Source organism: Meleagris gallopavo, chromosome 1 (genome assembly GCF_905368555.1).
Source record: "Meleagris gallopavo chromosome 1, MGAL_WU_HG_1.1, whole genome shotgun sequence".
Lineage (NCBI taxonomy): Eukaryota > Metazoa > Chordata > Aves > Galliformes > Phasianidae > Meleagris > Meleagris gallopavo.
In genome coordinates this window covers 1329106-1609923 of record NC_139404.1, presented here as the reverse complement: position 1 = coordinate 1609923, position 280818 = coordinate 1329106, and the positions used below count along the sequence as shown (strand labels likewise).

At 46.2% G+C, this 280818-nt stretch overlaps 12 protein-coding genes and 1 long non-coding RNA gene across 37 annotated transcripts in view; 8 read left to right on the top strand and 5 right to left on the bottom strand.

The window, feature by feature from the left end:
- LOC100545769 (uncharacterized) overlaps positions 1 to 64088 on the top strand; it is a 97863-nt gene extending 33775 nt beyond the window's left edge. Inside the window, exons 24-89 of the mRNA XM_085212414.1 lie at positions 1285 to 1428; positions 1907 to 2097; positions 2618 to 2749; positions 3057 to 3131; positions 3400 to 3480; positions 3569 to 3595; positions 3717 to 3761; positions 4278 to 4346; positions 4444 to 4539; positions 5364 to 5390; positions 5556 to 5609; positions 6692 to 6772; positions 7310 to 7369; positions 7575 to 7610; positions 8882 to 8917; positions 9884 to 9916; positions 11228 to 11299; positions 11912 to 11971; positions 12853 to 12888; positions 13395 to 13475; positions 14185 to 14220; positions 14991 to 15035; positions 15156 to 15227; positions 15604 to 15639; positions 15751 to 15786; positions 16349 to 16390; positions 17214 to 17267; positions 18368 to 18406; positions 18706 to 18741; positions 19601 to 19726; positions 20717 to 20836; positions 22161 to 22283; positions 22553 to 22669; positions 28199 to 28279; positions 28375 to 28425; positions 29348 to 29383; positions 29514 to 29558; positions 30256 to 30300; positions 30734 to 30769; positions 31194 to 31229; positions 31621 to 31680; positions 32131 to 32256; positions 32509 to 32580; positions 32761 to 32796; positions 33357 to 33416; positions 34898 to 34942; positions 35545 to 35580; positions 36694 to 36729; positions 38972 to 39028; positions 39214 to 39285; positions 40261 to 40332; positions 40997 to 41032; positions 47361 to 47441; positions 48298 to 48351; positions 48681 to 48734; positions 49516 to 49578; positions 50007 to 50069; positions 50790 to 50906; positions 53986 to 54063; positions 54323 to 54376; positions 55699 to 55747; positions 56717 to 56755; positions 58748 to 58915; positions 61352 to 61423; positions 61901 to 62071; positions 63752 to 64088. Coding sequence (XP_085068540.1) covers positions 1285 to 1428; positions 1907 to 2097; positions 2618 to 2749; positions 3057 to 3131; positions 3400 to 3480; positions 3569 to 3595; positions 3717 to 3761; positions 4278 to 4346; positions 4444 to 4539; positions 5364 to 5390; positions 5556 to 5609; positions 6692 to 6772; positions 7310 to 7369; positions 7575 to 7610; positions 8882 to 8917; positions 9884 to 9916; positions 11228 to 11299; positions 11912 to 11971; positions 12853 to 12888; positions 13395 to 13475; positions 14185 to 14220; positions 14991 to 15035; positions 15156 to 15227; positions 15604 to 15639; positions 15751 to 15786; positions 16349 to 16390; positions 17214 to 17267; positions 18368 to 18406; positions 18706 to 18741; positions 19601 to 19726; positions 20717 to 20836; positions 22161 to 22283; positions 22553 to 22669; positions 28199 to 28279; positions 28375 to 28425; positions 29348 to 29383; positions 29514 to 29558; positions 30256 to 30300; positions 30734 to 30769; positions 31194 to 31229; positions 31621 to 31680; positions 32131 to 32256; positions 32509 to 32580; positions 32761 to 32796; positions 33357 to 33416; positions 34898 to 34942; positions 35545 to 35580; positions 36694 to 36729; positions 38972 to 39028; positions 39214 to 39285; positions 40261 to 40332; positions 40997 to 41032; positions 47361 to 47441; positions 48298 to 48351; positions 48681 to 48734; positions 49516 to 49578; positions 50007 to 50069; positions 50790 to 50906; positions 53986 to 54063; positions 54323 to 54376; positions 55699 to 55747; positions 56717 to 56755; positions 58748 to 58915; positions 61352 to 61423; positions 61901 to 62071; positions 63752 to 63765 — 4433 coding nt within the window. The 3' untranslated portion in view covers positions 63766 to 64088. The remainder of the gene's footprint in view (positions 1 to 1284; positions 1429 to 1906; positions 2098 to 2617; positions 2750 to 3056; positions 3132 to 3399; positions 3481 to 3568; positions 3596 to 3716; positions 3762 to 4277; positions 4347 to 4443; positions 4540 to 5363; positions 5391 to 5555; positions 5610 to 6691; positions 6773 to 7309; positions 7370 to 7574; positions 7611 to 8881; positions 8918 to 9883; positions 9917 to 11227; positions 11300 to 11911; positions 11972 to 12852; positions 12889 to 13394; positions 13476 to 14184; positions 14221 to 14990; positions 15036 to 15155; positions 15228 to 15603; positions 15640 to 15750; positions 15787 to 16348; positions 16391 to 17213; positions 17268 to 18367; positions 18407 to 18705; positions 18742 to 19600; positions 19727 to 20716; positions 20837 to 22160; positions 22284 to 22552; positions 22670 to 28198; positions 28280 to 28374; positions 28426 to 29347; positions 29384 to 29513; positions 29559 to 30255; positions 30301 to 30733; positions 30770 to 31193; positions 31230 to 31620; positions 31681 to 32130; positions 32257 to 32508; positions 32581 to 32760; positions 32797 to 33356; positions 33417 to 34897; positions 34943 to 35544; positions 35581 to 36693; positions 36730 to 38971; positions 39029 to 39213; positions 39286 to 40260; positions 40333 to 40996; positions 41033 to 47360; positions 47442 to 48297; positions 48352 to 48680; positions 48735 to 49515; positions 49579 to 50006; positions 50070 to 50789; positions 50907 to 53985; positions 54064 to 54322; positions 54377 to 55698; positions 55748 to 56716; positions 56756 to 58747; positions 58916 to 61351; positions 61424 to 61900; positions 62072 to 63751) is intronic.
- A 9024-nt stretch (positions 64089 to 73112) lies between these two features.
- UCN3 (urocortin 3) lies at positions 73113 to 77021 on the top strand. Its single transcript, XM_010709906.4, has 2 exons — positions 73113 to 73404; positions 76521 to 77021. The coding sequence occupies exon 2, from the start codon at positions 76530 to 76532 to the stop codon at positions 76992 to 76994; it is 465 nt and encodes a 154-aa protein (XP_010708208.1). The 5' UTR covers positions 73113 to 73404; positions 76521 to 76529; the 3' UTR covers positions 76995 to 77021.
- Positions 77022 to 83738: 6717 nt separating this feature from the next.
- LOC104910995 (tubulin alpha-3 chain) lies at positions 83739 to 84681 on the top strand. Its single transcript, XM_085212187.1, has one exon. It carries the CDS (start codon positions 83827 to 83829, stop codon positions 84661 to 84663), a length of 837 nt encoding a protein of 278 aa, XP_085068313.1. The 5' UTR covers positions 83739 to 83826; the 3' UTR covers positions 84664 to 84681.
- A 2787-nt stretch (positions 84682 to 87468) lies between these two features.
- LOC100545462 (tubulin alpha chain) lies at positions 87469 to 93958 on the bottom strand. The gene is made up of 4 exons (XM_010709814.4): positions 93799 to 93958; positions 91123 to 91366; positions 89934 to 90082; positions 87469 to 88900 (listed from the first exon to the last, which is right to left on the bottom strand). Exons 1-4 carry the CDS (start codon positions 93799 to 93801, stop codon positions 87917 to 87919), a joined length of 1380 nt encoding a protein of 459 aa, XP_010708116.1. The 5' UTR covers positions 93802 to 93958; the 3' UTR covers positions 87469 to 87916.
- A 9364-nt stretch (positions 93959 to 103322) lies between these two features.
- Positions 103323 to 155980, top strand: NET1 (neuroepithelial cell transforming 1). Of its 5 annotated transcripts, none has more exons than XM_010709748.4 (12): positions 103323 to 103462; positions 130572 to 130638; positions 136031 to 136090; positions 148737 to 148844; positions 149628 to 149795; positions 150577 to 150639; positions 151064 to 151160; positions 151275 to 151351; positions 151861 to 152118; positions 152365 to 152535; positions 153627 to 153813; positions 154156 to 155980. In XM_010709748.4, exons 1-12 carry the CDS (start codon positions 103338 to 103340, stop codon positions 154557 to 154559), a joined length of 1785 nt encoding a protein of 594 aa, XP_010708050.1. In that variant the 5' UTR covers positions 103323 to 103337; the 3' UTR covers positions 154560 to 155980. The 5 variants fall into 5 exon arrangements, with proteins under 5 accessions (XP_010708050.1, XP_085067136.1, XP_085067071.1 ...); XM_085211010.1 differs by lacking the exon at positions 103323 to 103462 and adding an exon at positions 111549 to 111574; XM_085210945.1 differs by lacking the exon at positions 103323 to 103462 and adding an exon at positions 121779 to 121843.
- LOC146545172 (uncharacterized) lies at positions 111582 to 117745 on the top strand. The gene is made up of 2 exons (XR_014880239.1): positions 111582 to 112087; positions 112872 to 117745. It is a non-coding gene; the product is annotated as an uncharacterized LOC146545172 (long non-coding RNA).
- On the bottom strand, positions 155189 to 175204 carry ASB13 (ankyrin repeat and SOCS box containing 13). Of its 10 annotated transcripts, none has more exons than XM_085211490.1 (9): positions 175075 to 175199; positions 173140 to 173327; positions 170852 to 171002; positions 170121 to 170255; positions 168894 to 169085; positions 164765 to 167499; positions 158647 to 158780; positions 157791 to 157916; positions 155189 to 157692 (listed from the first exon to the last, which is right to left on the bottom strand). In XM_085211490.1, exons 1-6 carry the CDS (start codon positions 175115 to 175117, stop codon positions 167372 to 167374), a joined length of 837 nt encoding a protein of 278 aa, XP_085067616.1. In that variant the 5' UTR covers positions 175118 to 175199; the 3' UTR covers positions 155189 to 157692; positions 157791 to 157916; positions 158647 to 158780; positions 164765 to 167371. The 10 variants fall into 10 exon arrangements, with proteins under 10 accessions (XP_085067616.1, XP_085067474.1, XP_085067690.1 ...); XM_085211762.1 differs by lacking the exons at positions 155189 to 157692; positions 157791 to 157916; positions 158647 to 158780 and adding exons at positions 162827 to 164425; positions 173548 to 173681; positions 173785 to 173993 and having other exon boundaries at positions 175075 to 175204; XM_085211348.1 differs by having other exon boundaries at positions 157791 to 158780.
- Positions 158841 to 159911, top strand: LOC146545171 (calmodulin, striated muscle). Its single transcript, XM_085211933.1, has 2 exons — positions 158841 to 159439; positions 159620 to 159911. The coding sequence occupies exon 1, from the start codon at positions 158970 to 158972 to the stop codon at positions 159417 to 159419; it is 450 nt and encodes a 149-aa protein (XP_085068059.1). The 5' UTR covers positions 158841 to 158969; the 3' UTR covers positions 159420 to 159439; positions 159620 to 159911.
- An 8197-nt stretch (positions 175205 to 183401) lies between the features above and the next one.
- On the top strand, positions 183402 to 216543 carry TASOR2 (transcription activation suppressor family member 2). Of its 3 annotated transcripts, none has more exons than XM_031552621.2 (23): positions 183402 to 183692; positions 190185 to 190330; positions 191611 to 191706; positions 193114 to 193186; positions 193949 to 194040; positions 194822 to 194959; positions 195056 to 195180; positions 195280 to 195299; positions 195400 to 195499; positions 196255 to 196355; positions 197361 to 197464; positions 199934 to 200006; positions 200119 to 200193; positions 204434 to 205210; positions 205375 to 205611; positions 206685 to 207585; positions 208031 to 208508; positions 209439 to 212798; positions 213220 to 213345; positions 213613 to 213766; positions 214302 to 214407; positions 214991 to 215166; positions 215503 to 216543. In XM_031552621.2, the coding sequence occupies exons 1-23, from the start codon at positions 183650 to 183652 to the stop codon at positions 215619 to 215621; spliced, it is 7620 nt and encodes a 2539-aa protein (XP_031408481.2). In that variant the 5' UTR covers positions 183402 to 183649; the 3' UTR covers positions 215622 to 216543. The 3 variants fall into 3 exon arrangements, with proteins under 3 accessions (XP_031408481.2, XP_019469396.2, XP_085066803.1); XM_019613851.3 differs by having other exon boundaries at positions 183403 to 183692; positions 208031 to 208535; XM_085210677.1 differs by lacking the exon at positions 183402 to 183692 and adding an exon at positions 189199 to 189238 and having other exon boundaries at positions 208031 to 208535.
- A 413-nt stretch (positions 216544 to 216956) lies between these two features.
- GDI2 (GDP dissociation inhibitor 2) lies at positions 216957 to 231896 on the bottom strand. The gene is made up of 11 exons (XM_010709346.2): positions 231683 to 231896; positions 225312 to 225419; positions 224357 to 224456; positions 223526 to 223660; positions 222188 to 222386; positions 221721 to 221852; positions 220825 to 220924; positions 219703 to 219874; positions 218906 to 219050; positions 218035 to 218089; positions 216957 to 217948 (listed from the first exon to the last, which is right to left on the bottom strand). The coding sequence occupies exons 1-11, from the start codon at positions 231725 to 231727 to the stop codon at positions 217793 to 217795; spliced, it is 1347 nt and encodes a 448-aa protein (XP_010707648.1). The 5' UTR covers positions 231728 to 231896; the 3' UTR covers positions 216957 to 217792.
- Positions 231897 to 233398: 1502 nt separating this feature from the next.
- Positions 233399 to 250418, bottom strand: ANKRD16 (ankyrin repeat domain 16). 6 transcript variants are annotated; one of them, XM_003201816.5, is made up of 9 exons: positions 250246 to 250418; positions 248448 to 248770; positions 244910 to 245130; positions 241771 to 241813; positions 240673 to 240781; positions 239024 to 239185; positions 236097 to 236175; positions 234223 to 234424; positions 233399 to 233984 (listed from the first exon to the last, which is right to left on the bottom strand). In XM_003201816.5, exons 2-8 carry the CDS (start codon positions 248759 to 248761, stop codon positions 234267 to 234269), a joined length of 1086 nt encoding a protein of 361 aa, XP_003201864.2. In that variant the 5' UTR covers positions 248762 to 248770; positions 250246 to 250418; the 3' UTR covers positions 233399 to 233984; positions 234223 to 234266. The 6 variants fall into 6 exon arrangements, 4 of the variants coding, with proteins under 4 accessions (XP_003201864.2, XP_010707258.1, XP_085066276.1 ...); XM_010708956.4 differs by lacking the exon at positions 250246 to 250418 and adding an exon at positions 250106 to 250237; XM_085210150.1 differs by lacking the exon at positions 250246 to 250418 and adding an exon at positions 249129 to 249153.
- A 42-nt stretch (positions 250419 to 250460) lies between these two features.
- On the top strand, positions 250461 to 275900 carry FBH1 (F-box DNA helicase 1). Of its 5 annotated transcripts, none has more exons than XM_010708663.4 (22): positions 250461 to 250609; positions 251843 to 252222; positions 252756 to 252920; positions 253591 to 254123; positions 255036 to 255166; positions 256735 to 256870; positions 257086 to 257276; positions 258362 to 258478; positions 259966 to 260060; positions 261284 to 261452; positions 262426 to 262654; positions 263598 to 263685; positions 263806 to 263892; positions 265491 to 265627; positions 266704 to 266803; positions 267089 to 267210; positions 267553 to 267628; positions 268918 to 269115; positions 269661 to 269786; positions 271271 to 271377; positions 273000 to 273128; positions 274035 to 275900. In XM_010708663.4, coding segments are annotated over exons 2-22 (3057 nt in total). In that variant the 5' UTR covers positions 250461 to 250609; positions 251843 to 252221; the 3' UTR covers positions 274155 to 275900. The 5 variants fall into 5 exon arrangements, with proteins under 5 accessions (XP_010706965.2, XP_085066116.1, XP_085066188.1 ...); XM_010708717.4 differs by lacking the exon at positions 250461 to 250609 and adding an exon at positions 250736 to 251752; XM_085209990.1 differs by lacking the exon at positions 250461 to 250609 and having other exon boundaries at positions 250735 to 252222; positions 253596 to 254123.
- On the bottom strand, positions 275849 to 280563 carry LOC104910273 (uncharacterized). The gene is made up of 8 exons (XM_010708812.4): positions 280363 to 280563; positions 278329 to 278520; positions 278158 to 278223; positions 277574 to 277726; positions 277369 to 277398; positions 277050 to 277107; positions 276629 to 276945; positions 275849 to 276137 (listed from the first exon to the last, which is right to left on the bottom strand). Exons 1-7 carry the CDS (start codon positions 280427 to 280429, stop codon positions 276834 to 276836), a joined length of 678 nt encoding a protein of 225 aa, XP_010707114.2. The 5' UTR covers positions 280430 to 280563; the 3' UTR covers positions 275849 to 276137; positions 276629 to 276833.
- Positions 280564 to 280818: the final 255 nt, after the last annotated feature.

The following is a 280818-nucleotide window of genomic DNA, read 5'->3' as shown; positions in this document are numbered from 1 at the left end:
GTGAGTCTATACATGTTGGGAAGCTCTTTTGGGCCAAGACAGAGGGTCGAGGCCTGGGAAGGTGTATGAATATTTTGAACCAGTTTACCTGGTTAGAAAGTTATGGTCTAAAGTTCTGTAAATTTTGAGAGCAGAGAATTATATGTGTTTTCGTTCCCAAGGAAGGTCTATCCAACTAGTCTGGTGTCCTTTATTTGTGTCCTAGTTTTACTGCTGGGTTTCTCTTCATTGTTTTATAATCTTGAGGGAGATTTTTATACCTGGCTTGGAGACCTAGCCCATAAACATTAGGTAAGGATGGTTGATGCTGAAGCATCCTTATTACCCTCTCCATGCACATATTAATCAGCATGTTCCAGTGGTTATTGCTTTGCTACCCTAACAACAAAACAATGTACCTAGTCTTACTTTCATGACTTGCCATCACATAAATTTTCTATGTTTCCTCCTGTTTACAAATAACACAACTCTTCATCAGCTTCATCTCTCAGAAATTCAGAAACTTGTCAAAACCTCAGGCAACACTTTCTACCTACAGCAGGATGGTGGGGTATACCTACTTCCTCAAAAGTACAAAAGCAGTAATATTAAATTGAAGTTGATTAGTTTAAACTTTTTTAAATGGACCACCTAAATGTCTTCTAGTCAGTAAACGTAAAGGGAAGCCTTGAGGAATCCACATACATTAAATGAAGACTTGTAAACCTCATCCTGGCTCAGTGGTATTGGTCAGGAACACACAGAGCTGGTCAGAATGCAATAATTTGGATGGGAAATCCAAATGGATAGGGAAAGTGGCTGTGAAACTGGGCAGACTGCAAACTTTTCAGTTACCTTGCCTCTAGTACTATTATTTTTTTTGTGTGTGGGATTTGTGTCAATGGAGGCATTTTACCTCCCTTAGGAGTCTTTCCATGTTATTTTGGTATTTCTTACCCGTTTCAGTTGAAGGGACAGTCCTTTAGGAAACTTTCCTGATCTTTCTAAGGAAATTTGGAAACGAGAATTCTGTGATTTTTTTGTCCTAAAATGTATGGAAAGTGCTTCTTATCTCCCAAATATATTTTTCCTTTTCCAAAACTATCCGCAGATTTCAACCTGAACCATTCCAGCCAGTCTGATTTACTGCTGTCTTCCCTCAAAATGCATTGCCCCTCTTTAAGGCCTACTGGCTATTTATGGGGCCACACTGAATGCCCTCAGCCCTCTGTGCATGGCATGGGAACCTGCCTGTACACCTAACAGTTCTGTAGATTTAATTTGTTTCTCTCCATGTTTGCCCAGGTCGTGGTATAGCCTTTATGCTAAAGGAATTATTTCAACCCTCCAGAGGGATGAGACCAGAGTTCCCTCACGTGCTGATGCTTGTGACTGATGGGCGATCCCAGGATGATGTGTTGCCACCTGCCAGAGCAGCCCATGCTTTGGGTAAGAATTGCCCTACTGTGTTTCCCTAAGGCCTTGGTTGTCCTTCACGTACAGCCAGATGCTGACTTTCCAGAGTGTTATGTGAATTCATAGAATCATATAATCATAAAATGATCTGGGTTGAAAAGGACCACAGTGATCATCTAGTTTCAACCCCCCTGCTGTGTGCAGGGTCACCAGCCACCAGACCAGGCTGCCCAGAGCCACATCCAGCCTGGCCTTGAATGCCTCCAGGGATGGGGCATCCACAAACTCCTTGGGCAACCTGTCCACTTCAAGTGCATTGTTGGCTTTCATCACTTCTTCTTCCTTTCTTCTTCCTGTTCCTGACTTGAGAACCTTTGTGTCAGTGAATTCTATAGCAGCTAATTGAGTACCTAGTCCCATCAGAGGTTGTTAACAGCAAGGCTGTGGTGAGGGGTTTGGAAACTCTGATGTTAGACATTTTTGCTTCTGTTGAAAGAGTGATGTGTTTCAGGAATCCGCATCATTGCTGTGGGTGTCTCGGGAGCTGACCCTGCTGAGCTCAACGACATTTTACTGCAGCAGAATCTCCAGAATGTTTTCTATGTGAGCACATTTGATGAGTTCCCCCATATCCTCCGAGAGCTAATAGAAGTCATTTGTTCTGACCTTCAGCCCTCAAGGGCCCCGCTGCCATCTGGGGAGGTGAGCTGCTTTACAGAACTTTGAATAAAAGGCAAATTATCTGGCGTAGGTCATGCTCAAGGACAATCTTCTTTCCAAAGCAAAGTTTCAAAGAAAGGAAGTAACAGATTTAGAATACTGGGTCCAATCCTGACTTCACTCACTGTCCGGTCCTGGACATAGAATCATAGGATCATTAAGGTTGGAAAAGACCACTGAGATCATCTAGTCCAACCGTCAACCCATCAGATCATCTAATCCAACCATCAGCCATCAACTCATCAACATGAAGAACAAAAACATTGAAAACAAGGCAGTAGAACTGAGGAAGACAGAACAGAGCTTCAAATGTTTTGTCACATACAGCCCCTGCAGGACCAAAGTATTTGAATGTATTATAAATATATTACCCTCTTCTAATTCTGATTTATGGATCTTTGCTAAGGATGTGTATGATGGGTTTTCTCCAACAGTGATACAGCTATTTCAATGAATAGGCTGGCTGGTGGATCACCAGTCTAACCCAAACTCCACGCTGTAGGTTGCCAGACCTGAAGCTGACAAGCAATTGCCATTTGATGACACAGACAACAAGGTACACCTCCCTGATCCATCACCAGCTGAACCAGACATCCAGAAAGGAGTGGAAGCTTGTGGTCCCTGGTGTCTAAAGGTGAGAATTCCTTCACTGATTCACAGGAATGTAAATAATACATAGAAACTTAACGTCATCTAGGTTGGAGAAGACCTTCAAGACCACTATGTTCAACCACCAACCTGACCCACTGAGTCCCATCACTAAATTATATCCCTTAGTGAAGATAGGAACCAGTCCATAGTGGTAGAGCTTATCCCTCACTTCTGCTTTGTAAGACAAAGGGTGTGCTAGCCTGTGTTTTATGGTCACACTGGTTTGGTTTTATTTGCCATTCTTTGCTGAATCTATAGATCATTTCTTCCATTTTCCTTTTCCTTTCAAGAACTCCGGGGGCTCACCAGCTCGTGGAGGTTATGATCCATATGGGTTTACTGTGAAGGGAGAGAAAGGAGAGAGGGTGAGTCCATTTTCATTTGTTTGGTTAATTAATATACAATTAAATGAATTAGTAACAACAAGGAGATCTTCAGATCTTTTTATGCTGGTGTTTTAATAAATGTTGCTCTATGCTGGCTTTGAAAATCAGGCAAAAAGGAACTTTTACATGTTTGTATTTACTGGCAGCTGAGGATTCCCTCAAGCAGTGCAGGAAGCCAGGGATGCATTAAGACATTCAGGTTGGCAGGTCTGCAGCCATAACTTGCAGTCTATTATTTTTAATTTAGGGTCTACCTGGGAAGGATGGCATTCCTGGACTGCCAGGCAGACCTGGACGAACGGGTCCTCCTGGTCCCCCTGGACTCATGGTATGTGTTTGCTTTAGCAAACCCTATAAGAATGGCATTTAATGGAGAAGTGAGCATGGCTCTCAGTTCTCTCTTTCCTGTTTTGCAGGGTCTCCCTGGCATCCAAGGTGATGTTGTAAGTATTTTGAATGCAGTGAATGTCATCAACAGTGGGAACCTAAAGCTTGATCATTTCACAATGATGATCTTGTGGGTGCTTTGTGGTTCAATGTTTCATGGTTTATTTTTAATTCCAGGGATCTCCAGGCTATCCAGGACCAGTGGGGCCAAAAGGTGACAGGGTGAGTTTCATTCCTGGGTTTATTTGCAAAAAAAGCTCTTATATTGCTGTGATCTCTTGTTTCTGAGCAGTGCACAGGGACCTTTGGTGCATATGAACTTTTGAGTTATATGTAACAGCTCCAGTCATCATCTGTGGGAGTTGTCCTTCAGTTTGGCTAGGAGATATTTAATGTCTTCGTGGAGAAAACTGCTCAGTTCTTATCACAAGTCCTTGGCATGTTTCAGTTGGATATTTGCAGAAGCAGGTAGCTGTTGGTTGAGTCATTCTGCATTTTTGAAGGTTTTCATTGTGAATAAGCCTGTTTGTACACGTTTAAGACACAGAAAGGTAAGGTTTCAAGACCAGTTGTAGGCAGTTCGTAGAAGCAGCTGTCCTCTTCTTCCCTTATCCCCAAATATTTGTTTCTACTCCTTCCTTGCACCCACTTGAGCTGTCTGTATGGCTGTGCCATGCCCTCTTTTTGTCTGGATCTCCAAACACAGCTGAATGTGCATCTTTCTTTCCTTGCACACAGGGAGAACCTGGTTATGTCCTGGGAGGAGTGGAGGTGATTCCTGGCCGAAATGGGCATCCTGGTCCCCCTGTGAGTATTGTTCCCTTCAGTCTGTGGCAGTGACAGAGCAGCAAAGGATCTGGGAAAGAGCTCACATCTCTATTTCCCCTGGTTTTCATTATTACAGGGACAGAAAGGACAGCCAGGGGTTCCTGGGGTAGCTGGACCACAGGGTTTACCCGGCTTACCAGGACCACAGGGGCCACCAGGCATCTCCATCAAGGTGAGCAATGCTATCTGCACCATAGCTCTGTGATGTTCATCCCAGAAATGGAGAATCTGCCATAATCCAGAACCTCTAGATACTCTGCTTATTCAAGGGCTATAAGAACACACATTTCTTTTCTCCATCATGGGATGATCTCATTGAGACACATAAGGATGAACTCTGCATGGCTTTCCTTGCCACCAGGACCCTGCTGTTCAACACAGTGGAGATCAATAATGGAGCTTGTAATATAGTCGGCTTCATCTGACATGAAACCAGATTCAGTGGCCACTAAGACATAGAATCATTAAGGTTGGAAAAGACCTCTAGGGTCATCTAGTCCAACCATCCACCCAATACCAACGTTGTCCACTAAAGCATGTCCCTCAGTGCCACATTTCCATGTTTCTTGAACATTTCTAGAGACAGTGACTCCACCACAACCCTGAGCAGCCTGTTCCAATGCCTGACCACTCTTTCAGATAAGTTTTCCCAATATCCAACGTTTACAACTCTAGATCCCCATGAAGGTTGTTCAGTAGCTGGAGTGAAATACCCAGGACAGCCAAAACTACATAAATAAAATGTGTCCAAAAGTCTCAGAAGAGTTCTAGAGACCTGAACTCCCCTCCTATCTATCCCAAGTGTAGTGGCTGATAAATTTTTCAGGCAGAGTCTGGCCCATGCAAGATAGCAGACACCTCTACTGAAGCTCAATTTCCTTCAAAAGTGGGAAGTTTTGGTCTCTGGGGTTGTCATCCTGCAGGAGATTTTAGGCAGGATCTAAATGCAGAGAGATTATTATCCTGCAGTAATACTCCTTGTCTTTTGTGTTTCAGGGTGAACCAGGGGATTCAGGTCTCAGGGTAAGTACCTGAGATTGACTTTCATGTTACTGTATGATGGCAATCTTCTTTTTTTATTATTTATAACTCACCCAATAGGTTCTGATTTCAATACTTTCCAGATGTCCATCCAGATCTGAAAGGGTCAGTCAGACAAAATGTAAGATTGTTCTGTGCTTCACGCAGGGCCCTCGTGGAAGGAATGGCATCAAAGGGGACAGAGGAGGCATGGGAGAGCCGGTGAGTTGTCCATCAATGGTCAATCACTATGGAAGAGCCATTGGCCACACTGGAGGGGGCATTGGCCTGGGAACACGAGCTGTCACATAGAGTGGGTGGGGAGGGACAACATCTACTGCCAGCTCATGTCAGCCACCACTGTGAGATGCTTTGGTCTGCTGATGAGGACTGGCACATGAAGCAGGGCCAATTAAGCATTTCTCACCTTGTAGTCTTCATCCTGCTGATCCACCACATATGAATAGCCAAAAGAAAAATGTTAGGAGCACAAAGCAGACACTCATTATACTAAAAGCAAGGACATGTTCTCATGGCTCAGAGCAAACCTGTGAAAACTACATCCATTACCATGCTCACAATGACCACAAATCCTTTGACATGATCAGTCATGCTGATGGACAATAGAAAATGTTGCATGATGAAGACTGCTCCGAAGTTATTCCACCCTGAACCCTTGTATTACCTACTATTACCCTTGTATTACTCCTTACTCAGGAGCAGCTGAGTCAGCACTACTCCTTCCCACATCTCAACCTTCTCCCCCTCGCAGGGGGACAGAAAAGAGCTGGGGCAAATCCAGAGGAGAGAATAAGGTGGCTCAAAAGCGTAGGATGGTAAATAAACGGTGCGGGTGGCAGATTTGGGACAAACAAAAAGGAGGTGACTCTTCACACAAGTAATTCCACACGGATATTTTCAGCATCAGAAGAGAAACACAAGAAAAGAAATAGTCCATGGGGAGCTACTAAGGATAAAGAAACCATGTCTGGTTTGGAAAGTGTGTACAAATAATTCAAACCTGAGAGATGAGTACCAGTCTCTATCTTCCCACACAGCAAACACTTCTGTTTTTCCCTTCCTGAGTGATCTATCATCCATAACTCATTCTTGGGAGGGTAGAGATGGGGGACGTCTTGGATACACATAATCATCTCTGTAAATCCTCAATTGCAAAGCAACTGGTAAGACAGGCATATCAGGAAATATATTTCTCTGCTTGTGTTTCTGCAGACTTCTCTTTAGTATGATTGGTAACAAGCAGTTGAGAGAAGAAAGATGTGATAATGTATTTTCCTTTCCAGGGGAAACCTGGCTTGCCAGGCCCTGTAGGGCTGGATGGTGTCCCTGGACTGCCTGGACCAAAGGGAGAAAAGGGAGAAAAGGTCATTACTCTTATCAGATGCTTGTGAGATCCATCATCCCAAGAGGGAGCTTGGGATAAAGTAATATCAATGTAGACGTAGAGTGAAAATAAAGTGGAGATATATAGGGATTTCCCCCCATTTCCCCTCCACTCCCAGCTCATATGTGCTCAAGTCTGTGCATGGTGGAGTAGATTCTTCCTCTCCATCCAAGCTCTTGTTTTCTCTCTGTCCTCTTTTTTCCACTAGTGGAAATTCTCTGCAGTTCTTGCTGCCTCCCTGCATGCTTCCTATCCCCTGGATGGGACTGCTTCGAGTAGTCCCTGAAAACATCCTTGCTTTTAATTCTCTTCTCCAAATCATTGCTTGTGCTTTGTCTGAGGTTACTGGCTAGACATATATCTTAGCTAACCGGTTAGAGAGCCAATTTCTCACCTCCTCCTCAGCAGGATGGTTAAGAACAGAGCTCTGAAGCAGATTGCAGGGAGGGTAGGATGTATCATACTTTGCAGTTTAGCATTTGGTACTTGTCTGCACAATGCTGCGATTACCTTGCAGGGGACGGCAGGAATTGGCATTCCTGGCACTGCTGGCCCAAAGGGGGAAGAAGGACAGCAGGTGGGTTTGCCATTTTGCTGTGAGATTTCTGCTAAAATCCCCTTGGAGCGTTCAGGGTCTCCAGACTCTTCTCCAGTACCTCTTCTGTAGGTTGTCTCTGGTGGGTACATCCTGTGGTTGCAAATGGAAAGGGATAAAGAAAGGAAGAAAGTGAGTTTTAAAGTCTGAGCTTTTGTTTTTTCATCTTTTTTTTTTTTTTTTTAAGGGGGTGATGGGCCCTCCAGGAGTCCCTGGACCAAAGGTAGGTACCAAAACACTGAACCTGAGTCACTGTGCCTGGCACTAAAAGTGCCAAGGAAAGAAACTAGCTCTAATGATCATCATATGCTGTAGAAACGTGACCTCTTACTCAAAAGCAATGGAAATAATTCTGTGCATCAGCAGTCATTGACCATGGAAGTCATTGACCCATAAAAGTCATTTTTGTGGGATGTTGGAGACATTGGAATGACAGTGAGATGCACTGTCTTGGTAAGAAATGCCCATCTTTTCCACCTGTTGAGGAAAGAGGAAACCTTAGCTTGGCCAATTCTCTCAAGCTTACTCAAAGGCTCGAGGGCTGTGGGAAGGAAGGATTTTGTGTCCTGGTGCTGTCAGAGGCAAAGGTCTGGACTACTGTATCTCCAGTCCATATCTGGCAGTGCTGCTGTGAACCATAGGTAGATGAAGCATAGCAAGGACTGATCAGGAATGAACTCAAGAGGGCAGAAAGATGTCCTTGGATTGCTGTTTGATAACAGAACAAGACTGCAACCCAGCACACCAAATTTCCACAGGCCTTGCTCTGGAGATCTGAATTTCCCTAGCACAGGGGGTGCCAGGCATGGATTCAGGTGGTACATAAGCCACCTCATTACTCATCCAGGTTCTTACAGCTTTTGGAGGTGCAAAGCTTACAATCAGGTTGTATGATTTTCTGCATGTCCCCTTCTACAAGTAGCTTAGGTTGTGCATTGAGATGATGACCAATTAAATCTGAGCCAATTACTTATTTCAGGTCAGATGAGGTCAAGAATATCCACTTTAGGTCAAATAAGGTCAAAAATATTCACCTTGAACCCAAAATAAGTTCTTGCCATACTTCCAGGAAAAAATAATCTCCAAGGAAATGTTTCATTCAACAAAATATTTTCTTCCTTTTGCTGTGTTTGTTTTTTTTGTTTGGTTGTTTGGTTGTTTGGTTTTTTGTTTTTTTTTTATATCATAAAATGGAGGAGGGTCATTACATAAAATGTAAGGTCACTGCAAATGGTAACAGCCAGCTTGCTGTTCATGTCATGTCTTGCTCTTCATGATAGCAAAGATGTCTTTGAATTGCACAATCCTGGTCCACACAAACATGAGCCTGTGGCCAGATGCTCCGTGGACTCCTCTTGAAGAAAAGCAAGCTTTATTAGGGTCACTGGTGATGTTGGCCATACCCAAGGACTTATAACTCACGCTACACTCCACATATTGAAAGTACTGAATCTGCTTTCAGTCTGGTAGAAATTCTCTTTTAATGTCTTATAGGGACTTCCAGGACCTCCAGGGCAGAAGGGAGTCCAAGTAAGTCAAACAGCGAGAGAATAGGTTTGACTAGCTCAGCAGAAGGTGTCTTGAATTTCTGCAGCTTGTAGGCTCAGTCAGGTGTGTTTATGGTGGGGCTACACAGAGAAGAAGCCAACAGGGAGTCAAGTGAGCATCCCTGGAAGCTCAGAATCTCCCTTCTGTTTTGCTCTTTTGCTTCTGAACTGAGTTTTGAGTTGATTTCAGGAGTGTATGGAGGAGAACAACGAGCATTGCCCCAGATTATTCACTTTACGTCATCTTGCTTTGCAAGGGAACACAGGATTTCCAGGTGCTCCAGCTCTAGGGGTAACTATGAGTGGATTACAGCCTTTCTTGTGCTATAGCCAGTGAGCACCACCAACAGTGGTGCCAGTAGACCAAGGACCGAGGAAGATCTGTCCCACTAAACTTCAGTGAAAACTATAAGACCTCACCCCTGACCCTCCAACCATGTCTTCTGCCGAGACCTATCACCAAGACAGACTGGTGCATCCTGGATGGTATTTTATGATCAAGGGCACGCACTGCTGGTTTATTTCAGAGTAGCATTGGCAGAATTGATTTAGAGACAAAAGGTAGAAAGATAGCTTTATAGTCCCTAAATCAGGGTCATCGTACAGTCATGAAGATTCATTGCTGTCCAAAGGTCAGTCCTTGGTGTATATTAGCACAGGCTAAAGCAGCTATTTGCCAACTACCCTTTTTATAAGAATGATCCTTCAGTCTCATCCCTAGACCCAAAACCTACTGAAGATGGTGGGATTCTGTCACAACCTTCACTGAGTTTGGGATTTAGCTTGTATCCCTGTTGGGCATTTTATGATCCGCTGTAGGTGATGCATTTCTTATCCCATAGCAAGACTGACATTATCTTGTTTAGGAAGAGGTCGTATGAGCCTCTTCTTTGAAAGGGAGACCACTGCCTAAATAAGAGGGTACTTCTGTGATTTATTTTATCCTCAGGTTTTGGGACCACCAGGCAAGAAAGGTGTCAGGGTAAGTCCATTAATTAGTGCTGCTTGAAATTTAGATAAAACTTTGCCTGAAAAAGGGAGGGCTGGACTATGTTTCACTGCCTGAATCATATATCCCTTGCGATGGATGGGAGAGGAGAGGTTGGAAAAATAGCAGTAATCTTGCCCTGCTGATAATTCTTTTGCTTTTATTAACATTTTGTGCCTGTCATTCTCCTTCTGTCTCTAGTCCATGGGGAAATTTGATATTTCCATGTGCTAGTTTTAGGACATAGAGTTCACAGAAGCACAGATCCAGTCTACACACAGAAGTTACTATCCAGACAAGGGAGGCATTGACATTAAACCAAAGAATCGATGAGGCAGGAGGGAACTTCTAGGGGTCTCTAGTCCTACCTCCTCTTTAAAACATGGCCAACTTCAATACCAGGTCAGAGTCCTTCAACCATTTAGAAAGCATGTCCAATGGCAGAGAGTTCCCAAGTACCTGGGGCTCCGACCCAGTGATTGGCCTCTCCATGACTGGAGGAATTTGAATTTCCCAAATGAGAGTGATTCCTGAGATAGAGCTGTTCCCTGACTGTTGGCTATATTGTGCATCTGCTTTATAATGCAGCACATATAGTTCACTTCTGCAAAGTTTTTGTGGTTGTATAGGGCCTGGAGTATTTAAAACATCTATTTTTTTTATATTCTTTATAGTTTATTGTCAATCTGCAGAGAAATAAAAGATCTCTCTTATCTTTGCAAGGAGTATTTACTGCAGGAGAAATTCCTCTTGGCTTTTTGACTCCTGGCATTCATGAAATTATCTTCATACTTTCCTTGCCCTTTAGAGATAATGAGTTCTGCCCTTCTCTCTGAACTTGAATGTTGGAGTCACCTCCATTCATCGGTTTTATTCTTCACACTGCTTAATAGTGGTTATCAAAATGTTTCTCTTCTTTTAGTCTTGATGATGTTAGGTAATGACCTTGGGCCTGAATTTTATCATGCTTGATACTACTCTAAAGCCACACAGCACTTCATAGTTGTGTAAAGTTACATATATCACCATTACATGGCAGGAGAGAGCCTAGCTGTTGTGATGGGCTTTGTATAACAGAAGCCCCAAGTACTAAAGGGAAAACTTCAATAGAAACCCAAAGATGAATGGGGTGGATGGACTGAATGGAAGGATGAGTGGTACGGATGGATTGATTGGATAGATTTCCCAACAGAATGGACTTTCAGAGTGAATTGAAAGTGCAGAATGTAGCTTTAGCAAGCCACTTGAAAATGGCTTGGTTTTCCTGCATGATATTACTAGCTTTTGGGATGTCTTTATACATAGGGTGATATTGGACCAACGGGGGCCCCAGGACCACAAGGAGACAAAGGAATACAAGGAGACAAAGGAGAGAAGGTAACATACTTGCTCTTGTTCTCTGAACATTTTCAAGAGAGGGGTAGATGCGGCACTTAGGGACGTGGTTTAGTGGGCATGGTGGTGGAGGATTGATGGTTGGACTAGATGTGGTCATTTCCAACCTTAATGATTCTATGACTCGTGTCTTGAGTTTGGAAGCTGCTCTTGCAAGACACTGCATCATCTCCCTTTGCATCTTGCTCAGAACCAAGCACAACATTAGCAACTAATTCCCAACAGTTATAGCAAGGAGGAGGAACAGGCTGGCCCTGAAGGGACTGCAAAGTGATTATGGGTTGGAGAAAGCGAACAATTAATATGGCACAGGGCATGCTACCATGAATGAAGAGTGGAGTGGGATAGTGTCTCCACAACTAATGAAAGGCAATTGAAGAATAGTAGCCAAGATGTGCAAAATCCAGATGGGGAAATTGAGATACTGGGTTCCCCGAGCCATGTTTTAGTGAAAACTGTCTCTCCACAATAGCATCTCCTAGAGGTGGCAAGCAGTGTGTTTGGGAGGGCAGAAGGATGTGTTAGCTATACGGAGAACTGGACGGTGAGACTGGCAGAGGGTTCACACTATGTCATTGTCATTGATTTTTGCAGGGAAGTCCAGGTTTTGGCATTCCTGGTCAACCAGGGCTGAAGGGAGACACAGGGGACAGGGTAAGTGGGGCAACACACTGGGTGTGAATTGGGAACAGCTAAGGAGACAAATCAGAAACAATTTCTCAATCACCTCCAAGCATATGAGCTCAATGGCTGTCACTCACAAGGCTAGTCATCGTCAAATTAATACCACAATGATAATGAGAAGCTGAGCTGTCACTGTCTTTGGTGCTCCCATGCTGATGGTGTGTTATGGAGCAGTCTGCATCCAGCTGTGGAAGGCAATGCAGAACACTCCTGATTCTGGAAGAAAGCATGGAAAGTCAAAGATCATCTGGGAACTCTGTGGGGAACAAAACCAAAGAAGCCCAATTTCCAATGGCTTTGTGTCCTGACATGGTTTAGTGAGCATGATGGTGATGGTTGGACTAGAGGTTCCTAGTGATCTTTTCCAACCTTAATTATTCTATGATTCTACGAAAGGAAACTTGACCTTTATCTTCCTGACTTATGTGTCAAAGGTGCAAGAATCTGGTGGTTCCCACTTGTGTTCACTAATATCTAGTGAGGGTTGAGTTTGTGTTTCCTCCTATGAGAATATTAACTGTCCATTTTGCTTTATTCCAGCAGTGACTTGTATAATTCATAATCTTTGAGATCCCCATCCCTCTATCAAAGTCAATGGTTTTAGAAATGGTGAAGACAGATGAATCTAGACAATGTGTGCTTGCAGCAGCCTTTCTTCTCTTGGGACAACATATGTTTTCTCCTTCTCTGCATCATACTAATCTTTTCCATGTGCTAGTACCTGCAATCAAGGAGCAGCTTTGCAGCATTAAGTCTGATGCTTACCCTTTAGATATGGCAAAAGACCCTTATCTAAAATTTTCCTGCCTCTGTCATTCTGACCATGTGACTAATAGTGTCTATTTCTGCAGGGAAACGTAGGCTTGTCTGGCAGACCAGGTTACAAGGTGAGTATATGATGCAGTGATTGCAGCACCGTTTCATGACGGATGTCTGTGTCACTCAACATAACTTGAGATAGCAAAGTTTTATCTTTGCTGTGGGGGTAGAGTCAAGATGTGAGTGGCATTCAAAAAGCTGAAAAGTTTGAACAATCCTGCTTTGCTGGAGTTTCCATGTGATGCACAGAGCCTTGCACAGGTAAACAATGACAAGATGACATGGAAAGGGGGATAAATTCTACGAACACTGTCTTGTAGGATTTATGAGCAATGGCTGCTTGTGGGGTCTGAATGGGCCAATTTTAAGATGGATGTTTCCATCCGAGCCTGCTAAGCAAAAAAGCAGAACTCAGCCTTTCCCAGTGCAGGGTAGATGCTCTGAGCCCATACTTCAGCCAGCAGTGTGGAAGTAATTGCATGGCCATTGTGCCATGAGCCTGTCCCATGATGTCTAAAATGACAGCACTACGAAATACACAAGAGGAACATAACAACTGCCTTGCTTTCTTTAGGGGGAAATAGGTCCGAAGGGAGAGAAAGGTGAACCAGGATTACCTGGGAAACCTGGCGAGACCGGCCTAAGAGGTAAAGATGTAAGTAGAAGCTGCAAGTCCAGATGGATGGTTATGCTGATACAGTCTGGACCAAGCCAACAACCCTAGGTTACGCCCTTGCAGAATTAGGAACAAGAGACAACATGGGACCAGTCAGAAACAGACATCTTACATAAGTCTGGCTGGGGAAGAGTCAAGTCTCAGCCCAACAGTGGCCTACAACATGAGTCTAGGCAGGTTGCCTCAAATTAGGCATGATGGGTTGTTCATCAAGGGATACACCTTCTTATCTGCTCTGTCTTTTCACAGCAAATGAGAAGATGGATCCTTTTTAGGGTATTTTTCAGGCTCTGTTTTGGGGTGAAGTCTCTTTACCTTTGGTCAAAGTGAAGTGAGCACATGGCATGTGCTCACTTGCTATTCAACATGGTGAGCTTTAGTCATTGAATCAGTGTTAAATACAAGGAACGACCATGGTGTCACACCAGTCCTGAATATTTTGTTTTTACAGTACAGTAGATCAATCAAGGTGGCATTTCCCAAGTGCTTCATGGCTGGGTTCAGGTAAACCTCTCCTACCATTAGTCACTGAAGACTTTCCTTTAGTCTAAAGGGCTGAATTGATGCCTGAGCATCAAGTGGAATAGGACCACCAAGAGAAGACTCGAGAAAAAAAAAAGGAAATTATAGTGAAAATAAACTGGTTACAAGGCTAAAGGTAACCTAGCATTTTTGCATTGTGTTTTAGGGAGAACCAGGGAAGAAAGGCATCTCTGGGATGAAGGTAATCAGTGGGATTTCCAACTCTTCTGGGGTTATGTAGTGCCAAAGACAACAGCCTCACTCATGACTGCAGTGAGTACAGCAGTGTAGGAGAATGGTAGTACTTAGGGTGAAGTTCCTTGTAGCCCAGAATCTCTTCTCCAGTTAATTTAGCATGAGTTAGTTGAGCAGCATCTGCAAAACCTGTCCCTTTTATTTGTTTTGAAACTCCTACTTATTTTATTTTCTGTTGCCTTGCCTTTGAATTACATGAGACTGTGAAGAATACCCATTATATTTCCTATGACTTTATTTTGTTTCAGCTTTGGTTTTTCATCTTCTAAAGCTAAAGGATAAAAAAGAAAGGCCAAAAAGAATCAATTCGTATTTTCTTTGGGAGATAGTTCTTTATGCTCAGCAGCAGAAAGCAGATTACAACAACTCACAGTGGGGTCTGGTGGAAATTACCCAATTTCCTCCATAGATATGAGTAGTCTGATGTTACCATATACCTTCAACTCCATTTACTCCAACACTAGGGTAGATCTAAAACATCAACCCTGGTTAATTATAATTCAGATCACCATAGAGCTGTCTTGGTACCAACTTTATAAGCATTAATTCCAAAGAGGAGACCTTAGCTGCTTTAGGGCCATTGGAATAGTAGTAGGCCTTGGTTCTCACCCTCTAAAATGTTTTCTCCATGTGAAAGTGCAGTAAAATTAGTACCACCAATGAAGGTTCAGGCTTGAACGAAGAAGGCTTTTTAAAGCTTCTACTTCTCTTTTTTAGGGAGAAGCTGGTGCCCCAGGAGAACCAGGAGTGAGAGGGATGAGGGTAATAATTGTTATTATCATAATTTTCTGCCTAGGTGAGCATTTTTCTTGTTTGCTTCCCTATTTGGAACTGTCGGATGTGTTCTATTTCTGATTGTTTCTCTGAACCCTTTCTCATCAGGGTCCACTTGGACTCCCAGGACGACCTGGAGAGCAGGGGATAAAAGGCGACCCAGGAGAACCTGGAAAGGATGTAAGGCAAATCCTAAAAGGGCAGTTGCACCTATGTTCTGTCTGATCTCCCTCTAACAGCTTAGGAAAACGCTGGTTGACAAAGGGACAGAGATCTTAAGGATGTGATGTTTCTACAGACTCTGTGAAAATGAGCAACTGAATGGGAGAGAGAAAGTCTCTAATGAGCCTACCTGCTGAGGAAGAGGCTACAGTCACACCCCTTATTAAATATCAGAGTTCCTCTGCAGGAGTGAGGGTGAATTCCGGATTTTATTAGCTTAGCTGCTCAAGGAAGGGTTTGTTTGTCTATTGAAGGCTGTGCCAGCTAGAAGATGCTGAGAGTCCCCTCCCCTACCACAGCTTCTTCTCACCCTGCCTCTCTCTCCCTTTCCTAGGGAATTACTGGAGAGAAGGGAGACAAGGGTGAACCTGTAGGTTTGCACATTCTCATTTATAAATTTGCATGATAGAATGTCTGTTTGGTGGCTAAAATGCTGAACTGTACCACTCACTCTTTTTATGGGGGTGTTGTATTTTCACAGGGTATGCCTGGGCTGCCTGGGACTCCTGGAAGTATTGTGAGTATTGCCTTTTTCTGCTGACTTATGCATTTGATCAGGAAAGGGATATGTTGATGATTGGACTAGATGATCCTATTGGTCTTTCCAACTTTAATGATGCTATGATTCTATGTTGAGATTTATCATGAATCCTGGATACCATGGGGAACACACTGCCAGAACATATACTATATGCTGTACAGCAATTTCCCTTTAGCCTTATCAGAAGAGACAAAGCAGTACAGCTAGTTGCTCTGCATGTGTGGTCAAATGAATGTCACTCCAAATCATTCATCACTGGTTATGCAAGAAGCTCATGACACAGAAGAGAATAAAATCTGGTTATGAGCTTGGCTTTTGGAAACGTAGATGCAGATACCAACATCACAACCACCCCGAATCTCTGATACATGAGCAGGAGGAGGATACACTGGCTCCCTTTTGTTTTGAGTCCAAACACAACATGTTCACATTGCTGGTTGAGAGAAAGCTGCTGGCTTTGTATCTACGGTTTATCTGGGATAAAAGGCATGTGGAGATGAGAAATCTTCCTTCACCAGATTTCTTCCATCTTTTGCAGATGTCTTCTCTGGAGAATACCATCACCTTGAAAGGGGAAAAGGTATTTTGCTTAAAAATATTTGTCTTGAAGCTGAATATGTGATTATTTTGCATTTCTCAGATGTTGTGTAGCTTCATTACTTTTGTAAAACAAAGTCTGCAAACACATCCTGAAAATCTCAAGCTCCATAAGCAAATTCTTGCTGCTCCCACCTTCAACAGCAAAGCTACTTCAAAATTAATGTAACCCTTTTGAAGATTCCAATAAAAGGTGAACATCAACTCTCCTTCCAAGACCCTTGTGTTTTTGCAGGGCAAACAAGAGTTAACTCAGTGATTAGGGGAATACATTCAGGTTCTGCCACTGTCAGCCTGACTGCTTGGCTTAAAGGGAATAAGATGATTTGGATGCCGGAATGACTCCAGTGTTTTTTCTAGCACAACAAGAATATTGCTATTACAGAAGCTCCCTTGCTATAGCAATAGCTCTGCTTCTGAGTGGGTAAGAGGAGATTTCATCTAGTGCTTGGCTGGGTCACAATAGAATGGATCCAGCACAGATGTAAGTCTCAGTAAGGGGCAGTAATGGCATTATTAACCAAAGACATTATCAGGAAAAAGAATCAGTAGGAAAGGTGTCAGGCATGGGAACTCTTCTCAAGGACCTAAATAGTGTATTTCGAGTGAAGAACAGAGATACTCCCGATTTTTCCTTAATTATGTGAGTCAGTGAGATAGTTGGAAGAAAAGGCTGGTTGGTCCATGTGGACGAAGACTTGGATGTTGTTAATCTGAGGCCAGTACATGGGAAACACCGTAATGTGCAGTGATCACTGTGAATTTTAGAGGGGATGAAGAACTAACATGTTCCTGCTGGCTTACAGGGAGATCGAGGGAAGGATGGTTTGAAAGGTGAAAGAGGTCCTCCAGGCCCAAAGGTATGTTCTCAGATATTTGGAAGGATCTTTGCGTTGGTGCCATTGGGTTGGATTGGCCAGAAGGGAAGAACAGCTATCTCAGATCTGTTTTCACACCCCAGAATGTTGAGTTTTTCAAAGCATGAGCTTTGCTTGTAAACTTGTGGTCACAGTGATGCTGTAGTTCTACAACTCCGTTTGGTAAATATACAATATTTAGGCAGGAAGATGTTCAGAAACTGAATGGGATATACTACTAGGGCCTTCCTGATGCCCTTCATTCCACCGGAATCTGTCAATGCAGAAACCAGATTTCAGTGAAATGAAGCCCATCAGAGAGGCAGCTCAGCTCCCGGTCTCATCAAAGCTCCTTCCCGTAACAGAGGACATCCAAAGCTGCTACAGCTTATCTGGCATTTCATCCATGTCAGCAGCCCAGGATCACTCACCTGAAGACTCACATCACGCTGGATGATGGCAAGGAGACACAGACAGCCCCAAAAACAACCTGTCCTTGGGACTTGTATATGGTATTCCACACTTAAACCTGTCAGAGATATTTGACCCAGACCAAACGTGGCAGTGTGAAGGGCCACCAGGACCGCAGCCACCTCTAAATGGGACCAACAACCCTGGGAGCAACTTGCCCATCCTCTGCCTTTCTGCCACTTCCACACAATTGCTACTGTAGTGGCAGCATTGGTGGCAGTGAAGGACCATCCAGATTTCACTGCTTACATATTATGAATGGCTGAGGACAAGTTTTCAGGTCTCTCTCTCTCCTTTCAATAAAGAATTGCATAACTCTGGTGGGAAACATTGCTAATTCGGTACAAAACACCGAATTCCCCCAGTCAAGGAGATGGTGCAAAGCTCCATTCCAAGAACCTTTTTTTGGCAATGCTCTGGTCCATCCCTGCTCTACAAAACACAACCACTAGCTGTGTCTGGTGGGAGAGGAAGAGCCAATTTATCAGGGTGGGATTTAAATCCTCTTGTGAGCAAAAAGGGGATTTGTTTGGAGTAGTGGAGCAGGATAGCAGCAAAGCAATGGCCAGATTTCTGTGACTTTTGCTCATGCTTGATGCCAGTCATAATGAATTGCTCTTGTTCGTTTGAAGGGAGAGCCTGGTCCACCAGGAAAAGGAGTGGAAATGAAGGTAAGGAAAATAAAAAGTACAGAGGATATTAATGTTGGAAACACCTTTCCTCTGCCTGTGTTCAGGATGTCAGGGGAGACCTTATGAATGCCCTAGGCTTAGCCATCACCACCTGCAAGACTAGCTCCCCAGGTTGGAGAGGAAAGATATCGCTGTGTTCAGTCCTTTGAGAAATGCCATTTTCTTACACCCAATGCTTCCCAAAGCACTGAAGTCAGGCTCCTGCTCAGAGGGGGACATTTCTGCTGCTCTTTGAGTCAGAGCTTTGGTTTTATTCTTACACTTTTTTCTTCTTTCAGGATCTGGAGAGACTTTTTGAAGAAAATGGTATCAAGGTAGGTAATGCTCTGATTTTCCTTTTGATAAGATGACTGTAATAACCTTTCTGTCTATCCCCTGTGGCCTTCTGGAGATGACATGTGCACCTCCCAGTCCATCACTGGCACTAACAAGAAGTCAGGGTTATTAGATTTCACTTTACAGCTTTCCATGTGTATGTAACTTCTTCTTGGACAGCTTTGCTGCTGCTCCATTAGGGGGTGAACGGGGGCTTTGAGGCCCATATGAAATTGAGATCTTAGAAAATACCCACTTAGAGTTTGATGCTACCATTTGGTTTAGCTTGTATGAAGTGTACTTCAGTTCTGCATCTGCACAGCCAAGAAGAGGAGAGCCACAGGGTCCTGTTGTACATGTTGGTCATATTGTCTATCTTTAGCATAAAGTTGGGGTTTCTCCTTTGCTGATAACCCAAATCACAGTGTACACATTTCTTAGTGTATAATACAGCCATGGTGTCATTCCAGTCTCATGGCAGTCAACAAGCTCAGTAATTGTGATGAGCCCCAGCTTTTAGTCTCCCATTAACTACACCCTTATAGATGAGCTCATCGTCCTCAGCTCCTTATTGTAAGCTTGGAGAAGCAAATAAGGGAGATGAGGATCTGGCTTATCTAATCAAGTGTAGGGGGATTCATTTAGAATGGAGAGAGCCATTGCATAACTTCCATCAATCTATTCCTAGATGCCCAAGCCATAAGCACTTACATTTAAATCAACTGCTGGCAGACAGGGCCAAATGCTCTGTTACCCTCTTGGAAACACATCAGACATCATTCCAGGTTGGCTATAGCACTGTTGTTTCTTGGTGATGGGAGAGTGACAGTAAACAACTATGGGCTCTGTTGGTTGCAGCTGGCATTGTTGAAGGACCTTTCCAACGCGATCCTGCAGGAGGGGATGGATTGGCTGATGCAGCACTTGGGTGGCTCCAACACCTCCAGGAGAAAGCAGGCACTTCCATACACACCCAAACATGGCGTGAGTATTTGTCATCTTCAGGGCATGGACAGACCTAGAAGGAAATGAGACAATGAAGGTTTCAAAGTCACCTCAGTCATCCAGTTTATAGTGGCTTTCAGGCATGTTAATCTGAAAGAGGCTAAAGGCTCACACCAGGAAGGTTTGTTGGATTGGGGTTGGGATTTGGAGAGCAAAGCAGCTGAAAATATGAGAAATGACCACAAGGTCTGCTTCAAAAGTAAAGGACACAGAACAGCCCTGGTAGGAAGGATTGGGGTTCCACTGAGATGCATCCTAGAGTCTTGAGGGAATTGGCTGATGTAGTCACCAAGCCACTCTTGATGATATTTGAAAAATCATGGTGGACAGGTGAAGTCCATGGTGACTGGAAAAAAGGCCACTATGCACCCATTTTTAAGAAGGGTAGAATGGACAACTCAAGGAACCACCAATCTGGCAGCACCATCCTTGTGCCAGGGAAGATCATGGAGAAGATCCTCCTGGAAGCCGTGCTAAGGCATATGTAAGACAGAGGGGTGAGACAGGACAACTAGTATGGCTTCACCAAGGACAACCTAGTGGCCTTCTACGATGGCATAACTGCAGCAATGGACAAGGGAAGAGCCACTGATGTCATCTACCTGGACTTCAGTAAAGCATTTGACACAGTCCCCCATAACATCCTTCTCTCCAAACTGGAAAGAGAGTAGAGGTTAGTGGCTCAACTGACCAGATGAAGATCAATCACAGGTGTTGTCCCTCAGTGGTCTGTGCTGGGACTGAAGCTATGATTCCATGATTCTATGAAATGGTGAGCAGGGACTGCTTATTACTCTCTCCATCTTGGTAGAGGAAGACAGGCAGGTGGGACAGAGCCTGCTGGAGAGCCAGGGTAATGGGCAGAAATAAGTCATCAGAATCCATTGCATTTTTGCATTTGTGGTTCCTAGGAGCTCATGTTTGTCATGGTCACACAAAGCCATATTGTTGGTTTTTTTGATGTTACAGGGTTCATTGACAGTTGATACTTCTCATGATGTCCTGACCAGCACTGGGGTGACAGAAGGAGCACAGAGTCTGGCAGTAGACACTCCATTTAGGGTGCTGGTGTCTGAAGGACTCCCTAAGGTGAGAATAAGCAGCAGAGTTCATGAAGTATAGTCATAGATCTGTGCTCTCGTCCATTCAGTTTGCTGCAGGAATAACATTAAGAGCTCACACTTCTGATGCATGCCAGAGCTTCCAGTCCATGCTCCAGTGGCATTCTGCTCATCCCTCATCCTCCTTTCCCTTCTACCCAAACACAGCTCCTTCTTGTCCCTGCCATGACTCCATAGCTCTCATTTGCTCAAGTAACCATGCTAATTGCTAGAGATAATCTAATTGCCTACAGCCTTGGCAATTGCAAGTAACAGATAATTTGTTGTTATGGAAATTAGGAATTTACTAGTGATGTTATGGCTCATCTCCATCCTGGACCCAAGTTCCTGTATGTTTGCAGCACACATCCAGGAATAAACATAGAGAGCTATATCCAGGCTACCTCTCATAGCTGCAGGAGAAGTCCTGGGTATTAATTTGCCCATAGTAGACAGTCTTATAAAAGATTGTCTGGAAAACATCACTGGCAGCTGTGGTGAGGCTTTTCTAATCCTCTCTTATGACAGTCAAGAGGTGACTCACCATTAACCCTTGTTAGTCATGGGTAGGAAATGTTGCTTGTAACTGGAGCACAAGAGATGTGGGAGTGTTTGGAGCCAGCTCATGGTGAATTTGTCTTTCTCTGTGGTTGATTCAGTGATGACTTGTTGCTCAGGCACTTAGGGTAAGGCAGGCTCATCCTCACTCTGCTCCAGGATCTTACTGTGATCTTGCTTTTCCAGATCACAGCAGCCAGGATGACAATATTTTAGGGCCTTGAGGGGGAATGAAGTGCTCACCAGTAGGTTTGTTTGCATCAGAGGTCCCAAGAAACCAAAAATGGACAAACACCAGCAAGCCTGGAGCCAGATTTGGGAAGCAAAGACGCCAAAGCTATGACAATAAGGAAGTTTTGTTCATCTTAATGATCAGGATTTTTCATAAATGTTGTCACTATCTCTGCCACTATGAATGGGGGTCTGGGGTATAATTAGATGGCTTGGGCTGTTTGTCCAGGACAGGGTGGGAAGGAGCTGAATGCTTCCTTCTAAGGACCTGGTTTGGGGTTTAAGGTGAGAAGAGACAAAACATTCACCTCTAAGCCCCTGAGCAGCCCCCTGACCCACTGGGGACCTTTGTTGGATGCCAAAGCCCAACATCATTGGCATTTCTCAAGTAAGGTGCAAGAGATCTTGGCAACTTGGTTCTCCAGGTTTGTCCTGGGCCTCTAATGAATGGCAGTGTGGGTAAAGCAGTGTGTTGTGGATTAGGTCTTGACATAGAAAAGAATTAACTTTCTTTGTCTCCACAGGGTCCATCTGTTGATGGTTCTGACTCTGAGCACCAGCCCCTGGGGAACACTCCTGAATCATTGGAGTCTGAGGAGAGAAGGAGGGAGGGAGATTCAAAAGGGACAAGTGTCTCTCTCAGCAGTGTACGTAAATGCCTGTTTAGTGACTTTTAATTACATTCCTACTTGTGCTGATTAAATAGATGCAAAGGGATTACATTCTGAAGAACTTGATTACACAAACCCTTTGCAATATTGTGGATTCTTCCTCTGTTTTACTGCAGTGAAAAATTAATTTAGTTAAAGGATAAGGATTTCTGCATGAATCACTTTCAGTGCCTGAAACTTTGCTTTCTATGTTCCACTCTGGTAATCATTAAGACTATGCTGTATTCATCCATCACCTTCTGCAGAGCTTCTCTGTGCCCTCACCACATCCAGATGATGATCTGGAAGGAAACCTGTCCATAGAGCTTCTCGAATCCCTGGAGGAAAGAGTGGAAGGACAACCACAAGAGGACAACAGCCTTGTAGGTATTCTCCAGCAGCACAAGGTCATACTAGGAACATTGTGGAGATCAGTGATAGACTGGAGGAGGCTGGGATGTTCATCTCACACCCAATGCTCTGAGCCCTGGAACAGCCCCCAGACACATCCACAGAGAAGAGCACTGCTTGGACACGGAGTCTGGGCAGGATGCTGTTGGCCAACCGTGTCCTTCGTATGTGGTCAGGGAATCCCCTAGAACCCTTGTTAAATTTTCTTGGAGGTTAATTACACATTTTGTTGGGGGAAAAAAATAACAATTTCAACAAGAGGAGATTGGAATTTAACAAACTTTGTGGGTCGACTGAGACAAAGTGACTGTCCCAGAGGAAACGTTGTAGGGTGACACACAGCTCTTTTTCAAGATCTGTGAGACATTTGTCTATTAAAAAACTGAAGAGATGAGTTACTGAGGGACAGAAAGAGAGAGGCTTCTTCCATAGTCAGGAGGTACAGCTGCTTTAAAAGTCCATGTTCACCCTCTAAGTTGTGTTATAGCATTTGCAGCAAAGTTATAGGGTACATTGAGGCTGACAGCAGTTGTCAGAGGTGAGCTGATGAGCAATACATTGGTGCTCTGCAAAGATATGGTTGTCTGAGTCCTAGCATCCAAATTCACTCTTTATTTCTGCTCTCCCAGATATCCATTTTCTTCCAAGAGCCCATGTCATGCTCAGCTCCCATCTACCAAACCCAGCATCTTTTTGCTTTCACATCATTGTAATTATGAGAGCAGTGGGTCATGCTGGTAGACCCTACCCCAAAACCATGTACCAAGTGACACCAACCTCAGTGATGAAGAGAGGACAAAAGCAGTCATCTGGTACTGTTTTAACACATCTCAGGTTGCATACTGGGAAAAATTCCTTTTCCAAGAGAGTGGTCAGATATTGGACCAGGCTGCCCAGGGAGGTGGTGGAGTCACCATCCTTGGAGGTGTTCAAGAAACATGGAGATGTGGCATTGAGGGTCATGGTTTAGTGGGTATAGTGGGGGTAGGTTGGTGGTTGGACTGGATGATCTCAGAGGTCTTTTCCAACCTTAATGTTTCTACAATTCTATGATTTCAATATAATGTCTTCCCATTTGAGCCACTGACTGCAGTTCTCTGAGTGCGATCATCCAGCCAATTCCTTATCCAGAGTCCATCCATCACATCCATTCTCCTCCCATTTGATGACCAGGATGTCATGTGGGACAGTATAAAACATTTGGAGACAGGATGCCTACAGCCTGAACAGAAAAATCCCTTGAGTGTTTGCTTACAGCTGCAAGCACTCTTTCTGCCATGAACAGCATCCGATATTTCTAGGAATAGCAATGTGGGAGGTAGCTTAAAGTGGAGAGGCTCTGTCAAGAGGAAATCTTGCTCTGATTTGAATAGTCTGCTGGTAAGTTGCCTCCACTCCTATTGCAAATTACCTCCGCACAGACTCTCAATAGTTGCTGCAGCCAGGAGAGGGCTCCCAGCACAAACACACAAATAGGAGCATTCACAAAAAACGTGTGTTTGTGTGCAAGCTGCAGCCTGAGCAGTGAGCATCCTTCAGCTGCAGCCACAGTGCATACAGTCAGGAGCATGCAAAGCCTGTTTCCAGCAGACAGAGAATCATAAAATCACAGAATCATTAAGGTTGGAAAGATGTCTAAGATCAACAAGTCCAACCATCAACCCATCACCACCATGTCCACTAAACCAGTACCACAGCTATCCTTTCCTTGTACACCTCCCGGGACATTTCTAATTTCTAATGTCTGTAGGATCCTGGCTGAGGTAGGAATTTTGTGGTGCCCCATTCTCTAAAGTAAACAGAGCTCAGACCCTATGGACCTGCACCCACAGCCTATGAATTAGACCATCCCAAATCTGAAACTGTGGACTTGAGTTATGCTGGATGCTTCTCATGAGCAACCTCATCGCAGTTTCATGCATTTGGACTTAATCAATGAGACAGAGCATCTTCCACCTTAATGAAAAGGGAGTGAGCCCTATTGGTCTATTTTAAGGGAACTAACTGCATCTGTGTGCGCAAACACTATGGCCATGGCACTGGGAAGGAAGAGAAGTTTGGGGCCAAATATAGTGCTGTCTTCAGTAATTAGGGGTGTCAGTAGTTCAATTAATCCCTACATCTGGGATTACATCCCCTACATGAGAAGCAGAGTCACAATCATTTATCACCAGGGTCTTATTTATCACTTGAGACCGACGTTGAGATGGTCTTTATCCAAAAGCAAGCACTTTGGGTTTACCACCTGCCCCATTTATCCCCTTTGTTCTCAGGAAGAGAAAAAAACATGGCCCATAGGCAGGGAGCCAGGAGCAGTCTTTCTCTCCCCACAGCACAGATCCCCACAATGCAAAGAGAGCAAAATAAGAGCCGCTTGTTTTCCCGTCAGCAGCAGCTGCAATCACGAATTTTACCTGTTAAAAGGTTCACAGGGCCCCAGAGAGAAGCAGTCTGTAATAGCCCAAGAAGCTTCATCTCAGAGATGCAATTTCTGACTGGCAGGAGTTAATGGGGGAAGCAAATTAACTGATATGGAGACAGGATGAGCCCTGGTACACATGCCCGTGCAAGAAGAGGTGGGTGGTGACTCTTTCCGTGGGTGAACCAATTCTTTGGCATTATGGGATTGGACAGGTCAATCCCCTCCATCTCCCAGCCTCAACTCACTCATTTTCAGAGTTAATACAGATAAATGCCTCTTGTTTTCTCCATACGGATATACCTACAGTCTCTCTCCTTTTTTTTTTTCTTTTTTTTTAACCTGATATTTTCATGCTCTTTGCTGTTACTCTCTTTCTTTGCAGAACTATTTCTTCCTCCTCATTTTATTCCTGTTTTTCTCTTTCCAGAGCTCATTGCATCAGCTCTTTTCCTTCTGCTTTTCTCCTTTTTCCTTTCCTTTCCTTTCCTTTCCTTTCCTTTCCTTTCCTTTCCTTTCCTTTCCTTTCCTTTCCTTTCCTTTCCTTTCCTTTCCTTTCCTTTCCTTTCCTTTCCTTTCCTTTCCTTTCCTTTCCTTTCCTTTCCTTTCCTTTCCTTTCCTTTCCTTTCCTTTCCTTTCCTTTCCTTTCCTTTCCTTTCCTTTCCTTTCCCCTTTCCTTTCCCCTTTCCTTTCCCCTTTCCTTTCCCCTTTCCTTTCCCCTTTCCTTTCCCCTTTCCTTTCCTTTCCTTTCCTTTCCTTTCCTTTCCTTTCCTTTCCTTTCCTTTCCTTTCCTTTCCTTTCCTTTCCTTTCCTTTCCTTTCCTTCCTTCCTTTCCTTCCTTCCTTTCCTTTCCTTTCCTTTCCTTTCCTTTCCTTTCCTTCTTTCCTTTCCTTTCCTTTCCTTTCCTTTCCTTTCCTTTCCTTTCCTTTCCTTTCCTTTCCTTTCCTTTCCTTTCCTTTCCTTTCCTTTCCTTTCCTTTCCTTTCCTTTCCTTTCCTTTCCTTTCCTTTCCTTTCCTTTCCTTTCCTTTCCTTTCCTTTCCTTTCCTTTCCTTTCCTTTCCTTTCCTTTCCTTTCCTTTCCTTTCCTTTCCTTTCCTTTCCTTTCCTTCCTTTCCTTTCCCTTTCCCTTCCCTTCCTTCCTTCCCTTCCCTTCCCTTCCCTTCCCTTCCCTTCCCTTCCCTTCCCTTCCCTTCCCTTCCCTTCCCTTCCCTTCCCTTCCCTTCCCTTCCCTTCCCTTCCCTTCCCTTCCCTTCCCTTCCCTTCCCTTCCCTTCCCTTCCCTTCCCTTCCCTTCCCTTCCCTTCCCTTCCCTTCCCTTCCCTTCCCTTCCCTTCCCTTCCCTTCCCTTCCTTCCCTTCCCTTTCCTTCCTCCTTTCCTTTCCTTTCCTTTCCTTCCTTCCTTTCCTTTCCTTTCCTTTCCTTTCCTTTCCTTTCCTTTCCTTTCCTTTCCTTTCCTTTCCTTTCCTTTCCTTTCCTTTCCTTTCCTTTCCTTTCCTTTCCTTTCCTTTCCTTTCCTTTCCTTTCCTTTCCTTTCCTTTCCTTCCTCTCCTTCCTCTCCTCTCCTCTCCTCTCCTCTCCTCTCCTCTCCTCTCCCCTCCTCTCCTCTCCTCTCCTCTCCTCTCCTCTCCTCTCCTCTCCTCTCCTCTCCTCTCCTCTCCTCTCCTCTCCTCCTCTTTTCCTTTCCCTATCTTTTCCTTTCCCTATTTTTCCTTTCCCTATTTTTCCCTCTTTTCCTTTTTCCTGACACTGCTACTGATATCAGCAAATCACTGCTTCAGAAAGCAGCAGCTTTTCTCCTTTCTCTTGAGGTACCTTATTGCTGGCATCTCAGAGCTGGAAACTGCTAAAATTGCGGAGGAATTGCAGAATGAAGGAGAGTTATTACCCCCTGCAATTTCCCACCATCCTTGTAAATGACAGCGTTATGAGATCCCATGCAGATGGGTTGCCATAAAATCTCTGCAAGGTCCTGGCAACCCATGGGCTTGCCTTGCCTTTTCCTTATGATGCTCTTCACAATGAATACGGACCCATAGCAAAACGGCAGCAGCATTTTGTATCTGCTCTGCATGCAGATCAGCTGCAACCCAGTACAGGATGACCAAAACCCACCCCAAATAAGCACTCCTGAGCAATGTGTGCCAGCACATCACTGGTGAATCTTTTCTTCCTCTTTCTTGCTCCTCACCACGATTCAGTAAGGAATCTCAGTTTTCTTTGGGCAAAAATATCTTTTTTCATTATGCATTTTAGTGAGTCAGAAACTTCCTGTGTTTATTAGCCAGTAAATTAAACTATCATCCAGTTAGTTAAATCCATCAAAACAGAACTCAACACATGATTCTAGATTAAATTTTGAGGTCAATCCAGGTCTTTGATTCTGAAAATAATAATAATACGAATGTGGAAATAGTGCCAAACAACTGCATCCCATCCCAATGCGTTCCTCTTTTACCTATGCTCCTGGCAAGGCTCAGGGCTGAGGTTTTAGTGCATGGAGGTTTCCTGCCTTCTGTTGTTGTGAATCACTCCATTGCTTTTTTGCTTTCATATCAGAATATTTGCCAAAGCTGCTCTGCAGTTCACTACCATGTGGGTCAGGGAATAACTGCTGTACACTGAGCTAGGAATATGATTGTTTTTAAAACAGCAAGCAGATAAATTACTGTTGCTAGTATTATGACCAATTTACAATACAAGCCAGTAACTATTTGTACAAGCTTTACAATGTGTGTCTTAAATATGTACCAACCAAAACTATGAGCATTGCAAATGTCAGCAAGATTACTGAGTAGAGTGATCAAACATCAACAGTTGTATTACTGCAATCAGGTATAATGTGTGCAGTAAATGCATATCACGTGTGTTACCCAGACATGGATGATGCAGGGAGGAAAGTAGAGTTCAAAGTTGCAAGATTTTAGGTATTATTCCTCTGAAATAGCCGTAAGTTAATTGCACAAGAGATGCTCAGTGGGATGATTGGTTGTAAGATGTAGTTGGTGGTAGGTGGACAGTTGACTAGAGGTCTTTTCCAACCTTAATGATTCTGTGGTTCTATGATGCTGCTTTCTTTCCTGTAGGAAAACATGAATTCAGAAGATGGCTCTGCACTCCCAAGGCATCCTAGAGCCAGGAGATCAACCCAGCATAACAGACACATGGTAAAGCCCCATTACACCCCAATGGCTTTGGGCTAGCATGTCTAAGAGCAGAGCCATAAGGGAGTGGGGATCATTTCTTGTTGGCTCTATCATAGGTTCACCCTCCCGGTGCCCCAGGAGCTCCAAAATCTCCGTCTGGATCCGTGGTAAGTGAATACCTGATACAAGGTTGTCTTCAAACACATGCATGCAAAGGAAGCCCAATTTGCTTCTTCTCAATGATGAATGTAGAGGGTGTATGTGAAAGGTTAGTGATAAATATTAATAAATAAAGCAAGGAACATCTGCTGATGAAGCTGAATTTCTTGGCAGAGCAGAGTGTTCTCACTGTGTTTGGCAAGGGAAACGTGATGCTCACAAAGCAGAAGTGGAGAAAATCAAACTTAATCAATGATGGAACACGATAACCTTATTTTTTTTTCGTCCTGAGAGTATAGAAGATATTTTTAGGAGTATATAAACATGTAAATGTGTGTTTATAAACACACAGATCTAGATCTCCTATGAGTTTGAATTAATTTAATTTGCTTGAAAGCAGTAATTGATGATTGCCCTGTCTTTGGCAGTGGGCTATGGTAGCACTGAGCTGAGCTTATCTGTGCCATGAGGTGACATGTTGCTTCTCATACTTGATCTAGATGTCCCTGTTGACTGCAGAGGAGTTGGACTAGATGAGCTTTAAATGTCCCTTCCAACTCAAATGATTCTATGATTCTATAGACGTCTGTAGAGGGTCAGAGTTATGGTGGGATGTCTGTGCCAAGGCATTTCATGGTTTGTGGACACTACAGCCCATTTCCAATGGGTACAACCAGATCTCAGGTATCCTATCCAGGATGGAGTGGCTCAGAGTGAGCCTGGAGACCACATCATATCCAACCAGGAGTGTTTCAATGAGGATCTCACGATCCTTGACCACACATGGATTCCCTGCAAGACACCTCTACCCCTGCTACAATGCATTGATTTGCTGTGTATCATCTCGCGGCTTGAAGGTACCCTTTCCACGGCTCAAGAGGGGAAACATTTCCCCACATGCTCTCATGCTTTCTTCTTTTTTTCTTCAAGACATACCCAGGTCCTCAGCGCCCGAGGAGAATTAAGGTATAATATTATAATATTCATGCCCAGGGCTCTTCTCACCACCACTGCACGTGGTGAGGATGTGAATAGTCTTTTCTCCCATCATGCAGAATCCAAACTCTGTTTTGTACCATCATTTGTTTTCTTACAGAAGGAGGAAATGGGCCCTCCAGTTCCACTCCACCACTGCCAAAAGGTCAGTGCTTTTGTTCTACCTTTAATGCAGATACCCAATGCAGTGCTGGGGTGAGACAGGATGGAGGTCTATCTCCCCAGGGCAGTCTCATTTAGAGGCTAAAAGTCACAGGTAAAAATTGGCCAGGCTGGTGGGTTCAGGAGTTAGTAATCCGTGGTTTGGACCACTGAGAATGAGCAGAGGACCCTATTTGAGTTTTTCACATCTGCTTTAGACATATTTGTAGAGGTTTTTTGGCTCCTCAGTAATTCTCTCCTCGGTGAACTTCTTCCTTCTCCCTCAAACCCATGGTATCTACAATCTTACATTAATATCTGCATTATTCTTGGCCTGAGAGATTTACAGTACTGCTCATATCTTACAATTACTCCAGTTTGTTTTCTCTCTGTGCACTTCCACTGTGCAGGATAGCAATGATGGGTTTAGGGACAGTCCTAATCTGGTTGGACTCTGGTTGGACTTAGGAGTTGGACTCAATGATCTTTATGGCTCCCTTCCAACTCAGGATATTCTATGATTCTATGGTTTGGACCTGGTTGGGATAGCCCAACCAGAAATGCGACGGAAAGGAGATAGTCCTCCAGTACTGCTTCCTGAAATATGATGCAGGAATGAAAGCAGCACCTACTTTGACCAAAAAGGGAAGGAAACGTTCCTTATACTTGAACTAAAGGGGCTGTTTGTTGTTTTTTTCCAGGGAGAAATGGGAGCTCCAGGAGCCCGTGGAAACAAAGGAGAAAAGGTAGCAATAGGGCTTTTGTGAGCCTCTGGGACTTGGAGAAGGCTCCCTGTGCTAATAGGGTCTGGAAGATAAGAAGCTGGGACATCCTGGTGAAGTGGATGTTCAGGGTCTGAGGGAGATTGTGCTGATGTAAACAGGGATAGAAGGAAGGGTCAGACCCAGCTCCAACTTTCTTATGGCATCTTCTGCCATCCAAGCAGGCATTCAGCCACACAAAGTGTCTCTTCATGAACACTTCTCATAAGGGACAAACAGGAGATCTGAGGTGTTGGGACCTAGATATTCAAAAGAAAGGTGGACAACGGAGGGTTGTTTCACAGTCCAATGGAAAGAGGGTATTTTGCAAGGGTCACCATGAATTTCAATGCCTTTGTGCAGGGACCATGGGCATAAGAGGGGAGGTGACTGGAAGATGGATCTTTTTGTCTTGCAGGGGCAGCCTGGGGAGATGGGGGAGCCTGGAGAAAAGGTGAGATGTGGAGTCAGGCTCAGCCACTGGCACAGGACAGTGTCACCAGCTAAGTGGCCCAAATCCAGCACTGGGAGTTGTATAGAGAAGTGAAATCTCTGACCCCTGTATGAACCCTGTATGAACAGGGTGAGCCCTGTATCACCCCCTGAGCTCAGCCCAGTAGACCCAGAACCCAGTAACACACCAGGAGCAGCATGGTCTTGTGTTAGAGCATTTGGCTCCTCCATTGTCACACAGTCACTTCCAACCTTCTCTGGGGAAAAGAACTGGACATTAGAGGTGTCCCTGAACTTCCAGTTACTCCATCCTGCCACAGACTATGGGCACAACTGGAAACCTTTTCTCTTGCTCAGGGTTCCAGTGAGATTGTGCTTCACACAGCCACTCCAGCAGGCTTGATAACTCTCTCTTCATTTCACAGGGCACCAAAGGAGACAGAGGTGAAAGTGGTCAGAAGGTAAAGAACAGCACTGTTACCAGAGGTGTCTCTTCTCCCACCATGACTCTTCTACCTTCCCAATATCTAACCTCCCATCTCAAGCTGAGGAGTCCAGATAACCTCCTGAGATGTGGGCTCGACACAGCTGGGATGGGATACTCACAGGGACCCAGCATTTATGCCTCCTATGTGGGGACTCCTGATGGTTCACATAGACAGGGCACGCATCAAAAAAGGGTAATGTCAGAAGATACAGGACTATCTGGGCAACGTGTTCCAGTGCTCCACCATCCACACAGGAAAGGAGTGCTTCCTGACATGGAATCTCTTGTGTTCCAGTTTGTGCTTTTTGATGGTCCCATAGTGCCAAGAGTGGTCTTGCTTTTTCCTGACCTTCTTCTCTTCACAGGGAGAACCAGGAATTGGGTTCAGAGGCCCTGTTGGTCAGGCTGGACCCCCAGGATTTAAGGTAAATCTTTTTTCTCCTCTAGATAGGATCTCACTTGTATTTTTGTGGGTGTTACATTCCACTGTCTTTGCTGATCATCCCACTGCTGGGTGTGGTGCACAGTGGTGATTGAGATGGGAAAGACACTGAAGATGGTAATGGCATTGAAGCTAGACCCAACTTGCAAAGACAGTGACAGGGTTTGGGATGGAGGGGGTGCTCTGTGTCCTCCAAGACACCACTTTAGATCAAGTCAGGTCCAGAGGATAAAAATGTCTGTGCATGGTCTTCTGCATTTACTAAGCCATGGCACAGCCCCTACTCCATCCCTATGAACATCTCTTACTGAGTACCCCCAGTTCTACGTACCTGTTACGTGAGTTCAAGGATACACCACTGGGCTTTCTTCAGGACTTCTGGAGGGCTATTAATCTCACCTCAAATCTAAATTCCTTCTTATTCATTCAACAGGGTGAGCCAGGGGCTCCAGGACCTCCAGGAGCCCAGGGCATTCAAGGCATTGGTGGCAACGCTGGCATTCCTGGTTCCCAGGGAGACAGAGGGGCTCCAGGTCTACCTGGAACACCAGGACAGAAGGCAGGTGGTCTGAGGGCACTGTGCATGTTGTGTTGTTCAGCCCAAGGAGAAAACAAGTGTGGTCCTCCTGATACTGCCTACAACAGTCCATTGAAGTCCACCTCTCTTCAATGATGCCCCCACACTGGGAGCATTTCAAAGACTACTCCTCCTAGGAGCACCTAGGGACACACTCCTGCTTTCAGGCTGGCTTGGGAGAAGTGGGACCTTTGCCTTTTGGTGTTTTCCTCCTTAAAGGATTTTGTTTTCAAGGGTGAGAGTGGGAAGAGAGGCCGGAATGGACTTGCTGGGCCTGCTGGACCATCAGGATCGCCAGGAAAAGAGGTGACTTTAATACATCACCCCCTTTGTCTTCTGAGAGACTGTAGAGACTTGGCTGGGAAGAGAGGCTGAGGCCCTGGTATCTGGGCTGAGTGTGCTTTTATGTTTTCATTGGGATGGGAGAGCACCAAGGACTTGCAAAACAAAGTCGTCGTGTTTTGTGTTTTTTTTTTCATCCTATAGGGGATTCCTGGGACACCTGGGCCCAAAGGCAACAAGGTGAGTGCCAGCCTGCCAAGAAGGGTACAAATATCTTAGATCCTTGGGTAGTAATGGACAACCCACTGCTATCTCCTGGCTCCTTATCCTGGATCCCGTCTAGATGCTTCACCCCCTCTCACCTACATGCCCTTCTTCCCCCAGTTTGTTGGGGCATCTTCCAGAGAAGCTGCAGAAAGTCAATGGAAAGGAGTACCCTGACTCTTTCTGTAACTTAAATCATTTCATACTGTCATAAAATCATAGAATCACTGAGGTTGGAAAAGACCTTAAAGATCATCAAGTCCAACCACATTAGAAAAATCCTCTCTAAGAAAGTGGAACAGGCTGCCAGGGAGGTGGTGGAGACATTATTGCTGGAGATGTTCAAGATGGAGATGTGGTGCTTAGGGACAACATGGTTTAGAGGGCTGTATTGTGGTAGGTAGACAGTTGCATTAGATGACCTTAGAGATCGTTTCCAACTTTAATGATTCTATGATTCTATGGTCAAACTGAGCAGTAGTCATGGCACATGGTGTCCTTCCTCCAAATTAGACCTCTGTCTTTCTGATCTGCAGGGAGAAACTGGGATTGGAGCTGTTGGTCCAAGAGGTCCCCGAGGATTTCCTGGTTCTCAAGTAGGTTTTCTGTAAATGTTCTTTGCTTGGCTTGTTGCAAGCTACTCTCCTTTGGAGGCAGCTTTATACCATCACTGTCTGCTCATCCATCATAGAAGATGCCAAAAGAGCTGACTACAGAGCCTGCTTTAATTTTTCACTGGCCAGATTTGGAGGTGATAGACACTGCTACACCCAGCAGGAATTGGGGAAGCAATGCTCACTTTTCCTCAGGCTGCTGAGAAGTTTTGGTGCCCTTCTGGCAAAGACCCCAGGGAGACCCTACTGAGTCATAATCAAGGGCCATGTTTCAATTTGCTCCGTCTGCGGCTGTTCCATGAATAAACTGATTTTATGGTGCAATCCATTTAGACAAATCCCCCATCTGCCAGCAGAATGGTTCGATGAGGCCCCTGAGACAAAACAGTTAATGAGAATGTCAACAGCTGTGAAAGGTCTGGGGTAAACCTCACTCAAGCTTTATTATCAGAATGGAATGATGAAATAATGTTTCTGCTCTTCTGACTCTAGCATAAATCTGGAGAGAATTACAGAATCACATACTATATTGACCAGATAGGAGAGATTTGGCCTTGCAGGATGATGCCCAAGTTTAGGCATCTCAAATGCATGTATGTCTGGTGGGTTCTACTCAGTGAAGTCATTGAAGCACTTCACAAATCCACCAGCTATCCCTTGTAGTAAGGTTTAAAAAGAGTCAATAGCACACTTGAAGAAACAGTAAGAAGTTATCTGGCTTCTGGGAGCAAGAGCTAGATATGAAGATAAGCCCCACACTGGTCTCCAAAGGCATGAGTTGAGCAGTTGACTGGTGGTATCTTCCTTCTGAAAGCCAGTGATGTGGGTTCCAGATGAATTTCTGATTACCTTTTTGTTGTGGGGAGTCCTACTGAAATCAAGTTATGTGCATATCAAGAATGCACATAAAAAGCTACTGAGATCTCTGATTGAGAGTAAGAATTCTTCTGGGACACCGGGAACATCTCAGACCTCTGCCCTTTGCTGTCCATGCTTTTGTCACGTGTGAATACAGCTTAAGAAAGGACACACTAGGACACCCAACCTTAGGTTGCTTCTTGTAAGCCATTCCAACCAGTGCCTCCCTATAGAAACAGAGAAGAGGCACTTTTTTAGAGGGATTAATATCACGCAGAATCAGGTTCAGATCATCCTACAGATGTGTTTCTCTTGAAAGCTGAGGAGAAACTGAAGCTTGAAGCTGACCAGAGTATTTTCTAAATACAGAGTACACTGTCCAACTTCAGTGGCACGTGTGTGGTATGGAGTCCTTTAAGCCCTTTAATCCAGAACCATAGGACACCTAATGCATGTAGACATATAAGTGAACAAGGCTGCAAAACTCCCTTTACAGATCTAGGCTTCTGCATTCTCAACTCCTATTGGGATGGATTGTGGATCTGGGACTGTGCGTGTTGCATGTGTCTGTTGATGGCCATCATTAGACCTCTCTTTCCTAACAGGGTGACGAGGGCATCATGGGAGTCCAGGGCCCTATTGGTATGATGGTGAGTGTTAATGTAGCACTGAACTGATTTGACAGTATGGACAATTTCAGGGTTGCTTGATGTTTATAGTATGGACAGCTTCAGGGCTGGAAAAAATCCCCATGAGCAATTAAAAAGAATTAAATAGTTTGATGCTTCCAGTGGGAAATAGAAACTCGGGGAACCCAAATTCCTATGTTGTGTTGGAACGGTTGACTGTAAAATCTTTAGCCTCATGTGAGACATAAGCTGTCATGCCAACTATAATTGCTTTATCTTCTTGGCCAGTTGGCCATGTGCCATTCCAGTCTATCCTGTCCCTGCCCACTCCTGTGATGAGGGACGACTAGAGATCCTGTCACCTCCACCTGGGGGGGCCTATGGGAGACCTGAGAGATTGTGGCTGTGCCTTGTTGATGTTAAGCATACAAAAGTCTCCACATGAGGCTTGCAAAATAGATCAAGTTGGCCAATCTAGCTTCTGTACCCCTTCCACCAGCAGCTTTTCTATGCTGAAACTTCTTCTTGGAGGCAGCTCTGTCTTAGAGTGGAGACTGCTCTTTCTTTCCTAATATCTTCCCTCTCTTGTATTTATCCTCACATCTTGTTTTGTGTTCTTGCAGGGGCTAAAAGGTCTCCCAGGTGTGAAAGGCGAAAGAGTAAGCAACAGTCACTGTCACCTTTTCCTATGCAGCTCCTGAAGAGGAGGGCACCATTGTGGGGAATATTTCTGGGACAGATTGGGAGGGCACTTTAATCAATGTATGGAAGTCTGAAGTGACAAGCAATCCCCTGTAAGGTCTGGGCTGTGATCAGGGTGCACGTTATCTTTCTGCAAGACTCTTTTAAAAATATTTTTTAGGATGGTGGGAAGGGAGGAAATTTGGGAGTTCGGACAGAAAGGAATTCCTGTTGTATTCCATTTGATCCCTCAGTGTGCAGGGCTGGGCTGAGGAGCAGCTCACCTGCAGCATATGCAGGACAAAGATTACTTTCCAGACAACACATACCCATTCATTTTACATCCATTAGCAGAAATCCCTTTGTTCTCCTTCTGCCATTTCCCTCTTGCAAGCCTTGGGAAGTTGAGAAGCACAGCAATGGGAAGAGTAAATCTTGTCCAAATGTAGGGATGTGCAATCAGACACTGGAATGAAGGCAACCACATATAGTGCTGCTACTCAAAAGCAACTCAGTGCATTTTTACAGTCTCTCTTTGCTCTCTTATCCCTACCTGGTCCTTCTAGTCTCTTCCATCTGCTGTCACTTTGCCAGTCATGAGCACTGGAGAAGGGTATGGAGATGCCATCAGTGCCAAATCCTGCCCTTTAGCTTATATCCCACCTCCTACATAAAACCTTGTGGAACAGTTAGTATTTCATACACTTTTAGTGCAAAATCCAAGCTTTGAGATTGAAATTTGGGAAATCCTATAAAATACAGGATGCCTTCCCACCCTAGGTGTAGTACTGACATATTACCAGAGCTGCCATGCCCCATTGGAAGATGGAAATCCAATGATAGTTCTGCAGTGTGGACATGCTGAGCATGAGGTCAGCCAAAACACATCAGTCTCAGGTCTTTATTTTTGGTCAGCACAATATATTTTAGTTGGGCACAATCTCCCATGGTAAGCTTTGGCAGAATGCCCAGGGGAGCTGACTCCCAACTGTGAAAGATGGGCTTAGTGTGCAAATCAGTGGACTGAGTAGCACAGAAAAAGTGAGTAAAAAGGGAATCACTCACTGTCTTTATATCTTGCTTGCTTTCAGGGTGATCGGGGACTTCTGGGACCCAAGGGAGAAAGAGTAAGAACGTTCCAGATTGTGACCTTTTGGGGCAGATGGGGTAAAAGGCTGTTAGGGCCTTATCATTACCTGTGAGCAGATGGACAGTTATTTGAACAGTTCAGTGATCAGACAAAGTAGAGACATAAATGATAAGAAATACTGGTATGTGTTTTCCTTCTGTCTAATGGGTGTTTCCCTATTTACAGCTGGTCCCTTCACTATGTTCATCCAAGAGTTTGGGTCCATTCTCTCTACATTATACACCCACACAGTAGAATGCAAGATTTAGATGCCTCCTTCCTTCATGGGATTTTCCAGTGGGTTCAATCCACTTTGTTGGCTTGCACTCCATGTAATGCTCAGAGCAGAGCTAGCACCATAGTTTTAATGGGCTTCTACAACAGCTATTGTCGATAGGAGCAAAAAATAAGTCATTTCAGTTGCTGTTTTTTGGGCACAAAAATGCTTTCTATGATGTAAGGGAAGAAAGAAAATTTCCACTGACTTTTGTTAACCAGCTCACCCCAAAGCATACCCCAGTCTGGCTCATGGCAGGTAATGCAAAATAACCCCGGGTGCAGAGAGTGAACAGAAAATGCTGAATTTCTGCCTAGTGTTTTGTTAACTTCCTCCCTTACTGAGGTGGCTTGTAAGAAAATGAGTTTTCGAAAACCTGCGTGATGATTTTGCCTTTGAGTCATGCGGCATTAAATGATCAGGGCCAATTTGTCTCTGAGGAGGCTGCTTTCAAAAGGGACTTGCTGCAGAGACAAATCAACTCCTAATCTGCTTCGTGAGGAGGCCCCAAAACACCTCCCGAGTCGAAGGAATGTGTAATGCATTTTCCAAAGAATACCTTAATAAAATATAAAGAGGCGTATGAGGTAGAGCTGAGAGAGAGGGATGATTGGCTTGGATTCATTCCCCATGGTTACAGTTTGACTTACTTTATAACTCCCTCTCCATCAATACAAGTGGAACTGTGTGCTTTTCAGGGCCTGTGCTGTGCACTGGATTAAACTACAGAATCTTTATGCTCCCTTTTGTCTGCAAGATTGATTGAGCCCCATCCCATCTCCATCACAGACACTCAAAAGCAGGAAAGCAGGAAGTATATGAAGACAGACTTGGAGCAGAATCTGATAGTGATCATTGTATAAGTTGCAAAAGATGGTCAAATTCTGGGGAATGTTTATTCACGGATGTTTGTTAAGAATCTAGCAGCAAAGCACAGTCTCCCCGAAAAGGGATGGATTTGCAACATTGAAGAGAGCTGGTATAAAGGGAGACTGTTTCAAATAGGCTACAATTGCCAAAAGGGGCTAGCAAGGAGAATTAGCAGCCTGTAAGGGGTTAATTTATTTTCCAAGGGGAAAAAAATGAATAAATCAGTGCTGTATGCTGCTAATAACAATAGTCAAATACTAACTGCAGGCTGCACTCAGCATCCAAATCAGATGTAAAAATCTTCCAAAGGGAAAAGGTGCTCCTTTCTATGTCTGTATGACATAGATCACCCTCCATACTGGGTCTGTCCTGCCTCCAAAACACATGCCTTGCTGAATCTGCACCTGTTCTTCTTATTGCTGTGTAGAGTTTCAGGGTGCCCCAAGGATGTTAATGGCACTCTCTGGAATCCTTCTGGGGAAGCATATTAGAAGCATGTACTTGTCAGCTGGTCACAGTGCCCTGGCTTGCAGAAGCAATATTTCTGATGTAAAAGTACTACTCGCCAACCTCAGCTCCAACTGCATGACCATTAAATCAGGGCACCATGAGCCTACAACCAGGTCCTGCACGTGGGAGGAGATGCAAACCTTGACATCCCAAGTGACACATGGTGACGAAGGAGCCAAGCCACCATGTCAGATATGGACCTGCCTGATCACTGATGGTTTCAGATTGGGAATTGAACCTCAGGGTTCCACTTTCCCATGCACAGCTCCACTTCTAGCTGGGACATCTGGACTGTGGCCCTGCCATTGGGCCCCAACATTTTCTTGAGCAACAGATCACTGTCAAAATTCAGGACTTGTCATCTTCTATGCATATTCATCACCTAGCTTTTAGTTGAGAATAAATTAAACTTACTTATTACCTTCCATAAGGACTGAGCATTGGAAAATGCTCACCTTCATTGCAGATGTTTGCTACCCTTTCGCTGTTTTTCTCATCACAGCAAGTGTGGTCCTATCCAGTGGGAGCCATGAATTCAGGCACCACTTGTTATCTACATCTCTTCTGTGTCTCCTTTCTCTAGGGTGAGACCATGACTGGTTTTGGACCCCAAGGCTACAAAGGCAGTAAAGGAGATCCTGTAAGTTGATGACCCTTATAAGTCCTTTCCAGTTCAGGTTATTCTCTAAGTTTTACTATTGTTGTGATTCAGCACAGCTTGGGTATCCATCACAAACCAGTGCTTTGGTCCAAAGCCACTGACTGAGAAATGGGTCCTTCCTTGAGAGAGGCACAACCCCACTAATTTTCTGTCCTATCATTCAGGGTGAACAAGGCCTTCCAGGTTTTGATGGAGACAAAGGCGAGAAGGGAGAAGATGGGCCTGCAGGAGAAAAGGTATGAATCTCTCGATGTGACAGAGACACATAACACTGGAAGAGTCTCATTTCTCTCCAAGAGCTGGACGTGCTGCCTGAAACCCTGAAGCTCAGAGAAAGTGGTAATGCATTGGCACAGGCTGCCCAGGGAGGTGGTGGAGTCACTGAAGATGTTCAAGAAATGTGGAGATGTGGCACTGAGGGATATGGTAGGGATGGGCTGGGGTTGGACTTGAGCCTTGGCACCTGTGGAGGTGTCAGGTCTCAACCCATCACTCCACTGGAAGGAATCATATAACTCTCCCACTCTCAGACTGAGTCATGAATTAAATCTCCATGCACCAGTCATCCCTATTTTTGTATCATGTTAATGGGTTTTGTTCTAAAAGTCTGACACAGTGCAGAATAAATATAAGTATCTACAACAGCAGCATCCCTGATTAGATCCCCAGTGACTGTAAAAGCAATGTGCAGAAGGTCCCGTGGGTGATACTTGTGTTTTTTGTCAGATGAAGTCTCACACACAATATCTGTCAGACTGCTCTCTTATTAAATAATAATAATAATAATAATAATAATAATATGTAAGCATTTCCTAAAGCAATAGCACCTTTTGGCTGAGTATCTGAGTGTCTTTAGATGGAGCACCACTAGTCCACCACTAGACATTCAACCAGGATTTTGTACTTCAGTGTTAGCAAAGAGGCAACTTCTTTAAAATATGAGACCCTTCTCTGCTTATTTTCCTTCAGTCTCCATCACTGGGCACTAATTCCCTTTTGGGACTGAGCTATGAGGTTTCTGCAGCTGGTGGCTTCCTTCCCTGGCACTGGCTGACATAAAGATCTTTGGGATCCTTGGAGGTGAAGCCTGCTATAGAAATGATTCTTACTGTCCTTCACTCTTCCATCTTCATAGGGTTCTCTCTCAGGGGGGGCCACTTCAAGAGCACGATGTACTTAGAAAGTATTTGACAGGTATTCTATAATTTTAGGGAATCAGAGGTGAAGCTGGCTCCAAGGGAGCCATGGGGCTTTTTGGAACAAGAGGACCAGTGGGACAGAAAGTGAGTACGCCCAAAACCTATTTTAAGGTATCATCTTTAAGGACTAAACTGTAAAATCACACATGAACTGATATATAAAATCCTTTGACAGGATTTTATATACATTTTTTTTTCACCATATGATTCTTTGCCCAAAGAAGGTGTGGGTGTTGCATCCTTGGAGGCATTCAAGGCCAGGTTGGATGGAGCTCTGGGCTGCCAGATGTGGTTTGGGGCAGCCAGCCCACAGCAGGGGGGTTGGAGCTGCGTGATCACTAAGGTCCCTTCCAAGCTAAACCATTTTATGATTCTATGATTGATTGTATGATTCCTTCTTTGAAATCGCTGATTTAAATGTTGTGGAGCTACCAAAAAGCAGAAGTAGCCAGGAGACCCCAAGAGATTCTTCCCTTTTTCTAAAGCAGCAGAGTGCTCTGACATCTTCCTTGTGCTATGATAGTAATGATTTGCTGAAATGTCAGCATTTATATGCAAGGTATGAATTCCTGTCTAAATTATACTCAGTGGAGACGTAGGGCTCCCTTCAGTTGCCCATCTGAGATATTTAAGGGATCCTATCTGCCCCTTCCATCTGCTGTAACTATGTCCTCTGACAATCCCCAATTCCAGAGGAAGTGCAGCAGCACTGTCCCCTTGTTACTCATCATCATCACTTTCCTTTCAGGGGGAGCCAGGAGAACCAGGCCTGCTGGGCTCTGCCGTGAGTTGGAGCATGTTTCTCTGTCTTTGGGCACATAACTGGGCTGGCACTTCCACCTATGGACACATGAATGGGTCGTGGGGGAGGTGAGGTGATGTTGGCTCAGTGCTTTTCCACAAAGCCAACATTCAGAGAGGTTTTGCTGGAAAATCAGCCTTGGGCAAGAGGGACCAAAGCCAAAGGTAAGTTGTAATAGAACGTTGTGTTTTGCATCACAAACATGCAATATGAATGCACATGAAATATGCATCTACTTATTACTTTTAATGCCTTTAGCATTTCCAGGGGCATTTCCAGACATGAACAGATGACATTGCTCAGCTGATTACTGGTTATGGTTGTGTAGTATTTATGAGCTCGTGATCCAAACTGGTAATTGCTTACTGAGAAAAATGCCCTCATTCTATTAAGCATTTCAACCTCTGCTTGACTGCAAGCAGCTGTTGAGCACTTTACCAGAGCAATGAGGATAACATAAGACATCAGTATGCTGCACCCCTCGTTACTGGGGTTTGGAAATGGGTGATCTTTGAGGTCCCTTCCAAACCAAGCCACTCTGTGATTCCCTGATCACCACATGTAGAGTACATTTTGGAAACTGCTTCACTGTGAGCACCTGAATCCATGGATGACAAATATTAGCACTAAAATTTGGTAGTGCAGAGAGTGAATAAAAATGTTTGTAGAGCATCAAAGGAAGCTCAGTTGAATTCCAGTGGGAATCCACCATCCACAGCAGCAGTCCACTTGTGGTTGGGAGATGTGCAGTTTTCTACCAGCACCCATAAAGACCAATTCATGACATATTTAATGGCCAGAAATTGGCATCTTGTTGATCATTATCCAAGGAAAGCTAATTAATCCTTCTTTGGAAAATATTTGGTGATTTTGCTGGTGCAGGCAACACTATCCCTGCTGTGCTTGGTGCTGGACTAAGAACACTATGCTTGGTTTTGTTTTTTCATTAAATTGCTAAAATTGCAATTCTCACATCAAAGCCAAGGCCGTGACAGAGGAGCCATGATATACGACAGCCTGGATGAAATTCATCTGACCTCAGGTTAGATGTCTGCCGTGTTCGCTTTCCGCATCTGAGCACGCTGGTCTGAGACTACTTAATAGAGAGCTTTAGGGTACTCTCAGACCATGACTCATATCATCTATTTCAGACACCCGTGGTAGGACATGACATCCTGGTGTGACTTGCTTTCCACAAAACCAGGTTGACAATGTCTCACTTTGTCTTCAAAGTGTTCACAGATCCTTTGATTGTTTTCTCCCATGTTAAGGGAGAGGGGGGTTCAGGCTATTTCATCTATCACTGCTCTAGTCTTCTTTTTCCCTTTTCTTGAAGGCAGATATGACTTGTTCCACTCTGCCTGTACCCAATCTCTTTTATGCAAAGCCTCAATGATAATATCTCGCTGTCTTCATTTTCCTTCAGACCCCTCTAATTCCATCCATCGGATCTACAAATTACCACCAACTCACTGCAAAAACTCACCAGTTGCTTTCCATCCTACTGAATTCCCTCCTGGCTGATATCTGGGGAGACAAAAGTTCCAGCACGACCAAAAATCACTCTTGTAAACCAGCTTGTAATAAGTCTCATCCAATTACTTTTTTGATTTGGTGGTCTATAGGACTTCCCAACCAAGTGACAACGTTTGTATCCCCTCCCTATAGTCACCGCCCAGAGAATTTCAGTGGATTTAGATGACTTTACAACTGGATCTCAAGGCAAATGAGTGCATTCTTGATATTCAAGACATTTCCCTCTTTTCTAAAAGCACTACACACTTACATTTATATTCCTGCCCTGCTTCACCCTTTGATATTAATATTCTAGTCTGTGTTACGCCTATTAAAGTGCAATCCTGATCATGTATTAAGACTTCCAACTCCTCTTCTATATACCTCATGCATTTCATGCATTAAAATTCTGGCAGATTAACCCATTACTCTCCCTAAAGCTGTATTCTGAATACTCTTCTCCCCATCTCTTGCTATTACTCCCTATTTTGTGTTTCCAGAGTCTACAATTATGAGTGTTCTTAGGCCCTCTCCATCCTGGCTTGCAGTCCTCCTCACTAGCTTTACAAATAGAGTCTCAGAGATGTTCTTCATGTCCTCTTGAGAACTGGGGTCTATAGCTGCCCAGCAGTCCTTGGATCCTTGCCCTATATCTGAGGAAGCCAAATGGCTGTTGACGCAGGCTCCTTCCTGGCTCCAGCCCAAATCTTTGCAGGAATTTGTGCAGAGAACCACTTCATTACATTACAACTCAAGACTATGTTAGGTTTGATAATACCCAACATGAATTTGACTTTATCAGACAACACAAAAGCACTAGAGCTCTTGAAGCAGATAGAGCTATTGAAGAGCTATTCAGGGAACCAACATGAGAGCCCCACCTCCCTCCACCAGCTGCATGAACCTATTTGAAAGCCTAATAGGTAAACTAATTTGGAAATCCAATTCCTGCCTGCTGACCAGCGGGTGGTTTCAAGCCAGAGGTGAAAAGAGGTGGGGTGTGGATGTCAATCCTGGGCTTGACAAGAGGTGCCTCTGACTTCCCACTTAGAGTGGGAAAAGCCATTATCTGAGATGATTTTGGCCAAAGAGGGTGCCATGAGCATTTCTGGAAAGTCCAAGGTAATCAGGAACTTGGTCAGCCAGACCTTCTAGCCACAGGTAGAAATCTCTGCCCAAATAAATTGACGTCTAGACACAAGACACAGCAGGGAAGGGATAAAAACACAGCTGGAACTTTCACATCGAGACACTCAGCTACTTCAGGTGTATCATCCCATCAAATATTGAGCACCGAAGGCCAGGAGGTGGGAAACATTTTAGCAAAGGTAACAGCTATGCCATGAGTCTCCAAACTTATGGCTTACTTAGACCTTGGGCCCCATGCACATAAGTTGCTCCGAAAGTAATGCCTCCTAATTGTTTCCATGGAGACTACAACAGATACAGAGGGCAGAATAACACTGTTTGATAGAGCAAATTCTCAGCTGTGAACCGCTATTTTTTCAACATAGTCACCACCAGCAGCTGTATATTTTCACCAGTGATAGACAAGAGCTCGCATGTTGTGCTCATAAAAATGTGCACCAGCAGAGGTGACCCATTACTGCCGCTGTTTAAATGCACCACCCACTGCCTTACTGTGCAGCATCTACTATTTGGTTTCCATAAACATTCAGCAAGTGTCAGTGAATACCAGTGGGTGCAATTTTTTCCACATGGATGAATTCAGTGGTACACCTTTGATTCATACACACTTCCACGTCAGGTGACATTCTGTCAGACTGTGTCCCTCTGCTGCCATCTGTCACACAGCAACAAAAATGTGAGAGGATACTGGTGGGAAGGTTCAACTTCTACTACCATATCACCAACATCCGCCTCTGACATGATGGACCAACATAATAAAACAGGAGGCATTACTTTCGGAGCAACCCTAGTTAAATTATATGTTATCATTAGAATATAAGTAACAAAACATTTTAATTTTTAACATTTTTCTTAAAGTGTTAAAAAAAAAAAGAGAGAGGAACAAAAGCATACAACTGGTGGAATATTTGACCTTGATTTTGTGAAGTTGATGCATCAGTCTGGTTTATTGGAAGTTGGCTGCAATTCTTAGAACACTCTCAAGGTGTTCATCGGGGATTTTTTGATGAAATTTTACTTTTCCTGCACTTCATCCTTGACAATTGTTCACAAATGCCGTTGCTTTTTGGCAGTATGCACATGAATAAGGTGTGATTGTGAAGCGAGGGATGTTTTCCTCTGGTAAGAGAGGAGTAAAGAGACATGATCAGATTTTTTTTAGTTGCATATCTGATTGCAACTCTATGTGTTCCAGGACTTGCAGGTCTTATATAGATATGAACTGAAAATAAAAGTGCTTCATAAAAGTAAATTTATGATTTTTTTTTTTTTTTGCAATATTGAAACCTGTTTTCAAATTCCTTTATCAAAATGGAAAGAACAGCTGCATATTCTTCACTGTGTGTAGCCAATGCAGCAAAATTATTTGCCATCACTCGAGTCTGCACTGCACATCACTGCCCTCCCTGTGCCTGGATTGAACGTGGCTGGCCTACATTATGGTTTGGAAATGCATTAGTCCTTTGATGTGCCTTTCCTGCTGCTTTGGATTGATTTTTTCCGGTTGCAGTGCATTCCTGCGGATGGATTTGATGCTTTCCAAGGGTGACCCAGATAATTTCCCAGCTTATCTGAATGGAGACGTTGAGCCTGGTGATCACACAGCTCCTGCCTGGCTCCAGCCCAAATCTTTGCAGGAATTTGTGCAGAGAACCTCAGCTCAAAGTCATCTTTGCGTCAGGACTTATGACTAAGCTTCTCCGTTGCCGTGCCTTCGTGCAACCTGGTGTCTTTACAGTTAAATGAAGCCTGTTCCAGCAACGCTTTAATAACAGAACCAAACAGCAAAAGCCATTTCCAGTAGTCCACCAGTAATTGCCTTTAAACTGCCATTTTACTAGCTTTTATTGCCCGGCCTTTATTTGCCCTGGCAAAACACAGAATGTAAATCTCAGGGAACAAATTTCCATTCAGCTTGTTTCCCTTGCTCGATGCATCAGAACATTTTCCTCTCATTCTCATTTTTAAGTCCTCTTCCTTCTTGACTCTTTTCAGACGGGGAGGTTCAGGTTGGTTATAAGGGGCAACTTCTTCTCTGAAAGAGTGATAATGCATTGGAACAGGATGGACAAGAAGGTGGGGGAGTCACCATCCCTGGAGGTGTTCAAGATATGAGGAGATTTGGCACTGAGGGACATGGCTTATTGGGCATGGTGGAGATGGGTTGATGGTTGGATCTGATTATCTTAGAGGTCTTTTCCAACTTTAATGATTCTATGATTTACTGGAGTACTGAGTAGGCACACCTACGACCATTTACCCTTCTACTTAACAGCACGTACTCTGAGTTTTACTCTTCCTTAAAGCCATCTGGGCTCCCTTCAGGCTGAAGGCAAGAAGCACCTTGCAGTCTAAGGCTCACAGGAGAGCTATGAGCTGGAGACAGGAAGGTGGGGGAAGCACAAGAAAAGACAGAAAGGTCTCATTTTGGCACAGAAACCCCTATGGATGAATAAATTCAGGTGCTGAGAGGGCTATTAGAGCTAATTGGGAAGTTGCTAACTAGTGTCAAGTTCCTTCAGGATCAGGCAGTATTCAAGAATAAGCCTTAGCCCATCCCCTTGGGAACAGGTGTATATATATAAATCCCTAGCCAGATGGATCTGTACTTAGTTCAGAGCAAGCTGAAAAATGCCAGGCAATTGAAGGTATCCAGGGCTCTTGAGATTTAACCATTGAACCAAAAGGTTTATTGCCCTCCAAACATGCAATCTGTCCTAGCAAACAGGGATTCTAATTAGTTGTGCTTTTTATAGTCCATTTACTTCCTCAGCAAGAGCTTCATATTGATTGTTTCAATAAATAGTTACCAATAAATAAACAGCATGCATGAGATATTCAGGCCTGATCATGCAAGCAGGGCTTGAGGAGCATGGACTTTACCCAATCCAGACGTGATCAACAGAGCCATGGAGGAGCATCTTGTGTGTCCTCAAGTACTGCCTTTACTCCAAAATATAAAGAAATATTTGATGAAGTATTATATGTCCCAGGCTGAGTTAAGCTTCAGAATGGCTCATAGACCTCCAGATTGCAATGCTGTGGTGTTTTCATGGAGGAATAACTCTGTCCTATATTGCCCATGTGTTTGGTCTGGATGAGAATCTATTTTACCCCCAGATGGGCGATGTTCTCTGCACTGAAACAGTGAACAACCCCATGCATGGATCTGCACTCAACAAGTAGAATGGTTGTTCACAAATTGAATTTCACCACATAGCACTTCTTCCCTTGACTGAATGAGTCTGAAACTGAGCTGCTGACCCAGTGCCCAGGATTGTGGGCAACCCAACGAAGCAACTTGCACAGTGGGATGCTGCCTGCTTAGTGTTTCTGCTCCTATTTCCAACTGCAGTCATCACCATCCCAATTTTCTTCCCCAGAATTACTCTTTAACCGCTGTGCACCTCAGCTTCCCGACCTGTGGTTGTAAAAAAGCCAGCTTCTGGGTTGCACTTGCTACTGGTTGTCAATGGTTGTTAACCCAAGCCTCATCTTTCAGTGCTAGTATTAGGATGGCTTCTGACCTCCAACTGTTGGAATGTTCTACTCAGGGTCTTACTATTGAATTTCCACCCTGATGAGTGTACTCTGTGGTCTCCTTGAAAAAGCTAACACAGAAATTCATTGTGCTCCTCTTTGGCAGGGTACGGCAGGCCTCAATGGGAGGAATGGAATCAAGGGAGCCAAAGGTGACAGAGGTCTTCAGGGACAGAAGGGAAAGCCAGTGAGTAGCAAGAAAGGACATGGTTAGTTTGGAAGGCAGAAAGAGGCTTCTGGTCTTTCTCAAACCGGAGCTCATTTCTCCTCCCACACCCTGTGTTTCCCATTCCTGGAATTAGAAATAAGAGTTCAGGACGACTCTTTCCAGAAGAGAGATGAAATTTCTGCCTAAACTTCCTAGAGAGGGCTCTAATGCACATCCTAACCCAGTTTTTAGGAGACTTCTCTAGATGCCAGTAGAGAATTTATGTGTGTATCTCTAGTGGTGGAGTTCAACTTCTCCCATGTAATTCACCATGCGTTTTCCTTTGTTACTTGAGAGTTGGGGTCATTTAACTTGGAGAAAAGAAGTCTCCAGGGAGAACTTCTTCCAGTCTTTCAATATGTAACAGGGGCTTATAAGAAGGACAGAGGAAGACTTTTTATTTGGGCCTATGGTGACAGAACAAGGGGGAAAGGTTTTAAACAGAAAAAAAAAAAAAGTATAGATTTAGATTGGATATGAGGAAGAAATTTTCAATAATGAGAGTGGAAAGACCCTGGAATATGTTGACCAGAAAAGCTGTGGATTTCCCATCATTGGAAGTCATGTTGGACAGGGTTTTAGGCAAGCTATTCTAGTGAAAGATGTCCCTGCTTATGGCAGGAGTGTTGAAATAGATGATCTTTAAAGGTCCCTTCCAACCCAAATCATCCAGTGATTCTATGAATCTATGATCTGCAAATTTTCCAGGAGTCCCCAGTGGTTAAAAGAACAATATAAATGTAAAGTGATGCTATCAGCAGGGAGGCATTCTTAACCTGTCAGGATGTGTATTATCTGTTTATTTTATTTTATTTTATTTTATTTTAATTTTTAGGGAGAAAAAGGTGATCCTGGGATCACTGGGGACATTGGGTGGAAAGGAATAAAGGTAGGAGCTGGGTGAGATCCTATGAAATGTCCATATTCAAAAAGCTGTCTGGATGTTGTCCTGGACAGCCATCACTTTATGGCTTTGTTTGAGCAGAATGGTTGGATAAAATGACCTCCAGAGGTCCCTTCCAACCTCAGCCACTCTGTCATCCTGTGAAACAAAGTTTGGGACAAGCAGAGAGGAGAAGTCAGATGGGGTTCATGGGGAAGGGTTCTGTGGGTCAGGGATATTCTTGCATTAGGGCTTACCAAGTGCACAGTTTTCATCCTACTTGCCTTCACCTTGGTACAACATCAATGACTTCCCATGATTTGCTTTCTCCCCAGGGCTTACGTGGGCTGCCAGGACGCATTGGTGCTCCAGGAGCCAAGGGCATCAAGGTGAGCTCAGCCTAGCTCTATCTCCTGCTCTGGTAGTCCCATTTCCAGCAGTGATTCCTATTTCTTACTCGTTATGAGGGTAACACTATACTTGAAGAAACCATGCTAGCTCATGCAGAAGACCCTCTCCACAGTGGCGATGGATTGATGGCTGGACCAGATGATCTTAGTGGTCTTTTCCAACCTTAATGATTCTATGATTCTATGGCTTGAAGCTGCAGGCTGCAACGTAGAGATATGTGGTCACAGTCTGGGGGTTGACACTTTTTTTTTTTTACAATCTGAACTTCCGAAATATCCTTCTGGTCTGTGGCTTAGCAACTGCCTGGACCTAATTTGCGATTACTGCCAGGCACGTTGCTCTGATTGCCAGCACCAACAGTCCTTTCTCTATAAACAGAGATAATGGCCCTTAATGGTCTTTTTATGAAGGGTTTTGAAGAGCTCAGTAAGATGTAAGGGAACACTTGACAACTGAACCAAGGGGATATATTTTTATTAGTAGTATTTTCCTTCATCTACCTTGGCCTATTGGGTAAATTAAGTACTGTTCAGTGAACTTCCCACCTACTTTCATGTAAGTGGTTATGAAGTCAGGGCAGTCTAAAGTCTATATCAATCTGAAGTAGGAATTTTCCTGTATTTAGGGTTTCTCCTACCAGAAGTGTCATTATTTCCATACCCTCCACAGCACCATTTACTCACCATTTTGGAGCTGGTTTTCTCAGTGTTTTAGAGATTGTGTTTGCTTACATCCCATTCACTGATTTTGCATCCATAGGGAGAAATTGGCAGTCCTGGAAAGCCAGGAATCCCAGGATCAGATGGACCATACGGACCAAAGGTGAATACCTAAATTGCACATCTGCCTGCAAATGGGAAGTTGCCTAAAACCTTTGGGAAACAACCTGTGTAATGTGCTTCTTTCTTTTTGACAGCACAAACAGGGTTATTCTTTATCTAATCATATAGCCCGACATATATTTGAGTGAAAAGTCTTGGACATCTGGGGTTAGAGACCTCTTCACTCAACTCAGCCAACTTCATTCACCCCAGCCCAGATGCTTCTCATGCATTACTGCACATGATAAGTAATGGGGCTTTTTAACATGATTACTTTCAGTCTCTCTGAGTACCACTAGTGCACAGGCTGAGAGATTCCGATGGGTTACACTTACTAAATAATATTGTAATGTGAAGAAGAGGTGGTTTGTTCAGAAAATTGCAACTATGCCAAGTCTGTATGGGCAGTAATTTTATTTTGGCTCCCAGGGTGAACAAGGAGCACCAGGTGATGACGGTGCCTTTGGGATTCCTGGGGAAAAAGGAGAAAAGGTTAGTGCTTGCCACACTGCATCGAGCTGCCATTTATAAAAGAATGAATCCCACATCCATCAGGTCAAGTTAACAATATTATGCACTTTATGCATCATAGGTACCCTTTTCAGCGGTCGAATGTCAACTGTCTGGAGCATTAAGGCTGGGAGTGCAGGTGGAAAGGGCAGGAGAAGGAGGTCTTCCTAAATTCACCTCCTGCTGATGCATGAAACCCCAGCAGGTGCATGCTTAGCATGAGGAAAAGCTATCCAGACCTTTGAAGTGGGATGAGTTGTCAGAGTTTATTCAACTCAATGACTTGGACTGGATGGTCCTTATGGGTCCCTCCCAACTTGGGATATTCTGTAGTTCTATGATTTTAACATCACCATACACAGGTTGCTGGGCATGCTGCAGAGGAGAGAAAATGGATAACGCTGCTGCCTCCTAGGTGCTCTGGACATGGATATAGAAAAAGACAGACTAAAGGAATCTTCTTACATGTTTAAAGAAAGTTGGGCATTAGAAGTTGTTGGGCATCATCCTAGAGGGGAGGGACATCCATGTCACCAAGCAATGAGGTGCTTTCTGGAAGAGTAGAAATGGAAAGCAAAACTGAAGAGTCTCACTGTATAGCCAAGGCCCATGATAATATTTGGATAATATCTGATTTGCCCATCTCTAAAACCACTTGTGCTTGATAAAATCTTGGAACTGCTCTCTCCTGCTGATTCTTAGGGGTCAAAGGGAATTCCTGGTTTGGGAGGCTTCAAAGGACAAATGGGATGGCCTGGAAAGGCTGGAGCTGCAGGACCAGATGGACCTCAAGGGCCCCAGGGCAAACCAGGACCACAGGTGAGCAGCAAGGGACATGATTTACGGAGGGTTGTTAGAGTTAGGGTAATATGGTTAAGTTGTGGTTGGACTTGATGATCTTTAAGGTCTTTTCCAACCTGAGCAATTCTATGATTCTGTGATTCTTAATGCCATGACACCAGTGCTGACTAGAAACCCATATACCAATGCTTACAGAGCAACTCCAGCAAGGATCTGCATACAGCCGTGCTTCTCCAAGAGCTGGAGGAGAATAAGATGCTGCTCTAGATCTCATGGATTTATCTTCCATGGGGAGCTCTGCTAGAAGTCTCTTCTCCAGTTGCCATCCAAGGGGTTGCATCTCACACCTTCATGTGACACAGAACCCCAGATGGATCCCCCCACATCACCATGTATACAGGCTGCCCAGGGATGTGGTGGAGTTATTGTCCCTGGAGGTGTTCAAAACCGTGGAGATGTGGCACTTGAGGACATGGTTTAGTGGGCATGGTGGGGGTGGGTCGATGGTTGGACTTGATCTTAGAGGTCTTTTCCAACCTTAATGATTCTATGATTCCATACATATCCTCCACTTACAAACTGGCACCTGAGGTCTCCCAAACTGAGAGAGGATGGCTGCAACATCTGCTATCTTTCTGTGGAATCTTGGTCAATATACTTCATCTCATGGTGTGAGATGAAGTATATTCCCATAAGTATTTTTTCCTTTCCTCTCTTCTTTTCCTATCCGCAGTGCAAGACATGACCTCTCAATGAAGGAAGGAAGGCTGCTGATTTCAAGTTAGCATCAAGTGCACCCCTCCTGTTGCTAATTATCTAGGGAGCAGGATGCCCAGGCTCCAGAAGGAGCAAGTAGCTTTCAAACCCTATTTGAAAACCACTCTTAACAGGTGTCTTTGCATGCAAGACATGCTAGGCATCTTTTGAATGTAACAAAAAGACTTGGAAATGAGACATGCTAATGCTATTTATGAGTAGGAACATGCTGCCTCCAGATTCTATGGTAATAAAGGGTGTCTTGCTGCTGCCAACACAATGCAGAGGGACAATACTAGAGATTAATGCTAATCATCCACTCTTAGGTAGCATCCATTAAGTAACGAAAAACTTTTCAAGTGGAAGAGACTGGAAGTGAAAATACCTTTTTAAAGTGATGGAACTGGCTGAGTTTTAGGCTTGAATGAAAGAAGATATACATTAATATGAAAGAACAGAGAACAAAAGAAAAGCTGAAGTTGGGTAACTACCTGAAAGATGAACTATGTCAAATAAGCCATCTCAGAGATAGCCTTGTTTTAACTCGTGCTGGCCTCACTTGGTGTGACACGTAACACCATTGAGTGATTTGTCCTTACAAAAGTAAGTCTAAGGATTTAATCCATCTGTGTGTGTGTATGTAGACGACAAGTGTACACATACTATCTGCAAAATCATAGAATCATTAAGGCTGGAAAAGAAATCAAGGGTCATCAAGACCAACCATCAACCCAATACCACCATGCCCACTAAACCATATCCCTAAATGCAAAAAAATATTTGAGTTTGCTGCCAGATGGGAAGTAGATTGCACTGTAGTTTGGAGACATGGCCATTGCATCATGGTCCTGTGCCAAATTGCAAACACGTTTAAAAGCACAAAGAACTTAGTTGATGTGCAGCTACATCTGACATTACAGGTCTGTGCTGGTGAAGATACACCAGTGAAAAATGTTCTTGCTGTCAAAGGTAGAATTTGGGGTTGTTCAGACCCAATTTTGCATGAAGTCCAAGTGAGTCTGGACCTCATTTGATCAACTAGATTCACTACCATTCTTACAATAAGGGTAGCGAAGCACTGTCACAGGCTGCCCAGTGACATAGTGGATGCCTTGTCCCTAAAGGCATCCAAGGTCAGGCTGGATGGCAGTCTGAGCACCTGATTGAGCTGTAGATGTCCCTATTCATTGCAGGGGTCCATTGCATTGGACCAGATGGCCTTTAAAAGTCCCTTCCAACTCTAGAGCCTTCCGACTCCAACTGGAGCCTAGCAGAGGATTGGTTAAAGGTATCTGTGTAGGTCTGTTGATTATTAACCCAGAAAATATCATATGTTGAGAATGTTCCTCATCAGAACACAAGCAGTACCCAATGCTGAGGTTTAAGTCCTAGGGAAGAATTAAGGAAGATGGTGGAGCCAAGTCTGTGTTGCAGTGATAATCAGGTTGATCGTCTGTATTGTGTCCTGTGACATCAAATAAAGGCTTGACTCAGAGCAGTCTGAGTACAGAGGAAGCTTTGGGACTCCAGCATTGCTCAGCAGCTACAGCCGAATCCCACTCCGTGTTTCATCATGAAACTATGGGTGATTATTGGAAGAACTGCCCCTAAGGTGGGCAACATATAGAAATCCCCCTTCTAGATCACTAAAGTGTGGGCCAAATCCAGCCCCAGACCGTTGTTCTTTCCTTCCTCACTCCCCAGGCTGCATCTTGTCATGAAAAATTTATCAAAAGAATCACACAAGGGAGGAAGGAGCCGAAACTACGAGAGCCCTTCATGTATGTTTAAAAAGGCTAAAGTTTTTAGATTAGCATTTACAAGCACTGCATGCTCAGAAAGCCATGTATGAGATAATAAATGACTTTCATTTAGACATTGATTAACGAGAGACTGTGAGATGCTGCTTTCTACACCCACACTTCTACTTGTCTTTTCCCTGAATAAAAAGAGAAAGTCCCTGGGTTTGAACTGTTTCTAATGTGAGAGGGTGTTATCTTATTCTGCAAGTCCTTCTCCTCCTGCTGAGACTCTGCTTCCTAAATTAGTGCTGAACAAAGAGCTGGAGAAAGAAAACTTCTGCCCCGTAGCATTTGCCCTTTCTGAAGGTTGTAGCTATAAGGAGATCCTTGTGGTTGCCCACATGGGGCAGATGGTGCAAAGTCCAGGGTTCTGTCTCATCACATCTGGTCTGTTTGGAGATCCAAAGTGACTGGACTCTGAGTATCTTCTTCTACTGATACCCACGTTGAGCTTTAGGAGAAATACCCCAAGTTGTGTCATGAAGGTTCTCCAGAGGTCGTCCCAGTACTGCTAATGGAGCTGTTCTCGTCTTCTCTAGGGTCCACGAGGGAGAAGAGGAAGACCTCAGCTCTGCCTCAGAGGTCCTCCAGGCATGGATGGGCAAAAAGGAGTAAGGGTCAGTATGAGGATGAGCCATCCTTGTTCCTGGTGAGGGAGCCTGCACCAGTCTTCTGATATACGCTTTGTTTCCCTGCATGTGGATGAGACCATTCCTTCCTGCTCACTGATAACCCTTAAATTTATGGGAAAACATGTGAGCATTTTTCCCCATCTCCATTTCTAGAGCATCCTTTCCTCTCTAAAGTGCACTTATTCTTGGAGCGTTTAATGTTCAATTTACTGAGCTTTTGTAATGACTTAAGTGTTTTTAACAGGGTGAAAATGGTCCAGCTGGTCAGAAAGGAGAAAAGGGAGATCCTGGTCTTTCTGTGAGTACTTTAGTCTAAGATGACATCGTGTTACACAGGGCTGAATAGAGAAAATAGGGCAAAATGCCCCTAAGAGGCATAAGAGAGAAGGGAAATAATGAGAAATAAATTCATGCAGAGAATATCTGGGAAATGAGAGTGTTGGCCTTTACCCAGGCATGTCAGATTTGCATGGGCTGAGGCAGATGCAACATGCTAGGCAGCACACTGAGAGTGCAAACAGTGACCCAGAGCTTGAGGCTTATTTCTCCTCTTCCATCCTTACTGTGATGTTTCAAACTCATGCTTGGCAGATAGGATTGATACCATGCTGTATTTGCATCTTTTCAGACTGTGGATGTCTGGCAGTATTAGTTTTATAATAGGTGTTGATGGCAAGAGTGTCCTATGAATAGGATACTGAGTTAAGATAAGCTTTCTGCACAGTAAATGCCCCAAGATTTGTCATCCTTAAAAGACAGTGACCATATCATACAAAGTTGCATTAGGATCCCTACCACTGGACATGGAGGATGCTCAACTTAAACTCACAGAATCACAGACCCATATGAGTTGGAAGGGACTTTAAAAGGGCATTTAGTCCAACTCTCCTGCAGTGAAAAGAGATATCTACAGCTTGATCAGGTGCTCAGAGCCTGGTCCAGCCTGACCTTGAATGTCTCCAAGTATGGGGCATCCACACACCTCTTGGCAGCAGTGCCTCAAATACCCTAATCGTAAAAACGGGTTGATGGTTGGACTAGATGATCTTAATGGTCTTTTCCAACCTTAATGATTCTGTGATTCTATGAAGAGAAGTCTAGCTGGGACATAATCATAGAATATCCCCACTTGGAATGGATCCCTGACTCCACACCACCTAAACCCTATGTCTGAGAGTGTTGTCCAAGCACTCCTTGAGCTCTAACAGCTAGGTGCTGGGCCCACTACCCTTGGGAACTTGCTCCATGCCCACCACCCTCTGATTCAGAACCTTTTCTTAACATGAGAAGGCTGTAGGGCCACCATTAAGGAGTTTTAGGCCACCACGAGGTGGTTGTCGGCAGCCGTGAGGCCTCCCCTCATCCTCTTCTGCTCTGGGCCAAACAAACCAAGGGACCTCAGCCACTCCTCACACATCTTGCCCTCCAGAGCCTTCTCCACCTTCATATCCCTCCTTTGGGTGCTCTCCAATCGTTTTATGTTTTTATTCTATTGTGGCACCCAAAACTGCAGAGTGCTCCAGGTGAGGTTGCACCAGCAGAATGGGAAAGAAGAAGCTGAGGGAGATGGAGCAGGGGTAGAAAAGCTCTATTAATCACTTCTTTCTCCCTGTGGCTCAGGAGGAAGAGGTGAAGGAGGTGGTCAGGAGCGAAATGAGAGGCCAATGCGGTAAGTCAGCTGGCGAGCTGCTGGCAGTGACTAAATTGGAGTAATTTAAGTGGCAGCACATGCTTGCTCGACCCAGCAAATATCACCCCATTAGCAGTGAGCAGAGACGCGTCACCTTGCTACACTTGGAGATGAGTGTGGGCTTTTGGGCTACAGAGTCTCTGCTGTAGCCCTGACCTCCTAGTCACACTTTTAATTCTTTCCCTTTAAAACTTCTATCTTCTTTCTCCCCAGTGGTTTTGTCAGCAAAGCTTTCCTTTCCGCTCATCCATTTTCCCACTGATTGGTGAAAGGTTCTGGGTCACAGGGGAAAGTTTGGAGCTGCATTTTGCTTGATAACAACACTTTAATTCCTCTCTGCTTCAAGGCACTTCCTGACACCTCTTCAGTGAAAGCAGAACCATAGAATCATTAAGGCTGGAAAAGACCTCTAAGATCATCCAATCTAACTGTCCACCAATATTGCCCACTAACCATGTCCCTCATTGCCAAATCTCCTCGTATTTTGAGCACCTCCAGGGATGTGACTCCACCAGCTCCCTGGGCAGCTTGTTTCATATCTGTCAACCTGGACCAGAAGGGTAAAAAAAAATAGTGTGGAAAACCATACTTGGAGATTTTTTTAACCCCAAACCCCCACATCACAAAGGTTTTTGGCTTTTGTGGTTGTTGCTTCCTTGCCCTGCAGGGGTCCAGCAGAGCTGCCCAACTCTCTTGAGCATTCCTATGGCCAAAGAGGATTGGAGGTCACCACTGCACTTGCCAAGATGATTAAAATGGAGTCACACTTGTTTCTGACATTAGGAAGCATCTGAATGTTTTAAGGGGTAGAAATCGAATATAACCCATGAAAGCATGTGTTGCCAATAACAATAATCATTTCATTTAAAAAAAAAAAAAATCCTTTCCAATGGCCAAAAAAGAAAAAAAGAAGCAGCAAACAAACTCTGCCCTGTCTTCTGTTTGCAGATTGTGGAGATGAGCTGGGAAGGATGCTTGTGGAAAGGAGTAAGTCTGCTGATATCCATATAGAAATACATGGGAATGTGCATTGGCTTAAAGAATGTTTCTCCTTACCCCTAGACTATGTGAAAAGATGTCATTAAATTCCTTTTTCTGAGTTTCAACATGGAAAATGACCCTGGATCACCAAATGTTTTTAGGTCCCAGCTTTTAGGAGGGCTATTTCTTGAGGGAAATACAAAGAAACAGGGTTAAGTTCTGCAAGACAGAATACAACATTCCATCTCCTGCTTTGGAGACCTATTTCTTACGGTCCATGTCATCTGGATGGTTAATCTGCTGATATATAGGAGACCCCACATTCAGAATCATAGAATCTTAGAACATACTGAATCGGAATGCACCTGTAAGGATCATGGAGTCCAGCTCCAACATTTGGCCAAGGGTTTATCCTCTCTGCTGAATTAAACAACACTTGGAAGAGTCACTTTCTGGGTGGGCAGTGCCCAGGGTGATGCATCCAACCTCAGAAAAGGTATGCGTGGATGTATCTTACACTCTGTATGTCATCATGGAAAGTTTTGGGGCTTTGTAACATGAGGACATTACTGACTTGGATGACACCACACATACACCCTTGCAGCCACTGCAGTTAGTCTTTTCCTACCTGTTCAGTGCTTGAAACAGGCATAATCAAAGGATGAGCCTCTAAAATGAATATATCTTCTCCAGAAATGGATTTGCTTTAATTTTTCCTCCATAATTGTTTTTTGTTGTTGTTGTTGTTGTTGTTTTAGCCTTCGTAGCACATTGTTTCATAGTATATAAAGCAGTGCATTTCACAAAGCCAGGGACTTACTAAACAGAGAGATGGGTCAAGAAGCAAATAGCTGAGCTGCTTGGCAGCAACCTTGCTCTGGCTGTACTGAGCCAATGTAATCACAGTCACACGGAGCAGCTGGGGACTCCCTTGGCATGGGACATTCCCTATTACATTAGGAACAATATAGTCCTTTCCAAACTCTGCTTCCCCCTCTCTTGCTCTGTATTTAGAAAGCAAAGCTATCAGGGTAGAGGTTTCTCCCTGGTATTATCCATGGCCCCATCCCTGGGATCCTGCCCTTGCATTGGCCTCTACTTGCTGCTGTAATAAATCAGGGCAAATGAATCCTGCGTGCTGAATGCTCTTGGACACAGAAGCCTCCGTGCTCCTACAAAAAAAACCTTTGCTGAAATGTTTTGCATTCATAACTCGGATGTTACCCAAGGGCTCTGTGTGTTATCCAGATGCTCAGCCAGAAGCACATCGTCCTGTCTCCAACTCATGTTCGAGGCATCTTTTTAGAAATAGTAGTAAGTTTGCAAAGCCAGATCAAAACCACAGTGGACATGCTACAGAGTTGATACGGAATGGATTCAGTTTGCTGGTCCACATTGCTTTAAAACATGTTTCTGGGTCAACTTTGCACAGCCAGGCTCCATCAGATCTACCACCCTGTAACTTCCAAGTCTGTACATACGTAAAGCCAAAACTCATAAAAGATCTACCCTGCTAACATGCTGCCCATCCAACAAGAAGACTGACACAGCTCAACGTGTCATGAAGATGCTACAGGTCCCACAGACCTTTAATTATAGCTTTGATCAGAACTCCATCCCAAATGGACACTGTGAACACAGCCATGGAGGTACCAATGAGTTCCATCACACTCCTTGGGAACAGTTTCCTTTAAAACCAACCTTTATTCTGAATAAGTTTAGCATATCCCAGCCTTCCTTGGGAAGACAAGAGACAGTATGATCTGTCCATAAGTTCTTGCCCTTCTCTACAGCGTATATGATTTGAAAAATGGTTTCCTAACCCGACTCCATACCTGTGGTCTGTGAGTTTTTGAAGGTGCAACATTGAGTTGTGACTTTTCTCCCATACTAGTAGTCACTTTGTTGAACTACAATTGTTTTTCTAAGCAAGAGAGCTCTGCTGTCAAACTGTGGTGCCAGATTTCATCATCACTGACCCAGCAATTAAATCTACAGGCCTGGAAGCAATTGAACTCAAGAGGCAGCTTCAAGGGTATTTTCAGCCTCAAAAACACCCTGGAAGAGATGGTGAAAACTGGGAAGAAATGCCTAACAAAACCCAGAGCATGACCACATGGATGACATCATCAGAGTCCTTCCTGGAGACACCTTCTCTTACGACAGGTAAGTACAGCTGCCTGGCTGATTGCTTTTGGTCTTTTCTATCATGGGAGATGATGTCTTCACCTCCCCCAGAGCAAAGCATGAACCCAGTGCTGAATTCCTTTCCTCTGTGTTAGAATGGACACAGATATGGGATTTCCAACAAGGGCGCCTACATGAGATCCCCCGTGTTTCTCTGTGGCTCAGAGGTGAGATCATCCAACACTCCAATGTGTGGGTGAGGGAAATGCCAAACACATGTGGCACCATTGGTGATCACCACCTACCAAAGAACACATTTTTAAGTGCTGGAAGAAAGCAGCCAACATTTTCAGGCTGATGCTGTCCCCCTCATGTCCTTTGCAACTTCTAGTAAGGCTTTCTACCAGCCAAAAATTGCATCTCTGAGACCAAACACTCAAGCTATTACAGACTATTTCTGTCCAGGGTCTCATGAACACATTAATGGGTAAAACTCATGATTGCAGCTAATGGAAAAACAACTGGCTCTATTTCTCACCCTTTATGTTGGCCAAGAGAGAGGGGGAGACAGAACAACCAAGGTCCTGCTCTGCAGATGCGTGCAGTACAGTCCTGTCTGTACAGGGCTGGAAGAATGTTTTGGCCTGGTCTGCAGGCACAGCTGATAGGATGAATCCCCAGTTTGCTCCAGGACCACCCTGGGATTAACTGGGATGGTGTCCTGGCAGAAAAGCCCAGGAGATGGATCTGTTAGGTACCAGGAGATCCATTAATGCTTGGCTAAGAATGACCATCTCTCCAGGGAAAGGACAGGATGGGGCAGTTTCAGCTTAATTTCAGATCATCTACCCTTTTTTTCTGTGAACCATTGTAATGAGCATTAGAGTGAGGAACATCTTTGCTCAACATCATGCAGACCTGATGACCAATCAGATCCCTTCAGTAAATACAAGTCTCATACCTCCTTCTATCCCCATGGGCTAATAATTCATGGGTGGCTTTTCGAGGTTCTATGGGCATCCCTGTGCCCTACACACTAAACGGAGGTGAGCAAAGCCTTTGATATCATTGATTTTAGGAGTTTCTGAGCATTTCTGCCCTGAATCTTGGCAGCAAAATGGAAATTACCTTCACCAAATGTGACCCATATGAACCACCTTCCCACACATCCATCACATCTCCAGACCACTCCACATTCACCCATGGCCCTTCTGACTTCATCTGCAACATTTGCCTTTTAGTCTTGATTTTTGGGAGATAGAGAGTGAAAGCACTGTGCAGAAATGCTGGTGGACAGGAATAGGGGGATTATGGGCTTGCTTCACTCAGTACTCAAAGTCCAAACATAACACAAGAAAGTGCAGAATTCAAGAGGAGGGAGAGTTGAGTCTCATTTCTTCCAGTTCAGCAAACCAGAAATTCAGATGTTTACACCATGACTGCTCAGATTTTGTCAACAGGAGGAGGAGGGTTGAGTTGTATGGAGGTAGCAGCCCTTGGTATGGGCAGGGGGACAGTCACTGATTCAGCTCAGAGAGATAGGTATTCACAGGGCAAGATGCATTCCAAAAGACAAATGAGTTGGGCAATCAATTCTGCTACTTTGGAATATATTTAAAAAATGTGACTCCAATAATATACACTTTCAAACCTCAAAACAAGTGGCAGCCTACACAGGTTGTTGACCTACATTTTATATATCTTCACCTTTATTACACATGATGGTACTTTCCTGAGCTTTGGGAAGAGTTTTAAGTCAAACCTAATGATGAGTATCTCATTTTTTTCCCCATGTAATCCACTAAGGAACAAATAATCCCCACATATCCAGCTAAACTTGAAGCTGGCCTCAACCATCTCTGCTTTCCTCTTGCCCATCACTCAAACTCTCACCTATTATCTGCGTTGCACTTGGGAGACGTCATCCATCTGGCTTTAAATTCACTTTATATCAAGGCAGCGTTTGGGATCGGGGCGGTTTGAGATCGGCAGAGCGTACCACATGTTATTGAATCACAGCTGCCGCCGTCGCCAGCCGACAATCCCATTAAAGCCTGGGTCTGAGGCAGGAGGGCCCATAAATCGCTCCACTAAGTGATGAGTGCCGATAGGCGCTGGAAATGTTAACAGGATTCTGCAGTCGGAGGGTTATTACTGCCAGATTACAATCGCCCCTGGCTTTTCAAAGCTTCCAGATTTACAAAACTCCAGCCTGACATTTATCTCCTGCAAGCAACCACAAATACTTCCATTTTCTCTGACTAACACCCAACCTTTTTGACTGAGTTGCTTAATACCATTAAGAATTTTATTGCCGCCAGTTCCTCCCCCTGCCTCACCAATAGCTCCATGACATTTATTAAGGGAACTTGTTAGCCAGCAGAAAGCTATGTAAGGCTCCAGTGATCAATATTTAAATGATGGCTAATTTGTTTGCGTGCCCTTATTATGTGTGATTTCCATTTGCTTCCCCAGCAGCTTCCAGTGTGCAGCCAATAACAGGTCTTCCTCTGTACAAGCGCCGAGAAGCTCACGATCAATTACCAGGTGAAATAAACTGAATTAAGTGACATTTAGGGAAGTCACTACTCGGGTGGGAAGTGCTTTTTGGCTCTGAGATCAAGGAGATGTTGAAAAAGGCTGAAAAAGCTACACACGCCAGCAAGCAGAGGTTCAAATCTCAGCTTCACACTTGGCTTAGAGTAGCTGCATTCGTTCTGGTAGTGAATGAAGAAGGGGGTGATTTCAGCCCGTTCTGTGTTGTCCAACTATACAAGACAAAATGCATGATGAGAGTTTCCTGTGCAATGTCCCTGAAAGCAACCAACCCTACAATGAGGAGCTTTGTGCTCCTCCCACTATGGGAATCCACCCTTGGTCCTTGTTGCCTCTTTTGCTCTTCCAACCTCATTGTGATGACCATGGGACAATGGGAGCCATTGCACCAGCCCCATGTGTTTGTCCAAGGTGGTCTTTTCCCACCTAAATCCCACATGTGAGTGGTTGTGGGGTGTCTCCCTGCAGCCCCCTGCCTACAGCCAATGGACGAGGGCTCCTGTCGACACTACACCCTGCGCTGGTACTTCCACCCAGCGGCAAAAGCCTGTCGACCCTTCATCTTTGGGGGATGCCAAGGAAACAGCAACCGCTTTGAAACCAAAAGGAAGTGTGAACGGCAGTGCAAAATCTCAGCAGGTGAGAAATCCACTAGGCTCTCTGATCCTCCTCCTAGGAGAAAACAGGAAAACACATCCAGGATCTGTCCACCTCCATTGCCTTATGGTGTGCCACCAAGGACCAGGCTGCAAGCCACAGCAGGACGAGGGCAACTCTGCTACTCTGCTTCTTTTAATAAGCCAGGATGATAGAAGGATGATTTGGAGCAGCATGGGAGGATGGAGGTCAGATGAAAAGGGGAGAAGGAGGAGAAGCTGTTCCTTTCACCTGTAGGGAAAAAGGATGTTTTCAAGGCAGAGTTGCCACTTTGGATGGCAGCAAAGGCCTTGAGGAGGCCAATTTGCCCATAGACTTCTCTAGGATGGGCTGCCCAGCTGTTGTGGCTTTTGACGTAGCGTGCCCCCCCAGGCAATCCTATAACCTTCCCCATCCATACATCCAAGTTTCACTTGGAGTGCTGCCTCTAGTTTCAAAGTCTGTTTCTCCTATTGCTCCCAGTGGACTCCCCACTCAGATCCCCTCCCAGCTCATCCCCCTCAGCCCATCCTGAGAACTCCTGAACATCTCCTTCATTGGGCTACATCCATTGATGAAACACAGGGTGGATGTGGGGGTGATGTAGAGGGTCCATACAGGCATCGGTGGAAGCTTGCCATGGGGGCATTCAAGGCCAGGTTGGAGGGGGATTCTGAACAGCCTGATCTGATGGCTGGCAACCCTGTCCATGGTGAGAGAGTTGGAACGAGACGATCATTAAGGTCCCCTCCAACATAAGCTGTTCTATGATCGTATGAAATTAGCTCCTCCTAGCCCTGACAGTAATGCAAATGCTACTGCTGCCAAGCAATACATGAGCTGCAGCTGAAATGCTTTCCTAGAAAGGTCTCCTCTCTCAGCCTTTTCTTTAAATGGAAGAAACCCTTCTGGGCAGCAGAAGAAATGTATTAGTTCTCCAAAAGAAATAATAACAATAATGATTCTGATGAGGTTCATCTGCTAGTTGGCACCCACTTAGCCTGGCTAGTGCTCACATTTGCTGGTCTGTCTCTTTGCAGTGCACCACACCTGGGGAAGTCACTCTCTGTGCTTTAAATCCCTGACTAAGAAAGAGCCTCTTATGCCCAGTGCTGCAAGCCTGGGGCATGAGCATTAAATGAGCATATAGGCTCCCTGAAGTAGCTGTATATATGTTCAGTTCCATATCTCCCTTTATAGAGAGAATCAGCCACTGTGGAGTGATAGTCCTACAAACCCAGGCCAAGTCTGTGTCCTCCGTGGATCACCATAAGGTGGTGAAGCACTGGAACAGTTTGCCCAGAAATGTGGTAAATGCTTCATCCTTGGAGACATTCAAGGTCAGGCTCAGAGCTCTGAGCTACCTGATCAAGCTGTAGGTGTCCCTGTTCATTGCAGGGGAGTTGGATTATGTGACCTTTAAGGGTCCCTTCCAACTTGAATGATTCTACAGTGATTTTATGATTTCTCCTCACTGACCCTAAAGAGTTCCCAAAGCTGACCTGGATCAGGATATTTGCTGTATCAATGTCTGGCATGTCACAGTGTGACCTGGCATGGACTTCCCATGGTGCCAGTGACCTCCTGAGCATCTCCAGACATGGGAGGTTCAAAATAAAGCCCATGCTACATCCAACCTCCAACATACCTTTTGTTTTCTCTTTCCTTGCTTTCCAACACCAGTCAGAGGGAGGTGATCAGCTGCAGTTGCCATGCATAAATCAAAGATAAATGAAGCTGCAAGAAGTTTCTCTGGGACATCTTGGAGACTCAACAAGCAAGACAAACCATTTAACATGAAGAAGAAGCAATGTTAGAAAAAAAAGACGTTGGAATACTTGTAATTATGATCAGGAAACAAAGTGGTATGAAGAGAGGGAATCATCTGAGTGCTCAGGAAAGCCCAAAGGCTCACAACTGTACTCTTTGTCCTACAGTATGACTGTGCAAATCCAGGTGACACCTACCCATGAGTTTATTTTTGTAAAATAAAAGTGTGTTAATGCTGCTGAGTATCGTTTCTAGATCATAGTTCAACTTGAGACCAGTGACCCTTTTAAGAAAAGCAGATAGAATAGTGGAAATTTCCATTGTCCCATGTCCAATCAAATGGGTAGATTGAGTCCCATCCTATGGCAGACAAACTCCCCTCGGTCTTCAGCAAGTCCAATTTCTCTGTCCCAGATTGTATGATAAGAAAGCAAATGGACTTCTCCCTACAGATGCCATCTCCAAGTCTTCAAGGAGAGATGTGGAGATCAAGTGGGAGGGTAAACCTTTGGGTTTCGGTGGCCCTGTGGGCCCAGATTAGAGGGGTCCTGTCCAATAACATCTCCTCCACGTGCATATCATGGGACAGCATGGACTCTTGGAAGGGCCAAAGGAGATCCAACAACATGAAAGTCTCTCCTGTGTCCTCAAATACTCATAATTTGCCAAAGCAACCACAGATTCTGTCTTCTACAAGAGTGAAAAAACGACTGTCATGATGCATCGAGGTAGGAAATGTGGTGCCTGAAAACGACACCTCTCATTGCATCATGTCTTCAAGGATTGCACTGGGGATTGCCTTTCTCCCTCCAAACAGCCTTGGTGGGAATGTAATGGTTAAATGAGGATTTATGGTGGTGAGAAACTGGGGGAAATAATTAGGAAATTATCAGGGGTGTTTATTAAAAGGTTGAGCTCAGATTTTCCAGACTGAACAGGGTTGCCTCATTGCTACAGGTAGAACAGCAGGATTTCCCTTGCCCACAGTGTCCCAGGTTCCAAGGAGTATTTAGCAGAAAAATCTCAGTTTTTCATTCTTTCTGCAAACAAAATAAAAAACAAAAAATAAAAAATAAAAAATAAACTAAAAAAAATAGAATTTGGTAAATGCTGGAAACAAGAGAAGTGACATTTTCAGACCAACATTTCCAATCTCTCCTGTACTTCGGCAAGACAAAAAAACATTCAGGCACTGCATCACATTAAAAAAAAAAAAAAAAAAAAAAATTCCCTCAGAGTAGAAACAAAATGTTCCTGGCTGAGCAAAATATTGGCTGCAGCCTCATCCAAATTAAAGCTTTGCTGTGTTTCCAGGTGAGGCCACAGCATAAAGTGATGTTTCTGGGGTGCCCGGCTGTGCAGGTGCTGCAGCCCAGGAGACTGAGAAAGAACAGTCACCATGCACAGGTAGGAAAATTTATCTTCAGATGGAAACTTGCCAAGGGGAATAATGTGTGGAGACACCATAGTTTTGCAGAGTGAACATTTCAGAGCCTTAAAAGAAATGGAGAAAATGAACTTGGACATAGGAAGGGCACCTACGTAACAGTTCATCCACATTGACCTGAGCTGGGATGTCTCTGGCTGCAACATCCCATGCCCTGAGTCATAGAATCATTCGAGCTGGAAGGGACTCTTAAAGGCCATCTGTTCCAACTCCCCTGCAATGAACAGGGACATGGAATGATCCTTCCTGATGCAAACCAGCCCACAGCTGGATTGGAACAAAAAATATTTATATGGGCAGATCAAAAACAAGGCAGGAAGATTTCCTCCATCCCTTGGCTTCTCCCCGAGTGGACCCAGGCCCACATTTCTTTGTCCACCTATCAATTTTACCAGGGCATTGGAGAAGAGGAGGGTGTATTTCTGTGGTCCAGCAAAGCACTTGGCAGGCATGTTATGCTGACATCAAGTCTGAGGAGAAGATAAGCACTGGTAATTGCATGAAGATAATTTTTATGGCTGTGAATCAGCAGCACAGTGATGGTCAGGAGGCAGCTGTGGGTGAGCCAATGGACCTGGGACCATGGATGTGGGACCACGGACACAAGAACTGGTACCTACCTGAAAACACAAAGGATTCCCAGAATTTGTCTTTCTGCCTCATTATTCCCAGGACACTGAAGGAATGGGACAACATTTTTGCTCTTAAGTCTACTGCCATCGGCTTAAGTAGGGCTTCATCTCCTCACGTGCAGAATTTCTTGGCAGCTTTGAGTTCCATGCTTGGCCAGGAGAGAGCATATCTAAAAGCTAAGTTTGGTGGTTGGACTGGCCAGACTGGATGGGGCTTTGAGCAACCTGGTCTCGAGGGAGGTGTCTCTGCCTGTAGCAGGGGGGTTGGAACTAGATGATCTTAAAGGTCGCATCCAACCCAATTCATTCCATGATTCTACAATTTAGCCACCTGGTTTCACAGTTAAGGAGAGGGGCAGAGCCTCTCGGGGCTGATTTTGCTCAGGACCTTTCACCATAAACCATGCTGACAACACACGCCAAAGCAGCAGCTCACCAGGCAGATGGGGGATTTATTCCAGTGTTCAAAGCAGCTTGGAAGTGTTGGGAAGTGGAAACCAGTACTGTAGGCAAGTGTGTATTATCAAGCTGTTCAGTCCTCTGCTGGGTGTATTAGATGCAGCTTGAATTTCCCATCAGTGCTCTGTGTGCTTAGGCATAATGGGAAATTGATAACTTGATTTTTATTTTTTTTAATACATCTAACCTTAAACGTTTATTATTGATTTGCCATCTGAACCGTTTTGGCGGGGCCAAAATATTACCGGAATGCCTCCTCGGTGTTTCCTTGGAAATGTCACGTCACTCTAATTGAGTTTCTTGAAATGATTTGATTGTGGGGTCGGGGAGACTTTTAGGGCCGAGTGATTTGCTGGCAAGCTGTTGGCTTTCCAGGTGCAGGGAGTTGGGGCTGCTCCAAACGAGGCGAAGCCAGAAGATTCCTGAACATCACACATTGGAGAATGGCCATAAAAAGCGAAGAGCATCGCTATGAGACTCGAGCATAGGAGGAGAGGTGCACGTTTGGGTTTTAATTAACATAAAGCCAGCTTCAATAATCCTCGTGGAGTTTGCAAAGTGCTGGGTGATTTCAGAGCATGGCTGGCCCCACTGTTCCTTTTGTAGCTGTGGAGCTGAGCCCATGGGATATATGGCCATACGTGCACCAATAGCTCAAGCCCACTCAGCCTCTTAGCATTGGGATTTCAGCTCTGTCTGGCACATCTGGCCAGCAAAGCCTTGCAAGGAGGTGCAGGGAGAAGAAACTTGCCTGATCGAGGCATCCGAAGTCAGCAGGTAGTTCCTTAGCAACCTTGACAAAAGAAAATGGATCGTGAGAAATGAAGAGGCTGGACTGGAGTAATTGAGTAATTCAATAATGATACAGCCCTTGAAACGGTCACAATGCTGACAGCCAAGCCCTGAGCATCATCCAGCATCCTCTGGCCTTGATGGCAGATGAAAGCAGACAGGTTGCTTGGGAGGGAGCTGACAAAAGTCCCCGTCTTCACTCCTGCCAGAGTCAAAAGCAACAAAGAAGTTCACCACTGTGTCACCAGTCTGAATTACATCCAGCGAGGTAAATTAATTATCCAGTATTTTCAGAGCGAGAGTAATTTAGGCTCTGGAGATGCAATTGGGCATGGAGTTAATGCAGGGCTGGATCCAAGCATCAGCAAGGTGCATCTTGCAAAAACATCCATCCTCCTTGTCTGGTCTGTATGGTGGAGGTGACTTTTGGGTGATATCCATTGCTTTTTGGAGTAACTGCAATCACTATGCCACTGCTTCGGTGTATGCAGCCACTTGGCAGCACTGGTGGTGAAGGTAAGAATCCTGTTGGTGAGCGCCATCCTCTGCTTGTAACAAGGGTGGAATGGCAACCCAATGGCTGTGACATTGTGGAGAGGGAGGAAAAATACTGAAAAATCCTCAAAATCCTTTGACACTGAGCAGGCAGCTCTGAGCTGGGGTGAGCAAGAGCAAAAACTGGGATGGATTCACATCCGGCATAATTATTGCGTGGGTTAGGAGCAAAACCAAGGAGAAACACACCTTGTCCAGGAACTGGTGATTGACAAGAGCTGCCTTGGTTTCACTCTGGAAACCACCAATGAAAATCCTTTCTGATCCCTCAGGGTTTGGTTCACACATCTCCTGTCTTGGGCGTTTCCTATGTAACACTCTGAGCTCCACTGCCAGGTCTCCGTGTCCCCTGCATATGTCCTACTTTGCCTTTAGAGCCATCCTGAGTACCTCCATGTGGCTCATGAAACCAAGTGGCCAGCCCTTGGCCATGACTGCTGCAGCAAAAAATTGCTGGAGAAGCAGTATAACCCAACAATAGAGATGCAGCCATTATATTTCTTGCACTTTTTCTTCATTTCAGATGTTTATTCATACTAGAGGTGTGATATCCACATAGCTACAGGCACATGCCATGCACATGGTGCACAGGACATGATTTAGTGGGCATGGTGGTGATGGGTTGATGGTTGGATTAGATGATCTAAGTGGTCTTTTCCAACCTTAATAATTCTGTGATTCTATTATATGAAATGCCTATTTGGAGAATGGGTAGGAAATGCGACACAGAGATAGCAAACAAAAACCACTGGTGAAGGCTATTCATACAGATTAATATTTCTTCTCCAGTGCTATTTTTTTTTTCTTCATTTGGAGGGAAACCATCAAGAACCAAGATCTATTTCATGCCCAATAAGCTGTTAGTGGTAAAGCTTGGTAGTTCTTGAAAAAGTGGTTTGGTAAACAAAAATTTGACTCATGTTACCAAGGTCCTACCTTAAAGTCATGGGACTTTCCAAGCCACTGACATGATCTCTACAACCCTTTTGGAGCTGCCAAGCTGTCAGAAGGGGCAAAAACCATTCCCAAAACTGTGTCATGGAGTGGAGAATCCCAACAGAAATGAGCTTTGTGGGAGAGGAAGAGTCCTTTTGCATTGGGTTAGAGTGAGATGGAGAATAGGCAGTTTTGAGTGTCCAACATCCACAGCCCTAAGAGTGCAAATTGAGTCCCAGAGGTTATTAAACATGGGACAAAGCAAGTCAGAAAATCCTTTTTTGCCCATCTATGGACCTACAGAGCATCCATGTCCCCCTCCTCTACGCAATCCTGGTGTAAATCCATTGCCTTTGCTTTCCTGAGCAAGTCAAAACTTTTGTATGGGTATTTGGGATGTGAGTTTTGCTTCTGGTGTGCTATGACCATGAGACACTGTGTCTTATTTTTCCCAGTAGTGGAACGTTTGTGGTGATGAAATTTTAATAAGATCCTCTCCAGCTGCCCACGTTTAGATTTAAACGATGATTCACAGAAGGAAATTGAGCTTGGCAAGAGTGAGAGAGGCTATGGAGAGGTGGGAAAGTGTCCTGCTCCTGGAGAGACAGACGCACAAAGGGAGACCTGCGAGGACGCTCATATGACAAAGCCTTTATTTTTCAAAGTTAGGTAATTCTTTGGAGAAACTTTGGGGAGTTTGGGCCACCTGCAAGCTCCTGAGAGTGCCCTTTCCTGAGGTTCATTTTTGTGCTCTGATATTTTCAGATTGTACAGGAAAATCTTCCCTCTGAGCTCCGCAAAAAGCAAAGAGTAATGCAAGGATCAGTGAGCCACAGTAGCCAGACAGTGACAGCTAAAACAGTCCAATAGAGATGAACCAGACAGCTTGATTTCTTTCATCTCTCTTCCTTAAGAACTGTCCTCTTTTTCTATTTTCCTCTAATAAAATCACCCTGAAGTCTCCATGTCTAGCATGCAGATTTGCCTCCTTGCCCAACAGTGAAGCATTTTACAGGTAAATAGCCACAGAAATATGCCCCACCGTCTGCTGGCAGTGTGGGAGATGGAGATGGCTTTCACTACGTGGCTCCACCAGTATCTGCTGGATGATAAGTGCATTCATCACCATGCTTTGGCTTCATTCTTAGGTAGTTTTCATCATTTGAAAAAAACAAAAAGAAGAAGAAGAAGAAGAAGAAGAAAAAAAACTAAACTAAGCAAAAAAAAACCCACAACAACACAGAATTATATGGGTTATTAGCACTACAGGATGGACTTGATTGACTTTTGAACAAGACCCATGTGAATACCTCACTTCCTTCCACTGTAGCGTGTCTTCAGTGTGGCTTTGATTGCTTTTCACCCAACAACTTCATAGTCATGGGGATGAACCATCTCTAACCTGAAAGAAAGCAGTTTATTAACCTTTAACTCCTTCCTTGCTTTTTGATCTTTGGAAACTGCTGCCATCACATTTCCCCAAACAGGGATGTGCTCAACTCTGATGGACTCTTGCTTGTCACTCTCCCATGCAAAGCTGCAGACGTCAAAGAGCTCAGGTTAGAGATGGTACTCCCAAAAACCTCCTCAGGTCCCACAAGACCTCCTGGCACGGAGGCAGCCTTTCCACAATGTCCCCAGTGCCACCAACCAAGAAGAGCTGATCACCACATTCCCAACAATTTGGAGCATGGGCACAACCTGAAGTGATTGCAATGGATAAAAACTGCAAGCTGATATGTTTTCATCACACACTCAGCCCCAAGAAAACATTAGTGTGGAAGGACATGCACCCCATTACAAGGGACAGACCAACTGAAAAGGTGAAGCACTGATCACTATTGTGAAAGCAGCTGAACAGACCTTATCCACTCCCAAACTGCAATTTCATACAGTTAAATTCACTTTAGTGATGCACTGAAATGAGTTAAAGGCCCAACCACCTCTGGAAGAAAGTGGGCTTTAAGATGGGTCAGGTAATCTAATTTAACATCATACTGCTCCCTATCCTATAACCCCTTCCCCATGTACCCCAGGTTACAAAGTTCTGGCAATGGCAAGGTTTCCATTTTGACCTGAAGGTCTGAAACTCCTGGAGATGATCAGAGCCATGAGGTCCTTGTGTCAGAGAGGTGCAACAGGCTTTGATTTTGGAGTTAGCAGTTCTTCTCCACCTTTGGGTCCATGGGATGCCAGACCCACACCTCATGCTAGAAGAAGGAGTTCCCCCATTGATCTCCAGACTGTTAAATGCAAAATGGCCCCCTAAGAGACTTTCGGTGGTTCCCCTCTGCCCTAGTGAGACATGGGATGGTAACATCTCCTTCTGATAGGCAGGGGGACAGAGGGACTCACACACCATTCATAAAGCACTCATCATCCAACTTGGCACCAAGAGTCCCCATCCCACATGGATTTGCAAGTTCAACCCCCTTCTTCCAACCTCAGCCCCAAAAAATCAGGGGAAGGAAGTGGATGGATCATCCCTAACCCACTCTGAAGCATGTGGAGTTGTCAGCGGTCTGAGCCCAACAGGATCCAAGGGTCTCCTGAGCTTTTTGCAAGACCCACTGCCAGTATCTACAGTCCTCAGGGATCAAGAAGATGCCAAACATGTCTCTCCAAGGAGGCACAAGGGGATATAAATCCCAGCCAAGCCCTCAACACTCACTCCAGGCACAAAACTTAGGAGTTGGACCGGTCCCCCAATGACAAATAAGATATCAGGTAATGGGGCTGACCCAGCCCTCCTCACCTCACCAAGGTTGAGGACACGACCCAAGGAAGCCAAAGGTTGCCAAGATTCAGCACTCCCACGTCTGCAATGAGAGCAAAGGGAAATCATTTTTAATGGAGCTCCACCACGAGGGATGAGTTGGAAATAGCTCTAATCCATCACTACTTTCACAAAGCATGAGGTGAAGGATTTCAATAGCTCAGAGATCCTGCAGCCCTTAGAGAAAGTTCATCCTTCTGCAATAAATTTGGTTGTAAATGTTTCCTGGAGAGTGAGAATCGTGGGCCAGGTGGTGGTTTCCCTTTCTCTTTGCTAGAAAGGAGTCCCTCCAATCAAGTTTTTCACCCGGGTCCTTGCACTGACATCTTCAGGCAGGTTGGTTTCTGGTGACAACCACTGGCTCCAAGGATTTGGATAACAAAACTGTCTTCCACGTCTTAGTGATGGAAGGGAAATGGAAATTGGAAGTTAGAAGCCTAGGATGAAAAGAGGAATGGATTGCTGCAGCAGTGGGTGCCAACGTGTCTCAGCCAACAGCTGGAGGCAGTTAAGGGGAAAACGCTCAACCTGGGACAGAAGGCAGTTGGGAGCTCTTGCTGTTGACAGTTGTTACATTTCAGCTTCAAGGGAAACTTCAAGGGCCTGGTGAAAAGCCCGAAGATCTTCATCCAAGAAAATCCACAGCTTTATTTCTCCAAGGAGCATCTGTGACACTGCAGGAGTGTGGTCCAGGGGTGAGAACATCTCCCCATCCTCACTCAGAGCCCACTCAGAGTCATTTGTGGAAGACAAGACTTTTGGCAGGGGACTCAGAGGGCTTTCCCCAAGTTCAGTAGGATTTGTTCTTTTCCCAGGCAATGACAATTAAAGATGACAGGCTTTAAAGCCATTCAGGAGCCTACAACCCATCCAATCTGTGGTGAGTTTTGGAGGAATCCTTTCCCAGAAACATGACTTTCTGAGGTCTGTCATCCCAGGACCACATGGAACAGTCCTCATTTCCAACAGGAATCACAGAATGGCTGGGTCGGAAGGGATCTCAAGGATCATGAAGCTCCAACCCCCCTGCTGCATGCAGGGCCACCAACCTCCACATTTAATACCAGACCAGGCTCCCCAGGGCTCCATCCAACCTGACCTTGAACACCTCCAGGGCATCCACAACTTCTCTGGGCAGCTGTTCCAGCACCTCACCACTTTCGTAGTAAAGAACTTGGGGAAGACCTCCAATCTCACTCTCCCTGTAGCACCAAGACTACACCAGGATTAGAGCAGTTCTGGGACTATGGACTGACTACACCAGGAGTCCTGGGGCAATGGACTCAGGTTTTCTTCTTGGTTGCAGCCTTGGAGCAATCTGAATTTGTTCTGCTGGATCTCAGTGGGTTTGAGGAGTCTGAGGGGCTGTGGGCAGGGCTTGTGGGCAAAACCCAGCCAAGAAGATGCACCAGCTCCACACTTTGAAAATAAATGACTGGGATAACGCTGCTGAAAACCTAGACAGGCATCCTTAGGGGCCACAACAATTCTTTGCATTTAAAATATCCTTGCACTGAGTGCAGGAAGAGTGGAAGAAACGTGTCTATGTGACCCTGCAAAGCCCCAGCACTGACGACAGCCCTGTTTTTGGGTGAGTCTCACCTGCTTGTCAGGTTCAGAGGTCTTTTTCCCCCCCCCCCTTTTTTTTTTTTTTTACTTTCTGAATGGGGAGAGGCACTGCAGCCCCGTGACGTCGCCAGCTCCTTCTGATTTCATTTTAATGCAATCATGCCCAAACGAAGGCTCCACGTCTGGAGTTACGACTCAAACCCCGTGATCACTCATTTTTATATATACACGAGGGAGGGGAAAAGCGTTTCCATAGAGAGAAAAAATATCACAGCCCTCTTAATAACAATAAAAGAAAAGAGAGGGTGCAGAAGTTGAGGGGAAGGCGCTGATGTCTCTCAGCTTGGAGTGAGAGCCGCACACAGCAGCCCCTTCCCATCCCAGCACCGAGGACTGCCAGGTGAGTGCCTGGATTTCATTTATTAACTAGCTTAGTTTGCACAAACTTGAAATATTTCAGTGCTTGGGAGATCAGGTTCCACGTCTTTCTGCAAGAGAAAATAAAAATGGGATAGGGAAAAGTAGTAAGACTCTCTCCAGAATAAATAGATTTGGGGTTATTATAGCAAGTTTTGGAGGGAGATCAGGCAGGGAAAGGGTATGGAAGTGTTGGGAAATCAGAAAGTGGGAATATAAATCACTGTTGTGGGTAAAGGGATGGAGAGAGGAGAGCACAGCCTTATCCTCACCAGGTCAGCATGGGTTTGGAGCCCTGGGAATCAGCATTCCCAGGAGAGGTTCACTGGAGAAGTGGAGACAACATCAGACAGAAAGAGTTTAAAAGTCTGCAAGTCTCCTTTGCAGTATTATTTTATTCCAGACTTACATTTCTGATGGGGAAAAAAATCAGATTTATGCTATACCTCTGCTGTGGATGATACAGCTGTGTCCACACTTTGCCGGAGCTGCCGTGCTGCAGTGATTCACTTTTCTCTTTTAATTCCAAGAGGTAGAGTTGTCCACGATGGGCACCATCCCATAATAATGCCTGGAAATTGCTTTCGGGGTCTCAGCAATTCCCACTCATGGGTCACCCTCCGGCAGCGGCAGATTTCACTCTGACTTTCTCAGATTTGCTGCAGTTTTTCTTCTTCTTCCAGATCTTAGGAAGGGATGACCCATTTCCAGTTATTTAAAAAACAAACAAACAAAAAACAAAAACTTCCTGGCAGGGGAGAAAAGCCCCCACGCAAAAATAATAATTAATAAGCTAAAAATCAGATTTGCTCATCAGGATGCTTCATTTCCTTGCTACTTCACTTTGATTTCTGTCCTGCCTTTCCCTTTGCTCAGCCAAGGTCCCCAAAGAGTTTTTTTTTTTCCAGCTGTGGAGCCAAACCGCCCATTTCAAACAGCTGAGAAATACCAGGGAGAGGTGAAGAAGACAGGGAGATGCTCAGCAGCAGCTTCTCATATCAGTGCAGTTCACTGCCAGCAGCCTCACTGGCTCTGTGAGCATTTTCAGAGCTATTCCTGACATTCCAATAGCAGCCTGGGGATGTGTAGGGTAGCAGGAAAGGGTTGAGGAAGGATGGCAGTTTCCAAATTCATGCGCCCGTTCTGCTAGGAGTTTGCTGGGGTGGACTCATCATCTGGGGCAAAAAAAGACATTTGCTTTGGGGTGGAAGAAAAGATGCTGGCTTTGATAGGGCTTGTAAGCAAAACCTGAACCCCAGGATCTCAATGTCTGATTTGGGGCTGAAGGAAGAAGAGCTTCGGGTCCCAAATGACATTCATGTGAGGGTTGTGTGCCTGGGGAGGGTTTTGCTCACCATCCTGCAGTAGCATTTTTGATAATGCTACCTGGGTCATAATACAGATGTTTCACACCCTTCTTTTCTCTGGATAAAGGGGACAAATCCACACTTAACCCCTTCCACAAGGGACGGCGAAAAGGCAGATTTCAGATATAAACCTGTCCTGATCTCCCTCTGCCAGGGAAAGAAAGGGCAGAGTTAAGGGGATGAACCTGCTCTGATCTGCTCTTCCAAAGGGACAGCAAAGGGCAGAGTTAAGGGGATGAACCTGCCCTGATCTGCTCCTCCAAAGGGACAGCAAAGGGCAGAGTTAAGGGGATGAACCTGCTCTGATCTGCTCCTCCAAAGGGACAGCAAAGGGCAGAGTTAAGGGGATGAACCTGCTCTGACCTGCTCCTCCAAAGGGACAGCAAAGGGCAGAGTTAAGGGGATGAACCTGCCCTGATCTGCTCCTCCAAAGGGACAGCAAAGGGCAGAGTTAAGGGGATGAACCTGCCCTGATCTGCTCCTCCAAAGGGACAGCAAAGGATGTGACATCAATTTCACAGACTGATTGATTGAAGAGCAGGTCCTTGATGACAGTTCCTGGGGATAAGGGGGCTGATTGAATTTTGGAGGACACCCACTCACCCAGAAGACCCCAAGAGATGCTGTTGCATCCTGATGACTTGTCCTGCTGGCCAGAGCTTGCCATGAGATGCTCTTGCCACAAGATGGGGCCAGAAGATTGGGAATGGCAGTCCACCTCCAGATGCTTGCAGGGTCAGGTTGACATCGGGGCTGGCCGTGGGGCTGGTTGTACCATTGTCAATAATGTGAAAGAATCCCCGCCTGGAAATTCTTTGTAGACCTTTAGATGAACAGATGGGTGCACATATGGACTTGGAGATGGGAAGGTTTTGCAGTACGGAGGTTATCTAAAAAAAATTTAAGTTTTTTTTAACCAAGATTTTGGGACATTAAAATGATCATATTTCAAGTAGTGAGTGATGCTACTGCGTCATGATGTCAACAACGAGAAGGCCAAATCTTCCACAGAGGCTTCAATTTTGCAAAACACCTTGGCCATCCTACCCAGTACCCCCAAACCTAGGGTTTGGAGGTTGAACCTTAGAGGGAGATGTCCTAAAGTAATTCATTCCCAGTTGCCCCGAATGTTAGATGAGACCTTAGGGGAGTCTTGTTAGATTAACGCATGATTTTTTGACATGGGAGATGAACCCATGACTTTGGGATTTAGGAGGTGAGTTCTGGACTTTGGGACTTTGGGAGAGGTGAATTCAAGAGTGTAGGATACAGAAGGCAAATCCAAGGCTTTGGGGTGTGGGAGGTGAACACAGGACTTCAAGATGTGGGAGGTGAACTCAAGACCTTGGAAAGTAGGAGGTGAACCCAGGAGTGTGGGATGAGGGAGATGAACTCAGGAGTGTGGGACATAGGAGGTGAACACAAGACTTTGGGATCTGGGAGGTGAAGTCAAAACTCTGAAACACGGGAGGTGAACCCAGGTGAATCCAGGTTGGATGGGGCTCTGAGCAACCTGGTCTAGTGGAAAGTGTCCTTGCCTATAGCAAGAGGGTTGGAACTAGGTGATCTTAAAGATCCCTTCCAACCCGAACGATTCTATGATTTAGGGATCTGGGAGTTGAACCCATGAGTCTGGGACAGGGGATGATGAGGGGATGGTGGTGCTCTGCCCCATGCCTGCTGGGAAGCTGACACCCGTCTCTGCCCTCCTCTCGCTCTCTCCACTGGGCAGGCCACCACCATGCCCCACGCCAAGCTGTTGCTCCTCCTCGCCCTCCTCTGTGCCACAGAAACCAGCAGGGCCTTCCGCCTCTACAACGCTGCCTCCATTTTCAGCTGCCTCAACGCGGCCCTCACCAAGGCCCAGAAGAGCCTCCCAGAGGAAAACACCGTCTTGGACAAGCGTGGCTATGACTACCATCCAGCAGAGGAAGCATCCGAGGAGGAGGAGGAGGAGGCAGAGGAAGAGAGAGGGAAAAGGACATTCCCAGGGGAAGGCCATTACAAATACACCTCCCAGGCGCAGGTGAAGGGGAAGACCTACCAAAACCGTGCCAAAAGCGACCGCCGCACCAAGGTCACCCTGTCCCTCGACGTCCCCACCAACATCATGAATATCCTCTTCAACATCGCCAAAGCCAAGAACTTGCGGGCAAAGGCTGCTGCCAATGCACACCTCATGGCCCAAATTGGGCGGCGGAAGTGATGCTCGTGGGGCAGGGGGTGACTTGGAGCAGGGATGACCACATGGGGCCAACACCTGGCCCCAACCTGCTGGTTGGAGAGGACTGACAGTTGTGTACGATATCAGTGTTGTATATTTTTGACCCATAGAGCTACCTAACTTTCATATCTCTTCCTCCTCCTCCTTTCTTTCCCAATCTCCCCTATTCCTCCTCCTGGACATTTCCATGCGTGGGGAAGAGGGTGGTGTCCTCAGCAGGACAGGGGGACATGTTGTTTTGGAAAGGTCCCTATTAAAGCTACTATCTGTTGAGTTTCCAATGCTTGGTTCTCCCATCACCTCTAGCAGCTGCTCATTCAGGTCCATAGCCTTTCTAAAAGCTCCCTTTCCTACAACAGCCCTGGTCATGCTCTCTCTCAAGTCTCCAAACACAGATTGTCCCCATACACAGTCACAACTATATTGGGAAGGGAAAACCTTGACTGGTCAGAGGATCATGCCGCACACTTGGAGACATTCAAGGTCAGGCTAGACAGGGTTCTGAGCAACCTGATCCAGCTGTAGTTGTCCCTGTTCATTGCCGGGGAATTGGACTAGATGACATTTAAGGGTCTCTTCCAATTCAAATGATACTCTGACTATAATCTCCAGAGAGATTTTCCAATTTCTCCTACTGGGAACTCTAGATTTTCAGATTATTTTGCAATCACTCTTTTCCCCGCCAAAACCTTCATCCAAGAAACCATCACCTTTCATCCAGATGATCATTTATAAGCTACCACAGAATGCAGCATGGCTTTGCCTCTCTCCCACGGCTGAAGGTGAGTTTGGTCCCCAAGAGTCATGGATCACTAACCAGCCACTCCAGACCTACTGCAGGGCTGTCCATGTTGTCCAATCTACCCCCATCCACATCCCCACCATCCATGCAGATCCAGGTGCTTCATTTCCAACATATACCCCTGGCCAAACCATCTCTGCTCACCCTGATTCCCTTCACCCACTCTCCATCAAGCCCCAGATCATCAAGCACCTGCTTTACCTTGGGCTATATATCCCTTCCTCCCAATCCCCTTCTCTCTTCACCTCACAGCCCAGTTCCAAGATGAAACCCTCTCCTGACCTCCATCCCAGCACGTGGAGAGAAAATTGGGAGATGGAGAGAAATTTGGCCCTCTTCCTCCAGAAGAAATTTACCAAGAGCAGCAAAACAGTACCCACCAATCCCATCTATGTCACAGCTACAGGGAACACCAGGTGGGATACTACAGAGGACAGGTCTTTGGTTGAAGGGTTGGCAGATAGACCCACAAGCCATTTGCAAGGACACAGCTAGAGGCAAGACAGCTGAATTCATCCCCAGAGAGACCATGGTTGGGCAGTCAAGGCTCCTACCTGACCCACAGCCCAGGGCCTTAGAACTGGAATTTGACCAAAAAGCAAAAATCAAATAAATACATAGATCCTACAGCATCTTCCCTCCTAACACACATTTCCAACAGAAAATACACCAACATGCACACAGCATCTCTGTGCAATGACCCCTCCTGCCCGCACCCTGGAGCTGAGGATGGACCAGTGAGCTTATTGCATAGCCTTAGTCTATACGGATCTTTACATAAAAATCTACATAGCTTTATGCATTTTACAGCCCAGCAATCTACATGCCCATCTCCAATGAGTATATTGAGCTGTTCAGTGCTACACAGTGGTTGTGCCCATTTTACAGATGGAAAATCGAGACGCAGGCTCACACACATCTTGCTGGACAAAGCAAGACCAGATATGCTCTTGTCCTTTTGTAGGTTTAGCCAGAGATGTCCCAAGGCTGTCCAGGCTGTCTTTCCAAAGCAGAGGGTTGTCTAGAGGTGTCTACATGTGTATGCTAGCACCAGACCATGACTACAAGTCCAAAGCTGAGCCAGGGACAACGGATAGCAGCTGATGGCAAGTGATTTGGAAAGCAGAGATCCTCTCTCTTCAGCTGCATCCCTGTGGGGGACTCACCCACAGCCAGCACCGGTTTGGACAAATCTTTCCAAAATTAATCCTCCTTCTCAGCCTCTGCCAAGCGAGGCCGGAGGCTGCTTAGAGGGGCCAAGAAGCAGGCGAAGGTCAAAGGAGCCGGATTTCCCAAGGAAGTGGGATAGAAATAGGAGCGCTGAAATCTCCATCAGCCACCACCTGGTTCTGGAAGCAACTGGAGCCAAGGCTTAGGAGGGACAGCACTGAGTTTCAGACAGCGGCTTCCTAAAAGCTGGGTGAGGATTCAGTCTTTCCTGCCACACTTTGTGCAGGGACGGAACACAATTTCAGGTACTGCATTCAAAAGGTATTGATTGCACTTTGCTGTGCAGTCAAGTGTGGGTCTACTCTGACCATCATATCCTTCTGTTTTCACTGTCAGCTCCCTTCAAGCCTCTACATAATCCTTTCCCCCAGGCATCCCCTGGCCTCCAGGACCCCCCTCACCCTCCTTCTCCTCCTCCACATGCCAATGCTCCTTTATCATATAAATGCAAACCAGAGATGTTGCAGGGATTTTGGCAATTCCCCAAGGACAGTAGGTCCTGAATCCCTTCCCGGAACCAGGGAGGCCCCGTGCCCATCTGGCTGAGGAAGGAGTTCAGGCAGTATAATGTAATGAGCATTGAGTATATCTGGCCAAAAATACTCTCCTGCTGTGTGGGAAGGTGCCTGTGTTCACATCTATGAGGTCTTGGCTGGGAAAAAAATCAAGCTGATTTCCAGCGGTGACCACGAAAGATGTATCCCATGTATCCCGTATATCCCAGAAGATAGAGCACCAGAAACACAGAACACCAGGGACATAGGGATCTTCTGTAGTGATACATCAGAAGCCACCACCTGGGATTTCCTTCTCTGCCCTTGAGATGTCTCATCTTGTTCTGAGATGTCCTATCCTACTTTTGAGATGTCCCATTTTGTTCCAGGTTGACCTCTCCTCCTCTTTGTCTGCCCTACCCTGCACTTGGGATGTGCCATCCCACACATGAGTTGTTCTGTTCTACTCCTCTATGCCCTATCCTGCCACTGGGATGTCCTGTCCTGTTTCGAGCTGGGCCAGGAGGGGCTGTGACCAGGGACAGAGCCAACCCCAGCAGCCCACATGGATCCCCTGCATCACATCTGGTGACATGGGCATACAGCGCATCAGGTGCAAAAGTCAACCCTTCTCTTCTGAGAAGGATGAGAAATTCCCTCACTCTTAACAAGTACCTATAACTCCAAAAACCTGTCCTCTTCCCTTGCTGCCAGTGCCACATCCTGGCCACTCTTTGAGGAAAAACAGAGCTTTTTGGGAGCCACAGAGCTGCTTAACCTCCCCATCACACCTCATTTTCTGCTCTCCTCCTTCACAGGCTCCACCACTTCTGCCGCACCCAGAAAGGGTGGTGAGATGGGGGTTCACAGAATCACAGAACTGTAGGGTTTAGAAGGGACCTCTAAAGATCACTGAGTTCAACCCCCTGCTAAAGCAGATTCTCTACAGTAGGTAACCCCATAGTTGGGTTGACCAAACTATGTCCAGGGGACCATACAATAAGGTTTAGTAGCCTTCATAGGGCCAGTCCCCACACCTTGGTGTACTTCACATTTTAAAACTTGTGTTGCTAGCCTCTGGGACATCCTATGTCAATGAGTTTCTTGCTTTGGTGTATGCTGTATAGAAAATAAAAGCATTTTCCATTTGCAGCGTGATGGTCTCATTGGTGCCCCTCAGTCCTGGTGTTATACTGCATATCATCACCTCCCCCCACAGCTGTTTCAGGTCCTCCAGGACATCCATCAATCCCACAATAGCCTTAGCATTTCTGATCAATTTTTGCTATACCTTATCTCTTATCCCTATTTTAAAGGAGGGAAACTGAGGCACATAACAGTCCTATTTCCCACCAGCAATGAAAATTTAAAAGACCAAAGAATCTCCAAGTCTGCAGGTGCAAATTCTACAAAGTACATCATTACCCCACATTCACTTCCTTCTAGGAACAGAAACACCTGAACACTTTGCCCACAGGTGCAAGAGGAGGGGAAAGGAGCCAGGAGGTGCAAGCCTGGCTCTACCTCCCTATAAAAGAGTCCCCAGGAGAGCAGTCAGGTACGTTCTGAGTTAGGTGCTGTGATTTTTGTTGAGGAGCCTTGGTGGTTTGGAGTCATGGTGAGTAATTGTGGGGCTTGGGTTTGTTTTTCAACAGCTGTGCAGGGGGTAGGAACTGGAAGTGTCTTCCTTCTTGCTGGGGGAAGGTGGTTTGCCTTGACTTTGGTGTTTCATTGAAGAAAGTAACTGTGGGATACAAAGGATGTGGAAGCCTTGGAAAAAGGTTTCCTGTGGTGGGCTCTTAGCCCTGGGAAAACTTGCCTGCTGATGTTTTCATACCTTCCTCTACCTTATTATGAGGATAATTTGGAGGTTGTGCTGGTAGTGATATTAAGGTGAAGCTGAATGTCCCTCTGGTGCTGCTGTAGGGCTGGGATAGATCAGGAGTGGAAGGGGGGGGTGAAGGTCTCTCCTTGAGGAGGCAGTTCCTGCATCCATGTGTTGGCCCTTCGGTGGGTGTTACAGCTATGCTGGATCTCCAGCCACAGATCCTACCCAGACCATAACTCAAAGCAGGTAGTAAAGGCAAACAAAACTTCAGGGAAGCTGTAGATCAAGATATTTAAGATGGGTATGAACTTTCCTATCGTATCTATCTTAAACATCTTGTAGCTCAGGGTCTTCTTGGCTGAAGACAAGATTTTTTTCTCTATTAACTCTCTTTGGTTATCTCTAGTCTCTTTGTAACTCAAAGCTTGGTGCTTGCGTTGAGTTTTTTTTGTCACATTCCTCCCAGAAGTCTCCTCTGTCAAAGAGTTCAACACATTAGCTACATCCTGTGCATGAACCCTTCTCCATATAGCTCACTCAATGAGCAGTTGTTTCATGGGATGATTCTTGTAGAGAGATGAACCATCAGTCCTTACTCATCCTTCCTTGGATCCCTTCTAGCTATCTCCAGAAGGTTGATCCTATACTTAATCTAAATTAGGTTGAGAAACTGTTCTGCAAGTCAATAACTGGGTCCTACCAGTGAAAGGGACCTCTCCCATCAACTTCCTCATCAAGAGATCTTTTCCAAACTTAACTTATCTGTGGAGGGGTGTCTTTGCATCAAGATCAGTTGGGCTGTGAGAGCATATGGGAAGGCTGTGGTGGTGTCCTGCCTTCTGCCCCACAGCAGAGAGAAGAAAAATCATGAGAAGTTTGACTTGGCAACAGTATTGCTGTAGATTATCAGCTCTGTGGCTTGTTCCTGGGAATAGACTCATTGTGCAACATAATGACAGTGCTGAGATGCAGAAGGACCTACCACTAGGCATCTGTCTTAGTGAGAGACTGCAACAACTCTCTGAAGGATGAATGCATAGTTCCTGCTAGATCAGTATTTCATTAGTACCTGCTATGGAGAAAGTGTTCTGGCTGCCACTAAGCTGGTTTCTCTTGTACATAGGTTGTGGGCTGTATGCTCCACAAATATAAAAAGAAATGGCTCCTTTAGACTTCCTTAGTGCATGCTCATAACTTTCTTCCCTCTCCCATCCCAATGCAGAGGGGATGTATTTCCATCCACATAGGCCAGGCTGGTATCCAGATGGGCAATTCCTGTTGGGAACTGTATTGCTTGGAGCATGGGATTCAGTCAGAAGCACCATCTCCTCCATGGCATCCTCAGTGCAAACATACTCTTCCTTTGGGACTTTCTTCAATGAGGCTGGTTCAGGGAAGCATGTGCATAGAGCAATGTTTGTTGACCTGGAGCCCACTGTCATTGGTAAGTCATTGAAGGTCCCCCAGACCTCCTGTTCTGGTGACCCTTGCTGACCTGAAGTGTGGTGTTAGCCACCTAAACTCCTAGTGAGGTTACTAGTTTCAGTATGGAACTGCATCTAAACTAGAGCAAGTAACATGGCAGACAATGCTAGAGGCAATCATGAGATCTCAATTTCTTCCAGATGAGATCAGGACCGGAACCTACCGCACACTCTTCCACCCAGAGCAACTCATCAGTGGCAAAGAAGATGCTGCCAACAACTACGCTCGAGGCCGCTACACCATTGGGAAGGAGATCATAGACCCAGTTGTTGGTAGTGTTATTACCATTTTACGAGCTCTATGGGGAAGTCCTCTGCACTAGACAGTGGTTGCTGTTGCCCTGGCCATCAAGAGGTGATGGTGTGGGTGGATCTTTATCAGATTGATCATGCCACTATGACCTGGAGTGACATGATGAGATGCACACTGGTGTGTGTTGCCCTTCTTGGGAAAGAAGGGGCTGAAGACCCACCAAGAACTCATTCCAACCAATATCGCAGGTCACCTTCTGGCTGGTGTTTTCTCTTTATGCCTCTCTTTCCCTGTGCAGTCTTCCTGCTGCAGAACTTCAGAAGTGCTGTGATAACTCTGAAGTATGCTCGATTTGGGTAGAACCTCATAGTGGCCTTCAAACTTCTCCTGATCCTATTGACTGCTGATGTTATGAATCGCTACCTGCCCTACAATGCCATGGCCAGGCCCCTCTCTCTAATAAGAAAAAAAGATAATAATTTATTGTATTTAACATTATCACTATTAGAAGTAGAAGGTGAGTAAAAGCAGAAGTGAAACTGAGGGCCACAAATCTCATGGTTGAATGCACTACTTCTAGCTTAAGTCTGATGAAGCACCAATAACATGATTGTCCTGGCCCTTTCTCTGGTGCTACAGGCTGACTAGTGCAGCGGCCTCCAGGGGTTCCTGGTCTTCCACAGCTTTGGGGGAGGCACAGGCTCGGGGTTCACCTCCCTCCTCATGGAGCGGCTCTCTGTAGAGTACAGCAAGAAGTCCAAGCTGGAGTTCTCTGTGTACCCGGCACCACAGGTCTCCACGGCAGTGGTGGAGCCCTACAACTCCATCCTCACCACCCACACCACCCTGGAGCACTCAGACTGCTCCTTCATGGTGGACAACGAGGCCATCTATGACATCTGCAACCGCAACCTGGACATCGAGAGGCCCACCTACACCAACCTCAACAGGCTCATTGGGCAGATCGTCTCCTCAGTTACCGCCTCTTTGAGATTTAATGGTGCCTTGAACGTTGACCTGATTGAATTCCAGACCAACCTGGTGCCCTACCCACGGATACATTTCCCCCTCACCACCTATGCACCCATCATCTCGGCAGAGAAAGCCTACCACGAGCAGCTGTCGGTGCCGGAGATCACCAATGCTTGCTTTGAGTTCTCCAACCAGATGGTGAAATGTGACCCACGGCGTGGCAAGTACATGGCGTGCTGCCTGCTGTACCGGGGTGACGTGGTGCCCAAGGACGTGAACGCGGCCATTGCGGCCATCAAAACCCGCCGCTCCATCCAGTTTGTGGACTGGTGCCCCACGGGCTTCAAGGTGGGCATCAACTATCAGCCCCCAACGGTGGTGCCTGGTGGGGACCTGGCCAAGGTGCAGCGGGCTGTGTGCATGCTGAGCAACACCACGGCCATTGCCGAGGCCTGGGCTCGCCTGGACCACAAGTTTGACCTGATGTATGCCAAGCAAGCCTTTGTGCACTGGTACGTGGGTGAAGGCATGGAGGAGGGGGAGTTCTCAGAGGCCAGGGAGGACCTGGCTGCCCTGGAGAAGGATTAAGAGGAGGTTGGAAGGGAGTTTGAGGAATAACTCCACCTATGGGAAGGCAGCTTGGGTTGTGAATAGCTTTTGTATCTTTGTCCTTCTATAAGCGTTGGAAGGGAGTTAGGGGCTGGATTTGAGGCATTGTGACTGGGGAAACTCCACAGACTGGCCAAAAGCAACTCTTTGTTATGCATGAATTTGCTTGAATAAATGGTGACCAGCAAAAAAAAAAAAAGTTCTTACTGAACTACCATTGAATTTTGCTCATTGTTTGGGGGGGGGGAGGAGGGGGGGGGACTTTTGCACTTGTAGGTGCTGGGATGGATTTGCCAACTGCTCTGCTAAAATGCACCTTGAGCTGGTGACCCCACTTGGGCTCTGCTTTCTCCCTGCTGCAAAATGCAGCTGGCTCTGCTGCTCCAGGCTGCTCTCCTCTCTGAGGTACAGTAGGGGTTGGGATCAGGTTTCTGAAGTCCCCCACCATCATGCAGAGTCCTGCTAAAGCAATCCAAAAGTCTGGCTGCCAGGGCTGAGCTTGCCTGGAAGTCTAATTGGAGTCTGGAGATGAAAATTGAAATACTCTGCTGTCTGTCAGACCTCTCTGGAGGTGTTTGACCTGTGTCTAGCTCATTCCAGGCATTAAATCAAGAAGCTGGGTGAGGGTTGCCCACCTTGCACTACACAAGAATCTCTGCAAGCACCTAATTAGTTGGAAAAATTGATTTTTAACTTGATCTCTGGTCTGGAGCAGGTAATGACACCACTGGGAGTCTCCTCCCAGTAAGTGATTTGAGAAAAAGAACTGGCTGTAATGCAGTGGGGAAGCCGGAGCTGTAGTCAGGCTATAATTGAAGGGCTGACAGTGCTGGCTCTGGGTTGCACTGGAGGAAAGCTTAAACAACTAAACAACCTGAGATGATGGGGAGAGTTCTTATTAAAACCTGTCTCAGCTTGCCATTACACAGCTGGGCTCAAAGGAATGGCAGTGTCCCAAGGTCAACAAGTAAAGGAGCTCCTAGGGGCCATCTCACCTCTAGCTGCCCTTAGCCTGGGGGAGCAAAGCTGCTTGGGTTGGCAGTGCCATGACTGAAGAGAACTGGTGTATGGCTCTTCCCTGCACCAGAGATGGAGAAGAAGTGTGGCTATCAGTCAAGGGAGGAGTTAGTGGTGGAGCTCTATGTACTCTTTGCTGTAGGACACTGAGGAACAAACCTGGCCCCCAACCCCACGATCTATCCTTATTAGTTAACAAATGGGTTGGAGCCATGTACTGGAAATCCCAGACCTGAGGGCTCTGTGTGTTGCATTCCAAAGGACTCTTACTTTTTATTTCATGACCGGCACTGCTATCGCAGTACACAAGTAGGGAAAATAAAAGAGACACTGTACAACAAAGTGCATTGCTCTTGGGAGAGAGTCTGTAGGGTGCATTGCTTGTGGAGGGGACAAAGTGCCTCCTACAATCATCAACAAAGGACACTACTTCCCCAACTTCCCCAAAAGTCACAGTACTGTTACCCCTACAAGGAAAATCCTTCCCTCCCTCACTGTGTTCATGGGATGGCTGGAGCAGGGCCATGCTGATAGATGTGCCCAATAGTTGACTTCATTAATAACCTTTTCAATGACATCAGCCCTGGTGTTGCGCTGATTGCTTTCTTAGGTGCAAGAGTGTGGCTGTGCTCCTTCCCTGGCTCATAGCTCCAGGCAGGAGGAATCTTCAACCAAGTCCCCACCAATGTCATTGGTTTTGTTGGGTTTTTTGGGGAGGGAATTTAACCAGCAGATTCAAACCTTGCTGCTTGTAGGCAGTGGAACTGTTAGGAAAAGGTGGCAGCCCTTGAGACCAAGTTTAGAAACCTCAACATGTTTACCTGTGAGCGTAGATTTCATTGGGTTGACCGGCTTTGGGGATCCATTGCCATACAAGAGCTGGAGATGGACGAGAAGTCAACTTAGATGTGGTAGGATCTGGTTGCTTCATAGAACCATTAAGGTTGGAAAAGACCACTAAGATCACCTAGTTCAACTCTCAACCCATCCATATTTGTCCCCATGAGAACCATCATTTCCAATAGCAATGAGACAGCCCTAGCAACTTTTTAGCTTGGTAAATCATACAGTGGTGATTTGAGTACAGAAGCTTCAGTCCAACAGGAACACTCCCTAAGGTTCCATTTATTACCCATTCATTCTGCCAGCTCACAGCATCCAACGAAAAGCTCTAGCACCTTCCAATTCCATCTCCCAAGTATGGCAACTATCCCTGAGTGTTCACACTGCATCACTTTGAGGAATGTGGTGAGGCAGAATAAGCTATAGGACACAAAGAGTACTTGGAGAAGTCAGGCTCCACTTTAAGGCAGCTCCCAGCTTTAAAATAAGGATGGATCTAGGGCTGTAGTATATAATAAACATCAAGCCTAACGTAGCCCACCATGAACAGGGCACTTAGAGACACAATTCAGCGTGGAGAAAACCATTCTCTCCTCTCAGATGTTTATAAACACTCTTTCTTCATTTCTTTTACTCCTGAGGCACCTGAACCTGAATTCCCAGGGCAAACTCTGACCTCAGCCATATGAGATTGATTTCATGCTCACACCAGTAGACTAACGGAATACCCAAGATAATCTCTAAGATGATAAAAGCAGCATCCAGCTCTAACCAGGCAAGCTCTGCAGGACATAGGACATTTCCCATAACAATAACTACAATCAATAATATTCAGAGTACTCAGACCATTGGCCATTTCCCCCAGAGACAACATCCCCACACTAATGACTTCTCCATACAAAGTATCCATTAAATCCAGAAAACTCAGAGCGATAGAACATCTTTATTCAAATACAAAGGACAGTTGCATAGAAGTGTACTGGTACATTTTAATTAAAAGGTGCTTTTGCAGTAAAAGCCAGAGCAAGAGTTTGCCATGTCAACCAAAGCAGGCAGCTTGCAAAATTTCCCTGGGCTAGCAAGCAGGGTCCTCTGCCCAGGCAGGACACATCCCCAGCACTGAGCCAGGCACCTATTCAGCTTCACTCATTGATAAACAGCAGTGTGATAAAGCTCAAGACACCCATGCTACAGAAGTGCACTATGAGCACATAGACTACGCAAGCAAAAAAGGTATAATATGTCAAACAGTAGCACTGAGGTTCAGGACAATCCTTTGGCACCTCGAGGCACTCAAGACCAGTTTAGCCTGATGACAGAAAATTTGTATTTCATCTGAGGTTTGACTTCAAGAAGAACAGACAGAAGTTTGTTAGTACTCATCCTCATCAGCCTCATCTTCTTCTCCATCTGCTGAGTCCCTTCCAACCTCCTCGTAATCCTTCTCCAGGGCAGCCAGGTCCTCCCTGGCCTCTGAGAACTCCCCCTCCTCCATGCCTTCACCCACGTACCAGTGCACAAAGGCTCGCTTGGCATACATCAGGTCAAACTTGTGGTCCAGGCGAGCCCAGGCCTCGGCGATGGCCGTGGTGTTGCTCAGCATGCACACAGCCCGCTGCACCTTGGCCAGGTCCCCACCAGGCACCACCGTTGGGGGCTGATAGTTGATGCCCACCTTGAAGCCCGTGGGGCACCAGTCCACAAACTGGATGGAGCGGCGGGTTTTGATGGCCGCAATGGCCGCGTTCACGTCCTTGGGCACCACGTCACCCCGGTACAGCAGGCAGCACGCCATGTACTTGCCACGCCGTGGGTCACATTTCACCATCTGGTTGGAGAACTCAAAGCAAGCATTGGTGATCTCCGGCACCGACAGCTGCTCGTGGTAGGCTTTCTCTGCTGAGATGATGGGTGCATAGGTGGTGAGGGGGAAATGTATCCGTGGGTAGGGCACCAGGTTGGTCTGGAATTCAATCAGGTCAACATTCAAGGCACCATTAAATCTCAAAGAGGCGGTAACTGAGGAGACGATCTGCCCAATGAGCCTGTTGAGGTTGGTGTAGGTAGGCCTCTCGATGTCCAGGTTGCGGTTGCAGATGTCATAGATGGCCTCGTTGTCCACCATGAAGGAGCAGTCCGAGTGCTCCAGGGTGGTGTGGGTGGTGAGGATGGAGTTGTAGGGCTCCACCACTGCCGTGGAGACCTGTGGTGCCGGGTACACAGAGAACTCCAGCTTGGACTTCTTGCTGTACTCTACAGAGAGCCGCTCCATGAGGAGGGAGGTGAACCCCGAGCCTGTGCCTCCCCCAAAGCTGTGGAAGACCAGGAACCCCTGGAGACCGCTGCACTGGTCAGCCTACAGTGGAACAATGCATATTTACCTCTCTCTTAAGGATTATTCCAAACAACACAGCAATAAATTCTACTTGGAGCACCTTCTCACCAGAAGATAAGTAGCTAAACAATAGTAAATAGGCAATGGACTTAAGTTGTGCCAAGGGAGGTTCTTGTTAGACATTAGGAAAAAATTCTTTTCAGTAAGAGTGGTCAGGAAGGGAAACAGGTTGCCCAGCGAAGTGGTGGAGTCACCACACCTATTGGTTTTCAGGAAGTGGGTATATATCACACTGAGGAACAGGGTTTGTTGCACATGGTTGTGATGGGTCAATGATTGGACTAGATGATCTTAGTGGTCTTTTCCAACTTTAATGATTCTATGAAAACAAAGTTCCACCTAGAGCACTTTCAATCCCTAGAGTGAATTAACTCATTTTTTTCATTCTACTACACCCTGCCCTACATCTTTAAGTAGATGCAGAATATCCACATTGTCAAATGGTAACTCTGACCAAGTTACTCAGTTGCACATCGATGCATCAATGCTCAATGTGTATCTAAGCATCTGAGAGGAGAAAGGAGGTAGCCTGTGGGTCCTGGACCCCTAGAAGAGATCTTAAAGTTTTTAGCAACTGGCATCCAAGTGCAGTGTTACAAACTTGCCTCACACTTATTAAACGTGGAGTTTGGTCTTCCCAGCCTGGACCATTGTCCATTTAGAATTAATCTCTGCAATCTTACATTCCCTCTGGTCAGAAGTCCTTTTTTCTCTCTTACACCTAATGTTTTCTCATTCCAGCCCCGAATACATGTATAATGTGCAGTGTTAAGCGTAGGCATACATGATCAGCTGGCCCCTCACTTTATTGAATCTCACTCACAAGATCATAGAATCATTGAGTTTGGAAAGACCACTAAGGTAACCTAATCCAGCCATCAGCAACTCTTGAGTTCAGAAGAAAAAAAGCCCTTTATCTAAGTCTATTACTCCAAAGTCTAAATGACGTTGACCATGGTGTGCTGTTTTAGGAGAAAGGCTCTTCTCCTCTTACCATTTTCCGAATTCTGCTGAGGACAGTGTCTATAATCTCCTTCCCAATGGTGTAGTGGCCACGGGCATAGTTGTTGGCAGCATCCTCCTTGCCGCTGATGAGCTGCTCTGGGTGGAAGAGTCCATGGTAGGTGCCAGTTCGGATCTCATCTATACAGAGAAGCAGTCAGTTACAGGTTCTGGACATCAGTGTGGTACAGCAAAACACATTCATGCCAGATCCATCCCTCCCAGCTTCAGGCATCTAATGGAGACAGGCATTAGGAGTAATTTCTCCAGGCTCCACTCAGTCAGTGAGGTTGTGAGACACCCCCAGAGGTTATTTAGACCCACTCAGTCAAAATGCTGGATACATTTCATATTCTGTTGGCTCACTGACTTGGTTCCCAATTTAGTGCCTTGATTGGATGCCTAAAATTAAGTGGAACCAAAACAAAGTCTACGTTCCTTCCATTAAATAAAATGAGTCACATCTTAGATGTTAAGATAAGAGCAGACACATTCACCCACAGGAGAAGCCTAGAAGGCAGAGGCAGGTTGGGTGTGCAATCTAAAGTGGATGCAATTTCCACCAGGTTGTTTCCACCAGGTTCTAGAGAAGTAAGAGTTTGTCTAGGAAGGTATTCTGAATTAAATCAAAATGCCAAATTGAATCAAACCTTCCGAGATCACTAACAAAGCTGGAAATGAAATGGAAGCAGAAATGCTGCTGTAGCAAAATATACAGAAGCATGAAATTTAGAACACCCATCTGCTCAAAGAAGCTTCAGAGGCAGTCTTAAAACCAGATGTGCCAAATAAGTCATAAGATAGTGCAATTCAGCCCACAGCTACTGAGATTGACAAACCTCTCTACATCTGCTGAGAATTAAGATGCAGATCTCTTAAAAAGAGAGATTCATACAATTGTTTGAGTTGGAGGATACCCTTAAAGGCCATCTAATCCAGCTCCCCTGCAATGAACAGGGACATCTACAGCTAGATCAGATTGCTCAGAGCCTGCACCAGCCTGATCTTGAATATCTCAGGGACAAGGCATCCACCAGATCTCTGGGCAACCTATTCCAGGTGAAGACAAGTCAGTATATGAGGAGTAACGGGTTTGTTATTTCCAGGTCCATTTGGAAATGCAATCCCTGCCCAGGATTCACATTTTATGGTGCCACAACACCCACTTGACCCATTATTACCAATGACAGTGGGCTCCAAGTCTATGAACACTGCCCGAGGCACATGCTTCCCAGACGCTGTCTCACAGAAGAAGGTCTCAAAAGAAGAATCCACTTGCTCAGACTGTGGCTCCACAGGTTTCACCAGCTTGGAGCCAGGAATGGTCCCATCTGCCTGGATCCCATGCTCAAGGCAATACAGCTCCCAACAGGCATTGCCCATCTGCACGCCAGCCTGCCCGATGTGGATGGAAATGCACTCCCTCTGCAAGGGGAAATGGCTTGTTAAGGTGATTTTTAAGACATCCTGTGGCCTAGCATTAGCCCCTGTGGTTCTTGTTTGAGCCATTTGCTGCAGCAGATGATGAGGGAAACAGGTGGCTTCCGCCCACTGCCATGACTTGGAGCAAGGATCAGACTGTGTTCTGTAGGGCTGTTGGACACATAGCATCCCTAGGAAGGACTCTCCCTGCCCAAGGGAGAAGGAAGGAAGGAGGTGATGGGCTTCATGCCAAGGCAGGAAGAAGCTGAGCACTGCTGGCTCTATCTTGCTCAGTGCTGAACTGGTTTCATTAGAGAGCACTGGATCCACTGGGTCCCAGGGCAATGGGGACCCAAGGACAACAGCTCCAGGCTCCCTGAGCTGAAGAGCTCTTCAACAAGCAGGGAGAAGCCAAGCATGGAGTCACACCAGGAAACGAAGCCAGAGGAAACCAGCAGTCACTCAGGGCAAGAACAAAGGGAAGCCAGCACCTGGGGAGAGGCTCAGAGTCCTGATGTAACCAGATCATCCTCAAGAAGCATCCCAGCAACCTCCAGGGTGGCGGAGGCATAGACATCTTTGAGATACTTTTGATGGTTGTACGCTTCCATCACTAATTGGCATCTTTGCTGTTTCCACCACCCCAAGATCAAAGTGCTGCCACAGCAACAACAGCTCACATCTCAGCTCCCACTTGCAGCCACCCATAGCACAGGGATTCCCATTGAAGGGAGATGGTGAGCCCACCTAAAAACGGCCAACAGTACAGTTTTTTCCTGGTGTTGATGGAGAGGACACCTTGTGTATGCACACTCACAGACATGACTGCCCTCAAAGGCACTACCCTAATGCTAGACAGCCCTGGGGACCCATTACTCATGGCATTGCAAGAGTCATCAGGAGACAGATGCAATGCAACTTCTCCCCTCTTTGTCTCCATGGATGTGCCAAGAGATTTCTCAGCTCTCAAGCAAGACCGATGGCCACCATGCATCCATGTCAACTGCCATAAGGATGGACACCAACTGGATGAATGCTCTTTGCAGAGAGACAGCAAACCATTTGCCCACAGCTGGGAGAACAATCTAATCCAGGTCTGGGCTGGGTGTGGAGGCTGTCTTTAAGCCCTCCCTCTCTCAGTTGATATTTGCACTATTTGGGAAATGCTGGCTGCCATTTGCCCATCCCTCCCAGCAAGATGGTTGCAATAGCTCCTCGCCACACTTTGCATGGGTCACCAGGACCCGCTGGGACAGCTGCTCTCCTGTCTGTCCTCTCCCAGCTTGCAGTCCCACCACCTGCTTCAAGGGGCACTGGCATTTTCAGCATAGGGAATGGAGAGAGAAAAAAAAAAAGAAAGAAAGAAAGCCTATTGGAAGGGGGGGGGGAGGGGAATCTCATATTCTGCAGGTTTGGGTTTTTTTAATCTCCACTCCCATATGCTGGAAGGGTTTTTTGAGATCCCAGACTTACAATTTTAGCATCCAGATAAATTGCATTTTACAGACTCTGGCTATAAGCAACCTATTGTTGTCCAGCTGATTTTCCCTTTGGAAATCAACACGTAAATTTTTAACTGTTTTGTAACCAAGACAGACTCCTAAAAGTCAGCAGATAAAAGGAAAAGTTCAAAAGCTACTTCACTGGGTGCTACTTTGAAGTTTTCTACTTGTAACATGCAAAAGGACACCATCAGGTTTTCCAACAAGTTGCCCTTCACAAAGTGACAGTTGTGTCATTCCTCACTAAAAGTTTCAGCCAGTGCTGGAGTCGCAGTTTTTTTTTAAGTAACCATATCAGTCCACTTCAGTTTTACAGCTGCAAACTCCTAAGAGCAAAATTTGAACAGAGAAAAGAAGAAAATAGAAGGGGGAGAAGGGATTTCATTCATTTAATATCTAATCAGAAGGGTTTCTGGAAGACAAAGGCAACATGGCAGCTCACTCCTAAGGAAAAAACCCTAAAGGTCTCTGCAAGTTGTACAAGTTCCCTACAGCAGTGTGAGAGGGAAAGTGTTCAACTCAGGAACGGGGCCAACAGTGTCAAACTTTCAATTTTAGCATATCATATAGTTGTGTCTCAAGATATACTGGTCCCCCCACCTCAAAAAAAAAAAGTAAAACCCAACTTGCATTAAGGAGGCAGTCACAGCCCTACAGACCCCATCCCAGGAGCTGCAAACTCAGAGCAAAAAGAGCAGCAAGAGGCCACTGAAAGAGCTGCTCTGCACATCCCTCACTTTTCCCTTATAAGGAGCAAACACTGAATCAATAAACCAGAAGGTAATTGGCAATTAAACAAAGCTGCTTGGAATTAACATCCACGAGAGAAAGGCGAGAGAAAAGAGCAAGCAAGCTGTTCAGCTCGGCACACTTGGAAAACAAACAGTCGGTATTTTAAGTTTAGGCTAATACAAACGTAAGGCATGCTCTTACCATGATGAGACTGGAGACTTGCTAAGATCTAAGCAAAACAGCTGCTACCCCTGCCTCTCCCTGCAACTTTATAGCCCAGGAAGGCTTGACTCCACCTGAATATAAAGAAGCTTTCTGCTAGCTTAAAGGAGCAGAGATCCTTTTCCTGTGCATTCCCAGAAAGAGCAAAGGATAAATGATCTGTTAGTGTCTGGACGGTGTGATTTCTGTGATTAAACTGCCTTGGGCACAGTGCAGCGTGAGTTGTTTTTGTTTTCTAAACTGCCTCAACTGGAAAAAATAAAACTAAAAAAGAGAAATTATAGAATCAAAGGATGGTTGGGCTGGAAGGGACCTTAAGGATCAGCTATTTCCAACCTCAGACTCTGGTGATGGAGATCCAGACCCCAAAGGCATCACAGAGCTGGGTGTAAAAGATCCAGAGCCCAATGGTGCCAGAGTTTCAGACCCCACTGGCATCACAGATCTGGGTGACAAAGATCCAGAGCCCAACAGTGCTGGAGACCCAGATCCCAAAGGCATCACAGAGTTGGGTGATGGATGTCAGACTCTGGCTAGAAAGAAGAAAACTGGGGAAGTTTGAGTGCCCCCATGTAATTTAGTTTTTCCAGAAGAAACGATCTTCCCTTTGCCAATATTCAGAGCAGTATTGGTGATATGTTGTACCTTGTCTGGTTTTAGACCCAGTCCTGTCATTTTGGTCTTTGTTCCGTATCTCCACTGACCTCCATGGTACATGATTTTTGTACCTCTATTGCATTAAGGTTCAGGCTTAGATCCCCCCCTTTGCCCCATCTGCTAGACACAAAGTGTTCATTTTGCCCTTAACTGTATCCTGTACATGCATAGGAACATCTTTACTTACCTCTTCATTCTGCCATTAAAAGGTTCCTGAACCTGCTTTTGTTAAGCCACTGTTGCAATAAGTTGGCAGCTCTTGGGGTCGGGTGGGATAATCATATCCCAGACAGCAACAGACATGAATGCAGCCAAGGGCGGTGAGTTTCTCTCTGTTTTGTGAGATGCTCTCCAATGTTTCCATTGGTATACTGTGGCAAAATCAAACTGGTCAGGTTTGGAGGACAGGACATACCAAGAAAGAGTTAGAGAGCAGCTCGTTCATTGCTGAAAAAGGCAGAATCCTTTCACTGTATCCTGAAGGTGATCAAGCATTGAACAGGGACCTAAAGATGGAGGAATTTTTTTCCTTGAATATATTCAGGATTCTCCTGCACAAGTCCCCACGCAACCTGAATCCCTAAATCCCCAGGATGAGTGTGAGGTATTTGTAGGAAGTAAAATTCAGCTTTTCACTATGGATACACATGCATCTGATGATTATAGGAACATAGAATCATGGAATCATGGAATCATAGAATGGCTTGGGTTGGAAGGGACCTCAAGGATCATCAAGCTCCAACCCCCTTGCTGCGTGCAGGGCCACCAAACTCCATATCTAATACTAGACAAGGCTAGAACATCATCAGCAATAAGGTAACTTTCTAATGTCAACATCATATCTGGGCTCAGCAGAGCCTAAAGTGTAGGATATTTATCCTCCCACTCTTCCAAAAAAATGAGCACAAGGCTGCAGTTTTGATGGGCAAAGAGATGAGTTTTGGGAGGCATGGATGGAACAGCTCTGCTCAGCACTGGTGTGTTTAGCCCAGCCTCTGTCTCTGAGGGCAGATGGGAGCTTTACCCTATTCTTGCTCAGGGCTACGCCAAAGGTTTAGAGAAATCGAGTTAAGCAGGTCGAGTGCACGGTTGTGCCTGTTCTGGAAGTGGGAGAATTCAGACCTAATTGGGTCAGGCTGGGTTCTTTTGTTAGCTACAGCATCATGCAAACACATTTGTCAGCGTTGTGGCCTCCAAACTTCTGCTGGGAATAAAAGTGGCCTCTGAGGACAGAGAAGCTGTTTGTTTGTGAGCAGCTTCCAAAACGTGTGCACCAAGCCTGCCAGTCAGACAAGATCTTCTTTTTTCAAGTGCCATCTATTTCTCAATAAGGAATGAGAAAATGAGGAGCTCCAGCAGCTCAGAGAACAAAGTATTCATTCGCTGGATGACAGGGTCAACCCAAAACTGCTCATAACTCCACATTTTTGGGTGGCAAAATTCCATCTTTCTAAGGAAATGGAAAGTAAAGGAGAGTAGTACTGTAGTCTGGTGGTGACAACCTGCCTGCAATCTCAGCTCTGGGACATATTTAGAACAGCATCAGTGAGAAGGACAGAGGCCAACCCCCCTGTAGACCCACTGCAGCAGCTCTCAGCCTTTTTATAGCCAGACCTCACAGCTGCTGCCTCTTTTTTTCCCACTCTAGTGTCCTAAATATTGCATCCTGGTCCTCCTATTGCTGTCCCCACCACACAGTCCAGCACCAGCTGCTGTTTGCCTCTATGAAGCAAATCTTTACCTATGAGGATGCAAGTGCTGTCCCAAAAGAGGAGTCCTCAGGTGGAAGAAAGAACTGTGGCCACACTCTGGGCAAGCACTTGAATCATCAGGGAGGATTAAAAAAAAAATCCTCATTTTGCTTCAGGCTGAGCCAAATGTGTGGTTTGTGTGTGTGTGTGTTTTCTGGTTAATTAGCTAAACTGAAAAAAAAAGAAAAAAAAAAAAAGAGATTTACTTAGCTCTGAAATCCACCATTTTAGGAGTAATTTGCTCCTGTCTTTAATTGTGCACCTACTTCAGTTTGCTCCATTCTACATGTGCACTTGCCTAGCATCAGCTTTCAGTCACTGGCTCTCATTATGCCTTTTGCAGGGGAGTGAAAGCTGCCAACTTTCCACACCCTCATCCCTCTGAAGGCGGCTGTTGTCTTTTCAAGTGAATTTAAGGCTGGCCAAAAATATTCAGAACAATAATCCTAAAGATCTCCATCCTTTCCATTAGCCTGAACTGCCAGATCCCATTCTCCAGCAGCTCTCTATCTTTCTCCATTGTCATCCAGAGACATAAAAACACTGAAACCATGACACCGAATACCACTACCAAGCTTCCAATTGGGAAGGAACTCATCCTACACCAGTAGTTCACAAAGCTCAGCCAGTGGCTGGCTGGCACATCTCACATTTGAGACCTTGAGGAGCTTTGGTGGCCAAGCAAATTTTATTACATGGTCTTCAGCACCATATCTGGTGAGCAAATGAAGAGCCTCCCAAATGGCTCCTATTTACTGCTGGGCCACCTAGCCCTCTGGACACCATGCTTCTCCCTCCAGGCTTTAAAAAAGGCCTCAAGGCACAGTTACCCTATTTTAGGTTTGCCAGGGCTGAAGCTGAAGTGCTGCTCCCGATAGCAGTTGTCCTTTATCTATCATACAGTGAGGCCCCAACCTCAGCTCAGGCATCTGTTACTGATAAGCAGAGATGATTTATCCAAGCATTAGCCTGGATATCTCTAGCATTTGACTGTGTGTGCCTCTGTTCACGCACTGTTTGGTTTTACACTGCTGCTTCCCTGCTTTTCTGCTTGAGGGATACAACTGCACTTCTTTTGCTTACATGGTATCCTACTCCTGGACAACACCATCTGCAAACACATCTTTGCAACGCAAGACAAAAAGGAGCAAATTGGATACGAGGGGATCCCTTCAGATATAGCTTTAAAAAAAAAAAAAAAAAAAAGAATAATTTGCTACAAAAACAAACTGTCAAGAAAAGCATTCAGTATCAGGAGGAAATCTCAGCATTCTCCATTGTAATGCAAAAATGTAGAGTAAAAAGTGGTTAAAACTGAAAACCTTCATTTCAAAACTATCACGATGGGTTGTTTTGACTTTCCAGGTTCTCCCTTCCCTATCCCCTCATTTTTCTTTCCAAATAAAACCCTGGCAGACCCATCCCCATTCTGTGAGACAGCTCAATTGGAGTGGAACTGCATATTTCAGCAAAGCAAGCTTCCAGCAGAATTCCCCCAACCAGCTCTGCCTCGGAGCTATTCCCATAACCCAGGGTGGAGAAAGCACCCTCTATTTGTGTCTGCACAGCTGTGCATTCCCTAAAACAGATAGCAACCAGCTGTGGGGTAGGGGCTTCTTTCTGGTGGAGATGGGCTGTAGCAAGAATATATTATTATTTCTTCTCCAGTTGCAAAGGGTTATTTCTTCTCTTTTTTCTTCCTTTAATTGCATTAAAAGTAACAAAGCAAATGCTTTAAGGAAAAGCATTCTTCTAATGTAAATTGGACTTCTAATCTTTAATGAGTTTCAGAGAGGCAAAGGTCTGCCTCTCTGTGCCCTGCTCCTAGCCATACCCACGAGCAGCTGCTTAGAGATGTGCAGAGGGCATGGAAAATGCATATAACATCCCCTGTAGTCTCCGTGCTGATTTTAATTCAGCTCAGGGACTTTCCAAACCACGTGTGGTTTCCACATACTCAACAACCCTCAATGCATTTCCCTGCCATCGATTCGTCTCGTGCCCTTGAATGTTGTCCAACGTTAGCATCAGCTCATGGGCACTTTTACTTTCAATTTGTTCTGCAGGACTCCAAGTAACCAACTTCCTGCATTCCCCTGGCTGTAAAGCTGAAACCATCTCATCCAGCAAGAGCATGTGCACATTCCTTGATGAAAGGTTGTGTTTTTTCCCCTGCCAGTGATGTGACTTTATCTGGTTCTGCAGAGTATCCTAGCAGTTCTTAATGGCTGACCCAACTGCCAGTCTTGCAAGCTTTTGGTTTAAAACAAACGAAGACCTGAGCCAGATTCCTTATTGTTCACTAGGATGTTATTGTAAATACTGTGAAACTGCCCCAATTCAGTGTGGATTCACTTCTTCGTTGACTCTAATAGAATCATTAAAGTTGGAAAAGGCAACTAAGATCATTTAATCCAACCATCGACCCATCCCCACCATGCCCACTAAACAATGTCCCACAGTGTCCCTCAGTGCCTCATCTACCCTTTTCTTGAACACCTCCCTCAGTGAGAGTCATTTGAGAGATACCTTGACTCCACAGGAAGGTAGAGGTAGAAAATCAAAGAATCATAGAATATCCTGAGTTGGAAGGGAATCATAAGGATCATTGAGTTCAACTCCAAGATCAAGGAAAGCTCATAAGCCATCTAAAAACTCAGCATTCGTGCTTCCCTTTGTGTTCAATTTCAGAGCTAGAAACACTGCCTTTAGTGGGATGGAAAACTTCGCATCAAGAGATTTGGAAGAATTAAGTTTCACCATTAATTTGAATTATTAAGATTAATCTGAACATTGTGTAAATATGTAGACACATTTGATTTTCCAGAACTGGACTTGATCATCCTTATGGATTCCTTCCAACTTGGGATCTTCTATGATTCTACGATTCCACTGTTCTTGGCGGTATGAAATCTTCTCACTTCTGGAAGCATCTCCACTCTTTTTTGGGAAAGGATTGTTTGGGTGGTGTTGAAAACAAATTCACAACAGTGTCAAAAGGACACTGTAACACTGCAGTTGAAGACCTGCTCCCCTGCTGTGCAAAGTTTTGAGCAAGAGTCCTTCCCATCGCCGCAGACAAAGCCAACACATGATTGACATTTCTGATTACTTGCAGTTCGTGGGGCTTCTCTAACAGCCCTAAATCTCTGACAATGATAAATGCTGTCGTTGAGCCCATGTAAACAACTGGTTTGAAGATGTAAAAGCAAAACATTTTTTTCTTTTATTTTCTGAAAGATGGAATGCACTGTAATAACACACGCAAGGGCTGCATTACTATTAGAACTGTTTCTTTTTTTTTCCACATTGACCAGCTCATAGAATGAGGCAACAAACAAACGAGGCCCAACTGTAATGTCTGTAGAAAGTGAGAATGGAAGAGCAGAGTGTTTTGGACTATCCAAATTAATTTACTTAATTTTATATTCTAAAAGGAATTAATTCTGTATGGTGTGTGACAGTTGGGAAACACATCACTCGAGGCTTACAGCAGCAGCTAGGGTATCTTCTAAGCCTTATGGAAGAGCCTTCACACTGACTGTGTCACTTGGCAGAGTTCCTGTTGTGACTGTGAACCACATGTGCTATTTATCTTTATGCTTGCTGACTACCTGGAACGCAAAGGCAATTTTCCTGTAGTGTTATGGCATTTATTTTCTAGGTTTTTCAAGATGAAAATACAGTAATTTTTTTAATGGCTCTAAATACTGATGGTGACACACACCTTAATCATGTGCAATTTATGGCCTAAGGTTTTATTGCATCATAAATGTCTAAGCTGCTTCAAATCCTCAAGATGACTACTTTCAAAGTAGTGTAAGTGCTTAAATGAGCAATGTTGCCAAGTGTATAAAATTCCGAAAAATAGCTCAATGCTCTGAATCCTGAAAAAGATTGCTGTCAATGAAGCATGCTTTAATCTTCATTTTAATTAAGTTTTCTTGTTTGAGAACCATAAGTCCTTAACACATGGGTCACTGATTCCCTACTTAATCCAAAAAGTCTTTCCAAAATGAGACAGGCTATCCATTTAGATTGGTGTCCCTATTACTCCTTGCTGAGAGCAGGGAGGCGAAAGCCCAGCAGGCAAAAGCCCTCCTCTGTGCAAAATATGCTATCTCCCTGAAGATGAAGCGTGGGGCAAAGATCAAAATTAAAATTTCTCTTGGAGCATCACAGGCTTCTGGAAATGCAGTTTTCAAACCCAACAGCACTTGCTAGCAGGTGGGGCCTGTGGCACTCTCATCACCCCTTTAGCAAGCCCCTGAGAAGTGTGTTTGGTAAGTAGTTGTATTTCTGCTCCACTCATGAGACCCCGTGTGGGCATAATCTTCAACTCTAATTTGTCTTTGACGTGCACTGGGCTGCCTTAGTCAACCTTCAATGATACAAAATGCCTGAGACACTACTGGGGATGTGGCCATAAAGCCAGGATGTCTCCTGCAGGAAGGCAGAGATTCTGTCCTGATCTCCTGACTGCCAAGAAAGAGGATGATGTGCCAACCTGCATTGAGCTTAATGCCTAGCTTTGAGCTGTTATCATTACATGGTATCTTAAATCCACTTATGCTTATTAAAATTCCAAGCTCTGGTCATTCAGATGCAAGCTGTAGTTCTACAGTCCTCCTGGAAGATGGGAAAACTTGTCACCTTCCACATATAGCTCCATGCCAATCTTCCACCTTACCCTGGAGGACTTGGGGGGCAATAAAGCCATATCAACTGCAACCTAGATACTCAGCATTTCACCTGTACCTAATGATGGTACTATGAAATGATGTGTCATAGTATCATAGAATGCTTTAGGTTGGAAGGGACCTTATAGATCATCAAGTTCCAACCTCCCTGCCATGGATGTTCTCCCCATATTGTCATTGATTTCACCAAGAGAGTATTGACTCTGCCTGGTGACCCCATCTTTGGATATACCTTGCACTCATGACCTCCACACCTATAGTTTTAGCAGAAGTATGCCCTGAGTACCTTTCAGATCACAAATGCCTGTTCCAAGTTCTCCAACCAGATGGAAAAATCATTTGACCATGGCTTGCTGCCTACTGTGCTGGGGGGATGGATGTGGCTGAGGCCACTGAAGAATGCAAAAATCAGGAGGTTCTGAAAGACTGGGAGCTTTTCAAACCTAGAAACCAGGACTCCGTTGAGGAAAAAAAGGTCTCTAGGGTAGGAGACAGAGCTTTGGAGAAGGACTGGAAAGAAATGAAAGAATTGATCTGGTTCAGATGAATGCCTACCAGTGATTATAAGCCAGTGTAAAAGAAATACTGAGCGGGGCAATAAAATTTGCTAAGCTGTTTAGGCTTGGACAAATAAAGAAACTTCACAGTTTTGTTATGTTAATTCTATACTAAAATAGAATAAGCACATCTAATTCCTTTCGCTTTGGCATGGTATCAGTGCTGAGTCTGACTACTCTGGCATACTCTAAGTCTGGTGTATTGCGTGTGCTCACTCTTCCTCCCTTCCCACTGGTACATTTCAAAATAGAAGTACAACTTCTCTCTAAAACCTTCAAACCTTTGCCTTGCATATGGTTATATTTAACCCTTTGGCAGGCTGCTCTGTTCAGCTTAAAGAAGGGGTATCGACTTCTGAATCAAGTTGCAGATCCCACTTCAAAAGTTTGGGTTTGTATTTTAGTACCTCTGAAGAATCCATTTCTGATTCCTGACTAAAAAACAGCCAATACCTGGCACATATGCAGGGTTTTAAATGGGTTTCAAAGCATTTCGTCCAACTGCTGCACAGAATTTGAGACCGACCTGCACCTGGAATGAACATGATAAATTGCAAAAGGTGGTTCCAGCACAGCACTCTGGGGTGCCAGCGTTGTTAAAGGGAGATTTTTTGGCCAAAACTTTCTGGTCCAAAGGCATTCCAAAAGAGATCATTCCAGTTTCTAAGCGAAGATAAATCATTACCTCTTCTTTCTTCTGGGACCCTTTGGGGCTGCCACTCCAGGACAGACTCTGTCCCACCATTAACAGCCACTTTTCACAGAGGGGAAGAGCTGAAATGGAGGAAAATTGAGATTTCATCCAAGGAGGACACATTTTCCCATTAGAGCACCTTGCTCAAAACACCCCTTAAGCTGAAGTGGGGTGGGTGGGAGCTCACAGGTGCATGATAGCTTCCCAAGGCAGAATTTATGGGGGTTTGTAGCCAAGACATCTGGTTTTCTCCAGCACTACCACAGTTTAAGACCCCGTTCAAAACAGTTTACACATCAGTTTCACACTGGGACACTGCAGGCTTCAACAAAAGGCTGTGACACCTCACCCACGCTGGGCTGCATCCCACATTTAATCCACTTCTGTGTGTATTTTGAGGCAGTGTCTGAGGTATATTCTTAATATTTCAGCCTATTTATTTAAGGTATATTTTCAAGATTCGAGAGGGACACATTTTTCCTCTATTCCTCAGGTGATTTCTGCCTTTGGGCTGACACTGCTACCCTCCTCGAGGCTGTGAGGTGTTGGCTCTGTGTTTTCCGAGAAGTTCTTAACAGAGAGAGCGGTGAGGTGCTGGAACAGGCTGCCCAAAGAGGTTGTGGATGCCCTGTCCGTCTCTGGAGGTGTTCAAGGCCAGGTTGGATGGGGATCTGGGCAGCCTGGGCGGCTATGAAATGTGGAGGTTGGTGGCCCTGCATGTGGCAGGGGGGTTGGAGCTTCATGATCCTTGAGATCCCTTCCAACCCTGGCCATTCTGCGATTCTATGATTTTGTGATTCTGTGAAAAGATGAGAATGGGACGAGGACGGAGGGGTGGGGGAAGGAATGACTCCGTGCCTCAGTTTCCCCTCTGCTAGGTCCTCCAAGCCGCCCGATGCAGCGCAGGACACAAGGGGGCACTGTGCTCAAGGAGGCGACACTCTTTCCCCCAAGCACTCCTCTCACCTCCCCTCTCGCTCGTCCCGCCCCCGCGTCTCCCAGCAACGCGCTGATTGGCTGCCACCTCCACCGCCGCCATTTTCAAACCGCCGGTTCGCCGCCGCCGCTGTTTTCGCCGCCGCCATTTTCCGCAGAGCGGAAGCGGCGCGGTGTCGTCCGGTTTCCCCCTTCCTCTCGTTCCTCAACCTGATTCTTCACCATGGAAGCCGAGCCCGTGGGCCAGAAGCCCCCTCGGCGGAGAAGGGGTAGGGTCAGTGCTGGGACCAGCGCCGGCCGCTCGCCCCCGGCGGACAGCACCCCCGGTGGGGCCGCGTCCTGCAGCCGGTAGGAGCCGCCATCCCTCCCCGTCCTTCTGTCAGTGGCTGCGGCCCATGCTTCTCCCTGGGTGTGCGCGTACCGTGAAAAGGGGATCTCCTCTTGTCTTCCTTTCATGTAAAGGGGACGTTTCCTCAACCCTCGGGGAGCTCTACGCCTCCTTGTCTTGTAAAAGGGACCCTGCGCCCTTCTGTCTAATCGGGGAATTCCCTTCCAACGGCTTTACGGGACCTCTCACACCTTACGAAGCGGGCACTTCTCCCCCGACGCTGCTGCAGGCTTTCCCACCTTATAAGGTGGTTGTGTCCATGGCTTCGGGGGGGCCTGAGTGTCCTGTAATTGGGCATAGGTGCCCCAGTGCTCCTTGTATGCTTTAAATGTGTGTGGGAGGGGGCATTCCTCAGGCTATCACACGTTTTCTTGCCTGTTTCTGTCCCGTAAAAGGGATATTTGGTCCCATTTCAGCCCGTGTCCCCAACTGCTCAAAGGTTTCTGTGCAAATGTTATCCTCCACCACCTTCTGTGGGATCCTTGCAGCCCCTATTTGTCTTGGAGAAGGAAGAGAGGCTCCTTGCTCCTCAGGGTGGGTGTTGGTGCAATGTGGGGGTGGGGTTTCTCTTTCCCCTATCTGTTGTCACACTGCTTCCCTTCTGCCTTTTTTGTCACCCATTTCAGATACTGATTTCTACAGGGCTCCTGTTGGGTGTAGTGGGTGTTGTTAAATACAGAGTTTGGGGTTGCTCTGTTTTGGTCCTTTAGGGAGGATTGGGCTGAGGTCAATCTCCCTTGGCCATCACCAGCACTCTTGGAGGACTCAGCCAAGCTTCCAGGATTTCCTCCAGTCATAATACTAGATCCATTGGGTATGGAAGGGATCAGGACTCTGGCTTTTACTGTCATTTTAAATCTCTCTGTATGCCATTTATTACTCTGTATGCCATTTGTTACTATTATTTTGATGTGCTGGACTTGAGAGACCTTTCTAGAGACCACCCTGTGAAAGAAACCATTATGTCTTAAGTTAATCTGTGGATGATCTTAACTGTGTTGACCCCAATACCTGGATGTGTTTATAGGTAGTAGTTGACCTGAGTGACTCAACTCCTTCTGATTTTTATCAGGACAAACCCAGTTTGATCAGCACAGGTTTGTGTTTTTATTGCTTTCAGGATTAGGAAATGACTCTTGCAACTTTGCAAGTGGTGTAGAAAGCACATTCATGTTCAGATAGAGATTTAGAGGCAGTGGGCCTGTGATCTAGATCTTTTCCTCACTGCTCTGGTTTTTTGTGCCCTCTGCAGGACTGCAGTTCTTTGTAATCCTGCCTGGCAGCTGCAACCTGCCTGGGTTGGAGAGTGGTGAGAAAAATTCCTGCTTTTCCTCCAGTCCTACTCAAGCCCTGGAAAGGCAACCCGTGTTTTGAAATCTGTTGAAATCCCTCACAAGCTGTGTGGGTGTGCTCTATGATTTAAATGAAAGCAAAGTGAATGTTGGTGTTATAAATGTTAAAATGTTGGTTTTGATAATGGCTGGCTTTAGTAACCATTGAGTGTTTTGTGTGGTAGAATGTTTCAATGACCCTTAAAATACACATTTTCATGGAAACGTGCTGCACTGTCTTCATGATCAAACTGTAGCTTGTAATTACTACACTTGAAAAATGAAGAGTAATTGAAGGCTTCAGTGTCTTGGGGAGGTGACGAAACACGCTGGCTGGCTCTGTTTTTGGGGTGGTCACACATTCCTTTGTGAGGATTGTCTGTGTGGAGAAACTCAGAGAAATTGTGGAGAAACTGGGAAAGGAGTTTATGTGGAAAGGACATGTATGTATTAAGTCTTCATCTTGAGACTCATAGGCAAGATGATGAAGCTGCTGGCTTGAGAATAACAGAAGAGTTTAATAACCAGAAGGAACTTCTGGTGGTCTCAAGTCCAGCCCTTCCTTAAAAGAGGGCCAGCTACAAATTTAGCTCAAATTGCTCAGAGCATTGGCCAGGTGAGATCAGAATCATCCAAAGACAAATGTCATTGCCTCTGGGGAGGGGTCTGTATTTCAAAGTTTGACCACATTTATTGTGCAAAAGCATTTTTCTTCATATCTAATGGAATTTGTCCTTGCAGTGACTCTTTCCATTCTGCTGTGTGCACACAAGATATCTGTTTTTTGTGTTCTCTACTTCTTTTCAAATAGCTAGAGCCATTTTTGCAGTCTCTCCTCATGCAGAGGAAGCCCATTCTGTTTTTCTTCATTCATTCTGTGTTCCAGCCCTAGCACCTTCTCTTTAGCCCTTGGCTGTCCTAGTTACTGATGTTCCCTGTGCTGGGAGGCCCAAAGCTGGACCTGGTCCCTAGATGGATTCTCACCAATACTGTCATCTCTTGACCTGTTTGCTGTGGTTTTGCTGCCCTACTAATGGAGAGAATCATAGAATCACAAGGTTGGAAAGGACCTACAAGATCATCTAGCCCAACTGTCCTCCTATTACCATTACTGCCACAAGCTATAAACCATATCTTGTAGCACTTCATTCAGCCACCTTGCTGCAGAACACAAGTGACATCATTTAAATTGCTTAATCCCTTCAGCTGTGGTGAAGTGGAAAATGAGGAGGGAGGAAAAAAAAAAAAGCATCTGGAAGTAGGTTTGTTTTCTCGACTTTATTTTTGTTTACACCTTAGCCAAGTTTGTGTCTTATGTCTGAATGCTCCTGCTACAGGGTTCAGTTCTGAAGCTTCCAACCATTCCGACCTTGGCTACCTCCGTCCTCTATTGATTTGCCTTAACATTTGTGCAGGCGTGCATGAAAAAGCCTTTTGTCTCCAGCCCTGTAACCCGACCCTGGAGGAGGAGTCCTCTTCCCACCAGGCTCATTTTAGTCAAATATCTCTCCAGTCAAAACCGGAGCTCCGGTTGCAGGCCTAGGGCCTCTCGTTGAAAGTCTATGAATGCGTGAAATACATTCAGCAATGTTTGAGGGCGAGGTAATAGCCTTTATTAGATGTGCCCCCTTGCACACACTGCTTTGCTTTTCTACTCGTAAGACTCTTATGGATGTGATGTTCCCAAGCAGTCTCAAACCAGCTGAGGTTTATCATAAAATTGTTTGGGTTGGAAGGGACCTCAAGGATCGTGAAGTTCCAACTCCCCAGCCACAGGCAGGGTTGTCTACTGATAGATGAAGTACTAAGCCAGGCTGCCCAGAGCCCCATTCATCCTGGCATTGAATGCTCTCAGGGATGGGGCAACTGCAACCTGTTCTAGCACCTCACCACCATATTTTGTAGAAAGCATTGATTTTTGTTTCCAAAAGTGTTTGTGACCAGGGAGATGTGAAGGGATGCCATTTTGACACAGTATTTGTAATCAGCCCTTTGTGTAATCTCACAGCTGTGTCTAAAAAGAGAGGAAACAGTTGTTAGTGTGATAGAGGATGACTTCACTTGGCTGTGGGTATTTCACATGAGAGCTCTGATCTGGTGACTGCTCTAATATCTTATTTTCCCTTTAGGTCTTTCCTTCAGCAATAGAATCATCAAGGTTAGAAAGGACCACTAAGATCATGTAGTCCAACCATAAATCATCTACCCCAACCACAGTAGTGCAATAGTTCTTCCACGATGATGTGAATTGGATTTAAGGTGTGAGCAGAGCAGGTAATTTCTCTGTTGAACAGAGGGAGAGGAAACTAATGTGTCCAGAGCGGTGCTGAGGTGAGAGAGAGGAATACATTTACCAAGATTTTTTTGCTCTATTGCCAGCTGGTTTCAGACCTGGAATCAGAGTGCAGTGCTAGGGGAGTGTTTCTATGAACTTCATGTCCTTGGCTCTGACAGCTGAGAGGCGAAGAAACTGCAAAAAGGCTTCTGGGATGGATAAAAGAAATCTTGTTTGGATTTTTTGTTTGTTCTGTAATCCTGTTCCTAACTTCATAGTTTATCTCTTCTTGAGGTGAATCCAGGTAAAACTGACAGCTCAGGGGCATGTTATCTCTTCTGAGGTAACACAGATAAAACAGTGAGTGTTCTCTTGCCCCAGACATGCTATCTAACCCCAGTTTGCATCTCTCTTACCTCTTCTGCCCAGCTGCAAGATCCATGGCTCAGCACCCTGAGGGGAGGAGACAGGTACCCTCCAACCCCAGGCAAGCCTGGAGTTTGCAAAATGTTCTTATCTTTGTCCAGATTCTAACTGTTCTGGTATCTAGAAACAGTCCATAGCTTTCATATTGCAAAAGCAGCCAGAGGGGATTGTGCAGATTTAAAATACTGCTGTGCTGAGGACAGAGGTGGACTGTCATATCATTTAATTTCAGCCCTAACTCACATTCCCCTGCTCTGGTGTCTGGGTCTCGTGTTTTGGTACTACAGAGTCACTGTTATTTGCAGCTGATCCTGTGATCAAATGTAGTTCTGTGGTCGGCTGATCCTTGCTCTGCTTTTGAGGTCTCAGTATTAAAACAAGGACGTGCTACTTGAGTCAAACTCTACAGAGGAAGGGAAAAGATGCATATTCATGTACTTGTAAACATTTTAATTGTAACCATCAGTTCTCAGTTGTTATTCAAATGGGATTAATCCCAATTATCCTGCTGACTTTGGAAGGATTAAAGAAACGAGTGCTTTTTATGTAGATCACATTTAGTGTGGAAGATGGAAAAGCTGCTCAGTTGTCAACTGCGTGTCGCATTAAGCCTTTGAGGTCTGAAGGAGGCTGGCCACTGTTGGATTGAGAAAGCAAGGACAGACAGCTGCTGGCAGTGTGGTGAGTGGATGGGACTGGCAGAGCAGCAGGTGTTGGAGACTGACAGCATCCATGTGTGTTTTCTCATGGGTGGTGCAACTGTGAACCCCCTACCATATGGGGGTGGATGGGGACTTGTGTTCCCCAAAACTCTGTTTCTCCTGCTTCCCTTGCAGCAATCCCACTCAGTGTGACTGCAGGGTTTTTCTGTCGAAGCAACACCCAAAAAACATGTGATTGCTGACCAAACCACCTTTCCTTATGGCCGTGGGATTGCTGAACTCTGCTTGTAGGGTTCTGACTGCGAGGGGGATGCATTTTTTGGTGTCAGCCTACGGTCACACAAAGCAGGAGCCTTTGCTGCAGCTGCTGAGGGAGCTTTGTAGAGAGACTTCATAGCTGAGTTAGGAGCAAAGAAGCTGGCTATCAACTTAGATGGATTTTAAAGAGGCATCTGAAGCGAGTCCTTTCTGAATAATAAAAAGTCTTTTAAAATCTGTGATCACCCATTTATTCTGCACAGTTTGCAGTAAAGTCTTCAACTGGCTTGTGTTTATTCACTACACATTTAGCCTATTTAATGTCAGTTGTTTGTTGGCATGTGACCTAATGCCAAGTGTTTTGATGGTGATACCTCTTTCCTTTCTTCTAATTATGGCTTTTCTGAAATGAATGTTTGTTTGCTCTTGATCTCTTTTGTGATTAAAGTCTATATTCCATCAGACTTTCTTGGACTGGTAAAATAATAATGCAGAGTGCAAACATACACTTTTCTTTCCTATTATCACATCAAAGTTAGCACAAATGGAAACTTTTACTCCACTGAAGAAGGTAGCGATTAAAATGCATCACTTGAACATAATTGGAAGCTACAGTGCAGCTTTCAGAAAATGTCTAGAGGCTCTCATATTACCACTGCTTTCTTCCAAAGCAGACTGTGAGTGTCTGGGTTTCAATGTGTTCAGGGCTTGGTATGCAAACATGCAGTCGCTTCGGTCAGTTGTGCTTTCACAGGCCTTAAATGCCCAGCTCACACGAGATGGGTGATGCTGCACTTGGGCAGCAGTAAACAGGAATCAATCAGGGTTTCATCTTTTTAAAAGCTTTTACTTTGTTACTTCTGTTTCTCTTCAGTTTTCATTTGCACAGGAGCTCTACTTTTCAACAGCTGGGAGAGGGCTAGGAACAAAGTATCTCTAAAACTGGGGCTTTGTATTTAAAGTGATAAAATTGTGGCACTGTACTTATGCCTGGTATAGACTCATTTTCAGTGAAACATGTTAGCTTTTTATAGTTTTCAACTCTCCCTGCACTCTTGAGTGTCTGAAGGCTTAATAAAATCTATGTGTTCTTGTAGCAAACTGGATTGAAATCCTGACCCTACTGGACACCAATTAACACCTGCTGATGCAAGAGTACTGGCCTTCTTCTGCAAGGAGCAAAGAAGTGTGAGCATACCTGACTGGTCACAGCCCTGTAAACTTGTGTCTTTTTGTTAGGCCATTCTGAGTCTATTAAAGCACAGACAAAATGAATATAACAAGCTGAAGTAAGCACTGTGTGTGCTTTCAGTGGCCTCTCTGCAAATATCTAGGAAATGTTGATAACACCTGTGGAGCACTCGCCTCCTGTGCGTGCTCCCTGTGCACCTCAGTGCTTGGAGATGCTGGAAATAAGGTTTCTCATAGGGGAGATGACTTGGGAGCAGAGGGAAGAAAGCAAAACCTGTGAAATCATTCAAAACTTAGCTTTTTTTCTAAAGCATGATGCTTGTGCTTTGCCAAAATATGTGGCAAATGCCACCAGCCAGTTATTAAAACCTCAGGTAGCTCTTAGCACTCTCAGCTTCCCTTTATCTGAACACTGATTGTGGGTTAACACCAGTCTCTTAATTACTATGTGCTGATGATAGCCTGACTCGTTATTGTCTTGTAAAACAGAAGTCACGCTACACTTACCAAGTAATTATCTTCACTCACAAATGATTATCCTCAATGTTCATTTGCTTAATCCAAGCTATTACTGCTGCAATTAATATTTTCAGGGCAAACTGGTCACAGATGCCTTCCAGGATGCTCCCATCAGATAAGTAAATCACAGTGGGTGAGGAGGAGAGATTTTTGCAGCCCAGACAACTTCAGTCCTACAGTCAAAAGATAAGACTAACATCTCTTCTGTAAACATAGCCCTTTGATGATAAGGAAGATCCCATCAGTGCCTTGGCACCCAGTGAAATAATCTTTTTCCACATGCTGAAGGTACTTTTTCCTCAAAAAGAAATGTTCTTAATTCTAAATGTCTTTTCTGACTGCTTTTACTTCTGGCCTACGTGTAGGCAAAGGTTGGGGTGAGCCCACAGAAGTGACACAGTCCAGTGTGATGGGGAGAGGGCCTCATTTTTCTATTTTTCACTTGTTAGTAGTCCATCATAGAATGGCCTGGGTTGAAAGGGACCACAATGAAAGAAGCAAAGCACTACTGCAATGTCAGTATGTAAAGATGGTTTTTCTTAAAGGACTGAAATCCAGTGCAAGAGACAACAGGTAAAGGCAGGCAGTGAGATTTCAAGTGTGGATTATTGTCTCTGTTGCCCTGGAGGGCAGCAGATAGTCTCAGACTATATTGGGAAATAGCAGATATCTGCTAATCAAGAACAAGAGGAGGCTGGCAGCCTTCCTTCCAAGCAGTGGTGGCAGGCACAGGCTTATCTGAAGACAGCAATGCATCTCTTCGGAGGAGTCTTTAAAAGAAGACAAATGCATGTGATGCCATAGAAGAAGAGGAATCCTATAAAGTGGGCTGGAAAGTGCAGAGAATGATGCAGTTAATATGGAGGACTATGAGCTTAGATGAGAAGAGTTTATAGGTTGAAGAACGGCTTACTGTGAAGGAAAAAAGACCTGGCTTTATTAATCTTCTCAACTCCAGAAATGCAACAGTCCTTTTACTTACATCTCTACTGGGTAAGAAGGGATTGTAAGAACTTGAGCTCTAACTGGGAATGTGGATACTGTGCTTCACACCAACACTGGTGCTTTCATTCTTTCTGTGATACCAACACAGACCCAAGGTGCAGCTGCTTTGCTGACTGCTCCAGCTTCACTCAAAAGCCTTGAAACTGTTGAGCTTGGACTATTCCACCAGCTGCCATTCATCTGTCATTCATTCTCACATGATGGCATGTGGGTTTCCAAGTGGCAGCCAGCAAGCCTCATGTCTTTGGTATGCCTGCTGAACACATCCCAAAACATCCCAAGGGAAGGCAGTGATCACTGTTTGCCATAGGCTTTGCTCCCTGCTTACGTGGTTAAGCAAACTGCAGAAGTGAGGAAAACTGACAGCCTCGAAACTCTTTGCTTCTTCACAGAAATGGGATTTGAGTGAGTTTAATAGAGTGCTGAGCATGTCAAGTAGAGGCAGAATTGTTATTAACCTATGAAATTGTCTGTCATGTGGATAGGCTTTAGTGTTTGATATTCTGCAATGGAGGGATAGGAATGTGAGGCAGCTCAAGGAAGTGGAGAGCCATAGAACTGCCAGCTCCCTGCAGGGCTGGACCTCAGTATCCAAGTGAAAGTGAAGGCTCAAGAAAATAAAGGGCAAGGAAGAGAGGAAGGAAAAACTTGTACAGATTAAAGAAGTGTTCACTTATCTGATGAGAGAAGAGCAAGCCTGTGCTGCTGAGAATTTATGGAACATCTGCAGCTTTCACTGTCAGGTCAAGCTTCCAAATGCTAGAGCTGAGAACGCGTTGAAGTATTCGCATTGTTTCTGCTGAAATGAATGCTGGTGCTCAAGTCTGACATCATAGCAGACAAGGCTTTCAATTTCTACTGCATTAATTGATTTGGTTTCAGTTTTCTGGGATATTGGTCTTGCCAAAGTTATTCAAGGTAAAACCCGGCCCAATAAGATTAAAATACCTTTCTTCTTCCTGAGGGCTGGAATTTTGGGAACTAAAATGAACTAAAATGTGTACATGTGGAAGGATGTGAGCTAACATCTGAGGCACTTTTCAGAAGTGCCAAAGTAGATGTTCTATATGTGCCGAGGTCCCCTGCTGGGAACTGGGAGGTCCCCTGGTGGAAAGAGGTATCTCTGTATTGTTTTGGCAGTAGTAGAGGATGTTGCTGCTTGTGACAAGCAACTTAAGAATTTAGGATTGAAAATATGTGAATTAGGCACGCTGGTAAAAGATAGCTTAAACTGTAAAACATTGTCTGGACCTAGAGTCACTTGATTTCATATGGACCTTACTTGTACTGAGAACTTGTCTTTACTGTTTGATTTTTCTACTTTGGAAATACAAAGATAAATGGTTTGAAGTTGATTTAGATTGGATGTCAGGGGGGAAGTTCTTTACTGTGAGGTGCTGGAACAGCTGCCCAGAGAGGCTGTGGATGCACCATCCATCCCTAGAGGTGTTTAAGGTCAGGTTGGATGGGGCTCTGGGCAGCCTGGTCTGGTATTAAATGGGGAGTTTTGTGGCCTGTGGTAGAGGTGTTGGAGCTTCATGATCCTTGAGGTCCTTTCCAACCTGACTTGTAAAGACTTCTTTTGGATACTAGAAAAAATCCCTACAATAAATGCTTACTTTCTACCTCTGCTATCAGTTGGTAAAAGTTGCTTGTTGTCATCTCTATTTTTTTTCCTTTTCTCCCTTCTCTTCCTTTCCAGTCAGATGTGCCAACGTATTTTATACTTTCATTTCTGTAGCAGCTTTGAATCTGCTATCACTGCATTCTTGCTCTGAAGAAGCAGCGGAAGTGTGGGTTTCTGGTGAGTGTCGGGGCCCTGCAGCACAGAAACTTAAAGGAACGTTTTGAAATGCCTGAGAAGGAAAGCAGTGATAAGACAGCCCTGTGAATAATTTGTGGAAGGAAGAACTCTTCCCAGAAAGGAACACAACAGTGAAAGATGGATGAGTGCTGGGAAGCGCTGCGGTGAGAAACGAAACTACAGTGAAAATTTCCCTGAAAAATAATTCATAAGTGAGGAGGAAACTTGGTGACAGACTTGATGCTGCTGTGTAAAGCAGTTAATGAGGATGGAAAAGCCCTTTTTCCCCCCAGTGTATCTTACATACTGTGGGTTCTTACTGAGTGAGGATTTCTGTAATGGTGAAGCTGGTGTCCTTTTATTGCTGCAACTGAAGGACTTTTTAGAAACCTGAAATGTAGGTGAATGCAGGGATTACTTCACCTGCTAATCAAAATTACCTGGTCTAGAGGGAGGTATCCCTGCCGATAGCAGGGGGTTGGAACTAGATGATCTTAAAGGTCCCATCCAACCCAAACCATTCTATGATTCTATATAAACATGACAGCTCCATGCTAAAAGACATCTATAAAATATTCCAGATTAGGAAATATCTCATGCAGTAGAGAGCCATGTAGTGCTGAGCCTTCAGTAAATGTATCACGTGTGTCATCAGTGGACAGCTAACAAAGCTTTGCCTTGTGCAGATTTTCATGCACCTCTGTCACCTCCTGACAAGCCCTGACCACAAAGGCTGCAGGTGTGAGTTTAAGGAACTTTGTTTTCTGAACTAAACCATACTACTAACATACTCAGTGAGTTGGAGAACACAGGTGGCTTGTGACTTGCTTTCAAATAGTATTTTAAATGGTCATTAAGTTTACCCTCCTAGCTGCACATACTCTTTGTTTCTAGCTTGTAGACTCTGCAGGGCAAACCTCAGCAGTCCCTGGAAAGCAGCTGCAGTTGCACGTAGCATTCACGTGCCCAAATACATGTCTTGTTCTTTTAACAGTTTAACATTTGCAGCTTTGATTCACTTGCAGAATCTCCTTCTTTCACTGTGAGAAGTATAAATAATTCCACAGTTTCCCCACAGAGAATTACAGGCTGCCAGCAAAATCTGCTCAACTCCAGTGCCATAGGGTTGGTGGTCCCACAGTTACCACATCCTGGTGAGAGGGGAAGTACCTTATTAAATGTTTAACATAATTGCAAGCAATTACCTCACCAAACCTTCAACTTTACCTGCAAATGGACAGGAAGGCGGGCTTGATCACAGGACTCGACTTCCTGGTGTCTTGCTCTCCTCAGGCAATTTTATTTAGGGTCACTTTGAAGTCATTCCAGAAATCAAAGCTGGATGGAGACCCTCCCAATAAATAGCCTTTTAACAGGGAGGAAAAAGGCACAGATAATATCAGACCTGACTGTCAGATGTACGGATGCTCCCATGTGGACAAGATAATTTTTATTCCTTGATCAGGACCCTCAGTACTTCCCAACAAATTCTCCAAAAGAGGTATTTACACCCATAACAGAATCAAAGAGGGATGTAAGGTCTTCTGTGTAAGACCATGGCTGCAGACTTCATGTTCCCTGCATACTCCCTGCTCTATTTCACAGGATCACAGAATGGCCAGGGTTGGAAGGGACCTCAAGGATCACGAATCTCCAACCCCCCTGCCACATGCAGGGCCACCAACCTCCCTATTTAATACTAGACCAGGCTTCCAAGGGCCCCGTCCAACCTGGCCTTGAACACCTCCAGGGATGGACGGGGCATCCACAGCCTCTCTGGGCAGCCTGCTCCACTACCTCACCACTCTCTGTAAAGATTTTCCCCCTGGCATCCAACCTAAATCTCCCTTCCCTCAACTTCAAACCATTTCCCCTTGTCCTGCAGTTATCAACCTTTTCAAAGAGTTGATTCCCCTCCTCTTTGCAGGTTCCCTTTAGGTATTGAAATGCTGCAATGAGGTCACCCTGCAGCCTTCTTTTCTCCAGGCTGAACAATCCCAGCTCCCTCAGCCTGTCTTCATAGGGGAGGTGCTCCAGTCCCCTGATCATCTTCGTGGCCCTCCTCTGGACCCTCTCCAACATCTCCCTATCTTTCTTGTACTGGGGCTCCACACTTGGATGCAGTACTCCAGATGGGGCCTCACAAGAGCAGAGTAGAGGGGGACAATCACCTCCCTATCCCTGCTGGCCACCCCTCTTTTGATGGAGCCCAGGATACCATTTGCCTTCTGAGCCACAGGAGCACGCTGCTGGCTCATGTTAAGTTTTTCATCTATCAAGACCCACAGGTCCTTCTCCACAGAACTGCTCTCAAGGACTGCTCCTTTCAGTCTGTATGGATGCCTGGGATTCCTCCGGCCCAAGTGCAAAATTTGGAGCTCCAATTTGGAGATAAAGATGTGATGGGGGACCATGTCAAAGGCCTTGCTCAAGTCCGGGTAGATGACATCGGTTGCCTTTCCTTTGTCCACTGATGCTGTCACTCCATCATAGAAGGCCTCCAGATTGGTCAAGCTTGACCTTCCTCTGGTGAAGCCATGCTGGCTGTCTCAGATCACACGCCCATTCCTCATGTGATCAAGCATGTCACCCAGGATGATCTGTTCCATGATCTTCCCAGGCAGATGGTTGGGATGGCTTGCTGCTCACCTTTATTCCCAATGGTTGTTTTGGTGAAGCTGTAGAAAACAGACAACAACAAAAAAAGGCCTAAAGCCAATAATGTGATTAGAATTGCAAATCTGAGTCAGCCCTGCCTAACGTGTAGGAGTAACAACAACCTTGGCTCAGGTTTCCTGCGTGTTTCAGCAAGTAGTCAGACAGTAGACAGGCAGTGGTGTAGCCTGATTTCCTATGGAGCTGGCTCATGTTAGGCTTCACTGATGTCTTTTTATCTCCACTCCCATGACTGAGGCATAACAGTTCATTCATGATGTGTGGAGAGAGAAAATGATTTGAAAAGAAAAATTGTGTGGAAGTTGAGTCTTTCAGTCTGTTCAATGGATGCAGGTTGCATTGGGGAAGGCATAACTCAATAAACCCCTGCTGGGGGTTCTGGGCCCTCCTGGGCTCTGATCCCAGAGGCATCAGAGCATCATTTGCAACCCACTAATACTGTTCAATACACTTTTCCTGTGGTCTGCAGCAAGAGCTTTCTTCTTGCTCTATCATCTTTTGTTTTGGAGCGCACACACTGGGAATTTTCTAATACAAGCTTAGAGACTCCAGAACTGCTGGGGCTGAATCAGGCAGAGCTTTACTTCATCACTGAGGATGCAATGAAATCCTCCTCCTCTAGATGTCACCTCTGGATTGGGAAACAGCTCTCCTTTTGGTTTCACCCCAAGGTATAACTTAAGGGTTTATATTTGAGTTTAATATTACAATAAGTCGACCAGCTGGGCTACATTTGGAATTAATTTCATTGTACCAAGTCAAATGTGTAATGCTCCCCCACCCAGGGTGAAGGGAAATAATTTCTTGCCTACTACAGGATGACAGGTTTTTTTTCTGTTTCCTGCACAATTAATCTTCTTTCATGACATGCTGTCTGCTGACCAGGTCCTTTTCTTAAACCATTTAAGCTCTATGAGCTCCAAGATGACTTGTGGGGAAGAAAAGCAAGCAGGGAACCAAAATAAATGAATAAATCTGGGTGTGTGGGTGGTCTGAAGGAGGCACACAGCAGGGCAGGGAGTGTTCATCACCTGCATCTTCACTTAAAAGCTCTTCTGCAAAGCGGTCGGGATGGTTCCAGGTTAATTTCTGACAACCCAGAATACATTTTTCTTCGGCATCAGAGAGACCACAAAAGTTTATTGCATGAAGTTCCAATTAAGCTGATTTCCCACCCCCGCACGCATAAAGATGTTAAGACTGAACTGCTTCTGTGTCTTGCACAGTGAGAACAGTCAGTTATAGTACTTGGCTTAGTGTAGATCCCTAGATGGAACAAGGCCTTCCAGTGAGTTGAAGTGATTTAATTCCTGTGAGTGGTTTGGTTTTTGTTGTTTTTGAATGGCAGTTTTGTTCATAAATCCCTTAAACTGGCTGGAAAATATCACCCAGAGTACTATGAAGTATTAACTAATTAGTGGCCTGTACTCAAAGTCCTTCCCTAATGCCATTTGCATTACTTCCAGGGACTTTGCACTTCACACAGCGATCTCTCAAAAGCATTGCAGTGGGTCTGGGCAGCTGATTATGTTACGACTGTTTCACAGAGGGCTCAGCTTCAAAACTCAGAGCAGTTAATGACAGAGCAAAGCCAGTACAGAAGTGCTGACATCCAGCAAAATCAACCACGACACAGCTTAGCCTCTGGCTCACCCACCTACAAGACTGCCAGCTGCTGTCAGTGTCACATCCCCTTCCCTGTGGGGGTTTTTATCACTCACAGCAGACTGTTTTAACTTGTGTTCCACCAACAGGTAAGAAAAAAGGTGTTCTCTACAAAGGGTGAGATGTTGAGATGCACAGTGTTGTCAGAGCAGCAATCTTTATCACTGCATCAGGCCCTGTTTTCAAAACCCAGTTTACCTGTGTGATGCGTTGTGTTGCTGCTTGTTATTTCAGCAGACTGATGGTTTTGGATATTGGATTTTGTGTTCATCTCTTTGCACAGATTACAGCACTTTGTAGTCTCCACATAGTGAGGCTGCTGCAATACTAATTCACACACATAAGGGGGCAGATTTGAGATTATTCTGGAACCAAACTCCATTTTCTTTGTGTAAAAAAAAAAAAAAAAAAAAGACCTTGGAATAATCTTTAGAAGAGACACAGCAATCTTTGTACTAACTGTCCAAGAATGTTCTCCTGAACATGTATAACCACTGCTTGTGCTGAGTGAGTTTTAATAGCAGGTTTCCTGTGAACGTCTAGCAGACTTTCTCTTCTCTAAAGCCTGTATGTTCTTTCTAGTGAAGTGCTGTTTGTTTCACTTGCACTGAGATTTATTTTGTGTGTGGGTGGTTTGTTTGTTTGCTGTTATAGCTGCAAGCGGCTACAATGCTTTTATTAAAACTGCATTCCTACTGTGTTTAAGAATTGAAAACAGACTTCAGGTGTATTTATGCTTCTCCCATGGAAAGAGATTAGAGTCTTGTGTCTGAACTCTCCTCCCCTTCTCCATATGCCAGCTTATGTGTCTTCCTTGGCCCCCAAGCTGCAGCTTTTCCCTGCCAGCCTCCATAAAATTATCCCTGCAGGCAACGGTTCCTCATCTACTGTAGTAACTACATTTCTTAATCCTTCATCTTTTATTGCTTTGTTTCATTTTCAAGCTCTTTCACTCCTTGCAGGCCTTTTGTTACTCTGTTCCTTATCGGCTGCTCCCTCCTAAATCTTCATGGTCAGATATCCAAATGACATCAGTGGCTGTCATCTCCTCCAAGGGAATTTGGGCTCTAGACTGGTCTGATCTGTTCTCTACTACCATCTTACCTGATCTCTACTGCCATCTGTGCACAACCTGAGTTAAATGGGCTAGATGATGATAGGAAGGCTCACCAACTGGAACTTAACCGAACCTGCTCCTCTAATGCTTTCCTAACAGCACAAGGGATTGGAGGTCACCAAAGCATAGTGAGATGTTCCTAAACGCATTTCAGTAGCTACAGAGGACTGAGAAGCACTGTTGTGATTTTAACATCAGGGCTCTGACTACAAGCTTAGGTCAGACACAGGTGCCAGCCCACTGGACCAATTTCAGTTGTAACCTCCTGCTGAAGCTCCCATGAAAAGGACAAGCCCAAAATATGCTGCATGAGAAGGGAGGAAAAAGATTGCTAAAGGTTAACGCTTCCTTAACAGCTTTAAGGAAGACAGTCTCTGTGAAAGGAGACAAGTGTCTTGCCTGAGCACAGAAGGTGCACTAGTTTAAGAGCCTTAAACTAATTTAATAGAACAGTGCAAACCCTGCTTGTGAAAATAAATTCTCTTGGGGTGGTTACTGGCCTATGTCAACTCAGCACAGGCTCATTTGTTACTGGCTTGCAGAGCTGCCTGGGATATCAGCACTAAATGTGTTTACTTTTTCTTGCATTTAGTAAGAAAAGAATGAAAAGGGTTGTCCCCTCAAAAAGTAAAAGCATTAAACAATCTCTTTTGTAAGAGTAAAGTACACCTTCAAGTCCTTATAATGTTTAAATATTTAAAATATGAAGTCACTCAGTGCTGCCTTACCACCCACCTACTGAGCTCTGTTTCTCTTACAGACTTACCCTTAAATTGTATAGACATTACATTACACAGCTCCACCCTGCAGCCATTTCCTGCCCAGCTCCTCAGTTCTCACTCTTTTCCAATTATTTTTTCTCCTGTCTCCTTTTCTGTTTTTCCTACAGCTCTGGCTTTTTTTGGAATCTAGGAAATGAAGTTCCTAGACTGCTGCTGGCTTACTCTGCCTGCCCAAATCTAGCCCTCCCTCCTGTTCTTTTTTCCCCTGTGTGGGATAAGTGCTAATCGCCTTCAGCCTCCAAAGCAATGCAGGGCATCTTTTTATAGCCCTGCTGAAGATGAGGAGGAGGTAAACTTTCCTAAGAACATAAGAGCTGATTCAGGCCAAGGGTCCCTCTGACCTAATGTGCTTGTTCTGGGCACTAAGGGACTGCTATTACGATCAGAACTAGCATTTATAATGCTCCTTTCTCCCACACTGTCCCAATCTCCAGAAGTTTTCAAACCATCTCAATAACTCTTCCTAGGCTCGGTCTAATTAATCATAGAGTCTTTAAGGTAGGGAAAGACCTTTAAGATCAAGTCCAACAGTCAGCCCATCCCCACTATGTCCACTAAACGACATCCCTCGGTGCCACATTTCCACATTCCTTGTTTGCCTGCAGAGATGGTGACTCCACTGCCTCCCTGGGCAGCCTGTGCCAATGCTTCACCACTCTTCAGAGAAGAAATATTTCCTAATATCCAACATGAACCTCCCCTGGTGCAACTGAAGCCCACTATCCCTCTTTCTGTTATTTTTTACCCAGGAGAAGAACCAACCCTCACCTTGCTACAACTTCCTTTCAGATAGTTTCACCTTCCCCTATGTGGACCCTGCATTTCTGACCAGCTTTTAGTAAGAATTTCCTCAGGTCAGTTGTTTGTGTGAGGTGTTCCCGTGGCTGGAAAGGGCTCTTTTCCACTGAAATAGGCAGGAAAAGGGATGTGCCCTGCCCCTGTGCTGTACAGCTTCTGCAGAACTGCCCCTGAGGTTTGATGAGCTCAAGCCAAAGTCATCCTGTGACTCTGCTTTTGTTGTGAACCATAAATCATTACAAACGCGTTATTCTGGTGCTGATGAGTCTCTGTAGCAGAGGGCAGGATGGCTCCGTTCAAACACACATAGCAATTCCACTGCTGCCATCAATCCCCCACCTCCACTTACAAGAGTCCTGAGCTGCAATGTAGTCCTGTGGAATAGAAACAAGCAAGCAACTGCATTGCAGTGTTCTTTCATAGCTTTTTTATATGCCCATGTGCAGCTTAAGCAGATAATTGTCTCACTGAGCACAAGCCTACCTTGTCATTCAGATTACCTTGTATTTCTGGAGGTTGCAAGGACACATGGGGAATGTATGGTGAATGCATTGGTTGTTGGTAACTTGTCACACTGTGTTGTTTTTCCAGCCCTACAACTGGCATAACTGCTTTCACAGTAAGGGTTGCAGCAACTGCTTGCTTAAAGGAGAAAAAACACAGAGCCATTTAGAATTTTTAAAAAAGAGAAAAGTTCCTGCCTGTTAGCACTGAAATGTATGTTTTCCCGAGCGTTCTCTCGTGATGATTTGTAATATTTATTGCATCAAGCTTGGTTCCCACAAGAACTCAAAATAGCCATCTGGATTTGAAGGGATGCAGCTTTCCTCGGCTGGCATGGCTGTGGGACACAGAGCTCGCTCCCATGGCTTCTGGGCACTTGGAATTCCTCCGTCCTCACTGCTCTCCCCTGGGAGCATTCAAAATAGGTACCAGAGGGGAAGGGGCTCTGGGGGTGGCATTCAATGGAAACAGTTTAAAGTACAACTCATTTCTGCTGAACTTGGAACCTTTTGCTCCCTGCCTGGAAATGCTGAAAAAGCCTAATGTTCGTTTGGAGAATTGAGAGTGTGGTTTTGTGGGAATTGAGCATCAGGTGAAGTTAAGCAGAAAGGGTAAGTGGTTCATAAAGCACTCTGAGATGGTGGCCTTCACCATTGTACACAAAACACTGTATTTTCATATCTAGTCTCTATGAGACGATGCTTTCCTGTAAGACTGTGTATTGTTTACAACATTTGCTTCCTTTCCCTTTCCTCTTTGAATGCAGTCCAGGCAGCCAAACTTTTATTGATGGTGGTTTTTGTTCTTTGTTACCTGGTGATGCAAAGTTTAACACTGCTCTACTGAGAAGCCTGTTTTCATTCTGTAGTAGTGGCAGTTTCTCTGGAACACAGCTCACTACTGAATCTGGGACCAAAACTGCTGGAGGGGATGGGAATTATTTAGGATAAAGCCTGACTAAAGATTTCTCAAAGCCTGCACATCTAGGACATGACTGAGTAAAAAAAAAATGTAGATATTCTTTTATATAACTGAATGACAATTGCATTTGAGCTCCTGCTAGATGCTTTTCCCTTTCATTTCACTTAACTTTGGACCCCCCAAAAACTGATCGCTTAAATCTGAGCCTCACCCAAGGTTCCTTTATAGTCACGCAGAAAGAGAGGCGCCTCCAGGGCATGGCCAAAGCAGCTTCAAATGCCTGGCCAGAGGTGTCAGCCTCCCTGCAGGACTGACAGGGGAGCCTGGACAACTGCCTGCCTGTCGGGGGGCTGACAGATGAGCCACGTGCAGAGCAGGAAAAGGGGAGCCGAGGTTCGGCATGCGAGGTCAGTGCTCTTGTATTTCTGTTCCTGCTTTTTAATTGTTAGGATTATCTTCCAGCCCATCATTCATCTGAGAAGCCATGCAGGACTGACAGAGCTGATTGACAAGGGCCTGGTGCACGAAACCCAGTGGCTCAGGGGCTGAGGATGCACTGCACTCTTCTGCCAGAGATGACCCCACAGCAGTGAGAGCGATTGCATGGCTGCTGACAAGCAAAATATTTTGTCAGCAGCTGCACTGCTTCTCCCTAAAGTCCTCCTTCCCCTTCTGCTTCAGCATTTACATCATATCTCTGGAAATGAGAGTACAAATAGCTCTGTGAAATGGACAGGATGACTACACTCAGCGTATCAGGAGACATTTGTTCTGTCGGTAGCTTTCATTTGGTCTGATGAAGAGGAATACAGTTTTCTCTTTCTAATAATGGATAGTTGCCACAGTCTTCTGTTACATGCTTGCAAACAAGAATACCTGCTTTCAGAGCCAGCTCTGCCATGGGACTTTGCAGAGGAGAGCCCACTCTTGCTGATCTTCCAAAGTGAAGCATGGTTGGAAGCGAGGGCAAATGCAGGGTGAGAGAATGGCCATATTTGGGAGCCATGAAGGTGTTAACATCGATGTCTGTAGAGATACCATCTCCCTCCTGTGCCCTGCAAGAACAATAGAGGCATGTAGGCTTTGTTTCCTCGGTAGTGTCAGTTCTCTCAAGGTGTTCCCATCACCTTCTCAGCACATTGGTGTGCACTTGTAGAGGTGACCTTAGGCCACAACTGCTGAAGATTGACTTTGCAGACACAGAGAGTTGCCTCAGCATGCCAGCTCGCAAAGCACCAAAGGTTTTCCTCTCCAAGCTTATGTTTGCTACCTCTCACTTTGGCCAGTGCAAATGTTTGTTCAGTCACCTTGTTAACTCAATCGCAGCAACGGTGCTCTTACAAATAATCATCACAAAAGACTATTGTTTTCTGTTTCATTTCATGACGTTGTGCTGCAGTGTGTCATCAGACCAGACGCCTTTGAAAATGCCACTGTGTGCCGAGCTGGAGTAATCTGAGCAGTTGGGGTGAGGCTGCTGGAGAGAGGAGATCTGACCATGTGCTGTTGAAATATCCTTCTTGTTCTTTTGCAGAGAAATCTGGCTGCCAGCCTCAGCCACACTGCTAGGAGCTCAGTGTTTGCTGACTTTAACTTGGAGCAGATACGCAGCCAGGGAGGGAAGTCTGAAGGCAAACTGGAAGGAAGATGCTTGGCTCATAAGGGAAGTCTGTGGTGCAAAGATATCATTTCAGTCCTCAGATGGAACTAGATGTTGCTGTGTTGGCTGTGAAGAGATTGTTAGTGTGCAGCTCTGGAGAGGTCAGACGTGTGATTATTGAAGGATATCAGCGCGTGTTTAATCTCCTCGGTGCTTATCTGCTCATGTTTGGTGCTGCTGCAGATTGCTTCTTCAGACAAATAGCCACCATAATCCACTCCTAACCATGAGGAGCAAACGCTTCTAAAATGGAAAAGAAACCTTCCCCTTCAGTCTGCACTGAACTTCATAAAACTACTTAAAATTAAATGTTCTTTGTACAGTGTAAACCTGCCCAGAGTGTCTGAAGGCGCTTCCTTTCGAAGCAGGGCTTGTTCCAGTAGAAAAGAAGAAAATAATAGCTATTCCAGAGCTTCTGCAAAAGTACAAGAAGTTCTCAGCTCAGCAGTAGCACTGTTTGCTCCTGTCCAAGTGGTGGACGGGTTGAAGTGGTTTTGATCGCTGTTTAACTCCGCTGCCCCACGTTTTCATGGCTTGGCTGTTTGAAAGCTGAGCCTGCTAGAATTCCTAATTGCACCCGTGTTGCAAAGTGTGATGCTGCTGCTGCCAGAAAGTTATTGCAGCTTTCTAAACCACATTTCCAGAGAGCAACCCGTCATTCTTTTGCTCTCCATATAATTACGGCTATAAGTATCCCACTTCCTTTTGTGTGCAGTGAGAGCATTAATGAGGCAGCATTAATGACAGAGAAGCAGTCTGCAAACTTGAACTCCTCACGGAGTTCATCACACCATTTTCTTCTCAGCCATTGAAGCACTGAGTCCTTCTGTCTTGCTCTTAGATATTTAAAATGTCTGTCAATAGGTTTTTCTCCAATTAAGGCTTTCACCCTGGAGCTTTTCAAGATAAGGAACCGTGACAAACTCTACTGTAAGTGCCCTTAGTCAGCAGTTGTTTGCACAGCACTTGGGAGGCCTCTCACACTGGCCAAGGCCTCTGGATATTGTTGGGAGTGGAAATATTAACGACATTAAGTTAGAGATCCAGAGGCTGTTTCTTCTTTTTTTTTTTTTTTTTTTTTTCTTTTTCCTACAGAAAAGCTTTAAATTAAAATTCAAAAGGTTCTTTGTGGAGCTTTCCGTGCTTGTCGTTCAAAATGGGGCTCACCCATTCAAAATGATGTTGCTTGTTTGGGCAACATGTTGCTGTAATATTCACCATCTCAGTCCTTAGCTGGCACAAGTGGTTTATATTTAAGAACAGCTCGCACTGAAAACATTCCCTCCCCCAAAAAAATGGTTTGGAAGTCAGAGGGGAAGGAAACACACAACTGCTGCCCAGTCTGAAGAATGTATTTTGGAACTTCAGAAAGTGAAGAGAACTGCCAGATCAAAGCATTTCTGCAGTTTCCTGGATAAGTCATCAAAAATAAGCCAAAAAAAAAGAAAAAAAAGAGTGCAGATTGTCAAATGATGCTGACTGGGCTGTGCGGATTTACAGTAAAAAGGGAGAAAAATGTTTCAAAAACCATTAATGGGAAGTTGCCTTAACCTGATGAGTGTGGTTCTGCTGTGCTTTGCCCTGTAGGCTGAATAATGGGAATCCATTCTAGCACGCCTTTTGTGGATGTCTTCTGGATTTCTGTTTGCACCACAATCTAATTTATGAATTTTTTTTTTTCCCTTTTTCCTCAAAAACTTAAGCAAAAGTCAAAACAAGAAGACCTATATCTGGTTAAGGCAAGCAGAAGATGTTTAAGAAGCCACACAGTGTAAACTGTTTGACAGAAACATTTTCTTGCCGATAAACTGATTTAAGACGAGGTGTTTGTATCACTGCTCTTTACCTCGTCCTTCTCAGCTTCGAAATTTATCAAGCTCTGAATGGTGTTGTCAACCTTGAAATTAAATTCTGAGGACAACTTTAGCTCCCTACCACAATTGCATCCATCCCAACCTACACTAGTGAGAGGATCGTGATGTTTATTCAAGGAGGGCGTTGAACAATGACTGTTTCCTTAACCTGGCTTCATGTGAAACAATTGAGCCTGCCCGGTGGCTTTTATCAATATGTTATCTACTAAATCACCCAAACTTCCTCTATTAAGATTATTGGGGCCTCATTGCCTTCCCTGCTATGTTGCCAAACAAGTTTTGTGCTCAGGATTTCCCCAGCTTCCCTCCATTTAAGTACCTGGTTTTCTAACTGTTTGCAGACCAGCTTGAGAATATTATAAATATACACATGTTCTTTTCAGGTTAAGAATGTTTCATAACTAACCTCTTTATGGACCACCAGCATGGCAACTTTGATTTTAGCAAGCAGTGAAAAGATTTTCTCTTGGCAAGATGGCAGTGTCATCACTTGCTGGTAAGCAGCCTGGAACATTCATTTCTCAAAGCAAACAGAGGGTACCAAAACAGAATTATTTGTTCTCTCTGTACAGTCTCAACACTATTGCCCCTCCCCTGCCCTCGGTTGGGAGAAGTTTTCTTTGCCAACGTGTTGCCGCAACGTTTTACATCTAGAAAATTATTTTTGTCTGTTCACGCAATCTTCTTCGTAACTCCAAAGTTCTTCATCACTTTGAAATGTATTAGCCAACTATAATTAACTCTTTCTGCTTGTCTTGAGCCCTGACAAGATAAGAAAGAGGCTGGGCCCTCTTTCCTTGCGTATCTGCTCATCCTGCCATAAACAAGAAAATGATGGCAGACACGGTCTATCAAGAAGAATCTTTTTCAAGAAACTCAGGAAGTGACGGAACCCAAATTTAGTCTTCGTTTGGGTGACACAGCAGTAATTTCTATGGTTCTTTCTACAACAGGCCTGTTGCAACATTTTGCTGTAAACACAGCAATTAACTACATCCAACTGTTGGCACCGACACAATGCTTTATTCTGCTTTCTTCAGGAACTAAAACATTACATCAAAGCCACTCTGCACTTCTTTCCATTAATCACGCAATGTTTTGAGCAATGACCTCCAGTGCAGCGCTCCATCACACTGCTCTGCTTCTTCTCCTGCTGCGTGCTGAGATGTGTTAGGTAAAACTTCCAGGATTGCTCTTGCCATCATCACTGACCTTGCTTTCACCAGTGCTGTCTTCCCATTCTTGAGGGACCTTGCGAAGGATGCCCAGCTGAGCACTGCAATCGTGAGTCATCCATTTGCACATAATACACGTGGTAATCATGCAGATGACTAAATTTGGCTCTGTGTTTTTGGAGAGCTTTGCAGGCTTAAGCAGTAAAGCTACAGGCAAAGCTGGAGGATAAAATTCTGCAGGCAGTCGTCCCCACGATCTCTGCATAAATGATACTTTGTTGTGACTTGGTTAGCAAGGAGAATGCATACAGGCAATAGGTGTGATGAAGTTTGAGCTAATGGAAGCCACTTCTCCTGAAGTTATTTTTTCCACTTAGCACCAAGGTCTCTTGCCCTCAGGGTCCAATCCCAACAGTTCCTGGCAGATGGCAGCTCCCTGTGCTTTACCAAAGACTTGAAAAGGAAAGAGGTTCAGTAAGAACTCTTTACACAACAAAAGGCTTATTCCTTTTAATAAAAGATAGTTGAGAAATGTCTGTGGTACCAAGACCTGTCAGAAATTAGGATATTCCAGCGCCACTGTAGGTGTCGGCACATGGGAAGGAGCAGTTTCTGACTTCCACTCCGCCTCTTATCCTCTTGTTTGAGTCCTCTTAGAGGACCACTGGAGACAGGGTAAAAGAAGCCCATCTGCAACTTGCTCCAGTACTGCAGAAGATACGTGTTGGGCACTTGGAGAATTGAAGGGAACTTTCTCATTGGGGTGGATGCTTCTGTATTGCCTGCCTTTTGTGGTGATTGAGCAACGAAGAAAGTTTAGATGATGGACTGGGAGGTGAAGACATTTCTCCCCATTTCTGTTGGACAACTGTTGGAAACCAAGCTGTCAGCAGACTTTTGAACCTTGGTCCTACTCTTATCCTCGCCTCTGTGACTCATTTCAAAATGCTGAGAAGGTTTGCAAGTTAGTGCCTCTCATACACGATCATTTCTCCTTCTCATGAAAGAACAGTGGCTGTGTGCTCTTGATATTGGGCAATAGCAGCAGAGAGGTTAATACCTGTATGATGGTCTCTGTGGGTTGTTTTCTGGGTGGATTCCCAACAGACATTGGGAAAGGCTTTTTTGCAAGGGCCAACATGGGAGGCACCTCACACAATCAGCTAAATGATCCACGCTGCAGCTTGAGCAGAGGGGAAAATGAAATACTGCATAGGCAGTCCTGTGAGGCACACTGTCTTATAATGCACAGGACAAAATTAAACACTGCTTTGGATTGAAATCCTGTTATAACAGCTACATAATTGGAAGGAGATGTGTAAATGGAAATTTACACAATTTCTTTAAACCTATGAGAGTTAAGGATGTGATGATTGTGTAGAATACCTTTAAATTTGAGCTTTTTGAAAAGCTGCTATTGCCAAACTTACTTGATTAAACCTCATAAAATCCCCATTTGGAACTGAGTGCACTCATACAAGTGGGCCAAGCTGCATCTGGTTCTCCATGGCAGCTCTGTGCCTGCCATCCCACCTCTCTCCCAGTGCAAGGAACCCCAGACAACACATCTGGGACAGCAACCCACATCCATACTGGGATGACTGGGAGCTGCTCTGAACAGCTTACAAGCCTCATGTGGCTTCCAGCTCACCACTTGGCCACCTCTGTTGTCTGAGATCAAGAGCCATGAAATAAAATCATACTCATGTTCCCCAGCATGAAAGCTCATGCCTTCATCAGAGCCTGAGGCTCGGTCCATTCTAATGGCTCTTTATAGCTGCACAGGGCACAGTTTGCAGACTATTCATCTCTTTACTTTTCTATCTGTATTCAAGGAGAGTTTAATCAAGTTTTATTCTTGGCAGCCAAGCAGGTTGTGATTAAACAGGGAGGATTTTGCTTTCTCATGAGCAAAAAAAATTATTTTAAATTTCAAAGAAATCCACTGCTTGTTCCCAGATTCTTTTTCTTGAGCAGTATGTACTCTTTTAAATCCCAAAGAATGTTCCCTTCTAGAAATTTCTTCCCCATCCAATGTACTGGTATGCAGCCCTTGGAAATGCCACCTTCCTTTCTGGAGAGGTATGAGAGACAAAAAGCTTTTGGCTGATCATAAAGTACCTGAAAGTGGTATGGTCCAAGGAATAATTTCCTCTGGCTTCATGTAAATTGTAATACGTGCACATGATATTTTGAAAAACCTTGTTTTTTATACTTACATATTTTATATTTTTTAGGCATTATAGATACCTATATACTTAAATATCTAAATACACATGTATATATAACACATATGGCATATTTAGTATTCTAACCACTTTAAATGTTCCAGCTTTGTGATTTTCCACTGATGCTGCTTGCTTTGCATTTTCACATTGTGGCTGCTGTGCATAAACCATTGGCACAACTGCAATGTTCCCTAAACTAGTCCTGAGGGGATATCAGCCTCCCCAGAACCTGCAGGAAAGTGTTGTTCCTACTCCATGCTCTTTTGTCTGGCAGACCTATTTCTTCATTGCAGATGAGGAGTGAAGAAGCCCTTCTTGCACAAAGTGGCTCCATCTTTTTGGTACCAGGTACCAGTTTTGGTACCTTGCATCATTTAGATTGCTCACAGAAGTTGTGGATGCCCCATCCCTGAAGGTGCTCAAGGCCAAGTTGCATGGGGCCCTGGGCACCCTGATCAGGTGGGGGGCAACCACCCCATGGCAGGGGTAGGGGCTGGGTAGCTTTTGAGGTCCTTTCCAACCCAACTATTCTATGATTCTATAATCTTTAAGGTCCCTTCCAACCCAAGGTGAGGCTGGACGGAGTCGTGGGCAGCCTGATCTGGTGGGTGGCAACCAGCCCACAGCAGGAGATTGGAGCTGTATGGCCTTTAAGGTCTCTTCCAAGACAAGCCATCCTGTGATTCTATGATCTCTAAAGTCCCTTCCAACCCAAGTCATTCTATGATTCTACAATCATTTCAAGAAACCAAATCTGCTGCTCTTCCTGGAGTCAGGAGTGCAAAACGAGCTTAGGCATTTAGCAGTTGGTTGGATGTTGTCTCAGCAAGTAAAATAGTCATCAAGTCACTTGCATTAATAGAAGGATGCTAAGCAAAGGATCATTTTTGGGAGGAATCTGCTAATATAAACTCACCTCTGTAGTGTATACCATCTGCATAAAATGTTTGTCTCATCACTGAAGGCATCCTGTTTTCCTTCACATCTTTCTTCCAATATGGTGCAGCTCACAATACATTTATCTTGCTGCTCATCAAAGTGCTGAAGAATTTTCTGGGTGGTTGACTTATATTTTCCAAATACCAATCCGGAACACTGCATCCTCATAAACCTTTTACAGACAAGTGCTTTTTCTCTTCTGATATGGAGAGCTGTTGACGTTAAATGCTACTCATGCTCTGGGTGATGAATTTTCAGCAATGCCTGAACAATGCTGGTGCGTAAGTCCCCTGAAAGTCAGAAGGATTTGCATTCCTGTATTCTTTCCAGGTTTTTGAAAGTCCTGTGGGATATCAGCATGAAGAAGAAAGGTGCAGCTGGCAGGGAGATGCTTTTTCTGTCTGAATTTCTGACAGCAAGGGGGAAAAGTTCTCCCCATTCAGTAAGGCAGCTGGCCGTCTTTGAAAAAAAGTGTGTGGTCCATTTGGGACTAAAGTTCTGCATGCAGAAACTCAGTGACAGACAAAAAGGGTTTCTCCATGCTACAGCCAGAATAAGCTTTAAAAAATAGTTACTGGAAACATACCTTAAGTCCACCAGACAGTGAAAGTTGGAATGTAACTTGTTTGCTTAACTCCATGCTAGTACAATAAATGACTTGCATAAGGCAATTCGTTTACCATTGTTCAAAGAGCATGGATTATACAAACGGACCATTGTATGTATTACTTTCTGGTGGTTTAACTTTCTTGGATTGAGAATGACTTAATGAAAGACCACGACTCAATTCCTGGTTGTAACTTTATGGGAAACTACAAGGCTGCATTGTCAAAGGTGCAGTTTGGTGCTTCCTTTCATTTCGGCTTCATTAACCGTGGAAAATGAGGTCAGAATATATTTATTATTATTATTGTTATTATTATTATTATTATTATCCTTCCTCTTGGTCGGATTTAAAACAATTGCCAGATTTGTGGTCAAAGAGGGCTCAGTGGAAGGACTTTGCCTGCCTCTGCTGCACAGAGTCATTTCTTGGAGTAAATCAGGATTTTTAATCTAACTCCTGCAATTATCACAGGGAATACTCACAATCCCTTTGGTCTCTCCTTCCCAAAGACTGTTCTATGTCATTGTCTTTGAGACTTCTGGGGCTTGGAGCTGAGGGCCTGTGATACCATCAAAGCTGTGGAAAACAGATGTAGTTTATTAATGCAGCAAACCATAACTTATTTACCTTAATCCTTTTTTTGTGCTCACAGGTGTCCACTGAGACGAGGCAGCTCTTTCACGTTTCTCACTCCAGGACCACACTGGGACTTCACCCTGGTAAGTAAACCAATGGTGGGTACACATGAACAAAATCAGGAATAGGGATGTGAAGGTCCTGCTTCCTGGAGAGAAAAGAAAATCAACATATTCTTCTCTTTCCCTGGCTTTACATGTACATTCTGAGCCACTTAGGCTTCTGAGCTTTAGCTGGAGGGTGCTTTTAACACACAGGTGAAGAGAAGACAGGGTGTCATGATGATTATGATTACTTTCTAATGTGTGTCAGCAGAACATAGAATCATTAAGGTTGGAAGAGACTTCTAAGATCATCAAGACCAACGCATCACCACCATGCCCACTAACCATATCCCCCAGTGCCACTTCTCCACATTCCATGAACACCTCCAGGGACAGTGATTCCACCACCTCCCTGGGGCAGTGTGTTCCAAAGTCTCACCATTCTTTCTGAGAAGAAATTTGTCCTGATATCCAACCTGAAAAAAAGGAAAAAACAAACTCTGCTAACCAAACTAGCAACGCAAGATGTAAATCATGCTGTAAAAGTGAAGATTCTTTTTCTTAAATACAAAAATCTGTATTTTATTTGGTATAGAGACTACTTAAAACAAATGTGTGGTCTTACTGCTGTAAGACTTGTACTCTGCTTTCCATTCTCTAACAGGCATCTCTTATTAGGGAGGTGGTTCATATCTAGCTTCAGCCTTTAGAGCTGATAGAGAAAGACAGACCACCCTGGAGAATGATGCAGAGGACTTTCACTGGGTATCTCTTATGCTTCTTCATTAAGTCTGTCCCTTTCATGCACTGAGGATTGCAATGTGATTAGTCAGCTGAAGTAGGTGCTGTGTATAGAAATGTCATCCTATCTTAAAGCTCATTTCCATGAGCCACCTAAGCTGACCTGACCCTACTGTCCCTAGAAGCAGTGATCCCATCATTGGCCAGCAAAAATGACCTGGCTGAAAAACTTTGCCTTACCAAAAAGGAAACAAAATGTTTTGGATGAGCTGATCCAGATGACTGCACAAGCTGTATTATTCTCGTGCCAGTGTCGGCACGAGGAAGCGTGTGACAACATCTCTGGGGTGGGGAAAAGGACAGGACTACTTTTTATGAAGGAAATCCTATCTAAAATCAGCTGGAGCTTCTTGTGCAAGCATGTATGTAGGCAAACACTTTTCTGCTTGCACCTTGAAGGGCAGCCATGTGCAATTTTGAGGCTGCACAAACACCAGTCCAGCGTGGGAATGGAAAAAACAAGACCTGATGGTTTTCACTTAATTTTAGAAACTTTCATCTGGTGACTACAGCTACATTAAACATATTCATTTGAATATTACCAAGCCCTAGAAATTGCACTCTTCAAGAATGAAAAATATTGTATTGTATCATCAGAAATTAAATGTATTTTGACTGAGTTTCAAGTCACTCTTGTTCTCTCTATGGTTTTTTAAGTCTGCTTTTATTTGGCTATTCTCATCTTCAATTAAACTCTCTGTTACAGTTAGAACTTATTGCTAGGCTTTGTAGTCATAACACAGACTGCAAAAAGCAAAGAAACTGTTTGAAGGATTTGACTGCTTATTTGCATTTCTCCATTGTGTCCCTCATCATCCTGGTCTTCCACATCTCCCTCTGAGCCCATATAGCTACAGTGAGCACTCCTGAGCTCCAGACCTCATCTGGAGATCCCAGTTTTCCTGGAGGTTAATCTTGGACAGATAAACCTACCACTGGTGGGTAAGAAAATAGAGGAGAAATAAACATTGAAGGAGAGCGCATCTCAGTTGCTGAGCAGACATACCTTTGCTACATGGCCTGGGACCAGGTCTCTGCTCAGAGGCTTTGCTGGTGTAATTATGCTGATGTATGCTGACCAAAGCTCTTTATTTTGGTAGCAGCCCATAGGCAAGTGAGAACTGCCCTTTTCCATGTGTCATCTCTCCCATGTGCAACACACGAGGCCTTTTTTTCCTCACAGCCCCCAACAAGTACTCGTGTGCTGAACAAAATAGCATCTCTTCCTGCCTTAGTTTGTGCAGTGTTTCAGCCAACAGCCTGTAAAACATACCTGGCCTCAGTCTCAGGAGTAACGGGTAGCTAAGCCAAATGTCATACAGTCATTAAGGTTGTTTTCATGCCTGCAGAGATGGAATGGGTTTAAAGAGAAGGACCAATGCATGTGCTACACAATGCTAAGACAAGACCAATGCAATCTAGGGCAAAACACAGAATTATGGAATCGTTTGATTTGGAAGGGACCCTTAAAGGTCATCTAGTCCAACTCCCCTACAATGAACAGGAACACCTAGAACATAATCACAGTGCTCAGAACCTGCTTCAGGAATGGGGCACCCACCACCCCTCTGGATGGCTTCAGACTGGAAGCAAGGTTTACTCACAGTCTGCTTTCCCTTCTTCTTCTCCATTAAGAAGGATGCACTTATGAGAAACCAACACTTGATCTTTGTTGTTTTAACAGTCCTGATGCAGTCCTCACCCAATGCCTTGTTGGTGTTTTATAACTTCAAGTGGGCAGTAATGAACACAAAAATAGGTTGATCCCTAATTAAAAAAGCATTCTGCTTTCACACAAAAGCCCTTAGTATTGAGTAAGGAAAATTAAATGACTAGAATGATTTACAAAGTGAAAACCAGCAGATTCTTAAAAAGCACTCCTGGAGCTTTAATCAGAATCCTTGAAATGTAATTAACATTCACGCTCACGGTGTTGATTAGGTTTCTCTAAAATAATACAAGGGGAAATGGTTTCAAGCTAAAAGAGGAAAGATTTAGATTGGACACAAGGAAGAAGATTTTTACAATAAGGGTGGTGAGGCACTGGAACAGAGAGGTGTTGGAAGCCCTGTCTTGGAGATATCTGAGGTCAGGCTGGATGGGGCTCTGAGCAACCTGATGGGGATGTAGGTGTCCCTGTTCACTGCAAGGGAACCAGATGACTTTTAAGGATCTCTTCAAACTCAAAACATTCTATGAATATTTAGATTTTCCCTCCTGATTTGCGTTTTTAATGCTTCTCCTTTACAATACCTCTTTGAGAACCTAAATCAGGTCTTACGGTTTTTACAGTTTAATAACTTTCATCGAAGTAACTTTTTCCACATCACTTGAGTTTCATGAGAAGGAGAACGTATCAGATCTTTGATTGCAACCGTCTCAAAAATGTGAGAAAAAAGGACCAGAGCCGTTGCTTTTCTGTCATGTGGCTTTAAACACCCAGGTTGGAGCAGTCTGAAGAGGCAGTTTTCCTGGAATCTGTTTCTGTTTTGGCACCGTACAGGAATGATACAGCTGGCTCCATACTCAAATGTCTCAGTTTTTGTACAAAACTATATTGGGCAAAGGAAATGGGGTCCAGCCAATGCAATACTTATTGCATAAGTCTAGCCAGTTTAAAAACAAAACTTTGGCCTTCCTTTCGTGTCTGGGCTTTGGTCTGGAGCTGTATGTTAAAGATGTTAATATACTCAAGTACATAAGGAACGAATAATATTCAGACCAGAAAGGCGTGGTGTCTTTGTTGCAAGTTCTCTTCTGTTAAATAGATGCTAATATCTTTGACTTACATATGGGAAAAATAATCTGCAGACCAAAAAGGTGTGGTTAGAGCAGTCTTTTATTGTAGGTTTTGATAAATAACCAACCCTGAATGTTTTACTAAACCTAAAAAACAAATGTCTGCATTTCCATGTGTTCTCAAGCCTGCCAAAATACTGTTCAAAAAGTATGGAGTGTGCTGGGACATTAATTCCGTGTCAACACTAGAATTTGGTCAGACAGAAGTCTAACATGAGAATAATTTTCCTCTGCAGTTAGCAAGTATCAGGGAAGGGGATCAGTGATGTGAGAGAAGCAGTATCTTGTCTTCCTAAACACAAAACAGAAACACTGCTTGAAGTATTGGAGAACTCTGTAGTTAAATCCAATTATTGAGCTAGTTTGAACTGAGGAGGAAAAAAAAAAAAAAGACCAGCACACCAGAACCCCAAATAAAAGAAACTGTCAGTGAGCTTCTATATCTCACCATTAAATACATGTATTTAATTTTATAGTTAAATGGTAGAGCCAGCCTAAGGCAGACAGGTGAGAAAACACATTAGAGCCTAAGAATGGTATGAAAGCCTAACCTGGTCTAAAGGGACTAGGAAACCAGAGGACAGGTTTGTGAAAACCCTCCAGGGAAACTGGACATCCCCTCAACAGCATGAGATTTTTAGAGAAACCATGGGAGGTGGACGGGTCAACGTTTAAAAGTAATTTAAATACTTGCAGTCAAATACATTTACAGTGATGATATCTATTAAAGCTGAAACTTTTAAGTTATTAGAATAGATTATTAAATTCTAAGAAAAAAGAAATTGCCTGTTTGCACCTGTTGGACTGGGAGAGCACAAGGAACAGAAATTTGCTGAAGTTCAGAGCAGAATTGTAGTGGTAGTTCCCTCTGCAGCTGCTGAGAGGCAGTTCTTCCCATTTCAGGTCAATGTCTAATCTGTTACACAGGCCAGTGGCATTTAGACCAATACAGAACCATAGAATGGTTTTGGTTGGATGGGACTTTTAAGATCATCTAGTTCCACCCCCCCTGCTATAAGCAGGGACAAAACACAACATTGTTTTTTATTTCCATTGTTCTTAGTGAAGTGGAAGAAGGTGGCCTCTACTCATCCTTTAATTTTGAGCGACGAGGGTCAAACACAGGATGAAAATCAACAACTTGTTCTGTGGGTGACCAAACAATTTATGCCATCACCCATGTTTTTTTCCAAAACAGGTGATTTCCTACATGGTACAGTCTAACAGGATGAATCCATGTTTAGTTTTCCATCATCTGCATAGTGTAAAAATGACATTGAAGCCCAGATAGTACAGAAATAGTGGGAGGTATCAGGAAGCTCAGTGCAGATGTCTCTCATCATGGTTCCACCAGCTTGTGCTCTTCAGAAAGGAAAATAGCTGAGAACACGCCAGCCAAAAGCCTCATCTTTCTTCCACAAAAATGCTTACTCTCTTAGCCCATTGCATCCCTGACAGGGATGCTTCAGCCACAGCTGTCTGCTGGCCCTGTCCACCATAATTAATTAAATAGGAGATCTAAAAGCTCTCACATACATGCATACAGCTCTCCAAGTAACCTAGTGCTAAACTGTTTATGCAGGACAAAATCTATTGATCCCTCACTCGTGAACCCCTGCCAGGCTGATGATTAACCATGATGAGAATTAGATACGGGATCATCTGCTGTCCTCCTAGAGACCTCAAATCCTCATGATCACCAAGTTTGACCCCCTCGATATCTAACTCTTTCAAAAAGCTGAAGTTTTTTGCTGACTATAACAAAAAAACAGAGCCTTATTTCTGTTTGCAAATCAAGTGCGCTGCTACAACTTGGTTTCATTTCTTACAGAAGAGGAAACGCCGAGACAAAGACGATGATGTTGTCAGTCTTTGCAGCCTTGACTTTAAGGTAAGGAAAACACATTGCTCTAAGTATTGTGCAACCCCAGTGGCTTATACAGGGTAATGCCATACTTTCTGTGTTTGCATTTCACCATCAAGAGCTCGGAGACAGGTACAGCTGTGTTAGCTCTCAGCTACACCTCTGGGGTGGGCTGAGTCCTGCTATGAATATCCATAACACTGCTTGTGATCTCCTCTTTTAATCATCTGAATCCTAAATCCACCTCAGTTTTAGTGTTGTGTGAAATGAATGTGTGTAAACTGCACTTAGGGAGAACATAAGCATTTTCAAGTGATGAGAAAGAAAACTGTGCAAAACCCCTTCAAACGCACTTCACTGTATTGCAAACAAGCTGGACTGGCTGGGTGGTAAATTGTCTGTAAAGCTGAGGATTAAAGTGACTTAAAAAGTTGAGGGTAGGAATTGTATCTCTTACCAAGGACAACCCAAGCTTGGTTTCGTTATCGGGAAACTGCTTCCAATTCTCCATCTACCCCAAAGATCTCACCATCACTTCTCTGAAGAAGGGAAGGAAGAGAAATAGGGAGCTCTTGAGGTGAGAGTTAACAAATGGGTTTTACAGTTAATAAACTGGAGTTAAAAGTGATTTGCTAGTGGGGAATTTCCTGCTTGACCTAATGACCAGCTCATCCTCTGTTGCTGACATTTACTTTGCATTTGTGCATTATTTATGAGCCTAACTTAGCCTGACTACTGCTGGCAGTGTTCCATGGCTGACTGTCTTAACTCTGGGCTTCCACAGCTCTAGACTAGATCTTCTGCTCCAGATAAGACCATCCCTGTGATTACCTAGTAGGGAAGGGAAAAGATTATCTGCAGAGAGCTCTGACACAGCAGTGCTGATGCCTCTGAAGTGAGTGTGTTTTGGGGCTTGTTTTGTTTCTGAGGTCTTCATGGTTTTCTGATGCAGATAGCTAGGAAAGCTGCCCTCAGGGAAGAGGATTTTCTTTTTTTTCTTCTGTTGAGTTGGGCTATATTTTTGGGTGTTGGATAAAATTGGGTAAATAAGAGATTCTGCCACAAAGCAATCACTTGAAAGCAAAACTGAAATATCAACAATAGTTTGCGTACTCGCCTTTTAAGAGTTTTAACTGGAATCTTCCAAGAAGAAGGGAAATCCCTAGGCTAAAACAGTCAAAGTTCAGACTGCAGCTTTTGTTCCAGCTGACTTTTTACCTTATTGTTTTGAAAGGGTCAGGCTCTGGGGGATATTTAAGAGCTTAAGGCACACCCACCAAACAAGCTCTAGCCTTGTTAAAATACGTTAATGGTACGGATTGGGTTGTCTTTTGCAGGCTTTTTGATTCCAGTCCTCAAGGTTATTAAAAGTTTTAAAAGCAATACAATCAGCTATTTATAGTTACATTTTCAAAACACGTCACTGAGACTTTAGAGTCTCATCACGCACTTATGCAGTAGTACAGATTATGTTTTGCTCTGTCTTGGTTTTATGAGGGTGACCCCATAGGCTAAAATTTAGCTCCATCAGACACAGATGTATCTATTTCATTAATGAAAGAAGGTCTCAAAAGAATTTCGAGATAATTTAAGGATGTTATGTGTAGGTTAGGTCATACATTGTTTACCCCCATCTTATACATGGGAACTGATTTTCAGAGTTTGTCTATATTAAGTGTCTAACTCCATCACATATCTCTTATTTCAGCTCCACTATCTCACCCAGCAAATATAGCTCAGCTGACAAGCTGCTGTTTTGTCACCAACTTTTGCCTGCATGCTGCATTTACTCTCCTATTAGACATACTTTACTCTCCTATTAGACATACTTGTGCTGCCAAAACTACCTAGAGTAGAATAGTGATCTCATTTTGGAGCACCAAAGTACCCAAACGTGGCACTCTACCCACTGAATGTTTTTCCAATATAGGTAGAGAAGGTTTAATTTAATTTGGATGTGTACCTGCAGTTGAGCAGTCCTTTAATAATGTTTAAAACTCACATACTGTAGATAGTTGTGCCACATACCAGGAAGATGATATGCAAAATGACAGGGGAGATGACACCAGCCCAGACGGTCTGCAATGCTCAGGCTATTCTTGTTTATTTTGTCTTGTTAACCTACTCCTTGTCCCCAGAGTCCTGCTCCACAATAAACCAGATCTCTTAGGCCTGCTAAGCTTCTTCTTTGACAGACAGCCTAAAACACTCCAAAGATTACCAAAATATGAGTGAGAAGTTATAACCTGAGAAGGCAGGTAGAGCATCTGCTTCCTTCAGTGATGAGCCCACCCCTTCTTATGTGCCAGAACACACATCTTCTGGGAGAAAAGGAGGTATTTTCTCCCCAGATCATTTTCATACAACTTGCAGTATTGATAATTGTCTGGGTAAGGCAGAAGGGAGAATCGCAGTGCAGGGAACCAAACAAGAAATTGAGGGCAGGAATTTGTTAAGCAGATCTTTATGCTGCAATATTGAAAGGTATTTTTGCATTTCAGGTGGGTTTCTGAGCTACTTTTGTGCTAATTGATTGCATATTACCCCACAGTTAATTAAGGTGGTGAATGATTCACGGGAGGAAGCAGGACTGTGTTTTTTGAAGGTGTGTGTATATCTTGATGTTTGTTAGCAACTGGATAAATACTTTTTAGTGCGTGACAAGGAATACACGGATGTGATAGTGTATTTTACCTGAGGCAAAACGAAGCCAGGTTGAGTAATGCTGGAAGAATCATGTCTGGTCTGGATGGTGTTTTCTGGTGGTTATAGGATGTCTTTTTAAGGCTTAGGAGGAGGGATTCCGCAGAGGAAGTGAAATCGTAGTGAAGACCCTTACATGAGCCTCCATGTTGTGGCCTCTCCAAGCCTTACTCACCTTCTGGGACCAGCTGTGTGAGTATTACTCATCCTGGATGAGAGAGGAGTCCAGCCCAAACAAGCCCTGGAGCTGTAATGGGGTTGGCAGCAGAGAGAGGCTGTGACGATAAAGCTGACAGCGACCATCTCCCCAGAAAAGGCAGATAAACCACGAATGTTTTTAAAGTAGAAAATGACTTGGAAAGAAGAGGAAGGGGGAGAGAGAATCCCTACATGTCTGCATTCTTTTGGTCCAGATCACTGAGAGCTACCAGTAAGTATCTTTCCATGGTCGGAATCCCCAGAAGCAGCTTGGCTTGAGGCAGAGATAACACAGCCAAAGGAACATCACCAAATAATGCAAGAAACTGCAGCTGTAACATCTTTCTTTAGAATATACATCCACAAGCTTTAAAGAAAGAACACAAACAGTCTCTCCCTCTTCCATTTCTCCCTCCCAGAGATACAACGGCTGCAGAGGACTTTTATGGGAATTTTATTGGCGTGTCTGATTCATGCAGGAACGTGCCCATGCATAAGTTACCAATTTGTATTTGGAAACAGACTTTGATCAAAACGAACATCACTGGCATTGGCTGCGCATTGCAACTGAAAAACAACATTTGGCACGTGAGCAGGTTGGGAGCTGAAGTCAACTTCTCGCTCCATTACCCTGTTGTTAGGGCAGATGTTGTGTTTAATAATATCACAGGCTTGGAAGGGTTGTGTTTTCTGGTGTTGCATTCATATTCATAAGATGGAAATTGCTTTGCTAGCCTGAACGCACCAACATTCAGTTGAGGTAACCCTTTCTAGCAAGCTCTGCAAAATGCTGTAGGTTGTATTTCAGTAAAAATGCAATCTGCATTGTGGGATGGGTTTTTTTCCTACTTAGAATGGAGTTGAATGGCAGCTAATTATAGTGACCTCCCACCATCCAAAATAAATGCTAGATTCCAGACCGGCTCATAAACATTTCAGATGACCCAATAGTCTCTGGATGGGTCATAGCCTACTTTTGCTCATTTTCCAGAATACTGCTCCGAATTCGGCTCTGAATATAAATATCAGGGAGTGGAATGTTAAACACAGCTCATGGACAGTAAACAATGTTGTGTACAGCAGCAGGGGTCTGACTGCTCTGAGTACGTGAAAATGTACGGAAGAAGACTGCCTGTGGAGTTCTTATTTATTCCAGTCCTTGAATGTTCTGCATGTTATGCTATATATAGCACAATAAGAATAGCTGTAATGGTAGTTTTCAGTTGGATTTCAGTTCCTAGTAAGCGAGATCTCAAACTGTACGCACACAACAATGGAAATGAATACGCCATGAATGGAATGGATGCTTTCGTTTTCTGCGAGACTTCGAGCCGCCAAAGGGATTAAAATGTCGCAGGTTCTTTCTTTGAAGAAATTGAATCCAGATGTCAGTCACGTTGGAGGCATCCGGGACCTGTGAAAACTGGGAAAAGTGCCCACTGAGGAATACCCCCTGCCTCTGGGCTGCTGTTGTGCACCAGCTCGGGTCTTTTTCACCCCGGGCAGTGACAGAACTGAGATCTTTTGTCTTTGGTTCCTGTCTGCAGCAGCAAACATCCTTCTCGTAAGGTTAGGTATGAAACAAAGCAACCTGAAGTGCCCTGGCTGATGGCTGGGCTGTGTAACCCGGGCAGAGGATACTGAGAGTGCTATGAAGATAGGCTGAAAGTCACATTCAGATCTGCTAGGATTTCATATTAATTGTATCTGCCTGCCGTTGTCACACATGATTTCCTTGAGTGCTGCCAAAAGAAGAGGCAGAATATCAGGTCATTGAGTGCTGGCCACCCTGGACACAGGGGCTGGAGGACGTATTTAGCCATAGGGCAACTCTCCTGCTGCCATGAGAGGTCTGCAGGGCATGCTTGGTACCCCCTGGCAATAGCCAGAAACCACATGCTGCTTAAGCAACCGAGTATTTTTTTAGCAGTGAAAACTTAGATCAGTCAGGAACTGCACACTAGAAATTGGAATTCATCATTTCTAATCTAAAATGTATTTGACAACACTTTGGGGGCTAAAATAACAAAAGAACATGTGAGTATCCCCGGAGGTAACTTTTATTTAGTAGCAAGCCCACCTAGAATAATACACAGGAGCAAAGAAAGTAGTAAGTGTGAAGCTGCCCAGGACTACAGGCAAACTCTCAGTGTAACAGCAGTCCACTCTTCTCCATGGAAATAAAAACCCAAGCTAAAAATGAGCGTCAAACAGTGAGGTCCAGGTGATTCCTCTGTCACTCAAACTCTTCCTGATTCCCTGATTTGATGATAGCACGACAGGAGTCACCAAGGTATTTCACTCCTAGAAGTGAAAATTCACATTTGAGTATAGGTGAGGAATGCTATTAATACTCAATGGCAGGAGAGCAGGAAGAACTCGTCTGTTTTCCGTCACCCCATGCAGAGACCAGCCAGGCAGCATTCTCGTGGCTTCAGATTTGCAGCGTGGGCCAGACCCTACCCAGAGCCCAGAGGGGTTGGAGAAGGCATAAAGGCATCTGGGGCCAGGACAGAGGAGTAAGGGGGCACGGGAAATACAGAACGAGACGCTGGTGGGTAGAAAAATACCATCTGGGCTAGATTTTGTGTAGGGTACAGATCCGTAAGTCAGGCTTCATTGCTTCTGCTGCACAAGGAATGATTTTCCTTTCTTTTTTCATTTGTTTTGGCTTTAATCGGAGTACCACAGCTTTGCTCACTGCCTCTTGCTTGTGTTGTAAGTGGAACAGAGGCAATGAAGCAATGCACAGGTATCACAGCACGCCCTGAGCTGCTTGAAGGTCATACCGATGGCATTGCTGTTGAGAGAACAGCATGAGCCTGGGAACTTGTGCAAGCTCACCTTCTGCCCTTGCTATCTTTAAGCTTCTCCAGATTTATTCCCTTCTCTGCATGCTCAGTGTTGCACATTGTTCAGGGAGTACCCATTACAGCTCTACTTGCAGTTGGATTTTACCCTGAAACAGACCTTGATGATCTACACAGAGGTCTATTCTAGTGTATAACTGATGTACAGAAATCATCCCATCTGCTATAGGGGCAGCTGGGAAATACTTGCTGTTCACTGTGTTGTATTAAAGCCTTAACCACCCCTTGCTTTGAGCAAAAGGCAATTGTCCAGGGCAATAACCTCATCCAGGGCAATAACTCATCTTCTAGGGCATGTCACCCATTGTCCAGGGCACATAACCCATTGCACGTGCCATACCAGGAGGCAAACAGGGAGCTCCAATGTGTCAGGCCAGAGCTTTAAGTTTCCATAACATGACTTCAGCAGACTGCATCAGCCAGGGCTTGCATCACCAAGGATGAGCCACCCTCACCAGGTGGTGAAACAGAAACAGGGATCTCCCTGCCCATGAGCTGTCCCTTCCCCGAAGGCTCTGGAAGGAGGGGAACAATTTAACTCCTATGTCACAAAAAACACTTAATATGGCATGAAGTGCTTCAGGACACAGGAGGACATCACGTTCTGGTCCTAACAAGACCCGTCTAAGTGCTGCCTTTGTGCATGTGACTGCTCCATGCCTTCCCTCCAGGGTCCTGGTTGTTTGTGCCCTATTTTTAGTTGACAGCCCATCTACATCTATGAAGAAAGAGATGCCTGTCTAGGTTGATAAGCATTCCCTCCTCTCAACCTCTAGATCACAGATCCTGGATCTTTAAAGTGAGTTTAACAAACCTTTCTCTTTAGGTCATAAGGGGAAGCAGGCATTTAGATACTCCCAAAATCTAATGAAACTCAGTGAATGGTTTGCAAGAGTCACAGTCCTGTTGGTTATTTGTTGTCTTAAAAACAGGATTGCCCCCATCAGAGTGTCTACGGGAATTCACTGTGCCTTGAGTTTGTGAGAATCCCGTGTTGGATGATCCCAAACATCCCACTCTCAGCTGAGGTTTATCCTTACACATCAAATAATCACATCATAGAATGGCCTGGATTGGATGAGTCCTTAAAGATTACAGAACTATAGAATGGTTGGGCTGGAAATATCCTTAAAGATCATAGAGTCATAGGTTAGAAGGGACCTTAAAGATCACAGAACCACAGAAAGGTTAGGTTGGAAGGGACCTCAAAGCCCACGCAGCCCCAATCCTTGCCATGGGCTGATTGCCCCCTACCATATCAGCTTGCCCACCACCCCATCCAACTTGCCTTGAGCTGTAGATGAAGCACCCACACTTCTTTGGGCAGCCTGTGCCAGTTCCTTACTGCCCTCTAAGTAGACTTTCCTCCTAACATCTGACCTAAATCCTCCCCTCTTAGTTTAAAGCCATTCCCCCTTGTCCTATCACTATATCCTCCTGCCACCTTCCCCCCTCCAAACAGCAGCTATAAGCAGCCATGCAGCCACCAAATAAACTCAGTGTGTTTTTACCAGCTCAAGAGACCTTTTACTTTGGAGATTTGCAGCAGTGCCAAGAATAATATAACTTGAACAAACAAACAAAAGTACAAAACCCTTTGCATCCAAAGCCAGGCTTGCCAGGACAGGCTGCCCTGTTAGCAGAGGGGGAGAGGCTCAGCCCCTGGCTAGCAGAGCGGTGCCAGCAGAGCCTTGAAAGCTGAGAGCAGACTTCAAAGCACAGGTCTAGACAAGAATTCAGCTTTTTGAACACAAGAGGGTAAAAACCATAACAAAAAAAACACACAATTTGCAGCAGCAAATTATTTACGCTGCCATCAGGAGGAGCATGTCGCACTGCCCCTGTGAGATGGTGAACAAAAAGAATAGGAAAATAAGAACAGAAAACGTGAAATCATAGAAACATTTAAGCTGGAAGTAACCTTTAAAGATCATTTGGTCCAACCCCATGCACTGAACAGAGATATCTATAGCTCCATCAGGTGCTCAGAGCCCCATCCAGCCTGACCTTGAGTGTCTCCAGGGATGGGGCACCCACCATTTCTCTGGGCAACCTGTGCCAGTGCTTCACTCCCCAAATGTTTTGCTTCACCTTCTTTTTTCAGCACCAAGAGTGGAAAATCTCAGCTTTCCAAAACACTTTCACAGATCACAGAATCACAGAATGGCCAGGATTGGAAGGGACCTCAAGGATCATGAAGCTCCAACCCCCCTGCCACATGCAGGGCCACCAACTTCCACATTTAATACTAGACCAGACTGCCCAGATCCCCATTCAACCTGGCCTTGAACACCAGGGATGGACAGGACATCCACAGCCTCTCTGGGCAGCTGTTCCAGCACCTCACCACTCCCATAGTAAAGAACTTTCTATCACACAGAGTGATGGCACGCTCTTCTTGACGTTCTAAGAGAGCTGCCATCACACCGCCTTAAAGCAGAGCCTCTCTTTTAGGAGTTTTAGGAGAAAAAAACAGGTTTGGGGAGGGAAACAGCGCAGGTAAAGACGCCATTGAACCTCCACCCCCGAGCACCAGCAGGGGGACTTCAGAGCGAGAAGGGGCGTGGCTATGCGAGAGGGGGCGTGGTCATATGCAAAGTGGGCGGGAGTTCGGTCGTGGCCCCGCCCCCAGCGGTGAGATCGGGGCGCGGCGCGGCTGCGGGCGCAGAGTGGGGATGAGCGCGGAGAGGGAAGCGGTGCGCTGAGGGTGGGCGGGCTGCGCCATGGTGGCTCACGATGAGCTCGGGGGGCTGCTGCCTATCAAAAGGACTATCCGGGTGATCGACTCACAGAACCAGTCCTTCAGGGAGCAAGAGGTGAGGAGGAAAGGGGCTCGGAGGGTTGGGGGTGTGTTTTTGGGGGGAGTTTGGGGTTTTTTTTTAAGGTAGATATGGTGCATTTGGGTGGCTGGCAGGATTTTTTCGTTATTAAGGTGGCTGTTTGCCTTGCAAGCCAAAAAAAAAAAAAGAAGTGTTGGTTTTGGGTTTCCTTTTTTTTTTTTGCTTCACTCGGTTTAGAAGTGTTGTTATTTGTATGCTGTGTTGTTATGCAGGTGAAGTTAACTGCATTTCTAGTAGATTATCTACAGATAAAAAGTCCAGCATGGAGATAGTGTGCCCTGGGCTGGGTTTTATTGTTGAGATTATGGGGAAGTAGAAAAAAAGCAGCAGAAAGAAGGCAGTCTGGGGGCTCTGAGCTCCCTGACTTAAAATCCAGCCTTAAAACGGCCAAATTTGGGCAACTGCACTGCGCTAAAGGCAAACCAGGTCCTGAGAGAGAAGTAAAATCAACCAATAGGAATCAAAGTCTTTCAAATCACCTTTAATTGTTAAAAAAATGTGTATTTCTGGAAGGTGTAATCAGTGCTTTGGGTATCAGAAGTGACACTGGGAGATCTGGGCTCGAGCAAAGCCCTCAGAGCCAACACTGCTATCAGGAGGCACCGAATTTATCAGGGCTGGATTGTCCCCATTGAGGTGGACAAAGGCAGTGGGTGGAAATCTCCATCCCAGTGTGATGGTTTGGGCTGATCTGGCACGTGGATTTTAGAGATCGAGTCAGGTGGCAGTGACTTTCAGCAGGATTCCTTCAAGCCAATGGTTGTGATCATCTTTTGCACGTCTGGCTCTATAGAAGTTTGACCACGCGTGGTTTTTGGATTTGTCACCGTGTTTGTGTGCCTTGCTATGGGGCTGGCACTTGGAACATTGTCCTCTAGTAAATGATCCCTATAAAAACCACTAATTATTACCTAAAGGTAAAGGTTGCATGCATGCGTGCTGCTGAGGGGAAGCATTTCTGTCTGCAGGCGTAGAGGCTGCAAGATGGCAAAGTCTTCCCAATGCAAAGTGAAGAAGTTCAGGTGATGGAGCTGTGGATGTCTCTGTGCACTGCAGGGGAGTTGGATTAGGTGACCTTTAAAGGTCTCTTCCAGCTGTAAGGATTCTATGATTCTAAGCTCCACTAATGAGAGAACCCCACACTTTAGTGGAGCTTCTTCAAGTGCTCCTCTTTAACGTGGGAGCCTTGCTCTTCAGTGGTAGCACTCAGGTTTTCTGTGTATGTTTGTGATACAGAATCACTTGAGTTGAAAGGGACCCTTAAAGGTCATCTAGTCTGATTCCGAGTTTATATATATATATATATAGGTATATATGATTTTAATAGAGTTTTGGGGGAAATAAAAGAACATGTGAATGGAAGCAGAGTGCTGCTGAGCTCTGGGGGTTCTAATTATTTGTTGGAGCTGTAATGCTTAACACCAGCAACTTGTTAAGGAAATTTTGCAGGCTTCCTTCTAATCTGGGCTTCCGTAAGTAATACAGCGTGGAGACAGTCTGCTCATTGTTTGCACATACAGAGCTTTGAAAAAAACCAAATGGTGCTGAGCCAAAGTTATCCATAGGATAAACTGTGCTGAGTCTCAGCTTCCAATGCGGCTGAGTCTGTAAGGGGAGGATGTAACCCCAAACTGAAATGCAGACCTCAGAGGAGGGTTTGAAGGAGAGGGAATTTTTCCCCTCTGCTTTGGGTCAAGTGATACAATCAGAAAGAGAGAAGAAGAAACAGATGCCAATTTTTGGCAGTCGAGCCATTCAAGTCTGAGACATCACAAAGCGTGATTACCTTTAAGACATAGGAAATGGCCTTTTGCTAAACTGAATTTATAGCGTACAGAAGTTTTTCTGCTGGCCAAACACCCCAGGGAAGTGCATCGTATGTACAGCAACTCTCTGGTCTCACCAGTCCATGCAAAATCCCTCCCTGCTCCAAACGAGCAGCGCTGCTCTTGTTCACTCCACGCCTGTCTTTGCATGGCTCAGTATCAACTGCTGCTTTATAATCCTCCAGGAACAGGGAGCCCCTTTGTGCTGCCCATCCCAAAGCAGAGGCAGGAATGCCTCCTGCAAGACAGCGTGCATATGCATGTGTCCTTCAGCCTGGCACAGATGTGCTGGGAAGGCATTCCCACACGTCCCGTGGCCAGATAGTGTGTCCTTGTGTCTCATAGCTGGAAGGGATGCCCAGCTGACCTTCCAACAGCAAGCCGTAAAACAGCCCACAAGCATCCCAAAGTCCTGAGGTTGTTAATTTTCAGTGTCACATTTTTCTTTGCTGTGCTATTTATATCTCTAGCCTTGACATAGCTGTGGATGGTTTGTGTCTGTATATTGTCTGCTTATGTTCCTGCAGTTTCTCTTGGCTTACATCCCTTTATTCCAGCACACAGTTACATGGTTTTATTGAACTAAATTACCTATCCTTTTACTCCGGTCAGAAATGTCTGTCATTAATTAAAGTTTCCTTTTCTATTGAGCTCAGCCTGATTTCCCAGCCGTCTGCATAACCCTTTTCCCAGCTGACTCCTTCTTGAATGTGGTATCTTCAGGCTGGAAGGAGAGAAGTGACTTCAGCACTGTACCTACACCCAGCTGAGGGTCGGGGCCCAGGCTTCAGGTGCTCTGGTAGCTTTTTCCCATTTCATAGCTCTGAGATTACCCAACCATTTCAAGCACAGCCTCAAACGGCCTTTGTGCTGTGCCAGAGAGGTCTTTCTGCTCTGCATCAGTCATAAATGGTTTCTTTTCATGTTCTCCCCTACAACTTTGAAGGCTGAATTCAGTGTGAGCTAAGCTCCTCTGTTGCTTCATGCTGCCTGTAGGCAGGCAGGCAGGGCAGCCCTGGGGTCACATTACTGAAAGCAGATCTGACATACGTAGCCTTTATGCTTCCTCAGCCTTGTAACTGGAATCCAGCTTTGTGTTCCTATTCCCCTTTTCAGTTCCCAGCATTTGTCACTTCCGTTGCTATACAGAAGCAAAGGGTTTGGGCTCCCTATCTTTGCAATTAACCAAAAAAAACCCAAACAAACAAACAAAAAACCACCTAATAAAGCTTTGGTAAAACTTCAGCTGAGATCAATTCAAAAAAAGAAGCTTCCATCAACTCATCCTACCTTCGTGCTGAGAAGCTTTATTGTCCTGATGAGTCACATCCAGCTATTTGCCAGATGTTTAAGAGCACCTTATGCAGCCTTTCTCCCAGCCTCAAGCTCCAAGTTCCTCTTGGAGTTGCACACATTTCCTTTGCAGTTCTTACAACAGTGTTTTTGATCCAGGATATGTGGGGTTACTAGCATAGTTTTAACAAGTGAATTTAAACACCAGTAGGTTTCTTGGGGCCATTTCCTCTTTCTTGGCAGCGTTAGGACAGCATTTAACATACTGGGCTCACAGTACAGATTAGTGGCATAGAAAAGCAGAAGCTCTGTTTCTTCAATCTAAACAACACAGGAGAAAAATTACAATGAGCTGCTGTGGGGGGGAGAGCAGAAGGAGGAGGGGAGCTTTGAGAAAGCAAAGGTTTTAAACTTCATCTGCTTCATGCATGCGTATCCCCTGCAGGAATGTTCAGCATGTTGTCGTTTGCCATTTGTTAGAAGAGCTGTGAGGCTGTGTTGGGCTCTGACTGCTGCTTTTCTCTCCAAAATAGAATTAAAAATGGAAAAACGCATTGGTTCTACAAAGGAAAGCATGATAAAAGGGAGGAGCAGATCACAGCTCCATCTTTAGATGAGTTGTTTGCCCTGTAAAGGAGAGCACTTCAGTCTATTTCTGTACCATAACCGTCCCAGTTTGAGCCTTATTTTCAGTTCTGACGTGTGTGTTATCTTGTCTCCCTCACACTGGGCAAGATCCTTTCAGTCCAATTGTAACCCTAAAGTTCAGACAAATATTTACAGCCTCTGCTTTCCATTTAAGATGAATGGCTACTTCAGAATGCTTTCTTTGCAGTGTTTCCCACTCCTTAAGGGTGTTGATGCTTTCTAAACCTGCCCGGACAGCTTGAGAAATGAAGTGGGAGTCACAGCCAGTACAATTTGTTCTCTGCTTTATTTACAGGAGCCAAGCAATAAACGGGTTCGGCCTTTAGCACGGGTCACATCCTTGGCCAACTTGATCTCTCCTGTAAGAAATGGTGCAGTTCGGCGCTTTGGGCAAACGATACAGGTAAAAAGCAGAGCTTTCTGGTCCTCTGTGGAGACACAGGGCCATGCTGGCTGTGTGGGAGCGAAGCAGGCACTGGGATTTCAAGGCATTGTTTGGAAAATCTTCTGTCTGATTAATGCAAGGACACAAAGCTTGCCTGGGGGACGAAGAAGAGTTCAGGAGTTCAAAGGTGCCTTGCTAGATACCAGGCGATGGAAGGTTTAGGGAGGCAAGAAAAATAAAGCCTGATTCACATAGGGAGAACGTGTTGATGAATTCATGCAGTACCTGGAGTGTGTGCCTAGAAGTGAAATGACCCCACTGCTTTGTGATAAGGTTGGAGAAGTGTTGTCTAAGGAGCTGCACACCCCATGCATTCAGATAAGATCGCTTCTCAGGCTGTGTTGTAACAACATGGCAGATCAGGAGAGCAAAGTTCAAGTGGCTCCTGATTAGCCCCATTAAAAGCAGAATTATGATTCTAATTCGTTTACTTCCTCATACCTTGGAAACAGACCCACGCTTTAGCAGCCCACCTTCCTCCTGAGTGCTGCTGGATCAGTGCAGAGAGAGGCAGAGGGAAAAGGCTGCCAACCTCAGGGCTCTGGAGGCCTTCTCAGCAGCTTGATTAAAGTGTTCCTTTATCTGAGGGAAAAGTGTCTGGGTGTGTTTTCCTGCCCTGCACAGCAGAGGAGGATGAAAGATTGGGAGGGGCGTAGAATAACACTTCTGCACTCCTGAAATGTTGGCTCCAAACTGTATTTTTTACTGTTGTTTTTTTTTTTTTTTCTTCCATCCTTGTAGTCATTTGCCCTTCGCAGTGACAGCAAATCTCCCAGCTGTGCCCAGAAGTCATGTAGCAGATCTGCTGCCCCTACCCCTCCTAAAAGAAGAAACAGTGTCCTTTGGTCTGAGATGTTAGATGTCAACATGAAAGAATCTCTGAGCACCAAAGAAATCAAACGCCAGGAGGTAAGCTGCCCGTTAAGCAGCAGGGCAGGGGAGGGCAGCTGAAGCCTTGACTGGGTCCATTTCCTGGGTGGGAAAAGGAGAAACGAGCATCTCTGGATGGTTGTATTTTCCTCCCCACCTTCATTTCTGAACTGTTAGATTTATTTCAGCTTTAGGCATGGGAAAAGGTGCAGGCTTCTCCCTCGTGAGTCACTGGGGAGTTACTCTCCCCTCTTTGACCCTTCAGAGATGCCAAACGCTTTCCACGGGGGTGCTCAGCATTGCTGAAATTTGAGCCCCAGCCACACTGGTTGCCCTGCAGCAGACCCGAAGACGGGTCGTTGTGCAGCCAGCTGTCTTTCTCTTAAAGCTCTTGACAATTGGTTGCAAGCCAAATAGCAAGGCCTTGGCTTGCTTTTTTTCCTGTAGTTCTTAGACAAATCTTCTAATGACAACACAGAAGCTGACTTAAAGACGCCTGGGATTTGACCTCTGCGGTTTTCTGGGTTTTGTTCTTTTTCGTACTCGCCTGTGTAAAAGCAGTGATTTAAAAGGTGCTAATATTTAATTTGGCTTGTGTGTGAGTGGCAGAGCTTTCACACAGTTGTAAGGAATGCAGCTTTCTCCAAGCTGGGAAAGCGGGCAGATTGACTCGAGGTTGTCGTGCCCAGGTGGCATACAGTGATTCAGATGGCAAAGCTGCCTATTCAAGACAGGATGTACATTATGTGAACTGAATGACTCTTTCAAAGGAAGACTGGGATTAAAAATGACTCTCAGTGCTTTATTCCCCTCCTCACAGGCAATATATGAGATGTCCAGAGGAGAACAAGACCTGATTGAAGACCTGAAGCTTGCTAGGAAGGTGAGTGAGTTTTTCCTGCAGTCAGTAATCATACTGTAAATAAAGAAGTTTACTTACACCTGCAAACATTACACGTCACCTTTGTCAGGCCCAGCATCCACCTTTTGAAAACTATCCTGGAAAGCTGAAGTGAGCAGTGCTAACAATGCTGGTTTGATTGCAACAAGCTCATCCAAAAACAGGTGTAGCTTTTGCAGTCCTAGGTACAACTAAGGGAACTCCTCCTGTTGAGACAGGAAAGCCCATTTCATTTGTAGGCCTTGATACCTCTATACAGAGTTGTATCTTGCACTGATCCAAGTCACTCTTCTGACCAGCTCCACTTCAGATCTGTCCTGCACTCCCTAAACCTCCCAGTATTAATATTGTCAGCTTCTGGGCTTCCAAGATCTGGATGTATTTTAATACTGACTTTCTTTGACAGGCTTATCATGATCCAATGCTGAAACTCTCTATCATGTCTGAGGAGGAACTCACCCACATATTTGGGGACTTGGATTCTTACATTCCTCTGCACGAAGGTAAGAGCTAAGCCAACATGATGTATTGATTAAGAGTTATGCTCTATGCTTTCTCACATTAGAACAGTTAACTGAGGCATTGTGGCAACTTCTATTTTTGTCTTTCAATTCCAGATTTGTTGGCAAGTTTAGGAGAAGCAACAAAACCAGACGGAACGGTGGAGCAGATCGGGCCCATCCTTGTGAAGTGGGTGAGTACATAGCTCTCAGGCACCAGGCTGAAAATGAATGTGAGATTAAAGAACATTTAAAGCTAGAAGCTGAAAAGCTTGCAGGCTTTTGTGGCGTGGAGTGAAAGATTGAAACGGAAATCCTGACTGCACTGAAAACAATGGGACTCTGTCAGCTTTAATGGGCAACTGTTTCATCTGGGAGACTTGCACTAGTGTGACTACAATTACTTAGTGATTTATGTTAGGAATATCTCTATCTTCTGGGCTGTTTGCAGCTGATGTGATTTCATTAGTGCTAACAGTAGTAAACATCTGAACTTCAAAGGCACGGCATGTAGGACGCCCTGTTCTCCTCACTAAAGAGTAGCTACACATACAAGATGCTCTGTTAGCTTTTTTTATTGGGCCAAGAATGGAAAGCCTGGGAAGCAGTATGGGAAGCAGAACTCCCTGAGTTGGACGTTTTAATGTGATTTGCTTTTGCTGTGCAGAATTTGACTCCTGAACATGGTTGTTTTCTCCTGCAGTTACCACGACTCCATGCCTACAAAGGTTACTGCAGCAATCAGCTGGCAGCCAAAGCACTGCTGGATCAGAAGAAACAGGACCGAAGGGTGCAAGACTTCCTGCAGCGTTGCCTCGAGTCTCCTTTCAGCCGCAAGTTGGACCTCTGGAGCTTCTTGGACATCCCTCGAAGTCGGCTGGTCAAATACCCACTGCTCCTAAAGGAGATCCTGAGGCACACTCCCAAAGACCATCCTGATATTCAGATTCTGGAAGAAGCCGTAAGTAACAGTGGTTGTGTGATTGTGCTTCTGACACTACAGTGGGATTTGGGAGAAAAAAGAAAGCTTTCTTAAACCTTCAGTTTCGTGGAGTGGCTTAAACCTGTGGCTGTAACCCCTTCTGAAAGCAAAGGAGCAATCAATCCACATAGTTTCCATCATGGGGATTTTTTTGAGTAGCGCTTCAGTGGAAGATATTCAAGCGTAAGTCCTTATTTAATCATTTTTAAATGCTTTGTTTTATAGATATCTATAATCCAAGGAGTCCTGTCTGACATCAACTTAAAGAAGGGAGAGTCGGAATGCCAGTATTATATTGACAAACTGGAGTATCTGGATGAGAAGCAGAAGGACCCGAGGATTGAAGGAAGCAAAGCTTTACTGTGCCATGGGGAGCTGAAGAACAAAAACGGGCATGTAAGTCCATTCAGTTCATGGTAATTAATAATCAATTTTGAAAACTTTCCCTCAGAAACAATTGAAACTGTCTGTTGTAACATGACCAGGAGCACTTATCTCCTTAGTTTAGGCAATTAGCTACATTTTTAGAAGCAGAAGAGAAAGGACCTGATGGCAGAGTGCATTACAGGGTGTAAGGGAAAGTTTCCTGCTGACAGTTTGACAATTGGCCTTCAGGAGCTGGAAAATAATTAGCACAAAATTACTGTAGAAAGTATGCTCCGTGCCCCAGCACTCCATCAGAAGGGATTTCCTGCCGGCTGTTTACTTTCAGGTGCTCTGACATTCCCCATTGTGAACGCTGGCCACGGTTCTTCCAAACAAAAGCGTTCCTGCAAAAGCCTGTTTGGCTTTGAGATGAACTGCCAAGAGTTTATCTCCCTCTGCAGCAGCCCTGAAAGACCCTGCTGTACTCAAGGGTTTGCTGCCTTTTGTCCTGACTTAGCCTCAGTTTAAACATGAAATCTTTTTCTATTTTCTTTGGGTTTTTTTGTGTGTGGTTGATTGGTTTGTTTAATTCACTCATTATGCCGCAGGAGACATGAAGTTCTTTACAGAGAGAGTGGTGAAGTGGTGGAACAGGCTGCCCAGAGAGGTTGTAGATGCCCCATCCTTCCCTGGAGGTGTACAAGGCCAGGATGGATGGGGCCCTGGGCAGCCTGGGTTAGTATGAAATGTGGAGGTTGGTGGCCCTGCACGCAGCAGGAGGGTTGGAGCTTCATGATCCTTGAGATCCCTTCCAGCCCAAGCCATTCTGTGAGTCTATGGAGCATTTTACATTGGTAGGAAAGGTATTGCTTCTAATTGTTTTATCCTTGCCATCTGCACATCATAATCCAATTTAAGGGTCATAAGACCATAAATCTGTTCATTTAAGTCCTGTGCATGCCATCACTGTCAGAGCCCTACGTGACTGCAACAGAAAACTATCCGAAAGTTAAAATGGGTGAGACTTGAGATAATGTGACCTTGAATTCCAGAGAGTGTGTAATCGCTTGGCATATAGAGCATAATGTTTTCCTCATGCTCAAACACGTTTTCCCTTTCAGAAACTCTACGTCTTCCTCTTCCAAGACATCCTGGTTCTGACCCGGCCGGTCACTCGCAACGAGCGTCAGTCCTACCAAGTGTACAGGCAGCCCATCCCTGTGCAGGAGCTGATCCTGGAAGACCTGCAGGACGGCGATGTGAAAATGGGAGGCTCTTTCCGAGGAGCGTTTGGCAATTCAGATAAAGGTACAAAGCAACCCAACCCTTCCGTGTGGGGGTTGTTTGAGGACAAGAGGGTACTTCCAGGCATGGATCCCTATGGGATCCACCATAGTGCTGTCACTGCTGAGCTCTGCAGTGTTGTATCTGGAGGCTGTAAACTTTTAAATGGCGCCTTGCAGTCGGTGCTAAGATTAGAAAGTACTTCAACGTATCAGTGCTGGGGATTTTTGGAGGTGGGGGGGGATGCTGGGGAGATGTTGAACGCTTTCCCTGAAGCAAAACAGGGCAGATTGGGTCGCTTGTCTAATAGTGGAATCTAAATACTGAGCTCAGGACTGATCTGCTTTTTCCTATGTTTACCTTCAGCTAAAAATATCTTCCGAGTTCGTTTCCAAGACCCCTCCCCAGGCCAATCCCACACGCTGCAGGCCAACGATATCTTCCACAAGCAGCAGTGGGTGAACTGCATCCGAACCGCCATTGCCCCCTTCCAGCGACCCGCTGCTGCCACAGAGCTGAAGGAGCTGCCAGAGCTCAGCGAGGAGTCGGAGGAGAACAACCCCTCCGTGCCCAACGTCAGAGCCCAGAGGAGGCAATCTGCCATGTCAGGCATCACTGAGATGGAGCTCGATGAGAGCACAGCTGAGTGCGGCTCCATCCTGGACTCGGAGGAAGCAGCCAAGGGCACGAAAACACACAGAACACTGTCTGGGCACAGGAAAACGAGGGAGAAGCAACTCAGCAGCAAGCGGAAAGAAACACTGGTGTAGGGAGGAGCCCAATGCCATCCTGGTGGAACTGTTTATTTATAAATAACGTGTACATTTTTCTTGTCATGTGAGCACGATTGGATTTGCTCTACTGAACAGAAGTGTCTTTTTTTTTTTTTTTTTTTTTTTTGTATGTTGTAATGGCAGCTACTGGTATACAGTTAACACTGTTGAACTGGAGTCTGTTTTTACCAAAGGGACCACTCTGAGCCCACTCTGACACTGTCAGTCAGCATTTTGACCACTTTACAGCAGATTTGTGAAGAGCACCTTTTTGGTTTCAGAAAGATTTTCACGTGTGGTGGTTGAGGCTTCTAAAGCAGAAGTTTGTGCCATCACCTGGAGCCTGGCAGAGTCCCTCCTTGCAGTCGTATCAGTGCTGTGAGAATCCCTTCAAAGTGCACTCCAAAGCTGAAATCACCATTTTCTTTCTGTTTTTTTGCGGTGTGTGATTATCACCACCTATCCCACAAAAAACAGACCCCAAGTTCAACAGGTTCTCAACTTACCTACTGGAATCTTTCATTTTAGAGTGTCCATTTGTACATTCCTCATTTTCACTCACGTAACCTGCCACGTATTTAATTTTTTTTTTTAATTAGTTGTTTTTTTTTCGGGTTGGTTTGGGGTTTTTGTTTCGTTTTTCTTTGGTTTTCTTTTTTACTTTTGTATTGTTGTTGTCATCTTTTAGTCTTTCAGACTTGGCATTTCCTTTCGAGTACTCGATCCTTCTTGTTCAGAGATGTACAAATTGCTTCTCACGTCACTCACAGAACTGGGTTGTACGGGGCGTAGGAAGGTTTTAGGCACGTTGCAAAGGGTTTGGGGAGGGAAGAAGAGCAGATAGAGGGAGTAGAGGGAGCGAGAGTAGCTTTATTGTTCTGTTGTCTTTTGCAAATGCAACGCCTCTCACTGCCCGTGAGAGGCAGGGTTGGAGGCAACCAAGAGGATACTGCATGTGGTAGAAAGCATAGAGAAAAGAAAGCATAGAGAAAAGAAAGCAGCTGAAGCTGATGAGTTAAAGACAGAAGAGATACGACTGTATATAGGTGTATAATGGTAGCACTGCCATGTTCTACAGTGATCCAAAGATTCCTGTGAGATGCCAGCTTGGAACCTGTGCTGCAAAAATGTTGTAGGAAACAAAGTGGTGACAGCTCTCATCAAAGCCAAAACGTTGTTCCTGCACTATGGCTGAAGGTGACGTGGTGAGGACGGCGATCCCACAACACCATCCACCACAACACCATCCACCACGACACCATCCACCACGACACCAACCTGGGAGCCCTGACTCTCAGATGAAGTTCTGGTTTTGTTGGAAATGGGAAGAGGGTGCACGCAGACACAAACCCGCACGGTTCTCTGTAAATGTCTTTGTACAGTTTCAAGTGCCAAGTACAATTAAATTCCTGACGGCCTCCTGCTTGTCTGTGTGAGTTGCTGCCTGGGTGGGACGGGATAATGCCACCGGGGCTGTAAGGCTGAGCTCATACAGAAGAGATAAGCTTACAGCTGCACTTCTCGTGCCCCCAGCCTCTCCTGCACACGCTGGGTCCTGAATTCATAGGAAAGCAGCTCTGTGTCACAATCCTCTCCCTTTTTTCCCTGAAATTGTGAGCGAATGGTTTATGGCCCAGCACGCGGCCTGACACCGCCCTCCGTATGCGACGGGTGGGTGCTGTAAAACAGGGCACAGCTCCGTGACTCACTGCAGAACCTGCAGAGCTTGCTGTCCCTTCTGGGGTAGAAGGAAGCAGCGCTGATAACTGCTCCCTCCCAAACACTGCAGGTTGACCGTGTATGGCAGCGTATGGGCACAGCTCCATGCCGATTGCCCTGGCTCCCCCAGGGCTGTGTATCAGAGGTTTGCACATCGTTTTTGTCCACTGAATGTAAGTTTTGAACTGAAAGGGGCTCAGCCCTCGCTGCGTTTAGGAAAAAAAGGCTCTTTTGGCAGAAAAAAAAAAAGACATTATGAGCTGTGGGTGCGTGTGGCACGACCTCAAAGGAGAGGAAATCCTGCAGTGAGCCCACTGAGCCTCCTGCACATCAGAGCATCGGTCTGGTCTTCGTGCAGGCGGCAGACAGCCAGCCAGCCAAGAACTTCATTTCCCCTCAGCACGTCCCAGTGGTTCCTCTCCCTGATGGCGTTGAACCCGCGCGCTCCAGGGCTGGATGTGCAGACTGTACTAGACTAAACACGGGCATTCCTGGCTGCTCTGGGCTCCCAGCCACTCTTTTCCTTGCTGCCAAGGGACGTGGGGACGCAGCAGTGGGATACACCCCAGGGCAGAGGGGGATCTGGAGCAGCACTGCATCCCCAAACCACACCAAACCCCCAGAGACCCTTTCCAAAATCTATTTTGTACCTTTCACCCCAACGCAATCCTTCCTGGGCTTTGTTCCTCCCCATCCCACAGGTGGGACCGGCCCCAGCACGCCCAGGCTCATGCAGGGGCCCCATGGAGGTTCACTGCCAGAGAAGTTTTACTCTCCATCTCCAACTTTCTCTTTTTTCCACAAATTCTTCAGCCTCCCCTTCCCTCTGCCTCGTCTGCAAATGCAAACCCAGACGCTGCCGCACACATCTGTGCTTGCACTGCAAGCCACGCCGGCTCAGGGTAATCCGTCTGGGTGCTTTCAACCACTCATTTTGGGGCTTTTTTTTTTTTTTTTTTTGGTGTTTCATGGATCAGCCAGACATCGGGACAAGAGAACGCCTGGAAAATGCTTCATGAGGCTTGAACTTGAGCCACTCGCACCCACCGACCTCGTCTCCCTCCTCCATCAAAGCATTGACTCCTCGAGCCCCAGTTGGAAGCAACCCAGGGAAACCAGAGCTGCTTTCCTGTCCTCCCAGATGCAATAAATACGACCCGGCCATAAACCACAGGTTTTATGGGCCAGAAGGTAGTTTGACGAGGTTAATTACCCCGCTGAACTAATGAGGGTGCAGTTAAGCGTGGTCAACATCAAGGGCTGACCTTCTCCCAGTGGCTGTGGTCAATGGGAAGGTAATGGACGATACTGATGGGGAGGCTGATGGTGTTTGCTTCTCCCAGCCACCTTCACCAAGCTCCCTCCTCTTCCCATCCTCCCAGGGGCTCTTTCACAACAGTTTTGATTCATCCTGGAGCAGAACAGCAAGAGAAGGCAGTTAGATGGAAAATCAGGGAGCAGCTGGTTGCACAAGAGGAGTTCCCAAGGGCTCCCCTCCCCGAAACACACCATGCCTCTCGACAGACAGGTTTCCACCATGGCTCAGCCCATTCCTCCCAGCAACACCTGAACGTGCCAAGAGGTTTTCCCAGATGAGGTTTTTCTTAGGTGCTCTCCTCCCAAGTTCTGTCCCACCTGGAGAATGCAATTCCCATGCTATCCCATAGTTTGCTTCTGTTTCATGACATTCCATCCAAATCTCACAGCTTTACGTCCTCACCGGCGTAAAATGGGGAAAAGTGGTGTTGTTTTCTTGTAGACAAGAAAGTCAGATTGTATTCTGCTGTAGAGTTTGGTCATCTGGTCCCATTAGTACCCTGGTCCAGCTGGAGGAGGTCAGTTGACCATTATGGGGACATGGGAAAAAAGAGGGAGGTGGATGGATAGATGGATGGATGGATGGATGGATGGATGGATGGATGGATGGATGGATGGATGGATGGAAAAATGGATGGATGGATGGATGGATGGATGGATGGATGGATGGATGGATGGATGGACGAACGGACGGACGGACGGATGGATGGATGGATGGATGGATGGATGAACAGATGGCAATGTGTTTGGGTAAATGGATGGATGCATGGATGGATAGTTGGGCAATTGGATGGACATATGATTGAATGGACAGAGGGATGAATGGGTGGATGGTTGGTTAGTTGACTGGATGGACAGATAAACAAGGACAAATGGGCAAAGAAGCACATAATCATGTGTTCCTGAGCCCCTTGTCCTCACGTGCTTCTCAACTCCCTGATGTAAAAGACGAGTACAAAATGAAACAACTTGACACGATGATTAACCTTCCATCAGCCCAGGATTAACCCCTGACTAACCAGGGCATGAGCTTCATGACAAAACTCACTTGATGTACGACCGCGTCAGCTCCTTGGGGCCATGCGGCTGTGCTCGGGGAGCCCAGACAAGGTGTCACGGCTGACTCAGGTTCCCATCAGCAAGGAGCACAAGGAGTACATCACAGCTGGGTTCTGCCTGGACCTGCACGAGCAAGGAGCAGGAAACCTCCTGCATGCCCCAGCTCCTCCTGCTCCTCCTCCGGGAAAGAGAAGACAGAAGGGAGGAGGCCCCAGGAGTGGGAGAACAGGAAGGAGGAGGCCCCATCCACACCTCCCCGCCAGCGCTGCGTGCAGGGGCAAAGCCGCGTGCGAGCGGAGAGCGCGGGACGCCATGGCCGAGCGGCTGTCGGAGGAGCAGATCGCCGAATTCAAGGAGGCTTTTTCCCTTTTCGATCGCGACGGCGATGGCTGCATCACCACAAAGGAGCTGGGCACCGTCATGCGCTCACTGGGGCAGAACCCCACCGAGGCGGAGCTGCAGGACATGGTGGGAGAGGTGGACGCGGACGGCAGCGGCACCATTGATTTCCCCGAGTTCCTCTCGCTGATGGCGAGGAAGATGAGGGACTCGGACAGCGAGGAGGAGATCCGTGAAGCTTTCCGTGTCTTCGACAAGGATGGCAACGGTTACATCAGCGCGGCGGAGCTGCGGCACGTCATGACCAACCTGGGAGAGAAGCTGACGGACGAGGAGGTGGACGAGATGATCAAGGAGGCAGACTGCAACAACGACGGGCAGGTCAACTACGAGGAGTTTGTGAGGATGATGACGGAGAAGTGAGCTTCCTTCCCAGCCCACAGGTAACTCGTGCCTGACCCCACGTGCTTTGAAAGCCATGGACCAAATGCAATGGCACCACAAATGTCTCATTCCCCATCCCTGACCACATCCTGCATTGCTGCTGATGGTAGTAGTTGGAAAATCAATGTTTAAGGTGCTTTTTAAATTTTTTCCTTCTTTTTCTTTTTTTTTTTTCATAGGGAAAACAGAGACCATGGCTGTCCCCGGCCCCTCCATCCCCTACTGCCTTCTCTCTGCCATCCTGGGCTGAAAAATGATCTTTTATCCCAACTGGAGCATCGCCAACCTACGTCTATGTTGGATGCAGGAGAGGGCTTGGGTCATGACAGCTTGGGATGATGATAGACATTGGGGGGGGACCCTCCTGCTTCCACCCTCAAGATGTACCTCTTGTGTTCACAGGGGTGATAGTGGTCACTGTGCATCCACGAGAAACGTGCTGAGTCCAATAAAATGTCTCCCCATGTCTAACAGTGCTTCCTTCTGCTTCACTCTGAGACCACTTTGAATCACACTACTAAGAAACTCCCTCAAAAAAGACACTGCCCAGATGAGGTGACAGGGATGGGGATGAGAACAGAATCGCCCCCATCCCTCTTCTCTCCATTTTTTTCACCCCAAAAGATGGAAAAATGCTCCCCAGGGCTGCTCAGCACTCAGTTCCTGGGTTGTGGCCATTCCCATCCCAAAATCCCATCCTTTTTGGAATTCCGTTGGCTGAACCCATGTTCTGGTTTCTCCCAAAGGAAAGGCATTGAGGGCTCTTTTATTTCCCTCCCCATCCCAAGAGGAGGGTTGGTAGGCCCCTGTTTCAAACAAGGCAGGACAGAATTGTCTTAATCCACCCCACGATGCTGCCTTGACTGAGTTTCCCAACAAAGCAGGTGAAACCCCACTGCAGCAACTCTCCTGCCCTGGGGCTGGGAGGATTTCCTTTCTCTGTATGGAGGATTTGAAAAGAGAATTAATTGCAACGGGTCTTATCAATGCTCCGCCACTACCAATCAAGCAGAGCAGTGGTGTGAGCACAACGAAACCATTCCGAGTGGTTTTGGGGATGTACAACCAACAGAAGGATCTCAACTGTTTTGGCAACCCCAAATGTTTTCCCAGCGTTGGGAAAAGCAGACAGGAACCTGCATGCTGGGAGGGCTATGTCAGCGCTGAGCACACCCACGCTCACTCCACCCCAACCCAACAGCACCAACATTGATGCTTTCACCACGTGCTCCCCTCTTGCTCACACACACAAGAAACAGAAAACATTGAAAGAGGCAAAATCAACCCCCAAAAAAAGAAACCAATCCAACATCATCCAGATAAGCCAAGGGGTCACACCAGGCTGTGGTATCCAAGTGCCTAAAATTAGACCTTCCTGAAAATGTGGTTATTTATGAATGCTTCAGAGACAAAACCGTGCGCTGTATTTTTAGGGCTGACCTTTTCTCCTTCTATTCTGGGGTTGTTTAATTACTGGCACGTTTTCACACTGATCATCCTGAGTTGTTTTTCTTAATGATAGCCTTTAACGGGCAGATGGACCACAGCCAGGAACGTTGGCCCCGCATTCTCATCATCAATTTTCATCTGTGGAAAATGACTGTTTTCCCCATTTCTCCCCTAATTTGGCTCGTGGGAGCATGGTGAGGTTTCCATTACCATCACTAAAGATCATTCAAGAACAGTGGAGTGGGACTTGGGGGGTCACCAGGAATGGCTGTTGGGAGATCTAGGTGGGACCTGGAGGATCCTTTGGAATAGGATCTGGTAAACCCTTTAACGTAAAACCTGGATGGGGATCACTTAGGGTAGGACACTGAAATCACATGGTGTGGTTCCTTGGTGGGGGGTCATCTAGGATGGGAGCTGGGGGATCCCTTGGGATAAAATCAGGGAGTCATCTAAGATGGGATCTGGGTAATCCCTTGGGATAAGACCTGGGGGATGATCTAAGAGGGGATTTGATGAGATCCTCTGGGATGTGACAGGAGGAAGCCTGGCTGATTACTTGGGAGGGGACCTGGGGTATCCTCCAGGACGGGGCTTATGGGATTGCTTAAGATAGAATGTGGGGGGTTCATATGGGGTGGCAAATGGGGAATCACTTGCGATGGAGCTTGAGGGATCAGCAGGGGTAAGACCCAGGGGTTCATCTAGGATGGGCCAGCTACAATGGAGGACCCCCATGGAATAGGACCCAGAGGATCCCTTGGAATAGGACCTGGGGAATTGAGGGACCTCATTCCTGCCCTGACATGAGCTGAGGGTCACCTCTTCCCCAAAAATCCCATAGGGACTCCCTGCAATGGTGAGGGGCTGAAAGCCCAGCACCCCTCTTCACTGTGTCCCCATTTTCCTGTATCCTGTGTGGCACTGGACAGTTTATCTCTAAAATATTGCTTTGGGGGACTTTTTTTTTTCTCTAAAATGATGGGATTTAGGGCATTATTTTTTTCTAACATTACAGGGTTTAGATTATTTTTTTTCTCTAAAATGGTGTTTTTAGGAGATAAGCAACCCCAAAGCCTCCCAGCATCTTCAATCAAGGGGGTGGGAGTCGGGAGGTGCTTCAGCTCTGATGTTGCCGTATCAGACCCAAATTCTCCCCAGATATTTATTCTATTAAAAGAGGCATTTAGATAACATTTCAACCACGGGGCTCTAAAAACACATCAAGTAAATGGTGAGGAACAACACTGCAGCTCCATCTCCAGCGCAGAAGGAATGGGGAACTGTGCTGAGCACTTCCAAAGGATGTGAAAAAAGGAGGATGTGAAAGAATGAGGCTGCAGAAAAGGAAGGTTGTAGAAAATGGGAGTGCTAAAAAGTGGGGAAAAGTCCTTTTGTGCAGCTCCAAGCTGGCAGGGAGAGGGATGACCACAAGAATTGGGTTGAATTCATAGAATAGAATCACAGAATCACCAAGGCTGGAAAAGATCTCCTAGATTATCCAGTCCAACCATCCACCTACCACCAATATTTCCCCACTAATCCACATCCCTGATGATCTTTAAGGTCCCTTCCAACCTAAGCCAAGTGTTATCCTTATGGGACCAGAAGATGGGACAAGTTGGATCAGGAAAGAGAATGTGGGACCTAAAGAGGGGACCAGAAGTTTCACCACTTCAAGGGATGTCATCCGTGTCTGGCACCAAGGAAATGCGCTGGGATCTGGCTTTATCAGCCAAAAAAACGAGCTCTGTGCAAGAATTCCTACAAGAGTTAACGGAGTTGGGGAAGTGGCCACTACCAGAGCTGCTCCATTCCTGCACGATTGGGGCATTTAATGGGAATTAAATCATGCTGTGAGCTCAACCACCACCACTTCATGCTGGGAGCCCTCCAGAACAGGGGGAGATTTGGGGCTTTTTCCATCTTTTCTTCCCCTGGGATCCGGAGGGCCCATCCATCCTCTCCTTGCCCATTACATGAGGGCCATCCAGGCTTGCACAGCTTTCACTCACTTCCCATTTTTCTCCTCCAAAACGCTTGTGTAAGGCCTTTGACATGGTCCTGTACCACATCCTTATTTCCAAACGGGAGAGATTTGGTTTTGAAGGGTGGATAAAGAGCTGGTTGGATGGTCGTAGCCAAAGGGCTGTGGTCAATGTCTCCATGTCCAGGTGGAGCTGGTGATAAGTGGTGTCCCCCAGGGGTCCATCTTGGGAGCTGTACTCTTCGACATCTTTGTCAGTGACACAGATGGTGGGATCGTGTGTACCTTCCTTCCAACCCCAGCTATTCTATGACTCAACATTACCATCACTACATTGTTAAAAGGCATTTTAATGGCTGTGCAGGAAACCTCAGCTTATGCCTATGGACAGGCGCCATCTTCTTGCAGGCAGCTGCAAAATCACTTTTTCCCTTTACAGGGCAGAGGTAGGTGATGAATTGGGTGTGGGAAAGCTCAGGTAAACACTCGAGATCTTCAGTATTCTGTCGTGTTTTTTTTTTATTTAATGAAGAGGTAGAAGGCATATTTCATGCCCGTGCTTGCTTAGAGCATGATGCAATGCACATCCAAAGGACACTGAGGGCTTTGTTTGCTGCTGCTGAGATTTGGGCATGTGTGAAGTGCCCTGAAGACATTAAATAAAAAATGAAGAAACTGTGTTTGTGCTCTTCCATTCCCCACCCATGGACTCTATGATCTACAAGAGTCACATTCAACTTGGGATATTCTGCGATTCTATGACTCTATGACTCTTTAAGCTGAGTATCTACAACATTTTCCCTGCAACTCTGAGCACAATTCCTTCATTTACGCAGGGGGAGGAAGAAGAATCCCCTCCACCTCTTCCAGGCAAAGCAATGGTTGTGTGCAGTACAAGGAGTTAATTCTTTGGAGCCATCAGGTTTTCTTTCAAGGCACCAGCTTGAGTCACACCTTGTTTTTTCTGGATCAACTTCATAAAGTTGGTGGGAAGCTGCTACGATCGAGTTCCCCGCTGGAGAGCAAGCAGCAAGCATCAGGAATAGCAATGTGCTGTTTGCACCTCCAAATATTGGGTGGAAGCAGGGTTATTTTGGAGTACTGGAAGCATAACAAAGGTAGAAGGCAGGAAGGAGAAACCCGCAGGAGAGAGGAAGAGGACTGAAATGGTAAACTGGCGGTGCAGTCTGGGGCTTGGGTTCTTCCTTGGCTCTGGGAGCCCAGGAAGGGCATGGCTGAAAGCAGCACAGACCTGGAGTGTTTGGGTTTGTTTGCGTTGGGTTCAAGCCTTGATTTGACATTCAGATTAAAGAGTGAAAGAACTCAAATTGCAGCCAGAACTGACATAAAAATAAAAGCAAAGGGTGTAGCCCCAGCAGAGCCAGCTCAGGAATTGCACAGAACTGAGATTCAGACCACCTCCTTCCTTTTCAGCACTCCCCAAACTCTTCGCCAACCCATAGGTACTGAAGCAGCACTGGCCAGTCCCTATAAACTCAGTGTGAATTGAGGTTTGGGGATAGTCCAAGTTTTCCAGCCCCTGTTTGTCCTGCAAGAGGGGAAGAGCAAGAAAAGAACAGATGTGGCACGGAGGAACATGGTTAGTGGGCATGGAGGGGATGGGCTGATGGTTGGACTTGATTATCTTAGTTGTCTTCTCCAACATTAATGATTCTAAGTCACACAGATGAGATGCATACAGCTTGCAGCAGGTAAGGCCATCTGGGCCCTTCTTTCTTATACATGTAAGAGAAACAGTGCAAAAATAACCAGCAGACGAATTTCTTGGGGGGCAGCTGTAACTGCATATCCAAACCCCTTATAGTGCTGCTGCCAAAGAGGGTTAAAAGCATCATCACAGCTCCAAGAGCAGCTGGCAATTCATTACCTGCAATGTGATGGTGCATGAAACAGCAGGACAACTTGAAGGGACACAGTGTGCAACATCTGTGCTCTCCATGAAGTCTTGTGGGTGATTCCAAGTCGTCCACACGTGTCTCACATGAAGCAGAGCTGTGCAGCAATGCTCTGGGGATGGATCAGCAAAAGCAGAGCACTGAGGATGGTAATTTGTAGGTCAGAACAGACTGCAAAATAAATGTTACCCCTCCCATCTAGCTTGGATCCCCATTTTAGGGCAACACTGCCTTCAAAGCTTCTGATTTTCATTTTAATTTGGGGTGGCTGCAGAGATTTCCAGCTGTCTAGGCTATACCTGCAGCCAGGGTGACTCTGTTACTCCTGCAGGAACTGCCCCCAAAAATTGCAGTCTGACATATTAACAGAAGCCAAAACTTTGCATTGGTTTAACCTTGCATTTACTTTGTCTTCGAGCTGCAAAATGCAAGGGCTCAGAAGATGTTTCACAGCCAGCTGAGAAATCCCTGCAGGATTTAAAGAGCTGAAGGCTGGATAGGATGGATAAAAGATCAAGAGCGTCACCGTGGTCTCAGGTCTGCATCCATCATCAGGGTCTCTTAAAACCAAACTTCACAAACTTACCGTGGAGGAAAAAAATGAAGATGACAGAAAAAGGAACTGGTCGTTTTATTCTTGGCTGTTCCAGGAGCCTTTTGTACATTGGAAGCTTGGATTTTACTATCTCACCATTTCACCAGCTTAGGCTATGTTAAAAAAGTAGTGAGGGATTTGAATTGGAATCAAGAGGAAGGGTTTTCATCCCAGAATACTGAAAGGTGGGTGCTTTTCTAATGCAGATTTACCTGTAAGGACAAGCATTTGAGGCAGAGGAAGTTTGTGTTGAAAGATACAATACAAAACCTTTATCTTAACAACCACAGGGGTGAACCCCACTCCAGAGCTTCCCTGAGCTTCTTGGCAATTTCACATTTCTTCTATGGCAGACATAAAACTCTGGATAGAATAATAAACAGATAATCCCATAAAAAGCACAGTCTCAGAAGGCTTCCTTTCCCAGTTCTACACGATATCATGCTGCAAAAAAAAAAAAAAAAAAAAAAAAAAGCCTACAAAGCAACAAAGGGGTGTGTGGGGAATGAGCATAGCCAAAAAAATTTAAAAAATAATAATTTGCTGGTCACCATTAAAGTGCGTTCAGTTCCATCTCAGCTCTTGAACTCTGTGCTTATGCTATTTTGCCCTGTCATGGTAGCTGCAGACAGAAGGCAAGCTACCATTCATCCTGCACAGCATGAAGGATGTTGAGAGCCCTGAGTTCTCTTGATCCCACGTCAGCCAGAGGATTTCTTGACCTTCTGTTATTTAGAGGAGGAATTTGCTCTCATCACAGTGCTAAGGACCTGCTGCCAGAGAGCTCCATCCCTTTCACCCTGTGGTATGGAACGTCTCATCTGGAAGGAAGACGACAATTTTGGCTCTGCTCATAGAAATGTCGCCCTGGAGGTTTAAATCACCCAACTACAAAGCTGCAAAGCACCTGCTGGAGCCAAAAGACTCGAGCACAACACTCAGCAGCACAGCACTCCTGCTGCCAACCTCCAGTGAGGTTTCAGAATCAAGAAACAAAACTCAGAAGGGAAAAAAATCCCAAATCCCAGGGCAGAGCCCTACTATTACCTCTCACATGTGGGTCTATGCCACAGGGATTAGGTGTACCACTGCTTAAGGGATGTGCCCTTGCCACACAGAGTTCTGTACTTTGGGCAACACTAGGCAGCTCATCTGCCTCTTATTGCACTTAAAAGCAACAAATAGGTTGCAGTGGCTCAGTGAAAGTGGAGAAATATTCATTGGGACCAGCTATCTGGAAGGAAGCTCTTCCTGGGACATGCAGACAGACCTGTCTCCTGCTTGGGCTTCAAGGGGAGATGTAAAGACATCCTATAGGAACACAACAGTACAAGCTGGCTCACCTTCAGCAAGGACTGGGGACTTCATTTGCCTCCAGCTGGAGCACACAGGTCACTCAAGGCTTGTTACTCGGCATTGACAGTTATCACTCTACTTATTAACAGAAAGGTGGCTCCAGTGTTCCCAATTCAGAGACATGCACATCCATAACCAGAGTATCACCTCCAAATCCCTTTGCAGGCAGTGGGGACAGGTGTCCCAAAGAAGCTGTGTATCATCCAAACACGGGCATCTAAAACAGGAGGGATGAATCATGCTCTGGAAGTATCTATTTCTCTCCACTGCCTGCAAAGGGAGTCTGGCTGGATCATACAGAGATGTGTTTAGGTTGGAGACAGCTAAAATTAGGCAAGATAAATCCCATGCACAGAGCAAGCACTACAGCCTGAAATACAGTGACAGTCAAACAGAAAAACCCTGCGAGAGGCTGTAGCTCCAGAGCAGCACTACACCTTGCCTAAGGTTATCTGTGCCCAAACAACTCCTCACAGAGAAGAGGAAGGGATGTGAAGCGCTGCCTCATAAATACTATTTACACCAGTTTGCTTAAATTAAAACTCATTTCTTGTGGGGAGGTAGAAGAGAAAGAGATGGATACTTCATGTTGTGCAATCAGTGTCCTTCTCGGCCACCTTGGTGCCTGTCAGTTGTAGGACAGGTACTGGATTAACCTCTGAGGGATGTTGAGTTTGGCAATTTTCTCCAGCGCTCGCTGCCCAGCAGCCTTCCTCACTGTTACTCTGCAGAGCTGTGACAGACTCAGAGGTGTTTCTAAATGGAGAAAAAAGGACACAAAGTTAATGCTGCAGTTCAGCAGATGGCTGAGTGTCCATCTGTGCACGCACTGAATCATCTGCTGTGGTCCACAGGTGCCATTCAACACTCAGATTGCCCTTAGTAATGTTGCACTGAGCCTCAGCAATGGCACACGTAGGAATAAAACCTACTTCCAGCACTGCTTTACCTCTTTGCTTCTCCACCTGAGGACTACATCGACTGTTTGCTCTGCTCAGAACTCCAATAAAGTGCTTGATCCCCTTCCAGACACCCCCAGTCTGCAGCCTCCACCCCTGATGTTGATGCCTGCATGCACGTGCATGGTTATGACCAGGCACTTTGCTCTGGATGGAGTTAAGAAGCTGCTGTCCCTACAACCACATCCTCAACAACCAGCAGCATCCAAGATCACCATCTGTCCTGAATTTAATGATGCAAGCTGCAAAAAAATAATACTATTCGAGTTGTCACAGTACTGTTACAACAATGTGTGTTAAAAAGCAGCCAGACAGGCAGTTCTGCCAGCTAAGTTGTCAGGGCAGTAAACTCTGACAAGGTATAACAATTATTTATGGCATTGTAGAGCTCAGCCTCTTTACCCACGTCAGCTGCAGCCAGAACAGCACGCTTTGCTGCAACCTGAGAGCAATTCAGAGAGACTCCTATGAGAGAATCATCAGTCTTAAGGTGCTCACTACAAAAAGGAATGCATCCACAGCCTCTCTGGGCAACCTGTTCCAGTACCTCACCATTCTCATCGTAAAGAACTTGCCCCTGATATCCAACCTAAATCTTCCCTCCTTCAACTTCAAGACATTTCCCCTTGTCCTGTTGTTATCTATCCTTTCAAAGAGTTGACTCCCCTCCTGTCTGTAAGCTCCCTTTAGGTCCTGGAAGGCTGCAGTCAGGTCACACCACAGCCTTTCCTTCTCCGGGCTCAACAAGCCCAGCTCCCTCAGCCTGTCTTCATAGGGGAGGTGCTGCAGCCCTCTGATCATCTTTGTGGCTCCTCTGGACCCTCTCCAACAGCTCCCTGTCTTTCTTGTACTGGAGGCCCCACACCTGGACGCAGTGCTGCAGATGGGGCCTCACGAGGGCAGAGCAGAGAGGGACAATCCCCTCCCTGGCCCTGCTGGCCACCCCTCTGCTGATGGAGCCCAGGACACCATTTGCTCTCCGAGCTGTAAGATCACACTGCTGGCTCAGGTTCAGTTTTCCATCCACCAGGACCTCCAGGTCCCTCTCTGCAGGGCTAATCTCAAGAACTGCTCCTTGCAGTCTGTATATATGTCTGGGATTCCTCCAGCCCAAGTGCAAAACCTTGTACTTTAGTGCAATAGCACTGGCAGCCATTGAATTCCCAGGGCAGGGGATCACATTTCACTCACTTTCATAGTACTCAAAGCATTTTGCTGTGGGACTGCTTCTCAGGGTGTAGTCTGATGGCTTCTTTCCTCTGTTGTCTCTTGCGTAGATATTTCCTCCAAACTCAATCAGCATCTCCACCAGATCGACGTTCTTCACTTTTGCTGCATGGTGGAGGGCTGTCTCATGGAGTTTAGCAGCATTCACATTCGCCCCTGAGACCAGAAAGGAAAACAAACCTGTTTATAAAAGCCTCATTTGACCCAAATGTTGAGGAGTGGTTTTAAGTAGGGAACAAAATCCTATTAACACAAGTATGAGTGGCTAGAAAGAGATCCAAACCAAACACTACAAACAGGAAACCAAACTGCTGAACAAGTTCTCAATGCTGCCAGTGCGGGAGTTTTCTTCTCTGGCTTCGTTTTCCTTGTAGAGAAAGGATTTTAGTCAATGTTACTGAGTAAATAAGCTGCTGAGTGTGAAGTTCAAAAACGCTTCCTGAACCTATACTACCTGAAGCCATTCCCAGTCACCCCACTGGAGTGCTCACACTCAAGGCAAACAGTGATGTTCTTGTTAAGCACTGGATGTAGAAGCTCGCCATCAGACACTACTGCAGGATCAAGTCTTTTTTGGGGAATCAATCAGTCCAATCTGAAGGTGGGTGCCCAAAACAAGGAGCTGGAGGGATAGAAAACAGATTGGCTTAGCTACATAATTTCTAGACAACTAACACTGAAAAAGCCAAATCCTCCCTGGGTCAAATCACTTCATGGTAAGCAGGGGCAAATGCAAGAAGCCCAGTTCCAAGTGAGCAGCATGAAAACTGGAAGATGAAATCTGGAGTGCAATGCTGACTTGAAATCCAGCAAAACTCACCTAGGCATAACACTAAGCAGATCTCCCAGAGGCATGAGGTGACCTCATCTCTGCTTTCTTGCACAACATCAAACCCTGACATCTCTCTCTAAGATTTATGCAAGGCCATACGACCATGTCAACAAAACGGAAAGTGTGTATGCTAGCTGCTATCACTGAAATGTTGTTCCAGGGGGCTAAAGGGGTGGTGATTTTCATTGAAAAAAGGAGAATGGAATGAAGCTTTGCCCGACTAAATGCTGAACTTTCCTCCTTTACCATCTTTGTCATGCTGGGAATGAATAAGCTCTTGGGCAAGAGAGTCATAGTGGAGCACCAAGAGGGAAATGCTGCACACAGTCACCCCAAAACAAACCTCACAGCTGCCCTACCTGCCTTAAGCAGCAACTTCACACAGTCCAGATGCTCCCGGGCACAGGCCACGTGTAGGGGTGTCCCAAAATGGCAGTCGTGAGCCTCCAAGTTGGCACCAACGTCTATGAGGAGTTGCACACAATCTGAGCTGCCTTTAGAAATGGAAGATCTGAGTCAAAAGGAAGAATCCAGCTCAAATAGATGAGATCAGCTTGAGCCAGGAGCAGCTTGTTTAATATTTGAGGCGATGGATGCAAAATAGAAACAAGCTAGATGCTATACCATAGGACAGAAGCTGAGAAACAGACATGGCACAAGAAACAGCTACATCTGCATTAAGCTAGAGCTAATGGTCAAACCAACATGATTCCAAGGGCTGGCACTAAGCAGCCTATGCTTTGCAGAGTTGGTTGCATGGCTGAATGAGCCTTGGGTGGATGAGATCACCTTCGAGACCACAACAGCCTTAATTTTTCCATGTGACTTAAGGCACTCACCAGCACAGTCTTAGGAAAAAGGCTCAACAGGAGAAAATTAAGCAGGAGCTGACAGCTTACGATGGTTTCTGCAGTTTTCCTTTTTTGAGAAGATGGTGTTTTATCTGCCTAAGATCCCCTGCCCATCATGTGGGATGAAATCACCCAGCACAAGGGGCTGCTTTATTCCCCCAACACCACTGTGCTTTGCATTCTGAGTTCATTTTCCAAGCTGCAAATAACTGTGCAAGGGTAAGACCACGTCAGCTTACCGTTCATGCAGGCTTCATGAAGAGGGGATGCTGTGTACAGGGGAGGGTTCACTTTGGCACCATGGGACAGCAGCACTTTCACACACTCAATGCTCCCCGAGGCACAGGCGTCACAGAGTGGAGTGCTGCCATCAATATTCCTGGCATCCACCTCCAAGGAAGAAGAAATCATAGAATCATAGAATGGCCTGGGTTGAAAAGGATCACAACAATCATCTAGTTTCAATCCCTCTGCTGTGTGCAGGGTCACCAACCACCAGACCAGGCTGCCCAGAGCCACATCCAGCCTGGCCTTGAATGCCTCCAGGGATGGGGCATCCACAACCTGCTTGGGCAAACGTTACGTGCTCACCTTATGTGAGCTGCTGTGGAGGAGCATCCTCTTGACTACATTTTTAATTCTATTACCCTTAGCACTGTCCTGACCTCAGAAAATAGTTGGTGACACTCCCAGCATCCTGGCTGGTGCTGTTTCTATCGCTCCCAGGATGTGTTAACATTACAGAATCATAGAATGGCTTAGGTTGGAAGAGTCATCATACCATAGAATCATCACAGAATAGCTTGGGTTGGAAGGGACCTCAAGGATCATGAAGCTCCAACCCCTCACCACAGGCAGTGCAACCAACCTCCACATTTTATACCAGACCAGGCTGCCCAAGGCCCCATCCAACCTGACCTTGAACACCTCCAGGGATGGATGGAGCATCCACAGCCTCTCTGGGCAGCCTGTTCCAGCACCTCACCACTCTCTCTGTGAAGAATTTCCCCCTGACATCCAACCTAAATCTCCCCTCTTTCAACTTCAAACCATTTCCCCTTGTCCTGCTGTTATCTACCCTTCCAAAGAGTCGAAGAGTCCTTAAAGATCATCAAGCTCCAACCTCCTGCCATGCACAGGGTTCCCAGCCAATAGATCAGGCAGCCGAGGGACATCCTGAACACCTTCAGGGATGTAAAAAATAGCTACCACAGTTTAGGATGTTCCCTCTCTCCTAATGCTTCCCTGTTGCTCTCCTGTTGAACATTGCCAGAGCTGCAGCTGAGCCAGCACAGCACGATGTACAGGTACTCCTTGTCTGTACCAGTGCAAAGTCCTGCTATGTGATGGGCTGAATGTGCAATGAGGAGCACAGCACACACACACGTGATCAGTCTCACCAGGTTCACTCTGAGGACAGCCAACCTCAGAGATGTCACAATCCACTGAAGACTGTTTCAGCAGATTCTTTTCTGTGTAATAAAATTAAATTAAGAAGAGTAGAAATTTAAGAATAAGTGTAAATCCAATCATGTTTCCCACTCCACTCTTAGCCTTATAATAACAGAATCGTTTGAGTTGGAAGGAACCCTGAAAGGTCACCTAGTTCAACTTCCCTGCAATGAACAGGGACACCTACAGCTCGATAAGATGCTCAGAACCCCATCCAGCCTGACCTTCAGCATCTCCAAAGACAGGCCATCCACCACCTCTCTGAACCTTGACTCATCCCAGCTGGCTTTAGGTACTTGAATAATCTCAGTTAGATTACCCCAGGCTCTGCCAATAGTCAGTGTGGAGAGTGGGGGAGAGAACTATTTCCAGGAGGTTCTTTAAATCCCCCACAAGTTCCAATCTCCTCTGAAGAGGTGTGCCTCCCTTTGCTGACCATCAGGAAAGCCCAGGATGACTCAGGCTTTCTCTTCACAAAAATCATAGAATGGCTTCATTTAGAATGGTCCTTTAAGATCACCAAGTTTCAGCCCCCCCTGCTATAAGCAGGGACACCTCCCTCTCAGAGCAGGTTGCTCAAAGTCCCTCTTAGACCAGTTTGCTTAAAGTCCCATCCAGCCTGGCTTTGAATGCTACCAGGGAGGGAGCACTCTCAATTCTTAATATACCAACAAAATGTTCAGAGCCAGATGGAGTGAATCCAGACCCCAGAAATAAATTCAGACATCAAAACAAAGTGGACTTTGACGCATTGTTTTTCTAGGTTAGGACAAAACCTGGCTCTGAGCAGCCTGATTGAGCTGTAGGTGGCCCTGCTTACTGCAGGAGAGTTGGACTGGATAATCTTTAAGGGTCCTTTCCAACTCAAATGATTCTGTGACTCTGTGGACATCATCCTACAACAGTACTCGGGGCTCCTCTTGATCTCAGTGCAAGATGAGAGCATTGTAACAGCACTATAGCTACAGCACAGGCCACAGAATCACAGAACTGGAAGAGATCTATAAAGATCATCAAGTACAGCATCTACAGCATGGTGCCTTGGTTTCCAGCTGGATCACAACTGAGCACTCACTTGGGCCCCTGCAGCCAACAGGAGTTTGACGCACTGCGTTTGCCCTCGCAGGCTCGCCTCGTGCAGGGGGGTGATGGAGTCGTAGGTGACGGCGTTGACGCAGGCTCCGCTCTCTATCAGCTGCTGCAGCTGAAGGATTTCTCCCTGCCTGGCTGCTTCATGAACCGGGGTTCGATCAACCCAGAAGCCTACAGAGGAAAAAAAGATAAATGATTTTTTTTTTTTTTTTTTTTTTTTTAATTCACGTGCAGAGGAGATTCTGTGCTGGAGAAAAGCAGCTCTGCTGGAATGGGAAAACAGGCTCGTAGACCCGCAAACACAGATTGGCTTGGGTTGGAAAAGAGCTTAAAGATTATATAGTCTCCACCCCAAGAAGAAAGAGATGGGAATAAAAAACTTATTTCTTACTGTATCCCCAATCCAGCATGCAGTGCTTTGCACTGGGGGCTCTCCATTGGGCTCCTTGTAATGCTGCATTCCCTTCCAGTATTTGCTTGAGGCTTTCCTCCACAAACAAACCCTCCAGCAGGTTTAGATTCACCCTGTTGTGCTCACACACAATCAGCACTAGGAGCAACGTCCTTCCTGTCTCCAGCTAAAATCACTGGAAATGGGATCTCAGCAATGGGAAAAGCACAGTCCCACCTATTTTCACACTTCCTCCAGTAAGGCAAGCTTGTCCTCTCTGCAAAAACACATGCCTCAGTGTTCTGCCAAAGCAGGGTTTATAGGAGCAGTCTGGTGCTGTTTGCTTTCAGGTCAATGACAACAGCAATTGGCAAATGACACCTTAAAACTACAGCTCCTCCCAAACCACGTTTCTGTAGAACCCGTTTCGAGGCAAGCACTCACAGCTGTGGAATGGGAGAGAAAGGGCAGAGATGAGCAAAGCCTCAGCTTACACAGTTTTGAGGATGATTTCATAGAAATGTTTGAGTGGGAAACGACCCTTAAAGGCCATCCAGTCCAACTGCCCTGCAATGAAGATGGATACCTGCAGCTCCATCAGGTGCTGAGAGCCCCATCCACCCTGACCTTGGTGGATGGATGGAGCATCCACCTGCTCTCTGGGCAACCTGTTCCAGTGCTTTACTACCATTCCTGTAAAATACTTTTTTTTTTCCCTTATCTCTTATCTAAATCTCTCCCTCTGGGCATATTCAGCCTGTTTCTTTGAGTTTTCTTGGGGAGATTTAGGAAGACCTTGCATTTGGATTTATTGAACCTCACGAGGTTCTCCTGGGTGCACTGCTTGAGCTGTCTGGGTCTCTCAGGATGCCATCCCATCCCTCAGGCACGTTGACTGCACAACCACAACACAGCTTGGTATCATCTGCAATCTTGCTGAGGGTGCACCTGATGGCACCACTGATGTCATTGATGAAGATATTAAGGAGCACCAGTCCCAGCACTGACCCCTGAAGGACAACACACATCACTGATCTCCATCTGGACACTGCACTGTTCACCACCACTCTCTGAGCACAACCCCATAACCACCAAAGGGTCCACCCATCAAATATCTTTCCCACATGGAGTTAAAGGCTCCTAGAATCGTTAGGGTTGGAAGGACCACTAAGATCACCCAATCCAACCATCAACTCATGCCTCCAGTGCCACATCTCCACATTCTTTCAACACCTCCAGGGATGGTGACACCCCCCCACCCCCCCACTTCCCCGGGCAGCCTGTTCCAACCCCTGACCCCTCTTTCAGAGAATAAATTGCCTTTAATACCCAACCTGAGCCTCCCTGGCACATCTTAAGGCCATCACCTCTCGCCCCACCAGCAGTACAGTATCTCCCACAGGACGGTTAATCAGGGCCTCATCGCTCCCCTCCCTTCCCTGACCCCAAATCCTCCCCAAAGCACAAAACAGCCGCCCTCTCTCCCCCCTCCATACAGCCCATCCCTGCTCCCCCGACCCCACGCACTGATGTCACCCCGCAGCGAGGCGCTGCCCCCGGGGATCGCCATGGCCCCAAAAGCGCCGGGGACGATCCGGTGTTCAGCGGTCCGCCCTGGAACCGCCCCACGCTCCGCCCCGCAACGCACCGGGGACGTTGGGAGACGTAGTGCGGGGGGAGGAGAAAAGGGGCACTGGTGTATGGGGTGAAGGGAGTGGGGGGAGGGAGGACTGGTTTATGGGGGGGGGGTACTGATGTGGGGAAAAAGTTGTTACTGGGAGGACTGGTGCGTGTGGGGTCAGGGAGAGGGGACCGGGGTCAGTGGTGAGGGGTGAGAGGGGGTACTGGGGTGCACTGGTGTATAAGGGATACTGATGTGTGGGGAGAATAAGGGTATTGGAGGTACTGGTGTGGGATGAGGGAGGAGTGGTGTATGGGGGGGGTGCTGGCATGTGGGGGGGAGAGGGGGTACTGGAGAGACTGATGTGTAGGAAGAGGGTACTAGAGGGGCTGGTGTATGGGGAGAGGGGGACTGGGGTCACTGGTATATGGGGAAGGGGGGCACTGAAGGGATTGATGTGGGGTGAGGGGTACTGGAGAGACTGGTGTGTGGGGAGAAGAGTCATTGATGTGTAAATGGTACTGATGTATGGGGAGAATGGGGTATTGGAGGTACTGGTGTGGGGAGAGGGAGGAGTGGTGTATGGGGAGGTACTGGCATGTGGGGAGAGGGGGATTGGGGTCACTGATGTGGGGTGAGGGGGTAGTGGAGAGACTGGTGTGTGGGGAAAAGGGGGACTGGGGTCACTGATATGTGGGGCAGGGGGGCACTGAAGGGATTGATGTGGGGAGAGAGGGGTCTGGGTCACTGGTGTGGGGTGAGAGGGGTACTGGAGAGACTGGTGTGTGGGGAGAAGAGTCACTGGTGTATAAATGGTACTGGTGTGGGGAGAAGGGGGTACTGGTGTGGGGGAGGGAGTAGTGGTGTACGAGGGGTCACTGGTGTGGGGAGAGAAGGGATTGGAGTCACTGGTGTGGGGTGAGAGGGGTACTGGAGAGACTGGTGTATAAATGGTACTGGTGTGGTGAGAAGGGGGTACTAGAGATACTGGTGTGGGATGAGAGAGGAGTGGTGTATGGGGGGGTACTGGCATGTGGGGAGAGGGGGATTGGGGTCACTGGTGTGGGGAGAAAAGAGATTGGAGTCACTGGTGTGGGGTGAGAGGAGTACTAGAGAGACTGGTGTGTGGGGAAAAGGGGGAACTGGGGTCACTGATATGTGGGGAAGGGGGGCACTGAAGGGATTGATGTGGGGAGAGAGGGGTACTGGTGTGTGGGAAGAGTCACTGGTGTATAAATGGTACTGATGTAGGGAGATGAGAGGTAAGGGGTACTGATGCGTGTGGAGAAGGACAACTGGGGGAACTGGTGGGGAGAGGGAGGTGCTGGGGGAACTGATGTGAGGGGAGAGTGGTTTCTAAGTGGACTGGTAGATGGGGAGGGGGGATACTGGGGGCACTGGTGCAGGGGAATAGGGGTACTGGTGTATGGAAAGTAGTGTTGTGTAAGGAGAGAGGGGACTGGGGTGTGAACAGAGTGGTTTCTGGGGGGATTGGTGTATGGGGAGAGGGGGGGGCACTGGTGTAAGGGGGCCTGTTGGGGGAAGTGGTGTAAGTGGGGAGAGGTTACTGGGGATACTGTTGTGTGCAGGTAGGGGGTTCTGTGTGTACTGGTATATACAAGGTATATGTTTGTATGTGTATGTTTGGGGGAGTTCTTGCAGCAAAAAGAAGTCTTGGGGTTATTGGAGGGGGTAGGAAGAGCACTGAGAGTGGGTAGAAGTGGGGCAGCTGGGACGTGGTGTGTACCACAAATGTAGAGGTTCTGGCATGGAGTGAGCTGCTCTTCATCACCAGGACCAAAGCAAGTTCCTCATTAATTAAGTCATTGATTGTATTACCTCCTGGAAACAGCACGTCACACATGGAGTGTAGAGCTGGGCTTCTGGCCTCTCCGTTGGCAGATTTAATGGCTTGTATAAAGGTATGAGCTCACTGTGTTTTTTCTGGTCCTGCGTATGCACAGTGTTGGAGCCAATGGCTGCTCTGCAAAATGTACACATAGATAAAAACACCAGAAACAAAAGCACAGAAAGGTGATTTGCCACAGGTTTCAATAAGAAATCAGTGAAAAGCTGAAAATAAACCCTGAATCCCTTCTGTCCCACTTGATGTACTCAGTAGAGTGCAACCCCCCCTCCATCTTGGAAATCTTTATGTAAAGCTTCTCAAATAACTGTGCTCACACAGAGGCAGCAGCAGAACCTGCAGAAAAAAAGGCACGTATCCAACTGATGAAACCATAAATTGCTGGTGTCTGAGTGCCACAGGAGGCAAATGCAATATCAGCTCACCTGCTGCAGGCACACAGCTCCAAGCACATCCCTTCCTTCAGTTCAGGAGCAAATTGCTGATCAGTTTCACAGGATAAGCCACAGCAACCACACTGCAGGAGGTAGGAGCTTGTCACACTGGGGTTATACATATAAGCAGCACTGCCCTAAATTCTTTGCTTCACCCCTCTTGCAGCCAGCACTAAAGCCACAGTGTCATGCAATATACATCTCATACCTTCCCCTCCTGCTTTGTCCCTTAATTACAGCTTTTTGCATTAGAGATGTAGGAAAAAGAACCCAGGCTGTGCTGTTTTGTCTGCTATTCATCTCCATTTTTTCTTCCCCTGAGAGTTAAGTTCCCCCTTGTGTACTCATGGCCAGAAATACAAAGCATTTATTGTCCTAATTCCCAATTATTTAGATAGCTGAGTATGAGGATTTGGTGCCTGTATGTTTCTTTTGCCCTGGCCCAAAAGAGAAACCAGATCTGCTTCTGCACGGGCAAGGAGTTAAATTTGGATGCTGGTTTGAGAAATGCAACTTGATTCCATGCTTCCTGCGCTGCAGGCTCAGAATATTGGCACCTTCATTTTGCTGGCTTTGTCTGCAGCTTGGACCTCTGCCATGTGATAGCATCATTAACCTTTTCTCATTTACATCCAGGACTGGAAGGAGGGAGGGAGTGTGTCAGTTGTCATGTGTGTCCTCCTTCCCCCCTTGCACTCTCACAGCCTTCCTCTGATATTCTTTCCAAAGTGCTGGAGGCAAATTAACAAAGAGATATAGGAAATGGATTAAACACAAAGACCAAGGAAAAAACCCTCACCCCAAACAATCTGCAGGAGCAGATCTGCAAGGAGTACTCCTCCCTCTGAGGGCAGATCCCGCAGGATTCCTTCCCTTGCCCATCAGCCACACTCCTGCAGTTGCTGCTTGTGCTTTTTTTGCCCATTTATTTTGCAGTTTTGTGGGTGTCCATCAGGGGTTTGGGAGCTGTGAGCTGAGGAACACCTGTTTCCTCTTTTCAACCACACCTGCATCAAGTCTGAAACCAGAAATAAATTTAAAAAGAAGACATTTAAAACATTTCTTAGAATGTAATCTATTGCTTCTTATTTATTCTGCAGTTTACGTTGTGAGTAAGCAGCACAGTTATTATTTTTATTTTTATTATTTTAGAAAGCTTCCTCAATAATGATTGAAAAATCAATGGTGAAAGGACTTGATTAAAAAAAAAAAAAAATTGCTTGTTCATCATTGAAAAGTGCTAATTACACTCATTATTTTTGACTCATTTCCTGGCTGGACTTTGTAGGCTTTGTGGTGTGTGTTTTTGCCATCATAAAAACACAACAAAACAATTGAAGTTTTATTAGAGGCTTTTGTAGGGGGTAGTTTGTTAGTTTTAACAGTTTTGGCTCTGTTCCCTCAGCGCTGTTAGAATTACTCGAGTGTTTGTCTTCACAACTTGAACAAAATTTGGTTTCCTAGGAAGCCGCAAGATGCCAAAATAGCCAAAAAAACAAATATAAGAATAAATCAAACCAGAAACTGAAACTCTTAACTGTGTTTTATTGTACACTGTGAGCAAATACTGGAGTTTGACTGCAATAAAGTATGAGGCATTTTCCAACAAACACAAGAAGCAATATGTCATGAATGGGCACGTCAGGAGGTGGTGAATTATTTGGGATTTGCTGAGAAATTAACGCTTGCAAGCACAACTTTGTGTTTCAACTTTTTCTTTGCTGTTTGGTTCAATGCTCACTTACAGAAAGCAGAGCAGAAATGGATAAAAAAAATGGAAATAAAGCTCTTTCCACCCCCCTGGATTAAACCAGGAGGGCTGAGCCTTCAGCAGCCTGGCTGTGTTAGCATCCTGCTCAAAATGCTCAGAAGTCTTCACACAAATCTTCTGTGCTACCTTTAAAAAGAGAACTGCGGGTTTTTTTTCTGGGCATACCAACAGAAATGGCCAAACACAATGGGGTTAACAAAATAGGCAACTAAAGTTCTCTACCCCCACTTTTCTCTTTCATTTAAGGTCTTGAGCCAACAGTTCCCAAGTAGAAGAGGACCACCAGGGAGATCAGCATGCTCCCAAAAGGCACCCATGAGATTGCCATCTGTTTGTGTTTTACCCATAAGAAATCAGTAAAAATGAAGACATGACTTTAATTTGTCCTCATAGCCAACGAAAGGGTTATCACACCTAGGCATCAGTGCTACCAGCCAGCCATAGATTACAGAAACCCAATGGATTTGGCCCTGAGGCCCACCCAAACACCAACACTTACTCAGAATTACCTTGAGCCATCAACAGCCTCCTCCCATCTGTGTTCCTTCCACAGCAGACAAAGGGGCAGTTCACACTTTGGATGTTCCCACAAGCAGGGGAGGAAGAAGGTGCTTCAGCAGGCCATCAGTTTTCTAGAAAATGGATAAAAGGAGTCTATGAAACCGTGATACCATTGCCCCATTGGGCTGAAACCAGCCTATAGCTTCAGAAACCAAGGAAAAGCCAAGCCTAACTTTGATGCCATATATAAAAAATACATTAATTTTAAAAAGAACAACCCAGTGTTTCCATACATTTCAATGCCCTCTGCTGTCCTCCAGTTTACATGCAGCAGGAAGCAGGGATCATCCCATGTTTGCAGGCTGGGTTCGTACACTTCATGCCACAGCTGGGAATCCTAACATTGCCCCCACACAGTCAATAATGATCACAAAGCAAATTATTTGCTTTATCTCTGGCTTGTTATCTTTACACAGGGGGCCACTACCGTTTCCAGGAACCCCTGCTTCCATCTCCCAGTTGACTCATTTGATTGCAATTATTTTCTGTCTCTTCTGAGGAGGAAATGACTGATGGCGCCCATGTGTATCATTCATTTTTTTTTTTGCCTGAATAAAAGTGGAAGTGGGTGCTCCGATGACTATTTCTTTATTTTAGACTTTTAAATATACCAGAACAATATGAGTCATTCTTTCAAAGAAGCTGAAATAGTGAGTTGCCAGGAACTGGGCCCACACCAAAGTTAGACCACGGGCTTTTCTCCTACAAAGACTGCAGGTGTCGACCTGCCCAAGAAGGCACGAAGAACCACTGACAGAGAAACTCCAGCTAGAAATGGTGCCTGAGCTCCACAGGTTCCAGTTCTTACTCTCCCCCATCAAAAAATGACAAAAATTCCCTCCAATACTTTATGATTTCATAACATGAAATGGGAATAGATCACTGAGAAAGGAGCTCTCACCAGAAACCTTACTTTTCCTCATCAGAAATAATTCCCAGTATTACAGATCTCTGTTTCCTTATGACTGCTGCAAAGGTTCCATCTCACCCAAAGATGGATATAAGAAAAAAGTGTTTTACAATAAGGGTGGTGAAGCAGTGGAACAGGTTGCCCAGAGGGGTGGTGGATGCCCCATCCTCAGAGGCATTCAGGGTCAGGCTCTGGGAACCTTGATGGAGCTGTAGGTGTCCCTGTTCACTGCAGGAGAGTTGGACCAGATGGCTTTTAAGAGTCCCTTCCAACTCAAGCCATTCAGAGTCCCTGATTCTATGAAATATTATGTCATGGGAACTTGGAAAACCTTTTTTTTTTAATTACTGCTTAGCTAGCAGGACCAGCAACGCTAACAAGAATTCCAGTCTTTGACATTTCAGTAGGATCTAGGAGGACTGGCAAATCAGTGATCATAACTACATGGTCGGAGCATGAGATTGCCATCGCTGACTGCATGATAATGGAAAAAATTCCTTATTCTTCCCCATTTCTTGGGTTCTTCACTGCTTAACAGCCCTTTGCACACTGCTGCTGTGGTTGTGAGATGTTGAGATGGTGGTGTTGATGATGATGGTGAGATCTTCAACAGTGTGACACTGACCTATGGCAAGGCCTTGAGTAAGAAGTGGCTTACAAATGAGCTGTAACGTTGTCGTCCCATTAGTCTTTTTATTTTTTTCATAGAACCTTAGAAACATTAAGGTTGGAAAAGATCTCCACAATCAAGTCCAACCATCAACCCATCACTACCAGAGTGCCTCATGGAATCATTAAGGTTGGAAAAGACCTCCAAATATTCAAGTCCAACTGCCAGGACATCATCACCATGCCTACTCATAGAATCACAGCTACCCAGCATAGAGAAATACACCTGACCACAGCTAAATCAAAGCATGGACACCTCAGCAACATATGCTTTGCATAAAGTGTTTGGATGAGCCCAGATCACCCTGTTCCTCATTTATCTGAATTATTTATCTACTTTTTCTCCTTAAATGCTCATTTGCTCCTCCTATCCTTGGGACAGAACCATCCCCAGGCTCTGCATTTCAATGTTGTCAAGAGGAACAAAGTTCCTGGGGGGTTAACAACCCGTGGGACCAGATGCTTGAAAATATATTGGAAAAAAATCCTATTTAAAGAGGGCAACCAAGTCACTCTTTATGTCCCTCACTGTACAAGGACACTTCCCTAAGAACACCATGGAGTGAAGATTGATAGCTTTTCCCCAGGAAAGCTGGGGAGGGACTTTTTATAAGGGCAGGTAGTGATATGACAAAGGGAAATGGTTTTAAACTGGAAGAGGGTAGATTTAGAGGGTAGATTTAGCTGTGAGTGAAAGCAATGGGGGCTGAAGGATGGGGATGAGGGGAGAGCCAAAAAATTGCTCTGAGGGGATCAGGGACAGAGCTGAGGGAAAGGGCCAAGAGCTGAGGGAAGAAATCAGGGGACTGAGGGAAGAAGCTGAAGGAAGGGGCTGGAGCCTGTGAAGGAAGAATCTATGAGAGAAAAATCTGTGAGGGAAGGGGCTGTGGAGAATAGAGCTGAGGTCTGTGAGGGAAGCGCTGATGGATTGCAGTAGGGGCTGAGCTTCATAAGGGAAAGGGCTGAGAGAAGGGATTGAGGGCTGAGATCTGTGAGGGAAGTCGCTGAGGGAAGACAATTGGGGCAGAAGGAAGAGAGACTGAGTGAAGGTAATGGGGACTGAAGGAAGGGGCTGCGGAGAATAGGGCTGAGCTCTGTGAGGGAAGGGGCTGAGGGACAGCAATGAGAGCTGAGATCTGTGAGGGAAAGGGATGAGGGAAGGCAATGGCGACAGCTCTGTGAAGGAAGGGTCTGAGAGATGGCAATGGGGGCTGAGGGAAGAGACTGAGGGAAGGCAATGGGGACTGAGCTTTGTGAGGGAAGGGGCTGTGGAGAATAGGGCTGAGATGTGTGAGGGAAGGGGCTGAGGGAAGGGATTGAGGGCTGAGATGTGTGAGGGAAGGGGCTGAGGGAAGGCGCTGTGGAGAATAGGGCTGAGAGCTGTGAGGGAAGGGGCTGAGGGAAGGCAGTGGGGGCTGAGAAAAAGGGCTTAGGGACAGCAATGAGAACTGAGATGTGTGAGGGAAGGGGCTGAGGGAAGGCGCTGTGGAGAATAGGGCTGAGAGCTGTGAGGGAAGGGGCTGAGGGAAGGCAGTGGGGGCTGAGAAAAAGGGCTTAGGGACAGCAATGAGAACTGAGATCTGTGAGGAAAGGGGCTGAGGGATGGCATTGAGGGCTGGGATCTGTGAAGGAAGGAGCTGAGAGAAAGCAACGGCCATTGAGACCTGTGAGGGAAGGGGCTGAGGGAACGGATTGAGGGCTGAGATCTGTGAGGGAAGGGGCTGAGGGAAGGCAATGGCGACTGAGATCTGTGAAGGAAGGCGCTGAGGGAAGGCGATAGCGACTAAGGGAAGAGAGACTACGGGAAGGGGCTGTGCAGAATAGGGCTGAGATTTGTGAGGGAAGGGCCGAAGGACGGCAATGTGAGCTGAGGCCTTTGAGGGAAGAGCCGAAGGATGGCAATGGGGGCTGCGATCTGTGAGGGAAGAAGGGGCTGAGGGACGGCAGACGAACGCCGCCGCGCCGCGCTGACCCGCGGGAAGAGGAAAGCCGCGGGCGCGGCCGCGCTGTCTTTCCGGTTCAGTTTTCACTTTCTGTTTTTTTCACCCCTCCGCCGCCCGCCCTCGGCCCGCCCTCTCCTTCCCTCCCCGGGGTTGCCTTCCCCTTCCTGGGGGCTGGCGTTGTGCTGCGGTCCCGCAATGCATCCACGTTTCTCCTGATCCCCCCTTTCAGCCCGCCCGGCCCCGGGGACCGCGGAGCCGCGCGGGAAGGGCCGGGCGGGCGTTATGGAGTGAGGGGACGGAACGGAACGGAACGGAGAGCTCCGAGCATGGGAGAGCGGCGGGACGAGGCGGCCCGAAGGCCGGGAGCGGGTGAGCAACGCGGCGGGGGGACCGGGGGAAGCCGGATCTGTCTTTTCCTGCTGGGGATTTTGGGGGGGGGGGAGTTGGGGCGTGGATTTACCTCCCTGTGCTCCCTTATGAAGCGGGTTGCGCCTCAGAGGTTTCCCTTTTCCCTTACGATGAGGGATGGGAGCAGCCCTCGGCCCTACAGGCAGCCACCCCAAGGCCTTCAGGCCCCCTCAGCTCTACAGGCAGCTGCTCCAAGGCCTTCAGACTCCCTTGAATCTACAGACAACCACTCCATGCCCTTCAGATTCCCTCAGCCTTAAGCCAAGCCCTTCAGACCCCCTCCCCTCTACAGAAAACCACCTCAAGATCTTTAGACCCTATCAACCCTACTCCAAGGCCTTCAGACCCTCTCGCCCCTACTGATAACCATCCCAAGGCCTTCAGGCCCATCACCCCTACAGGCAGCCACTGCAAGGCTTTTAGACCCCCTCACCTCTACAGACAGCCGCCCCAAGCCTTTCTGACCCCCTCAGCCTTACCCCAAGGCCTCCTGACCCCCTTAGCCCTGTAGATAGCCAGCCCAAGGCCTTCAGACCCCTTCACCTCTTCAGAGAGTCATCTCAAGGCCTTCAGACCCCCTCTACTCTACAGACAGCCATCTCAAGGCCTTCAGACCCCCTCTACTCTACAGACAGCTGTCTCAAGGCCTTCAGACCCCCTCTACTCTACAGACAGCCGTCTCAAGGCCTTCAGACCCCCTCACCCCTATAGACAGCCATCTCAAGCCCTTCAGACCCCCTCGACCCTACCCCAAGCCCTTCAGACCCCCTCGACCCTACCCCAAGCCCTTCAGACCCCCTCACCCCTATAGACAGCCATCTCAAGCCCTTCAGACCCCCTCAACCCTACCCCAAGCCCTTCAGACCCCCTCACCCCTACAGACAGCCACCCTAAGCCCCTCAGACCCCCTCAGCCCAACCCCAAGGCTTTCAGACTCCCTCAGCTTTACAGACAGCCACCTCATGCCCTTCAGACCCCCTAATCCCTACCGTAAGCCCTTCAGACCCCTTCACTGCTCCAGACAGCCATCCCAAGGCCTTCAGTCCCCCTCACCTCTACAGACAGGTATCTCAAGCCCTTCAGTCCCCCTCACCCCTACAGACAGTTACCTCAAGCAAGCCCTTCAGACCCCCTCACCCTTTCAGACGGCTACCCCATGCCCTTCGGACCCCCCTCAGTCGTATAGACAGTCACCCCAATGCTTTCAGATCTCTCACCCCTGCAGACAGCCATCCCAGTTCCTTCAGACCCCTCAGCCCTACCCTGATGCCTTCGGACCCCCTCAGCCCTATGTCAAGGTCTTCCAAACTGTAGCAAAACTGTTTTAATTTTTCCTTGGGAATGCATTGGCCATTCCAGGCTCCCCACTTTCTATGCGTTCTGGTAAAGATAAAATTGGGAAGGGTGTGGTCTTTATTTTTGTTTTTGTTGCTTTGTGGTCTCTCCTTGAGAGAGTTTATGTGCAGGATGAAGGCTGGAAGCCCTTTGTTCCCATTTTGGATCCCTGTTAGGATGGGAATCAATCAGCATTACAGATGGAAAAATTGACATTAGAGAGGTGTTTCTGCACCGGTTTTGCACAGTTCTGCCTCCTGATCATCCCAAAACTGTCCCACAGAAGCTTGGGCTTGTCATCTGTATGCACTCCTCAATAGGAGGAAAACCTGGATAGACAGAATTCCCTGGATTGTGTTACTTTGCTCTGAAACTGGTGTTACACACTGCTAACCATATCCTGGGATGCATCAAAAGAAGTGTGGTCAGCAGGGTGAGGCCTCACCTGGAGTACCGTGTCCTCGTGTGGAGCCCTCAGTAGAAAAGAGATGTGGATCCGGTGGAGGACACCCAAAGGAGGGCAACAAAAATGGTCCAAGGGATGGAGCACCATCATGCCAGATTTCAAGCTTCATTGGCACAGATCTTTGAGGAGTTGTGTGGTAATCCAGAGTGTTGAACTTGTCTATATTAAAATTAGGTTCTTTTATTTTCTCTTCTGCTGTTATTTGGTGATTTTCTTCATAGCTTAACTGCAGGTGAAGGGAAGGAGCACTGGGACAAATCATAGAATCATTTGAATTGGAAGGGACCCTTGAAAGCCATTTAGTCCAACTCTTCTGTGATGAATGGGGACTTGTACAGCTCTACCAGACTGAAGCATGGATATTGGTTAAAATCACTTTGAGACAGAAAAGTGAAATAGTTATTATTTTTTGGTAAATGCTCTTTTGGCATTGTTTGGCTTTTTTTCTTTCTGATGATGAGATTACGATTTGATAGTTCTCGTGGTTGTCTAAAATTGGCATGTGTGTGGGTAGATATTATTGTTGGGCTTCATTTCTGTTTCTGCTGGAAACTGTAAGTGTGTCTTGGTAATTTCCATAGCCAACGGGTTCACAGAGAATGTGCAGTAGAGCTCTGTCTCTGTGTCAAGGAGGGCAAGAAAATGAAAGAAAGTCAACACTCAAAGAAGAGCTTCTGTAGTGAGAGCAAAAGGAATGCCATGAAACTCCATCCAGGAGTGGGCACTGCCATGTCTCTGTGACCCATCCAAAGGCCTTGTCACCCTCCAGGGTAAAAAAAAAAAAAATTCAAGTTCCAGTAAGGTTGTTGATCCTCTGGGCAGAGTGGTGTCTCTTCTGAGAGGGTGTCCTGCATCATCTTACTCCTCAAAGGTGATAAAAGTAAATACTGTCTACCTGGATAACTGCATTTCCCTGTGTTTCTAGAGGGAATTTTAAATACAGCCCAGCACCTGTTTTTTGTTGTTTTTTTTTTTTTTCCAGCTTATCAGCAACCACTGTGAGTGTTTTAGGTACATCAAACCAGGAAACTGCAAAAGATAGCACAGCTCTACAGTTGGAAGGCTCTTCTTTGCAAGCCAGCCACTCTTCTTCTGAGAATACAGCATACAATGCAGAGAGGTGGTTTCTTTCTCTTCTTTCTCCCAAATTCTTGTGCTGCCTGTGAAGGTTTGTGGCTTGAGGACTTCCTGAGGAAGAACTGGTATCTTAGTGTTTAATAGATTCATTTTTTCCCACAAATCTGAGGGGATTGTAGAACCCATTTGTAGCATCTTCTGGTGCGACCTTTGGAAAATGCTGAACGTTATTGGAACCCCACCTTTCCACCCTAGAAATGTGAGGTTGTAACTGTCTTTGGGTGTGAGGAATAGGAAGGAAGAAAGCAAGAAAGTGAAAGAAAAAGAAGCAGCAAAGCTGCAAATGTGGCTGATGCAGCAGGAGCAGTGGGAACTAGGTGCTTATCTGGTGTAGTAGATTGCGCTTTGAGATTGAAAAGCTTTGAAAAGCACACATTAAAACACAAGAAAACCCTGAGAGGCTCAAATAAACCATTTCCTGCTTCAGTGCCACGTTAACCATCCCACAATGCCTGGACCTGGTCCTCGTGGACACAGGACACCTCCATAGCAGGGACCACATTGCAGTCTCTGGGGTCTGCTTTGGTTGATCAGTTTGCAAATAGTCTGCCTTAATTTGGCTCTGTTTTGGGCTTACACTGAATGAGTAAAGAGGCTTCTGTGCAGTAGTGCTGCAACACTGATGAACCAAGGCTCATTATGAAAGTTGGGCTGCATGGGCTGTAGCTAAAAGAAGCTTGCAGGTGAAGAGCTGATCAAGCAGGTAATAATGTGTGTTTTATAATTAGAGCAGAATTTAAGGGACAGTTCATGGAATTGTCATAATAGTTACCACGTGCTGGAGGTGAGCAGCAAAATGAGAGTGGGAGATGGAAAAAGAAGAGAGCAAGTGGATGTCAGCAGGAGGAGGGTGGTCTTAAGGAGTCTCATCTTGCAGTACATGGACTTTCCAGTGATGTGAAATGGCATGTGTTGCCAGAACCAATGCTGGCAGCAAGGCCTGCTGTTACAGCTCACACTAATGATGGCACTACAACCCAAAAATGGAAGAGATGAGGTGGAGAAGGGCTGTGGGAAGGGGCTGTGCGGAGCAGGATGCACACCCATAGGTGAGCAGTGTGACCGTGTTCAGCCTGCATTGACCACATGGATTTTGGAGATCTGACAGCATTCAAATACATGCAGCAAGCACTACTAAAACATTAAGGTTAAAGAAAAGAGAAAAGAAAAGCAAACCTTGTTGTCTAGAACAAGCCTGTACTGGTAAGTAGTTCAAAAAGCGTGGGTTTTCCTCCTGGGCTGGCTTTGGAAGTCTCCACACGGTGAGGCCATCCAGAGGTCATTTGGATGAGCAGAAAGAGGATCCTGCTATTGCAGAGGCTGAGCTGCTTGGCCTCAGCTGGCCCTGCTGACTGACATCCAGCAAAGAATCTGGAAGAGGAACAGCAGCTTGCAACTCCTGGGAGCGTTATGAACTGCAAAGGTGACTGCTCTCTCAGGGCTGGAAATCACCAGGACTGTGAAACTTTATCCTGAGGACTTTTTTGGACATGGATAACATCCAGTGTAGGTTCATTTAGACTCTGTTGGTGTCAAGCCATGCTGGGCTTCTCCATCTGTACATCTATCCAATATCTTCATCATCTATCCTTTGTCTGTCCAGCCATTCTCCATCCATCCCACTGATTGTGTGAGAAATCATCCCCCTTTCCCCTTAAGATACCAAGGGATGATGGTGGCACATCCAAGCTGCTCCGAGGGAAAGCGAGCACTTTCACTTTTGCTTTTGGTGTAGGCACTTTCACTTTCCCCTCCTCAGAGCCTGCTCGGTGCCTGCCAACCTCAGCACAAGGGCTGCACTTGATGCAGCCAGGGTTTTGCTGGTCTTTCTGTAAGCACAGAACTGAAGGAGCCTCTTTATATCTGAAAGGGGACACGGAGGTCAAGGTGAGCTGTGGGACTCAGTGCCACACTGCCTGTTCCTTCTTGCCTGTTTATGTATGACTGAGGCAACTTTTTTGGGGACTTTCGTTTTTACTCTGCAGCTGAACTGGAAAGGAACAGAAGGAGCAATTGTTTGAGTTAGAACCTCCCAAACTTGTCAGTGATGTAGAGCTGCAAAGTAGGAGGAGCAGAATATTGTGTGGCTCTGGATACGAGCGTTATTGTGGTGCTCAGGGCAGGAAGCAGAAGGGGACATTGTGTTCTGTTCAAGTTTTTGAGCAGAGCTGGGACATAACTCCCTGATCTGCATCACGTGGAGGAGCCTGACTGCCCTGACTGCTGCCTTGAAGATGCAAGAAGGTGACAGAGCAAAGCAAAAGGCAAGTGAGGAAAAAGTGAGCAAAGGCTGAGAGAAATAGCAAGATTTATCACATAGGCACTGTTTCTGCCTTTTTTTTTTTTCCCCCTGAGTTAGGAGGAAATGAAGAAGCAGATCAAAATGTACCCTTTAAAAAATAGGAATCAAACCCCAAGGAGATTTCAGGGCAACAGCTGATGCCATCTTATTGCCAAAGCAACAGGGGCCTTTCCGCTGCAGAAGCTAAAATGAGAACTTATCTTCAAAAATGGCTGTGGAGTTCTTCTTAAAGGGGAACCAGCATGCAAAACTTGCTCTTTACATCAGGTTTGGAGTTTCCACATTTCTTTCCTCATAGGTGATTGCTTTTTATGTTTAAAGTTCATGGGCTTGTAAGAAATAAACCTTTTTGATACGTCTGCGTTGCAAAATCAGCTTGAGGTTTGAAATCCCGTAGATCATGAATCATCACCAGTAATAAAGCTTTCTAAATGTGCAATAGAGACCAAGCCCAGGATTTCCTGTATTTCTGCATGGCTGTTTTATTTAACATTTGGATTTGAACAGCTGCAAGAGTGTAAAAACTGCAGTGCTTTCATTTGTCTACACGTCTGCATTTGATTTGTTGATTGGGATGTGGATCTCCTGTTGGTGGGATGCTCTTGGGAAGTGTACTATTGGAGTTCTTCTTTCCTTAGGAGATGTTTGGAGAGAATGTGGGCTTTGGGAGAACTACCAATTGAGGCTTTGAAGTGAGAGAACCATGTTCTTTAAGACCTGAAAGCTTTTAGGGTTAAACTGACAGCCCTGAAAAGCTGATCTGACCACAGTCCAGGAAACCTCAGTAACTTCTTAGCAGAAGAGAAAACTCTGACTTGCTCAGAGATCATAAAGTTAATTTACCATCAGGTTTTGCTTCTGGCAGTTGTGAAAAATTTTACTTTTTTTTTTTTTTTTTTCCTGTTGCAAAAGAAGGATTTGAAGGGTTTGATGGCAAACTGGGAGCTCCTATTCCTCCTGGCTGAGGGCAGTTAGCTTTCAGACAAAGTGCTGTGTGCCTGGAGGGAAACTGCTAAAAAAGTCCCCTTGGGTGCTGCAGAGCTGATAGATCAGCCCCGTGGAGATGTGGGCTTGTTAAATGAGTCACTCTGCCACCCAGCTCTGCTGAGGCCCTGTGCTGATCTGGGAACATGGCACTTGCTTTTGGCTTTATTTCTTATGATGATCTTAGAGGTCTTTTCCAAAGATAATAATCCTATGATTCTTTCACCAGGTTTATATCCAGAGTTCAGAGAGTCAAGTTCCCTTTTGCAGACAGCGGTTTCGGTGCTGCAGAATTCCTACTTGGACTCTACATCTCAGGATGGTTTTTGGTACAGCCAAGCAATCCTGGTGGAAAATGATGTTTTTCTGAATGAGGTAAGGCTGTTGGGAGAGCAGGGTGTTGCTGGAAGCTCAGAAAAGGGCAGTGTTTCATACATTGTAGAGCCCCATTTGCAGCTCCCAACTAGAGAGCCTTTGCTTTCTTCTTCTTCCTTCCCATTCTGATTAGGAACAAAAGGTCAATTCATCCAGCATTGCCAAGTATTCAGCAGGACTCCTGGAGCAGGGCTTCAGGCACAGGTTGAAATGCTGGTTTGATGCTTCGAAGGAGAGTTTTAATGGCTTTGCATATCATGCATACTTCTGCTGATTCACAGCAAGGCAGATGCCCACAGTGGTATTTCTGCCATTATGCCTAAGCAAGCACTAGGTTTAACCCCAAGTTTCCCTTTTTCCAGCATTTATGAAATCACTTTTAAATGCCTTCCTGTAGTTTTCATGGCATGGAATAGGCTGTCTCCTTTGAAAGCTGGAGCTGGCTGGTCTGTTTGTTGTCATGAATTAAATAGAGCTTGGAGGCCTTTGAATATCCTGAGTTGGAAGGGACTCAATGGTCATTGAGTCCAACTCCTAGCTCCATGAAGGACCATCTAGGAAAGTCACTACAGAGCTGGATAAAACACAAGGAGGGCAGGAATTAAGTCATTTGATGGTTTTCTTGTGAGTTCTAAAGACAAAATAAACCAAAGCACTGATGAAACCATTGTTTTCTTATCTTAGAACACCATTACAAAAATCTTATCCTTCCATGTCTTCTTTTATTACAGTGCAAACGCAGCATGGTTGCAGTTCTCTGCTGTTAGCACTGGGAACACATGCTGCTTTGTTAGACAAAAGAAATAGAGGTGACATAATCTGGCTGGAGCCAAACCCTCTGAGCTGTAATTTCATGATACATTTGCCCTCTAATCAAATAGTTTTGGCTTCCTAGGTCAGTAGAGAAAGTTTTCTCCAAGCACCCCCTCTTGTGTTGGTATCTGTTCCATAGCTGAGATGGTTTGTCATCTGATGGCCACAGCTGGCCACTAAATGTGAAGCTTGACAAGCCCACTTGTTGCTCAGGGAAAAAGCTCTCCAGTAGCCTGACAAAATGTGGTGAAAGGAGCACAGTGGAATAATGCTGGATATTCCCAACTGTATGGTTTGGGGCACTTATGGTGGGAATGGGTGCATGAGCTGGACAAGCATCACCCAGCTGAAGTGACCACAGCTGGAGGGAAGTATGTGGAACATGCTGTGCTCATGTTTCCTATACTGCTCAGTTGTTGGTTCTGGTGCAAATGGACTAGAACAAAGTGTCCTTGTGTCTTCTGCAGCTCAAAGCTTTTGTCCAAGCAAAGGAAGCAGCTGGATACAGCCAAGAGGAGCTTGAGGAGACCTTTGCATTTCTCCTGTTTGACAACGAAGAAGAGGTAACCTCAAATGTTTATTCAGCTTAGGAGGTTGATGCCAAGTGCTGACACGTGTGCTTCTTCCCAGCAGAGCCCAGCAGCTCTGTTGACAGAAGGTCCTAGCTCTTTGTACCCCACTTATCAGTGCAGTCACTGCTGCATAAGTGGTCCAAAGCAGATTCTGAAAGTAGCTCTTGGGACGTTCTAGAGATGGATCCTAATTTGGGTCTCTCCAGTTGGCTACTGTCTGAGATCTCCTTTGCCCTCTGTAGAGAACTGTAAGGAATCTGCCTTTGTTCCAGTGGATTTACATTCAAGTACAGGCAAATAAAACCCTTCACATACAATTAGAAGAGACTGGAAGACTGAAGACAGGATTTACCAGGTGGTTTTGAGCAAATTCCCTTGGTTGTTTTGCTATCTGCGTAGAGAGAAAGCCTGACCATTTCTGGGAAATATTTTTCCTGCCTGTTTTTTCAAGAGGATGTGTTTGATTTTTGTGTGAAGAGTTTGCCTACACAAGGATGCTCAGGGAGTCCAGGGAGAATTTATTTGTAACATGCTTTAATGACACCATGGTAAATCCCTGTAGTGATAATTCTGTCAGAATGAGAGTAGCCTGAATGCAGTTTAGTTTGATTTGGATCAAACTGCATCAAAATAAACCACGTTCAGTCTAAGTTTGGGAGTGAGCATTGTCTCATAGAGAATCCTAGAATCATTAAGGTTGGGAAAGACCATTAAGATCATCTAGTCTAAGCATCACCACGTCACCAACCTGCCCTCTGAAGCATGTCCCCAAGTGCCATATACAAGTACAATTTAAGATTTGTTTAATTTCTCACCCATAAAGAGTTCAAATGCACTGTCACTCTTTGGTTGGTGTATGTTTGGTCTTCGCATGCTTTGATGAATCCACTTTGAAAATGAATGAAATCAGTACTGTTGAGACACTCCCAAGGAAGTAATTGTGCTCCAGCAGGTGTGAGCATGGAGTGAAAGGTGTTGTTTGCATTCATGCCAGCCCGTTGAAGTTATCTTTCAACAAATTTCCTGTGCAGATAAGGCTGGACTTTGAAATGCTTGCATTGGTTTCTGGAGGTGTTGAAATTCTTCCACGCTTTTTAAAGAATTTTCTCTGCCCTATAAATGTAGAAAATCCTTCTGTTTCCATGGAGCAGCAATCCTTGAGAAGTACAACTCATTGTTTAGCACCCAAAACAACACATTTTCTTCTTGTTGATTTCAGCTAGTTTAGTCATGCTCGTGCTGCAGGTGTTTTGGGTCTGCACTGATCTCTAATTGAAATTCAGCACATAAATGTTTGCCCACTGCAAGTATTCTGCTGGCTGTTGCACTACAGATTTGGTTGCTGTGTCCTTTACCTTTGAAAACAGACAGCAAAACAGGCTGTTTCTTCTTTTGAAGGCAAAAGAGGTGTGTCAGACTGGCCTCCGTGTGAACAGCAGTTCCATTTCTATGCTTGGTGACCCAGCAAAAGGTAAGATTTCCATTTAGCTCACTGCTCTGGGAGCACTGCCTCATTTAAAAGCACAAGCTCAGATAAACCCTTGGTGTTGCCTTTCTATTTACTCAGTGGAAACTGCTTGTTTCTTACCAGGTAAATTACACTTGTTTGGATCAAAGAAGCAGCAGGGTCTTCCTTTTACTCCTTCAACAAGATGAGGATGGGATATACCCCAGAAAATATATTATCTCTCCTCTGCAATTCAGACTTTTTCCCCTTTGCTAATAAACACTCATATCCACCAATGTGACTTTTTGGCAACCCTCCATCTGCTCTACAAAGTCCACTTGCTGAGCTTTTTGCCAACAGTTCTGTTAATAACTAGAGCAGGTTGTGTTGTGCCAAAGCCCTTTACAGCCTGTGCCTGTTCCTTGCCCAAAGGCTGAGGTCTCAAGGCACACAGTGCAGGAGACATTACTCAAAGAAATCCTTCTGCCAGGAGCAGAATGTCTCCCAGTGCTTGTCCTGGAAATCTTTGCAGGCCAAGGCACCTAATTTTGGAATTGTCCATAGCAGTAAGTGCCAAACCAAGCAAGACTGGAAGTGGTTATTTACCTGTGCATGTATCTTAGTCCTGATTGACTGAGATGAATATTACAGCATGTCTCTTTGTGGAGATCTTTGTCACACTCTCCTGGAAGAGACAAATCCTTGCTTAGTCCATTTTCATGCACTGTCGTGTGTTGAAGGAAAAACAGACCATTCTTGTAATCTTGCATTGCTTTGTCTTTGCAGGAGTTTATATTTCCAGGTATGCAGACTGCCTTCATCCGAGACCTTGGTATCATGGAAAATCAGGCTTTATTGTCATTTGTAAGCTAATTAAGGTAAAATGCACGTCTCCTTTGAAGTGGAATAGTTTTTGGAAATCACTGTACAATGCAGGCAGTTTTTAAGGATGCATTGATGCTTATAAGTGTGATGAGGCAGGGTGTAAAATCAGCTCTGTTTAGAGTTGTTGGAGATTTTTGACCATGGGATGTGTCAGATAAGAAAGCAAGGTATCAGACTGTTTTTGGCTAGTGGTTTGCAGGGATGCAGAGGACCTTCCAAATTCCCAATAGTGTTTTTTCACTTCTTTCCCTGGACTGCTATGTATTTTCGGGTTCAAGGCAGAAGCCTCAGAATCACAGAATCACAGAATGGCCAGGGTTGGAAGGGACCTCAAGGATCAGGAATCTCCAACCCCCCTGCCACAGGCAGGGCCACCAACCTCCCCATTTAATACTAGACCAGGCTGCCCAGGCCCCCGTCCAATCTGGCCTTGAACACCTCTTAGGGTGGTTCAGATCATAGCTCCTTTGTCTTCTTCCATGGGACTGGGGTACGGCCCCTCTCTCCTTTTCTCTTGAGCTCCTGCAATGACAACATGTTATTCCTGTTGTCTCTCCTTAGCACTTGTTCCTCTGCCATGACAAGCTCAGAGGAGTCCTCCTACTTGGGAAGATTCAAATGCTTTCAAACCCCTCACAGTAGGGAGCATCTGGCTGCCAGTAGCAGTTTTCTTTGTGGAAAAAAGGAGGATTTGGGGATCTTTTAAAACATATTTCTGCAAACACTTACACGGATTTTTATTTGTCAGTGGTTTGTTTACTTTTTTTCACACAGGGAAAGGTCAAGGTGGTATCTGAGAATTACACAACCAGCTACACCTGCCCATCTCCTGGCTATGATTGTCACGTTGCCATGAGCAGGAGCATCATGTCATCAAAGAGCAGCCCCTGCCAAGCCTTTGAGCAGAACCAGGTACGAGGTTTGAGGCAGCAGGGAAAAGCAGTGCTGGCTGAGGTGCCTTGCTCATTCCTTAACATTTATTTTCTTCTCTTTCCCTTCTCACCCCAGTACTATGTGTACGAAGTGTCCGATGGCAGCACTGCGGAGCGCCCCAGGCAGATCTGCCCATACATAGTCATTGCCTGCCAGTACAGGGAGCCAAAGGAAATGCCCATCTTGGCTAGAGAGAGCCTGTAAGCAGCTTGCTGTTATTCTGAAGTACTGCATTGTTTTTGTGGGCTGTTTTCCCATCCTTGTTGCTAACTACTCCTCTTTTTCTCCCTTTTCTCTAGACCTGAACCTAACCACAAAGGTAAGAGCATCTGATCATTGTTGTTTTATTTTAATGAATGAACCATTCTGTTTGCTCTCCTTTCTTCCTTTCCTTAAGACATTCTCCCTTCTGCCTTTAGGACTGTACTGCCCATGGAGGGGGCAGCTCTCCATCCAGGGCCAGCTTTTGTGCAACATTGCCCTAAGGACCCCGTACAGCTCCACGATTCCAGCACAGCTGTAAGTTGTCATTTCCTCTTCTTTCTGCAGAGTGTGCAGCATTGCAGCCACTTTTGCTGATGATTTTGGGATCACCTTTGGGTTCTTAGCAGAGAGGTTGACTTCCAGCATCCATGTGCCAGCAAAAGCCAATTTTGTGTCTCCTGCTCTATCCCTTTGTTGAGCAGCAGCTTCTTGCAGCCATACCCACCCACCATATATATAGAGGGAGTTCTCAGTGTCAGGAAGGGCTGTTGGGCAGCCAACTGTGTCACAGTAGCAGATGGAGGAGGACACAAGATCAGGCCCTGTACTACAGCTGGAAACAGTTATATTTTGTCAGTGTTTTGCTATGTAGACCGTTTTGAGATGTTTATTCTAAAAGAACAATTCCTGTGTGGGACTTTTTTGCCTTGTGAGAAATGGACTTTCTGACAGTGCAGATATAGTCAGCCACTTATGTTTACAGATTGGCAAATAAACCAAGTATTGAGGCAACTAACGTTCCAAAAAAATGAAATACTAAAAATCTTCAGTAGTCAGAGGTTAATCAGCAGTCAGCAACTCGAAACAGCCAGTGACAAAATCATCAGTGTTTGGAGGATTTTCAGGCAAGATCCTCCAACCAGGTAAATGCTAAGCGAGCTGCATCTCCAACTTCTCCAGAGCTGCTTCCTCTGGTTCTTAGTAATGGGGCAACCTGGGATTTTTGTTGTAACTAATCCTGAGAGCCTTTTATGTGTGTATTCTGACTCTCTGCTCCTTTCTCTCTGTAGTCCTCACAACCTGGACATTAACCATGTCATGGATTTGTCTGACTTGAAGAAAAAGCTTCCAGAAGCTGCATTTGGGAAAAGGAACTACGTTGAGAATGAAGGTGAGTGTAAAAACCTGCCAGTGTGGTGTCTGTAATCAAGCACTTTGCTCTGCTTGGCGGAGGGCACAAAAAAGAGGTTGCCTGTACCTGCATCTTTATGATTCATGTGCTGTTTGCTTTTTGGGCTGAAGTTTTGATGATCCTGGCAAATCTCAGCCCTGGGATTTTGAGCTCCTGATCGGCTGTGAGTGGCTGTGACTGCAGCAGACACACAGTTACTGACACAGATACTGCAGGTTGCACACTGAGAGCTCTGGATATGATTTGCAGAATATCCATGTGAATTTTCATGGAATCTTGCACCAAAATAAACGTAGGCTGCTGCAGTGCTTCCTCCAATGAGTGTATCACCTCTGTGAGCCTGATCATGAAACTGATGAGGCTCCTTTGAGGTCTAGCATTCAGCTTACAGTGCAGATCTAGACAGGGGGCAGTGCCAGGACATGGGAGGAAGCAGAAGGAGGGGAGGCCACAAGGAAGGGAGGCCACAGCAATGCTTGATTAAGGTGCTGTGGAGCTACATTCTTACAATTGGTTGATGAATTAGAGGAAACACCCATTTGAACTGAAGAATTTTGCTATGAGATTCATAGAGGAGTAGGGTGAGACTGAGAACTTGCTTTTGTTAAACTCCCCTTGGGATGAGAGTGCAGACAGAATAAGGATAAACTGCAGCAGCGCTTTAGAATGAGATCTTTACCTCCAAAAGGCTTCCTGTATATATTGAAGCACACAGCAGCATCAGTTAAACTGTTTTTGTTAGCTACACAGATAAGACAGGAAACATCTCCTCTGAAGCATGAGCAGAGGAGGAAACTCACTATAACATAACTGTATAGACCAGCTTAGGAAATCTTGATCACAGCATTTGAAGAAAAACAATCCCCTCAAACCAGTACTGCCATCGATTTCACATCCATCCTCCTGCTATGGGAGCACTGTTTTGTTTTGAGTTGATGCTGCAGTAATGCCTCTTGTATCAAGTTCTCTCTCTTTTATCTGCAGTTTGCTTTCAGGGCGTTTACTTCAGTCTGTATGAAGTGGAAATATCCAATAAGGATCAACATAAAATGGATCAGCTGTTAGAAAATCTAAAGAAAAAGGACTTGGTAAGTATTGTAAAACGTTTGGGGAGGGAAGCTTATATATATCAGCTGACCCCTTCTTTGGCTGTGTTTGTGTCAGATGAGATTATTTTATTGAGTTGTCTGTGCATTGCAAGTACCATACTGCAAGGGAATCTTACTGGAAAGCAGAAGCTCAGTCCCACACTGCTAGAATGATAATCACAGAACAAAAGACACAAGCTGTTACATGCCTGCCTTTATCCCCCATGGCAGAAAAAACAATCCCTGTTCAACTTCAGTACAGGTACACTGCTGAAACTTCATGGGCTTCTGAAGATACTGAGATTCATCTTTGCTTTAACAGATATTTCCCCTCCATCATTGCTAAGTTAGGTGTTATCTGATAAGAATTTTCCAGCACACTGAGGTCTTTCTGTTCCCAGTGTGATCTTCACATCTCCTTTTTGACTTCAAGAGTCAAAACCCTGAGGTGCACAGCAGTTACATCTGCTGGGCTGTGGGGTTGGGTTGGCTTTGCTGCTTCTGGTTGCTTTGTCACATCTGACACCTCCTGTAGATTCAGGGTTGTAAATTCACAGCTACAAACACACAGCTGGCTGTGCTCCCATTGGTATAAGTGCTCAAACTCCATAAAATACTGGTAAGAGGCAAATTGTGCCTCTTATTGGTGGCAACATGAGAAGAAAAAAGAGAGGATGGAATAGACAATGTTAACGTCCCTTCACGTGCTGGAAGCCCTGAACTGTGCAATATCTATGATTCCTTTATGATCTGATTTTTGGTTGACCCCAGTTGGATCCTGTGATCCTTGTGGGTCCCTCCAACTTATCATATTCTGTGATTCTATCAGGAGAACTTCTAGTTGTGGCACAGACCCGTTTGCACTGAAGTTTATTTGCTGTTTGTCTATGCTGTTCCTGTTTTCTTCTCGTATTCTCGCCAATGAGAGAGATTTTAATCTGCACGGAGACCAAAGTGCCTTTCTTACTGAGTTCTCTAATGACCATTTGCTCTGATTCATTATATCTGCAATCACTTAAGGTTAAAGAGTGCATCCTGCCAAACCTCACAAAGCTGAGCTTTAAAGGAGTCAGGGGAGATGAGAGATGGTTCAGTTGTGGCCATAAGGACTTTGGCATTGAAAGCCAACAGGAACATTTCCCTAAAGCTTCCCCACCTTCACATCCCTGTCAAACTGGATTAAACCACCTCCCATATTTCAGTGAGGAAACATTCACAACCTACTCTTGTCTGCTTCTTCCTCCCCAACATACTGTTGAAGGCCATGGGTGAATCTACTTTGACAGCAGCTCCTGGAAGCCCAGATGAAAAAAATGCCCCCTGTTTCTTTTCCCTTTCCATGGTCGTGATACCTGGCTTGCAAGTGAAAATGAAAGAGTAGCTGGGAAGAAGTGGGGTTGCCTGAGGACAACCCTACCCCTGTAGGTGCAGAGTGACCTCCCAGCTTCGTGTCAGGTGGCAGATGACGTGCAAATCACCCCATTGGTGAGAAACAACAGCTGTTTCACTGAACCAGCCGACATCTTGGCTTTTTTATCTGTTCTGCTCTGCTGGCTGGAGACAATGGAAGCAAGGAGCTACTGTTCTGAATAGTGAATAATACACTGAAATTGTTCAGCATTTCCAAAGTTGCTCGGTTGTTATGGGGAAGAGTGAGGGCTGGGCATCGTTCCAATCCTCTGTTATGTCTGAATGCACTGAATGGGATCGGTGAGGTTTCGCAGAGCGTTAGAAACCGTAGAGTTACTCATTTCCTGTAAGTTCCCTTAAAAGATGTGTCTGCACAGAAAAAAGAGATCCAAACGGGTGTCCCTGTGGAAGAAAGGGCGGCCCAAACCAAGCTCTGCAGTGAGGCATGAGGCAACACCCAGCTACGAGGAAAGCCTTCATAAGCACATGTGTATTTTTCAGACATACAATCATCCACTTCTGAGACAGTCACAGCAGTCTCCTAGGCAGATTAATTTTGTTTCTTTTCTTTCTTTTTGTTTCTTTGCTTTTTTTTTTTTTTTTTTCCATACTGATGCTGCTAACAAGCAAGCTGCTTGGACAGAGCTATAGCTTTTAACTGGAACTGTGGGTTGTGCTGTCTGATGCTCATGTCCAACTTTGCTTTCTCTTCTGGGAAAACCCTCCCCTTGTGCTGTTCAGACGCCCAGAAACTTCTGAAGTGAAGGGACTAAAACCATTGACCTTGTTTATTAATTGCAATCAGCTTGGCTAAGCGTATTTCTCATTTTAAGTAACAGATGGAAGGACTTTGAGAAGAATAACAACCTTAAATGGAAGACTTTGGGTTCCAGATCCCTGTGACTCAAGTGGCATGGCAGTGTTCTCAGCAGGGAATGAGCTGGTGGTGTTGGCACATGTTCACCAGCAGTCAGGGCTTGCTGACAGTCATGTTGTGAGTTAAAGTACGCATGGAGGGAAAAGGAGAGGTTGTTCTAACTCTGTATTTGTCTGTTACAGGCAATCATCAAATATTTACAAGATCATGGAATTCTAATCCTCCTGACGTCCTCTGCATTGGCACAAGATGATGGTAATGCATGGAGACAAAGAAACCAATGCTTGGGCTTGAATGACCTGCCCTGGTTTGGAGACAGAGAATGGACGCCCTCAGTCTAACCAAAACCTGTCACTTCATTTCACAGGATTCGACCCCAAGGAACCTGTCAGCCTCCTGGCCCTGTTTCTGTTCTCCTCATCCAGATCAATGTGTCTGAGAGGTAGGAGTTCCCATTGCTGGTTTCAGATGCTACATTTTGAGTGCAGGATCCTCACCAGAGGGTCCTCACAGACACATTCCTCTTGAAGAGCTGATTTCTCTGCTCAGCAGCACCTACAGCTTTAGTGCAAAGGGTGTTAAAAGAGGAGAGCTGAATCCCATCTGCTTAGCTACGCTGCTATCTAAACCAGGTCCTCATGTTTCAATCCTTCACCACACATCCTTGTCCCATTACAGCAAGTTGATGTGTGTGAAAAATAATTGCTTTTCTTCCTCTCAGTCAGTTTTCAGCAGCATCTGCTCTCTGCACTGACTTATGTGGTGCATGGGAGTCTGACTTACATCCATAAAGGTGCTCTGGTGCTCTGCTCAGGGAGTAAAACAACATATGGCACTTGCCGGGCCCTGCAAAAAACTAATGTGATTTGATAAGCAGCAGGAAGAAAGCCTGCCTTAAAAAATAAGTGTATCATTTTCTGATGATATATCAAGTGAAATGGGTTCTGCTGGCAGGGGCAATCTCAAGTTCTCTCAGTATTTACTGGCTTTATAATGCACTACGTGGAAATGCAGATCCCCAAGCAGGATATTAACAGGGGCCTTTCACTCTGCATAAATCCTGGCTTGCTTTTTGTTCAGTCACCCTAGGGATGAGCCAAGAGACCTTTCATGCCAGCACACACTGCTATTGTAGTTTATGCATGTGTGTGACAACTGGCATTGCCAGGTCATTGCTATCACCTCTGAAGATGAAATCAGCAGAAAAATCAACAGGACCTTCCTGCCCATTTGAGCATGGGCACCTGAAAGTTGTCTAACCTCCAACTATAAACTTTTAAGATCTGCATATGAAACGGGCTTGCAAGTCTGATGAAGACATGATGGTAACTTGGCAATGAGGAGTGCTGATTTTAAGCAGGTGTAGCTGGTGATTGTGTTAGTGTGGCAACTTTTCTGGCTGTAAGAGAGAGATGCACACATCCAGAGATGGTAGTTTGGATTTTCAACCAGGACAGCAGTAGGGTCAGGAGGTTTTTGCTACAAAACTTGAAGCTGGGTGAGGTGATGGGGGGAAAATGTGGAGATCAGGCTGGAGGAGAGAACTGACCACTCAGATATTGAACTCCATAACAGGGAGAAAATACTCTCTGGAGCAAAGAGGTTTCATTTTTGGCAAGAACTTAATGCTGAGAGAAGGAAGAATGAGGCCTGGAGATGTTTGTCTTGAAGAGGGTTCTTGTGGAAGGAGGTGGGACTGGACCAGACATACGAAGCATCTTGAAGCAGAGATGGCACAGAATGTTGGTAGGAGGGTTGCAGCAGACGTTTAGGACTGATGATGGAAGCATGGGCAGCCAGAAAACAGTGAAGTGAAAAGGCAGGAGGAGGGAATAATGTTGAGCAAATGCTCCATGTTGTTATGTGACACGGTCTGAACGCTGATGGCTTCCAGATGTTTTCCCTCTGGTGCCAGTAAGGCTCCTGCACGTGCTGTCCCATTTCTCCCTATGAACTGCATAACTCCAGCCAGCTGTGCCTGTCCTCTGGGACTGAGATTTTACTTTATGGCTTCTCCTCTCTGTGATGATAAGTTACAAGAAGGTTTGGGAGACAGAAAATAATGGCAGCTGAAGGTGACAGGGACAAAGAGAAAAGGGAGTGAAGCACATGCACACGTTTAAAATCGCTCAGCTCTAACTTGAAGCATGAATAATGTTTTCCATTTCAAAACCAGCAGCCTCTGAAGCTGTGTTCTTCCTGTCCAGACAGCCGACAGGAGGAATGTAGGGCAGCATAACACTCACTGTGCAGACGTGCTGCTGTGTTCCCCAGCCAGGCTCATAGGGATGCCTGGGCTTGCTGATAACAAGGAGCAGCATTGCCAGTGCAAGGCAGCACAAGGCCAATAGGTGAAGAAAACCATGCATCTCAGAGAGTGAGAGAAGTTCCTGCCTTCCCCAGGCGTGCCTGGATTTAGTCTTGCTGCGAGGGGAAATGATGGGGAAGGATGCTGGGGCTGTCAGCTTGGCCCTGCAGCCAAAAGAAACATGAGTTGGATTTTAATATGCAGATGGACCAAGCCTGCAAAGTATCAGACTGGCTGCAGTCTTGCAGTGGATGAATCATAGAATCCTTAGAGTTGGAAGGGATCTCTGAAGGCCATGTAGTCCAACTCCCTGCAGTGCACAGGGACACCACAGCTAGGTCAGATTGCCCAGGGCCTGATCCAGCCTGGCCTTGGAAGTCTTCAGGGATGGGGCATCCACTACATCTCTGAACAAGCTATGCCAGTGCCTCACCACCCTCACTGTAAACAATTTTTTCCTTGTATCTAACCCAAATCTACTCTTTTTGAGCTTGAAACCATTTCCCCTTGTTCTGTCACCGCAGAACCTTCCTAAAGAGTCTGTCCCTGCTTTCCATGTACCTTAACATAGTTTCCAGGAGGATCTGCTCCATAATATTCCCCAGCACAGAGGTGAGGCTGACAGGTTGGTAGCTCCCAGGGTCATCCTTTTTACCTTTTTTAAAAATGGGTGTGATGTTGCCTTTTTCCCAGTCACCAGGGACTTCTTCACCTGCTTACCACAACTTTCCAAATATCATAGAGAGTGACTTGATGACCACATCAGCCAATTCCCTCAGGACTCTGGGATGCATCTCATCAGGACCCATAGACTTGTGGATGTTCCTCAGGTGGTCACAAACCTGAGCTTCGCTCACAGTGAGAGGGACATTGCTTCCCTAATCCCTTCCTACCAAACCAAATGTTTGAGGGCTGTGTGGAGAGCAGCTATCAGAGAAGACCAAGGCAAAAAAGTTGTTGAGTTCCTCAGCCTTCTTGTCTGTTGTTACCAATCTGCCTGTATCCCTCAGTGGGGGGGTACACCCTCCTGGACTTTCCTTTTCTGCTTGAGGTACCTGTGGAAGCCTTTCTTGTTCTTGGCATCCCTTGCCAAGTTCAGTTCAAGCTGGGCCTTGGCTTTCCTGTCCCCATCCCTACACAGCCTACCAGCTTCCTTACAGTATTCCCACAGTACCTGTCCCTGTTCCCACTGCCTGTGCATTTTCTTCTTGCTCTTCAGTTTGACCAGCAGGTACCAGTTCAGCCACGCTGGTCTCTTGCCTTCCTTTCCTGACTTGCTACACTTGGAGATGGAAAGCCTCCTTAAAGATGTGCCAGCTCTGCTCCTCATCCTTGCCCATGAGGACTGGGGAAACACCTTACCATGGGAAGGCTCTCTATTCTCCCAGTCTCCCTTCAAACCAAGTTTAAAGCCCTCCCGATGAGCCCCATCAGCTTTTCCCCAAGGACCCTTCTCCCCCTTTGAGAAGGACAAACCCCATCTGATGCCCACAAACCCAGTACCACATAGGCTAATTGATTGTCAAAAAATCCAAAATTCTGGCAACAGCTGCAGTCACAAAACCAATTACTTAAAGCTAAGATCCTTTGGTTTGTTTCTGTGTCCCTCCCCACTACAGGAGGCAGAGAAGAATAGATGATCTGTGCATTCGATTCCTTTAGCCATCATCCTGAGGCCTTGAAGCTCCTTTTGATGGCCCTTGACCCACATTTAGGTGCTTCATCTCTCCCTATGTGGAAAAGCAGTAAGGAATTGTGGTCTGACAGCTGCTCCAGCCTGGGTAGTTTCCTAGTAACATCCCTCACCCGAGCCCCATGCAGACAGCAGACTTCTCTGTGAAGAGAGTTCAGTTCTCTGTAGGGAGGAATCATCTACAACCAAATACTCATCTCATTCAACGAAGTAGTCTTGGTGTTGGAGGAAGGCTTTTCCTGGTTTGGTTTTGTTAGCATGTCTAGATTGAGTAGCCTGTTATCACCCACATCCAAGACCTTATACAGAGGCACCTGGGGGGGGGGGGGCAAGGAGAGTTTTCATTATTTTCAGAGGTCTGAGTGTCCTAAATGTTAAGACTTCCCAAAAATTGCTGGAGCAAGGGGACAAGATTGCTGTGTGTGACCCTGCAGAAGGGAGCTCGTGGATACACCAGGGGTCTTTCATCCTTGGTTTATCCACTTTTGATTTCCTATATGCCATTATTTTGTACCTTGCAAAGCACCCACTGAAACAGGACATTGCTCCCTGGCATGCTTTTTGTGGTTTGGCTTTGGGGACTTGCTCATGCCTTTCATGTTCTCTTATCATGTAATAGTAAAATGATTTGGGGAACGTAATCCTTTATTAACATAAGTAAAATTCTTTTTTTTTTTTCAGTTGAAGGACATAATCCAAAATGTGAAAGGAAAGCTAGTGACATCTCTTTGAAAATAGCCTCTGTTTTGCCTGGACTTCGCTATGCCTTGCAGAAAGCCACTAATTCTTCGTGGGGGGATGCACCTGGTACCAATGTGTGCATCAAACAGCACTTCCAGGAATATGCAAAGCTTGAAGAAAATACACAGCAAGCCTCCAGCCAAAACACTGAAGCTCCCTGTTCTTCTTGCCTGTCACCAGCCAAGGATGAAGGTATTAAATCCTGCAGAGGACATTCCAAGCAGTCTTTCTCCCAGCTGCAGCATTACTTCTCCAATCCCAGCAGCTACACTCTGGAAATGTCAGCTGCCTTAGGATGCTTGGCTGGTGCTGCTCAGTCTCTTTGCAGCAACTCAGAGACTGCTCATAAAGTGGACTTCTCTTTAGCTGTACCACCAGACCCTACCCCTCCTGATGTAAAAGGTGGAAACCCAAAGGCTGCTCTGGGGCTGGACCAGAGCAAAGGGCCCACAAAAGATGTGAGTGCATCTAGCAAGCTGTGGGAGAAGCAGAACAAGAGGAAATCCAGCGGAACTGCTGTGACAAGCTCCAGGAAGAAATGGTCACCCCTCAAGATGCAAATACATCCTGTGGGGGATAGCAGTAGGAAAAGGAAAGCGACCAAGAAGAAAGTCAACATCACGTTCTCTTTTCCTAAAAAAACAGGGCTTACAGCCAACTCCAATGAGCCCATGCTTAAATTAGCCCATTTACAGTTTCCTCAAAGAAGGAAAAGAGGTAAGTGCTAAATAATTGGGGCTGACTTCCTTCTGCTTCTCCGGGGTATCCAGCTTGGATAGATGGCTTTATTAGGAGCCATGTCTCCTCGTGTTCCTCCCGGGTGTTCAGAGCTGATGGATCTGGAATAAGTCCTTGCATGCCCTCCCTTTTCCTTGTCCCAGGTGCAGAGGTGCTGTCTGCAGAATTTGTGCACAAAACACAGTCTGAACCTATCCAGAAGAGAACCTCAGCTCCCAGCAGTTCTGGCTCAGAAACAAAGAGGCCAAAGATGCTGAAGAATTCAGATGTGAAAAAGGCTCCTGTTACTGAAAGCACTGCGAAGCCAGTGAAGAGTCAGGTGACAAAAAGCGTGGCTAGCAGGCCATCAAAACCTCACACCAAAAAGCCAGCAGAAAGCGGTAAGAATGCTGCTCCTAATGGAAATATTTACCTTAAAAACAGAGCCATCCAACATCACTGTCAGGTCACGACCAAGTAGTGGTAACAGCACATTCAGCAGCTGCCAAAAGGCCTTTTGATGCTTAAGGTCTGGATTGGAGTCAGGTCTGTTACACTGCAAAACCAGAGTGGGGCTGTTAAACCCTGTGCAGACAGACTGCAGTAGATTTAGGAGGCAGCTTGGATAGTCCCAGAGTGCAACGTCTGCAGGTGCTGGCTGGGAGTCTGCTTTTAAACTGAGAACCAATATTGGGCTGCCAAAATAAATGATGGAACAGGAGAGACACTTTCTGCTAATTTCTCATGTTTTCTCACACTCACACTTTGATGTCTTTTCAGATTTGTCTCTGGTCTTTATTTTCCCTCTTCGTGGAGGCTTTCAAGACTGGTTTTACCACTTTGGCTCAGTTTATCCAATTTTCTCAGTCTGTTATTGCCACATGCTGTCAGACTTCCTGATACGTGGCAGTTTTCATTAGTTCTGCTGTCACGTGGAGGTTCCTGGAGCAGTTCTAGCCAGTTCTCTGGCGTGGGCAGTGTGTAGGCTGGGTCCTGCTGTTGAGTTTGGTTCATTCAGAGGAGTCTACCCACATCACTGTATGTAACTCATAAAAGCTGAACACCAGAATCTGCCAAAAATGCAAAATAAGAGTGTTTAGCAGTGGAAAACACTCAATTGATGTGTCCCACTGTGCATTTCCCAAGGGTATGAAACATAACTCATAAAACTCTAGCACAATTCTTATCTCTGCATCCCATGCCATTGATTTCTGAGAATCACCCACTTCCTGAAGTCAGGATCCAAACTCTGGATCCTTCTGCAGCACCCATCGCCTTCATACCACGGAGGTTTTGGGGTTTTTATGAACGTGCAAAGCTCGTGTTGGAGAAGCATCCTTTTCCTGACAAACAGGTCCTTAATGCGGAGATACTGGAGAGGTGCTGGATGCCACAGCATCTGTCTAAATGCTATTCATTTTGAACCCCCTCTCTGTGACCTCCACTTACTCTCTTTATTTTTCTTTTAATGCAGAGTGGAAGGATCCATTCTCCATCCTCCCAAGCGAAGTTTCTTCCCAAAGCCACGCAGCAGACAGCCAGATGGGTGAGATTTATCCCAGCAGCATCTCTGGCCACGCTTTCGATATGAAGGGCAGTGACTACGAGTCCCATGCCTTGAACTTGCTGGCAGACCTGGCTCTGGGTTCCTGTATTCCTCCCTTTAACTCCATGGACAGCAGGATGATCTCTTTGTCCTGCAGCTCATCCACTGACTCTGCCAAGGAGCAGCAGAGTCATCGTAAGCCCAAGTCCTCACGCAGTGCTTCCGACCACGAATACCACAGGGTAGACAAGCTTGCAAAGGCAGCTGTCTCGTCTAGTAAAGCATCTCCAAACCAGAAGCTTCCCCCTGTTGGAAAAACAGAATTAAAAGACTCAACCCCTATTCCTGGAGAGAAAAGCCTTGGGCTTAACAGCAAGAACAGTCAACAAACATGTCTGCTGCCTCCAAGGGAGACAACACAGGAGGCCACCGAGGTGAACAAACACTCCTTCATCTCCTCCGAGCACTCCTATGCCTCGCTGATGCCTGAGCACTCAAAGAAACACAGAGGTGTCCCCTACCCTGGGTCAGTGCCCTCCAGAAATGGGACCAGGAGCTCCCGAGCAGCACCTCTGGTTGGGAAAGTCCTGCCCTTCCGTCACCAAAACAGCACCTGCCCACAGATCCCCTTTGAGGCCACGATGGCAAGGCGCAGGAGCAGCCTGCAGCCTCCAAGGCTAAAAGAGGACTTTGCCAAATCCCACACGGTCAACCACTGTGGCGAGTCCATGAAGGTGACGTGCCAATGGGAGGAGGAGTATCTCTTCCATTTGGACAGCAGGTACACCAATGATGCCCTGGAGAAAACAGTCATCCGTGCCTTGCATGGGTAAGTCAAGCCTGGAAGGCCATCTGCAGGGGACATCTCCTGCTAGAGCATTTTCTAGGGTTTTCTATGCTTTTCTTTTTTGCTTTAATTTGTATGATGATTGCCCTTTTCACCATGCTGAGATGCCCCATTTTGTTGTGTCAAAGCTCTGTGCCTCTGGAGATAGAATGGGTACCTGGAGCTGTGCACAGAAGTGCCCGTTTGCAGCTGTGAGTTTCTCTTATTTTCAAGTTGGAAACCACATCAAGTAATGCAGCTGAGCACTTACAGCCCCCCTGCACTGAGGTTTAGCACTGGAGATGAGTTACCTTTGTCAAGCAGAGGGAAGAGGAGGGCGTATAGATGTCTGTGCTCATTGCAAGGGAGTTGGACTAGATGACATGTAAGGATCCCTTCCAACTCAAATGGTTCCATGACTTCAGGCTGTGTTTGCTTTCTCTTCCAGGCCTTGGGACTCTGATCTACCCGATGACGTGGAAGAGATGAAGCTGATACTTCACATGTGGGTAGCTCTGTTCTACAGCAAGCCCAGCAAACTCCTGAGCAGCACGAGGAAGGTGGTGGAGCACAGCAACCCCAAGAAATACGTCTCACTAAACAGCACCGGAGACTTTTTTGAGCTGAGTGAAGACAGTGATGATTGCTTTGAGTTGGAGACGTGCCCTGCAGATTCACGATCAGACCCTGACCAGACTCCTAGCAGCTCTCTGGATCCCAGCACTCTCTGCCAGGGCAATTTCCACCCAGAGGAGAGCCCTGCAGACTCTCAAACTGATGCTGATGGGAATCCTGGTGTTGTTGATAGTACGGTATCATCCTTTTCAGGGGAGGAGGAGCCTTCCTCCACGAGCTCAGAGAGCCCTTCCCTCACTGAACACACAGATCAGAACAACCTGGCTGGAAAGTACAGAACTGAGGAGTGTGTACGTGACGTCTCAACTGTCACTGCAGTAAGAGCTTGGGGTGTGGGTGCTGTGAGCCTGCAGGGCACACGATGCATTTTGTGCAAGTAGTTTCTTGTGGGAGGAATGGAGCAGGTGTGCCTATGAGCTCTCTTGGAGCAAGGTAGTTCAGTACCCTGAAGCATGATACATGAAAGTCACTCAACAGTTTGCCCTATGCACTCATGCTCAGAGTTCTCAAAAAAAAAAAAAAAAAACACAAAACTTTCAGGCCTCAATTCCAGTTGACAGACTGAGCTGTATCCCTGGGCTCTGAGAGAAGCTGTATCCAACACTGACACAGAGCAGGAACACAGTGTGCAGGAATCCCAAGGAATTGGAGCAAGTAAATATGAGTTTTCTCAATGCCACATAAACACAAGCATCTTCTCTCCAGGGTGTGAGCAAACCCGTGATCACTGGACTTCTCCAGACCCTGGAGAGAAAACTATTGAGCAACAAACCAAAAAACATCCAGCATGGCTCAGTTTTTGTTTTTTTTTTTTATCAGTCTAAAGGTCTTTACTAGAAATCTGCACTTAAATGAGAGAGAAGGAAAACCACAACTATCCCAAGATGGGGTTTCAAAAGCCTACCTGTCTCTGGGCATTTTCCAGCTTGTGATTGATCCTTATTGGGATCTCAATACAGTTTGGTCTGTTTTTAAGCCTCCTCACTGTATAAAGAAGATAAAAAGCTTCAAATCCTTTCCCTGGCTATCTGTAGGCATGGCAGTGACTCCTGTGGGGTAAAGGTTCAAACTGGACTTATTTGGGAGGCAAACTTATCTCCACAGATGCCATTGGGGTGGTTGTACTGACAAAATCTGAGTTTTTAAAATGTCTGTGTCTTCATGCATGGGATTTCTCAGTTCCTGTCTTGAAGGTTAACCTCTGGGTTATGTTGTTTCAGGTTGAGCCACTCAAGGAGGAGCTGATGGATGCTGGGATGATCCCCAGCCCTTCCAATGAGCTCGGTGATGCTGGTGAGCCCCAAGTTGTGCTGGGCAGGGAAAACCCACATGGCCAAACTCTGAATTTCAGCCCAGCTCCCCAGAGTGATGCCCTGTGTGCTCAGCAAGAAGGTGGAGAGCAGCCAGAGAACAGATGGGCAGTGTGCTCTGGCGGTGGCCCCAGTCCTCCTGAAGAAAGGGGGAGCATGGAAGATGCTGGACATAGTTTGGACAGCACCTGGGACATCAGCGATGGACCACAACGTTGCTGTGATTCGATGCCCTCAGAAGCAAGTCTCAAAACTCACTCAAACCCCATTGGATTTGGTGAAGAAGAGAGGGAATCACAAGACCCCATAGGACAGATGGAAAAAGAGGAGGAAAAGGTGGAGGAGGGAAAAAGAGAGAAAGAAGACTTGGAAAATGAAAGCACGTTCGCAAGACCTGTTGATTTAGCGTTTTCAGAAAGAGGTGACGTAGAGCTGGTGAATTCAGCACCTCCAAAGGACTTTGGCATTCCTGGAGATGGCCCTATGTCCATCCCCACTGCTTCTGTGTTACCCTGTGAGAATGGATCAGTGCCAGTGCCATCAGGTGGGACTGGGGCCGGACCTCAAGGACTTTCTAGTGATGCAGCCCTCAGCCTGGGTGCACTGCAAGAGCCTTGGGGGACTGTGGTCACCCCAAGTGCAGAGACAAATGGTGTTGGTTTGGCACATGCAGACGGCCCCGTGTCAGTGCTGCCATTGTCCCCCATTCTGAGCCTTGTCCGTGGGGTTACCATTATGAGCAGCTGCCAGTCTGCCAGCGAGATGCTCAGGGATGGATTGGAACAGAAAGATGAGGATCGTGCGCCCTCTGCAGAAACATGGGTGCTTGCTGGGAGCAAAGTTGCCTGCACAGCTGGCCCTGAGTCACCACGAGGCCAGGAACCCTTCCTAACCCTGTCCCCTGATGCCAGTTCTGTCTGCTTTGATGGAGCAACTGATGTGGGGGCTGCTCCAGAGGACCAAGTGGCCACAGCTCTCCTCCAGGCACTCTTCCAGACTCCATCAAGGAGTGGCCCAGGAGGGAGCCTTTCTCAAAGGTGTGCAGGTGATGTTAGCACTGAGCTCACATTGCTGAACGCTGGTGAGTCGCACCCAGACCAGAACGAGGTTTTGGATCAAGGACAGCATGGCAGTCCTTCTGCCAACCACACAGATGTGCTGGATGAGCCCTTGGGAGCATGTGATGGCTTTGCCTTCAGCTGTGCAGCCTGGGCAGGTGGTTCTGACACTGAGGCAAGCACTGATGTGTGCCTCTGTGCAGAGAAGCCCCCTAGGAGCAATGAAACAAGCGCAGCTGGTGCACCACAGGAGCTGAAGACCTCTCTTTGTGACCTGTTAGAATCAGATTGTTCCTCCTCAATGAGAGAGCCTGTTGGTGATATATCACCTCTCACTGTGGCCCAGCACCAGCAGAGCTCTCCAAACAGCCCATCCCTGTCTTCCCCCCATCAGGACCCTTCTCCTCACAGTACTGCTGCAGACCCCCATTGCTGCTTATTAGAGCAAAGTGAGCAGGAATCAGATCTGTGCCCACATGGAAAGCCCTGCAAGACAGTGGCTGCTGTAGAGCAGTGTGTGGCTGCTGAGAACCCAGCACTGGATGACTCCTTGAAGCCTGAGTGTGCAGGAGGAGTGAAGAAGGACTTGGGGCTGTGCCATGCAGAGCCTGCAGAGAGCTCTCCTCTGGATATGCTCACACCTGGAGAGCCAAGATTGAGGCCTTGTTCTCCTCTGCATGGCCACAAGACTGAACCAGACCCAGTCTTGGGCATGGACCCCAAAATGAGTCCAACTCGTGCTCAAGATACTGTCCCAAGCTCCAGCTGCATGGGACAGCTACCATCAGATGCTGACAGCAGGTGTGCCTGCCCCGGGAGCCCTGAGGAGTGCGAGGGAGGAAGCAGCATCCCCCCTGCCGCCCCTGCATCATTTAGACCAGGGGAGTTCATGCCCATGGAAGAGCCTGGGTCTTTGTGCAGCCAGGGTGACTCTGCTGTGTTGGCTGATCCAAACTGTGCTGATGAAGAGTTGGAAGAGGGAGAAATCCCTGTTCTGTCAGTGCCAACATCGCTGCTATGTGCAAACTCTGGAGAGAGCTTAGAGGTTAGTGACACTGGGGACATTTTGGATGCTCTCCTGAAGGCAAAACGCTTCCCCAGCACAGAGAAATGTGTGGGTTTGAGCTGGGAAGATCCATCTTACAGGTCCTCCTCCAGTGACTCAGACTGGGAGAAGCACTTGGGACGCGCTGCTCACCCCCTTCTTACACCCAGGGGTTGTCACTGCTTAAAGTCCATGGTTGCCACAAGGACTGACTGCAATTCCTCATCCTCCATGAGCTCAAGGTGCTCAGAGGGATGCAGTGAGGAGTGGGGATCGCTGAGCACTGAGGAGGGCTGCTGGTGGCCCACCAGCAAATGGAATACCAGCAGCAGGCACATGCCACCCTATGTCAATATCACGGACAGCTGGGGGATCTCCAGGGATTACCTAAACTTCACGGTCACCACAAAATGCCCGGGCAGGATGGGAAGCTCACAGGGGCAGGCTCATTTGCTGGAGTCACTGATGGGGACGTGGAGGGGTTTTGAAGAAATCACCCAGCACACTTTGGACATGGAGCACCTCCGTTTCCATTATAAGCTAAAACAGACCCTAAGGAGTGGGACACCACCCCTTTCTACCTCCATTTTTCCTAGAGACTGCTCTCCCCAGCCATCGTCTGTGCGAGGAGCTCCTGCCTCTCACTCCCTGCGAAGCAGGAGCCCTTTGCAAGTGACAATCCTGCCCTCGGACACATGGCCACGTGGCCTCAGATCCCACCAGCAATGCAGCCACCACAGGGACCCCTCCCATTGCACTCCATCGTGGGACACCTGCTGGTGGCAGAGGAGTAGAGCCAGCTCCTCAAACCAGGGCTGTGCAGCCCCTTTCCATCTCAGCAAGCTGAAATATGAGAATAAACTGAAGGACTCCCGTGGGGACATCTCAGTTATCCTCGATGAGTACGCAGAGTTCAATAGGGTGATGCTGAATAGGGTTGACACAGAGGGTGAGAGCAGAGGGAAGGGTTTGGCACACGGGGAGACCATCAGCACTCGGCGCTGCACGTCCCACCCCAGGAGGACTGCTGCCTTTGAGGATGTGATCACAGACCTGTGCAGCACGCTGCAGTTCCGCCTGCGCAGCGTGGCCGAGGAGGCGTGCAGGCAGCCTGGGATGTTCTACCTGGTGGAGACAGGAGAGGAACCCTTCTTTGCAAGGGTGAAGGTAATGGTTGGATGGGGATGGGAGGCTTTCGGGTCAAAGCCAAGGGCAGAAGGAGAATTACTGAGGTTGGATCAAGTCCAACATCAGCCCGTCATCACCGTGCCCACTAAAACATGTCCCTAAAGAGAATCATAGAATCGTTAAGGTTGGAAAAGACCTCTAAGATCACCAAGTCCAACCCCAACCCCACCGTGCCCACCGACCATGTCCCCAAGTGCCACATCTCCACATTCCTTTGGCACTTTCAGAGACAGTGATTCCTCCCTGAGCAGCCTGTTCCTGTGCCTCACCACTCTAAGAATTTTTCCCTAATATTCAGCCTGAGAAGCTCTCATGCTCTACAATCAGGAACCATCACAGCTGGCTCTTGCACAATTGTGAAGATGTTTCTTCTACAAACACGTAACAATTTCTCTTTCAGATGTTGCTGAAGAAAGATGGCCACGTGGAGATTGAACCTCTGAGCTTCTGCAAAACGAAACACCGGGACACCAACTGGCTGCTCGTCATCATTAGGAACGAGGACATCTCCTCACACATCCACAAGGTGAGGGCTGAGGCTGAGGCCTGGAACTGCCCAGCATAAATGACCCAAAATGGATTTATGTATGGGAACAGAGCCCTTCAGATGGGCGTTGGCTCATGGGCTGCAGGGAATGCGCAGCAGATTGATCTGCCTGTAGCTCCCCCACGTCTTGTAGAGCTGGGCTATGGAGATGTGAGCATCGGGGTGGTGCAGACAGAGGATGAGGTGGGCTCTCAGTGTTCTCTTGGACCACATGCTGGTTTCACAAAAGCATTCTGCCTTGAGCAGGTCCCGTGTTTGCTGAGGCTGAAGCACTGTCCCAACGTGGTGTTTGCTGGAGTGGACAGCCCCGAAGACATAACAGATCAGACGTACCAGGAACTGTTCCATACTGGTGGCTTCGTGGTGTCGGACAATGAGGTGTTGGAAACGGTGACATTGGGTGAGTCCCTCGTTTGGATGCATATGATGAGCAGGGTCAGCTCCTGACTCCATCTGCAGATTTACCAACTATTTGCTTCTAAAAACTTACCACGGGCATCCTCTGTTTGCTAAAAGGGAGCAATTTTTGCTCTCTGATCAGTGCTTGAGACTCCATGTGGATAAATGGGTCCATATCATGGCTCCCAAAAATATCTAAGTACTGGCCACCAAAACCATCAGGACGGAGCAAGGAATGTATGGGGGCATCCAGCCTGGACAAGGAGGGCAACAGGGAGACCTTGTTGGTCTCTTCAACTTTTCAATGGGATGAAAAAACAGATCCACGCTCCTCCTGGAGATGTGCAGTGGTAGAACAAGTCTCACATTTTACCCTGTTCAATATTAGGGGGATAAATCTGCAGAAGTGTGTTTTCAAACACTGGGATGGTATCCCAAAGAGGCTGTGAGCCCCCAGCTCACCATGGCAAAGCCTTGAGGGTCCCACAGTGCCCAGCTTCCAGTAGGACCCTTGCTCACTCTTGCTGTCTCCCCAGGGCAACTGAAAGAGGTGGTGAAGGTCCTGGAGAAGCTGAACAGAAGCGGGAGGTGGAAGTGGTTCCTCCACTACAAGGAGAGCAAAAAGCTCCGAGAAAACGTCAGGTAATGGCCATGTAGCAGCAGATCTTTTGTCCTCAGTGTCCTTGGCAATAGAGCAAGGATGTAGGCACCACAGTGGAGCGTGGGCCCGCAGGGGGTGTTGGGTGCTTCCAGCTGGGCTTTGGCATCTCACAAGATGAACATGAAGGTTTTTATATGAAAACTCCCCTTTATCAGTGAGTGTGGCATTGCCAGAAGTGGGTATTTGCACAGTCGCAGGTAAAACACAATGGATTTTTTTTTATCTCTATGAGGGAGCAGCAGGACTGGGACCTGGAGAAGAGCTGGCCCAAAATGTTGTGCCTTGCACATGATCCCAGATGAGGTAGAGCTCTGGCAGTCACCCTGTGCACCCTGCTGCATCTCCATAAGGCAGCTCACCCTCTCTTTGGCACATGAGCTGGTTTGTTCTCACTGAGCAGAAAATATTGTGACAAATGGGGAGAGCTCTGATCCTCTCCACCCTGAGCACACAGTAGTTTTTAAGACCTGGTTTCTCAGCCAGCTGAGTTATGGCATGGAGGTGTCTCAAAGCTTTGGGCAGCACGTTTTGGCGAGGACTCGAGCTGTGCCCCTCTCCCTGCAGGGTGGATGCCAACGCCCATAGGAAGAACTTGATCCTGAAGTCATGCCAAGACCTCATTGAGGTGCTGCACTACCACGCGTGCGATTCCAGCTCGTCCTCCAGATCTGAGTACATGAAGTGCTTGTTGAACCTGCAGGTCCAGCACGTCAGCGCCAGGTTTGCGGTGTATCTCACAGGTGAGGGCAGGCTCCAGGCACCCCCTGACAAATACTGCCTCATTCAGCTCTCATTGCTGCTGCAATGGCTGATTTGAAGTGTGGGTAAGCAGCTCTGCACCGTGAGTCAGTGCAGTAACAGGCAAAACAAATAGATTTTTGGGGGAGGTCTGCTCAATTTTGGCAGTTATTCTGAGCCCGGGGATGGCTCTGTGTCACACATTCTTGGCTGAGGCTGGGAAGCTCTCCCATTAATCTGCAAAACAGAATAACTGCGGTGGGATCTGGGGGTATTTTCTGTAGCTTTCAGAAGAATCTCGTCTGCACATCTGCATTACAGTGCCACTCTTTTTGCAGAAAAGCCCAGCATCAGTAGAGACGTCTTTGAAAACAAAGGGATCCTCGTGGCCAACATCAGCACCTTCCTGGGGATGGCACAGAAAGTGGCTGTCCCGTTTAGGAGAAGCTGCTGGTAAGAGTGAGCTTGAGATCGACCCCCCCAGGCTGCAGATTGAGGCATAGGGATGGGATGAAGAACACCAGGAGCAGCTCCTGGGGGCTGGCAGGGAGTTGGCACGCAGCAAGAACACATGCCAACATCTCTGTCCTGCAGGTGACAAAGCTGTGCTATGGGGCAGCTCCTCTCTGAGCCCTACAGTTCTGCTTGGGGTCTTCCAGCCCTCCAAAGGACAGTCTCAAAGCACACAGTGGCGGGGGAAGGGTGGCTTCAGTTCTGTATATAGGAATTATTTAAAGATGGCTCAGTGCAAATCCTCTTGCAGATTTGCTTCCTGCCATCGAGTTGGGCGTAGGACAGAGATTACGTTAATGTTACAGTTTTTAAGTTATTGTGGTGGTTTTAAGTAATTAGTGCAGCTGACAAGGAAAAAAAATAGGAAAACAAAATGCGGTTTACTTGAGGGGTAGAAGCAATACTATGAGCTCTGGCTTTCCACATGACTGTTACTGTACACAAATGCATGTGTTGGATGCTGGGGGAAGGGTAAAGGGAGGGGGGGGGTAAGGGGATAAGGGGAGGAGGTTTATTTCAAATGCCATTTGGGGACCATTGTCCGACTCTGGGGAAGCAGAAATCCGCTCTACACTACATTTCAAGTCACCCACGTTGCTTCTGGGCTCCATTCATTATGGGGATGTGAGTCTCCTTCAGCAGGTGGAAAGTCCTGTAAGTGCTGGAAAAGAACCTCTTATTTATAGTAGCTCAGATCCGTGTGCACCATGAAGAAAACAGCACTAAGGACCTTTGTAAGATACCCTCTGTCTTCACGTGGAGAACATTTGTCCTTTGTTGTTTTTTTTTTTTTTTTTTTAATGAAATAACATCAACTGTACAGGATGACTTTGTACATAGTTTGACTAATAAAAGCCTGAAGCTTTCCTATGGACCTTCTCCCTACCTGTACAAACCCAGCAGTTCAGAGCGGGGCAAAGCTGTTCCATTGACTTTTCTTACGTGCTCCTAAAGTAAGCAATATCTGAAGCCACATCAGCACCCTGCAAAGGAATCACAGCAGCAGGAATTATTACTACTGCTGTAGGCAGGTGTTGTTTCTACATGTAGGCGCTAGGGGGTGGCTGCAAGGAGAGAGCACGCTGTGCCTACCTCAGCTCCAGGCTTTGCTGCTGCATCTCCTCCCGTCAAAAGCCAAACTGAGGACATCCGAGCCCCTTTTTTGAGTAGGAAATGCTCTGCCCCACTCACGTTTCACCCTAGCGAGCAGAAATCCGAGGGATCTCAAAGAGGCGATGCTGCTCGTGCAACTGAAGTGAATCAGACCAGAGCACAGGACTGGTTTTCCAGAATTTGGCTTTACTTCGCAGTACAGAAATCATTTGGAGCCTTCAGGAGACACAAGAAGCACACAGGCTCTGTCATATCAATACCGCAGTGCCGTTTGGTCCGTCCCAGAAGCCACCGGGGTTCAGAAAATACTCCCACATCTTGCCTGCTCTGTAATTTGTTCTCTCAATTTTATTAAGATTAAAACACAAAGGAGCCTTAGGCACAGCTGTGTCCCAACCGATGTAAACAGTTTTAGAAGCTTAAGTGGAGGTTAAGTTCCGTGCCCAGAACTAAGCCAACATTTGCTGCTACAATAGATGTGGTCTTTGTCCATAATACAACTTTGCCACAGAGTTAAGATTGATGGGAGAGAGACTCAAGGGATGCTGTCCACAATAATGGAGTGCTCAGTTTCTATTTTCCTTGATATCAGGTTTGAGTGACAACCGTCACGTCTACTAGCTCACCAGAAGCACATAATTGTGAAGGATGTTTACAAATGATTAAAAATACAAGGTAAGAACACAGCTGTCAATGAGTTATTTCAATCTGCACCAACATCTACGTCTGCAAAAAAAAAATAAAAAATAGTTCAGTCTGCCTTTCACTTAAAGGTTAGTCATTAAATCAGTAATTTGCCAGATTCTGGACAGCAGCCCTACTAGAATGAAATAATTAACACATGATATCCAAAAGGGGAACATTACCAGTGCAGTACTCTTCAATCTCTCAGAGATGGGATTACAAAAGCAGGCCTTACAATATTGAATTTCATACAGTGTTCATTAAGTTCCTTATATATTCATATTAGCCGATTTAATTTCTCCTAATTAGAGACTCTCATTACTGCTGCTCCTCCTCCCCATAGATATCGTTCTTCTTGCGTTTCATCTCTTCAAAGTCAAACTCTGATCCCATCATTCTCTTATAAATATCTTTGATGTCGTCGCACGTTGTCTCAAAGTGAGTGGTAGCGTCATAGGTGCGAGAAATGAAGATCTGGAAGGAGAAGGAAAAAGAGGCAGCAGTTACAGCACCAAAGCTCTCCTCGCACACCACCACCCCTGGGCACAGCCCTTACAAACCTGGCTCTCAGTTCCCAGGTCGGTCGGTGCAAACAGGTCGCTGATGCTAACAAACCTGGAAGGAGGAAAAGAAAGCTGCTTCAGCGTGGGTTTCGAGTAAGAAGGGCTGAATAAGAGGTCACTGCTCCGCCCAGCGCAGAGGGAATTCAGGATTTCGGCATCTCTGTGAAGCTGAAAGACATTCAGGTCTCAAAGCAAATGGTGGCCTGGGCTCCATCAGCAGAGGGGTGGCCAGCAGGGACAGGGAGGGGATTGTCCCTCTCTGCTCTGCTCTCGTGAGGCCCCGTCTGCAGCACTGCATCCAGGTGTGGGGCCTCCAGTACAGGAAAGACAGGGAGCTGTTGGAGAGGGTCCAGAGGAGCCACAAAGATGAGCAGAGGGCTACAGCACCTCTACTACAAAGACAGGCTGAAGGAGCTGGGCTTGTTCAGCATGGAGAAGGCTGCTGGGTGACCTCATTGCAGCCTTCCAGGACCTAAAGGGAGCCTACAAACGGGAGGGGAGTCAACTCTTTACAAGATAACAGCAGGACAAGGGGAAATGGTTTGAAGTTGAAGGAGGGAGGATTTAGGCTGGATGTCAGGGTGGGAGGTTCTTTACCATAAGAGTGGTGAGGTGCTGGAACAGCTGCCCAGAGAGGTGTGGATGCCCCGTCCATCCCTGGAGGTGTTCAAGGCCAGGTTGGATGGGGCCCTGGTCTAGTATTAAATGGGGAGGTTGGTGGCCCTGCCTGTGGCAGGGGGGTTGGAGCTTCATGATCCTTGAGGTCCCTTCCAACCCTGGCCATTCTGTGATTCTCTGCCTTTGTCCTCAGCCACTTGCTGCAGTGTGGAAGGTGAGGAGGGGCAGAAAGGGTTTGCTGTGTGCTTACTTCTGCTCAATGGGCTCCAAGAGGTCCAAGGCCGGCTTGATCTCTTTCTCTGGGTCCGCGGTTTCCACAGTAGTGCTGGCGATGGCGATGTACTTCCCCTGCGCTGCCACGTTGTGTGCAGAGGAGATCATGCAGACGTAGATATCTGGAGAAGGAAGCACACAGCAGCAGATCAGGACAAGCCAGGTGATCAGGCCTGCCCCATCCCAAACCCCCTGTTTCACCCACACTCCTTCCTGTTCCCCTAATGCTGCATTTCTCTCTATCCTGCACACAGCCCTCAGCCTCCACACACTCCACCCACTTCTCCTGGGGTTCACCACGTGGCACTGTGACCACAGGCACACAGACTTTCCTCTTTCTCTCTCTCACACAGACATAGCTGAAATGCAGCCTTGCTGGAGCCCAAAGGACTTCCAGACATTGGTTTGCATGCTTAAACACATCAGGAAAAATGTAATTAATATTCCAGCATACAAAGGTGCCACTGCAAAGCTGCAGCAGCTTCCTGGAGTGGCACAGAGCTGCCACCAGGAGTTAAGGAACTGAGAGGTGCCCAGAAGCAGTGACACTGAACAAGGCCAGGGAGCAGAAAAGCAGAGCCATGTGGGGAATAGAAGGCTTTATGTGAGCACTGCATGGTCCAGAAGGAAGCCAGGAAGCTTTCCCTGGAGGGAATGCACACTGAGAGGCACCTCTCCAGAAAAAGAGCATGAAATGTGCCACAAGTTCTGCACGAAATACATCTTCCTTCCAGGGATGTGCACAAACTCTGAGCGTCGCTGCTCTCCACACACCTGATTTCCGATTGACCTGATTCTGTGGAATGATGATCTGGCACGAGTTGGCATCGTTCGTGTTCTTGATGGGGTGGCTCAGGATGCAGATTACCCGGATCACTTGGCCAACCTTTGTGACACGGTCCGAGACGTAGCTGGGGTCGCAGATGAGCTGTTTGCAGCGAGCAACCTGCAGAGAAAGGCAGCAATGTATGGAGGTGCACAGCTGTACAGCACGCGGACTTTGGGGGAGGGATGGCAGTAATCTGAGGTGGTTGTTCTGTCCCCAGCTGCATGAGGGTTGTATTTGGCTGCATGCTCCAGCTCGGCACAAATCACAGCCCCTACTACACAGAGCTGTGTGACTGATCACATCTCCCCCTCGTTACTCAGTGCATAATTAAGCTCTTACCGTTACAGAGCCTGGTCGTTCCAGTCTAGGACCGTAACGTGCTGTGGTCAAGGCTGAATCAAACTGATAAGAACTTACCGTTTCACATTATACCTCATTACCATGGTAATAGTTTCACATTTGACCAATTTTGAAGCCTGCAGGCAGCCTGCACTTGGGCACATCAGTCTTACAGCACAGATTATCACCTCTGCTGCAAGCTGGGATACATCACCCGTGCCCAGAAGGGACACGTTACCCTACCAGGGAGTGCTAAACTGTCCTGTGAAGCTCCAACTCCATTTACAAACACATTTATAGCTTCCAAGCAACTCGCCGCACTCTTGCTAGTTTTATATTGCTGAGTTAAGAAGCTGTGGAAAGGCTGTGTGCCAGTAGGCTGAGCAGCTAATCCTTAATGTCAAGGGCAGAGCTGGTTTCATAGCCAGGTTAGACAGCAGTGAGCAGCTTCTTTCCAGTTTTACCAGCCTGGTTTATTTAGAAGACAACACTGCTGCTCCCTGGAGAATCATTCTGGCTCCAGAAGTGGGATTACTGTATTGTACTCCTCACATTAAGATTATCAGCACTTCTTAAGCTCACGACATGAACAAACTGGCACCAGCCAAACAATTTAGCTTCAACTGAGAGGTTTTCTACTGCATTTGTTCAGATTGATGACTGACAGCCTCAACTTAAAGGCAAGACAGCAATAATAGGAATAAGGAAAGAACCAGAGGGTACCATACCTCCCCTTCAGACTTCACACCAACAACTTTGCCATTTTCTATCACAATCTCTTCAATGGGCTTGTTCAGCATGTAGGTGCCTCCATATATAGCACTTAGCCTGCAAGAGTAAAACCACTTCAGCACATCCCACAGGTTTTACTTTCTTTCCAACAACCCTTCCAGCCCCTTGCTTCCATTCTGCTTGGACAAACCATGCACTTAAACCTCTTCAAACTATGCTGCCTAAACATCCACATAGGAGATGTTGTCTGCCATTCAGAGGCAGCTGATCAGAGGGCTGGAGCACCTTTACTATGAAGAAAGGTTGAGGGAACTGGGTTTGTTTAGCTTGGAGAAGAGAAGGCTGTGGGGAGACCTCATTGTGGCCTTCCAGTACTTGAAAGGAGCACATAAACAGGAGGGGGAACGGCTGTTTATGAGGGTGGATAGTGATAGGACAAAGGGGAATGGTTTTAAACTAAGACAGGGGAGGTTTAGGTTAGATATTAGGAGGAAGTTTTTGACTCAGAGGGTGGTGAGGCACTGGAACAGGTTGTCCAAGGAGGTTGTGGATGCCCCATCCCTGGAGGCATTCAAGGCCAGGCTGGATGTGGCTCTGGGCAGCCTGGGCTGGTGGTTGGCGACCCTGCACACAGCAGGGGGGCTGAAACTGGTTGATCATTGTGGTCCATTTCAACCCAGGCCATTCTATGATTCTACAATCCTATGATTCTCCCCGCAATGCATCAATGTTGGGAGTGAATTACAGGTGCCACTGCATTCAGCTAGAAGGAATCCACTTGGCATAACAGAGTCCTACAGCATGCACGCCACAGGCCATGCTGGGTCTCATCCCCCCAGCAGGTGCCACAGGAGGGCTGAGAAAACACTGGAAGCCAAAATCAGGTTCTCACCTTGCAAATCCCTGTGGCAGCTCTCCAAGGCCATAGAGAGGGTAAAGGTATGGGCTCTTCCCGTACCGAGCCAGAGACTCGCTGTAGAGCTTAATCCTGTTGATTGTTTCTTGGCATGGTTGATCTAGGTAACTGGAGAGGGAAGTCAGAAGATTTGCACTGTTTCATAAACCAAGAACTTGAGGCAAAAATACACCCAGAAAAGTGGAAACTTCCCTTTCCAACACGTTGCCTTCCCCATCTGACCGGGGAGTGTTTCCCTTTCTGAAAAGCACTCTGCATCACCAAATGTTGCTCAGGAAGGTGAGATTGCATTAACTCCAGAAATATCACAAGATTTAAACACTTCATCAGCAGAGGAGCCACCCCACGCACACCTGACGCTGTGCTGTGTGAGATACCCAACCCACAGGGTCTGTTCTGAGCTCTGAATGCTCACTGATTGGGAGAAGTGAAGCCACACTTACTCGTCAGTCCTGTACAAGGCGAGGGCATGGCCTGTGAAGTCTATAACATCTTGCCCCAGGTCAAATTTCTTATACACATCACGCATGGTTGTCTTCTTGGGATCAACGCCTTCGAAAGTCCGGGGGTCGTTCTCATCAAAGTTGGCAACATACACTAAGAACTTCCTGAACCGGCGCTTCTCGAACAAACCCATTAAGCCTACAAACACAGATGTTCTGTCAGAACTCACACAGCTACCAAATGGTTTCTCGAACTGCTGAGTTTTTCAGCCATCACTCAGTGAGACAGATATCAGCCCCAGGTGCTAAGCAAGGCTCTCTGTTCCAGCAGGAGAGCTCCACGCAGCTCCTTCCAACTGCAGGAAAGCTTGGAGAGCAGTTTCCAACAGACCTGCTGAAATGCCTGACATGGGCTTCCAAAAAGAGACCTGTGTTTGGCATCTGCCACCAAAGCAAATGGTGCTGGGCTCTCTCACAGACTCATCAAGGAGCTAGCAAGCACTGCTGGCATCAAAATTCCAATGCAAGATTGCACAAGGCACCATTCATGTGTTTTAATCCTCTACAAATTGGAGAAGCAAGACAGGGCTTGCTGAAACACAGCACCAAACGCACCTCTGTGCTCTGTCAGTTTGAGTCTCTTCAGAAACTACTGACAAGGCAGCAGTGGGGCCAACCTGAAGGAACAACTGATTGCTTCACAGCAGCCACAGAAATAACCTGGCGTGAGGAAGGCTCCCCAAGCTGCATAAAGGGAGCTGTATCTGCAGGAGTCACTGGAGCACACAGTGGTTCTACATACATCATGCAGCTGAAGCTAATGGGCTGCCCTCTGCTAGCTCCTAATGCACATCACCGAGTTATTATGCAGTTTTACAGTGAAGAGGGAAGTGTAAGCAGCTGAGAACAATTAAGACTGACTTGGTGCCACGTGGACTCGGTCATTCTGGTTTGTCTGCTGACAAATGCAACGTTTTTCTCATCATCCCATCCACTGAGGAACCAACATTAAATATTTACGGGAAGCATAAGCCTCAAATGTAACCTCTGGATGAATTAAAATAGTGCCAAATTCTCCTGCTCTGAAAGCTCCATGAAAACAGTAACTCGAGGCTCAGGAAAGCCCAAGAACCACAATGCAAGTCAGAGTAGATGCAGAAGGGCTACATATCAAGCATAACTTGTGACAATGATGGAGTTACACACACCACCACATGAACAGCCAAAAATTTCTTTTTGACACCAGCACAGATCAATTATCCTTATATATGGATCTGTCTTGCCTTTATTTAGCAACAACAGTCTCAGTAGAGGAAAAAGTAAAACACAGCTACTCACTGGATGCCAAGGCTTCTGCCTCAGTGGAAGGAACTTTGTAGATCTTGCCTCCCTTGTAGACAAAGCTTCCCTCGATCACCTTGAAGTCTAAATAGCGAGTGACTTCTGTGTAGAGCAACATCTTTACCAGCTGACCTGTAAGAGAGGTTTGGCACAAGTCACCAGAAGCAGCCTTCAGCAAGCAGCTCATCCACTGCAGTCACAACCACTTTGCTGTGAGCTCCACATTGCACCCACACAGCTCTTACACCTTTGTGTAACAGACAGGGAGTGGCAGAGGTTTATTATTAGGCAGCTGTAATGTTTTCTTACAGGCAGTTCACAGCCTCCTCATCGTTACTCCAGCTTCCATCAGCCCTCTGAGTAAAAGCCATCCTGCAGCACGTTAATCCACTGCTGCTCTGCTCTCTGTAGTTTATCTGCACTCAGCATGACAAACAAGGTCACATCTTTGGGCTGCAGCAGTTTCTCACCCTCACCATTCAGATTAGCAAAGTCTGCTCTGGCTTGAAATGCAAACACTGAGAGGACTTTGGAAAACAACCATTCAAACCTTTAAAACATGCCACTGCTGCACGCACTTTGAGCCAGAGACATCTTCTAAGTTGGAGAAATCCACAGCCAAAGCAATCACAGAGCAGGAGCTGCTGCATGAACACCTGGCTGTGTGCAAATCAAGGGCAGCAAAATTCCAGCAGCTCTGCAATGCTTCAGCAAGTTCCCCAAGAGATCACAGAATCACAGATAGCTGAAGGGCTGCTGATTTCTTTCCAAGCTGAAGGTTCCAGGCTAAGCTTATGAGGCAAGATTGGAAAACTCAGTATTGCTTACCATTAGCCATAAGGAATTTTGGAATTAGGTCCACGTTCCAGTCTCTTCCTCGTCCCATAGATTCTGGTGGAGTTCCTGGTAGATTAAACCTTTTATAGAGCTTTGGAAAGAATATAAAACTTATTGTAGCAGAGGAAATATCTATGTGTATACTTTCTCCCACACAGGCACACGCTTTCCACCCTCACATCTCCCCAACAGAACATAAGCTCTTCACAGCAAGCTTTTGGCCAGGGTTTCATTTTGAATCTGACTTTGATGCAGCACACAAAGCACATCCAGTGAACTCTTACAATAAGAATCAGGCAGCGTTATTTTGCTCACCCATCCTCTCTTCCTCCAAAGCTTAAAAAGCTTGGCAATTTACAACCTGCTGAACCAAAGTACCATTTTACATAGCTAAAGGTAACTTGATCCAAATCCTTCAGAAGAGGACAGATTCCTCCATGTATTTATACTGGGAAACAAATTGAAGTCTCTAACCCAGTTAAGCAGCAAAGAGAGCAGTGCTTTCTCTTTAGGGACTACACAATCTCACTGCAGAAGCCTGTAACCAAGTGAGGAAGTGCCCACCTGGCCAGATGTGCTCAGACAGCCTGCATCACACAGGGGCACAGAGAACACACAGCATTTTTTAGACCAACATCTACCACCAAGCACTGCAGAAATGATTGAGCTGAGGGGCTTTAATGTCCAGCTGCTGGGTGTTGCACTGCCAAGCAATCACTCAAACATGATGTACTGAGAAGTGCAGAAAACAAGCACTATCCACCGAGCAGAAACACACCCCTTGGTTTCCTCCCCACCATTAGCTGGTGTGGGGGTACCACAAAACAGTCTTAAGGAAACCCTTAAAGAGTAATTACTTGGAATCCACCCCTAGGACAGCCAGAAATAAAGCCCCTTTATGTGCCCGAGGAGGACACAAGAGCTGGGTGTCGGACTCTGTACTTACATCCTCCAGAGGTGTAATGGATGCACTTTCCCCTCCATAGTAAGAGTTACGATCCATGTGAAGGACTTTCTTCCCATTCACTGACATGATCCCAGAGAGGATGCATTCCTAGAGAGGGAACAAAAAGATGCAAAAGATGCTCATCCTTGCAGACAGGCAGCACCACCACTTACAGGGGACAGCAAGAATACGAAACCTTGCCTTGAAGGAATCCTCAAAAACTCAGTCCTTAATTATTTGCCATGTTGGGTCACGCAGGACGGTCAGCAGCGACTTTCAGAAGGTACAGGCAGCACAAAGAAGAAATAAAGCCATTTGGGAGCTTTACCACCTTGGTGACACTTTGCTCTCCTTGCTGTGTGTGCACCCAGATTACTTTCAGCAGCACATCAGCTGCTACATCCAACACAACACCAGAAAGCTGAGAGTAATCTTGGAAGGACATAGCTTGCAGGACTAGCATGGTTGAATGCCTACTAAAACACCACTTTGCAACTGACCTGGTCACCAGCTCTGGCTTTCACAAACCAAAACGCTCAACAAGAAGTTGCCTACTTGCATGCCTGGGATGGCTCATCACAGAAGACTTACTGATCTTGCCTGTTCTGCCTCAGCTCCCTCCAAAAGGAGAAATGAGTTCATCCTCCACCAACCTCTGCCAACGTTATCATTTGGGTTGTCCAGCCCAAAGAGGAGATGGAGAGGAGAGCAGGAGTCAGACTCAATTGATCCCTGGGGTTTCCCACTGGGATATTCTCTAATTCTAATTTGTAGATATGAACCACATCTCAACAACCCCCAAGCCATCCCGTTGCAGGAAGGTTGGACTGGAAGTCACACATCCAGCACCAGCAGCTGGCTCCTGCAGCACAGATCCACGTTTTGTGTCTTCCTCATCACCCTGCATGCATCTGCAGAGCACGGAAACCTCTCCTCCTCCATCACTTCTTCCTGCTGCAGAGTGTAGGAAACTCCTTTCAAACTCAATTATGGGCTCGTTCTGGTGGAACAAGGCCCTGCCAGTTCATAACCAATGGGATGCCACAGTAATTCAGGCCCCAAAGAGCAGAGCAAGTTTCACATTTAATCCAGGTAACTTCCAACAGTTTGCGCTCAGAATGGGACACTTCTTCCCACAGAACCTCTCCACGATCCACTGCTCCTTCAGCCACCACGAGACCCTCTGTGGGCTCCAGATCCCACCCTACAAGGTCCCTCTGCTTTTCAACAAGCAGAGATCCTCCCAGCAGACACATTCAGTCTCACAACACCAGCAGAGAGAGCCACGAACTTTACAGCGTGGAAGCACTGCACAAGTGAAAGTACAGTTGGCTTTTATGGTTGTCAAAGCGTTAATGATCTACCAAAGCAATGCAGGACTGTTGCATCACCGTTAGCCACTGCGATCTCCTCTGTGAAACCAGAAATCAGAGTGCTGGTCCCATCTGCTGAAATGATTTGATTCCCTGGAACATCTTCCAGCCGCCAGGCTGAGCCCTCCAAGATTTCAAAGTATCAATTGGAAGATACAGTAAAGGCAGCAGAAGCTACTTTTCTTCTGCCCAGATGTCAGGTGATTTCCTTCTTCCTCCATTTAAGGAATCTTCAAAGCGTTTGCTGTTGCCCTGTCATCCCAGAACAACACGCCCACTGCTTCCCATGAGAGCATCTCTTCAGAAAGCCACACTGCCAGCATCACTCTGTAGCAAATCTGGGTAGCAGTAAGAGGTCTTTGATTACCTTTCCGACCTTATTTCATCCCCATTAAATGCTGATATGGTGATTAAGGCCCACTTATCAGGTTCACCCTATCACCACAGTTCTCAGTGCTGGAATCCCACGGAGGCCTTTGCAGTCGTTTCCCATCGCAGCCGCTGAGCTGATGGCACACATTCATCAAACACACAGGATGCACAATGGGTTTATCCTCCCAGCTCAGCAATTCCTTTCGGCAGCTCTGCTGGCTGAGCGTTCAGCTGTAGCTGTTCTCACACTCAGAAACATCAGATGTGTCATTTGGGTTGGGGAAGGAGGAAAACAAACAGGCTGCATCAATAAGGGAAGGGCTGGAGAGTGTTTAGACTGGGGGGAAAAAAAGAGGAAAAAAAAAAAAAGGGAAGCTTCTGAGTTCAAATCTGTGGCTTTCTGATTGTATTCTAGACATAAACCCTGCTCGAATGGGTAAAACTGAGCAGCTGCTGGCAGCAAAATGGCAGCAAGATACAGCAGAGGGTGGTCCAGGTGTCCAGCTGGAACAAAGTCTCTGTGCAAGTGCTGGTCATGCTGTGCTGCTACACTCCGTGGCTCCAGACAGTTCAGGTTATGACACTCTCAGCTCCCAGCAATGGCATAATGTTGCCCAATGAATGGCAGCAACGTTACAGCAATCGATCTCGTGTGCAGCACTGCTCTACGGTGTAACAGGGGTTGAGAAATGTAGAGGTATAGCACACAGAATACAAATCCATGGGAAAAAACAACAACACAGGAGTGAGGGGAAACACAGCAGTGGCTCCCTTCACTGCCACAAACTGGTCACAAGACAACCTTCTGCACGCAGACACCTCCAGAAACTGTGGGAAGAAAGTGAGTTTCTATGGACTTTCTCCAAGTAGGGCAGCAGTTCAGAAAGGCTCAGACAGACCGATGGAAACCTGAGCCAGTGTTGTTTCATCCAACAGCTCCAAAGGGAAGATCCGCTTGGCCCTACGAGCTGCAAAAGCAGCGAGCATTAAGCAATGCCCTCGGCAACCAGGGGATGATGCAAGGGACAGGGATGCTCTGCTCAGTCCTCACTGCCACTCTGATGCTCTTTCTAGGTCCTTACGCAGCAAGGTCTGTGCCTGTACAAGTGAAAACAAAGAGCCAGGCCTCTCTGCTCCTATAGAAAGTGAATCCGTACCTCTGCGATGGATTTACACTGCTTTCACATGGTGAGGCAGTTGGCAGGTAAGAAGCTTAGCTCAGCATAGCAGTGCCTGCAACGAGTGAAAACCCCACAGGAACGCAGAGTTCATCTGCTGGGGCTGGACAGAGTGATTTGCTTTTATGCTCAGCGTTCACATCCAGCATCCCACTGTTGCACTGAGCACAGATAACCACCTCAAAGCTGTTAAGAGTATGTTTGAGAAGCCATTCCCAGCAGCATCTGCAGTGTGGGAGAAAGAGCAGCTCCGTGCTGGGCAGGCAGACACAAACACCTGCCCATAGCCAGCACTGCACCACGTGCAGAGAGCTCGAGAGGAGCACAGTGCCCTAATCTGAGCACTGTGAGGTTAATTATACCTGATGTGCAAGCCTGGAGTATCAGCAGTAATTCAGGATTAAAGATGTGCTGTGATTATTTTTCCCCCTCCGTGCTCCCAAGACACAGCTTGGCACTGCCATTAGCATGCATCAGAGGATAGAGGGGATGCATTGAGAGCCAGGAGTCCCAGTCTGCACGCTGCCTTCGTTACTGGGTGAAGAGATTGATATTGGAGAGAAGCCATTGCCAGTGCAACATCCCAGAATGCTTTCAGGTCAATCAGAAATGGCACTCACACTCTGGTGCACACACACAGCCCTGTGGATGCAGTCAGAACTGACCACAGCAACAAACTTATCTGCACCTTTTTTATAAATGACTTTTATTTATAACCACCAGCCGATTTTCACTTTGGAAGGAGAAAGAAAATCCCTCCAGGAGAGATCAGACGTTCACTGCGTCTCCCAGATGGGCTGGGTTGGCTGTTCTATGGGTTTTGTCCCCACATCAGTCCCTAAGAATTGGATGAGTGACAGAAGACGCAGCACAAAAGATGGGCACAGCCCAGCAGGCAGCACTGAGCAAACAGGATCTCCAGTTCATCTCACTCTGTTTAGGCAGTGCTCTGCCTGCACCAGGCTCTGCCCTGACACCACAACCAGACTGTCAGATAGGATGAGGCACATCCCAACTCACCAGCTGCACCGTGTCCAGATGAAGCCCATCATGCTCTAATTGGCATTTCAGAGGTAAAGGCCACACGGCACACGCTGCTGTCCTGCAATCTCTCAGCTCACCTCAGAACCCAGATGTAATTTATTCCTTCTAACCCAATCGCTGATCATTAGCACGAGCTCGTCTCACAAGTGATTCCACAAGAGGCCTTTTGTCAAATCTACGTTGGCATTTGTCAGTTTGAAATTAAGCACGGCGCTCACCAACTCGATACCAAGCTTCCCTCTAAAGCATAAATTAACATTTTAATGGCGCTCGCATCTATTGGAGGCCCAAAGAAGCTCATTAGATTTCATCTCCCCCAAAAGTCCTGCTTCGGTGAAGGTAGATGCAGCTTCTGGGGACAGCTGTCCCTATCAGAGGGAAGAAGGATTTTGTTTTGTTTTGTTTTGCCTTGTAGGTCATTCCTGACAGCTCAAAGGAAGAGCCTGCAGAGAGAGGAATGAGAGCAACCAACAAAGTTGGCTTCACCCCACAACGCTCCCACACTCTGCACATTTCCTTTGTGCCACATCGTGGTTTTGTGACAATTCTTCCCTGAGAAACCAGATAGGAAAGCAGCTTTGTCCTCAGCCGTGTGTCAGCAGACACCGTGCCTCCCCTCAATCACAGCGCACGTATTTGTATTTACAATGACCACCAAACGGGGAAATGGGGTGGGGGAAATATCACAACCTCTCTCTGTCCATCCACCAATTAACAGGAAGAAACAAAAGCAGGAAAAGCTTGAACGAGAGGAAAACCTCTCCACCATATTGGATTTTCTCCCCCCCCCTCCCCAGCCTTCTTCAGACAATGCCTCCGATTTGCAACCTGCAATCCAGCACCAAGCCCTGAATAAAAGCACAGCAGATAAACCAAGCAGCAGCTCAGCGCATCTCCTCACTTCGAAGGAAGGCAGAAACCTGAAGGAAACCCGACCAGCAGCAGCGCTGCCATTTTTTTTTTCTGTTCTTTTCTCTCCTTCTCAGCCGCCTGCAGCAGTGTGGGGCCGCATCCTCCACAATAGGACAAAGCCACAGCGCTGCTCTCCACCCTCCCCCCACCGCTGCCACCCCCCCCCCCCACCTCACCCCGAGTGCTGTCAGGAAGGGTTAACAGCAGCAAAAGGTGGGACAGATTCGGAGCAGGGGGGAAATATTAAAGAAATAACGAAAGCAGAGGGATTTGACAGGCGTGCAGGGCTCACCCGCATCCCCATCCCCCCCTCCCCCTCCTGCTGCAGTCAGGATGGAGAGCTGAAGGCTGCAAAGGCGGAGCAGTGCGCGGGGCTGCCTCCACCCTAAGATGGGCTCAGGGCTCTGGATGGTTCACAATAATAATAACAATAATAATGTAATGCAATTCATTCCCTTAGCGCTTTGTTGTCCCCATCTCTCCTTAAGTAACTGCATTTCTTAGGGGCAGAGAATAGGGAACGACCCCCCCCTCCCAAAAAGGGAATATGAAGGGCTATGGGGGTACATAGCAATGCTATGGGGAAGGGACTGGGATTATAGGGGGGCTATAGGGATACATAGCAGTATTATGGGGAAGGGGTTAGGATTACAGGGGAATATAAGGGTCACAGCAGTGCTATAGGGAAAGGGATAATATTATGGGGGGCTATGGGATAGGAGATGGGATTGGAGATGGGATTATGGGGGGGTTATGGGGAAAGGCAGCAGTGCTATGGGGAAGGGGGTGGGATTGGGGGAGCTATAGGAGGAAGGCAGCAGTACTATGGGGAAAGAGGTGGGATTAAGGGGGTACAGAGCAGTGCTATGGGGAAGGGGTTGAGATTATGGGAGGGCTATGGGGGTACAAAGCAGTGTTATTGGAAAAGGTTATGGGGATACACAGCAATGCCATGGGGAAGGGGTTGGGATTATGAGGGGTTATGGGGGTACACAGCAGTGCTATGGGGAAGGGGTTGGGATTATGGGGGGGCTATGGGAGAAGGGGTTGGGATTATGGGAGGGGCTATGGGGGAAGGGGTTGGGATTATGGGAGGGTTATGGGGGCACACAGCAATGCTATGGGGACGTGGTTGGGATTATGGGGGGCTATAGGGGGACACAGCAGTGCTATAAGAACGGGGTGGGCAGACCCAATTTAGAGGGAGGAGGAGAGATGCAGGGAGTCTCATAGAATGATGATGAAGAACACAATATGCAGAGGGGATGGGGGAGAGAATGAGGTGAAATAGGTGTGTGGGGGGGAGGGGGAGGAAGGTGGACAACAGGAGCCTGAGGAAAGGAACGGTGAAGAATGGTGAAGCAGTCAAGGCGATAACGGGGGGAGAAGGGAAGAATGAGCTCGGCTGTGTGAGGGAGGGGGGCTGCGAGGGAGCGGGGCCGGCAGGGCGGCGGCTCAGGGCCCAGGCCCGAGCGGGGCGGTTCCTCCTCACCGTCAAGCCGGTGCCCAGCACGATCACGTCGTACTCCTCATTCATGGCGACGGCGGAGAAGGAGGAAAGGAAAAAGGGAAAGGTTTCTCACGGGGTCTCTCTCCGCCGGCCGAAGATTGAGGCGAACCGGACGTTGAGGAGCCGCGGGAGCGGAGAAAATGGAGCCGCCGCCGTGAGGAGAGCGCGCTGAGGGAGGGGGAAAAGGGGCGTGGCTTCGCGCGCGCCGCCCCACCCCCCCGGCTGTCACTCACCGCCGCGCCGCCACGCCATTGGCTAAGCGCGCCATCGCTAAGGGGCGGGCGCTACGCCGTGACGACGACAGCCGTGCCACCGTGGTGGGGGCGCGGCGCGCATGCGCGCTGCATCCCTTCCCTTCCCTTCCTCCCCCCCCCCCAACCCCAACCTCCGCTTTCCCTCCCGCTCGTCGCAGCGCGGGAGGAGGGGTCACGTGGGCAGCGCGCGCATCGCTGCGGGGTTTGGTGTGAGGGGCGCGTGCACGCGCGTGCTGCTGTTGCACGGCTGCATGCAATGCAATGCAATGCAACGCAACGCAACGCACAGGTGTGTGCAGGGCAATGTGTGCCAATGGATACTGCATATGTTGCAATGTACATCAGTGCCCTGAGTGCCTGCACGTGTGCATCGTGCATCGGTGCAATGGGTTCCTGCTCAGGTGCAATGTGAAAATAGGCATCGGTGCAAGAGGTGCTTGCATACGTGCAATGCCCACGTGTGCATCGGTGCAAGAGCGCCTGCATCTGTGCACGTGCAATGTGCATCAGTGCAACGGGCGCACACACAACCACGCACTGGTTGCACTGGTGTGCAACAGGCACGTGTCTGCATGCAGCACTCGTGCCCACCTCCGTGCTTCAGGAAGTGTAAAGCACCTCACAAATAATGCAAGATAATGCAAGTTCCCTTTTCTAATTTTCAGGTGTTTGCAGCAGCCCTGAGACCTATGAAAGGCATATGAAAATATTCTCATCTGCTTTCTCATAAAAGCTCGGATTCACAAGCAAGCTGAGCTCATTAGGAGGAATATTAGGGGAAAATAGCTATTTCATGGCTTGTTAACATCACAGAAAATGGGGATGAAGCAGTTACAGGCTGCAGAATTACTATTTGCTTTACGAAGGGCAGATTTCTAGAGGCATTCAGGATCTTTAGAGGAATAAACCCACTTGGTAAGGGGCTGGCACAGCTTCCATTGCACTGTTAGAACCTTCCAGCACTCATTTCTTATCCTCCTCGGTGGCAAAGAATCTCCTTCATGTCACAGATGGAGAAAGAAAGGTGTGGTTACAAACCACTGCTAACAGAAGGTCCATTCTGGTCCTTAAAAGCACCCCAATTTATGCTCCAACTTAAAAGGTCCCCGAGGAGCACAGTGCTGTTATCCAGCTCAGTATCATCACAGCAAATTCCGTTCCAGGGAATGCAGAGTGGGGATTTTCTTGCTCAAACAGAGCTCAGCATCATCTTAAATCTTCCTGGGAACACATGAGCTGAGCATCATGACATGATGTGAGCACCAGGGCTTGGGGCAGAGCAAAACCCAGCCTGCTTATAGGCCTCTCCTTTTTACCATCTGCTGTCACTAAAACTGGGGAATAGCATTGTTTGCTACAACTTGACATTACAGGAAGGACTGGGGTAGGCTTCCATGCAAGAGAAAGCTTCTTATTCCATATAGATACAAAGAAACTGAACAGCTCTAGTAGCTCTTACCTTTATGTATATTCCAGACTTACTGGTTACATTACAAATTATACCACTGCCCCTTGCACTTCAAGGAGCAGTTTTTTCACTGCTGGTAAGGAAGCCCTGCTTAGCACATCTGGAATAACTAAGAAGTCCTTTTCACTCTGATCCCCACAAGGCTTAGGTCTTTCTATTGATGTCAGCAGGCTTTGGGATCAGGCTTGGGCCACGTATGAGGCTGATGCAGCTCGAAGTCTCCCTGTACTCATCCACACAGCAGCTTAGCCCTGACGAAGGGAGGCACTCAGAGCTCAGTTTTGCTGCACCGTGTTCTCTCAGGGGCTTTTAAACATGGCAACTTAACAGATTTGTGAACAGCAGCTACATTAAGGGCTGTAAAAATGATGCAGGTTTCTTCTCCTTCAGGATGTTTGGCTGTACTGAGAGCTGGGCAGGCTCCAATGGGTTCAAGCCCTGCAGGTGCCCAGAGATCATCTAGCAGCAGCCCACGAGGCACCTTCCTTTGATGGTTTTCCTTTGGGAAGCTGCAGCTGTTAGGATGCATTTGCTGCTGCACAGGAAGAGGTGTAGCTCAGCCCTGAAATTTGGAAGTGAAAGAAAAGCATCCGTGAACTTACAAAGATGGGATCAGAACAGGAGCACAACAGCCCACACCCAACATATTAGTTCTCTCATCGAAATAACTGTATTTACAACATGCTTTTCCCTTAATTCACTTTCCAAGTGCTAAGTTTGATTCCTCTGCTGAGTCTTTGAGCAAAAATCCACTGTGTTAAACATTAATATAAACACTCATTAAGCAATTACAAACATACCAAGCCGAAACGAAGTGGGTTTCTCTTTTTCCCAGCTGGTCTCATTAGTTGACAAACATTTTTTGGAAAACCTGGATGACATCTGGTTTCCTTGCAAGCTGCTGTGCCAGTGTGCCTGTGCTGTCCTCGCTGTCCTGCAGCCCTGTGCTGAGCAGCATCTGTGCAGCAGCTGCATGCTGCCCAGCACACGCTGCATGCAGGGCTGTGGGAGAGACAGGATGTCAAGAAGGAACTGAGACTGCATGCTGGCTTCAGCTTCAGCCCACTTCAGAAGCAAATGTTGGATCCTCAGTGAAGGAAACTGAATTATCAGAGGAAATGCACCGAAAGATAACTTCAACCAAGCAGTTGTACAATGGTTCAGCTGCCACAGCCTTCCCAATGGGATGACTGAACCCACAAATGTATGGGATACTTCTTTTTTCAAGCCCAGCCATGCTGGTAGAAATGCTATGAGCACCCACCTCCCTCTTTCAGGCTGTCTCTCCAACCCATTGAGTGATACTAAGCTGGCTGAGCCAAAGCAAAACAGGTTTGCAAACAGATTGGGAGGACTTAAGCCAACTTGGATCATTTTGAGTCATGGGAAAAGGGTGCCTATGTCAGGAGGGAAAGGCTGTGCAGCAGAGCAGAAGGTCCGTGTTAGCTGTGGGCATCTTATTGCTCTGTATTTGGGGTGGATTTAACAGTGATGCATGAGAGAGTGGCTTGAAAAGGTGCTGGATGTGACCTGGGTCCCTTATGGGCTGGGGCATCCTGCCAGCTCACTCCAGGGCTGAGGAGTAAATCAGAAAGGTTTCCCTGTACTGCACACAGCAAAGAGCATCCCACAGGAGGAGGCTGAAACAGCACTGCTCACGGAGTCTGCTTATCCCAATGAGCCTTCCAGGCTGATTCAGTTCAGCTCCAGCACAGTTAGGCAGCCCTATAGCCCCGTTATAGGATGGGCCAGCCTTAGTCTCCTGATCTAAACCTGCATAGGGTTAGTATCTTTGATGCTGAGGGTTATTATCTCCTGCTGTTGTTGCCCATAGGGGTGGAGCAGGATAATTCAAGTAGAACACTTTGCAGGAGCAGATTAGGGTGGGAAACACCCCAGTATACACCGACACAAATGCAGCAAAGGAGTGCAGGGTATGAGGAGAACATCACAAAGCTCCCAGGGCTGGACAAGTTCAGCAAAACCCAAATTTATTTACTTGAGGGGGTGAGGGGAGAGATTGAGAGTTGCAAGACTGTTCAATCTCACCACTGAAGCGTGTCATTAAGCAAACTTCAAGGCTGGGGAAGTTGCCAATTTTAGCAATGGTTGAAACCATTTCTATATACTCTTTTTTGAGAGAGAGATGCTGATGCAAGAGATGCCTCATACTCTCACTGGTACTACTATAGCAACTCTGTTTACTTTCAAGCTCTGTTACTATTTACTCATAAGGCAGTTTGATAATTGATAAGGCTTTAGAGATAGTGCAATCATGTTTGTCTGCCCACCTTAAGAGTTTTGAGCTGCCTAATTTCAACCATGTTTGATGAAGGGTACCAAAACTCCTGAAAGCTTCATGCAAAATGAGCAGCTGCATAAAAAGAAAGCCAAATGAGCGTGTCCACACAGGGGAAAAGCCCCAGCACAGGCTCCAAAGCACCACTAGACATCAGAAAGTCCAGCAAGAAGAGAGCTACTAAATGAAAGTTGCCAAAATTTTTTTAAAAAGACCAGGGTTCATATGCTGTGCTGCTCCAAGAGCTGCTTGCATCCATGCACCTGGCATCTCCTTGTACAAGCAGATGCAGCACAGGCTGCTTTAGAGGCTCCTGTTCCTAAAGCAGAGTCTTGCTGCAACACGGTGTGTGAACACGTAGCTCAGGATGCTTACCAGAACGGTTCTTCCCATCCTTTGCATGGATGTTGGCACCCAGGGACAGCAGCATTTGAATGGTGCACGTGTGTCCTTCCTGCAGTGGTGAGCACAGGTATGTGTGTTATTTGTTCAGCAAAACCAGCACAGTTCCTTTGCATTTAGAAGAAACGACACAGGCCTGAAAAGAAAAAAGGCCACAACCAATCTCCAGGCACCTGCAAAGGCACAGATGCAAAGTGAATCTGCCACGGTCAAATTTGGGACCACCAGGAATTGTTACAAGATCCAGAGGATCTTAGAGCAGCTGAAAATCTCTGTTGTATGCTTGTGGCTGTGCAGATCCATTCCATTAGGCAGGGACTGCCCACACACGGCCACGTTGCTGCTACAGGACTCTCAGCTCAGCCTTTGCTCAGCCTTCCTGCGAAGCCCTTGCCAGCAATTTTGACCCAGAGGCCAAAAGAAGAAAGCAAGAGGCATCCCAGAACATAATCCTCTCTGCAATTTTTTCCTCACAATTTCAAATTAAAAGCATTGCAAGTACTTAAGATGATGCTACAGTGCAGGGATGTCTCTGGTGGTGGTGTTACAGTTAAAGACTCAGAGGAGGACCATCTCCCAGAGCAGTTTTGCTCTTGCTGATGGCTACAAAGGAGTTAATGCACAAATGACCTCTGACTTAGCACTGGGTGACAAGACCTAAAGATGTTTCTTAATGGCAAATTAGTGCACTGATTTGTCAACAGATCCTGCCTTTTCCTCTCCTCCCGTCGAGTAACTCAATTAAAATGCTTTTAACTTCTGCTAGCCACAGAGCTCTAGGATCCCTGACTTACCTTTAATAAAGGACAGCTGGCTGCTTGTTAAAAGGACAATGTCACCATAGAACTGCTGTTGTCCCATGCTGTAAATTTACTGCAAGTATTAGGGAGATCTACAGCTGCTCTTCTTGAGGCGTATTTCAGCTCAGAGAGAAGAACCTGCTGCTGATGTGCTCTGCTGTGCTTCTATCTGCATACCTTCAGACATCTGCACTTCCTGAAGGATTGCTCCAGCATTTGTAATGCCTTGGGAGATGTACAGCACCACACTTAAACACAAGCACAACCCGTGGTGCTCTCTACCATGCCTCTGCCAGCAGCCAAATGTAAATGCTGCAGGGGGAAATGCAATGCAGCCCTCACACCCGTCCTGGCTTCACAAGCTTGGCCTGAAATAAATCCTCTCTCCCTAAATAATGCGCCTGATTTTGTATTTCCTTCTTCCATGCAATGAATTAGCCTTTGTAATGTGGCATGAGAGTGGAAGGCCCTTATTTTTATCCTTACCACCCACTCTTTTCCCCATTATCATACAACTCAGTAGCATCACATTCCCATTTCCCTGCTGCATGCCTCTCAGTGGCAAAGACAGCAAAGCCAGGAACTGCTTTTGCTGCCACAGCCTTGGCAGCAAATTGAGTTGAAAGCATAATTTGATTTTCATGTATTTATAAATGCAAAGTAATAAGGGAAAAAAAAGAAAAAAAAAGAAAAAAAAATACAACACCAAAACACCACCGGCCAAACAAGTGATGCTGTAAATATAAAGTGACACTGAGCCTCGGGAAGGATGAGAAGCCCATCAAATTGCTCCCCAATCAGCCGCTCACCAAGACAGAGCTGGGATCTTCTCCAAGGCACATTATTTTCCCCAATAGCCTTGCTGTTAAACGTACCCTTGGCAACCAAAAGGGCTTTCAACATGGTTTCTTAGAGCATGGGAGAAAAGCTTCCTTTGTGGGAGCCAGCAAATGCCACGGCTGGGTCCTGCTGGAGGAGAATGCTGTTGCCAGCACTCTCAGTGAGTGTCATTGATGCTTTTGTAGGAATGGGGCACGGGGATGCTGCTTCATTCCCACTACAAGACTCTGAGCGCTGTGTTAAAGCTCATGAGGTTTGACATGCTGGGCTCTGAGCAGGGATGTTTCCTTTGGAGCACAGGCAGTCAGCAGCATAAAGCAGAAGTGAGACAGCAGGCCCTCAAGGGGAATTCTGGTCAGCAGGGAGGCTTTGGGGATCTGCTCTGCATGCCCAGGGAGCATTGCAGGACCCATAATTTTACTCTTCACAGGCATGAGACAAGAGGAGGAGAAAGCTCAAACAACTCCGACTGGAATTCCAAACAACTGTTGTATGAAGGACACTGATAAGCACTGGGAGCTCCCTCCACCTTTCTACATCTCTTTTCCCATGCCTGGCTACAGGAAGGCCAGAATCTGACCTCCTGGGACAAACAGTGTCTCACAGCACATGAGGCTTTTTGTGTTCAGCAAGCTGCTGGCATGGAGACCAGCTTCTGATCCACCAGGGTCCAAACCAGCAAGACTGAAGAAAGAAGAGAAAGAAATCTGAGTAGTGTCCACCAATCCTATCCTGTCAGGTGAGAGATGATGCTGGTGAAGAACCATCACCTCTCATGAACTGTTCACGTCCACAGCTCCCATTAACCAGCAGAGTGGACTCTCTCCAGGCACTACATTTTGTGATAGATTGGAAGAATGATTCCCACCAGAGATGTGGGTCAAGTCTTACCCACAGCACGACCAACTGTATGAGTGGTAAAGGAAAGTGCCCTATTGCCACCCACCTCTGCTCTCTCAGTGCCACTCAGCCATATTCCATGCAGGGGGGTTCAACCACCCTCAGCACAGTCAGATACTGTCAGGATTTGTAGTGAACAAAGCAAGTCAGACATCCACCACAGTACAGACAGCTGGTCACACTTAAGGGTCTGAAAAACACTGAGTAGGGTACGGGGTTGGCCAGGAACAGACAATAACAGAGGATGAGCTAGGAATGTAAATCCTTCATCAGTGGCAAACACCTAAGCTTTTAGATGCCTGATGGTAGTGCAGCAACTGTCAAAGGCTTTGCAGAGGAAACAGAGGGATAAGGACAAACCTTGGCTGCGTAGTGCAGTGCTGTCAGCTGTAGGGCTGTTGCTCTCCCATTGACATCGACACCCAGCTCAGAGACAAGGAATTGGATGGCTCCATCCTGTGCTGTGACTGCTGCCCGATGCAGAGGCTGAGCACCCAGAGCATCTACAGCTGTGGGACAAGCCTGAAACAAAGGGAAGGGGGGAAAAGGAAAGCAATGAACAGCCTGGCAAAACTCTGAAGGACAAGCAGAGTTTGCCTGCCACAGCGGCAACAATGAACACAAGGGATGCCACCAGCACCAAGTGACACCAGGTTTGGTAGCACTGTCATTTGCAGACCAGAGCCAGGTCTCTGCTGAGCTTGAGACAAGCAAGAGTAGTATCAAAATAGAAGAACAAGCCAAAGCAGCAAGAAACAACCCATCTCCAGCCTCTGAAGTGGAAGAGAAGAATTTGGATGTAGGTTCAAGGGAGAGAGATGAATGCAGGACTTCAAGAAATCTCTTCTGTGAGTCTCTGAATGCAACCACAAAGACACAAAACCAAGATGGGTCATATGGATAGTACACAGCGTACTTGTCTAAAAGGATATAATACATCTTCTTGCAGTCTCATGGTCTGACCTAGAAAGTTTTACTACCATTTTGTACTGCCTTTAATGTTTCCAGTGCTGGTTTCATGGCTGTAAGCCAGAGCACCAGAATGAGGAAATGAAATCCACAATTCCATCCTCATCGTCTGAAGTGTGAGACTGAAAAAAATGTAAGCAAACATTTCATACTGTAATACTGTTTGACACACAAACACAAGAGCAGAAACATCTGAAGTTAACAAGCACTTGAACATACTTAGAGCACCAAACTGTCTCTGCAGCCCTGTCCTGCTGCATGCAGAGAATTGGGGTCCCACATTCCTTTTATGTGCTTCTGGCCCATCCTATGCCATGCTGGGAGCTCAGCTGGCCAATTCAGTGTGGCACAGGCAGGTTCACTGTTTGTACCATGCTAGCTTTCTGCCAGGCCAGCAAATTGCCTTGAAATTGGTGCAGAAGGCAGGCCATGAAATAGCAGAAGGGGTGAGAAGAGAGGAACAGCTCCACCTCCGTGAGAATCAGCCATTAGGTGGTCTCCAACCATCTCACATTAACTCAGCAGTCAATAAATAATGCAGTGGTCTGGTTCCTACCACGCACAATTGGCTCTAATGACATCCCTATTATGCCTTGTGTGCCGGAGGAAATAGGAGATTACTGGGAGACAAAGATGGGAGCAGCAGCTGTCTCAAGAGAGGGAGGTCAGAGCCGAGCTGCTGCTGGTTCAGCAATGTGCCTTTGGTTTATCCACCCTCAGTGTGGCCAGAGGAGCCTTCATACTGAGCCCTGGCACTCCCAAGAGTCCAGTTTTGGCTTTAACACTGCTGTCCCTGCAGCAGAGGGCAAGTCCTGTCCTTCCCTGCCACTGTCCCTCCATCCTTCACCAGCCAGGGGACATTTCCCCGTCACAGGGTGAGGTCTCCTACACGATCCCACTCCTGCTGACAAAAATCTCATTCATTTCCATGGGAAGTTTGCCTGAATTGCTTTGGTACGATTTGGTTACAAACTGATCATCTGTCCTGACAGCTTTAGCTCAGGTCATTGGACAAGGGAGCAGAAGTTTTTGGCACCTACTTGGTGTTTTTCCAGGAGCAGTCGAGCAATGTTGACATGCCCGTTCTGGATAGCATCCATAAAGGGTGTGACTCCACAATTGTCCCTGCTGTCAGGTTTGTACTGGCACCTGAGAGAGAAGACAAAAGCCAGGACAGAGTTGGTGGCAGCTGCAAAATTCTCACCATCTCAGTTGTTTTGCACTGGTGGAGCAGCAGATCATTAGTGGATAAATAAGAAGATATATAGAGCCTGTCTGCATACCATGCATAAACCTGCCTTGGTGTTTTACAATCCGAGATGCAGGCCAGCTGGGGATTTTAGGGTCAGAGATGTGGTACTCAGCCAGTGCAGCTCATTCAAGTTCTACAGATCATTTTCACTTCCCCTGCTCCCCAAAGAGATGATGCTATAAGGACTAAGGTGCACCCAAACCTTGCAGAGGAGGAAATCTTAGCTTCACCCAACAATGTCACGTACAAAATCAATGCCCACAGGTCTCAATCAGGCTAAAGCTCCGTTGAAATGAGAGAAGAGCAAATTAAAATTGAAAGCCTGGCTCAAATCACAGGGCTACATTTATGCTGGGCCAAGCATGAACATGAATGGGTCAGGCTAACGGTTGCAGTGGTTGCAATGCCTGGGGAAAGCTGCTTCAGCTCTTGCAGCACTATTTAGGAAGGCAACAGGATCAGGATGACTGGGCATAGGCTGATTTAAAGCCACTTCATAGCAGTCTCCCAGGAGCTGAAGCCTGGAAATAAAGCCTGGAGGAGATGCACGAAGACCAAGCTGGGCAGAAAACTCTTTCCTTGTTATCATATGGCCACACTGGAGGCAACAGGAATGAATCAGCACAGAGGAAGAGCCGAGTTATATAACCAGGGCTTATGTCACAGCGAGGTCTGAGGCCATCTGAGCCCATCCGGAGCTGCTGTTTGCCTGCAAGGCCCAACACCAGCCGTGAAAAGCCAGGAAAAAACAGAGACAGCCTCAGGATCGCATGCAGAGCAGCTGTGCAGCTGAGCTTCCCGGATGGAATAAACGCCCTTTGTGTGCTGGTGGCTGGATGGAGGCGGGGGAGAGAGGAGATGTAGCACTGGGAGGAAGCTTGCTTACCGCTCCAGGAGCAGCTCCACAGCATCAAAACAGCCGTGCATTGCTGTAAGAGAGAGAGGAAGCAAAGGGTAATTTATGTTTCCACGTCGCTGTCTGCCCACGGTGAAACATAATCAGGTTTCGGACCCTTTTGGCTTATTCATGAGATAGGGAGGAGGTCTGAGAAGCTTCGTATTCAAAGCTTCTGCTTTTATTTTTGTAATTAAAACATTGCCTCTGGGTCTCAAGTCTTCTCTTCTCCTGATTCTATAGTAAAACAGGGGAAAAGTATGCATACCAGCCTCGTTTGCTTCTACTTGCAGACTGCATGCGTGAGAGAGTACACACAATTAAGCTGACACAAAGATCTTTTCCTGCCAGTATTCCTTAATCCCTGAAGTGAAATCTATGAGATGCAAAATCAACACAAAGAGATGGTGAAGAGCTGGATGGCATTTTCACCCTTCCTCAGCCACTCAGACCAACCATCCCTCCCATTTCATCATCCTAATGAAGCATCCTCGCCTAGACAGCATCTCTGAGGGAAAACAACAGCAGTGGGGGAGGATGTGAACATCATGCATTGAAATAATTTTTTTTTTTTTTTAAATAAACTTCATATTACAGCAACATACAGGCAGCCTTAATCAGGCTTTTTTTGTGTGCGTGTATGTGTGGGTTTTGCTATTCTGGCAGGTCGTAGAATGAAATAAATGAAATAAAGAATAAATGATCAAGCCAAGTTCAGGGCTGCGACATCAGGCTGTTTATCCATGCCATAGAAGAGCAGCCCCCAGTGAATGTGTTAACAGCAATAACCTTCAGATGTGGCTGCACAATAGATGCTCTTTGAAAGCCCAACCAGCACTCCCACCCTCCCTGACGTTGGCTGTGTTTTCTTGCTCCCTTCCCACACAGCACCCCTTCACCTGGGCTGATGTAAATTCAGGCAGAATCACGCTGTGAAAAAGATTTTTGAAACACGGGCTTTAAAAAAAGCCAAGCTGTCTGAAAAAAGAAAAAGCCACCCAAGCAACACAATTATATCCCTGTACAGCAACACAGACACGAGAAAGCTGCTGTGCTTGGATCTGCTGTAGCAATCCACTTCCTCTAATTACATCTCCCCCCCTCTCTTGCCTTAGGCTATGGATATATGAAGAAGCAACGCTTGAAGAATCAGCCTAAAAAAAAATAAATAAATGGCAAGGGGAGAATATTACCCACCATCTACCCAGGGATAATGGTGCCAGGAAGGCAGCTGGCCTGGTCACGGGTTAACGAGCTCATATCCACACCCAAGGATGTAAACTCATGGAGAAGGCAGCTCATCTGACCTGATTTCCCCCAGCAGCCTTAGGAGCTGTGTCTGCATGCTGGCACCAGCACTGAGCAGTGCATGCAATGAGCATGCCTCCAGCATGGTCCTGTGTTAAAGTGATGCTGGGGGCAAAGGTGGTTTAACAGCTCCAGGCTTTCCTGCTGCCCCATTGCTTCTGCAGCAGCTGCTGCTTCACTGTGGCTCAGTCTGAAGTGGATTTATCAGTGTAATGACTGGAAATCAACACAAAACGTGTTGAAGGCTTTGCCATGGGGAAGGTCAAACATGGTGGGGTAGAGATAACTACTGTAGCCCCATATCCCAAGCGTTATGAGGCAGGAAAAGATACTTCAAGGTGTTCTGCAGGAAATTCCTCACCTATATTTATACACATTCCTCCATCTCCATATTCTGGACATCCATCTAAAGGCTGAGAGGGGCTGTGAGCCCAGCCAACTGATGCAGGCACAAGGACAGAAGACTTGGGATTACACAGGGAGAGCAGAACACGCAGATAAGCAAGGATTACCCATTTCTCACTCACGCAAGCTGCTCCTCACCGCTCAGCATGAGACATCAAACAGCACATCAGCTATTTTTCACTCTCAGGTCAAGCACAAGGACTATGGAGCAGTCAGTGCCTGTAGGCTGGGACTGTCACTGTTGATGAGCACAGCGTGGTGGACAGGCGACTGCTGAGGGCTGAAGAAGTAATAAGAATGACAGCCAAAAGGGTGATATACCCAACAGATTAATTACAGCACAGTAGAGGACTCCTCCCTATACCTCGGGTCTTTCCAGAGAGTCAATCCCTATTACAGTCTTTTGGAAATGAATTTAGGTAGTTGTGGCTTTAAGCAATGGCTCCCCATGCTCAGATCTCCCACGGTGGCATGGATGAGCACCAGGAAATAAAGCCAAATCCCCACTCAGGAACAGCACATTTTAGTTTCAGGTAAGCCATCATCCTGCAGCCCCAAGGCTGCCCCACACCATCGTTCCAAAGTGCTGTCACACACTTTTCCCTTCCCTGACCCCCTTCATCATCCCACAGCATCTCTGGAGGGCAGAGTTAATGGGATTTCTGCCCTGGAAACACAAATGTTATCTGTATGGCTGACCTTGCACATCTCTGTGGGTAAGCAGACCTGCTACTCTGCAAGCAAAACAAGATGTGTCAGGACAAACTTAATTCTGAATTAACAGATTTTGAGGCCATCCAACTTAGTAAAACATGAAGGACTTAACTGAGGTACACCATGTGGCATTCATCAGTTAGGCATCCAGTTCTTAACGATGGAAGGAAAGTCTAAAAGCCAGAAACCAAACACAAAATGCCTCTGGGTTGCCATTCAGGTAACTGTCTTTCTGCCTCCTACTACGTTTTCAGATAATGTCTGAAGTTCTTCAGACCAGGTCATTCCCTTTATAGGTCCCATATATCTCCCTTCTAAGCCACTGAGAAGGGTTTAAAAAGGGAATTGGGCACAGCAGACTCAGCCTCAGTACTCTCCCAGCACAGAGTACCTATGCAGAAAGCAGTCTGCATTTCTGCCCACTCAATGCTACCTTCCTTCTTAAGGGGAACACAAGAATAACAAAACCTGCAATGCAATTCTACTGGGTGCTGTGCCTACCAACCCTACTGCTCTTCAGATTTACCACAAAGGCTTAATCCACTGAGCATCTGAAGAAGGATGGATTGGTTTGAGATGCATCCCTTACAAAAACTGGTGAGACTATGAACCAAATTGGGAAAAAACACACAGATAACATTCAGTGAAATGGGAACTGAGGACCCTCCAACCTCATTAGCACTGGGGACAGGACTCTCCTGACCTGCTGTGTGCAGTGGTGTTCTCCTGATGGTGCTCTCTGTGTCCCAGCTGCTTGGGGACACAGCCAACAGGTACTGGAGAACCTGGAGATGGCCCTCCCTGCTTGCAATGTGGAAGCAGTTCCAACCATCCTTGTTCTTCAGCAGCGGGTTGGCTCCATGCTCCACGAGCTCTTTGATCACCTCCAGGTTCTGCCTGGTGCAAGCCATCATTAGGGGAGTCCTGAAAGAAAAGAGATGATTAAAAGCAGTGTTTCCTATCCTGGTCAGTCCTACCCCTGTCATCCAGAGGGTCAGCTGTGGTTGTAGGTAGCAAACCATGGACAACAACACTTCTCCTAGCGTGACTGCCAGCAAACGCCACTCTGAAAAACATCTGATGCCAAGGAATTGTTTCAGAGGGAAGATTTTCAGAGCGTTGTCCTGTTTCATGTGCCTGAGAACAACCTTTGGTATGGAGGAACATTTCTACAAGCTCCCCAGCAGAACAGCATTTTCTCCATCCCATAGTTTTGGGGCTGTCCTTCGCACAGATTGTGTGGGGTTCCTGGCAAGCAAGGTCAGCAGGTACAACCTGCACACAGACAACAGCCCACCTTGCCCTGCTTCCAATCCCACACCCACTCACAGCTGAAACCCATGCATTACAGATTAACAACACCAACTCCTGCCTGGAAAGGTTCAGCTTCTAATTTTTCCTTTTTGGATAGGAGAAATTCCTTATCTCCTTCTCCCTTCCCCCCTGCAAGGACCAGAGAGGTTGTAGGTTCTATAGCCAACCCTGAGGGAGCACAGAGATGGGTGTCAGCTGAGGGCTTACCCTCAAGGCAAAGCATGGGTTACTTAAGGCAGTGAACCTTCATCTCCAGCATTAGGCTCTTCGTTGATGACTCATTTTAATGATCTCAGCAGCAGCAATTTGTTTTCTTTAATTACCACGTTACCTAACCAACAGGCATTAGGAATAATAAAGGTTTAACCGTTGCAAATAGGAGCCATATTCACCATTTTATCGATCCAAAAACTTCACCCCATCATCAAACTCTGGGTGCTTGCACAGATTGGATAGAAATCTTGAGCTGTCCCAGAAATGATGAACAGCTCACCAGCACCAACTGACACGTGTCAGCTGAGGACAAAAAGAAATACATTTCCCCATTCACAAGAACAGCACAAAAAACTCTTCCCGTTGGACAAAGCACGGTGAAAGATTTGGCTTTGACACGAGGACAAATGCTTCCAGTTTTAAGGATGTGCAGAGAGTGCTGAGAGGAGAGATAAAAATCTCCATTGATGGAGGTTTTTAAGAAGAGATGAGATAAACGTCTGGCATGGGCAGAGCTGAGACTGAAGCTCATTGCATCCTGCAGCTCTACTTCCACACAGCTCTTCAGACCAGCACATAATTTTAATGCAGATGAGACTTTGAGGGCTAGGACACGTGCCAGGATGTATGCAGTGCCCCGTATTTAATCCGTGGTGCCGTGGACCTATCACAGAAAACCAGGCTTGCACACAGTTCTGAGATCTCTGCCTTCCTCTGCTCCCCCTGATGTCAGCTTGGTGCTGGCACAGCCTCTAATTAGGAGGACTTGGAAGCTGCCTTTGCTTTTGTGTTACTGCAGCTTCAAGAAGGCATTGCTCGCCTTTCATTCATGCTAGGGGGAATCTCTTGCTTTCTTCTGCAAGGTGCTAGAAGGTATTCCTTCCCCAAAAGCAGAGTTTGACAGGTATGTAGCACTCTATTTAACCCAGGCCTGCTGCAGGCCTGTGGAATAGACCTTGTTTTCTACCCCCAGTGCTCATTCACTCACCATTTGATGATATGTTTCCTACAGCAGGCAAAAAATAAAAGCCCTGAAGAAACTAGCTCTTTCTTGGGTCGTGATGCTGTTATTTTATCAGTAGCAAATCTTTCCCAAAAGGCTCTGTTTGCTGGAAGGAAACAGGAGCAAAGTTTTTTTTGTTTTCTTTGGTGTTGTTTGGTTTTTTTTTATAATGTCTCTGACTTCTTATTTCAGTTCCAGAGGAAAGAGATACACTGAGTACTATCACACAAAGGAGTGAAACAAACTGAAGGAGATCAAAGCTTTTAAATTGAATCTGCTAATGAAGCACTAACTTATAACCTCCATGATAAACAGGGGGAGAACAGTGAGAAAGCTGGAATTAAATTTGCTCCCACCCTCAGATTTGTAGAATCACAGAATATTCCAAGCTGGAAGGGACCCATAAGGATCCCTTGGCCTGGTCTAGTGGTTGACAACTCTGCACATAGCAGGGTGGTTGAAACTAGATGATTATTATGATCCTTTTCAACCCAGGCCATTCCATGATCACTGTGGATCCAACTTCTGGCTCCACACAGCACCACCCAAAATGCAAACCCTACAACTGAGAGTGTTGTCCAAATGCTTCCCAGGAACAGAATTTGTGTTGGATATTAGGAAAAAATTCTTCACAAAAAGAGTGGCATTGGAAGAGGCTGCCCAAGGAGTCACCATTCCTGGATGTGTTCAAGGAATGTGGAGATGCAGCACTGAGGGACATGATTAGTGGGCATGGTGGGGATGGCTTGGACTTGGTGATCTTAGAGGTCTTTTCCAACCTTAATAATTCTATGATTCTATGAAGCTGTGGGCTGCCATGAGTTCTTCCCCCAATCTCCTCTTTGGGTTGAACAAACCATAGAATCACCAAGGTTGGAAAAGACCTCCAAGATCATCCAGTCCAACCACCAATATTTCCCCATTAAACAACAGGCCTCAGTACAACATCTAAACATTTTTTTTTAACACCTCCAGGTTTAGGACTCCACCACCTCTCTGGGCAGCATGTTCCAGTGCCTGACCACTCTTTTGGAGAAGAATTATTTCCTAATGTCCAAGCTGAATCTCCCCTGGCACAACGTGAGGCCATTCCATCTCATCCTATTGCTTGTTCCACGGGAGAAGAGCCCAACCCCCATCTTGCCACAACCTCCCTTCAGGGAGTTGCACAGAGTATTAAGGTCACCCCTGAGCTTCCTCCTCTCTAGATTAAACAATCCCAGCTCCCTCAACTGCTCCTCATAAGACTTGTGCTCCAGATCCCTCATAGCTTTGTTGCCCTTTTCTGGACATGCTCCAAGGCCTCAATATCCTTCTTGTATTAAGGGGCCCAAAATTGAACACAGTACTCAAGGTACAGCTCCACCAGTGCTGAGTACAGGGAGATGATCACTTCCCTGCTGCTGCTGGTAACATTATTTCTGATACAAGCCAGGATGCCACCGGCCTTCTTGGCCACCTGGGCACACTACTGACTCATGTTCAGCCAAGTGTTGACCAATATCCCCAGGTCCATTTCCTCTACACAGTCTTCCAGCCACTCTGCCCCAAGCCTGTAGCACTGCCTGGGGTTGTTGGGACCAAAGTGCAGGACATGGCACTTGGTCTTGCTGAATTATCCTCAGGTGCTCCTCACACATTTTGTCCTCCAAAACCTTCCCCATCTCCACTGCCTTTTGCTCCCTGAAGGGTTTGGATAAAGCCTACCTACCAATCAGCCCTTTTCAAACAATCCACGCTGGCTCCCTTGGCCAGGAGGTAGGAGACACACTCCCTGTGCCCCATGGAGGCTGCTTCGTGGAGGGGTCTCTTGTAGTCCCCATTGGCTACCTCCACATCCATGCCCAGTGTATCCAGCATCAGGACCAGAAGGTGGAGGTGGCCATGGCGAGCAGCCACGTGCAGCAGTGTGTCCCCAGAGCGATCACAGCGCAGGTTGGTGGCAGCTCCATCCCTCAGTGCAGCCTCCAGAAGATTCAACTTTCCTTGGCGGGCCAAGGTCAGCAGCCTTGGCCACTCTGCCATGTTCTGTGCCTGGAAAAAGAAGAGGGGAAAGGCAAAGTTACGGCTGTTCTGAAGTGGACATTTCTCTCCCCTCAGGAGAATCACAGAATGGCCAAGGTTGGAAGGGACCTCAAGGATCATGAAGCTCCAACTCCCCTGCTGCAAGCAAGGCTGCCAAACTCCCCATTTCATACCAGCCCAGGCTACCCAGAGCCCCATCCAACCTGGCCTTGAACACCTCCAGGGATGGACGGGGCATCCACAACCTCTCTGGGCAGCTGTTCCAGCACCTCACTACTCTCATAGTAAAGAACTTCCCCCTGACATCCAATCTAAATCTTCCCTCCCTCAACTTCAAACCATTTCCCCTTGTCCTGCTATTATCTACCCTTTCAAAGAGTTGACTCTGAATAGCACTTCCCTCTTCCTCAGCAACACTGGAGGATTCTGAAGGCTTTGCCTCAGGATAAAGAGAAATGTTCTTGTTCCTTAGGGAGGAAAAAAGTAGAATTTTCATTTTTTCATCAGGAAAACAACAAAGAAACTTCTTTCTTCCTTGAAGGGGGAGAAAGAACAGAAATTGGCCCTTCTCTAGGAACACCAGAAATTTCCTTTTTCCTCAGGAAAAGCAACATAAATAAATAGATAATAAAAAAGAGAATTTTTATTTTCCCTTCAGGAGAAAAAAAAAACAACAACATGAAAAAGGTGAAATTTCCTTTTTTTCAGGGAAAAAAAAGCACACACAAAAAAAAAAAAAAACAACACAGACTTGCATTTTCCCTCATTTAAAAGATACAATCAGTAATTCTTGTTCCCTCAGAAAAAAAAAAAAAAGAAGTGAAATCTCCTTTTCCCTCGGAAAAACATACAGGAAAATCACTTTTCTCTCAGAAAAGCAGAAATAGAAAGAATGTTTTTCCCTCAGAAAAATGCATAGGAGCAGCAGAAACTTCCTTTCAGGGAAGGGGAGAGAAAAAAAGGAGGGGAAAAAGAAAAGGAGGTAAAGGGGAAAGGGGGTGGAAATAAGGGAGGGGGGGAAGGGGAAGTAGGAGGGGGCAGAAGTAGGTGGGGGGGGGGGGGAGTAGGAGGAGGGGGGGAGAAAAGGGGAGGGAGTAGAGTGAGGAGGGAGGAAGGGAAGGAGGGATGGAAAATATCGGTTTCCCTTAGAAAATAATGTGAAGTTTCCTTTCTGTCAGAAAAAAAAAGCGAAATTTCTTTTTCCCCTCAGAAAAACAAAACAAAACCAAACAAACCCCAAATTTCCTTTTCTAAATCAAAATAAATAATAAAAAGCAAACAAACAAACAGAAATTGGCTTTTTCCCTCGTGGAAAACGAAACAAAACAAAGGAAGGAATCGTACATTTTACCACAGTTCACCACTCAGAAATCAGAACGTCCACGTTTCCTCAGACTCCCCCCATGCTTCAGTTCCTACCCCATTCCCCCCTTCTCCTCCCATTCCTACATCGGGACACGGCCAGCCCCTCCCTTAGGACCCACCCGCGCTCCTCCTGCGGTATGACGTCACCGTGACGTAATCAGCGGCCCCGTGACGTCACACGAACCCCGCCCCCCGGAACGGGCGGTGATAAACAAACTCCGGGAACGTTCTCTCTCTCTCAGCTCCGCAATGGCTTCTCCCGCCCTTACCCGGCCCAACCCGGAAGTGCCTCGGTATTGGCCAGCACCGCGACGCTGCGAGCTCTCTGATTGGTCAGAGGGAGGAAGCGGGGCGTGATTGGTTGGAGGAAAGCAGAGGCGGGGCCGAATGTGCCGGAAGTGGAGGGAGAGCACTTCCCCTTAGCAACAAGGCAGGCTGCAGTCGTAGGAGGAGCGGAGCGAAGGGCCTTGGTCATGGATGGGGGTAAAGAGGGGGAGCTGCTGTGACAAGTGTTAGAAGGGGGGCGAGCAGGGGAGTTGATGGTAATGGGGGGAGCGTGGGGAGTGGGAGTGGGAGTTTGGGAATGGGGCGGGGCTCTCGGTGATAGGTTCTTTAGCAATGGGGGTGGGGGCTGAGCCATGAAGGGGACCCTCAGCAATGGGGTTTTTTTGCAATAGGAGGGCCGTTGGTCCCTAGGCAGTGGGGCAGTCCTTGGAAATAAGGGGGTATCTGGGCAATGGGGGGGTCCCTTAGAAGTAGGGGGAGGGACTTGTTAATGGGTCCTTTGGAAATAGGAGTGGAGGGGCTTGGCAGTGGGTCTCATGACTGTGGGGAGGTTCTGTGGTAGTAAGGGGATCCGTTGGTAATGGATTCTTTGGAGGTGTAGGAAGTCCCTTGGCAATGAAGGGGGGTCCTTGGGTAGAAGAGGGGTCCCTTAACAGTGGTGGCAGGAGGAGTTAGCAATTAGGAACTCCCTTGACAGTTTAGATAAGGGTTGAGTAATAGGCAATGGATCCTTTTGCCATAGGGGTGACCTTGGTCATTGAAACCCCCTTGGAAATAAGGGGATCCCTAGGCAATGGGAGGGGGTATTAGCTGTAGGTAGGACGCTTGGTAGTGCATCTCTTGGTAATTGGGAATCCTTTAGCAGGGGGTTTCTTGGCAACGGAAAGGAGTCCTTGGATATAGGAGTGCTATTGGCAATGGGTCCCATGGCAGTAAGAGGGTCCCTTGGCAAGGGGGTGTTCCTTAGCAGTAGGGAGGCCCTTGGTGATGGATCCTTTCTCCATGAGAGGAGGGCCTTGACAAGGAAGGGGGGCCTTACTACTAAGGGGCCCTTAGCAGTGGTGAGGATGCTTGGGAATGGATCCCTTGGCAACAGGAGAGCCTTGGCAATGAGTCTCTTGGCACTGAGGGGGGGGTCCTTGATCATGGACCCCTTGGTTGTGGGGGTGTCCTTGGCAATAGGTTCATTGATAGTGGGGTGGAGGATTGGTAATGAGGCCCTTGACAATAGGGGGGCACCCATCCTAGGTCCCATCTCTCATAAGACCTTTTGCTGTCCCTGGATGAAGCTGGTTCCCCAGCTCTGACATTCACCACGATCTCATGCTTAAAAGAATTGAGGTACTCCAACAGTTGGAGCCATTTAACATTTTCAATATCAAGTGAGAAAGGGCAATTTTTTTTTTTAACACCCACCTCCTTTGCTCACAGTCTGCCTTGCTTTGCTGTTTTTCTGCTTGCCTGCCCCATTTTGAGAAACGAGGAGCACCACAGGCCCTCTGAGTGCTGCCCCACAGAGCCGACGTTGATTAAAAAGGAGGAAACTCTGCAAGCAAAATGAGCTGACCTCTGGATCCTGCAGCCTTTTACCCGCCTGGCTGCCACAGATATGCCAGAAAAGCATATCTTCTGCAGCACAGAGTAGTGATAAGACTGTCTTTTACTGGTAATTCTCATACCAGGAGGAAGCCCACCCTCTGGGGTGGCTTCGGTTTCTTTGCGTGTGTCCAACGTCGATGCAAGTTGCTTTGTTTATATGACTTCTGCTGGCTGCTCTGCTTGAAGAGGAGAGGACTTCCTGCAGTTTTCCAGTAAGGTTTTCTTTTAAAAAAAAAAAATAATAATAACAACAACTCTTTGGATGATTTAGTTTGGCTTCCTACCTGTCCTTCTTAGTCCCTGCTGCCTGTCTCGGGCATTTGCACTGCAAATTCTCCTAATGACACTTTGCCTTTATGCAGCTGCCTGTATTTGATTCATCAGCATACACAGAATGTACACAGGTTCTGGTCTTACACTGCCTTGTTTTGTTCTGACTGTCAGGCACCACAGGATGGAGACTTGGAGCAAGGTTGCTGTTGCAGAGGCATCATTCAGATGTTGCATTGCATCAAGGAGCTTTAGCATGGGGTTGGACTTCAAAAGTCCTTTCCAACCCCTGCAGTTCTGTGATTCTGAGTTGTAAAAGCTCCTCCTGGGAGCTACTCAGAGAAGCTCCTGCCAGAACACTGGGACTGCATTGTAACACTTCTGAAAAGAAATTTCTGTATCTCATGTCACCAAATGAATGTTTGCTAAGTTTGCCTTTTGCTTTGTTATTTGTTTTTGCATGTTGGCAAAGCAGTGAAGCGATTTAAGAAAATGCACCTTACAGCTGACGACTGTGAAGCTCTCAGTAAGAGCTCTGAAGGTTTATCCTCCCTGACACAGCCACTGAATCAAAGGCAAAGCAGAGGAGATGTCAACAGGGGCCTCCAACCCACTCATAGAACAAGGAGGCAACCAAGAGGTACGCTGTTTGCTTTGGAGCCTGAGGGATTTGGGGGAGTAAAACTACAGTAGAACAAAATGGGTTTGGGTCATCCATCCTTGAGCTTGTGCTCTTGGAGGGGAATGAAATGTCAGGCAAGGTGAGCTCAAATGGGACTCAGGCATCAGAAGGACTTAGTAGGATGGCTTTTCTTATTTCCCTTTTCTTAGACAGTACCTTGTGAATGAGACTTCTTTAAGCTCACTTTCATGAGCATCCAGGAATGAAATGTGTTAAAATCAGCTTGTGATTTATTTTTTTTTTTTCCAAAATTTCCTCTTAGCTAAGCATCAGGATGTGTTGCAGACCAGGAGCAGGACAGAATGGTCCTAGTGCACTCTTGGTTCTGACAAGTTGAATCAATGGGCTTCATAGATCAGAAAAGGGAGAACCTGGGAGCAGTCTTTTGCCAAGTTTCAGTTTTGTTTATAGTCTCCAGTGCTTTCTGACATTGCAGTCAGGAAGTGTTTGGCAGGAAATGACTGTATATGGTCTTAAAAAGACTCCATCTCTTACAGGCTTGGTAATCTTCTCATGATGCAGTGAAGGAATCAAACCTTGAAGTTGCTGCCAAACTCCTTGTTAGCTCACACATGTGTGCTTTGTGCTGTTTCTCTTGACTTCACTGATACTTTTCCTTTTTCCTTAGCCCAGGGGCAGCAGAAGAACATTATGGATTACTTTAAGATCTCTCAGAAACAGCAGGTAGTTGCTGGTAGGACAAAGAACATAAGCATCAAGGAAGAATTGCTGGATCCTTTCTTCGCTGAAGATGATGAAAGTAACATCTCCAATGTGATGGAGACAAGTAGTGATTCCTCCTCATTTCTAGAGGATGAGTACATGGAAAACTCAAGAAAACGGCCTCTGTCCTCCACAGCTCCAAGCAGACTTCAGATAGAGAATGACTTGTGGGGTGAGCCTGAGAAGAAGGCAGTGGTGGTTCATCCTGAGCACAGTCAAATCAACGAAGAGCTTGATGATGAAATAGAGATAGAGCCAGTCCCTGATGCACACTATGGGCTCCTAGGGACTCGGAACTGGGACGTACCTCAGGGAAGCATTGAAGATTTGCCTGATGAAGTCCTGAGGAGCATCTTTGCTTTCCTACCAGTGACTGATCTGTATCAAAGCCTGAGCCTGGTGTGCCACCGCTGGAGGATTATTGTTAGTGACCCAAGGGTAAGGACTGCTGTGACATCGATTTGAGCCTGGCCTTTCTCTTATTGCCCTGCTCTTTCTCAGTCTTGTGGTTGCTGTAGGAGTATCCCTGTCTTTCTTTGTACCTTTAAGTCCCTTGATTATTCCCTAGTGCCCATATCCTTTCTTACTAAATATTTTTGGCATTCGTGACCCCAGTGAATACCTTCTCAGATAACAGCTTCAATACTAGGGTAACTTTACTTGAGCATTCTTCCCATACATGGAAAGAACATCCTGTAACACTCCACCTGATCTCCTTTCATTCCTTTCCTTGCACTTTTTTTTCCCCCCAACTGTGATCACGCAGGAAACCCAGGCTATTGGACTGGGCCATATCCTTTTACAGCCAGTGTGCATCACTGTGTGCATGTCTGCCTGCATGTGATATCTCCTGTAGGTTAGTTTTAAGAGAAGGACCTTTAATTCTGTTTTTACAGAGCTTCGTTCACCTACGGTCAAGGCCCTCGCAGTGCAAACAGTTGTAAACCTGGTGTTGATCAACTTTTGCCCAATCTAAGGAGCAGGATATGGGAGGGCAGGGCTTCATAAGCACACGGATTTAAAGCACTCAGACCCTTCTCTGAGCAGACCTGTACAATAGAGCTGAAAACATACTCATTCCTTTAACACTTGGACATTTGAAGCCACACCAGTGTCTCCCTGTTCCCATCACTCTAGAAAAAACAGCCTTTGGTTGGCAGGCTATGAGGAACAAGTCTTTCTCTCTTTCCTCTTTTTTTCTCTGTCTCATGCTAGATACCTGTTTCCATCAAGCTCCATGTTTGAACTCCATGTCTTCTTTGGAAGTCATGTTGATTAGCTTATTGCCAGTAGAAGCCTATTATCCTGCCCTCTGAGATGAAAGCTGGTGGTGTATGTTTCACATTCCAGTTCATCCCGTGGAAAAAGCTGTACCATCAGTACCTGGTGAAGGAAGACGTGGCTCTGCGCAGGGTTGAACAGATCTTGCAGGATTTTGCCATAACAGATCAACATAAAGAATGTATCTTGGGGCTCATCAGGTGAGTCTGCTTCAGCACTTTGTAGCTGTATATCCTCAGACCTGCATTGCTTTGGGTCTTCTCCCATTTTATCCTGATGAACTGCCAGGAGATAAATGGTGCTGCTTCCTGCAGGGTTACCACACTGGAATGAGTGAGACTCTAATTATAATCATCCCTTTCAGTATCCTTTCCACTTACGTTTTGTGATGTGTCATTTCACCACTGCTTTTCCATCTCCTGATCAGCCAAGGTCACAAAGAGGCTCAGCATATCCTTGTTTTTAGTTAAAATGCATGTATTTCATGGAGACTGTGAGATTTGTGCTCCTTTTCCTGGTCCCTCCCATCTACTGAGAGATGTGGTTTTTTTCTTGGAGCACTACTGACTGCCTGCTAGAGCTCAGCAGTAAGCCCTACTTGGGTCCTTGATACAACCAAGTGTTCTGGTCAGATATCTGTAGACTAGAGAACAATTTTGTATGGCAGTTAAATGGTACAAGAAGAGTCAAATTGGATTAAGAGCAACGTGAATCTATCTTCTGGAAGGAGAGTTTGAGGCAGTGAGAAGGAACTTGCAGACTAACAGCTGGCTGCAGTGAGGTATTTACATACACATCCATGTGACAGAACTGTCAAGTGCTTGGCTACATGGCTTTAGGCACAAAAACAGGTTGGAAATACAAATTTCTTAGCTGTAGATGTCTCTGCTCATTGCAGAGGAGTTGGACTAGGTGACCTTTAAAGATCCTTTCCAACTCAACCAATTCTATGATTCATTTGAATCCTGCATCGTTTGATGCCCAGGAGTATCCAAATTGATAGCAGGTATTCCTCAGGACCTACAGCATATCATCTTGGTTTGTGAGACAGCACAAGTTGCTAAATGACACTCAGCAACTGTGCTTAGGGAGTTGGGCTTAGCCCTGGCATTGAAGGAAAGTGAAAATGAAGCTCCTGGACTTCAGGACTGCAGACTTTGGCCTCTTCAAAGATCCGCTTGAAAGAGCTCATAAGATAAGGCCCTAGAAGGAGTAAGGTTCCAGGAAAGCTGGTTAATATACAAGGACAACCGCCTCCAAGCTCCAGAGTGGTCCATTTCAATGGATAGGAAGACATGCACAAATGCCAGGAAGCATACATGGATTAACAAGTAGCTCCTGGCCACACACCAATATAAGAAGTACACAGAACATGGAAGCAGGGCTTTCCCCAGGGTAGCCTGGGAGGAACAGAGAGATGTTATCCAAGCTTCTAAAGTGAGATTAGGAAAGCCAAAGTCCAGCTGTAATTGAATCTGGTCAGGGATGTCAAAGACACCAAGAAGGATTTCTGTGAGTACATTGGTGACAGAATAAAGAGTGGGGAAAACACAAGCTCACTGCTGAATGAGGTGGGGAAGCTGGTGATGGGGAACTTGATGATCCTTGAGGTCCCTTCCAACCCAAGCCATTCTATGATTTTCAGGCATGATGAACAAGAAGGTCATCAGGAGTAGTCTGCATGGATTCACCAAGGGACGTGGGTGCTTTTTGATGTACTTACTTGATAAGACTTATTTACAAACGCTTCTGTTCCCCTTCCATGCAGGTATGTCTCTGCCATTCCCACCAGCAGGCACGTAGATCCCAGGGCAGTCCTCCAGTGTTTGAAGTGTCACCACCTCTTCTCAAGGGCTGAAGTCTGCATCACAAACAAACTGCCAGACTTACAGAGCAATACAGGGGTAGGTTCAATGGTCATTCCTCTCCTTCACCCCACAGTTCTTGGTGCTTTAAGGTTAGATCTGCCCTTCCCCATTTAGAAGTTTTCTTTTTGAAGCTTTACTCTGTACTGTTCAGGAGGATGGAATAGAATTTAACTGTTTGTTGTGGCATTAGGGTTATTTCACTTTGATTAAAGACTCAAAGCTTTTTGCTCAGTCTTCCTTCTTATTCCCAGCCTGAGAAAATGTGGGCCATCATCACAGCTATGGTGCTTTTCTCTGATGGTGTCCGTGACATCCAAAGGTTGATGACATGCCTGCAGAGACCCTGCTCTTCCCTCTCCCTTGTGGATGTGACTGAGACACTTTATTGCATTGCCACACTGCTGTATGCCATGAGGGAGAAGAACATCACCATCACTAACAGGTAAGGAATGGAGAAATGCCCCTTTCAAGATGTGGCAATATGTAATGTTTGTGGGCTGTTCTGTTCTCTTGGCTGGGGCTCTGCAGTTCCTTGGTGCATGCAGTTTCTCAGAAACACTGAGGATGAAGTAAGAATTAAGAACACACATTCATATAGGAAGACTGGAGAGGAGCTGCACTGGAAAACAAATCAGTAGCCAGAAAGAGGACAGTTTTGTAAGCTGCCATCTGCAAGGTTGAACACAGAAAAGGAGTTCATCCTGTTTTTTTTTATTCAACCACGGGCCATATGCTCATGCTACCAACCAGGGAAGTCAAGGTGCTCATTTGGACTGTCAGTGACAGCTAATTGCTAGCTAAGATAATTAACTTGAGTAAAAGTCTACTGAAGATGTGGCAGGCAGAGGGTGTCATTCACATGTGGTCAAAGTCACTTGTCTCATCTCCTTGGAGCACGTGAGCAGAAATATGAATGACCACCTCTCTTCTGTCACTGTCTCTTCAAACCACACAAGGTTTATGATTTAGCTCACAGGGATTTAAATAGCCTCCTAGGAACTGTCTTGTACCTATTTACAGCTCCTAGAGCAGCCAGTGAGTCTGAGCATGCAGTTAATTTAAAGCCATGGAGTTGCTTTGCTCCTCTCTTTGCACTAACAAAGCACTGTGAAGCACTGTCAGGGCTAACACACTTGTGTGAAATGACTCTAAGGCAGTTACTGAAACTGATTCACTTCACCTAAACTAACCCCAGATTCTGTCTCAATCTGCCCCACACTCTGTTACTGATAGTAGTTTGGGAGAACACAAGGATCCTGTGGACTCTGATCCCAGGTCATGCTTGCATGGCAGGCACGAAATTTGCATACCCAAAGCAGAAATAAGGCAGAGGCCACAAACAGAGCTGCCCCCGTGATGCCTTTGTGATGACTTTTCAAGGTATAATGAGCTGCACTTTGAAATACCAATATTGCCCCTACAACTCACAAAGCATTCAAGATATTGCTGTCTTCCAGGTGGCTGCAGAAGTTTAATCTGTAACTGATGATTCCTTAATGATAGATTCCCTCTTTTCTTTCCTGCTAGGATCCATTACAATATTTTCTACTGCCTGTATCTGATGGAAAATGCTTCTGTGACTGCACCACAGATGGTAGAAGAGGGAACGCCATCTTCACACTGCAGGCAGGATTTCTGGTCCAGGTAATGACACTACAGGTGACCCAGGCAGTGTGTAGTGAGCCCTGGATGCAGAACAAACATCTCATAGCAAAGCCTGGTTGACAAGACTCCAAGATTCATAAGGATTACCACAAAACCTTATTTTGCTTCTTGCCACCTTCTGCCTGAATTCTTAGGGGAAAGCCTTAAATCTGTCAAAATTAAATGAACTGAATTTAGAAGTCTTTGTTTTGTGTGTTGGCAGAACACAGTGATGTTCTGAAATATTGCAGAGCCTAAATCACTCCTAAGTATACTCCCAAATCACTGCTCTCCCTGTGGATAAGATGCTTTGGAAAGAGGGGAGAGAGCTGCTTTAATTTTAACAGTCAGTTCCACTAGAAATGTAGGTTGCAGCCATCCAAAATGAGGGCTGGCATGCTGGTAATTATACTGTAGTGCAAGTGACATGGAGGTTCATCTATGAACACAGCTACAGGCCATTGATTCAGCTCCTCTTTTCTAAATCCTGTTTGGTGACTGTTATATATTAACTGTTATACATACAGTTGCTGAGAATTGTCACTAGATGGTAGCTTGCTTCCTAGAAAGGAAGGGCATTTAAGGGTAAAATATTTTTGTGGCCTTTGGAGAGCTAGGCTTGATTCCCCTTCTGTTGGATTGAGTCACTTAGCCTCCTTGTCCTCATCCACAGTAATGCTTTCATCCTTCACAGAGGTCTAGAAAAGGTAAATCCAATAAAATCACTCATGATCTGTTGTATGACAGTGATAGAGACCATAATGGAAACAAAATTGAAGGCAAACAAGTGATGGGTTTAATTGCTTCTTGGTTTCCCAGACCTTTTGTTCTACTCTTTCCTTTTTAAGCATATTTTTTTCTAAGCAGAAATTTGCTTCTTTAATAGAAAATAAATCCTGAAAGCAGCCAGGTGCTGAAATGTCAAGGATGTCTGGAGAAGCCTTTATACCTTTCCACATCCTGTGGGGGAGCAGAGCTGGTTCATGCTGTGGGCTGATGACAAATTTCAGACCTTTACAAATAAAACAACTGCACTCCAGCAGGAAGTGCTGAATGCCTTTCTGAACATTAATCACAGCTCTCAGCTTCCACGTGAGGCAGAGACCACTGATGTCCTGCACTGAGGAATCTGAGAGCATTTTAAGATATGTGCTCTCAGAAGCAAGAAGACACCTCAAACTCTAAGATGCTGTTTGCTTTCAATGAGCCTAAGCCAAGAAAGCATGGCTGAGTGCCCTTGAGAGGATCTTTTCCTATGCAACCTTTTGCAAGGTTTACTTTTTGTTTTTCCTCTCTCCAGTCTTATTCTCTGGAAGGTACTGCCTTTTTTGCACAATTATTAGCTTCCCCCAGTGCCAACCTCCTGCTTATAGGATGGGATAAATCTTTTGTGGGTTTCCTTCTGCTATTAGATTTATTTATGTGGGAGAATGTTTATTTTTAATTCCTTTTACTTATTTAGGGTTTTTTTTTTTTTCTTTTTTTAGCAATTTGTCTGAAGTGAAACTGACCCATGAACAGCAAAGGATTTTGAATCACAAAATTGAGCATGGTCAAATAGTGAAAATTATGGCATTTGCAGGTAAGAGCAGCAACACAAACCAAGACATCTTCTGCTCTCACTCTCTGTACTGCAAAGGAACATTGTATAAAATCAAGAAAGCATATTTAAGAGGTGAGGGAAAAGTAAATTATCTCCTTTCACCTGCAGAGGGTTTTTCTTTATGGAGGCTCAGAGGCAATGGATGCTGTCTGCCAAGGGACATGCTGTGCCCAGCAGTATGGTGCTGGTTTCCTGTGTCTCTACAAAATCACTGTGTCCAGATGACAAAAATGGGGATGTTCACAAACTCTTGACAGGTTACATGTAACCACAAACAGAATGGAAAAAGAGCCTGACAAACTTGTTACCCTTCTCCAAATGTGTGGATGAGGATTGTTGCCAAAGCATTTGTTAAAATAATGTAATGATGCTACGGCAGAGAAGCTTTATCTTTCTGCATCTGTGTTGCATGTAGAAGGTCTTGGAAGCCTCAGACTTTTCTCTAGGGGGTTCAGCAGAGTATCAGTGTCGCATTCACATGCAAAACATGGATTAAATATTCTTTGGTACTGTTCCTTTCATGTTCTGGGTTGCATCACTTATAGGAACTCATGAATCATTCAGAAGAGCAATTTTGATGTTTCATTTGCCAAGCTGCCTCTCAAGGGAATCAGTATCTCCATGTGTGCTCAGGCTTCTAGAATATTGGAAAGCCAAAATGATTATTTTTCAGAGCTTTTGGGCTGCAGAGTGTGATTTTTCAAAGCTACTCCACTCTATGGCTTCTGATTTCATTCAAGTCAGTGCATAAATCCCCATTAGCTGCAAATAGTCCTACTATGTGGTTAGTACAGGAAGGTAATCATGGAACCATAAAATGGCTTGGGTTGGAAGGGACCTCAAGGATCATCAAGTTCCAGCCTCCTCACCACAGGCAGGGCCACCAACCTCCCCATTATTAACCCTAACCCTAATACCAGACCAGGCTGCCCAGGGCCCCATCCAACCTGGCCTTGAAGGCCTCCAGGGATGGATGGGGCATCCACAACCTCTCTGGGCAGCTGTTCCAGCACCTCACCACTCTCATAGTAAAGAACTTCCCCCTGACATCTAACCTAAATCTTCCCTCCCTCAATTTAAAACCAATTCCTCTTGTCCTGTTATTATCTACCCTGTACTGTCTACTCTGTAATGCTAACAGAAGGTGTGCAGGTTCATTCATTCTTGGCAGTAGATAATTTTTGGGTAACTCTGTTCTTCAGGTACAGGAAAGACCTCAACGTTGGTGAAGTACGCGGAGAAGTTTGCTGACCTCAGTTTCCTGTATGTGACGTTTAATAAAGCTGTTGCAGAGAGGGGCAGGCTGGTCTTCCCCAGGAATGTTACGTGCAAGACTTTTCACTCTTTAGCATTTGGAAGCGTTGGCAAACAGTGAGTGGGAATTTTTGATTCCCTATGGGAGAAGGGGAGAGGTGGCAGGAAAGGAAGATCTGAACTCAAAAAGGCTAAAATGATAGAGACAGTTGGTTTCTTTCATCTGCTTCATGTCAGACTGATTCATAGTATCATAGAATGTCCTGGGTTGAAAAGGACCACAATGATCATCTAGTTTCAAACCCCCTGCTATGTGCAGGGTCACCAACTACCAGACCAGGCTGCCCAGAGCCACATCCAGCCTGGCCTTGAATGCTTCCCAGGGATGGGGCATCCACAACCTCCTTGGCAACCTGCTCCAGTGTGTCACCACCCTCAGAGTGAAAATTTACTGTGATTTACTGTTTCCAAAGTCTTTCAGGTTGGATGGGTCGGTGGCATTAGCACCCGTATGAGCCTGTCAGTCCCTTAGCTGTTTCGAGGCTGTTCATCCTGCTTATGTTTGTAGACAAGGAGCACTTCAAGGGAGATAGAAAGCCGCTGAGAATGGATTTTCCCTCTTTCTGACTTAATTTGCTCACTTTGCATTTCAGTGGCTCTAAACTTTGCTTTCCTTTAGCAGAGGAGGTTTTCTCATAACCTGAGTTGTACTAATAGCTCAGTTTCCACCATTACCAGCGATTATATTGGCACATCTACACTGCAGACAGAAGGGAAAATGAGCCACGACACAGAAGAGGAAGGGAATCCTCTTGCTTTGTTCTGAAAATGCTCTGTAGTTGCAGGGGTAAATGATGGAAATACCTCTCTACCTTAAGATTCTATCTATAAAAATATGTAAAATTCTGTGTCTGTGGTTCCGTCAGGATTATAGTTAGGTTAAGTAGGCACAGTTTTTTAAGGTGTTCCGTTACCAGGTCAAAATAGGGTACATTAAACAGCTTCTGTGAGCGTTAGTGTGCATCACGAGCTAGCTTCTCCAATAAGATTTTGGTGTGTGTTTCAACATCTCTTAATTTTTATGGCACAGCTATAAAGAGAAAGGCAAACTGAACTTCTCGAAGCTCTCAGCATACTCTGTGAGTTTTCTCATCCAGAACCGTGAGGGACAATCTGTCTTCATCAGAGGGAAAACAGTCTCACAGACCCTCGAAAACTTTTTTGCCTCTTCAGATGAAGAGATATGTGAAGAGCACACACCTATTTGGTTCAAAAACACCCATGGAGAGAGAAAACTTGTCAGCCCAGAAGAAAAGAGAGTGAGTACCCGTGCTGAAAGAAGAGTTGGGCTGCAAGGATTAGAATCATAGAATGTCCTGGGTTGCAAAGGATCACAATGATCGTCTAGTTTCGACCCCCCTGATATGTGCAGGGTCACCAACCAGCAGACCAGGCTGCCCAGAGCCACATCCAGCCTGGCCTTGAATGTTTCCAGGGATGGGGCATCCACAGCCTCCTTGGGCAGCCTGTTCCAGTGTGTCATCACCCCCTGTGTGCAAAAATTGTTCCTAATATCTAACTAAAACCTCTCCTGTCTTTGATTAAAACCATTCCCCCTTGTATATTTCTGCAAGAGCTGTAGACTGTGGGCTGTAGTCACTCCATATTTCATTGTTCACAAGCTTTCATGCTTCAGAACTGACTGTCAAAAAGTGTTTTTCCTCTGGTGCCAAATCCAAAGGAACTGGAGCCTGATCGCTTGCACAGCTGGTATCTAGGGAGTAGATTGACATCTCTTGCTGCTCACTGCAAATGTCTCTTCCCTACAAGGGAAGAGGAGAAGAGATTGGCATGCATTTGTATCAGTGCCTGAGCAGCAGCGTGATATTACGTGTGAACACAAGAAACATTTCATTTGTCATTTTGATAGGCAAAGCCAAACCCAAACATTCTAATCTGGGCTACAGTCATATACAAACACAACCCTTGAAGCTCAGACATTCCAGACAATGGGCTGGAGTTGTGAAGATAAAACTTTCTGCTCTGCATTGATCATTTGTGATCAGGTCCAGCCCAGATGGCAGAATTCCAATCTACAGTTCAGTTTAGAAGTTGTCTGGAAAGAGAAAAGGAATTTAGAAGGAATACTGCAAGCTCATGATTGGCTTTTATCAGCTGCTCTACCATTTCGAGTTTTACTGTGCCTGGACTCTTTTTCTGCTCAAAACAATCTCTCCACACCCTTCTGTTTTCTTTTTCTAGATCAATGTGGAAGAAGCAAAAGATATATGGCACAACATGAAGAAGCTGGATGGAGATGTAGAGAGGAAATACAAGATGACCTGTGATGGTAAGAGAGTATAGATGTCAAATAGCCTTCAGGTAGTGAGCAGCCATGCAAATGGTAGGGCTAGAAGCTGCTATTCTTAAGATATCAAGACAAGCAAATGACCCTCTCTCTTTTTCTCAGGGTATTTGAAACTCTGGCAGCTCAGTAAGCCTCAGCTTTCAGGATATGATGCCATTTTTGTTGATGAAGCACAGGACTGCACACCAGGTGAGTGGGAAAACATCTGCAGCCTTCCTAGGTTAACCTTCCTGTTGGCTTTCTTTGCCAGGGGTATATGAGGAGTAGCTCTCTGCTGCAAAGCATATTGAGTAGGTTCTATAAGGAAATTGAAGTGGACTGAATTGTGTGTTGAAGAACACGGGAAGAGGGGCAGAAGATAGCTTTGTCTTTCCAGCAGCTGTTAAATCAGCTCAAAGGCTTCATCAGACCATCTCCCACTTGTATTTTTTGGAGACCTGAACTTGGAGGTTTTAGCTTTGCCTAGGGTGAATAATGAATGCATGGAGAGCTTAAGGATGAGAATTAAGCAACAGACTAATATGGGTGCTACTGTTGTGGGTGTATACTACAGGCTACTTGATGGGGAGGTAGAAGTTGGTGAGGCCTTCCACAGACAGCTGGAAGTAGCCTCATGATCCCAGGCACTGGTTCTTCTGGGGGGCTCCAATCATCCTGATATTTGTTGGATGAACAAAACTGCCAGGCACACACAGTCCAGGAGGTTCCAGCAGTGCATGGAAGACACTGGAAGCGTTCTAATGCAAGTGGTGGAGGAGCCAACAAGAAGACGTGCAGCTGGACCAACTGGGAAGAGCTGATTGGAGATGAGAAGGTTGGGGGCAGCCTTAAATGCAGCAACTATGAGATAATGGAGTTCAGGTTCTTAGATGGAAGAGACAAGACAGTAAGTAGGATTACAACCCTTGACTTCAGAAGAGCCAACTTTGACCTCTTCAAGGATCTGCTTGGAGGTATCCCATGGGCTAGAGAACTGGAAGTTAAGGGGACACAAGAATGTTGGCTGACATTCAGGCACCACTTTTTCCAAGCTCAAGACCAGTTAATCCCTAAGAGTAAGAAATAGGGAAAGGTGTCAGGAGAAATGTCTGGATGTGCAAGGAGATCATGGAAAAACTCAGCTGAAGAAGGAAGTCTACAGAATATGGAAAACTGGTCTGGCCACTTGTGAGGAATATAGGAACATTGTCAGGGCATGCAAGAATGCAGCAAGGAAGGCTGAGACCCACTTGGAATTAAATCTTTGTGACGGAACAGCTTATTCTGGATGTCATCTCCAAGCAAGTGGAAGAGAAGGTTATCAGGAGTAGATAACATGGATTCACCAAGGGGAAATCAATGCTCAGCCAACCTGGCAGTTTAGAGAACCTGCTGTAGCAGGACTGAGCTATTTCCAAAGGTTCCTTCCAATCCCTATGATTCTGTGATTCTATGTACTAAAGTGCTTCACTGCAGTGTGTGCCCTAAGTCAACATCTAGGTCAATGGGGCTGGGTGGTGGATTTGTGCTGGGCTCATACATGTGGGATTCAGATGATGTGCAGTCCCAGTCCAGGAAAAAAACTCTCAGACTAAAATAGTGGGAGGTTGCTTATAGAGTTTTCAGTGAGCTGCACTATTCTTATTGCTCTTCCACAACTTGCTTTCTCCTGCAGCTGTGTTAACCCCTTCTTAAGTACCATGAGAAATGGTACTTTTCAGGAAAGAGATCTACAGGCACAAAATAACAGACAGTTCACTCTGACTTCATTAGCAGGCCCTCTTTTAATGCTCTTATTTTTTCTGCAGCCATTGTGGATATTGTGCTGTCACAGACGTGTGGTGTCATCCTCGTAGGAGACCCTCATCAGCAGATTTATTCCTTCCGAGGTGCTGTCAATACCCTCTATACAGTGCCTCATACCCATATCTACTACTTGACCCAGGTAAGAGCCTATGTTCATAGAATCACTAACAACCCATCACTACTGTGCTCACTAAACCATGATGAGAGTCTGCTTTGGGTGGATCACAAATAGAGTGGAAAATGCCCTTCAGAAGGTATCTAGCAGGCCTCTCAAGTTCATAGCCATGGAATATTTGCCTTGCCTGGATTAGTGGTGTGATCTTCAAACTCCACACCCATCGTGCCTCTTACTGGAGTGATCTTCTGGCTTGAAAAATTGGCAGTGGAGTATAGACCTTAGTGAATGGTCCATTTTGAGGACATCTTCTCTTTCTGTTTGAATTCTCAGCTCCTGTTGAGTGTACAGGGGCAGATACCGTCCTTGCTTGTACTACCAGCACTATTTGTCCATGATATCTCCTGCCCTGTTCATTTACCAAGGGCGTAAGTTTCATAAGCAGCATCAGCCAATCTGAGTTTATCCCCCAAGAGAGTTCCTTCTTTCTTTCTGTACACATGATGTTTACATTTCCAGGCTGGGTTATCTAATCTGTTGTTGTTCTAACAGAAAGCACTTCCTGTTTCATTTCTTGGCTTCTTTAGCCATGTGGCTACATGGTTTTCACAGCTAATGTAAAGGAGGCACCTTTAGGACTCTTTGCAGAATAAATCAGATTAAACCAACAAGACAGGGTCTACTGCAGCAAGCTCCTAAGCCAGAGCTGCCATAAAAAAGCCTGTCCTGCAAGCTGCCTTTTCTTTCTTGCACCATGCCAGCCTTGCCAGGGGGCAGCACGCAGGGACAATTACACAGGAGCAGAGACTCTACTCCCTGCCCACAGACAGGGCACTTTCCCCTACTGGGAAAGAGTCTTATTGAAATGGAGAGGCTGAAAACCATCTTTTGCCCTATATGATAGTCCTATCTCACAGCACAGTTCCTATTACCTTTGCTGGAAGAGTGGTTTCTTGGAATAATTTGGGGGGATTTGAGTGCTTTTTCTAAGAGAAATGTTGTCCAAAAGTTTGGTGAGAACTGTATGCTCCATCTGTAATAATGCTGTTGTAGGTTATAACAACTTCTTTCCATGCTGTTTCCTTCACTTTCCCATATAGAGTTTCAGATTTGGTCCTGAAATAGCTTATGTTGGAGCAACCATTCTGGATGTCTGCAAGGGCATCAGGAATAAGACATTAGTGGGTGGAAACCAAGAGGGTAAGTCATATGCTTGCACCACACAGTTCTGTTCAGTGCCCAGGAGTTGCAGACCTGCATCTCTGGAGACATCCAAGGCCAGGCTGGATGTGGCTCTGGGCAGCCTGGGCTGGTGGCTGGCAACCCTTCACACAGGGGAGTTGAAACTAGATGATCATTGTGGTCCTTTTCAACCCAGGCCATTCTATGATTTTGTGATAATAAACAACGCATCTCTGGATTAATCCTGATTTATGAGGATCTTTGTTTTTTAGATACCTACTAACTGGCAGTTTCTTTGTGCAGGTGATATAAGAGGCAACATGGAAGGGAAGATAACAATGCTATCACGAAGCAATTTCACTGTGTTTGAGGATGCTGCAAAGCTTGCTGGAAGAGAGAGGCAGATTAAAATACACATCATTGGGGTAAGGGAAAATTGCCAACACATCTTACACATCCCCAAGCCTGCCAGCACCTGTAGCAACAGCAACACCTTGAAATAGATGTGGTTGATCTTCTGAGTGTAAGCAACTCCTGTGTGTGTGCGTGGCTGCAGAAATTCATGTGTGAACTACAGGGACATTTGAGTCCTCCACATTTCAGAAGCCTCAGAAGAGTCATTCATCTCAATCACACTCCGAAACACAGGGAGTTGTGATTTGAGATGTTGTTCTGCACCTAGAGATGCAAAATAAACTCTGGGCAGTACCTTTACTTGTGTATATTAAGCCAAATTGTTGTGTTGTTTGTTTTTTTTTTAATTGTAGGGGCTTGTGCGTTTTGGCCTGAGCAAAATTTATGATATTTGGAAGCTCAGTCAACCTGCAGACGAACGGGTAAAAGGTGAGTACATAGAATCACAGACAATGTACCCTCACCCTTCTGTCTGTGAGCTTCCCTACAGCAGCACTGGTGTCTCTCTATTTGCTGGGGTGACGGAGAGCTTCTAGGTGTTTTATTTTATATTTCCTCATGCAGTGGTTTGTGGCAAATTGACTTCCCACAGAAACTGTGGGGTCTGTTAAGGAGCCCTCCACAGCATCCTTCTGCAATGCCTTATCTTGACTCCAAGAGACCAATTAACTGATACAAGCAAGTACTTTAGGATGTTTTCCCTTTGATTTGATTCTGTTTTTCAATCCTATTTTGGGATTCATAGAAAGATGGAATATCCTAAGTTGGGAAGGACCCATAAGTATCATTGAGTCCATTCGTTTTTGTTGTTGTTGGGTTTTGCTGTTGTTGTTTTAAATTCTCATTTGTTGCATCCTCTATCACAATTTTTCTTCTCTGTTGGCATCATGTAGGAAATGAGTCATTTATTTAAAATCTGCAGAATTTCATATGCATTGTTGGCAGAAATTCATATGCAGAATTGGCAGAAATTTGTATGCATTGTTATGGAGCAAAGAGAAACAAATGATTACTGCTGCAGATGATTATAGGCATATTATTACTGATCATTGGAACATGAGTTACTGGGAAAACTCCTTGCTGTGTGGGCACAAGGAGGGAATAATGCAGGAAGGGCCCTGGGGCTGTCCCTGAGTTCCTACTCCAGGCTCTGAAGTTCCATTAGAACGTTTTCAGATTGCTCAGAACCTTTTCCCCTTGATTTACAAATTACCCCAGGGATGAAAGGTTTGCAGCCTTTTTAGGAAACTCCTGAGCAACAGAAATGAGTGAGCTCAGTGAATGTTTTCCTGTTGCTCCTTCCTCAAATCCATCAACTTCTATGATCTTTACTGGCCCTTTCAACCCAACCTCTTCTATGATCCTATGGTCTTCTAACCCAACTTCTTCTATGGTTCTGTGGTCTTCAAGGTCTCTTCCAACCCAAGCCACTCTAGAATTCTGTGGTCTTTAAGGTCCCTTTTAACCCAAGCCATTCTATGGTCTTTATGGTCCCTTCCAACCCAACCTCTTCTACGATTCTATGATAATTAAGGTCCTTTCCAGCTGAAGCCATTGTATGATCACAGCAGTGACAGAGCAAGAACTATATCCCAAGCCCTTGCATCCCACACTCACCTTCTCTAATATTTACTCTGAAATTTGATGAGAAATAAAAAAAAAAAAGCACCACTATATGCGCCTGTTAAATAGACATGTATCTGTTACTTTTCCTTCAGCAAACCTTGTGATAAATGACTCCTTTATCAAGAGATGGGAAGAAAACGAGGGCTTCATAGGTTTGAAGGATTATGCAACGCGTGTTGATGACAAAGAGCTGGAAATGAAGATTAGGATAGTGGAGAAGTTCAAGGAGCGGATCCCTGAGTTGGTGCAGAAGATCAAGAGCAGCCATGTGTTGCAGGAAGCTATGGCAGGTGAAGCCAAGCTGTGTCATAAAGAAACAAGTTCAGGTCTTTTCTCAGCACAGCTTCAGTGCTGAATCCACCTCATTCTGCAAAAAGGTTGGAGGAAGTTGGTCTTTTTGGGAGAAAGGAAGTAAGGCAGTAAGGTATATCTGTCCAGGTGTTCAGAATGATGAGCCTACCACCAAAGGGTTGCTTAATGTGGCTTTGCTAGTGGCAAATAAAGCTCTGGGTATTTTGTGCTTGCTGTTGCATCTGCCCTTCAGCTTTCTGGCTTTTTGAGATGGGCAACAAAGCAATGATAGTTCACCAAATAAAGTGTGTTCCTGGTTGGGAGTTGGGGCTGGGGCTCAGGCTGCTGATAGCCAGACATCATCCTTGGCTGGGAAGTTGCCTGTAGCAATCTACATTCTATTAGCAGTGCTGTGCTCCCAGTTCGTGTTTAGGGGGAGGTGAAATGCATGTGGAATCATTGTGAAATTAAAAATATAAATCACTGCAGCAACATGGATAATTTTTCCTTTTTTTAATTTTTTTATTATGTGCTCTGGTTACAGATTACCTAATAGGCACCGTCCACCAAGCCAAAGGCCTGGAGTTTGACACAGTGCTGGTTGCAGACGACTTTGTGGATGTACCATGTCCCAGAGACAATAACCAGAGAAGACCTCAATTCATTATTGGTAAGGGAATACCTGTGTGTGGCACCCATCCTGACCTGAAAATGAGGAAACAAGCATGATGCTGGTGCTTATCTTGCAATTTTGTGCTGTTCTAGAAATCATTTTATCTTGTAGTTCCCTTCTGGCAACACAGAGAGGCCACACTTGGGATAGACACTGCTGTGAGCTGTGTAGCACCTTCCTGGTCTTGCTGTGCTGTTCTAACAAGTCACAGAATCACATAATTCTCTGACAGTTGGAGAAGACCAAGCTTAAGTCCAACACCAACTTATCCCCACCATGCCCACTAACCAATGTTCCTCAGTGCTGCAGCTCCACATTTCTTGAACACCTCCAGGGACAGTGACTCCACCACCTCCTTGGGCAGCCTATTCCAATGCATTACCACTCTGCTGCAGGATTTCTAATCTCCAAGATATCCATTGTCACCCCAGGAAGCCAATAAGTATCATCCCGTAGGCATTTGAAATTAAACATCAGTCTGTATCAGTGGAAAATCATGCAGGAATGCCTTCACTTGACCCTGCCCACAACTTTCTTCCAGGATAATGAATGACAACATAGCCAATTAGAAGCTGTTCATCAAAACTGCCACCAAGGAGCTGGCCCATCAAGGACGATGCATTAATCAGTAGCTTCATGCAGGTCATGCTAACTCCAAAGGTCAACGAGATGTGGTTGGGAGCCCATCTTCTTCTCTCAGAGTTGCACACTTTATGCAGAAACAATTGGATTAGGATATGCTGCGACCTTTGGTGACAGGAGAAGTGAAAGCCACTTGTGTAAGCCACAGCCCCTGAATCAAGACTGCCATTCATTCAACATTTCTGCCTCTGACTCATTGCCTGGCCTTGAGAATGTCATTGAATCTTTCTCTGTCTCAGGATCTGCATAAAAATAATGAACTACTGGAAAAGACCTATCAAACATCAATCTTATGTGCCTCTTTCAAATCCTTTATTAGAAAAAAAAATCTATAGGGGGCAGAGTTTAAGAATCAATTTTAATTTTTAATATTAAGCCTTTCCCAGTGTCTCAGTGCATTGGACTAAATCTCAACCCACATGGTGCCACATTTTGATCAGAATTTGAGAATAGAAATTATTTAGAAAAGTATTCTTATTTATTCCAGTGGCAGCTTCAAGCTCTGATGATGAGTTATCTAATTAGTTAATTTGCTATTTGCAAAGACAGCCAGATAATACATCATACTTTCCAGCCAGAAAACTTCGGTTTTGCATTTCCTCTCCTTCTTAATCAACTTCTGAGTCATTCCTTAGTTTTTCAACCAGAAATCCAAAACATGTCTACAGTTTTTTTCACCCTATTCCAAGCTTTCCAGCCAACAGGAAAAGGCAGGGCTTGTTGGCAGCTCTGTCTGCAAGAACAAGTTTCTTAGGAAAGCTTTTGGTGTCATTTCAGGTATGCCAGCTGAAATTATAGCATGACAGAGCTGTGCATTTATGATCTTTCCTTCTACCTAGGCATGTATCCTGAGGATGAATGGAACCTGCTCTATGTTGCAGTGACACGTGCAAAGAAATGCTTGCTAATGTCACAGTCCCTGGAACACCTTTTGGCATTGGCAGGGGTAAGTGAAATCCTTCTAAAGTGTGCAAAACCTGGAGCAGGGCAACGTGGGGCTCTGATAGCTGCACTTTGTGGCACACTGCTCCAAAGCAAAAGCCATCAATTTGGCTGAGCAGCACTGCCTGATGTGTAACAGAGCAGGCATCTCATCCATCTTCCCTGCAGTGAACAGGAACTCTCAATCAGGTTGCTCAGAGCCTGCTCCAACTTGACCTTGAGTGTCTCCAAGGACATTTGGAGGGTCTTTTTGTGATGGAGGAACTTAAAATAGGATTATAGTGAGATCACCCTAAGGTTCCCTGCTGAGGGTGGACTACGACCTCCTCAATAGCTGAGAACACTCTGTGCACAATTCCCACTGCTCTGCACTGTGCTTTCAGTAGCAAGACACATGGTTGCAGTGGTGCAGTGTTTTTCCCCAATCCTTGGACATTGCCTTCATAGCCTCCCTCCTTTTCTCAGAGCAAGGTTCCCTGTTCAGTTGCAGTGCCCTTACTTTGAATCACAGAATCACAGAATTGTAGGGGTTGGAAGGGAGCTCTAGAGATCATCGAGACCAACCCCCCTGCCAAAGCAGGTTCCCTACACCAGGTCGCACAGGTACGCGTCCAGGCGAGACTTGAATATCTCCAGAGAAGGAGACTCCACAACCTCCCTGGGCAGCCTGTTCCAGTGCTCCGTCACCTCACCGTGAAGAAGTTCTTACACACATTGGTGCAGAACTTCCTGTGCTGCAGCTTATGTCCGTTTCCCCTCGTCCTGTCTCCACGTACCACTGAAAAGAGACTGGCCTCACCACTATGGCCGCCACACCTCAGATATTTATAAACCTGGATCAGGTCCCCTCTCAGTCTTCTTTTCTCAAGGCTAAACAGACCCAGTTCACTCAGCCTTTCTTTATAGGGGAGATGCTCCAGGCCCTTCACCATCTTTGTGGCCCTCCGCTGGACTCTTTCCAAGAGATCCCTGTCTTTTTTGTACCGGGGAGCCCAGAACTGGACACAGTACTCCAGATGAGGCCTTACCAGGGCAGAGTAGAGGGGGAGGATCACCTCCCTCGACCTGCTGGACACGCTCTTTTTAATGCACCCCAGAATGCCATTGGCCTTTTTGGCCACGAGGGCACACTGCTGGCTCATGGCCAACCTGTCGTCCACCTGGACGCCCAGGTCCCTCTCTGCAGAGCTCCTCTCCAGCAGCTCATCCCCCAGCCTGTATCGGTGCATGCAATTATTCCTCCCTAGGTGTAAGACCCTACACTTGCTTTTGTTGAACCTCATCCGGTTTCTTACTGCCCAGCTCTCCAGCCTGTCCAGGTCTCGCTGAATGGCAGCACAGCCTTCAGGCGTGTCAGCCAATCTCCCATCTTCGTATCATCAGCAAACTTGCTGAGGGTGGATGCGCCGCTTTGCTTCCTTCCTTGCCAGCTGCCATTGAGTTCTGCTTGGTTTTGTTGTCACTAGGCACTTTTTGGCAGTATTTTTATAAGCACACCCTGTTGCAAGTCATTTCCCAGGTCATTCAAAAAAACCCCCAAAATTAACTCCAAAAAATCAGCTGTTCCCATATCTCAACTCCCTGTGAGTGTTGTTATATTGTTGTTCTGCTTTTCTTGTCTTCTAGGAGCACTTCCTCCGAGTGGAGCTGATGAGTGCGGCTGTGAAGACCAGAGTTGCTTGTTCTGCACAACAGTGTACACAGACATTGCAATCTGGCACCAGGCTGGTTGTGAAGAAGCTGCCTCTGACTCATGTATGTCCCCTCCAAACGCTGCTGCTTGTTCTTGAGCAAGCAAGCCACAAAAACCTATCAGATCATAGTTTTCAATCATGAGACTTCACAAGCTGCTCTTGCCATGGGATGGGGTCATCATTCTGAGCTATTTCCTGGGGAGGGGACAACTTCAGTGCTAAGTTTCTGTGGAAGTGAGCAAGGAGTGTCCCGTGGCTCAGCCCTTTATTTCTGACCTCTTGAATGCATAATTTTGGGATAATGGTGCAGTTCCTACAGAGTTACTCTGGTCTTGACTATGGTCTCAGGTGGAAGCAGTTTGGGGCTTTTTCTTATGTCATACCCCAGTTTCTCTTGGGGCATCTGCCTCACCCTGCAGAGGCCATCAAACATCCACCTGGGGATGAACAGAGCATGCTTTGTCCCTGCCAGGAGCTGTGTGTGAACTGGCAAGAGGGTGACAATCTGATTTTTGGGTCCAGTTTTGGCTTGAGTTCCACCTTATGGCTTTGGGGTTGATCTTCACCCAGAAAGTGCAGTCATGAAGCACATGGTAAATCCAGTGGGTGTCCATGTCTGGGACAGGAGATAAGAGATGGCTCTGATCCATCAGCAGGGAATATGGGCAGCGATAAGAGCAGGATTCACCCCTTATCATTGCAAAGAGCCATGCACATATATGAGAGGAAATACCAGCTGCCTGGCCATGCATCCTCTTCCTCCCCAAAGAAAACCTGCGAGGAGACATTTGCTTGCAGCTATTAAGCAAACTGTCCCACAGTGGATTTCTTTGCATGGGAGGTGGTAGGAGATACTTTGGGCACATCATTGCACTCTTACCTGCTCCAGTGGGTTGAGCCCAAGGCTGGGAGCAGGAGGCTGCATTCCTCCAGCCTCACTCTTTTCTCAAATCTTCTTCCCCCACAGAGCAATGGCAGCAGGGATATGGGTGGCTACCTTTGCTATTCCTGTGTGCAGAAGCGTTTTGGCACTATGACACCCCTGGCCTTCCTCCCAGCACTTCAGGAAGAGCCCATCGTGCTCTAACGAAGACTTCTAAGTCCCAGAGCCATTGCCTCATCCCAGAGCTGTACTGAGTGCAGGATGACAACTGCTGTCACATCCATGCTCCAAAATCAGGTTGGATTCTTGGGACCAGCTCCGAGAGAAACCGTCCAGGTTGTCTATAAGGAGTGGTGAGACCTTTTCTCAAGCCCTGCAGGAGCTGGTCAGCATGACTGCACAGAAGAATATGCACAACACAAAGTCTATTGGACAAGACTGCTTTTTTTAATTATTTTTTATTATTATTATTATTTTTTTTTTGAGCACTACTCATCCATCCTCTCCATCTCCAGGAAAATATTTTCAGTGACAAAGCTGCTGGGGTTTCCCTGCCTTTTCTATCACTTTGTGCCTCAGGGAAATCCTCACCCAACAAAAGAGGAGCTTGATGCTAAGAAGTACCCAGAAAAACTTGTTATTCCTAGAAAACAAACTTTTTCCCAGAGCCTGTTTCAATGGGGACATTTTCACTGTCAGCTCTGGATCGCTGGGGAAAAAGGAAATCATAATCTCTCCCAGCTGAATGTAAGTCATTTGCCTTACTTGCAGCCAAGAAGTTTCTTCTGGCTTAATTTCTCTTCATAGCAAAACACTGAGGGAAGAGAGGCAGCATTTGAAGAACTGCTTCAATTTAATTCCAGTCTAACACAGCTGATCAGAAAGAAGCCAGAGAACATTTTTAATACAGAGATAAAATTTGTAGCAAAAAAAAAAAAACACCTGCTTTAATGCTTTGTTTTTTTCTCTCCCATTAAGAAGTCTTCCTGAGTTATATTTATTTTTCAGCCATCACAATAGCAGTAGTACTAGCAGGATGGTGGCCCTTCAATCAGAGGGTGGCTTATGCTGCCTGCTTGAAGATAACACCTTGGCTTGTTGTCCCAGAGGCCACGTCATGCACAGATCAAAACTGAAACCAGTTTAGGTAGAAATGTGATCTTAACCTTTAGACTGGAGCCATGAGCAGTGTTCATAGGAGAACACTCCCACATCCTGTTGACTTCCACTGTTATTTGTGGAATAGTAACTATTTTGTTGGCTCTCCTTTTGCTTTTGAAGCAGTGATTCCGGGAAAACTTTCTACTTATCAAAAGTGCAGATAACTTTGCTCAAAACTTGAAAGTTTGAACACAACTGCAAAGCTCTTGCAGACACAAGACCATGGACCACAAGCAATCCCTTCCATCTCTTGTCCAACCATCTCATGGACATCACTAGGACAAGAGAAGTGAGGAAGGAACACATGGGTTGGTTTTCCAGTTGGCTGATGAAGCCCTTTTTGCCTTCCACCTGAGCCAGATGGATGATGATGAACGTCACCTTGCCTTCACCTTTTGCCTCTAGAGGATGGCAGTGCTCATTTAGAGTTTGCAGTGGGTTGCTGCAGCTGCAGCTCTGTATTCAACCACAAGCCACCCATCCTTGTTGTTCAAAGCCAACTTCTACCCATGCAGATTTTTTTGGTGTCCACAATACCCATCAGTGAGGAGCTCTAGTCATGGAATGTCTCCTTTCCTCTGGTTCAGTCCTACCTGGAAGACCACCAGCAAGCCCTGGCTGTTACAGGGATGCATTTCACTCCAAACCAGCTCCTGTCTGTCCCAGCATTCCCACCGTCCTCCCCATCGTTGTGGCTGGCAAGACACCCAGCTAAAGAATCAGCCGCTCTGTGTGTATTTTTACATTACAACATATACCCTTTATATATAAAACATCAGTACAAAACCACCAGTTCTGTAGCAAGGGGGGGTTTAGTGGATAACAACAGATATCATTGCCATGTCCTTGTCTTCAGGCTTTAGCAGTGTTTGTAGCAAATCATTTCCATGTGCAGTCCCCTGCGAGCAGCTGGCATCTGTGCTGAATTTGCCCCCTGAAGATCCCTAAGTGTGGACGAGGAGATGACCTCTGAACTGGTGATGGAGCTGAAGCCCTTTGCTGTGGTTGTTGTTCATGACTGAATGGCTGGAAGAGAGCAGGGAGGGAGTCAAGGTACAGTGGGGGGATACTCACCTGGGTCTCTATTGACCCTAAGCAGTGCTGCTTTCTGTGTTTGGGGGGCAATTTGGGGTTAAAGCACCTCTAAGGATGGGGCTAGTGTCCAGTAGGCCTTGCTCCTAGCCAGGGAATGGTTTTACTTAGGCAGCCTCCTTCAGCCCCAGCACCCAAACTCCATCCTCCGTCCCACAAATGCCCTTTACTGGGGCAAGCAGCCTGGACCATGTTGACTATGGCCTCCCAGTCTGCAAGAGGATGGGCACCATCTATGGGCTCAGGCCACCCCTGCAAGCCCTATTAATGGCCTTTCTCTGTCCCTTGCATCTCATACTGGTAACTTTTCCAGCCCTGCTTTATACTTGCGTACATAGCCTAATTTTGGCTCCCATTTAGGATTTCCGTTGAGTTCTCGCCAACTTGAGTTGCTCATTGAGCCATACAATAGGATAACCACTCACCTCTTGGCACCGGAGTGATCTCATCCACTTGTTCAGGCTGAGAAGAGCAGCTACATGTCCCTGGAGCAAAAATGCTCCCTGCAAAGGCCAGCTGGGGACGTGAGGACATGCCTCATGCCACTGCTACTTGGGGAAGCACTGAGTTTCGAGCATCCCCCTGGCTAGCTGGTCTGGTAGGTACACCAACGTGCTCAGTGCTGGGTGCTCAGCCCATGGGGATGTCACCAGGCGACGACATCTCATCATTCTCTGCTGTGGTATTGGGAGCCACCATGGGGATGGCCGTCATCGCCACCATGTAGTTCTGCTGCGTGTGCCTAGGGATGGGAGAGAAGTGTCAACAGTGCCCACAGGGCATCTCACAGCTTTCAGGAAAGCAATGGGTCTTGTGGACGGGCCACATGGTGCTCAACAAACCTACATTTTCATTCTCCAGTAACAGAATCCCGCAACACCAACAACAAGCAGAATTGAGACCCCTAAGGGAGAAACAAAGCAGATGATGAGCATCTTCCAATGGTTGGCCAAGGGAACAGCTCCACAAACAGTCAAAACTACATCACACACAACTTTTGTAGTGCATTTTCAAGGTATCTTCTTTGCCAAGGGAAGAAATCGGGGTGGTGCATGCTGCCCCTCTTGGAAACATTGCTCTCAAATATGGCATAAACCTCACACAGCTTTTTAGGTTTAAAAAAAACAAAGCAGCTCATTCTTACCATCAACCCAGCAATGCTTACCAATGGAAGAGGCCACAGTCTGGGTGGAAACTGATCAAAAAAAAAAAAAAAAAAAAGAGATTTTAGCTGCAGAGCTAGGAAAGCCTGGGAAATGGTGAGAAATATCAGGGAGAATCTTATTTAAAAGTTGGTGAGAAGGGAAAGAAATGTATTGAAAAAGAGAAAGAGCCCTTGGCTATGGAAACACAGTGGGTTATCTCCTCACCTGCAGCATGGTCTATAGGGATGGTGGGCAGTGGGGTTGTCCCCAGGGCTGTCCCCTCTCCTGGTGTAGGCATCTCTGGTGGTTCAAGCACTGCAGGTGGCACAGGTGTCTCTGGTGATGGCACAGGCACTGCTGCTGAAGTGGTGCTGGTTCCTGCAGGGAGAAATGTAAAAGCTTTTAATTTAGGGCAGCACACTCTTGTCACTACGCAGTGTTGTAATTTGGACGTGGCAAGGGTGATACATCTCAACCACTTTGAAATGGGATAATTCCCTGTAGTTGAGAAGAGGGTAGATGTGGCAGTTAGGGACATGGTTTAGTGGGCATGGTGGGGTTGGGTTGGTGGTTGGACTTGGTGATATTGGAGGTCTTTTCTAACCTTAATGACTGTGATTCTACTCAGGGGCATGGCTTAGTGGGCATGGTGGTGATGGGTTGATGGTCGGTCTGGATGATCTTAGAGGTGTTTTCCAACCTTAGTGATTCTACAGTTCTATGACTGATTCTATTCAATCCTGCAACTGAACTATTTTGCTTCCCACACCACAATAGTTGAGTTTTTGCCACATTCACCTCTTCCTCACCTCTTTGGCTTGTCTTCACTGTTGGGAGCTCAGGGCTTGGGGTTTGCAGAGGTAGAGCCGGGTCCCCTTTGGGTAAACACAACAAAGACAAAATCAACAGCAGCAATACCACCCTAAGTCCTCCTTCACCCCATCCCAATGCATCCCATCCCTGGAGGCACGACCACTTACGGATGCACTGTAGCTCAGTGGACGTCCAGACAGGCTTGCCATGATCGAGGACGCACTGGATGAGGGTGGAGGTGCCAGCTTTGCGTTTGTAGCCCAGCTTGCAGCTGTAACGCAGGCTGGTGTGGAGCAGCTCCGTGTCGCTCGCGTCGATGATCGCATTGGCCACGTCCTTGGGACGGCCACATCGCACTGCTACGGATGGAGCAAATAGAAAGGGAGATGACAACAGGAATGTCAGAGCTGCCTGAATTTTGAGCAGTCCTACGTGGAGCCAGGACTTGGACTCAGTGGTCCTCGTGGGTCCCTACTGGTTCTGTGATTCTTTGGTTCTATGATGTGTGGGCTCTCGAGGAGCAGGAATTGAGGCTGCAGTTATGGCCATCCCATGGAGAGGAGAATGACAGGGAGAGGAGCATGCTGGTAATGGGGGTAGAAGCTCAGTAGGGATGAAAGCATGATGGCAATGAGGAGAGGAACATGATGGCAATAGGGACAGGGATGGAAGCATGGTGGGGGCTGGAGCCACTTCTGGGCATTCCCACCTGCTCCCAGACATTCTCCAACCCACCAGCATGCAACATTCCACTGACAGCAGCACCACGACGCTATGGCATGGGCTGGTGATGGTATCAGGGAGCAGACATTGAGCCAGGAGATCAAAGGATACGGCCAGCTGCTGCTACATGAGTATCCCACACCCTTCCCAAAGACAGGAAAGCCCGGAATGCATGAGATAATATCACAGTTAAACAATGCAGAATCCTCTCTCTGGGAATGGATGCACAACCACTATTAGACACCAGAGAATCCCATCTATGGGAATGCACAACAGCTGTTAAACATTGGAGAATCCCATTAATGGAAACTCACAACCACTATTAGATACTGAAGAATCCCCTCTTTAGGAATGCATAGCCACAATTAGCCCATAAGGGTGCTTTCTGCCCCAAATCATGATCCTGATTGAATCACCACTGCAAGGAATGTCATTTAAAGGAGAGGGCAGAAGCACAATGCCTTCAGGGAATGCTCTTCAGTGCTTGATTTGCTACAGAACACGCTCATTTTCCATCATATTGCGGATTTGGCAGCAAAAAAAAAAAGAAAAGGAGCATTAAGCTATCTCAGAGATTTTTGGCGGGCATGCAGCTTTATTTCCTGCACTTCCATGAAAGTTTTCCAAGCCTCATTGAAAGATTTGAGGCGTCTGCGGGAAACACACAGTGGAAAATCCCATTGAGATCCATCTCCTGGGGATCTCTATGAGGAAATCCCACTGAGATGAATCTCCTGGCAGTCCGTATGATAAATGTGCAGCACAAAATCCCATTCAGATGCCTCTCCTGGAGGTCTCTATGGGGAAATTCCTTTGAGATGCATCTCCTGAGGGTCCTTATAGCTCCATCATGTGGGTTCATGGTGCAGCATCCAGATCCCATGGGTCCTTATGGATTCATGGTGCAGTGCCTGGATCTTATGGGTCCTTATGGGTTCATTGTGCAGCATTCGGATCCTATGGGTCTTTCTGGGTTCATGGTACAGCACTCAAATCCTGTGTGTCCTTATGGATTCATGGTGCAGCATCCAGATCCTATGGGACCTTATGGGTTCATGGTGCAGCATCCAGATCCTATGGGTCCTTATGGGTTTGTGTGTGCAGCACTCGGATTCTATGGATTCTTATGGGTCCGTGGTGCAGTACTGAGATCCTAAAATCACCCCCAGCTTCCACGGATGCTGCTGGGGGAGTGCTGCAGGCACCCAGAGGGGGATAATTGAGGTACACTGTGGGCACCCCATGAACACCACGAGGGGATCCTGGTCCTGCTTGGGTGCTGCGTGGGCACCAAGAGGGGAACCTGGAGTACCTATGTGCAGCAGAGCCACGTGGAGAGCCCCGTGACCCACCCCAGCGCGCAGCGTGGGTCCCCACTCCAATACCCACGAGTAAATCGCAGACACCTGTGGGAGCACGAGTGGGAGACGCGGACACTCCCAGCAGCAAGCCGAGAGCTCTCGCAACGCTCTGCTTACCTCTGTCCGAGGCGCTGTAGGGCAGAAATAGGGCGAGAGCAGCGCAGAGCAGCAGCAGCCGATCCATGGGCGGTGGTCTCGGGCCGGGCGGGGGGGGCTCAGCGCTCCCCGAGGGGTTCCATGCCGACGCCCCTCCGGGATCCGCCGCCGCTGCCGCCGGCCATGGCCTCGCTCTTTCTTCCCTCTTTCGCTTTCGGTTTCACATGGGGATCGTTGGGGACACGTCGTCCAATAGGGAATGGGGAGGGATGGGGCTGGGGGAGGAGGGAAAGGAGGAGGGTGGTGGAGTGTGGGGGATGCGAACGGGATGCGGGACTGGAAAGAGGTGCGGTACCAAAGTACCCAAAGAAGGACCCAAAGAGGGTCCCAAAAAGGAGAGGATGTAAAACTCGGGCGATGCATCACCCAAAGAGGGAATGCAATACTCGAAATGGAGATGCTGTATCCAAAGTGGGG

Coding starts and splice junctions, on each gene's coding strand:
- GDI2 (XM_010709346.2), bottom strand. CDS start 231,727: ATGAATGAGGAGTACGACGTGATCGTGCTGGGCACCGGCTTGACG. Junction 221,853..222,187: donor GCCTTGTACAGGACTGACGA/GTAAGTGTGGCT, acceptor TTCCCTCTCCAG/TTACCTAGATCAACCATGCC. Junction 217,949..218,034: donor ACCTGGGAACTGAGAGCCAG/GTTTGTAAGGGC, acceptor TTCTCCTTCCAG/ATCTTCATTTCTCGCACCTA.
- FBH1 (XM_010708663.4), top strand. Junction 265,628..266,703: donor ATATCTACTACTTGACCCAG/GTAAGAGCCTAT, acceptor TTTCCCATATAG/AGTTTCAGATTTGGTCCTGA. Junction 266,804..267,088: donor AGTGGGTGGAAACCAAGAGG/GTAAGTCATATG, acceptor TTCTTTGTGCAG/GTGATATAAGAGGCAACATG.
- NET1 (XM_010709748.4), top strand. CDS start 103,338: ATGGAAGCCGAGCCCGTGGGCCAGAAGCCCCCTCGGCGGAGAAGGGGT. Junction 103,463..130,571: donor GGGGCCGCGTCCTGCAGCCG/GTAGGAGCCGCC, acceptor TTGTGCTCACAG/GTGTCCACTGAGACGAGGCA. Junction 148,845..149,627: donor GCTTTGGGCAAACGATACAG/GTAAAAAGCAGA, acceptor CCATCCTTGTAG/TCATTTGCCCTTCGCAGTGA.
- TASOR2 (XM_019613851.3), top strand. CDS start 183,650: ATGGGAGAGCGGCGGGACGAGGCGGCCCGAAGGCCGGGAGCGG. Junction 212,799..213,219: donor CCTTCTTTGCAAGGGTGAAG/GTAATGGTTGGA, acceptor TTTCTCTTTCAG/ATGTTGCTGAAGAAAGATGG. Junction 215,167..215,502: donor GTTTGCGGTGTATCTCACAG/GTGAGGGCAGGC, acceptor CTCTTTTTGCAG/AAAAGCCCAGCATCAGTAGA.
- LOC100545462 (XM_010709814.4), bottom strand. Junction 90,083..91,122: donor CTTGGAGCCCACTGTCATTG/GTAATAATGGGT, acceptor TTCTCTGTATAG/ATGAGATCCGAACTGGCACC. Junction 88,901..89,933: donor TCAGCAGAATTCGGAAAATG/GTAAGAGGAGAA, acceptor GTTCCACTGTAG/GCTGACCAGTGCAGCGGTCT.
- ANKRD16 (XM_003201816.5), bottom strand. CDS start 248,761: ATGGCAGAGTGGCCAAGGCTGCTGACCTTGGCCCGCCAAGGAAAGTTG. Junction 239,186..240,672: donor TGCTCCTGGAAAAACACCAA/GTAGGTGCCAAA, acceptor CCTTTGTTTCAG/GCTTGTCCCACAGCTGTAGA. Junction 236,176..239,023: donor CACTGCACTACGCAGCCAAG/GTTTGTCCTTAT, acceptor TCACCACTGCAG/GAAGGACACACGTGCACCAT.
- LOC104910273 (XM_010708812.4), bottom strand. CDS start 280,429: ATGGATCGGCTGCTGCTGCTCTGCGCTGCTCTCGCCCTATTTCTGCCC. Junction 278,521..280,362: donor CTACAGCGCCTCGGACAGAG/GTAAGCAGAGCG, acceptor CTCCATCCGTAG/CAGTGCGATGTGGCCGTCCC. Junction 278,224..278,328: donor CACTGAGCTACAGTGCATCC/GTAAGTGGTCGT, acceptor GTTTACCCAAAG/GGGACCCGGCTCTACCTCTG.
- ASB13 (XM_085211348.1), bottom strand. CDS start 175,117: ATGGCGATCCCCGGGGGCAGCGCCTCGCTGCGGGGTGACATCA. Junction 170,256..170,851: donor TCATGAAGCCTGCATGAACG/GTAAGCTGACGT, acceptor CCATTTCTAAAG/GCAGCTCAGATTGTGTGCAA. Junction 169,086..170,120: donor GAAGTTGCTGCTTAAGGCAG/GTAGGGCAGCTG, acceptor TTCTGGTCTCAG/GGGCGAATGTGAATGCTGCT.
- UCN3 (XM_010709906.4), top strand. CDS start 76,530: ATGCCCCACGCCAAGCTGTTGCTCCTCCTCGCCCTCCTCTGTGCCACA.
- LOC104910995 (XM_085212187.1), top strand. CDS start 83,827: ATGGAGCGGCTCTCTGTAGAGTACAGCAAGAAGTCCAAGCTGGAGTTC.
- LOC146545171 (XM_085211933.1), top strand. CDS start 158,970: ATGGCCGAGCGGCTGTCGGAGGAGCAGATCGCCGAATTCAAGGAGGCT.